The 269,917-nt window shown below is 43.5% G+C and overlaps 4 protein-coding genes across 19 annotated transcripts in view; 2 read left to right on the top strand and 2 right to left on the bottom strand.

Annotated features, from left to right (window-relative positions):
* The first annotated feature begins 51,080 nt into the window (after positions 1-51,080).
* On the top strand, positions 51,081-194,704 carry GPM6B (glycoprotein M6B). Of its 7 annotated transcripts, XM_017670518.3 has the most exons (9): positions 154,072-154,512; positions 162,623-162,742; positions 179,584-179,770; positions 181,734-181,890; positions 187,159-187,330; positions 188,915-188,988; positions 189,830-189,895; positions 191,262-191,384; positions 192,754-192,892. In XM_017670518.3, the coding sequence occupies exons 1-8, from the start codon at positions 154,452-154,454 to the stop codon at positions 191,340-191,342; spliced, it is 918 nt and encodes a 305-aa protein (XP_017526007.1). In that variant the 5' UTR covers positions 154,072-154,451; the 3' UTR covers positions 191,343-191,384; positions 192,754-192,892. The 7 variants fall into 7 exon arrangements, with proteins under 7 accessions (XP_073083421.1, XP_036876371.1, XP_017526007.1 ...); XM_073227320.1 differs by lacking the exons at positions 154,072-154,512; positions 191,262-191,384 and adding an exon at positions 51,081-51,464 and having other exon boundaries at positions 192,754-194,704; XM_017670499.3 differs by lacking the exon at positions 191,262-191,384 and having other exon boundaries at positions 192,754-194,704.
* Positions 194,705-202,636: 7,932 nt separating this feature from the next.
* Positions 202,637-256,615, bottom strand: OFD1 (OFD1 centriole and centriolar satellite protein). Of its 6 annotated transcripts, none has more exons than XM_073227811.1 (24): positions 248,183-248,329; positions 247,716-247,814; positions 244,139-244,333; positions 242,350-242,418; positions 242,234-242,264; positions 236,596-236,703; positions 232,293-232,429; positions 231,798-231,971; positions 229,654-229,760; positions 228,025-228,144; positions 226,319-226,392; positions 225,146-225,237; positions 223,915-224,104; positions 222,821-222,945; positions 222,193-222,304; positions 219,444-220,052; positions 218,811-218,937; positions 217,553-217,653; positions 216,188-216,556; positions 213,284-213,435; positions 212,353-212,505; positions 211,732-211,799; positions 211,359-211,440; positions 202,637-202,831 (listed from the first exon to the last, which is right to left on the bottom strand). In XM_073227811.1, the coding sequence occupies exons 2-23, from the start codon at positions 247,806-247,808 to the stop codon at positions 211,398-211,400; spliced, it is 3,249 nt and encodes a 1,082-aa protein (XP_073083912.1). In that variant the 5' UTR covers positions 247,809-247,814; positions 248,183-248,329; the 3' UTR covers positions 202,637-202,831; positions 211,359-211,397. The 6 variants fall into 6 exon arrangements, with proteins under 6 accessions (XP_073083912.1, XP_073083911.1, XP_073083910.1 ...); XM_073227810.1 differs by lacking the exon at positions 202,637-202,831 and adding an exon at positions 209,840-211,245; XM_073227809.1 differs by lacking the exons at positions 202,637-202,831; positions 248,183-248,329 and adding an exon at positions 256,345-256,615 and having other exon boundaries at positions 209,842-211,440.
* On the top strand, positions 248,351-259,409 carry TRAPPC2 (trafficking protein particle complex subunit 2). The gene is made up of 5 exons (XM_073227816.1): positions 248,351-248,496; positions 254,882-254,993; positions 257,513-257,661; positions 258,085-258,166; positions 259,215-259,409. The coding sequence occupies exons 2-5, from the start codon at positions 254,901-254,903 to the stop codon at positions 259,311-259,313; spliced, it is 423 nt and encodes a 140-aa protein (XP_073083917.1). The 5' UTR covers positions 248,351-248,496; positions 254,882-254,900; the 3' UTR covers positions 259,314-259,409.
* A 4,173-nt stretch (positions 259,410-263,582) lies between these two features.
* The window catches only part of RAB9A (RAB9A, member RAS oncogene family), a 20,236-nt gene continuing 13,901 nt past the window's right edge, over positions 263,583-269,917 (bottom strand). For 3 of the 5 annotated variants that reach the window (XM_073227814.1, XM_017670425.3, XM_073227815.1), the window contains 2 exons: positions 268,887-268,914; positions 263,583-264,663 (listed from right to left, as the gene is read on the bottom strand). In XM_073227814.1, the coding sequence (XP_073083915.1) occupies positions 264,027-264,632 (606 nt within the window). In that variant the 5' untranslated portion in view covers positions 264,633-264,663; positions 268,887-268,914 and the 3' untranslated portion in view covers positions 263,583-264,026. The remainder of the gene's footprint in view (positions 264,664-268,886; positions 268,915-269,917) is intronic. The other 2 variants (XM_073227813.1, XM_017670443.3) reach the window with 1 other exon arrangement.

Raw genomic sequence — 269,917 nt, 5'->3', positions numbered from 1 at the left:
ATTCATTATGTTCTTTTCTCTAGCTTTGTTAGTATTTGGAAATTCCATAGTAAATTTTTAGAAAATGAAATGGAATTTGAAGGAAGAGAATCAATAGTATTGTCACAGAAAGACCTGGTAAACTAAGAACCAAAAAGTAGACTTGCACCTTAAAGCAATTTCAGTGGATATGTGGGGAAGAAATCCAAATCTTCCATGAAAAGCTAATTACACCAAAGAAAAAAGGGATTGGGGTATGTCAAAGGGCCCTGGGAGCCGATCTGGAAAAGTTCCCAGTGACCAAACTGGAACAGTTGAACAACAGCATATATAACATAGTATTGGATTGTGACCCAAAGTATAAAATAAATACACGGGAGTCCATACTGATAATGACTGAATAATAACTGATGAGAAGGGACAAATCTTCCTTACAGAAGAATTCCTGATAATATCTGTAGATACTGCCCCTCCAGGAGGCAGGCCTCATTCTCCCTCCCCCATGGAGTAGGGGCTACACTAGGGACTCACTTCCAAAGAAAGGGGAAAAGAACAACTCTCAGTGGAAAAGCCTGGCAGACACCGCATCATCCAAGTGCTCAAGGTTAACACCACCAGTGATTGGTTCTGTGGGTGCCTGTGTGATGTGAAGGGTGGAAGGCACTCACCAATGTGGGAGGCTCAAAACCCATAACCCTGTCTCAGAAGGAAAATATCAGATAAACCCAAACTGGGTGACATGCTCCCAAATTCCTGACTCGTACTCTTAAAAATCCTCAAGGTCATGAAAAGCCAGGAAAAGATGGAAATCATCACAAAGGAGACATGACAACGAATAGCCATGTGGATTGCCATCCTGGATTGGATCCTGAAACAGAAAAAGGATATCAAGTAGGAAAACTGGTGAAATCCAGATAAAGTCCGTAATTTTATTTCATCAGAATGTGCCAGTGTTGATTTCTTAGTTTTGACAAATGTACCCTAATATATGAAAGGTTATCAGTATAGGAAACTGGGTGAAGGTATATATAGGCACTCCGTACCATCTTTACAACTTTCTTATAAATCTAAAATCCAAAATAGTTTTAAAGTAAAAGTAGATGTTCAATATTGATTTTTGCTAATTTTATTTATATCAGTTACTCTTTCAAAGCAGGGAGATATATTTTTTATTCCTAAAGGAAGAATTTGAAGAGCCTTTTCTCTTCTTTTGAGTGCTGTGGAATCAGACATCTCGGACACCAAAATGACAAGACTGAAGGGAAAGTGGAGTAAGGATCCGACCTTTGTTAGGTACGTAAAGTGTAGTGTTCTGGACAATAGGAACACATCTTACCCACCTTGTTTCTCCCAACAACCTGAGGAAGCAGGATCCCCAATTTTCTGATAAGCAGATTGGTTCAAAGTAAGAAGAAATAACATGCCTCATGGCTGGGGGTTGGGTAGAAATGGGGAGTGATGGGTGCAGGGTTTCCTCTCCAGGTGATGGAAATGTTCTGGAACTAGAAAGAGGTGATGGTTACACAGCACCGTGGATGTACAAAATACCACGGAAATGTTCACATTAAAATGTTTATTTTTCTGTTATGTGAATTTCAGCTCTATGAAAAAAATGTAATTAAAAAAACGACTGAGAATCTGTGGTCTAGGGATGGGAGGGAAACGTGGAGAATGATGTGCAGAAAACAGGTGGTGTGTAATATTTCTCAATTTGTATCTTTTGGCCAAAGAACAGTTGTTCCCCAAAATAGGTAATAGTGTGTGACAGGACGCTAATACTTCATAGGATGTACTTAGAGAAACACTTTTTCATTGAGTGAGGTTTCCTCTTAACAAAGAGAACTTGCAGGAGTCTTATTTGCCTATAAATGCCATGGAAGCCACCCATGTGGCTCCAGGAAATTGAGAGAAGAGGACCAGAGACCAGTTTGAGGAGAAGCTGTACTTGGGCTCAGTCCCTAGAATGGATGGATTTGGCAATATGGAGATGGCACAGACACACTCTAGGAAAAGTAACCAGTAAGGGGCAGAAAATATGGTTGTGTATGGGGAACAGAATGTAGATCATCTGCCAGACTCCCAAGGTTCTCAGCCCTGGCTGCACATTAGAATCCCTTGGATCATTCTCTAGCCAATCAAATAGGAATCACTGGCAATGGGAGCCAGACACCACTATGCAAAGCTTTCCAGGTGATGCTAATGTGCAGCCACAACTGAGCCCCCTGGTCTAGATCAACTGTCCTCAAACATGCCATAGGGACCTACTGATGCTCAATTTGAGGTGTGGTGTTATTCACTATTTCTCAAACTTTAGCCTGTGTAAGAATCACCTGGGAGGCTCACTAAAATGCAGATTCTTGGGCCCTCATGTTAGATTCTGATTCAGTAGTCTGGGGTGAGGCCCATGAACTTGCATTTCTACCGAGCTCCCAGGTGATGGTGCTGCTGCTGGTCCATGGACTCCACAGTGGGTAGCACAGATGCAAGCAATGTGATACAACAATAAAGGAACACTGAAGGACAGCTTGCAAATGTTCGCTTCCTTAAAGTATATATAACAGAAGTGGACTAAAGTGCTCAAATGGGAGACAGCATGGTGGTGGCAGGGCAGCTGTGCCAGGATTTGCAAACATCCCACAGCTCTTCCTCCTGGTAGCATGCACATCATGATGGTGAGAAGGGCGTGAGGCCCTGGGCTAGAGTAATGGCTTCCCAAAGGGTGTGCTCACCCAGAAGTGTGGGAAAGGGCCAGTTTAAGAAGGGTTTCCCCTGCCAGACTAGGCTCTGTGAGCAACTACAGGTCTTTACCAAGGCCTGGACTAAACAAAGCCATTTCTCAAGAAGATGTTTGCAGTATCTGTTGGAAGGAGATTACAGTAATAAGAATTAATGGGGCTTTACTAGGGAAGTGGCAGTGGAACTGGAGAAAAAAGATCAATGTGCCAGATGGTGCAGAAATGACACGTCCATCCTTCCAGGTGCTCAAGCAACTCCTCTTTCACACCTCGTACCAATCCGTCAGAAATCCAACCGGCGCTGCCTGCTTCTCCCATTCCAACTGTTGTCTCTGTCTCCATAGCACCACCGTCTCACCTGGATTCACTCAGTGGCTTCCTAGCCACCTCTGTCCTACAATCAATTCTCTACACAGCTCCTACAGAGATGCTTCTAGAACATAAGCCAGGTCACATCACTTCTGTGCTCCCATCTCATTCACAATGATAGTTCAAGTACTTACTGTGGCCTTTAAGGCATGACAAAAACTGGTCCCTTATTATCTTTCTGACATGAGTTCAGCTTACTTGCCCTCTCTCTCGTTTGCTCCAGCCCCACCAATCTCCTAACTTTAGGGGACCTTGGAACTCAAAGTGTGGTCCCTGGACCAGCAGTATGAGCATCAAGTGGGAGCTCGTGAGAAGTGTAGTGTCTCAAGTTCCACCCCAGACCTACTGAATCAGAATCTGCATTTTAACAAGACCCCCAGGGTATTCCTCTACACATCAGCTCAGGAAGCAGCGATCCAGAACAGTCTGGTACATTCTTGCCCCAGGAAATCGCATTCGTCATTTCTCTACCTGGACAGTTCACCCTCTAAGTATCCACATAAATCCCTCCCTCCCTCCTTTATTCACATGTCACTTTTGCAATGTCCTATTTAAAACTGCAACTCCCTCCACCAAGAAGGGCACTCTTAAACCCTCTGTTTCCTTGATTTCCTCCATAGCACTTACCACCACCTGAAAATGGTGGCCTCTAGGGAGTGGAATCAGGTGTGAAGTGATGGCAGATAGGATTACTACATTTTTGGGTCTAAGTCTTGCAGGATTATTTGACTTTTAAATTATGTGCATGTATACCTTTCATTTGTTGAGATTTTAAACCGGCGGAAAGTCTGGTTCCACGTGTAAGCAGATCAGGAGTCACCTCTCTAGCCTAACAAGTAGAAAGCTGAACAGACTGAAAAATCAACGACTCTTCTAGGAACCCTTAGAGAGAGGTGGACACAGAGCAAACTGCTGTTCCCAAGATTGGGGAGACGGGGGAGAGTTACCGTGGAAGCATATGCGGCGCAGGAAAACTGGAACTGTAATTGGCCCATTGCTGGAGGCTCCTCGTGGACAAACCTGACATTTAAAAACTGAGGGATCCACAACAGAGGTGAGGCTCAGAACCTCACCCCCCCTGCTTTGAGAGAAATCTTCTGCATCCGTGGATGTCTTGCTGCCCTTGTCTAGCCTGGATTAATACTTAGTCCATAGGCACACACCTGATCATCTGATCATCTACATTTGCCTTCTTACAGCACTAAACTATGTTTTCTACCTTTATCTTGCATCTACCTACCACTTCAGCATTTTATTAAAAATAAAAATAATAATAATAATAGGAGAAATGTGGGATCAACATATAAATCAAGTACAAAAATCAAATGAATATTCATATTTGACCTGATGGTTTATAGGTCATATTGCATGATCAAAACCGAAAGTTTCTGTGATGACTGCCCTTGTACTGTTCACCATGTAAGAATTTATTCACTCTGTAAGAATTCGTTCACCATGTAAGAACTTGTTCGTTATGCTTCAGAAGATTGAAGACTGACGAGAATTAGGCTTGAGATGGATTAATGATTGTACATTGAGCATTGACCCCCCTATACTGAATTTTATTGTTGTTAACAACCATTTGATCAATAAATATGAGAGATGCCCTCTCAAAAAAAAAAAAAAAAACAAAAACAAAAACAAAAAAAAAAAAAAAAAAAAAAAAAAAAAAAAAAACTTTTCCACATTAACTACTTATTAACCCAGAGATAAATTTCATTTAGGCAAGGTGATAAAAATGCTTGATTGTCTGCCTTTTATTTTACCACTTTTAAAGTAATGTGGTTTTCCTAGCATCCTTTAAAAGGGACCAATGAGTTTATTTTTTGGTACCATTATGAATTCATAATTTAACACATATATGATGTGTCTCAGTCTTTGGCAATTTTTATCATTTTTGATGCTAAAATTGTCCTATTTTGGCCAGTGAGAACTTACTCAAGTAGGCTCTTGAGTCTTGATATGACCCTTAAGGTTTTTTGCTATTTGATATGATAGTTTCAGGCTCATTTTGTGCATCCTTAGACTAGAGCTGGTATCCGCTAATGTTTTCCATGATTCATAGTTCGTTTTAGCTGGAAATGATTTTTAGAGACTACAATTTGGGTACTAGGTATATAAGATTAATTTGACCTTAGGAAGTAGTGTTAAATGAATATAGTCAATTATTTCCCACCATCTCTTTATTATGAAGAATTTCAAATGCAGAAAAGTTGATGAAATGCAGTGAACACCTGTATACCTCACCTAGATTCAACAGTTAATATTTTGTCATTTTTGTTCTGTCTCTCTAATGTTGTATTATGTAATACATAAACTTTTATTGTATCATCTGAAATAAGCTGCAGGCATCATGACACTTTGTTAGCACTATCTCCTAAGGTCACTTTCTATGCAGCCATGATCACATCTTGACTTATGTTCTTCATTTAGTTTCTTGATTTTCCTCCTATTTTATTGGCTCCTTTCTCTAGGTCTCTCTTGATGATTTTTCATCTTCCTGACTTCTGAACAGTGGTGTACCCAGAGCTCCATCATAACTCTTCTCTCTACACACATACACAGTGGGTCATTCCATTAACTCCAACGCTTTAAATACTATTTATACTAATGACTCTTATTTTCTCTTGCCCCAACCTCTCCCCTGAATTCTAGATGCTTATACTCAATTGCATACTCATCATCTCTAGTTAGATATCTAATCTCTTTTCAAAATTGACGGATACAAAACAGAACTCTTGAATCTTCCCCTGCTTTTCTCCAAGGTTTCTTCATCCCAATAAATGCAATCTAGTAGAGGCTCAGGCAAGACAATTCAGTTATCCTTGACTCCTCTCGTCTCTACATCACATCTAGCCCATCAGCAAACTGTGTATGCTGTATGTTTGAAATCTGCCCAGAAACTGATCACTTCTGATATTTCCACTGCCTCTAATCCAATCTAAGTCACCACTGTCTTTTTTTGGATTGTTGCAATAGCTTTCTTTCTTGTCTCCCTGCCTGCTTATGCTTTTGTCTCCCTACAGCCTGTTCTCTTTACAGCAGTCAGAATACTCCTTTTAAAGTGTAAGACAGGTAATTTTCTCTCTCTTCTTAAAACCCATCTGTTGTGTTCAGAGTCAAATCCAAGTCTTTCCTATAGTTCTCTTTTTTTCTAATATTTATATGTTTGATTTCTATTCTCTTGCTCTGGCTTTCCCCTTGATGTAGTTTGATATTGGCTTCTCATTTCAAATATTCTTTATCATTTTCCTATTCCTGGTTTACTAAGAATCCTTTTTTAAAAAATCACAAATGGATATTTAATTTTATAAAAGATTTCCCCAGTATCTGTCAGGGTAATCAAATGGTTTTTATTTCCTTTGGTTCATCCCTGTTAATTACACTGATAGACTTTCTAGTTCAATCATTGCTGTAGTCCTGGAATCCTACTGCTCTTAATGTGTATTATTCCTTTGTAATATTGCTAGACTTACTTATTTCATATTATATGCCAGACACCTCTGTCTGATGTTGGAGGTACAATTGTGAACAAGATAGACAAGGTATCTGCCCTTAGTGAGTTAGCTGTCCATTCATAGGTAATAAAGAGCAGCCATTTGCCAGCACTTCCCTTGTTGAATCTTTGGCAGATTGCATGCAAGATATGCCATCGTGCAGACACTTGAGAGGTCTCAGAAAGAGCTGTGACCATTTGGTGATACCTGCCATTGGATTGGAGGAAAGAAGACAGTTATGGCAAGCATCCTGCTATTTGCTATCCCTGGTTTGATGTTTTAGGAATTTTCATTTGTGTAACTTGTGTGAGGTTTGTTAGGTCTTGTATTAATTTCATACCAGCTTTATAAATTAAATTTAGTGTGAGTTTTTTGGTAGGAGATATCTATTTGATCTTTTTCAGTTTCTTCTATAGTCATTATTTTATTCAGGTGCTCTACAACATGTTGGGTTAATTTTAATTTATATTTTCCTAGAAAAAATGAGATTTTCTACTTTTACTTAGTATTTTGTTATTAAAAAAATTCCTGCGTGCTGTTTTTAGCTACTTCGTCATACCATTAGGGGGTTTGTGTAGTTTCTTTTTCTCTTTTGGCTAGTAGTGCCAATGGCTTATATTGTTGTCTTTTTTTAAAAAAATAGCTCTTAGAATCATTTCAATTATTTTCTTGTTTTCTGATTTATTGGTTTCTATTGTTAGCTTTGTAAATTTTCCTCCTCTTTTCCTTAATTTACTAGGCTCCTCCTTTTCTAGCTTCTTGAGTTGACTGCTTACTTGTTAGCTAGGTAATTTAGTTAGTTGTTTCTAGACTTATTTGCCTGGCTAGCTGTCTCCAGCCTGGTCTGCTGAAGCCATCATGGTCTGCACCATTTCCTGCCCTCCCTAGTCACAGCGGATTGAGGGTGGCCTGTTCATCTGTGTGAGGTCACGCTTTAGAGAGATGAGTGTGGTATAGATTTCAGCACTCATCTATATCTGCTTCTCCTTTCTTCCTGGGCACATGGAAGCTTACACTTCTGAGCTGCAAAATACTACCTACCAATTGGTAGCTCTAGGTAAAGCTTATATTTTCATTGCAATTTTTCTATAGGTTGATTTTCTTTTCAAATTAAAAACTAAAAAAATATACCAGGGCCCTAATTCCCAGAATAACTTGGATGGAGCCAAGCATGAATATTTAAAAAAAATCACTCTAAGTAATTCTGAAGCACATCCCTGCTTAAGAAATCTGTTGTAGAAAAGGTAGAGAAGAGGTGCTCATTTCTTGATGAGCCATATGCACATCCAAGGTAGGAGTGAATAGAAACTAACAGTGGCGTATTAAATCCACTTGGGAAGGGAAGGTGAGAGGGGTAGAGAGTACAAGAGAAGGGACACTGAGTTGACGCACAGAGAGAAGCACATGGCCCCAGGAAGAAAAGAGTGAAAATAATTGCCTTAGGTCCTGGTAGCTTTCATGTTCTCAATTCCCGTTTCCATGAAGCCCAGCAATAAAGCACATGTACAGTTCTTTCCTTGGATACCCATGAAATCTAATTCATCTGTCTTCCTCTCACTCTGGACCCATTCCTATACGTGGGCCAGCAAAAGTAAACAGTTGTTCACTGTAACAAAATAGCTCCTGCTGGAACACTCGTTTTATAGAGTTTTTTTTAGACAGCAACTATTCTGCTTCACATGTGGCATTTATGTTAATCCGTACAGTACTAATATTCTCATTTAATGGATGAGAGATAAAGACCACATAGAGGTTTACTAATTTGCCCAAGGTCGTGTAGCTAGTAAGTAATGGAGCCAAGATCAATCCTATGCCCTTAGTCATGATGCTAGTATGTACTTGAGGCTAAAAATTGCCTCTGAATTCAGCTTTGATTGAATTTTCATTTGTTATTTGTTCCTAAATGATGGTGTATAATTACTTTTTTTTCTTTGCCCCTATATATTTAAGAAGGATATTAAAAAATGTCCTAAATGTTGGGTTTTCTGTGTGGCTAGGTTAACCTAAGTTTTATATTTCATTTACAGGTTTATTGTGTTTGTGTGAGAAAATGTGGCTTATCTGTGCTTGTTGGGATTTTTGAGATTTTTCCTTGTGGCATATCATAAAGTCTGTTGTTTTGTTTAAAAAAAAAAAAAAAAAAAAAAAAAAAAAAAAAAAAAAAAAAACTGAGGGATCCAGTCATAGGGGGCCCTGCAATACTGTAAGATTTATCTCCAGGAGCCCCACCAGATTCCCACGGTAAATACCAGAGAAAACCCCCCTAGTGCCGTGGGCAGGGGCTGGGGCAAGGAGCCACCGTGAAATAGGCCAGAGCACTCTCCCTGGCCAGACCTCCCCCCAGGGGAAACTAGTTAAGCAGGGCCCGGATGACCTGTGGAAGGGAACCGGCCAACTCCCCGCTCTCCAGCTGCCCCGTCCGCCCTAAGCGGGGAGGAGAGACGAGCAGCCCTCGGGCGGCGCCTGGTCCAGCGCCCAGGCTCCCGGAGCCGAAGACCTAATCCCGGGCCTACAGAGGCTTCCGCCGCCCGGCCCCACCGCACGCCTCAAGGCCCCCGAGCAGCGGTTCCTCTGCCTGCGACAGCAGCCCTGCTACCGAGTAGGGGGTACAAGGGTTACCAAACAGCAGGAGAGTTTGCTCCAAAGAGACGGAGCAGGCGGCAGACTCAGACGTGGCAGGGATGTTGGGATCACCGGACCAGGAATTTAAAACAGCTACGATGACTATACCAAGGGCTCCAAGGGCTCCAATGGATACACAACCTACAGAACGGATGGGCGACGGGGGCAGAGAGATGGAAACCCTAAGAACCATGAGACGTGCCAGAGCCCAAAAACACCGTGACTGAAGGGAAGACTGCCTGGTGCCCTTATTAGTAGACCGGACAGCTAAGGAAGGACATCTCTGAGCTAGAGGATATGTCAATAGAATCTTCAAACACCAAAAAGCAAAGAGAATGAAGGCTGAAAAAAAAACAACACAATATGCAAGTACTGTGGGTCAGCTACCAAAGGCGTACCATACACGTATTCAACCAGTGAAAGGAGGTGGGCCTGGAGATTTCTCTTATGGAAGGGTTTTAACTAATAATTTAATTTTTTAACAGTTCCAGTTTGTCAATTTTAGACGATTTGTTTCATGTAGTTTCCGTTACGTTTGTTACCAATAGACCTGCCTTGCAAGAAATATTAACAGGAGTTCTTTGGAGAGAAGGAAAATGATACAGGTGAGAAACTGATCTACATACAGAAAGGAAAGAGCATGAAGAGGGAATCGGTGAAGGTAAAATGAAAACCTTTATTTTTCTTATTCTAATCCCCCCATTTCTCACTTTTGTTATTTTATTGCAGTTTCATTGTTTTAGGGTAGCTTGGGCATGCTCAGTGGCTCATTTCCATCCTGAAGGACAGCACTTACAGCTTCTGTCTTACATAATTTTGACAAGTTCAACATGACTCTTCGGCTGGTTTTTAAAAAGCCTTTTCTTTCCATATCTTGATAAGATTTTTTTTCTGAACGCTTTCTTTAAACCTGTAAGTAGTTCGGAAACATTTGCCAATTTGCTCATTTCTCTGGGCACAGCCTTTCGGAGCATTTATCCCACCTGAACTGAAGATTTCTCCCAGCTGGTGGTAGGGCTGCCTGATGGAGATGATGACAGAGAGATGCGGAGCAGCAAGTTTTGTAAACTACTTGTAATTCTCTTAATTAGCATATGCAGCAATCCACCTCAGCTTCTGCAAGGTCAGACGCACAGGCACAAGTGCTTGGCCAAGAAAACAGGAGTCTTAACTAGTGTAAATACAGATTTAAAATAAAATAGACTGTCACAAAGAGAATTAGGTTACACTTTACATTCCCACTCTTGCTGTAAGGTATCTGTCTGTATATATATATATATATGTGTGTATATATCCAGGGGGGACTTACACAGTTGGTCTGCCTTAAGTAAAGACTCAGAATGTCTGAATGCATTCGGTTTGCAAAGTTACAGGCCGGGGTCCTTGGGAACTGCTGCCGTACATCCCGCCGAAATGGATGGTGATAGCGGTACAGTTGTTGTGCTAACAAGCAACATGTGAGATGTTTAGGTAAAAAAAGACAGGCCTAATCATAGGCTACAAAACAATTCTGAAATGTGATGATTTGAGAACTTTAGCTGATAATAAAGCAGAAAACAAAACCCATCATTTAATAGTATGTCTAGTTAACCTATCCAGCTACCTCTTCTGGAATCTAAACTCCAATATGGGTCTTGAATCTTACTTTTTTACTTTTTCTTTTATTTATTCTTTTTATTTTATGACAATCAAATTGGCATATAGCATTATATTAGTTTTAAGTGTAAAACAGAATAAGTTGATATAGGTATTGTAGGGGTCCAGGGCAGGCCACCCCAAGATGTGCCATTGTGACATGCAGATTATCTTGAGCTAAAAAACATGAAGCCCCAAAAGGCTCAGGAAGGTACTCGGCCCCCCTACCATAATAGAAAGAGCTGGCGGACCAGCTCCAGGAGGAGAGCCATCACCACCAAGAGCTACATTATAATGTGAGCCAGGGGCAGTACACAGGACGGAAGTGAGTTGGGTAAAATTTCTCTCTGTGCCCCATTGTCTCTGTGTGGCCCATCAAGTATTTGGTTTACCAAACATTTACTCTTCTTATATCCCTGTGAGTTGCTTCCCTTTTCCTTTGAAGCCCCAGACCCTTACCCCCTTCTCCTTGGTTCAGGATACATACAGACCTCATTCTCCCTGGCTTTGGGATCCATGCCTATGGCTTCCCTGTACACATGTAATTAAACTTTTTTTTCTCCTGTTAATCCCTCTCATGTCAGTTTGCTTCCAGACCAGCTAAAAGAACCTCGAGGGGGAGAGGGAATTTCTTCCTGCCCAACAGTATATACGGTGAGATGATTACCACAGCAAGTTTAGTGAAAATCCGTCACCACATAGTTACAGTGTTTTTTCTTGTGATGAGAACTTTTAAGATTTACGCTCTTAGCAACTTTCAATTATACAGTACAGTATTGTCAACTATAGTCACCATGCTGTATGTTACATTCCCAGGACTTATATATCTTATAACTGGAAGTTTGTTCCTCTTGACCACCTTCACCCATTTCACCCATCCCCACCCCTTGCCTCTGGCAAAACACCAATCAGTTCTCTGTATCTATGAGTTCATGGTTTGTTTGTTTTTTAAATTCCACATGTAAGTGAGATCATGTGGTATTTGTCTGTCTTTCTCTCTCTGAGTGTAATGGTATAATGCCTTCAAGGCCAATCCATGTTGTCACAAATGGCAGGATTTCCTTCCTTTTTATGGCTGAATAATATTCCATTGTGTATATGTACCACATTTTCTTACTATTCATCTGTTGGTGGACGCATAGGTTGTTTCCATGTTTTGGCTTTGGTGAATAAGTACATTCACAGTGCTTATGCCAGTTAATATTCCCACCAACAGTACACAAGGATTCTTTTTTCTCCACATCCTTACCAATGCTTGTTATTTCTTACCTTTTGATAATAGCTGTTTTGAAAGATGTGAGGTGATATCTCATTATGGTTTTGATTGGCATTTCCCTGATGATTAATGATGTGGAGCATCTTTTCATGTCCCTGTTGGTGACTTGTATGTCTTCTTTGGCAAAATGTTTATTCAGATCCTCTGCCCTTTTTAAAACCAGACTGTTTCTATTGAGTTGTTTTAGTTATTTATGTACTTTGGATATTAACCTCTTATCAGATATATGATTTGCAAATATTTTCACCCATTCCATACGTTGCCTTTTCATTTTGTTGATGGTGTCCTTTGTTGTACAGAAGCTTTCAGTTTGATGTTGTCCCACTTGTTGGTTTTTATTTTTGTTGCCTTTGCTTTTGGTGTCAAATCCAGAAAAACATTGCCAAGATCAATGTCAAGGAGTTTACCCTCTGTATTTTCTTCTAGAGTTTTATGGTATCAGGTCTTATAGCCAAGTGTTTAATATATTTTTAGTTGATATTTTGTGTATGCTGTAAGATTATTTTGCTTTTCACTTTTATTTTTATTTTTACATTTTATTTTTCTTAATCTAACAGATAACAGTTTGTTGAAAATAATAATAGCAACAATGTATTCAGTTCTATATGCTTGTGTATATCTTATGTGTGTGTATATATGTATATGCTTATGAATGCTTATATACAAGTAAAATGAATGACAGTAATGATAAGAGAGATGAGAGGGAGGAATTAAAATTTTTTGTTATTATATAAGATATTCACACTAGCTGTGAAGTGGTATAGTGTTATTTAAAAGTGAACTTAGATTAGTTATAAATGTATATTGCAAACTCCAGGCCAAGCACTAAAAAAAGTAAAAAAACAAAATGAAAAACAAAAAAGTATAATGGATATGCTGAGAAAGAAAATATTGAATCATATAAAATGATTGTTTAAAACCACAAAAGGTAGAAAAAGAGTGAAACATAAATATAGAAACAAAGAACTAAAAAAACAGCACAAATTACTATCAGAAATGAAAGAGGGTACATCGTTACTGATCCCATGGAAATTAAAAAGATAATAAAGGAATATAATGAACAACTCTATGCCCACAAATTTGATAACCCAGATGAAAAGGACCAATTCTTTGAAAGACACAGTCTTTAAAACTCACACAGGAAGAAACAGATGATCTGAATAGGCCTATATCTATTTTAAAGATTGAATCGACCATTAATAACCTTTCAAAACAGCACCAGACCCAGATAGGTTGAGCTGTGAATTCTACCAAACATTAAAGGAAGAAATTATACCAAATCTTTACAATCTCTTTCAGAGAATAGAAGCAGAGGGAACACTTTCTAATTCATTCTATAGAGGCCAGCATTACCCTAATACCAGACAAAGACACTATAAGAAAACTACAAACCAATGTCTCTCATGAATGCAGATGCCAAAGTCCTCAACAAAGAAGATATACAGATGGCAAATAAGCATATGAAAAGATGCTCCACATTATATGTCATCAGGGAAATGCAAATTAAAACAACGAGATAGCACTACACATCTACTACAGAATGGCCAAAACCCAGAATACCAACAGCACCAAATGCTGATGATGATGTGGAGCAACAGGAACTCTCATACACTGCTGGTAAAACTGCAAAATGGTGCAGCCACTTTGGAATTCAGTTTGGCAGTTTCTTACAAAACTAAACATACTCTTACCATACAATCCAGCAATTGTGCTCCTTGGTATTTACCTAAAGGAGTTGAAAACTTATGTCCACACAAAAACCTGCACATGGATGTTTATAGTAAATTTATTCATAATTTCCAAAACTTGGAAGCAACCAAAATGTTTTCAGAAGGTGAATGGATAAACTGTGTTACATCCAGACAATGGAGTATTATTCAGCACTAAAAGAAATGAGCTATCAAGCCATGAAGACATGAAGGAACCTTAAATACATCTTACTAAGTGAAAGAAGCCATTCTGAAAAGATACATGCTACGTGATTCCAGCTATAAGACACTCTGGAAAAGGCAACTCTATGGAAACAGGAGAAAGCTGAGTGATTGCTGGGGGTGGGGGTGAATTCAGAGCACAGAGCATCTTCAGGGCAACGAAACTACTCTAATACCCTGGTGGATATGTGTTATTAAGACATTTCTTCAAACCCATAGAATGTACACCAAGAGTGAACCCTAAGGTAAACTATGGGCTTTGGGAGATTATCATGTGTCAATGTAGGTTCATCCTTGATAAAAAATGTACCACTCTAGTGAGTCATGTTGATAGTGGGGAGGCTGTGCATGTGGGGGGCAGCGGGGTATATGGGACATCTTTGTACCTTCTTCTTATTTTTATTGAAATCCTAAAACTGCTCTGAAGAAAATAAAGTCTTTAAAAACTGCCAGAGAATGGACTCCAAACAGCAAAGTCTGGGAAAAGGACAATCCCAGCAGCATGCCACTGCTTTGGCTCTAATGAGCTCAGGCACTGAGTGCCATGGCAACAAGGAAGACCAAAGAGCCCAGAGGCTCTGTGAATGTCAGTCCTCAAGCTTGCAAAGCTGTGAGAGGAGGAGCTTCGCCAGAGGCGGAGTGCCCACACCCAGTGGGCTGCATGGAGGAAGGGCACACACACAGTTGGCTGGGCGTGTGGGGTGGGCCCCATCAGTGCTGGGCACCGGTATTTCCAGCCCTGGTTGCCTAGGGCATGGCACTGCACTTGGGGGAACTCAGGCCACGGGACTTGCTGTGGTCAGTGAAGTGCAAGCAGAAGCCTTTAAGTGTTTCTGTGCATGATTTTTCCTCTTTTCCCAGGCCCCAGCAACACCCGCGTTGGAGCAATGTGAGGCCTGTCAGGCTGCACGCGTGAGGATGTGGAGGTCAGCAGTCAGTAGTGTAGTCCCACAAGGGACATGTAGTGTGAAGGAGAAATAGACCTTTGCTTAAAGCCCCTGGCATTTTAGCATAGTATCCACAGCCCAACCTAGCGTCTCCTGACAGGTGCAGGGAGGGACTGCTGCGGCGGGAGACATGGCTTTCAAAAGAGTCAACCACGAAGAAGCTTAGTCAATAGTCACAGCAGTGCCACCTCCTCTCCCTGGAGATCATAACTTATCTCTAGGACGCACACTCTTGCTGAAGGGCTGCAAGTAGCCCACAGACATGCTTTGTTTAGCCAGGATAGTATTTGTTTAAAGGTGCATGCCTGTGAGATGGGGTGTGTGTGACCTAGTCCTCTCTTAGCTATAGTCCCCACCACTCCCTCAGATTTCCAGCAGCCCCCCTTGACTCCCGTTGCCTGCCTGCCTAGCCCTGAAGGCATTTGGGCTTGCACACCCTGGCAGTGCATGCATCAAGCCGGGTGGAGCACTGGCATTACCATTCTCACCCAGGAGGCAAGGAAACCAAGGCCTTAAGAGGTCAAGAGGCTTCAACAGTGACACAGCAAGTCAGTGGCAGAGCTGGGGCCTGACCCCTGCCTCCCCATGTCTCTGCGCAGGTACGCTGCTGATGCCTGACCCCCGGAGACAGCTGCCTTCCGCTACTGCAGTTCCCGCCCCCACCCCCAGGGGTTAATCCGTTGATTGCGTACTCTATTATCTCATGAGCCCACACACTGCCTGACTTTATCACCAAGCAAATTCCCATTTGTTTTTCACGGGAAAATCGCACCATCCTGAAATGCCTTGAACCAAACTCTGCACTCTCAACAAACAGCTTGCCTTTTAAATCCGTAAGCTAAACAAATCTCTTTGCATTCTTTCAGCAAGCCATTGCAGCTCTTTTTCTCTTTAAGTGAGAACTTTTTCATGATGAACACAGCCAGGCGGAGGAAATGAAAGAAACAGCTGCAGTGAAATAGCTCCAGGATATACCGTTAAGTGCAAAAAACAGAGGGCAGCAGCATAGGTATGGAATGGTCCCATTTGTAGAAATGGGGGAAAAAAGATATATATATATTTGCATGTATTAATATTTATATATGCAGAAATGTCTCTAAGGAGATGTGTGAAACATTACGGTTGTATCTGGAGAGCAGGATTGGTATGGGGAGGGCACTGCTGGTGCCCTGAGCAGCCCCAACCACTGCCCTGTGTGACTTGGCCTGAAGGCTTGCTCTGGCCACAGAACCTTCTCGGGCCCCTGCTGCAGGCAGTGAAAGTACTCAAGATTTAACACCCCGTGGGAGCAGCGCTCAGTCACTGACTGATGGGAGTTGGTGGAGAAATGCACCAAGTCCTTTACCACTTGGGTGGTATTCTGAGATCATCAGTGTGTGCTCCGCCCTGTTCCCCGAGTTCCCCGCACCTCTGGGCTCCAGGGCCCACGGCAGGGACTTGCTGTTTTCTGGCTGCCTTCCTCTCCTTCCAAATAAATTTCAACCCCCATCTCAGGGCTGGTTTCTGGAGGAACAGTGCTGTCTAACAGAAACTTCTGCAATGATGGAAGTGCTCGATGTCTGTACTGTCCAACACAGTAGCCACCAGCCACATGTGGCACTTACATTTAAATTAGTTAAAATGGACAATGCAGCTCCTCGGTCACACTGGCCGCATTTCAGGTGCTCAGGAGCCACCCGGGCAGCATAGAATGGGACATTTCCATCAGCACATAAAGTTCTATGGACAGTACTGGTTTGCAGTGGGCACTGGAGATGAATGTAGGTTTGTTCCACATGCATCAAGAAGCAAGCAGCTGTTTTTAAAGGGGAAAGGATATGACCTCACCTCTGTGAGTCCCTCTGACATCTATGCGTGGGGTCTGTGTGTGAAGCCTGATTCCATCTCAGATACTCTCCTAAATCTGTTTCCCAAACCGTAACCCTTTCCATTCTCAGCTAGTGGGCAGGCAGCTGCTAGGCCATATGGCATCTTTATGCAAATAACCAAAGCACCCCTCCCTCCTGGGGGTACACCCGATGCCAGCACACACTGGAACTCAGTAGTGCCACAGAACAGGGCACAAATCTGGCCAAAGGGCTTGGCTTTTAAAATTAAAAAGCCAGGAAAAGGTTGTTCATTGCTCTGCTTTTTGCATCTCAACCCTTGCCTTGGCAATGAGCACAGACAGAATGGCAGGACTTGAATTTGCAAGTTGGCAGAAAGGCCAAAGAATAGAAGAAATACCAGGAACAATTTTTAAAAAGCAACAACACTAACAACACGACAAGTCAAAAATATGGTCTTACTGTATTAGTATTAATTTTGAAATAGCTCAGATATTTTACTAAGGAAACTGATGGTCATCCCATCTGTTTTGTTATATATGACTGGACAATGGCCTGGTTATATGAATATGTCCATTTAATGATTAAATATATGGGTCTCTCTGGTCTGTTTAACTGTAGCAGTACTACTTATGAGGATGATGAAATTCATGGCACATAATGTATCTGAATATTGGATAATTCCATCTATATTGTTGTCAGGCAGCTGCATCTGGTGAGATTTCTCCCTGTGCTCTAGGTGAAAACTCAACTTGGATTGGGGGAGGGTTCTTGACTCTGAGAAAGAATTCTCCACCAGGTCGGACAAATGTAGGTAAGGAAGGAATTCATTAAAGCGAGAGCGGCAGTGAATGGCAGCAGGCGTGCAGGCAGCAGAGAGGAAGGCAGAGCAGCGGGAGGAGAGGGAAGCTCATGGAACTCCTGCTCGGCACAGGGCTGATCCCTTGCCAGCTCCTGAAGCCAGCGTCACCTGGCGTCCAGGGCCCACCTGGATCTGCACAGCATGAGAACTAAGCCTCTAGGGATTTGGGGGAGCTGCAGAGCACGGGGTGGAGTGCGATTATGTTCTGAGAACTTCCCAAAGGCAAAGAAAGGAGATTTTCGGGCAGGCTACTCAGGAGCATGATCGTACAGCTGCTGTCCTGTCTGGGTCACCCAGGCGAGGGGAACTTGCAAGCCCAGATCAGAGATCTCAGCAGCCCCTCACTACTTGTCTGGAGTAGGACTGAGAGAGTGAAGACTTGTGCTTAAGTCTAGAAAATGGAATGAAATAGCAGAATAACAAAGATGCTTACCACTGGAAAAGCACAGAGACATAACACAATGAATTGAGCAGTGAGAAGTTTTTGTTTAAGGCAAAAAGTACACACCTGAAGAAAGGGGAGTGTGGGCATCCCCAGAGAGGAGCACTTAAGGGCTTAGGGTTTAGGGTGTTACAGGGCCTTTTGGGTTGGGGTCACCATAAGGCATGATGTATACAGGTGAGTCATAATTCCTTTGACGTTTTCTCTTAAAAATAGGGTTATTTAGGTGACTGTGTTGACCTGGATCTCAGCATCCTTTATCCACATAGGCTTGTTTACACTTCAGAGGTCTAGCTCCTGTCCTGGTTACAAAGCTACTTAATAGATTAAGGGGCTGGAAGTAAGACGAAGAACAGCGGATAGATTAAGTTGAAAAATAAGATGGGTCTTTTTTGCAGGCTAAGTAGATTTTACAATGATGTGACCCTTGCCCCATGTCCCTGCCCTGTATGGCAAATCCAGAGACAGAAAGGAGACTGGGGGTTGCCAGGGGCCGCGGGGATTGAGGGGGAAAGGGAATATTAATGAGCGTGGAGTTTCTTTTCGGGGTGATGAAAACGTTCCAAAATTGATTGTGATGATGGCCGCACACCTCTGTGAATGTACTAACCACCTTTAAAATGTACATTTAAGATGGGTGAATTGTTTGGTGTGTGAATTACATCTCAATGTAGCTGTTATAAAAAATAATAGGAAATAGAAAGGTTTTAGTTGCAGTGAGAAGGAAATTTTACACTAAATCTGTATAACTCTAGTCTTTGAACATCTCAAAAGTTTTTTCTAAATTGCCACTGACTAGACAAGCCTCCCAATCCTGTGTGTTAAAAGCCTTGCTGTTTGTAGGTGAGCTCTGACCCTCAAGCTACTCTTACCCAGGCTGTAACAATTTACACAAATTCAAGGGGTTCTGTAACCCAGGTCTACCATATTTAGGTTGGGCCTCATAGCAACCCAAATTGCTATGGGTTTGTTCAAGATGATCCCTCCCATCTTGAACACTTTTCAACTTCTTTACTTTCTTTTCATGCTCTTTCTGTGAAACAAACATGATGTATTAATCTTGTAGTGACTCAAATAACACTCTAGTTATCTCAGCGTAAGCTAGTGTGTCTCGTCTTCCTGATGTAGACATTCCCTTTCAGGAAGATCCAAAACCTGGGGAGACCTGGAAATGCCATCTCTCTTCACTCAGAAATGCTAAGATGAGTATTCGACTCTGGTGACTGACTTGACAGCTCCTTTCCTGCCTGTCAAGGAAGCACGTGCAAGGGCCGAAGATACTGAAGATATGAGATCTGTTAAAACGATGCTTGCTCATCCTCTCCCAGCCACTCCTTCCCACCAGATGATTCCCTGAGGGAAGGCAATTGTCAGAGGGGCAGTTATACACCCTCTTCCCCAGAAGAGCCTGGGGCAAGGAGAGGACAGAAAGAGACTGTGGCTGACACCACTGGTTGTCCTGAACCCTGATACTGTTCACATATTGGATGACAATGTGCTGAGCTCCAGAGAACAAGTTGTGACTGTTCTAAACCACCCGCGGTAACCCCGCCCTTTGCCAGTGGGTGGTTTAGGGAGTGCCACGTGACCCAGTTCTGCCCAATGAGTTGTTAAGGAGAAAGGTTCTGGATAGGCTTTTCCCCCTTGAAAGCAAAGCCGCACTCCTTCCTGCTTTGGATGCTATCCTGAGAGTACCATACTTAAGGCCACAGCAAGTCATTTATGACCAAAAGAGGGAAGCCAAGACAGCAGTAGAGAATTGCCCTGTCTGCTCCCAACTCTCTTATCAATATGAGATGATTCAGTCCATATTTTTAAGCCACTTGACTTGCAGCCAAAAGCTTCCTAATTAATGTAGACCCCACACAGGGATGCTACAGGGTCTTGAGCTCCACAGAAGTTCCCATGAACAGTCTCTTAAAAAAAAACTATTAAGCAATCACCACATTGCTCAAATTTGTTTACATTTCAGCACAGCCCAGTGAATACTTTGCTGTGGGTTGGCACTGGTTCTAAGCCCAGCATTTGGGAACAACACATGGAGGACACATCCCAATAGTCAGTTTCTAGCTGACTGTGGCAGACACTGCAGGTTGTTCCTCAGTATTCTATGTCCTTTCTTCCATAGTAATAGAAACCCAGATTTTTAGCTGGATACATAGAAAGACTGCATTTCCCAGCCTCCCTTGCAGTTAGGCGTGGCCATGCACCTCTGTTCTGGCTAATGAGGTGTGAACAAAACGGTCGCATGGCTGCTGCCAGGCACCTCCTTCAAAAGACAGCGGGGGCGTGCCATTGTGCAGTTTTCTTCTTCATGCCTCCCCTCTCCTGCTGTCCAGAATTCTGATGTGGTGGCTGGGGTCCTGGCCTTCATCTTAGACCGTAGATGGAAGGCCACACCCTTGGGACTGGAGAACAGTGAGATGAAAGGTGTCTGGGTCCTTGAGGTCTTAGTGAAGCACAACAGCAACACCAGCTCTGGACTGCCCTGTCCTGACTTACGTGAGGGAAGGGAAGTACATTTCTGTCTCCTTGAGCTCCCATGATTTAGTCCTTGCTACCCACAGCTGCACCTGATCCTTTTCTGACACATGCAACCACCAGCCATACTGTGAGAAAACCACATGTCAGGACAGTCAGAATCCGGGCTATTCAAGATAGAAAACAGCCGTGGCAATGTCCTCCCATTGTTGGCTCATCCTCTGCCCACTTTCATCACACTTTAAATAACTTGCCTCGCCTGACTACTCTGTTTGCCTACATGTAGTCACTTATCTTTCTGTTTTCTGTTAGGACCATTTCATGAGATGTTTCAGCTTTTTGAAAGAGGTTCAGTAGAAACAGAAGCAGTCACCAAATAGAAACAACACAAGTAGCAGAGAATCTCATTATAACCATATGTGATGGAAAAAGCAAATGGGTATAAGAATCAAGTTTCCAAAAAGAAACCACAAAAGACCTGACTTCTCTCCTCTGTGGCTCCTTCTGGTTCCCTGGAGTAAATGGCTCTCCCCGTGCAAGTCTCCCTTTATGGTGGATCTGCACATCAGTCATTTCTGTTTCAGAACAGTGTGTCTCTTTAGGTCAAAAAGCCATTGTTGCTCAAGTTATGAAGGGAAGAGTATTAATCCATCATGAGCATTTCCCAGTACACAACACTTTCTGCCAACTTTCCAGCAAAACACTTCTGTGTACTAGTTGGAAAAGCAGATGACTGACCAACATTGAATACTCTGTATTCAGTCTTGTTTCACGTAAGGAAACAAATGTATGGAACAAATAGAACCACAAGACACCCATCGCACATGCTGGGCTTTGTTTGAGTCTTTCACAGTAATTTGTCATGAAAGTAAATTGTTGTATTAAGAACCTAAGGAAGTCAGTCAGTCCATAGAAATTATATCCATCTATGGGGTTTAAGAGCCTAATAAATTGCAACCCTCTTTCCACCCACATTCTGGAGCAATTGAGAAATAAATTCAGGAGTCCAACCAATAACGTAGAAATATCAACTCTGTTACTGATAAGATGATTGAAAAAGGTGGCCTTAAACTCGGGGGCAAATGGACTGCCCAGCATATCCTTACTGACTTGCACTTAACTGTGGGCTCTGTTATTTCTGGAGCAGTGCCCACCCCTTAAGCTCCAAGCTCCTGTCATGGTGAACAAACCAGAATGGGCCCTCTGTGTGGGCAGGCAAATCTGGAAGAGAAATAACTCAAGAAACCCTCAGCCAAGCATATTCATCTCCTTCCAAATTCACCCATTAGACGCGCCACCCCTTCTTCCCTGGGGAGAGGTTACTCATGGGCTGGGGGTGTGGAGGGACACTGGACTTGTCTGCATGATCTTTTCCCTCCTGGAGCAAACCCTGCTCCTGCCCCACCTTTATCTGTCGGGACTTACCGCTTACAGCTGCCTTCCAACTGCCCGTATTTCCATCTTTTTGCCCAAGGGCTTTCTCCAAACCCTCAGAAGTGGCAGCCTACAAGCAGTGACTGGTGGAAGTTGATAAATGCCCCAGCTCCTTGCCCATCACATACATAACTTTGAGGTGCATGATCTTTGTGGTGGGATTAAGCCCAGGCACCACAAAGATAGCAGGCTCGATAACACTACTGGCTGCCTTCCGTACCCCTCTCACCTCCCCGCTCACTGAGTGGTTCCAGGGATCACCACCCAAGTAAACTACTTGTGCTCAATCAAGTACTTATCTCAAGATCTTAGAGCGGTTGTCAGTAAACTTTTTCTATAAAGAACCAGACAGTAAATATTTTAATCATTGCTCCTGCTCAACTCTAGCATGGCAGCGCAAAAGCAGACAGGTACATAGGCAATATGTAAACCAATGGGCATAGCTCTGGACCACTAAAACCTTTTGTTTATAAAATCAGGTGGTGGACTGGATTTGGCATGTGGACCAGGCCATAATTTGCTGACCCCCAGTCTAGAAGAGCCAAGCTATATCATTGGCTGTATTGGTTCTCTAGAACCATGTAACAAATTACCACAAACTAAGCAGCTTAAAATGACACAAATGTATTATCTCACAGTTTCCATGGGTCAGGACTGCAGGCCCAGTGTAACTGGGTGCTCTGCCCAGGATCTCACAAGCCTGAAAGCAAGGCTGGGCTAGGATGCATTCTCATTCCCAGGCTTGGTGTCATCTTCCACACTTACTAGTTGTTGGCAGAAGTAGTTATTTGCAGTTATAGGACTGAAGCCTTGGTTTTCTTGCTGTCTGTCAGCCAGGGATCATTTTTACCTCCAAGAGATTACCCACTACTCCCTCCCACGTGGCCCTCTTCATAATATTGCAGTTTTCTTCTTTAAGGCCAGAAAGAGAATCTTCTTTTAAAGGGCTCACTTGATTAAGTCAGGTCCTCCCAGGATAATCTCCCTTTTGATGAACTCAAAGTTAACTGATTAGAGACCTTAATTACATCTGCAAAGTTCCTTTACCTTTGCCATATAATGCAACCTAATCACAGAAGGTAAAGTCTATCATATGCACAGGTTCTGCCTGAACTTGAGGGGAGACGATGATACAAGGTGTGTACACTAGGGGAGCAGAAATCTCAGAATTCTTCTTACCACACCCTTTGAAAATGGAATGGAAATTCTCTCTCCCCTTATGGAAATATGAATAGAGGAAAGCAAATGCCTCCCTCCTCCATAAAACAACATCTGTCGAGCATCTACTATGTGGCAGGTGCTGGGTTGAGCCATTTGTCCATTCTCATTTCATCCTCACAGCAGCTCCAGGAGGCAGATCCTGTTTTGATCCCCTTATAGGTGGGTGAGTTTTGCAGCGTGATTGAGCTAGTATGGAATTAGGAAGGGTCAAACCCAGAATCCTGAGTCCACAGCTCACATTCTTACCCACAAGCAACACAACCCATCTAACTCAGACACTGTCATGCTGTATAGATTTCTTAACATTTATAATCTGGCCAAGTAATCTTTACACCTTTAAAAAAAAGCCAAACAATATTCACACAAAGAGGGTTGCAGACAAAACTTTTCTTTAACTAGAATTGATCAAGTATGCCAAATGTAAGTGAAAACTTAAGACTCAGGTTGGAAAAATGATAGAACCAATATTGCCTTCTTACTTGCTTTCTTACATGAAGCAGTGACTGCGAGAGTCAATGAGAAAAGGGGAGACGAAGGAACAAAGTATTAATAAAGCACCTACTATGTGCCATGCATTACACCCATTATTTCTTTTAAGCCTGATATTAACCTTAAAAACCTTAAAAAAAAAACACCAGGAAGGTGTTCGGAATAGTTCATGATGTCAGGAGCTCCAGGCACCACCTTGAATGGAATGTAACCTTGAGATGAAGGCCATTTGCTAGGAGGATAGGGCTGGAAGATACAAGGGTTTAGGTCTTTGATGATCATAGGGCCACCATACTAGCCCTGGAGTACACAACTCTGAAATTAACTTTTGTGAGAGAGAAAAAAAAAACCCTCTCTTTTAAGCCACGGATATTTAAGATTTGCCTAATATACAGTTTACATAACTGATGGAGTGGGATTAAATAATTTTTCCTAAATTGCCCTGTAGTAGTAGATTGAGAATGCAAAGCTAGTTCTCTTGGTCTACAGTGTGCTTGGGACTAGTCAGCCATGTCCTTCAATTGGAAAGTGGGAATGTTACTTTAGTTGGAAGTCAGATGTGTCCTCATCTGACCTCCCAGACTTAAGGGAGGGCTTTATTTCACAGATTCTCTTTTGAATCCAGCTTCCAGCCTCTTCAAAGTCCTTTATGTTATTGCTAACAAAGATAATACGCATGAGGAGTAAACTACCTTCCATAGTTCAACTTCAGTCCTCTATGATGAAGACATTTAGAGTATAACCTGGTTATTATTATAATACGTGTAACACATGCACATTATAAAAAATGAGGAACAGAAAGGGGCTATAAAATGAGAGGCAAAGTTTTCCTTCCCCCAACATAGACCCATGTCCCACCACCCAGAGATAACATTGTGGATCTTTCCAGAAACTTTTTATACATATACAATAATTTATATAGATATCTATTCTATTACAAATGACCATACACTGCACATGTTGTTTGCATTTACTATGTCTTGCATCCCATAATCACATGTAAGAGCCCAGGACATTTATTAAATGGCTGTAGAGTATTACGAGGTAGGGATATAGAACAGTTTATTTAACCAGCGTTTCCTTCTTATTGGAAAATTACGTTTTTATTTTTTAATAGAAACAAGGCTATAGTATATATCCTTGACTAGACATCTATTTTTACTTGTCCTTGTAATACAAATTCCTAGACACAGAATAGCTGGATCAAAGAACATGTCCAGCTTTAATTTTCAGAGATATTACCAGTGCTCTGCAAAGGTACTTTGGTGGCAGAGGATGGGCGTGCCTACTTCTCCCTGTTAGAGGATGGGCGTGCCTACTTCTCCCTGTTAGAGGATGGGCGTGCCTACTTCTCCCTGTTAGAGGATGGGCGTGCCTACTCCCTGTTAGAGGGTGGGCGTGCCTACTTCTCCCTGTTAGAGGGTGGGCGTGCCTACTTCTCCCTGTTAGAGGGTGGGCGTGCCTACTTCTCCCTGTTAGAGGGTGGGCGTGCCTACTTCTCCCTGTTAGAGGGTGGGCGTGCCTACTTCTCCCTGTTAGAGGGTGGGCGTGCCTACTTCTCCCTGTTAGAGGGTGGGCGTGCCTACTTCTCCCTGTTAGAGGGTGGGCGTGCCTACTTCTCCCTGTTAGAGGGTGGGCGTGCCTACTTCTCCCTGTTAGAGGGTGGGCGTGCCTACTTCTCCCTGTTAGAGGATGGGCGTGCCTACTTCTTTTGCTTGCCATTAGCAGCTGTTAACAAATTGTTGGATCTTTGCCCATCCAATATTGAAAAACAATGTATTTTCTTGATATTTTAATTGACATTTTTAAAATTATAAATTAAAGCAGGCATTTTGTCTTTATTGACCATTAGGATTTCTTGTTCTGAGAACTGCTTATTCATGTCCTGTCCCAGTTTTCTGTTAGGTTCTTTATCTTTATTTTACTGATTCATAAGAGCTTTTTATACCTTCAGGAAATTAGTCATAAGTCATATATCTTGAAAAGTTTTTAGTGGTGTGTGTTGTCTTTTAACCATTCGTGATAATTTTCCATGCAGGAGGTTTTTTTTTCTTAGAGAAATTTATTAATCTTTCCCTCCATATTTTCTTTTTGTCCTGCATTTGAAAAGCTGTTCCCATGATTACAAATTAATTCCCCCAAATTTTAGTGTTGGATTTCTTTGTGATTTATTTTTTACATGTGTATCTTTGGTCCATCTGGTGTAAGAGGAGACATAGAGGTTTCATCTTATTTTCTCCAGGTGACTAGATAGGTATTCCAGAACTATGTACTGAATAATCTATCTTTTCTTATTTTAATGTGGTTTTCATCATATTTTAAATTTTCATATGGCCTTGGAAAATCAACTCAAATCAACTGATTAGGGACCTTAATTACATTTGCGAAGTTCCTTTACCTTTGCCATATAATGGAATCTAATCACAGAAGAGAGAGTCTATCATATTCACAGGTTCTGCCTGAACTTGAAGGGAGAGGATAATACAAGGTGTGTACATTAGTGTAGGGTGGATATCTGGAGTGAAAGCAGGGTGTAGAGATCAGAATTGGGTGGTTAGGAAGGCTCACTGAGAAGGTGCCCTTTGGGTAAAGATGTGAAGATGGGGAGGGAGCAGCCACACTGGTCACTGAGAGAATAGCTTTCCAAGCAGAGGGAACAGCCCATGCAAAGACCCTGAGGCAGGAATTTTCCTGGCCTATGGAAAGGATAACAGGGAGGCCAGGGTTGAGGGCAGGAGGCAGCAGATGCCAGAGGGCTTTGTCAGCTCTGCGAAGGACATTCCCTTAATGAGATGGGAAGCCACTGGAGAATACTGAATGGAAGAGTACAATTTGCTCTGACATCCCCCTGGCTGCTGTGCAGGGAACAGGCCATAGGGAATCAAGGGTAGAAGCAGGAGGCCAGTGCCGAAATGATTCCATTGCTCCTCACTTTACTCCCTGCAGCATATTCTCAGAGCTGTCAATGTAGGTGCATGTAAAGAACCTACATGCTGCACAGAAGCAGCCTTTAACAGCTAATTTCTTTCTGATTATAGCAATAACGATACTCACTGCAGAAAACTTCAGAGTAGCAGAAAAATATGTGTGAGAGAAAAAATTTACCAATATGCTACTTCCCAGAGACAACTGCTGTTGACATTTTGCTGTTTCCCTTGCATCCATGTGGTTTTACACAGCTAGTTTCATAATATGCTCCTACATTGGTATTCTCCTTGATATCTTAACCTAATATACTAAGCATTTTGCCATTCAAAGAATTATTTACTCTAATGGAAGTATAATATTCTGTTTTATGACTTTGTAAAATTTAACTCAACCAGTCCACTAAATAATGCATGAGCGAACATTTTTATGCATAAATGTTGGTCTGCATTTTAGATTTGCTTTCCCTAGGACAGATTCCAGAGGTCGAATGAGCAAGTCAAACAGAATGTATTTTAGGGTTTTGATATTCACTGTCAAATTGTTCTCCAAAAATGTTGTGCACATATAAATTCCCATAAGTTCACTAAAGTCATAAACAATGTTTAAGAAAAAAATATCCTTCATTAGCATCATCCTCTTAAAGAAAATTTCTATTTAAAGTGAGAAAATGTTAGAATTTCACACATCATCTGCATAGCAGAGAGGGTGAAAAATGAGATTCTGAGTCTGAAAGAGTCATTAGAGTTTTTAGACAAAAGCTACAGTGAAATGATGATCCATTCAAGGAGCACATATGAAACTGAGTACACATTGGGTATGGTTTATAGGCATAGTCATCACTAAATATGTGTGGTTGCTAAGAGACAAAACTGAAGCTCAGACATTCTTCTCCAATTGAGTTATTCCAGGACTAGCCTTCTCTTCTTTCTAAATGGGATGACATGGAGACACTTGTGACAAATGGTACAGCCAGAAGGAAAGAAACATGTAGAAAGATGAGATAACGAGTAGGAAGATGTGGATTCTAGAACACTTCATTACTTCCTTACTCCAGCTCAGTCACTTGACCTTTTGAGTCACGTGAAGTGGGAATACTGTTGCCTGTCTTGTCTCATCTACCTCACCAAGCTTTTATGAAGATCAAATACGCTAACAGATGGCAAATTGATACGCTGCCATAGGGTGTCACTCACTACCATACTGAAGTCCCAGGCACGCCACTCAGGATACTTCTGCGTCATGAGGTGTTTTCATTCCTCTCTCTGGGTGTGGCTTGGATTCGATTATAGCAGCTTCAACAATCTGCTTTGGGGGACAAGCCCTCAAAAAGGAAAGCATGGTAATATAGGTCATCATTCTGAGACCCGAAGAGACTAAGATTTAATAAAGGGCAAGGATGGTACCTCCTTCACCCTTGTGAACAAGGGTCCCAAACCCTGTGTTAGGAGGAAACAGAATTAGACACCCATGTTTCTGCTGGCTTTTTCGTGGTGTCTTATAGACGGAGGCCAGGTGGAGGCCCACGTCGGGATTTCTTTCTCTCCTGCCTCTGAGGAAAGAAAGAAATCTTGCTATTCCATCCCCACCATGAGCTGCCAGGAAAGCCCCTCCTCATCCCTCAAGTCTCAGAAAAGTTATCTCTTCTGGCCCTGTGGCTAAAGCTGCCATCTAGTCCCAGACTTCCGTTAGCGTGCGGTACACCTCGTTAGAGCGCCATCGGGCGGGTGCTGCTCTGCTCTTCTCCCCACCGCCCGCCGGGGCTCCACAGGCTTGCCCTGCTCTCTGATCACCTGTGGTCCTGCTCCAGTGTCCAGCACACGCTCCATACACATTCTTTGAATAAAGGAATGGTCTAGGACCGAGGTCCCAAAAGGAGGCAAAGGCCTCCCTGACAAAAACGAAGCCATGATGTACTTTGGTTCCAGAAGCATAGTGACAAACGAGTCTCTCTGCATAGAGACATTACCATACAGTTAAACGTATTTCTGCATGCATATAACCAGTATTGTTTTGATAACACCGAATGTTGAGAATAGTAACAAGCGGGAGTTCCAGAGGCCTGATGCTGATCATGTCAAGGCCTTATATTTAAATAAGTGTTAGAGAGTCCACGCTGACCAGGGGGTTTTCATCCGGTCCTCCTAAGCCCTCTGCCACTGGTTCTCCCTCACCTCATGATTCTACGGCAGTAGCGCTAATAAATCCTCAGGTCTGTGAACCGCCCCCAGAGAGTCAGACTTAATTTGTGGTAGGATAGGGCATGTACATTTTAAAAGCTCCCAGGGGATTCTAATGTGCAGCCTGGTTTGAGAACCACTGCCCTGCAGCGTCTGGGATTGAGATGACTGATAGGACTAATTAAGCCTCAGGACGGAATGCATCGGGCTTCCTGGACGTCTGCACAGAGCCTCTCACTCGCACTCTCACTCTCCGGTTCCCTTGCTTTCTTGCTTTCTCTTCTGTTCAGGCAATAAACTGCTTTGGCATGACTGCTATTTTTCGGCCAGTCAGGTAAGAACTCAGCTCCTGATGGTTCAAAGTGAAGCAACCTGGGATCTTTAAAACCCAGGACACAGTGCTATGAATTACGGACTCTGAAAGGATGAGACAAAGCCACTGGGTTCCCTTTCCACTTTAGCTTGTGTTTGTTATGTGGGTGGCCATGCTAATGGGAAGGGACAGGAGAAGCCCAGAGCAAACACTGCCATACCAGGATTGGCCCAACCTTTGTAAAGTTTCCCTCTTGGAATCAGGCAGAGACCGGGTGGGATACCATCTGAATTCCATGTGGTGGATGCCACGTGGCCACTAAGTATGCTCTGAGTCTCTGAACCAGGCAGCTTCTGCCTTTTTGTTGTAAGTCCCAGGGTGGATCCTAAGGAGCCATGACTATTGGGATGGGGTGAAGGGTGGACTGAGGTGTCTCAGTATCAGTGACACAAAAGTGCTTTTTGCATTAAATCGTCCTTGCGTGGGGTCAGCCAATCGAGGTCCTTCTTCCAAAGCCAACCTGAGTGGGAGTTCCCAGAGGGCTAGGCCCCTATTTCCTGACCTCACGGTCTCTCACAGAGAGCTGGTCATCCAGCAGATGGTCCATGATTCTTTACAGAGCAAATGCCCTCCAGCTCACACTATTTCAATAACCCACCGAAGCCCCATGACTTGCTCATTTACAACATCAGAAATGGTTACCCTAGAGACACACAAGGCCTGAGGTTTCTTCCACTGGCTTTCTTCGAGCTGTGAGATGTGAACCATAAGAGCACAAGAGACAAGATTGAAATAGCATGGATGTCTCCCTGGTGCCATGGGGCTCTGGGGAGGGAGTGCGCTCTCCTGGGGCATACTGAGCCGGGAGGTCACCCAGATCCCTGTACCGATCATCTCCCTGACAACCAACATGTCAGCATGTTCTGATGAACATTACTTCTAAAGCTCTGAGCCTAACAATTCTCGCAGCGCTGCATTCTCCTGAGAGCCTATTCAGTGGGTCCTCCATTCGACTCTGATTGCTACAATCAGAGCCTCCACCACCGTGAGGATGAGAGAAGCAAAAATCCAGTCAGATCATACTTCTCCAAAAAACATCAAACAGGAAAAGTGTGCTACGCCTTTTATCTCAGTGTTTTGGTTCCATTTTTTCCCTATTATTTATTTTATTCTTGTTGTGTCATATATCAGGATTTTTATACTGAAAGAAAGGGTTACAAGAGAATGCTGTTTCTATTACCTATGAAAGTGGACAAAGCTAATCCGAAGGCTTCTGCTGGAAGGAAGACTGTTTCTGTTGTCACTGGAAGGTTCTCAAAGCAAGACAGTGAGGATGTCTCTGGGCCATGACATTCCCCTCCTCACCCTCCATGAAACCAGCTGATTCTCACACAGATGCATCTCGTGTAATTCCATGCAATAGGTATTTTAATGGAGCCTGTTCATATAGCACCATTTCTTGTTAAGTCTGGAACATGCCATTCTCGTGACTGATACCATGGCCTTTAATTACCCTGGGCAGCCTGACTCACAGCCCCATGTGCCAGGGCTGAGCCACGAGAGGGCCCAGGACTGAGCCTCTTGACATCCGCACTCATTTCTCCATTAGCTATTGCACCAGCTTTTCAGCTTTCAATTCCTGTTTTTGCACTGGATTTTGGTTTTAATCATCCACCAGAAGGAAGCCAGCATTTTTCAGGATAGGAAGCTGTAGAGTTTTAGGAAACTCGGCCGTGATGAGTTTTAGGAAACCTGTCAAACTGAGCAATGCATTGTTTTCTTTCTGTCTGACACTGAATTTGATTCCTAGACTTACAGACTTTGAATCAGCCTAAGTTAAACAGAGACTTGCATAAGTTTGCAGACATTGCTAATTGAAATAATAATAATGACATTTATCAAACAACACTTCCTTATGAACCAGGCATTCATATGCATAAAATCCCCACCCCATAGGTGGGGCAAGAGCACTGCCCAAGGGGTCAGGAGACCTACCTTCTGCGCTTGACTCTACTGCTCACTAGTGGTGCTGTTTGGACCCTTGTCTGACCCTCCTTTTCTCTTCTGTAACCTCCTCTGAGCTTTCATTTCTTCATTGTACAGTTATGTGCTGAGCTGCATGAACTAGCTCAAGTCCCCTCCGCCATCTACAATTCTAAATAGATACAAATTTTCAAAAACTCACTTGACCAAATTTTACAAAATGCAAAAAGGAAAAGAACCAAACGATTCCAGGCTTCCTTCGTTTTACTGGCCTTTGAGTCTCTTGACTACCGTTTTCTTTTCATCATTTAGTAGGAAGGAGAGAAGTTTCAAGAAAGCAAGAGAGAGGAACGAAGGAAGGGAAAAAGGGAAGAAAGACAAAAAGACACAAACATAAAGCAGAGGCACAGGGAATGAAGAGGCAGAGGACCAGCCAAAAAGTGCGTTGACAGAAGTGGCGCCCACCTGCTGTCCCGTCTCTGCCATCAGCCTGCAGAGCACAACCACGTGAGCTGGTGTGAGCTGGCCCAGCAGCGTTTCCCACTCTTCCAGACTGAAATATAACTCACTTCAAACATTTTAAAAAATCCCTTCTTTGTAGATGAGGAATGACAGCCTCGAGCCTTAGAAACTTGCCAGGAGGTGGGGGAGACAGATGCTAACAGAGAAAACAGCCTCAGGAAGCAGAGAAGCGAGTCCAAAGTTGTGTGGGAGGGGCAGGCTGCCCTGGAGGCAGTCGCAGAGCTGGAGGACCTGTGGTGGTGGCGGGGAGGGGGTGGGGGGAGTCAGCGTCCCTGATGAGGGTCTGGGGAGGATGCAGCAGAGACACGGGTCTCCACACGAGGGTGGTAGGGTGTGTGCAGCAGGAAAGAAGAAGGACTTTCTAGATCCATCTTTCTCCTGACACTGCTCCATTACATGGCAGGGGCCCTTGGGGGACAGTGTCCCCACTTTTCTTGTCCCCACTTTTCTTCCTATGCTCAGCTATTACTTTAAATCAACATGCATACATATGTCCATGGGGAAAATACAGCACTTTTCTTCAGGATGGACCATTTGTGCAACACACAAAACATTCCAGTTCCTGTCAATGTGGGACTAATGTAGTGAAAATTTTTATTGTTTTTTTCCATGAAGAAATTCTGCAGTGGATTTCATGTTCAATGGATGGACTCATTCTCTCATTTGGGGTAGTGAGATGATCCTGCTAAAATGCGGATAATTTATAACCTGCTTTTCCATCTCTCCATCTCTGGAGATCATGTTTAGGTAGGAAGGCTGGAGGCACAGGAAAAAAGAAACTCATTTTTTGGTGTTGGTTCAGTTTTACTCCTGTAAGAATCAGATCCTCAGAATCAGGCAAGCAAGTGGTCTGCTTCTGCTCTGGGGTCCCCATTTCAAAATTCTGCTTAAAGTCTGGATTTAATACATGCACATGCACACACATGTGCGTCCACACACATCAGAAAACTGATTGGAAAAAGACCAAAGCAAATGTCTAAATGCTATTGCTTCTTTTATGTGTAGACTAAAAAGGTGCACCAGTGAAGACAACCCACAGAACAGGAGAAAACATTTGCAAATCATTTATCTAATAAGAAACTTGGGTCCAGAATATATGAAGAACTCTTGCAACTCAATAATAAGACAAATGTCCCAAATTTAAAAGGGCAAAGAATTTGAATAGATGATATACAAATGGCCAATAAACAATGAAAGATGTTCATTGCCCTTAACCATGAGGTTAAGATACCACTTCACCCACACTAGGACGGCTATAATAAAAAGATAGACGATAACAAGTGTTGATGAGAATGTGGAGAAAACAGAGCCCTCAGATATCTCTGGTGGGAATGTAAAGTTGTGCAGAGGCTTTGGAAAACAGTCTGGCATTTCCTCAAAAAGTCAGGCACAGAGTTACATACCAGCTAGCAATTATACTCTCAGGTGTATAGAAAAGAGAAATGCAAACTTAGGTCCACACTTATGTACACACATGAACATGTGTACACAGATGTTCATGGCAGCATTATTCATAACAGCAAAAAACTGGAAACAACCCCAATGTCCATCAGTGGCTGCATGGATAAACAAAATGTGTTCTATACGCACAATGGAATATTAATATGCCATAAAAATGAGGCAATCCTGACCCACACTACAACATGGATGGACCTGGAAAACACTATGCTAAGTGAAAGAAGCCAGTCACAAGAGGTTACATATTGTATGACTCCGTTTATGTGGCATACCTGGAATAAAATCCCTAGAGACAGAAAGCATTGTCGTGATGGTCTGGGGGATGGGGGCGGGGAAGAGGTAGGCTTGGGGGACAATTGGAAGTGACTGCCCTTTGGTCTATGGTTGTTTTAGAGGTGATGAAAACATTCTAAAATTGCTTGTGGTGATGTTTGCTATTTAAAACCTCTGAAATTGTACACTTAAAAAAAGGTACCACCTGGAACTACTAGGATATTATATGTCAATTAGACTTTAATTTTTTTAAAAGTGCACCAGAAAAGAAAAAACAACTCTTTGTCCCACTTTTGCTTTCTGACAGGTGTGAAAAATAAAGGGACAGAAGCAAATGACAGTAACTCAACTGCTGCTACTTTCTGAAGGGATCCATCAAAACGGTTCAAATCGGCCCCACTGATTTCCACAAACCAGTCCTGTTCAGTTATGTCCTGTTGGTGAAAATGATCACGAGGTGAATTCGTCCCATGATGCACTTTGTCGTGGGGTAATGCTGATGACGAATGACACTGGTTCAGCAGACCGGCATGCCAGGTCGGGAGCAGGACATCCCTCCCAGCAATGCACTGGGCTAGAACCGTTTTCACAGGCACACCCCAGGCTGAACTGTTCGAGAGGCAGGGTGAGACATTATCAGCCTGTAGCTCCATGTAGATGAAAAAGATGAGATTTCTGTGCTCTCAAAACAAATTCCCAGTCTACACACACACATAAACACACGTAAATAATGTAACATTGATTTCTTAAAATGTGCTTTTTTGAGTGTTTATTACCAACAACCCAGTAATTTCACTTTCAGAGATCCATCCTAAAGAAGTGATCTTCACTGTAGACAAAAGTTACATGCACAAAGACATCGCAATATTGCTTAGATTACTCAGATTACAATATTGCTCAGACATCACAAAATGGCCAAAAATCGTGGAATGCTGAAAGAAACCGTTCCACTATCGTGAAGCCATTAAAGTAATGACAGTAAAACTGGTTTTTAGACTCTTTTCAGTGAGAAAGCCTTTTAAAAGAACGAAGAATGTGATGTGGATGAACAATGTAGATATGTGGAAAGGCACACATATAAAAATAGTAGTTATATTATATATTATACACATTATATTAGGGTGTTGGGAGAATAGGTGGTATTTTTCTTTTTCCCCATTTTTCTGTAATGAGCTTTCCTTTCAGGATAAAATAATTTAAAATTTTTAAATTACAAAAGCAAACAAAAACACCAATTGAGGATGGTCAAAGTCAGGAAAAGGTTCCTATAAAGTAGTCGGATGGAGAGCCAGGTAGCCAAACTTCTCTCAGGTTTTGGTGTGGTTTTTTTCTCCAAAGGACGCACATAAGCTTGAGAAAATGTCAGTTTTCCATATCATTACATATTTCACTGCATTTACAGTTCTTTAAAATTGTGGTACCAATACTGAGTGTGAGTGGAAAGGCCATTTTTTGTCCCTATTAAGCGACTTGAGCTCAGATGTCCCTGGAAGCAGTCCATGATTCCTTCCCTTTCCACAAATTACCACTCAGCCGTTGGCCTCCCCAGAAAAAAGCAGTCACAAGTCGGGGGTCCTTTTCTGGAAAACATCCAATACTCGCTCCCTCTCTCCCAAGGTCTTTTCACTGGGTGACAGCTCACCCAAAGCTTCTCCAGTCTGCCTCCTAAACTAGGACATGGAGAGGCGTCTCTGCTCTGCACCCCTCAGGTTGCTCACGGCCTTCATGGGCCTCTGCTTATGGAGTTACCGCTGCTGAGCTAAGGGCTGCTTGGGTTCCTATCACTGCCACCACAAATTCCCACGAATGTAGTGGCTTAAAGCAATATTTACAGCTCTGCAGGTCAGAAGCCCCGAACTGTGGTGTTGGTGAGGCTGTTTTCCTTCTGGAGGCCTCAGAGGAGAATCCTTCCTCAAGTGGAGTGCGTCACTCTAGCCCCTGCTTCCGTCCTCTCATCTCTCCTTTGTCCGACTCTGACCCTCTTGTCTTCTCTTTTAAGGACCGTGGCAATGCCACTGAACCCACCCAAATAACCCAGGATCACCTCTCCATCTCAAGATCCTAAACTTAATCGCTTCTGCCAAGTCCCTTTTACCATATAAGGTAACAGTCACAGGTTCTGGGGACATCTTTGGGGGGTGGGAGCATTGCTCAGCCCATCATAGTGGTTTATTTACAACCCCTGGCTACATGCCTCTTGTTGAGTTTATTTATTTTTCTTTCTATTAATAGCTTCAGTGACACCCAGGGCTAGCCACAGTTAAAGTTATCAATCATAGGGTGGGGTTATGTTAGCTCATGTAAGTGCACTGTGTTAGTTTTCTATTGCTACATAATAAACAACCACAAACTCAATGGCTTAAAAGTATGCAAATTTCTTCTTATAGTGTCCATAGGTCAGGACTCCCTGCATGGCATGGCTGGATTCTCTGCTCAGGGTCTCACAAAGCTGAACTCAAAACATCAGCAGGTCTACTATCCTCTCTGGAGGCTCTGAGGAAGAACATGCTTTCAAGTTCATTCATTCAGGCTGTTGGTGAATTCAGTTCCTTGTGGTTGTAGGACTAAGGATTGGGATCCCTATTTCTCATTGGCTGTTAGCCGGGAGCCCCCCTCAGCTCCAAGAACGGCCCACATTCATTGTCTTGTGGCCCCACCATCTTCAAGCTAGCAGCACGAGGAGAGTCCTTCTCACACTCTAATCTTTGTGCCTTTCTCTTCTCCCAGCAACTGGAGAAAGCTCTCTGCGTTAAGGGCTCATGTTAGATTGACTATCCAGTTAATGTCCTCTTCAAGGTCACCTCTGCCATATAACTTAATAGTCACGGTAGTAATGCTCATCACAGTCACAGGCTCTGGGAATCTTGGGGGGCCAATTTTAGAATTCTGCCCATTTCACATGTACATGAACACCAAGTACCCTGCACACTCCCACCCCTACATTTTGTCAGTGACAAAAGAAAGCCTCAGAGAGGCAGAGTGACTCACTTTAGGAGATGCTGTTGCCACCCCACCTATAACCCTGGGGGTCGTACCTTTTCAGGGCCTGCTGGTCAACTGCCACCTGGCAGTACCCTCATCTCTTTGCCTGATGTCTTTCTCCAAAGCCAAGGAAGATGACTCTGCCTGAATTTCTAAAGAGTTACCTCCTTCTGGGGGCAGCCCTCAGCCAGGGACTGAGTAGCTGGTGGATAAATACCCTCAGCCCTGGGATCAGTGACCCTGAGGCCTGTGTTTCACACCAGAGCAGTGTGATGCTGGTTTTAAATGCACATCTGTGGGCCCCACCACATACCCCCTGACTCAGAAACTGAAAGTGGGGCCCAGGAATCTGTTTCACAGCTTTCCTAGTAATTCTGATGCTCGCCAAAGTTTGATCACGAGACTAGGGGAGCTCCGTGCTCCAGATGTGAGCAGATTCACAGAGTAGGAGCCAGCCTGAACCTGGAAGTGACGTACACAGCTGTGCTGCTCAGAGCGTGACCCACAGGCTGGCATCATCACCCAGTCACCACGAGCTTGTGAGAATACAGGCTCATCAGCCCCACCCCCGATCTGCTGAATCAGAAGCTCATGTTATAACAAGCCCTCCAGGTGATTCTGATGTGTACTAGGATTTGAGAAGCACTGCTCTGATCAGAATAGAAAAGATCCCTAGAGGGACCACAGCAAAGCCACCCCCTGTGTGGCTGTAGTCACAAGGGCTGCCTCACCGGGCTGTCCATCACCTATTAGCTCTGTGAACATGGGCAAGTGACCTGTGTGCACAGCGCCGTAGTTTCCTTATCTGGCTGCAGAAGAGGGACCATCTAACAACCCTTACTGTGCATGGGATGATCCCAAGGAATCAGTAAGACAATTCATGGGCCTACTACATAGATGCACCCATTCAAAGGGAACCTCAGGGGTGCCTCTCATACACCTTTGGAACTGCAAGCATTAATAGGATGCAAATAGATACACACTGGTCCACTGGTTTTCAGGTAACACAATTACATATTGACAAGGACCTCTGTAGATAACTGCCCATGGAAGGCCAAAGAATGCCCCCCGCAAATCTGTCCACGTCCTAATCCCAGGAACCTGTGAATGGTACCTTATATGGCCAAAGGGCCTTTGCACATGTGGTTAAGGATCTTGAGGTGGGAGATCATCTCAGTGGGCTTAGTGTCATCACAAGAGTCGTTATGAGAGGGAAGCCGGAGGGTCAGAGGCAGGGAAAGAGACAGGATGTCAGAAGCAGACACAGGAGTGATGTGCTCTGAAGATGGAAGAGGGGCCACAAGCCAGGAAATACCCAGGCAGCCGCAGGAAGCTGAGACGGGCAAGGAAACAGCGTCTCCTGGAGCCGCTAGAAGGACACCGCCCTGCCAGCCCCTTGACTTTACCCCAGTGAACTGATTCCAGACACCCGAACTCCAGGACATGAAGAGAATACATCTGGGCGGCATGAAGCCACTAAGCTTGTGGTACTTCGTTTCAGCAGCCTTAGCCTGGTCCCTGCTCAGCAGGCATGGCAGTCCCCAGAGCCTGGGCCCCGATCCGGGGTGATTCTGGAGGTGGGGTGCAGCCTGTGAGCCGGCATTTCTCCCCAGCTCCCAGGCCAGGCTGCTGCTGGTTCGGGCCCACACCCTGAGTTCAGTGGCCCAGGAAACTTGTTAAAATCCACATTCCCTGGCAGATAAGTTTGGAACCAGGAGGCAGGAGCCTGCCTTTGCACAAGCACCCCAGCTCAGTGTACCATGTGGCTGCCAGTCATCCTCACAGACACAAACTTAAGGTGAGCTGCCCAGGAGGGGGCTCCTTCCTGTCTGGCAGGCCGGGGGCAGAAGGCGGCTCTGGGGCCCCCCAGCATGAACTAACTCACCAGTCCATCGCACAGAGGGATCACTCGCTGTGCTTCCAAGTCACATAACTCCGGTGACCGTGAAACAGGTTGCCAGGACCACCAGGGCTTTGCCCAGTGGCTACTCAGAGGACTCATTCCCAGCGAGCAGGGCCTGCTGCTCTTGGGGACGGATGGACACATGGCATCACTGGGCCTCAGCCTCTCGCAAAGCAGAGAGGGCTGGGAAGAGTCTACCTACTCAGGGCCTTGCAGCCGCTGGCTCCCTCCTGGGAATGCCCGAGGGGCCCAACTAGCTCCCAGCAGGTGTGGCCCGGCCGGGCAGCATGGGCTGGCTGCAGGGGGCACCGCCCAGCCAGGGAGGGCCTCAGCCTGGACCTGGTGGGAACGCACAGAGGAGAGGGAAGCAAAAAAAAAAAAAAAAAAAAATTTGAGGAGGTGGAGGAAGAAGAAAAAGGAAATCAGAAAAAGACAGATTGAGAACAGTCAGTGATCATGAGTCAAATGTGGGAGCAGAAGGGAGACAACTGCCTCACGGCCCAGCCAAGGACGGGGGTGAGAGCCGGTCTGTGCAGCTCAGGCGGCAGCTGCCCAAGCCACCGAGGGAGCCATGCGCGGTCCCCGCCTCAGTGTCCCTTCCTGTACGTAGGGAGGAGCCCTCAGCTGTCAGATGGCTTGGCCTCAAAGAGAGACAAGGCTTTCCCAAGAACCTTCCTGTGCGGTTTGGGACTCCACTCAAGGAACAAAGCCCTCTCGCCACCTTGTCTTTTTTTGGTGATGAAACCTTAATGAAGTGAGATGGCCACGAAAAACAGCACTGAGGGCTGCCTCCCAAAGGGGAGCAGTGTGGCCAGGCGGCCATGTCCATGCTCACACACGCACACACACACACACACGCCTCTTCAGCCAGCTCCATGTGTACCAGCTGGACCACGCAGACAAACGTGCGCTCACACACACACACACACACACACACACACACGACAACCATCAGGAAGCACGGCCTTCTGAGGAAGGCAGGCCTAAGGAGTGAGAGCGAGGGAGGCCTCGGCCACCGCGGGGCCTGCGGCGCTTGCTGAAGCCAGGCGTTGCCCCGCCCCCTTGCTGCGCCTGACTCCTTCCATCTTCAGAACCGTCCTGCTAAGAGAGGCTTGATCGCTGTCCCGTTCAGCACGGGAGGATGCCTGGTCAGAGAGGTCCAAGCCACTGGTCTGAAGTCCTCAGAGCTTCTATGAAGCCGGGGACAGAATGTGAGCCCCATCCATTTGACTCAAAGCCCACGCCCTTAGCTGAATCACCAGGTCACACCTCTCAGCTGTGCATGTTTTCCTGGGGCAAGTGCCACCCACCAGCGCCCCCCCATAGCTTGTGCTTCTTACTAGGATGTGAGAATTCGCTTCGCCAGGAAGGGAGCCTGTGGAGAGGTGAGACACAATGCCTCAGGCATCAGAAGGGCTGGGGAGACACATCCCCAAAGGACCTGGCCCTGAACACAGACCCAAGGGGCCAAGCATACCCGAAGAGGCAAAGAAACCCTGTGCCCGGCTACTGCAAAAGAGAAGGAGCCTGGCTTTCTGAGACAGTCAATCTGCTCCCACCACCCACACAGAATTTAAGAACGTGGAAGCCAAACGCAGAGAGAGAATTACTGCTACCTCAACAGCCGCTCGCCTACATGTTTCCTCTGGGCTCTTTGCTGTGGTACAAAGACATACACGCTCAAAGGTCAATTAGCAAATCAGCCCCCTAAATGGCATTTTGCTTGAAAAATTTAAATCACAAAACTACTGTTTTCAGATGCCTACATGGCAGGAAATCACAGGACACTGTGAAGGGTAATGGGCGTGCTACTCAGTGGTGACAAATAAGCAGTGCTTTATAATTGCTTCACAATCAGTCACTTGACAGTACAAAGAAAAAAATTAACTGAGATAAAATTCCCTTTGGGGATGTAATTAGCATTATTCTAAAGCAATCATTATTCATTTTACATATTAGGAAATTACTCCCAACCTCTGACCTGTTTGGAGATAGAGAATTCAATGTAATTTTCTTAAAGGATTTTGATTCTTTATCTCAAATTCAATTGCATTTTAAGAAATCAAAAGAAGCAGAACAGCTTTCAGAATTAGCATTACAGTTTTTGATTGCCTTGTTAAAAAAAAAAGGACATTATGTAGGTGGACTGATTTGCTAATATTTTATCCTTGTGTGTGCTATGCTTTTATCTGTGACCCACAAAGCACAAAGGATATTTTTTAACTCAAGCCTAGGCACAGGAGGGACGCACACTGGATAGAAGTAAGGTGTAGGGTAGATGAGATGACATCTACATCCTACTTTGTTTCCTCCCTTGACAAGGAGCAAAACTTGAAAGAACAAAATGTAAAGCAGACACCATTATGAAAGGGGGCGGAGGGTAAACTGCATGTGGGAAAGAGAAGCCTGGAGAGCTAAGTATTTACATCCTCCATCTCTGCAAGGAGCCTATTGTCTTCAGTTTGCAGATGGAGAAACTGGGGCTCAGCTAATAAGGGCCCAGGTGAGGTTGGATCCCAGGTCTGTCTGCTCTTTATATTCAGCCACTGAGTCAACAGACATCAGTAAGGGACTGAGGACACAGAACAGGGAGGAGAGTCCAGCTGGTCCCTCGGGTGTGTCGAGGTGAGGTAGGGATGACCACGTCTCATTCCTTTCACATGAGTCTGGGGTTTCAAGCCTATCAGTTTACATCCCTGGGCTCTTCCGGGCTTTGTAGATATAATCACAGATTCTTTGGGTCATGTAAAGGTGCACCAGGAACCTGGATTGAAGCAAGAGTTTCCGAGTTTCCATCGGGAATAAGGGGAGTGAGGAGAGAGATGGTGATTTGACAGATCATTACAATAACAACAAAAATAGTAACCTGGGGGCAGGGCTTTCCTTTAAAGCATGTTCTCAAATACTCTCCTATGAGCCTCCTCAAACTTCCACAGGGTAGCATGGGCCAGTAGCATTCTTATTTTTTAATTTAATTTTTTATTAAGGTATGATTGATATACACTCTTATGAAGGTTTCACATGAAAAAACAATGTGGTTACTACATTTACCCATATTGTCAAGGCCCCACCCATACCCCAAAGCAGTTGCAAGAGATCCACTATGTGTCTTCTCTGGGCTACACTGTTCTCCCCGTGATCCCCCACACCATGTATACTAAACATAATACCCCTCAGTCCCCTTCTCCCTCCCTCCCCACCCGCCCCCCCACACCCCTCCCCTCCCCTTTGGTAATCACTGGTTCATTCTTGGAGTCTCTGAGTCTGCTGCTGTTTTGTTCCTTCAGTTTTGCTTTACTGTTATACTCCACACATGAGGGAAATGCCAGTAGCATTCTTATCAGCGTCTCAAGCATGAGGAAGCCGGTTCAAAGAAATTAGGTGACTTGCCCAAAAGAACACAGCGGGTCACCTAGTCACTGTGTCACCCTTCTAACTGGATGCTGATATTGACAGATGGGAAAGGGAGTCACTGCACCTCCAGTTAGCAAGTTCTAGTTAAAACCATCCGTGAGGGAGTCCTCTAAGCTCGGCTAAGGCACTACACCATTCCCTGTCTTATGATCACTTCTGCAAAATTTTGATAATGCTTACCCTGCCGACTTCTATTTCATGAATCCGTTGGGGGAAATATTCAGTGATACATAGAGTTCATCTATAATGTACAGTAGAGTGATAAGGATCTCTGAGCATTTTTAAAAGAAAGAGATGATCATCAGGAGCCAGCATATATTAAGGTACAGCAGTTCCCAGCCCAACACCCCACCTCCAACTTCATTACTTCCTGGATAAAGTATCTAGAAGGGAGAACAGGGACATGTTCGATATCCTCTCTGGGCTTCCGGAAGAGCTGAAGAGGGGAGGAGGAAACCCTATCACATGGCCTCATCTGAGCAGGAGAGACTTGTATGCAGGTGCTCCCTGACCTTGGACTCCATGTGATTCAAGAACTGGTTCCTTCTCCATGAGGAAGTTTCTGGGCATTGAAACATGCAGGGGTTGCATAATTGTTACATGTGTTCCTTTTGCTGAGGTTTTAATGGGCCTTTCTCCTTGTGCATTTTGGAAATCACCCTGTTAACAAGTGCCTGCCCTGGCTGAACAGCTGCATCAACCTAGAACTTTGTGTGTGCTAAACAGACCATGGCCTTTTTCCACAACAGAAGTGGTGATTTCCTTGTGGACAACATACAGAAATGTGTGCTGGGTGTCAACACAATCAAGGATTACCCAGCTAGCTGAAAACAGTCATGCTCAAAGAATGCTGATCAATGCGTTGAGGTCAATTGGAAGAAAGAAAGATTGTCAGAATCAACATTTTTATCCACAAGATGGATGAACATTTAGAAGGAGTACTCGCCAAAAGTAAGAGGGGCAGCTAATATTTTAGGTGGTAGCGTCAAAACTCAGAATGATACTTATAAGGTATCATGGCATTTTTTATACAAACAAGAATTTTAAAGATATCTATGTAGGTTCAAAATGATTAAGTCCAAATGGAGGAGATTCCTGACCATAAGAAATAAACACAGTCATGACAAGATAATTTTAAGTAGTAGTAAAGAAGACAGAGAAGTTCCTTCTCCACTGGAGAAGGAAAACCAGAAATGTGTGGCTTCGTGGAATCTGAGATAAGAACATGTTTCTGGAAGAACAGAGGTGTCTTCTGCAAGGGTCCCATCTTGCCATATGGCAATCATTTGTGTCCTTGATAAGAGCAGTTTCAGCAGAATGATGGGGATACAAGGCTCATTGAAGTAGACGTCAGCAAAAGGTGACGAAGCACTGGCAAGTATGGCCGACTCTTCCAAGAGGTTTTCTAAGAAGGGGAAGAAGAAAATGAGGCCCTGCCTTGAACATGCATGTGAACCAGTGGGAATGATCCGATTAAAAGGGAGAGATGGATGATGCAGGAGAGACGAAGACTATCATTGTAGGAACAGAGTTCTGGGGCAGAGGAGATGGGACATGAATTTGGAAAGTTTATGCTCAAAAGACATTCAGGTTTTAGTGAGCCACAAGTTCAAAGTCTCAGAAAGTTCCTCAAGAAGCTTTTCGTTCATTAATCAGCACATTTTAATTTACTCCCACTATAGTCATGGCTCAATGGAGGAGAAAAACATACATTATGTATTCATATAATCTGAAGTAAAATGGCAACTGTGGCAAGCCCGAGGAAGAAGAGGCAGGTGGTGTGATGAGACTCTCATTTGGGGCGGTTGACCTAGTGGGAAGTCACAGTAGGGGAAATAACGTTCAGGTTTTGAGCCAAATGATGAGTGGGCTCTAGCCAGGCAAAGGCAGCAGGAATGGCATGTGCAAAGGCCCTGCATTGGGAGGGAGGGCCTGTGAGAGCAGTGAGGTGGGAGCATAGAGATGGGGGACACACACTGGGAGGTTAGGTGGACCTAAGCAGGGCCTTGGAGGCCATGTCAAAGAGGTCTTTAAAAGTAGATTACTTAGAATATCACTAAACATGTACTAGGACAGTTATAACTTTAAAAATGGAAAATAGCAAGTGTTGGTGAGGATACGGAGAAATAGGGGCCTTAGATGCTGAGGTTGGGAAGGTAAAGTGGTATAGCCACTTCCACATAGTGGAAGACACTATGGCAGTTCCTCAAAAATTTGAACTAGAAGGATGGGTGAATAAAACAAATGTGGTTTATCCATCCAATGGAATATTTTCCAGCCATAGGAAAAGGAGGGAAGTTGTGGTACATGCTACAGCGCTATGCTAAGTGAGGAGGCCAAGGCGCCAAGCCGTCTACTGTGCGATTCCACGTAGAGTGAAATGTCCCAAACAGGCAAGTCCGTAGAGAGGAAAGGAGAATAACAGTTGCCTGTGGCTGGAGGGACAGGCCATGCTAAGGGCACAGAGTTTCCCTCTGGGCTGGTGACAATGTACGGGAACAGTGTTTGTACTACACTGTGAATGTACAAAATGCCACTGAATTCTACACTTTAAATTGGTTCCTTTTATGTTGCGTGTATTTTACCTCAATAAAAACAAACAAAAACACATGTTACTTAGAGTGTTTCCAACTCAAGGGGAGAGGGAGTTCCAGCCTAACCAGCTAGAGATGCACATCTCATTCAGAGCCCCCTGCTTGAAGAGGAATTTGCACAGAGAAATGTCAACCATAGAACAGTCAGGATGCTGAGAGTTTTTTTTAGGACTTTCATAATGAAGAACAAAGGACCTTGACTTAGCCTGGAATAAAAGGAGCCTCTCCTTGGGATGGGCAATGGGGATGGGAGGCACACAGTACCTTGGGATGCAGAAGTTATCAACAATCGTGTTTGTGAGAAATCATAGTTGTGAGCTTCCTGTCCTCAGAAGATTCAGCTATCTGTGAACACCTGACAGCCACGGACAGGACACAGGGATTCCTGTATGTGGAGGAGGATTAGACTGAGTTATAAAGTTCCACTTAACTCAGAGATTCTATGAGACATTTTCAAGAATCACTGGGGAGGAGAGAGAAGAAAATTCAAGTCAAAGCAACATTATGTTTTCCAAAAGGCTACCAAATTCATAGTTACTAGGCAAATGGGAAGTATGGGAGGAATAACAGAAGTCATTGTCTGCTAATGAAAATGCTGGGCCAATTAAATAAATTGAGCTCTGAACACAGTTCTGTTTTAAACCTTGTCTGCAAACACAAGGATACACTATCAGATTAACTCTATTCTTGGGCATTTGTTGTGAGTTCTTGAGGCCCCACTGTGAACTCTGATCTAGATTCATGTTTGTGGGTAACTCAGTCACAGTCCCGAAGTAGAGTGTGCTGGGAAAGATGCATCAGAGGTGGACGTAACCCAGACGTAGGGAGTGAAGTGCTCAGTACAAACCGAAGAAAACTCACCAACTGCTCTGCCTCACACAAAAAGGCATGAAATGACCTGTTTTCAAGGCAGGATCTGCTTTCAGGCAGCTTTGAAAGCCAGAGCCCCTTGGGATGCTGGCGTTTCGTATTTGACCTGCTTCCTCCTCCCTTCTCGCCTGCGATGCTTTAAGAGCCTCGGCAGGATGGAGCCATTTCCCTCTTCCAGAAGGCACAGCTGAACTGGAGACTGACTGGCAGACGGCCCCAGAATGGCCCCTGGCTCAGCCTTGCCCTTGTTGCTTGCAGCCCAGACCTGCACTCTTTCCTGGAAACAGTGTCTACAGACAGTAATGTAGTAGAGTGGGCGGAGCTTGGATTCGGATAGAGCTGGCCTCAAATCTTCATCTAGATTTGTCGTGTACACAGTGTGTGGCCCAGGACACGTGGCCCAAGATCTCCAAGACCCAGTTTCCTCACCCAAGGAACCAGATGGAAAGGTCAGGACACCATAAGATAACCAGGAAAGTGTGAGAGGGAATCCCGGGTCCTCACCCCAGATGCTCAGAAAGGTCTTCAGGAGAGGACCAGGGGTGCAGAGAGCTGGAGCCCTCCACCCGTCTCCTGTAAGTGTCCTAAGAGACACTGGGAGAGTCACAAAGGCCCCTGTTATTTCCCAACTACTGGCCCCTTAGACATCTGGCAGGCAAACATCACTTCTCTTCTATCCCAAAGTTGACGCTCTTTGTAGGTCTCCTTGGCTACAGTACACTCCGCCTCCCACCTGGTGCCTGGACCCAACGCTGACTGCCCTTGCATTGCAGAGCCCTATGCTTTTCATTGTACTTTCTAGCAGTCCTTCTATCCAACCTGCCTGCTCTCAGGATGGGTGATCACAGGGGAATTCAGAAAACCATCTAGATTCATACAGATGGTGATTCATTAGCTTTTGGGGCATTTGCAGTCTTTTTTAAAAGGTGTGCATTTAAACTGAAATTGTTTCTGATTACATGATCTGTGCAACTACATAGGAAAGTCATTTTTGTTAATTTCCTGTTGCTTCTTGCTACCCTTCTATTTGCTTACTACTCAAGGCCACCTGACTCCCATCCCTCACCTATAATCAACAAATAAAATAAAAAGAATAGAAATAGACAATTTCCTTCCACCCTCTGGAATGGAAGCAGAGCCAAGTGAGGCCTCCCCTGTCTGCCTAAAAGAAAATAAGGGAGAAATTTTGGACCCTACACTTTCATCCCTTTTTGTACTGCAAAATCTTGGAATGCCCTTGCGCTAGAGCAGCTTTCTGGCTGTCCCAGGGACCCCTCAGGCTCCCCAGGGAGCTAACAATGCTAACGTCACTAGCCACAGTGTTGGTATCAATAGCTATAATTTATTGAGCCCCAAATGATAAGTGCCTTACTAATATTATGTCCTTTAATCCCTGCAACAACTATATGAGGTAGGGACTATGATTATACCCATTTTACAGATGGTGTATGTTTAAAAATAAAGTCTCAGGAGTCCAGAAGGCATAGAAGTAAACACCCAATGGACACAGGTGCTTTATTTAAATATATCTCTATCTCCATATCTAGAAATAACACTGACCCGTGATAACAATGAGATAAAATAGCAGGGCTTGATGAAAAACCTGCCAGCCCTCCTCTCCCCACTGGTGGCCTTACTCCCAGAGGCAATCTATTTTACCTATTTCTTGTTTTGAGTTCCTTTGGAGGTCCTTCCATCATCTAGACGCGTGGAGGTGAGGCTCGTTGGATCTCGGCATGGGTGTTTTTGTTTGTCACCGTGATGGGAAAAGGGGCACTGCGGGCATTTAGTGGCCCCAGGATGGGATGACAGGCCCTCTGCAATGCATGGGAGAGTCTCACACAATGAACACATGTCCCCATCTCTTGATCAGTTTTTTAATGTCCTCTGGACATTTGTATAGATGAAAAATCTGCTCTACTTACTGGTGCCTAAAAAATAACTCCATCTTACACATAAACACAAGCTATTTTGGGATGGTTTTAAGAGAAGTAGATTATGTTTTCAGGAATGTGTAAATTGAGTAAATTGTAAATTGAGGTAAAACCAAACTTTGTTTGGCTTGGAACTTTACCAAGTTGTTCACTGTTTTGGAACATCATGACATGGATGGCTGGACCCCTCTGGGTATATGGATGAGCAACAGTGCCCATCTCGATCAGCTGGCATCTCAGTTGTCCCACGCATGATGGTTCTTCAACTCAGCTGCTCCTTGGATGACCTCATTACACCTCGGAGAATTGTGCCTGCATATTTACACATCAAGGTAAACACTATTCATTATAAATTATGTTCAGTTGTCCTTTATATTATCACTGAGGAGTTATACTGATCTTCACTTTAATTTGGACTTCGTTTGCTGAGAGCCAAAGGGGCATTAGAAATGTTTGTTCATAAACGACACCAGATCTGATGGGGCCTGGAACAATGGCTCTGATCTTGATAATAAGCTAATTCAACTTTAGACAATGTCTCCTGACTCCTTGACATGAAAGATGAGGATTTATGTCCCTTACGTTATCCCTCCTCTCAAGTCTCTTATTTCTTTTCCATCATTTTGACGTGTCTTCTGACCCCCACTCGAGCAGCGGAGGTTATCAGTGGTGCTGCCTTTCCACCCACACTTCCCACGCCCCACTTTGTGTCAGCTCTGCTTTTGTTGGCACACCGAAACATTGTCAAGGCTTGCTAACATTTTCATTTCCTTCCGCAAGCAACCCAGCCTACTTTTTTTTTCTCCTTGTCCATAAGGTGACTATAGAAAAGTTGACTGATCCATGGACTTCCCATTAGTTTCAGAAAGTAGCCATCTTTCTGTGAGACAGGAGAAAAGGGGAAAGGAAGTGGTCCTGGTGTACTGAGAAAGTAACTAGACTAAGCAAGAAGCAGAGAGATTGTAAGAACCAAACATCAAGCCAGGGTTCTACCCGTAAGGAGATTTTTGATGAAAAATCTGCCAAGACTCATGCCTGAGTAATCATATGAAACAGGAAGGAGTGAAATGCACTTGTGGTTAAATGTACCCCAAAAGATTGGAGCAGATGAAATATGTCTTCACAGTTTATAATGAGTTTGTACCCCTAGATGAGACATTGAGGGTCAATGAGATGCCAGTCAAATTGTATGAAAACAAGTGGAAATATGATTTCATTGATAGTTTAAAATCAAGTTTTTAGGAGACTATCTCTACTGGGGAGTAAGGCACAACTATATATTTTTTCCTGACTATAAAAGTTATTCTTGCTCACTGTAGAAGTCTGGGAAAACACGGAAGGGTATAAAAATTTTAAAGACCCATTAATCCCAGAGATGAACTCTGTTTGGATTTTGGTATATGTTAATATATTAGTAAGAGTAGGGCCACTGCTATAACAAGTAAACCCCCAAATACAAAACAGCTCAAACATAACGGCAGTTCGTTTCTGGTTCACGTAAGTGTCCAAGCCCGCTGCAGGCTGTGAGCATGTCGGGGAGAGTGAGCCTCTGTTCTACAGTTGTTTGGTCACCCAGGCTGGCAGCTGCAATTCCATCTTCAATGTGTATCTTCCGAAGGCACCCTGGGTGTCAACATCACATTCCTGCTGAGAGAAGGGGAGAGCATGAAGAAGCACATGTTTTGTTTGAAATTTTATGGGTAAGGCCTGAAAGTGGTGGACATCACTTCTGACCTCACTGGCTAGAACTCAATTGCTAAGCCCCACCTAACTGCTAAGAAATCTGGGAAATGTAGTCCAGCTGTGTGACCAGATAAACTATATGTGCTTGGTGAATAGTAACTGTCACTACCATGGCCTATTTTCTTTCAGTCTTTTTCCAAACATACATATGTACATATGAATATTTACATAGGATTATATTGTACTTCCAGCTTTTTTATTCTGCTTTAAAAATAAAAAAACATCTGAGCATTTTCCCACATAATTCTTTGGAAACAAGGCTGCATTGACATACAATCATATAGATCAGGGTCTCCCAACCTCAGCAGTATTGACATTTGGGCCTGGATAGTTCTTTGTTGCAGCAGGGACCATCCTGGGCATTATGGGATGTTTAGCAGCCTCGCCTCCCTGGCCTCCACCCATCAGAGGCCAGTAGTACCCTCCTCAGGTGTGACAACTAAAACTGTCTCCAGACATTGCCAGAAGTCTCCAAATAGCTTTCCAGAAAGGCTCTACCAATTTACTCACCCATGTGCAAGGTCTTGCTTTGTTTCTTTTAAGGTTTTAGTTACGTGATACGGGACACATGGCTTAGTATTATAAAATAGCATTTCTTTGAGTAGCAGTTGACTATGTTTGTTAGCCATCACCTGCACCCTGTCTATAGTAGCCGTGCTAATTTCCCAACTGCTGTTTTGTTGTTCTTAAGGGCTTTAGGGCCAATTGCTTGTTGAAATCAGTCCATGACAGTTCCAAAGTGAGTAAGAACTTCTATAAAAATGTGGCTCTCCTTTGACATTGTGCACACAATTGCTGTAACTCGGTTTTTATCACAGTATCCCAGTGTGGCTGGCTCCAGTATTTGGACAGCTGTTCATTCGTTTCTTAGGTTAAAAGAAAAAACATCCAAGACTTCTAGGGAATGAAGGAAAGTGGACCAAAGGGTTTACTTTCATCCCAGTGCACAAAACCTTAGCGTTTTTAGTCCCAGAGTGGCTGAGTGAGGTCATGTCTTGCCAAAATGCTATTTGAGATGGTCTTGCCCAAGTCCCATTCTGTTGTTCTCACTGTCTCCTAGGATTCTCCCAAGATGTCAGAACCAGCCAAACTGAAGTCTCCTCCCTAAGACAGGTGCCATCACCCACTTCCTTCTCTATCTCTGCCCTTTGCAGGCAATCTCAGTTCCTGCCACCTGCCGTTGGTTTCCTGCATACACGTGCATTCAGGCCTCGTTCAAATGATTAGTCCTGTAACAGGACCAAAAGGTATACCTACGAGCTCCCTGCTGTTTTATTAGTGTATGAAGATTGGTTGGACTATTCCCCATGGGATTGTGAAAATGAGCCCGTGTGATCTGCCTAGCACAAATCTGTCCTTTTATGCAAAATGCCATTAGGTTTTCTAGAGCTCTGCCTTGATAAAAATCTTTCCTAATCCAATAAATTTCAGTAGATGAAATGCTTGCCTCCTCTGCCCTTTCTCAGTCCTAAAACCTCTCTTCTGGCTTAAATGTCCCTTATGTGTTCTATCTGTTACTGTTTATGTAACCCTCTGATCAAGTAACACGATGTATTTTCAAAACAATGAAGTACAACATAAACTCTCCAGGGGATTGTTGGGCTCAGAATGGGTCGGAAAGCATTAGCCCTAGAACTGCAAGGGTCTCAGAGCTTTTCTAATACCTTTGGAAACAGGAAACTCTTCTGAGAATGAAGGGATTGAAGCCCTGGACACTGGTCACTTACAGGCTCAAGTGCGAGGCCTAAACAGCAGGAGATGCAGTGATGGGGCGTTTGCAGTCTCCCAGATCCTGCCAGGCCAGGGGTGGACAGCCGAGACCGAGCACGGCCAATTACGGACACCACCAAATGTGTCACCACCCCAGACTGGAGAGCCCTGCCTGTGCTCTTCAATGACACGCATCACCCACGAATAACTCAAGTCAGTGCTGGCGACCTTGGATACACACCGGAAGCACCTGGGGAGCTTATGCAGCTCGGATGCCCTCCCTCCAGCCCCCACCGATCCTGATGCAACTGGGCTTTAAAAGCTCCCCAGCTGATTCTAATATGCAACCAGGGCTGAGACCCACCTAATAAAGTAATCACCCGGAACCCAAATGTGAACAAAAGGATCCGCGACTGAATGGAGGCAATGCTACCAAACGCTGGGTGACCTTGGGTCTGTGTCCCGGCCTCAGTTTCTTTATCTGCGCAATGGGTGAAGGCTAAAATCGCAAAGCCGGTTCCAGCGGTAACAGTTCGCCTCTGGGACGACGTGGCGGAAGCCCAGTCCCCTCAGCAACCCCAGGGGGTCTTTTGCGGCCTCCGCACCCCTCGGCAATCGCTGGGGGCCAGAAGAAGCCGCGAGCTTGCGGGCCGCCCCGCTCGGCCCAGGCTGCGGGCGCACAAAGCCCCCGGCGCTGACGTCAGGGCCCCTCTCGGCTCGGCCGGCCCCCAGTGCAGGCGGAGCCGCGCCGCGCTCCCACCCCGGCCTCGGAGCCAGCAGCCCGCCAGCCGCGCAGCAGCCCGTCCGGAGCCCGGCGCGCGCACGTGTCCGCCCGATCTGCGAACTTGCGCCCCCGGCCCTCAGTGTCCCCGCGGAGCCCGCAGCGCGCGCCCCCCGCCCGTCTCCAGCCATGGGTGAGTGCGCCGGCCCCCCGCTCAGGTGGGGCCTCGCGGGGCCGCGCGGCGGCGGGGGCGGAGGCTGCAGGTGGGAGGGGCGCTGCCCAGGTGGCCCCAGCCCCAGGGGCGCGTCCCTGCGCGGCGCCCGGGCATCCCCCGCCGGCTCCGCTCAGCGGCGGCCCCGGCGGGCGGCTCACGGGAGCGTAAGAGCGGGGCTCGCGGGAGCCGCGGCGGGGCAGACGGAGCGGCCCGGGGGGCGGGCTCCTGCTTCATTTTAAGGCGTAGGTGGGGAGTAGCTGCCTGCCCATTTCCCGGGATGCTCTCCCTTCCGCCGGGCTCCCAGCCCCGAGTCCAGTCCTGTCCCCCCCTAACTATGGTCCTATTGGCCTTAACCCCATATTAAATAGATGCCCAGTTCCCCAGCCTTGGGGTCTTCCGAGAGCTTATTTAGGAACCATGACCCTGGAAACCAGGGAGGGGAGAGGGACAGGACGGGACAGGGTGAGTCTCCACTTTGCCCCCTGTTGGAGCTCTCAAACGCGGACCTGGGCGCAGGTGGAGGGGTGCCAAGCGGGTTCCTTTGCTTTAGGGGGCTCGCCTATGAACGGCGAAAGCCTAGTTCTGGAGACGGAAAATCTCCAGCCTGGCCCGGGGCGACTTTTGGGCGTCTGGAAGATTCTTTGTCACCCCCGAAATGCTGCCAGCAGCCACCTGTTACGTGGGCACTCTGTCGGAAGGGAAACTCGTAAAAGTGACATGGAAATCAACCTCATTCTGCCGCGTCCCCGGAAACGTGGGAGAGCCGTGCCTGGGGAAGGGTCTCTCCCTGGTGTATTCTCCTCTCGTGGCAGGCAGGCTCCAGCCACAAGCGCCACAGAAGCCACCGACTGTGGCGAGCCCCTCTGAAGCATTCCTAGTGAGGAAGTCAATGGGCCTAACCATTGCGGGTCGGTAGTAACAGCCTGGAATGCCCTGACGGTGCCCCCATGCGACATCCCCTCTGCCACTGAGTGTGTGTCGCTGGGGGAAGGAGGTGGTGTGTGTGTGTGTGTGTGTGTGTTATTTTGGGCCGATTAAAATGCTGGTGGGAGATAGTAAGGAGGGAGCGTTGTTGTGCATTTAAAAGGAAGTGCAAATAATTTTATAGTTAAATCTTTTAAAAAACAGTTTACTGTGTAATCAAAATATGAAAGAAAATAAGGCCCCTGAATTCGACAGGAAAATTTCTTACAAAAAGTTCGGGAAGAACTAGGATAAAATCCTTCAAGAAAGGGCACAATTGCGTGACCTGTAACTCTGGTACCTACTACTTCTAATGCCCCTACGTGAGTAGTCACATCACTTAATGCTCCCTTTTAAGAGAGGTGTGTACACAAACATCTGGTGGCCGCTGCTCAGCCTGTAACTGTTTGCTTGGCACAGAGATGTTGAACTTACATAGAAGTGTGCTATTGAAGAAAGCATTCATTAATTTTCCTGAAATAAAAGTTATTTCTGTTTTTTTTTTAACAGCAGGCATTGGGATTTGTACTGGTTGGACATTTAGCTTCGAATTACCACATAGACACCTTCTTGAGAATGGCTTTCACGGTGTCCTGGTCTTAATTAGGGGTGGCTTTATTTTTTAAATAGGTGTGGAAGTTAGATGCAGTTCTCATGAAGCAAATGCCCAAACCAGAGGCCTGTTCTCAAGGAAGTACTTTGTGTCTTGGACAATTGTTGGCTCTACACTTCAATTGCCAATTTATGTTAATTCGTGCATACCTCACCGGTTCTGGCAGTATCCTTGGTTTTCGTGTTTAGTTTTTACATTAAAAAAAAAAGTCCCTTCATGCCAAAAAGGAAACATACTGATTTCCTTTGGTAGATTCTTATAAATACAGCACAAGGCCATGAACTGGTTTTATTTTTCCAGATGTATTTAATTACCAAACATACCCTATGAATATTTTAATTGAAATGATCTAATGTTGGGAAAATTTTGACTGCTGGTCCACTGAGTTGGGACTTTGATTCTTATACAAGTCGCTTCCTTAACCTAGTATTAGTTAATTTACTGGTAGAATAGGTGAGATTTGTGGAAACAAAAGCCCCTTTGGACCCAAATTTTGAGGTGTTCAAAATCTTGAAGATGAAAAATAAAATAATGGGCACTGGTGGCAAACGCAGTATTATCTTTTGATGCATCTTAAAAGAAGATATATATTTTTAACTGTTGAGCCAATTGTTTTTTTTTTCACCGTCATTGAGAGACAATTCACATACCATACAATTTACATGCTTAAGTATACAAACTTAGTGAATTTTTTTTTCTTAGTATATTCCGAGTTGCACAACTACAACCACAATCTAATATTGTCATCACCCCTAAAGAAACCCTGTAGCCATTAGAATTCAGTCCCCATCCCCTCCTCACCCCAGCCCCTAGCAACCACTAATCTACTTTCTGTCTCTATGGATTTGCCTAGTCCGGTCATTTCGTGTAAATGCAATGAGGCAATTAATGTTTGAAGTGTGTTTGACTATTCAGTAACTTTGGTGGTTTTGCACAAAGGGAAGATGTTGTATTGTTTGTATGCAGTACATCACCTAAATGAGTGTGTTGAGACTAATTATTTCCACTGATTGAAGAGTTCCACATTTGGCCATTATGCACATGCATGCACGCGTGCGCACACACACACATACACATTTCAGTGTTTATCTGATGGGAACTCATGTAGCCTAACAGAATTTTGATACTGTTACAGGCCTAAAGATATAGCAACTAAATGGATTCAGTGTAATAACCTCTCATTCGTAAGGCATTTGTGGAATATCAATCCTGCTTTAATATGATTCGTGCATCCAGAAAGAAATGCTGATTTTGTTTCATTCGTTGCCTATAATTTTAAATGAAAACTGTGTGTGAAATGATGAGATAACAGCAAAATAGCGAAATAATTGTTTTGATCCTTTTTGTGTCAAGGAAGTTTTTATGAGGATTATGAGCTTAAACATAGACAGTCATTTCACAAAATAGCATTTAAAAAACTGGTTCAGGGCACTTCTTTAACTGTAATGTGCATACAGATCATCTGTGATCAAGTTAAAGCAATCTCTGATCCAGTGGGCCTGGATGTGGCCCGAGTCTCTGCATTTCTAGCCAGCTCTCACGTGCTACTGGTACTGTCACCTGGGGTGAGGAAACTGGGGACAGTAGGGCAAGCCAGAGGCCCAGGTGCCTGCTCCAGCGATTCCACTAACCTGTTACGTGATCTCTGGTAAATCATCCTCTCTTCTTACTCTCAGTTTACTAAAAAATAAAGGACTTGAAGTTATTTCTCTGGCTCTTACAGATCTTAATGGATGTAATTTAGAAAAAAGAAATGAGTGGGTAATGTTATGCTTGAAAAACATGAGAAAACAGCGCCCTAATTGTTTAAACACTATTTGTTTCTCTGAAGCCAGCATCACAGGCACCATTTGTAGTTGCGTTGAACACTGGCATCTTGAAGGAAGACTGGCCGTACTCCAAGGAGGCTGGTGGAGGGAGCCGCCATGCTTCCAGCTTTGGCTTCTTGGGCCCTCTTCTCTTTAGAGCTGGCCACTGTAGAGCGCCTTTCCAAAACCCCATGCACAGCCACGCCCACCTTCAGAGCCAAGATCAGAAGGAAGCGCCCTGTGGACCCATACAATCAGCTCGTGGTTCCGGACGTTCGCTCAGGAATTCAGGTGCCATCGCAAAGGAGTGGTATCTGATGAATAGCTGTGCTGAAAGTCGGAAGTATTCCCACAGTGCACTGGCCTACCTCCTGTTCAGTGTAAAGACCTAGCAAAGAGCCCACCCTCTGGTCTTCAAGAAAGCTCCCTTCCAGTCTCCTGACGCAGGCTGAAGTTTCGAATAAACCTCGTAGCCTAATAACACAGAGCACTGTTAGTGACAAACAGGAAGTAATTAATTACTATGTTTTTTTGCTCCAGCAAAGGCTGTGGCCCAAACCCTTTGACCCCTCCAAAGGTTTCTTAGAGAAGGTCCTTATCTGCTGTATCCGGGGGTCAAGCAGTTAGATGGTTTATTGAAAATGCCAAAGTGGTGCATTATAAAAAGTGCCACATACATGTCTTATACATTTTATTCAGTTTTCAACATTAATTCACCAGTATTTTGTTGTAGGGTCAAGGTCTTTGCTTTGAGTGTGAGCCCTGGTTGGAATTCCTTAAAGCCTGTCTGACATATGAATCAAAGCCAAAATTCACTGGCCTCTGATTTCCAGTTTCAGATTCTTTTAAAGTAGAATGAAAACTTAAGGCTTTTGGAGCCACTCTGTGTACAGAATCCTTTTATTATCACCTCCCCCACTTCCCTTAAACCTTTAAAATGACCTTGCCGGTACCTTTTTGGGCAACTCTTCTTCCCAGTGACTCATCTTTGAGACTCTCCGAAACAATCAACCCGCTTTTCAAAGAAATGAAAACTCTTTCTTTGGCACTCATATTATTAGTTTATGTAATGCTAAATCTCATAATTATAGTAACAAGTACAACGGGCATAAACAGGTTCGCAAGCAAACACAACTGACTTTTCTTAGGCACCCGGTTGAGTTGGTGGGAGAAGTAGTACATAGATGTCCTGGAGAGCAGCCTTGCAGCTGAGTTCTGGGGACAGTGATCCGTGTGGTTTACAAGAAGAAAGAATATGGGGTAATGAGGCAGATCCGTTAGTTGAATGTTGATAAGAGGGCCAGTGTCAGCCACGCAATGATTTTCACATGATTTTTGTGGTTACTGTTAGCTGGCTTGTTAGTGTTTTTAGCATGCCTTCTCTTCTGCTCAAACACTGAAAAGAGCGAAGATTGTTTTATTCATTGCTGTATTCTGGTGTTCAGTCCAATGACTGGTGCACTGTTGGTGCCCCACAAATATTTGTTGAAAGGATAAGGGTTTTGTCATATAAAATGCACTTTGTTAAGATCTGTCTACACTGTAAATGTTTTGATTTCAAGGTATGTAAAATTATATTTCTATATTATAAGCTGATAAACTATGCTCAATTAAATAGGACAAATGACATTATTCTTTAATAATACGTTTAGCAGAGATTTTCATAGAAGAGATTCAGAGCTTGAAGTCACTTGAGAAGTAATTTGTTGTAGGCATACACAGACAAGAACAATTTAAAGAGCAGTTGGAATGTTATTTCTTTTTTTTCTTTTGCTGTTGTGAAAGTATTTTCCTCTTCTGGTGAAAGGCACTTCTTGTCAGATTTTTGCGGTTCAGGAAAGCTGGAGTAAAACCCCGTGTCACTGAGCCCCATTGTTGTGCCAGGAGGAAAAGGAACCCGGCCCACATCCGTTCTCACCTGTGTGGCTGGGTTGAGTACCTGGGGCAGTGCTGTGCCGCTGGAACATGCCAGGCTCCCGGCACTTGAGTTTCTGTCACATGCTTGTCACATGAAGGCGCTTGGGACTGTAAGACGGCTGCTCACTCAGCAAGCACCTACGGAGTCTTGCTCAGTGAGCCAGGTCTGTGCTAAGTCGTGAAGCAAAACATAAATCGATAAACAACACCCCGTCCTGTGCTCACATCACCGCAGTTCTTTCCAAGAGCAGACAAGCAGTTTACAGCAGAAGTAAATGCAAGGTGCTGTAGAATAATTCCCACTATCTGAGGGGAAAATTCGGAGGAAGGGGGCGTTTTAGACAGGGATCCCCCGGGGAGGCCGTTCCCTGTTGGTCACAGGGAATCATGAAGGTATTTTAAGAAGGGAAGTGACAGCTGGAGAGAAGTGACAATCTACCCAAGGAGATAAAATAAACCCACCGAGATAGAGAGTCATTGGTATCTGATTGTAAAATTCCAAGTAAAAGTCAAGGAGTTCTGAGGAGAGTGAGACCTTGTAGCTTAGATGAAGCTTCTGATGGAGGCTAGAGTTTGAGGTATTTGGGAAAGATGGAAAGGGTTAGGGGACATGTGGAAGCGGGAGGATTGAGTAAGGTTACTGGTGGGATCCCGAAAAATCGGGCCTGACCCCAGCAGAGAATGGCTGTGGGGAGAGGACAAGGAGCTGGGGACTGCAAGCCAGATGGGAGCGGGGGGGGGGGGGGTAACACATCATTATTGATTGCAAATGGACACATACAAATGAATCTTGCCAAAGCGTTTTTAATCTTGTCTTTCAAAGAATGAGGAGGAGAAGGAAGGAAGGTAAGCTTTTCTGGGATGGACAGCGCCATTGCTGGTGTGACTCCAGAGGGCTTGGGCACTCCATGGAACCTGGTCCTTGTCCATTTATTTGATTATTAATTTTAAAAGTGGCATTATTTCTTCCTTACATATTTGAAAGAATTCGCCAGTGAAGCTATTGGATCAAAAGTTTGGTTTGGGGAAGTGTTTTAAAGTACGAATTTTATTTAACAGTACTACTCAGATTTCCTCTTTCAGTTTTGGTAATTTGTGTTTTTCAAGGACTGTCGCCATTTTATCTAAGTTATTAACTTTAGGGGCATGAAGTGCTTCGTAATAGTCTTGTATTATCTGTTTATTCCTGTTGTCTGCAGGATCTGTAGTGATGTTCCCCTATTCATTCCTAGTGATATAGGTAATTTGTAATCTCTTTATTTTTCTTGATCAATCTGGACCATTTATTTTAAAATTTATTTTAGTAGGTTGATCTTCACATCTGATAGACGAGCTGACCATGTAACAAAAAAGGAGTACATTTCCTAGTAATCAGAGCATAGGATTTTAATGTCCAGATGCAAAAACTGCTTGCTTGGCTAGGAAAAAAAATCTGCCAAAGGAAAAAAGGACTTAAACCTGACCTTTTGACTTTTACTCTTAATGGCTACATATCACTTAGCACATTTGAACTCGGTGTGACAAGATCTAATGTAAAATGATCTTGAGTTAGAGTTATTGCTTAGTGTTCGCTTGTATATTTATTTGTTTTCTGTTGGACTGTGAAATCCTACTTTCTTCTTTAGAGCAGCTGGAGAGAGATACTGAAATAAAAGAAGCCTCCTCGCCGCCCCTTTCAAGTGTACTTTCAGAGCAGACTTTTTTAACCTGGGCACTATTGACATTTGGGATGGATGGTTCTTTGCCCTGAGGGGCTATCCTGGGCACAGTAGGATGGCGAGCACCCTCCCTGGCCTCCGCCCACTACATGGCTGGTAACAACCTCCCTAGTTGTAACAACCCCCCTAGTTGTGACAACCAAAAGTATCTCCTGACAGTGCCAATTAACAACCATTGGAGGGGGGCAAAGTCGCCGCAGGCTGTGAACCCCTGCTTTAGAGTAAGAGGGATTGAAAACCTTTTGTGCTTCACATCATAAAATCTGAGTAGTGGCCCTATTGAGGACTTGGTTGAGCACGTGTGCAGAATGGGAAGCTCCCTGGTTAAAAAGGTGTTATCCTTCCAAAAGGGCTACTTGACTTTTCCAACTAAAGGAAGTTTTGTTTTCTTTAACGTTCTTTCAACATAATTAGAGAATCTGGAGGTATAACAGGGTGGGGGTGGGGGTTGCAGACCACCTAATTCTTTGGAGTAAAATGGTACCTGAACCATCACAATAATGAGACCAAACACCCGTGGGAATCGAGACTGCCTGGCTTCCCCTGGTAACTTCTGATGGTCAGTGCATTTTATCTCTGAAAGGACTGAATGTATATGAAGTTCGTTTTGCTTACTAAGATCCTTTTCATCATCTTTTGTTCTCTTCATTAAGTAGAAAGACATCAAGGATCTACTTCTGTTTCTTAATATCCTTAATTACTTTGGCCTTTCCACATTTAGAATTCATCTCCTTAGCTGTAATCAAATCGACCCAGATTAAGCCTTTAATGCAATCTTTCTGCACGTTCTGTTCCATCCTTAGGGTCCATAGTCATGACTTTATTATGTTTTTCCTCGTGTTTGAGAGATTCAGGAGTTGGAAGAGAAAGGACTGGCTTTCCCCTCGTTGCTCACAGAGATCGTTTTCCGACAGCCATTGATCGATCCCCCAGCCTCTGATCCAGGAACTCCTCCCTACCCCCCCACCCCGCCACCCCACCGCCCCACACCAGATGGAGACTTAAGTCAGTGTTTTCTGGGAGATATGAGTGCACTTGCAAATTGTTCTAGTATAAAAAGAGTAAGAAACTTGGGAGTGAAGGCTTACTTCTAAAGTGAAGGTTTTTAGAAGGAGCCTAGAAAAGTCTGTTTTGTATGTGCATCAGGTCACCCTGTTAGGTTTAGGGATGTGGTGTTTCACAGCTCTCTGAAAAGAATGTTTAATTTAAATAGAAGGGTTTAAAATGGTATCTTAAATTCAGGCATCTGTTCCTTCACACAAGGAGCAAAAGAATGGAGATGTAATTAGCAAAGAAATGCAAACCCTTGAGATAACTTTACTTGATGTGGCACTTTATTTTATGTTTTCCTTTTAGTTTTCTCGTGTGGCATATTCTGACAGTTTCCATGGTAAGTAAAACAATTCAGAACATTAAAGAGATGAATTTCCAGTGCATGAATTATTACCATTTTGCAAAGCCACTCTCCTGGATTATGAAAAATTGGTTTCAGCTGTTATACAACAATATCTTGTCACAAATATTTTTAGATATTTTTTAAGAGGCATGAATATTATAAAACCATGTTAAAATTTATTATCGAAGTATAACATATACACAAAAAGTGGACAAATCATAAGCATATAGCTTGATAAATTTTTACAAATTTAACCAGCGCGTGAAGAAGGGGAGCATTGCCAGCCCCTCAGAAATCCGCTATAAACTCCATTTCAGGCACCCCCGACCTAAGGTAATTACTCCTAATTTCTGCCAACATAGTTTTGCCTGTTTTTGCACTTTGTATAAATGGTATTGTACAGAATGAACTCTTATGTCTGGCAGCTTTCGGTCAACATTAATAACATTATTTTAAAACTCAGTGATGCTCTATCCAGAAAATAGATCTGCTTCTAAATCACTATGACTAAAAGCATTTATTAAGTGCCTTTGTGTATTGGGCTGTGCTAAGGAATGCCTAAACTACCTGTTCCTACACTCTTTTTGTGGGAAACATTGACACAGTAGGGTGGGAAGGACTTTGGCCAGAATTGATGAGAGATGAGATGGGTGCATGAAAAACACGCATTCAGCTGAAGAGATTACAAAGATAAGGTATCCCATTATCCACCTTGGAAATGGGAAGTACAGCAGGAGGGGTTGTGAATAAAGAGGACCTTGGAGATGTTGCATATGGCTTCAGGGCGTGTGAGGATGTAACAGATGGTGAAACCTCCTCCCAGTTACCTTCCTGAAAAAGGGGGTGTTTTAGAAATTGTCTGAATTAACAGTAGTTAGGGAAGTGTTGGCCAGTGGGTGTTCCCAGTTGGAGAGCAGGTTTGGAGAAGGGCTTGAAGCCCTGGGATAACTTCTGGTTTTCATCCTGAAAATTTTTAGAAATAGACATAAAACTGTTTTTGCCAAATTTTCCTCTTGTGTTGTTAGGACTTAGTAATAATCTGCCTTCATTCCTTCAGTGAGGAATTTTGTTGTCTTGTTGACTGACGTAATGGTGCTATCAGCAGAATGAATGTTTGGCATTGCACAAAGCTGGCTTTAAATTGCATAGGGTCAGTACTGCTTCCCAAGTAAGGGGTATCAGTGTATATTCCTGCCAGTAGTGTATGGATGTTCTAGTTTCTTTGTATCTTTACCAGCATTTGGTATTGTCGCAGTATTTAACTTTTCAAAAATCTGATACGTGTGAAGTGGTATTTCATTGTCTTTTATATTGAATTTCCCTAGCGAGGTTGAAACTTTGGTAGGTTACTGGCCACTTGGTTTTCTCATTCATTTACATCCTTATTTGTTTTTACTGATTGGTAGCAGTTCTTTAGACATTCTGGATACTAATCCTTAGGTAAATGTGTTATCAGTGCCATGTTCTTTGTAGCTTATCTTTTAAATTTCTTGTACACATCTTTGTTGTGCTGGATTTTTTTAATTCTAATAAAGCCCTAATTGTCAATCTTTTCCTTTCACGATTTGCCTTTTATTTTTGCCTTGTTTTAAAATTGTTCCAGTCTCCAAGGTTGTGAAGATGTTCTTCTATTCCTCTATTTTTTCCTTAAAAAAATTTTTTTTTCAGTATGCTTTTCATTTTTCAGTCTTTATTCCACTGGGATTTTAGTTTTTTGGTGTTGTATGAGGTAGAAACCTATTTTTTTCTATTTCCTATACAGAAACCACTATGTATTTACTAGTTCATCCTTCCCCCACTGGTTCTAATGTATAATAACCATCTCTCACATATTAAATTACCCTACTGTACATGTGTGTACATCTCGGGGCTGCATTCTGTTCCTTTGGTCTAGTTTGCCAGTCATGTGCTACTATGACACTTTGTTAATTACTTTTACTTGTTCTTCTATAAAAGTGTCTGAGATAGTCTTCATTTTTGCTGTTGAAATCAGTGTTTTATGTTCCATCAGCATCCCTGTTAGGATTCTCAGTGGGATTGCGGTGAATTTATAGAATAATTTGCGTGACACTTAGTGTGTTTCCAATACTGAACCTCCTGTTTGTGTACATGCTATATGTCTTCATATAATTAGATCTTTTACAGCTCCCAATTATATTTTTGCACACTTAAAAAAAATCTATTACAAGGTCCCTCATAGTTTCTGTTGCATTTTTTAAGAGAAAAAGTAAATCAGTTGGGGTCCAATCTTATTCCATGGGATGTCATGGTTCCCATCCGCAGACCTGTGACTTCGGAAAGTGCAGCTGAATGGACAGACTTGGTCAGATTAACATAGAAACTGTAGGAGGAAGCTGATTCTGAGTTATCATATACCAGCCTGGTCGTAAGAACTGAAGTATTTTTACTTAAACCAACCCCTGATATATTATAATAAGAAAATAAACCCCCCAATATGTTAAAATGTGGATTTCTTCTAAGGGAAAAGACTCGATTTGCACCATTACGAAGACCAAGTACAAAGATTCAAGGTACAAATCCTTAGTTGAAAGAGAAAAAAAGGCCATTTCCCACTACTGTCTTCCAGTGATGCAGCTAATCCTGGAGTGAGTAAAACGTGGCTCTCCTGTTGGACTGTCACTCCCACATGTGGTGACGTGACTCTCCGAAGTTCAAGATTACCTAGTTTCCCTGAGCAGTTTACTGGAAAACCTTTCGTGGAACAGTTTTACATAGCTGCTCTCCCTGCGACAAGGAGGCCAGGGGTGGGCCAGAGGGCCAGCTTGATTTATCCTGGGAAGTGGTTCATTCAGCCGTCAAATGAGATTACCAGTGCGGCTGTTACCCATCACTTCACAGAAATATTCTTATCCTTCCCCAGGGCCTCGAGCTTCTATTTATTTATTTGGTGGCAACAGAAATCACAAATGTAAATTCTCCTAAGACGTATCTTTGGAAATGCAGTTTTTAAAAGAGTGCCATTACTCCCTTACTCTTGATGAAGACCAGAGCAGAACTGGCCCGCGGGACATTTCCTACACACTGCCTGCTGCCGCCGGACACCACCCCCGCCAGCACACACCCGCTCACACACGTTCGCTCACGCACACACTCTTCCAGACATTTCGAGCTGGGCAATCCCAAAGGGCCCCCGTCATGAGTCCATTTTGAAAATTGACTTCTTTTTGCCATGTTTTTTGTCTGGGGCAGTCTCTCAATGTAGAAACACTAGAATTTGAAACCGAAGTCTCAAGTTGGATGTGCAAACTCAGTTCTTTTGACTTTTTATCATCTTATTTTAGTGTTTAAAGATGCATGCAAAAATGGTGGCATTTCTACTTTGTGACTGAAGTGTAGTTTCCTCAGCCTACTGTGATAAGTGAGAGATCATTAAAAAAATAAAGCTTCTGACCAAAGTCAGTGTGACATAGTGGGTTTTTGACCAGAAACTTCTGCTTGGTGGCTTGCCTCTGTTTGGCTTGCCACCTGGGTGGCCTCTTCCCTCCATGCTCAGAGGCAGTGTTGCAAAGCCAGGCACTCCTTTCAGGGACTGGTGAGAAGATGAGGCCTCAGATTCTTTAAGAAGCAACACTGAGTTATTTTTTGTTCGGAGAAGGGTTGTCAGACCCAGGTGGAGCCGGAGTTGCCTGGTCCAGAGGGTGCCTTTTTGAAGGGGAGCCTTCAGGACCAGCCTCTGTGATGCAGACAGACGTGGGCTGCTGTCCTGATATGGACCTAGTTGTGGGACTTAGATTTCCATTGAGCTCTCACCACAAACAAGGCCTTCTTTACGATCAGAATAACGAAACATGATGATTGCACGTAGGATATAAAACTCAGTCATAACTAGCTTCGGGAAAGTCTTCATACCTGAAAGATTTTGTTTGTTTATTGTTTCAGCGTCTTTCTAGCAAGCTCTTAAATATTCATATGGTAAAAGAAGATAGCACAGAACATTGAAATGAACCAATTATTTTTTCATTTACCATTTAATTTCAAGCAAGAGGTTTAACCTTTTTATTTTCTTCTAAGAGCTGCTAATGAATAGTACATGGCTGTTTGAAGTACCATTGTTCCCAGACTTCCCCAGTCCCGGGTGAATATCTTAAGTTGTGGCACATGAAATAGACAACATTTGACCATTTTAGCATGCAATATGGCATTTTTCACGGTTCAGTCCAATACAGCCTAGCAGTCCAACAGGTTGAAAAAGGTAGCAGCCTAAATATTCCCTCCCTAGGGCCCTTTCCAGCCTGGTTTTGCAGTCAGACAAAGGAAGCATGCATTCATTGTTTTCTGAAACTTTTCAGAGGCAACCATGGCCTCATTCCGATTAGTCTTCAAAGGACACTGGCTTTAGGTTTCTCTGTCCCCAAACCTGGGGTTTCACTCATAGATACTTAAAAACCAAGAATGCTGTCCTTCAGCAACAACTTTGGTGAAGCAATAAAATCATCTCCCAGTTTATCTGTTCTGTGAATGTGGGTTTGTGAGTGGTGTATCCATCTGGGTAATGGTCACGTATGATGTGGAGAAAGCTCTTTAGTTATGTTCTATCTGGGGTTCACTTAAATTTAATAAATGTTTCTCGATGGTTTAATATTGGTGTGTGAAATGTACTATCATCAATCTTTGCTGGGAAGTTTTTCCTCCACATTTTTAGTTGAAATTAGTAAAAACGGTCATTTCCAGATAAATGTCAAGTTTTTATGTCCGTATGGTTTAATTATTCCTAAATATATCTACATTTCTATTTTGCTATGAATGTTTAACTAAGACATCTTTAACATTTTGGTGAGAAAAATCCAATATAATTTCACATACTAAGACTTCTATACAGGTTGTTTGAAAGTCTTATTCTTGATTATTTCTATAAAACTGCTAAACATTCATGAACATTACTTGAAATAAAAATGAAATTCTTATTTGGTATAATTAATAATGGTTTCCTAGAATTAAGAGTTCACCCTGACATGAAACCGCTAGTAATCAGAACTATCTTTATTGTAGTACTTATCCTTATCTTTGAAAGCAGGTGTTTAATTCATGAAAATATTATCAAATGAAAATCATAGAGCCACATACTGGCCAGTCAAGAAACTGTCTTCTTCCTGCGTCCCGCTGCCACCTCCGGTCTGATCCCTCTTTGTGGTGTCTGTACTGGTATATACTATGATTTGAAATCTCTGTGATGGAAGGTTTGGCCTCTCTTGACCCTTCCCTGATGTTGAAGAGAGTTGAGATGGCTTCTCAATTCCACTTACTTACTTCTTTGGAGAAGTAAAGGAAGTAAGAGAGCATGAAGGAAAGAAAGAAAGAGTTGCCCCACTGTAGGACATCTGCCCAGGGAAATGTGAGTTGTCTGTGCCTCCATTCCCACAAGGAAATGTCTCTGTGATGTGACGGAGAAGGTCTAACATGTCATTGTCATAGTATAACACGGCAGCTGAAGCCCAAGCTCTGAAGGGCCATGTTGCTGGTTTGTTGACATCATCAAAGGCATTGTCTGAGACATAGTTTGTTTCACCAGCAGCTTCCCAGTGGTCATTGTGCGCGTTCATTGCCCAAGTGCAGTTCCAAGTGTAAGAACTATGTGTAAGAGGGTCCTTGGCCTTGAGGAAGAGCCCACATTCTGGTGGGAGAGATGGACCAGCAAGTAGAGAAATGATAAGGATTAAAAGCAAGACAACAGAAATCTGTTCAAAAAAACGTTGTCTTCTGATAGGACGGTACCAATACTGGTTTGCCTTTCCACCACGTATATTACCGTAGAGTAGACATCTCTCTCTTCTTTTGCATAGCTGGCTCTTTCAATGACATTATTAACAAGTTTCAGGATTAGTTATGTCTGAATGTTGCTTTTGCAAGTGAACATCCTGCTGAAACTTATTCAATTGGGGAGAATCAAACCTTTGCTAAAGGGCATTTTCTGAATATAGCAAGTTATCATGGATAGTTTAATGCAATTAGGAGAATAGAGATGGTTGGTAATAGAAGTGATCAAGACCACAAGTTACGTCACAGAATAAGCCATAAATGATGTCAGTAATTGTAGTAACATGATGAAACATCATCCTTACGTGATGCTTTCTTTAGAAGCCTGGCGACACCATTGCGGGAACCTAAACGTTAATTAACGTGTTGCTTGAATACCTGACAGATTCTAGTCTCTAATGTAGTTTAGTCTCAAATGGAATGCTTCATTTAATTATTTCTATAATTTTATTACTTATGAAAAGTTATCTTTAGGATAGAGGAGATAGGGTATATGTTGTTGCCATGGTAACTTCATACTTGAAATGGCAGGCTGTGCTTACTTGGTTTAAAAATACCTACAGTTTGCTATAAAAATCTCTACATGTAAATTGCTCACGTCCAGTGAGTCACTCATTTTACTGGCATTTCAGTCAATAACTTGAACACGTAAGTTGTTTTGAAAAATACCATAGGTTATTACTATAAAATATTACTATAAAGTATAAAGTATTAAAGGTATTTTAAATTTCTATCATTTAAAATTTGAATATTTAAAAATAGGTTGTATGTGTCCTTGCCATGTTAAACTGAGTGAGACAACGTTGACGGATTGGTTCTAAGTAACCGGGGGCCTCAGGGATGAAAGGCCCTTTGGCTGGTCCCGGGGTGTCTCCCATGAGCAGTTACTGAGGCCCCTTGCCTGCCTTTCACCGGAGTCTCTGCAACACTGGACTTGACTAGTTCAGTCTTTTTCTCTCTCCCCTCTGCTGCCATGGAGGTCCCATTGTAGCCAATCTGCTGCCTTATTAATTTATGTTTTGGAGATGGAACCTCTTAAAACACACACACATTAATAAACAAATACATGTTCTCTGTAAACCAACTCAAGCCGCGCAGCATGCAGGCCTGACTTGCCCTGCAGTAGCCCGGTGCGGGTACCCAGGGGCCCTGTGGCCACCGCCCAGCACTGGTTTTTATACACGACTATTTTGCAAGTGACTGAGGCTTCCAGAACATTTCAAATTCTGCTAAGTGGGGAGTAACAATTTTTGTAGCCATATCCATGCATACATTACATTCTGGATCCACACTGGTGACAGAAATACGTCCTGTTTTGGAGACAGAGACAATGACAACTCCGCCTTTTTTTTTTCTTTTTTAACATCCATTCCAAAAACTTCGGGGCAGTGTAGGGAACAGGACTGCTTCAATTGTGAGCTAGTGTTTTCCATTTCTGCCTTAATGGGAATCTCTCAGTGGCCGGCAGAATGTGCTTGTATGTGTGTTAACATCTTTTCTGATGACTCAGATAAGCTCCTTTGGTGACCGAGAAAATAAAATCATGGTTCAAAGCGTCATGAGGCTTGTCCAGAGGCCTTGGGTGCCCTCCCTGCTCTGTACCCACATGCCACCTTCCCTCCTGAGGTTGGGCCAAAGCAGCTGAAAACCCTGCTGGGCCTTTCAGAGCTCCGGAGGGGATGTTTAAGTGGCAGGTACACTTCATTATTAGGTGTATTAGAAAAGCAAGAGAATAAGGGTGCTCCGGATGGAAGGGTACTGTGTTTTTATGAATCAGCTTGGTTTTCACAGAAGTCAGGATATGTCTCAGTCAAGAAATGGAGATATAACACACAATACATCTGTGCATAAACCTATTCATTTTATATAAAAGGAGTGTGTCATATATAACAGGTATGCAGTCATGTGTATAACATGTTGCATATGTATAGTACATACACACGTATATGACTCACACCCATGAAAAGCATTTACATTTACTGAGTCCGTCCTTACTGTATGGAGGCACGGCTCTAAGTGCTTGATCTGCATCAACCAATGTAATCCTCACCATTCCACAGATATGGCCACTGAGGCCACAGAGCTAGGAAGTGGCAAGGCCAGTATTTGAACCCCAGCAGTCTAGCTCCATCCCTGTGTCCCTCTGCCAGTTGGTACCTATAACCACTGGGGACCTTCCACTGGGGGCTGGGGGGTTATGGAGAACACCATTTCTCCTAATGTTTTCTTCTGCCAGTGAAGGGAAGGGAATAGGGAAACCTGTGACTCACTTGTTTTAGTGGCCTCAGGAGCAGCACACTTTTGACCGTGGGTTAGATCTTTGGAAAGTGGTCACATCCATTGGGCCAGATTCAGTGAGTAAGGTGCATGACCAACCTGAGGACCACCATTTTGGGACCTGATTCATAATGTAATATGTTTGTCCTCTCTGGAGATCCTTCGGCAGCACCTGTGAATTCCAGGTGGCTTGGAAGAGCCGTTCTTTGTATATACACCTTTGTAATTATTTTAATAGAACAAAACACACAATCTCATTGCTTTGTTATCATACTAATTAGCTGGGATATAGATTTATCTACTAGAGTGGAGCTCCCCCCACCCCCAATGTTGTTAATAACTTCATGCCAGAAGTTTCCATCTGATATAAAAGTATCAGCTGGTATGGTGGCTGTTCTCCAAGAAGGAGTCAGAGACTTAGGCTGTCTTATTGTTCTGTCGTATTTGAGACTTGGCTTCCATTTCATGGTCCCTGGCTGCTGTGACTCCTGCCATCACTTTCACATTTCTGCTAAAAGGAAGAAGAAAAGGTTGGGCAGTCCCTTCTGCTTAAGGCCATTCTGTGGAAGCTGCATGTGTCACTTTTGCTCACATCCCAATGGCCAAAACTTGGTCATTTGATCACACATAACTGCAAGTACTTCTGGGAATGTACTCTTTAGCTGGGCAGCCAGCTAAAAATATTACTGCAGAAGGGGGGTGAGGGCCACAGATACTGGAAAATAGGAAGCAGTGTCTGCCACACTTGCATATTAAAAAGAAGTAAAATTGGTGAAAGCATATAAAGTAAACCTTCAGATTTTTAGAAATCTCAAAACACTGGAATAATGTGATTTTTTTGTTCAGAATAACGATACCCTTGCAGTCCATGTTGCTTATGTTATAATTATTACTAAATCCATGATGGAGAACAGGAAGAATTTTTCAAGTAGTTGCTAGTGTTACCACATTTTGAATATGAATTCCCTTTCTTTGTAAATGCCCCCAAATTAAGACTGTAAACAAGGTAGAACAAGGAGATACCAGAATATTTGTTGACGTCTGAACGCTATGTTAGAGAGTTGGCTCACCCCCTGCTTTTGACTGACATCTTGGCTAGTGTAAATTGAGGAAGAACACATTGTAAAATTATGCTAATTTGAAGTTACATTCAACACTGAAGCAGAATGCGACCTCAAGGTCAGGTGTAATCACCTAAAAAGAATGGAAGGGCTGGGATTGTCTTGTAGTTTTTAAGGTGATACTGAACATCTCCCTCTGTATTAATTATTAGCATATAGCTTTCAGCCCTACAAACTTTGGATGATAAATATTTAATGCTTCTCATCTAAATAAAAAAGTAATTAATGTAAATACTGTATTTTCTTCACACTAATGTAATAATATGGATTCAGTGATTCTGCTGATCCCATATGGAGTTTTCTTCAGGCGAAGATGTGGAAACAAAATAAATAGATTAAGCTGGAAATTTTTAATCTTCCTCTTACAGTAACCATATGGGGAGTCATTTTTAAATAACCAAAACTGGATCAAGTACAGAAAGCGATGATTGTCTCACTGGCATGCCTGAGATGAAATGACCATTTTGTCTTTTTTTTTTTTTTTTTTTTTACAATGTCCCATCCTTACATTGAAAGCAGGAATTCTTGCCACATTTCCTCAAGAAAATACCCCAACTATTTTTTCCACTGCATAATTTCAGTTCTCTCTTTTTGCCTTCACATTATTGGCTTCCTCATTTAGGTGATTATTCCAGTTCAGGTTTTTTCAAATTTGAAAAAATACCAACCTTCCTCCAGCTGTGTCTGCCCCAAAGGATTGCCTCAAAAGTATCTTGTTCTGCTGCTGAACGGTTCTGTGTACAAACTTCACATAGACATCAAAATCATAAGAAGCAAAAGTAAAGGAGACCAGATGACTTTGCGGGGGGCTGAAGTAGCTTTCTGCAATTGGACTTTAGATGCTAATAAAGCATTCTGTAAGAACTGCTTTAAATAGTGACACGATTAAATCTTGCCCTGGTTTAGCATCGCTTTGCTCTCTGAACTATAGATAGTTGTCAGCAGTGGTACATACATCAGTAGAGAAACTGCAGAAAAACTGTCCAATTTTCTTTAATGGGAAGCAGCGCTTTCTAGAATTCCATTATAGAAGGAAGAGGCCAATCTTTTGGATTTTGTTCTTGGATTTTTCTCTCGGTTAAGTGTAGGACTGTTTGGTAAAATTGTTCACCTTTGTCTTGGCCTTGAGCTTCTCAGCGAGGAAAAGAAAGTGTGAGAGGACAAAGGAAACGATGAGCACCCTGTGTGGCTGGTGACTGGCAGCGGTGGGGGGCAGGGGGATGGGGTTTGGGTGGGAAGGCCAATCTCACCGTCCGCAGCAGTCTTTCAGGCAGCCCCGGGGTTCGGCCACTGGTCAGCGAAGTTCAGGTTCACCTTATCAGGAAACCTTTTCTGACTCTTTGGAAACAAACTACATCCTAAACATGCAAGGAAACGTGTAATGGCTTTTCTTCGGGAAATATTTTCCTTGAATTTACTCCATTTTGTGAGTCACATATTCCACTCGAAAGCCGAGAGTGTCTGGGTGGTTTTGCCAGGCAAATACGCCGAAGAACACAGAGCTCGTGCTGTATAAAAACCCCTGGGTGGTCTTGTATTTCAATAGAGCTTGAGATGGACCGATGAGCTGTTAAATGAGCATGGAAAGAGAGCCTGGAAGTGAATTCGGTTTAAAAAGTAATTATAAACGGTGAAAATGATAGACCCTTCATGGCCTCTCTAGCTGTGTTTCCAATCCGATAGTCACTAACTGTCTCAATTTGAATTAGCTTAAATTAAATTAAATTCAGTTCCTTAGATACATTAGTGGCACTTAAAATACTCAGCAGTCACATGTGGCCAAAGGCTCCTATACTGAATGACACAAATCTAGTACCTTTCCATCACTGCAGAAAATTCTGTTGGTCAGTGATGGTCCATAGATAGGTGCCTAAGAAAGGACTCATTGTGGTGTAGCAAGGAAGAAGCTTGGAATGGAAACCAAATTCTACTCTGATGTGAGCCCTTAAAAGCTCTGTGATCTTATCTCTGAACCACTCCAAGCCTCAGTGGACACATCAGTACCGCAATCACAACTTTTGTATGCTCACACAATATTGCAACACTAATGTGAGGATCAGACGCAATAGCATCATTGTATGGCTTACAGAGTGGACTGCGGAGTCAGACTGCGGGATTTCAATACTAGTAACCTACAAGTCTCCTTCTCTGGGCCTTGATTTTTCTAATGTGAAAAATAGGGACAATGAAGTACCTACTTTGTGAAGGGTAAGTGGTAAATGGTTTCATGTATGTACAGTGCATAGAACAATGCCTGACCGGTGCGAAATGCTAAGTGTTTAAGCTATAATAATAATAATAATAATAATAATTATTATTATTTATTTCATCTGTTGAAGAGTGTAAGGTGCTATCAAAGTTTTTTGTTACCAGTGATTTTAGTTTGCTGATATCTGTGTCTGTTTTTAAATCTCTTTGCAACATGTTGTTATACATGAATATAAACATGCTGTGTTGTTTTTTCCTTGTGCTTATATTGTCCTGCATAAATTAAGCCCCTTTGGAGAATAAGTTACTCACAACGGCATGCTCAAGGTTTGCTCTTTGATATTTTAGCTGAATAATTGGTTCTTCCCAAAAGGAATGAATGAGCTTGATGTCAATGGTGAGAAATTCTAGGAGCAGCCTGTCCTTCTGTGCTATTTATGTTCATCTCTCTCCAATTCTTAGATTGTGGAGTAAAGTAAATCACAAGGGCCCCGTTCTGTTCATAAAGGTTTTGTCACCCCCCACAGGTGGCTGCCATCCTTGCTGGTGTGTGATTTACTGAAGGAGGACAGTAATGCCAAGATCCAGAACTCAGAGTCCACGCTGTGTTTAGTCCCTTGCAGATAAAGGGAAATGTGTGGCTGGCCCGTTTGTTCCCAACCTGGCCGCACCCTGGAATCACCTGGAATCCAATCAGCTTAAAAATGCTGATGGCTGGGTCCCACCCCCAGAGATTCTGATGTCATTTTCTGGGGTGCTGCCTGGGCATAGGAGCTTTTCAGCTCCACACGTGTTTCTAATGTATAGTCAGGTTGAGAACCACTGGGCCTCTACTTGGTGAGATGGAGTGGACGCTTTTTGAAGTGTGGCCCAAACGTGGCTGGGTAACAGCCATACCACCCTGGGGGCAGGTAACTGGTAGATGTTCCCAGGGTCCTGTCCAGTGATAAGAAGAAGGACAAAGAGCACTGATCAGACCCGTGGACGATAAAGCTCAGCCGGAAGGAGGGTGAGTGGTAGGTGACAGGTACCAAAGGCATTATTGACAGGTTAGAGGGAAAGACGGGTGAAGCTAAGGTGAATCAAATCAAAGAGGAAGAACTAGAAAGACTTTTAGTTACTTTAAATAAAAACAAGTGAACGTGTATAAGCTATGGGAAGCTGAGGTAAACAGGTGCAGAGAGGTGTCAGTATACCCGCTGTGGTTAGGAGTGTGTCCTTAGAAACCAGTCCTGCGCGTGAATCCTGGCTCCACCTTGTCCTCCTGCTGGGCTTCAGTCTCCTCCGCTTAGGTAGAATGATAAGGGGCACCTACCTACTTCCATTATTGTGAGGATTAGATGCAGGGATTTATGAAGACAGCAAGTTCGGGGCCTGGCCCCTAGTAAGTGCTCAGTACATTCAGGACTAGTGGCAGGCTGGTCTTCGTCGTCATCCACGTAATGAGCCTGTCCAGAGAGCCAGCAGGGTCAGCTGCTTCGTGAATAGAGGTGTACTGGGTGGGGTGCAGGGTCGTTGTCGTTATTAATCGTGATAAATACACCATGCTAATGCAAGATAGTAATACTAGGGGAAACTGGGTGTGGGGTATATGGGAACTCTCTGTACTACCTTCACAGTAATTTTGTAAATCTAAAACACTACTAACATAAAAAGTCTATTTTTAAAAGTTATTGCCAAGGTAGTACTGCCTTGGTAAGTGGGAATGAGATATTCATTTAAAAAAAAAAATATTTGTGTGCCAACACTGTGCTTGGAAAATGGGAAGCTTGCCCCTTCTGTAAATAACCAAAATGTTTTTCTTTTAGATATTTCTGGGGAAGACATTTCTAAGATATATATTTCCATGTGTGTAGGGAACCGAATTTGATCCATTTAAAATTTGTGTTGATTCTGAAATAATTTTGGATGAAGTTATAAAAAAGTACAGTGTTCCTGTATTCCCTTCACCAAGCTTCCCCCAACATTCCCAATTTATATAAACCATCCTGTGACAGTCAAAACAAGGACATTAAAATCGGTACAGTACTGTTCATGAAACTACAGCCTTTATTTGGATTTCACCAGTTTCTCCTCTGATGTCATTTTTCAGGATCCCACGTGGCATTTAGTTGCCACATCTCCTTTGTTTCCTGCAGTCTGTGACAGTCCCTCGGTTTCTCCTTGTCCTTCTTGACCTCTGGTCTTTGAAGAGCACCGGTCAGACTGAGGTTTGTCTGATGTGTTCTCATGATCAGATTGAGGTTCTCCATTTGGGGCAATGACACAGCAGGTCTACGCTGTGCCCTTCACAGTGTAGAGTATTGGGGGACACATGTTAACATGTCTCATTACTAATGACATTAACCCTGACCATTTCGCTCAGGCGGGATCTGTGGATTTTGATCTGTTTTTATAAGTATCTTTGACAATGGACACCACTCATGTGCCATGTTACAATATAAGCATGAGCTGGTAGGAATAACGCCCAAGCATCAAATGGTTTCAAGTAGTTGGGCTTTTGATGTTTCATGTGAAAGTTTTACTCTTTAATTTCATTTTTACTGTCAGTAATGCCTTCTCGCCATTTTCTGAGTCCTGCCACTGATGGTGGTTGGTAAAGCAGATAATCAAGATGCTATAACTGTGCCTAAAGTAACAGTTACTGGGTTATAAGTCAGGAGCTGAACAGATCCTCTGGAAATGAAGTACATGAACTTTAATAGGTGTTCTTTGAAGCCATTTTTTCTAAGTTGAAAAATGAAATGCAATGTTTAATAGTCCATTGGGAAGTTAGAAAAACCTGTATTTGAAATGGTTAAGAGTCATTTTGAAAGTGAGATAAACCTGAATTTGAATCCCGGTGTTGCCCCTTATTGACAAATTATTTAGGTTCTCCACACACAGTCTCCGTGGCCATAGAAGTTCCTCTGGGTTGTTGTGCAGAGTAAACACAAAGCTGCCAGGGATGTGCCAGGCACTGTGTCTGCACATGGCAAGTGCCCGGTCAGTGTCGCCTGCCATCTCTGATAGTACTCCACACAGGCCGCTTTGTGGCCTCTTGAGAGAGGGTGGGGTGGAAAGGATAAAAAATTAGCTTTATGCCCTAATTTATCTACAATTGGGTTGTAGAACTAATAGGAGACATCAAAGCAGAAAAAGCATACGGACTTTTTTGTGTATTTATTCCCTCAAATCTAAGTGCAATTAGCTCATTTTCAAGTTGGTGGTCCTGCTATTAAGACCATCATTCTAGAATCTTTCTGGGCCTGACTATAAAACACAAAAGAGCATTTTTTCATAACTGCCACATAACTTACTAATAAAAGAATGACATATTGAGATTAGCATACTAAAATTGTTCTTTGGACTCAGTTTTGGGAGTAATCTGATCATTGAAAAGAGTTTATGAACTTGGGTGGTGATTTTCTTTCCCAACAGCTACTCTGTTCTTGGAAGTACCAGATACTTCTAATGGATTCAGTCCTAAAATGTGAAGGACATTAGTCTGGCCAGTTCTTAAAAGAAAAAAATATATATATATCAGTGCTAGATTTGCTCTATTTCTAGGAAGGTAAGGTCTAGTTACGTGTGGTTTGGAAAATATAAGAAGTATATGATCGTGCAGTATAGCCGCTGAGTTTCAAATTTCTAATCATAAATTGTCATTTTGACCTAAAAATCTCTCTATAGCTTAGCGCCATGACAAACGGTTTATTTTTAATATGTGTCAGATCTTCAAAACATGGTGGCCAATAGAATCAAATTAAGCTCTTGGCCCCTTCTCCCTATTCCCCACAATAGGGACATGGTGTCCTACGAACAGCAGACTTCTACTAGGTTCCATTTTCGTCCTGAGCCTCCAGAATGGGTCTTTAGAATTAAATTTGGCTATTAGCCCAGATTTACTCAAATTTTAACAAGCACTGCTTTGTATTTCAGCATCCCCCTTCTTCTCCCCCAACTTTGTAACTGGTTAGGGGAGGGGAAGTGGGAGGAGGCGCAGGGACAGAAAACAAAAGCAGCTGCTGCCGAGAAAACCCAGCGAAGGGCGGGGGGTGGCGGGGTAGAGAAGCAGATCTGCGGCAGCAGCTGCTCAAATTATCAAAAGACGCAGCCCTTGCTTTACACTTGATCACTCCATAAAGTTTTTGAAGGTTTATAGACATTCTTTATTTGGGAAGAAATGACATGAGGTGTGTGTATGAAGCTTAGTAGATTAATGGAAGGAGAAACTGACATAAGCAGCCAGTGACTTTTGAACCAACACAGTCCCTGCTTCATTTTAAAGTTTTGACCTGTGGCTTAATATCTGACATCAAGATGAATTCAGAGGTCTGTTTTGTTCTGTTGTGTCCCCTTGTTTCATGAATGGAGGACAGAGCTGTCTCAGGCCAAATCTTCTCACGTCCCAGATCAAAGAGAGGGTTTTAAGCTTATAACAGCAGAAAAGCATGTCCAGGCGGTATAAGTCTGGCCAAACTGGCAAGGTGGGCAGCATGGGACAGCCTTGGGCCTCTCTGCGGGAGCCTCCTGTGATAGCCGGTTGCACATATGTTTGGTTTCGAAAACCAAAATGACCTGGGCAACATGGGAGAGGTGGAGTGGCTAGCTGGGCTAGAAAAGTCTCGGGGAGCTGCTCATTTCCACATTGTACAGATGGCTTATGAACATGCAATATTTATATCATTGCATTTCTTAGTACCATGAACACGTTCTGCATTTTACAAGGGAGCCCACTCTGAGAGGTAATTTTATCGTAGAATTTAAGAAGTACTCCATGTCAGCTGCTGAGAAATTGTAAAGAACTGAAATGAAGTCTTCAATAAAGCCTCATTTGAGTACAGGATGATGTAGTCTACTAAAGGCTAGAGTGCATCCACAGAGCACCACATCATTGGATTTCTCTTGAAGGCAGAAGCACGCCTGGCGTGCAGGAAGCCTACGCTGGCCTTGCTTTACCTCAGGCCCAGAGACAAACTTCTTGGACAGTGAGCTCATGCCTTCTTAATGGTAAGAGTTCAGGATGTAGGGGACGGCCTTTGTCTTCTCACATGTCTGAAGGCAGAATGGGAAAGCACCTTCCCCCATGTCTGAACGCAGCATGGGAAAGCACCAGCTTGAGAACGACTGGTGCAGTCCTTGGAAGTTATCTGCCCACAACAACATATCTTGTCCTCGAAGACAGCCAAGACGCCTCACGCTGAAAATAGGGAGACCTTGAGGACGTGTGAAAACACCGCTCCTGCTTACTAGGCAGCTTCTAAGAAAATCAACAAGATATTCTGGCCTGTCCCCCCTGAGAAGGGAAAGATGGTTATAGCACTTGGCTGAGGTCCGAGAAAGGCAGTATAAAAATAAAGGTGCTGCGCCACAACGGGGCTGCAGCCATTGTCTGTCTATTTGTCTGTGTTGTCTGTGTTTTTTGTTCTCTCATTTCACCCGAGAAAATGACTGGCATGCAACACAGGAGGCCTTGAATATGCATGAGGCGTTAGGTGCTTGCCCGGTGGGGCCTTAAGGATCTGACTGGAATCCACCCCTCCTCCCCTGCAGTGCCAGGCCTGAGCCCCTGCTGGTGCCAGAGGTTCAGAGAATTCCCAGTTTATTGAGTCTGTCTAATGCAGGGGTCAGCAAGTTGTTTCTTAAAGAGCCAGATATACTATCTGTCACAACTACTCCACTCTGCCATTGTCACACAAGAGCAGTACTAGACAATATGTAAACCAATGGGTATGGCCATGTGCCAGTAAAGCTTTATTTAGAACAACAGGCAACAGGCCAGATCTGGGCAATGTACCCTAGCTTACTGACCCTTGGTCGAGAGCAAGAGCTTCTAAAGGGGTCTGCACACCTCGAAGGGGGCAGTGGGGATAGAACTCCGCAGGAATCAGAATACAAAAAAAATGCATTTGTCTTTTCATTAACCACCGACAGAAACTTAGCATTTCTTTGCGTATGGATGTGGGCAGAACACCAGTCACCCTAGCAGTGTGGCTGACTTTGCCGTTAACAGAAATCACAGCCACTGATGTCTCACGACAGTTGTTCCTGCTCTCTCAAAATATCATCTTCGTCTGTACTTGGAATCTGCATATTACACCCCCCCAGAATTTATAAAGAGCACAGTTTATACATATTTACATATTATATGATTATATTTATGATATATATTTCAAATTTGTTTATTTTGATAGTTATACTTCAGTTTAATTGATTTTCTTCCAAATCCTATGTGGTGTTTCATGCATTAAGCACATTATTCTGAGAAGGGCATCCGGTGGGTTTAACCCACAGCCGCCGGGAGGTAGCCGGGCCCTACCACCCAGTGGGCTCAGGGAAAGGCGGCTGTGCAGGATCCTGTCCCTCTCCTCCAGACCACTGAGGGGCGCTCGCCTCTACTGCTGCCTGAGGCCTCATCTCCCCAGCCAGGCTGCCCGCTGGCTCTACTGCTGCGTGCCCACCACAGACACGTCTGGTGCCTCTTGTGATGGTGTCATCTTCGTTTATGTTTATGGCCTGGTCGTAATGACAGGGCCACTACAGCTCTACAGTCTAGTGGACTTTGATTCTTCAAGGGAAGGAGCTGCTCCTCCCAGCTGTTGGAGCACCCTGCGGGAAGAAATGCACTGGTGTTGGGTGGTGGTTCCCTGCACTGGGGGAGACCCAAGGGCCTGCATGGCAAACTGAGAAGGAACCCCCGCCTCAGGGTAGAATGTTCTCTCTCTGTTCTGCTAACTGCCTGCCTTGGGCAAGTGCCTGTATTTTATTCTCTGAGCTTCAATTTCCTCATTGTAATTGGGGATTGTACTTACCTGATAGGATGTTGTGAAGAGTAAATAGCGCATTGACTCCAATCAAAGTGCCTGGCGTGGTGCCTGGTACATGACAAATGCCCAGTAACTGGGAGATAGTGTTTGCTGGGGCTGGCTGATAGCTGGGTACTTGGGGGTAGATCCGGATTCTGAGGCTGGCCCTAGGAACCTCCGAGATGCCTTGAAATTTTAGGTTGGAAACAAAGCAATGGAGATGTCTGGGGCCCAGTATCAAGGGGCTTTCACCTTGCAGTCACCGTGGGCAGTAATGGACCAGGAGAGCACCCCTTGGACAGAGTGGCCATGACAAAGTCTGTCCCACCCAGATATCCCTGAATGAGGTCCCCTTTGGCAAAGCTTTGACCCTGATACCCACGGCAGGTTGAGGTCACTTGCAGAACCTACAGTCCAGTCCCAGAAAGTCTAGAGCATGATTACATGGCGGAGTCAAATTGGGGCCATACCCGTTAATATCCTACTGGGTGCCCTCACGTGTGCCTCCTTCCATCCTGATGGAGCCTGACCCTTAGTACCTTTTCATGGGACTGGGTCACATGGGCCTCCTGCAGTTCACTGTGGCGGCAGCTCCTGCACTTGGGAGCACCATTAATGGTCATTGGACTTATCCAGGCTGTTGGGATAAAAAGAGGCTTCTGTGTGACTGGATTGGTGTTTGGTTGTGAGTGTAGACCATGAGCCCTGACTAGGGTGGGGGACAGAAGCCTGAGGTTCTTCTCCTGATGTCCTTACTGATTTTCTGCTGGCTTTTGGGGGTACACCTTTGGGTGGAAGTTGTCACCAAGTAGAAAGAGAGGCAGACTAAGGGTCAGAGATATGGGTGTGGCCCTGTGACTTCTGCAAACGATCTTATGATCTTGGGCAAGCCACTTAACTTGTGTGTGCTTAAGTGACCTCGTCAAAAATGTGGCAGTGCCCTCTACAGGGCGTGAATGTGGCAATGTCGGGAAGTCATTTTATGGGCAATTCATTAATACAATAGGAGGAAGCATGCCACCTCAAGCTCAGAATGGCTGGAATGGTCAAGAGATCATCAACAAAAATCCAATCCTCGTGTGGAATCACCTTTAATAACAAATTGAGTGAGAGGAAGCATCCATGTGTCTAGGCCTGGAGTATTTCCTGCTTATTTTGAAGGCACCCAAAGGATGCCACAAAGGAATAAAGACCTTCTTAAATAGGATCTTATTCATATTTCCACCCCCAAGGATGTGCTTTAAAGAAGACTCTACTGCAGTGATGGCAGACTGAGATTATCGGGGAAACCACAGCCTTGGACTCCTGTTACATAGTCAACTAATTTTCTGCCTCCACTATTAGCCTGCTGATCAGACAGGAATTCTGAACTGAGCCCAACAATTGATGAGTCTTGATACAAGAAGTTGACACTTCTAGTATAATCTTGTGTTGTCATCTTTGGCTTCTACATGTCATCTTTGGCTTAGCAATTCTTTTTTTAAAATAAAACTCAAAATGGGAGGTCATTTAACTAATGTGTAATGGGAAATAAAATCAGCAGGCCATCTTCAGCCTTCAAAGCATTTCTCTCTCGGTTGCGACTCCTGCCCAGGGTCTAACCTTCTGTACCAGGTCGAGCAGAGAGTAATAGGAGAATCACTTGAGTTTACAGCCCGGCTCTCATGGCCTGTGTCCATCTTCAGGTACGAGTGCAGTACAAGAAGCGAATTTGAACAGCGACCTGGGTGGTGTGGCCAAAACAAACAAGCAAAAAACACAAGAAGCAAGCAAAAATCTTCGGATTTTGCAGTGTGACCATGTCTGGCTGGCTGGACTTTGGGAACATGGGGTCCTTATTTCTGGCAGGTTTCGGGGAAGAGTGAAACCCTGTCACATGACTCTGGAGTTCCTTCAAATGCCATGCCAGGAGGAACGGATTGAGCAAGAATAATTTTTGTAGACTCAGGAGATTGAATTGTATTTTTAAGACAAGGAAGTGGGACATTCCAGAATGTAACCCAAGAAACCAGGGAGACAAGAGCTAATAAAACCCTGAGGGAGGAAATGAAATCCTCCCTGGGTTGGTAGAAGTGGCTGCTTTGCCCATGGCTTCCTGTGTCTGTAAACTACCTTAGTGTTGGGGATGTTTCTTTTCTATTTTCTCTGCATTTTTATAGCTGCCTGAATGACCATTTTATGCCAAGGCAGTAAAAGGACGTTTTGATGTGGTGCTCCTTACCTTTTGAAGGATAAGGATTATACTTCATGATTATGGGTCAATCTGGGTCCAGATTTACATTCAGCTGATATTTTTCAAGCACTGGCCTAGGTAATTTCAAGATATGTTATCTCACCGCACTCCTCTAAGCAACCTCAGAGATTTGGTAATGGAACCCAGACTAGGGGGGAAGGAATATTATTCTAAGTCATGGAAGGGCTTGCACATCCACTCCTCTGCGTCTAGAACCCTCCCCACAGCTGCGTCCCGTGTTCAGCACAGTGTGTTACTTAGGTGAATTCTTGAAAGCTCCGGAAACACAGGAACGGTTGGAATTGCTATTAGTTGGGAGCGTTGTCAGAGGGAAAGATGGGCTAGACCTCTCTGTTTGGAGGCTTCAGACAGTAGTTGATGGATTTGACTCTGAATTAAAATGTCCTTCAGAGAAAGGATCCCTTTTTTAACACAACATCCAAGGTTAAGAAATTAAGCAGTCTTAGAAGTACAATCAGTTCTGCTCTAACTCTTGTTTTGAGACCACAAATGTTCTGGTGCAATTGATGTATTGGGGAACGACAATGATCGGAATTCCACCTTTGGTGATGTGCTGTTTTCTCCAGGTGAAACAGTAGGTGCAAGCAGAAAACTACCTTCTGAACCAGGCGGAGCTGGACCGCACAGCAGACACGCACGCACCTCATACACGCAGGGCCCGTCTCGCCAGTGCGCCGGCGGACAGGAACCGCCCTCTGATTCCTGGTTACCGCCCTGCACCCTTGGCTGTGCTTAGTAAGCTGCAACCCCTCCGGCGGCCCCTCCAGAGCTCTAAGTCAAGGTGAAGTGAAATGTTTAGCTGGGTTTACGTATTTCTTAATCATTTCACATGTGTAAGATGGTGCTGCCATTTTTATTAGGTTTCTGTCTTTTGATATATGTACTCAAACCCTTCATCAGGGACTGTGTCCCTAACCCCATTTTCCCCATCAGCCCTGTGTTTTTTATTGTGTTTTTGAAAAGAGTGATGATTTTTAGGACCACCTATGTGGCATTACAGCCCAAGTGATTGTACAAGTCTTTGGCATTAAACCTTCCATCTGACTTCACCTTACTGAGTAAGTTATTTTCAGGGTGGAAATACTTTATAATACAATATACTAAAATTCTATTTACGACTTGTTCAGAATCCAAAGAAGAAGGAATTGATTTATTTGCCAAGAAACTCCAAACTTAATGACATTTAATAATCTTATAGCTGGAGAGGTTGCTTAATAGGAAAAGAGATGCTAACACTTCACAAAAACTACACCAGGTCATGTTGGATGCCTTCTGATCATCAGTGCCCTTCATGTTCACGGCGGCCTGCCTGCTCAGGTGGCAGGGAGATAGGCTCAGAGGCGGGGAGGACATCGCGCGAGGTACCCACTGGCGTACCAGGTCCCCACAGTGTGCGGGGTCCCCACTGGCGTGGAAGTGTCAGGCCGTGGTCCACAGCTGAGGAGAAGGCCCCCTCCATAGCAGCGTGGTCCCCAGCCTGGTCTCGGTCCCCGTTCATCCCCCTTCTCTTTCTGACTTGTGTGGCTCTGTCCTCTGACTCCGACACAGCACCAGTGAGTTCTTGTGGGCTGTCGCGGCAGTCCATTTGCCCGAGGCTACCTTGGGTCTTAGAAGACTTTCTCTTTTAAGAGATCATTTTTTAAATCCGTGTTTCTCAGCCTTTTTATTTGTTATTATCTCCCCAAGGAGACTTCTTAGGCTTCTTTTCCTAATCGCCTCCCTGTGAAATCTTACTCCCATAGATACACTGTACTGTATATATGTTTACGTACCATGTGTACAGTTGTGCCTTACACATAAAAAGAGTAAAGTTTTATTTTGCCCCTCATGAACTCATATTCATCCTATTGGGTGATATTGCCCCTGTTAAAAATGTACATTCTATATCCTCAATTATTTCGAATAAAATAATGTGCCTTTTAAATATCAGACTTGGAGCAATGTACTGGAGTCTGCAGGGGTATGAGTACTGTTGTGGAGGTCGTTTTCTGCTACCTATGAGTGAGCCCGAAGTGGAAGTGCAGCTACGTGAGGGCCATCAAGCTAATCCCTAGGAGAAAGTGGGGGCAAGTACATGATTCCCACCTCCCCGGTTTATCTCTCTCTCTATATATATATAAAATAAAGAGCACATATCTAGCTAAAAATAATGGGAAAGAACTCAACCGTGGAATAATAAGTGATTCTGGCATATTAGCACCTTTAACTGTGAATCTTCTTTGTAAGATACTAAATGACAGATACCAACCTAGGGTATTATAGATGAGTGCTTCTCAGACTTCAGTGTGCATCACAGTCACCCATGCATCTTGTTAAAATTCAGATACTGATTCAGCACATCCAGGGTGGCGCCTGAGATGCTGCATTTCTGACAAGCTTCCAGACGCTGCAGACACTGCTGGTCCAAGGGCCACACTTTGAGCAGCAATATCTTAAAAGAACACAAAAGCAGTTTTAAGGGGTTTTCCATCTATCCTCAGAATTGCAGAAAGTCTAAAGCAGTGGTTCTCAGCCAGGGATGATTTCTCCCCAGGGGCCATATGGCACCATCTGCAGACATTTTCCATTGTCACATCTGGGAGGTACTGCTGGCATCTTGTGGGTGGAGGCCAGGAATGCTGCTGCTAGGCACCCTGCAGTGCTCAGAACCCCCTCACATAGAGTTATATGGCCCTAAATGTCCCTAGTGCTGAGATTGGAAACCGTTGCCCAAAAGAAACCATACATTTAGCCCCATTAAGGCTATCTTGACAAGAGTGACATTAACACAGTATGGTAGCACCGAACAGTGTATAGTGGTCAAGCTCTGCAGTTGACATTAATAGATCTCTCTCATCAATTTAAAATGGGGATGTAAATGAATGGTAATACAAAGATATGCAGTTAAGTAGATTAAAAGGAAAACACTCGTAGAATCATAAGATCTGTGGGGGGATTTACACGTACATGGAGCAGGAGACCCTGCTAGTGGAAGCACGTGGATGCCTGCACCTTAGGGAGTGTGAATGTGGTGGGCTGAGCAGAATGCGCACACGTGGCCTGCACTGTTTATTGGAGTGGTATGCGAGTGAGCCCATCTGGACATTTTTGGGACAAACTTGGGACATTCCTTTGGATTCTTGAATATCACTTGCAGCTGGGTAGGAAAGTGGTGCAATGTTATGATCCACAGATTGCAGATTCTCTTTGACAATAGAAATAATTCACTGTGGAAGATTTTCCCCTTGAGAGTAGCAAATGCAGATTGATGCACAGGTTTAGGTATGCTTATTAACAAACCAGCCTGCTTTCATGGGATGTACATGTGGAAGCATCTGTATTTTTCAGTGTATTAATACAATCGGTTTATATTTTAATCATTTAAAACAAAGCAGCAAGACATGAAAGTAGCTCATCTGAGGATAGATTGTTTGAAAGTTCTTTCTGTCAAGTATAATTTTCCACTTGGGTTAAAAGAATTATAATATTATGCAATTTGTTCCTGAGAGGTGTTTGTAAATTTACTCTAACCTATAGTCTTTCTTGGAAGATATGGTCATCATCAGCTTATGTCAACTGGATAATGCCAATCCATTCATAAAAGGGAGAAAAGATTTGTTGGACCATTTAAGATGATTTTAAAACCTGTCAACCCTAAAGGAGGGGAGCATCTAAAATACATGTGTTTAACAATTCATAAGGCCGGTGGAATTTTATCACCCGAGCTCAGCTGTTGGGCAAGGATTGTTGAGCCTGTGTGTTGTATATACTTAAGATAAGAATATCCAGATTTTTTCCTACAAATAAAAACATGTCTGCTGAACAGTTGACTCTGTCATCTGGAATAAATATCCCTTATTTTTTTTCCCCACTAGTAGAGTCAAATTAATTAGCTGAACCATCACAATTTCCCTTGTTCAATTTTTTAAATGCTAGACCGCCCTGTCTTGTACCTGTCTCTATATAATTCCTCCGTTAGAGTGAGCCGAATGCAATTGCCAACATTTGACCATTTTTTTGCCTACAAAATTGGCACTTCCGTATGGCCCTGTCTAATATTACTTAGTAGTGTATTTTAATTCTTGTGCTAAAAAGTAGCTTTTATATAAGCATGAGGAGTAATACCGAGGTTTAATGTGTCTTTTCCAAATAGCTGGCCCTGTCTGTCGTGTTTTCCATCTCTGTACTGGATATGGTTTCACACCAGTAATGCCTTTCACTTGGGGGTGGTACCTGCAACTAGACAATGTGTGAGTCACTGGTTTGTTCTGTTATTTTCCAGGCAGACAGAGGTCTTTTTTCCCTTAATTTTTAACATGATGAACTACCTATCTTCTAGTTACGTATGTTTTTAAACTCCTGTTCATAAGCACCCTATTTCACATTTCTTTGAAAACCCTAAGTGTATCTCAGCATTTCTAGCCCATAAACTGGACACCAATATCTCAAGATACTGACAGATAGTCCTTGGGGGAAAATGGGGATTTTGAGGTCATTGAAGTGTCTGGAACACTGAGATTTTAAAAATAGCTGCTTTGGTGCTAATCTTCTAAAGTCCATTACTAATTTCCATGATGGAGATGTGAATTGTATCATTTTCAAAGATATTTAACTGTGGAATGCCAGTTAACATCTCAGAGAACAGCAACCCTCCCAATAGAGTCTGGAAGACCCTGTTCCATGCTAGTCACTTTCCAGAAAAGTCTGGCTAATTGGCTCAGATTTTTCCCCCCAGATGATATCTGCTGTTTTTTCCCCCTAGCTTTTGGTCCATTCCAAAATACACATGGGCTTGACCTAAGAATTTTGCTAAAGGAATATTATTCCCCTCTAGGGAAATGAAAGCAACATGTTTCAACACAAGTTTAGAAATCTTAAAACAACTAAAAATGAAAAAAGTACCAGATTACCACACTCTACAGCAATTAGATTTTCAGGTTTCATTGTGGCTGTTGTCCTGGCCTTACGGTGGGGGCAGGATCATAGCAGGGATAGGGTATGGAGCTTATTGACCCCCTGGGGCTGCTGTGATTATGTGGGTATATTTAGAAACTGTAAAGAAGAGCATGAGCTGAGATGCCCCAATGGACGCTCTCTAAGTAAGATTTCTCCTATTACAAGAAAAATCCCCAAAAGAAAATATTTGCATGGCAAATAATGAAGCACTTTCCTCTCACCAAAATGCGGTTATAACGTATCAGGGAAAGTAGTGACTGCAATTCACTTATTACTGTTGTTTATACTCTGAGCAGTCATAAGGATAAGGGGGCAGGTATACGGGAGGCCTGCTTGGGCGCTCTGCTTATATGAGCCTCTGTGTTTCAGCAAACTTATATGTTATTTCCTTAAAGTGGATTAAAAGCAGCAGCCTACTTTTGCAGATGCAAGATGTAAGATGTGCAGTGATTCCATAGGAGATCACCGTCCAGGAAAGAGCCCACCTTTGTGTTTCTAACCAGCTGATCTGCTATATTTTTTTCTTGTGTGGCTTTACAAATTTTTGTTCAACATCATATAATCCATGCAAATGAACATAGGAAGCTAAGATTTCATTTGTAACAAAAAATTACAATAAAATACCTCAGCATGTGACTCAGCTATTTTAGGATGAGTATGCTAAATAGGAATATTCCTAACTGTAAGAGGAATTAAATATACTCTAAGAGCCATGCATGAAAAGAACTGCCTTATACAAACTCATATAGATCAAATGCTGGTGGTGACTGCATGATAAACTTCTACTATCTGGTTTGTCTGATGAGCTCGATTTCACAGCTTTTTGTCTAGATTTACCACAAAACACAGCACAGTTTTTTCCAAGTATTTTGCCATAAGAGTGGGAGTGGAGTTTGGAGAGGACAGGTTCCATGTCTGAGGCACATTGATTTAATCTTTGGGCTTGCTGAAAGGCTTAGTGCACCGAGGTGTTTTGGGGTCCCCTTGAGGGGGTCAGCATGGCCAGGCCTTGCTGCCTTGTCTCCCCCATGCACTGTGGAACCAGCGAGAGTTCCCTGAGGTGTCCTGGAGAGAGAATCCATCCTAAGCAGCAATGAGTTTCGGTCTTGAAACCAGCTGTGCTTAACCCTGGAGAAGAAGCTAGGCCTGGAGCCTATGAGTTCTCCCCCAGGACTTGGTGGGTCAAGGACCCTGCAGAGTTGCAGCCTGTTACTCTACATCTCCAGGACAATGGAGAGGAGAGAGACCCCCAACGGAGGCACAACTTCCCTGCCCAGAAAGCAAACCCTCATCCCCTTGCAGGGAGACCACAGCATACATGCATGGTGTTTAGCGCTCTCAGCAGATGAAATAAACCAGCTCTGTGGGAAGCTTCTCTTCACAGACTTGGGGACCTCTAGTTCATGGGTGAAAGACACCAGCTCATAAGTGACTTCTGGGGTATGAGCCCTTACTTGTGGGCTATGAAAAAACCTTTGGCTCTCCAGGGACCAGTAACTACAGCACCTTGTCATCCCTGAGTTCCTTTTCCCTCTGCCTGGCTCATTGGCCATTCTGTCAAATGTGACCATTGCCTTTCATTAGTATTAGTCCTCAGGTACAGCACAGGGAAAAGAAGTGAAATTTAGGTCTGTACCTTATATGAATTGTCATCGACTCCAGTAATGTGGTAGTTCGAGGAGGTGGGAGCCAATATTTGACAGAATAAATGTTGTAGATTCAGTGTGGCCACCATACTGTCTCACTTGAGCTGGTAACTCAGTTTAAGCTAGGAGGAAAATCTGGTTATTAAACTAAAATAATGAGACGCCTTTAAGATGGAGTTGTTAAACATGAGATCTTAAGGATCATTGAGCGCATGTTTATGAAATGCTACATTTATAGTGAAAATGTTTAAGGCTGAAGAAGTTATGGTAAAGACAATTGCTAACTCAGGTTTGTAATTTGGGATCAAACCTAGTTATAAAGTGGCCATCTAGATCCGGAGTTGGCAAACTATGACATACAGGCCAAATCTGGCTGCCACCTGTTTTTGAATGGTCACCGGTTAAGGATGGTTTTGATATTAAATGGTTGAAAGAAAAATCAAAAGAATATTTCATGATATGTGCAAATTATATGGCATTCAAAGTTGTGTCCATAAATAAATTTTTTTTACAACATAGCTGGGCCCATTCACTTTTTTATTGTCTCTGGCTATTTTTGTGTTATAGTGGGAAAGTTGAGTTGTTGGGACAAACTGCATATTGCCTGCAAAGTCTAAAATATTATCAGCTGGCTTTTCACGGAAGAGTTTGCTGACCCCTGATTGAAGTGAACCAGAATTGGCCTGTTTGAAGTTTCAGTAGATAACCTTCCAAGTGAAATCGCAGTAGTTAAAATTGCTTGTGGAGAACTGGTAGACCCTGAGAATTAAATCTACTAAAATGTCTACTCAGAACAAGGCTACATGAAGGCACGGCTGTTGCTTCAGTCTACTCTTCCTTCAGTATTCCTCTCTGAAGTTTTTTCAGACCTCCCCCCCACCCCCTGCAAACAGGTATTATCATTATTTGTTTACTTGTCTGTTTCCTTCATGAACCTGTAAACACTTTGAGGGCAATGATTGTGACTTGTTAACATAGGCACCAAGCGTGATACATGATGAGGTGCTTAATTTACGTTGGTCTAATGGACAAATGGTCATGTGCACCTTCATTGGTTGTTTTATTCTGTACTTAGAAGACTAAACATGTTTCCTATTTATAGACCATTCTGGGAACTCCCTTCTCCATAATTAGAAAAGTTAGTGCCTTCTTTTGACTTAAGGATAAAAGTCTTATCCTTAAGCCTATCGTTGGCATTCTGCTTTACTGGTAAAACCAAACTTTGAAGTGATGAGAGTGTGAACTTCTTACTTCTTGTTAACAATGAGCACACAGCACAGCAAAGTGCTCTAAGGAAAGAGGACTGGACTTCCACACCAGAACATTCTGTAGAAGAAATTGCATGTAAGGTTACAACTGAATTTCCATGACACAATCAGAGACCAGAATCATATTTTCTCTCTGCTTTTGTTGCCTCGAGGTATCTTTACCTGGTGGGACACACTTGAGTAGCATGTGGGAGAACAGAGCCACGTTCAAGTGGGATGCCCAGGGTGGGTCACTGGGCACAGGAAAAAATACACCTCTATATTTAACAGTAAATTAAACTTTATATTTAATATGCATACTTCTAGTCTTAGTATCTACCTAAATCACATGAATTGGGAATATATGAGCTTTTATTCTGAAATAATAGAGGTATGTCAATAAATACTTCTGGAGACTGATGATAAAGGGTCAAAGTGTGTATTTCCTAAGCCTTGTGTGCTACATATAAGACCCTTTATTTTGAATAGAAGCCTCAGGAAAGAGATCTCCAGTTCTTTGTGGAATCAGCTGGTTCCCTGTGGAATCTGCCAGAGCCTCAAGTGTGTCTGAGAACTGCGGATGGAGGGAGGAGGTTGGTTGCCATAGATGGCTCTTGGCTTCAAGAAAATTGAATGGACCAGAGCCCTTCTTTATTTGAACTGGGAAAGAAAAGGATATTGGAAAGTGTATAAATGTTGCCTTTGTGTGCTTTCATGAGTTTTCTCATCACAGCTGAGCACCACAGATATCTTTTGAGCTCATTGTCTCTCCGGAAATCATGTAGGATAGTCACCAACCAACACTCCAACAGTCAGATGAGGAAACTGAGCCGAGGGGAGGCAAAGTCATATGCCCAGTCTTGGACTCAAGCCTGTGTGAAGCTGTAATGGAAAAAGTAAAGATTTTGTTGTCTGGAGGGAGCTCTACAGAAGGATGGGCTGAAATGAAAATTCATCCTTTGTTAATCAGGCCAGCGGTTCATAAACAGCCCAGTTTTTGTCCGAAGAAGTGATTATTCTGGACTTCTGAAAATGCTCACTTGGGGACAATTTGGGTAGGCCACCTGGTGCATAAGCACACACAGAAATTGATGGCATGGGTTGTGTTATCATGATCCACTTCAACACTTGTCAGAACTTGTTTACGGAGGTTACCGACATGACTTGTTAAGTCAGTTGATGAATGATGACTGAACGCTTGAGGGCAGCGTGCTCATGCCCAACCTGTGCCTAGGGGGCAGTTGAGTTGGCAAGGAGACTCTTGGGACCCTTTTGGTATGTCAGTATTCGGCTCACAAGACAGCCGCTGCTGTTTTGAGCCCTTGCACTTACTCACTAAAATGGTTTCCAGAAAAAGAAATCCTGGCCTGCCCAAAGATGAGGCCGGACAGTTGGTTCAAATGTTCATTTTCTTAGCCCTGCTGTGAACTGTCTCTGAGGTACACAATTTGCTGTCCACATCTAGAGCACAGCCCAGAGAGAAAAATGCCCAGTGCATGGTAGGCAAAATGTCGTGCCTGCGGACGTTCACAAGGCTGCATTGTGGAAGCAAGCTGCTCCAGTGGCTCATTGTTCTGGGGCCCCTGCTTTGGCAGCCACAAGCGAATTCACTATGTGGTGATTGGCACACTTTTTTTGTTCCTGCCCTGAGTACAGTGCTGCATTCCGCGCTCTCCACAGCCTCCTGGTTGCCCCTTGCCATTCTAGTCTTCCCTTGCCTGCCTTCCCTCCAGCCCCACTGCTTCCCCAAACCTAGAGACCGGCACACTCGCAACTGCTCGCTTCAAGTCCTATGTGACGGTTCCGTGGAGAAATTTCTTCCAACTCTGAGAGAAATGCACTTTGTTCTCACATCTGGGCTGGTCAGCCAGCCAACAAACATTTATGAAGCACCCACGGAGCGCATAGCAGTGTGTCCGGCCCCCTCTGGGGACTGCAAGCTCAGACAAATGTCCGCAATGGCAAACACGCCACATTTCTCCCTTGGTGTTGCCACCTCTGCAAGTGTGGCCTCTTGGGCTTAAAGAAGGGAAACTGAGAAGCAGCTCTTTCAAAAGTCCCATTTGCAAGGTTTTCTTTGGATTTTATTTGAGTTGCTTTGTGCAGCTGGAAGAAAGATTAGCATGACTACTTAACCCTCAAGGTACAATTTTTTATGGATTCCAGAGCAGCATTTCTCAAACTTTAATGTGTGCTTGAATTGCTTGGGGATCGAGTTTACAATGCACATTCTCATTCCGTAGGTCTGTGTTTCTAACGACCTTCCAGGTGGCGGCAGTGCTGCTAATTCAAGGCCACCGTGCTTGAGGAGCGGGTGCTCCATCCGTGGGTCTCCACCCCGACTGCATGTTGGGATCCTCTGGCGAGCTTGAAAAACTACTGATGCCTAAGCCCCGCCCCCAGAGATTCTGGTTTAACTGGTCTGGGGTGCAGCCTGGGGATACCTAAAAATTCCCCCAGGTAATTTTAATGTGCACTATGGTGGCGATACGGTGGGTTTGCCCATGTAGCAAGTGGACTTGCCCTCTTGGAAGGGAGAGTGCATCTTCCTTTCGGGTCCTGAGTCACACTGAAGCCATGCTCTTCAGCCCTTGAAGAAAGCATCCTTCTAATTTACTGGTTCTTGACTGTGCCCCCCCAGGGGACATTTGGCAATGTCTGGAGATGTGTCTGCTTGTCACAACTGGAGAGGGGTGCTACTGGCGTGGACTGGGTAGAGGCCAGGGAGGCTGCTACAATGCACAGGATCACCTCATGTGCAAAGAATGATCCAGTCCAAATATCCATGGCACCCAGGGAGAGTAACCTGCTGTCACTTAACTTCTCGATGGCTGGCAAGCTCAACACTTCTTTCTTTCTTCAGTGACCATGGAGAGTGATGAACTAATAGCATATAGCTGGGAGCTTTTCTTTCGTGTCCAATTCTGTTCAACTTGCTACTTTGGCAAGTATCCTGAACTGGAAAGCCAGTTTTTCCTCCTATAAAATCAGGCTATGGGAGTCCAACCTCCCCAGGTCCCTTTCAGTTAAAAAAATTATGTGATCGGGAGGGAAATGATTATTTAATGGCCACAGAGTTTCTGTTTCTAGTGATGAACAAGTTCTGGAAATAGATGGTGGTGATGCTTACCCAACATTGTGGATGTAGTTAATGCCACTGAATTATAAAGTCTGTGTTATGCATATTTTACTACAATAAAAAATCCGTGATTCTGTGATCATTGGTTGGACAAGAAACAAACCATACATGTGCCCAGTTCTAATGTGAGACCACTGCCCTGCTCCACGGTCTCCTTTTTCCCAGCACTTACCTGAAGCTCTACAACCTAAGGATTTATGTCATCGAGTAATGAGGACCGAGTGTGCGTGTTCTTCCCCACCATATCCCACTGCCCAGCACAGTTTTCCTGGGATTTACTAGGCATTCCACAAATATTCATTGGGTGGATGGATCTACTGCTAGTGTATGTGTTAACCTCCCTGGGAGAGGGTGTTGGCCATTATCCACACAGTCAGATTTAATATCTTCTGTCTTCTGCTGGGGGAATTGTAGGATGGAGAGTCTGTGGCTGAGCACTGTTTTTCTGACGTTACTCTCTGGGACTTGGTTTAGATTAGAATTGCCTGGAGTGGGTCAGCTGCTACAGCCTGAGCCGCAGCCCGTGGGGTCAGGTTGCACTGGTCTCAGTAGGGTTGGGCATTAGGAGTATTTAAAGCTCGCTAGGTAATTCCAGTGTGCACCAAGGTTGAGAACCACAGTCTAGGGCCTTGCTTCTCCAATGTGGTCCTTAGACCAGCAGCATTACCATCACCTGGGAGCTGGTCGGAAATCCAGAATCTCAGGCCCCGCCTCAGGCCTGTGGAATCGGAATCTGCCTTTTAACAAAGCCTCAGGTAATTTGTTTGCATAGCCCAGCCTGAGTTTCTTGTCAGTGTCGCATTATTCTGGTTGACCTGGAGAGCAGAGACTTCACCATGAAAGGGAAGTGCTGTATATTTCTGGAGGCTGTAGAGAGGTCTGCCATGCAAAAATATTTTACAGAGAAAGAGGTATTGTTGCCATCAGAATCAGCTGTGATTCTCTTTTAGATAATTGGCCTGCGTGACAAAAGGCAAAAAAAAAAAAACCCCTTTTTTCCGGCTCCATTTCTAGTCTTGGATTTTGAAACCACCACCAAACAAAACAGGAGAAAAAAGAGGGGCGAGATGCAGGAGCCAAATGGATGGAATAAAATAATCTTGCCCCTTGTAGAAGAAAAATAAAAGGCAAAAAGTTATCTTTCTCTTGCAGAGAAAAGAATGTGTTTCCTGTTTGCCCTCCCTGAGAACCGCAGCATAATGCTTCAGTGTGTGCAGGGCTGCTGAACAAAGAATACAGAAATGGCTGAGAGGACAGAGTTTGAACTGCCAAATATTGGCTCGGTTAGAAACCATGTGACAAATGCAACTCCTGATTTCATCTTACCAGGGCGAAAAAGAAAGAAATGTGTGTGTTTCTCTGTATCCTTTGAGGTTTAGCATGAAAGACAAGTGAAGGTAATTAAGTTTACCTTCCAGTTTTATGTGTGCATTGGAAGATCCGGTATGATTAAAAGCCTTTTTTTCTGTACCAAGCTTGTAACCAAATGGCTTTCCACAAGCAAGTGGACTTTACAGTAATCCACGGCTGCAGGGAGGAATGTTTCAGAACTGGGACGTTTTCCGTTAGTGCTTAGTGTGTTCTGTATGTGGTGTGAGCCGCTAGGAATCACAGAAAAATACACCGTGGATGCGGAAAGGGCGCTAGGGATGATCTAAATCGGTGGTTCTCAATCTGTTGTTCTTTTTTTCCCATTTATTTTTTAAACTGAAGTAGAGTTGATACCACAATCATAGAGTGGTTTCAAGTATACTACACAGTGGTTCAGCAGTCTGTCTTTCTGTGCCCAGCCCACCTGTAGAATATAAAACTTTGCAATTAGGAACATCAGCTCTGTAACACATACATTTTGAGGGTGGAAAGGTGGTCATTTTGGAAGGAAAAAAGTCCTTAGTTCTGATTTGCCCCATATACCACTGGTTCTCAAACTTTCCTGTACATTGGGATCAACTGGGGAGCTTTCTGAACTATCGCTCTCAGGCTTCCATGCCAGAGATTGGGGTCTAATAGTTTGGGGGTGCAGCTGGGGTGGAGGGGGCCTGTGACAATCTCCCCAGGTGAGTCTAATGTGAAGGCTATATGGAGACTCACTGCCTTACCCCACTGTCCTTCCCTCCCAACATTGCAAGCTGCTGTGTCCACCGTAGGCTTCGACATGCAGGGGAGAAGGCAAAGGGGAGCTTGTGGGTGGAGGGTCTGTGATGGAAACCAACCTTTGGTGGGCTACTGAGATTTTCCTGTGCAGAGAGGTGGTGGCCTCTTGCCACAGGTGTTTCTGGTACAGTGAGGCCCTATGAGGAAGCTCATGCTGTTCACTCCAGTGCCGTGTCTTCCCCCAGGTTAGCCCCACAGCCCTCCTGAAGGGGAAACCCTAAGTGATGAACTTAACCTTCCACTTGGGTCGCCATCCTTTGAGCTTGACGTACAGGCTTGTTACCAGCCATGGAAACACAAAGCATTTATCGGTGGACTTGATAGGCCCAGTTAATGTACTTGGAAGATGAAGGCCACTAATAGAGGGGTGTCAGTACCTTAGCCCATCTTCATGCATCCCACATTAGGAATAAGAGTTTCTGTGTTTCTCTGTCATTATCTTTGATTCAGCAGTGCCCTAAGGTAGAGAGCGATCGGGCCCAGGAGTCCTTCTCTTTAGTTCAGTGTTGCTGGTCATGTTGAGAGCTGGGAAGTGATGATGTCAGCAGAAGACTGACGGCTTAGGGTTTCCTGGCCTCTCCATGTAGACTAAGAGAGGAAATGACTTGACATTTGAGTACAGAGGACTGGATTATATAGGGACTGTACCCCTCCCAGGCCCTGTAATGTCAACAGTGCTGGGAACTTATAAATACTGTACATGGTGGAAGCATTTTTCACATGCTCAAGTAAAGCAGCTATATCCTGACATGCACCGTGCTATAAACATAAAGAATGAAGGAACGTGGTAGGTTGGGCAATGTTTTAAGATTTCACTGCAGAAAGACGTGGTAGCCTGCAAAGAGATGGATTGTGTTCCTAAAGGCATTGGGTTAAATTAATCATTGGTTAAATACAAAACTTTGGGATGAGATTTTGTTTTCTGCTTAGCTGCTTAGCTTAAAATTTGAATAAATTTACATGAATGTGTATGTAGAATACCAATTTTATGACGCCTTTTCATAGCACATAACCAAAACAATTCGCATTTTCTGCTTCTGAGTTGCAGAATCGGGGAGGAGCAGTGTAGATAGCAGGGTCAAAATTGCATTTCTATTGCTTATTTAACAACAGATATTTGGTCTTTGTATGTGTTAGTTTTAAAAAAGATGTCAGTTTTTTGCTTGGGGCCATTATGGTAACAGTTGGAAACAATGGGGGCAAAATACTAAAACAAACCTCAAAAGGCAGACATTAAATATTATATGGCTTTCCCATATAAGGCAAACCTTTTCTCTCTCCCATCCACACTTTCCTTGTCTGCTCACGCATTGGGGTCTAGTGTCTCCCTCCGGCGCACGTCCTTCACTCCATCCATCACTCGTGTCCGCAGCAGGGGTGCAAGGTGGGGGTGGTGGAACTGAAACAGGTAGTCCTGGCACTAGGCTTTGTGTACACAGATGTAGGAACTGTTAGAAGCAACTTTGTGTCCTTAGGAAGGTGACAGTGCCCCGCCACCATCATGCATCCCTAGACCTGCTTCTGAAGGTATGGCTGAGGGGGCATCAGAAAGAAGGGACAGGACAGGGGCAAATCCATGTCTAGAGGTCCCTTCCTGCTCACTTCGCAACCAAACTTTCGTGCTGCCTCGACTATTGCGAAACTGTAGGGGATGTTTTTGCAGATTGCCTCTATTTGCCCTGGGGGAAGGGGAGGAGGTGGTTGTGGAACTTCCCAGGGAGAAAAGGGTATTTAGCTTACACTTCCTGGACATCTATTTGAATAGCTAAGAATTCCTCTTTCTAGGTGGCAAAGCAAAATAATTAATGGGACATTTAGTGCTTATGTTAGCTAATATATTAGTTTAAGATGAAATGAAGTCACAGAGAAACTGTTTTTTATGCAAAGCCTGTATATTTTATAATAAACTAGTCCTCCATGTATAAGTATAATTTACTTATGCACAGTTTATAGACTTTGTTAGAAAAGTGGTACAGAATGGTTTTTAAATGCCCTGTTCTAGGAATGAAGAGTTGGGAAACAATACTTCTGTACCGACACGTTTCTGATTTCTCCTAACATAAGGGGACGTGTGCAAACTCCATGTAGATGCTCAAGAAATGCCATTCTCCTGCACTTTCTTCTGGCTTTCCATTTCCTGTCATACAAACTTCAGGCCAAATGCTCTGTGGGGTCGCATCCTCTGGGCCCCTGTACTACAAGGATCCCCCGCTCAGTATTTTGAGTCCTTATGCAGGCTGGAGGTTGTATAGTTCTTTCTGTCATATTTATTTACATCTTTGTCTCTGATTTGGAGTGCTCAGTCAGGAACCCAAGCTCAATTATCTAGTGTCTGTGGGAAAACCCAGCCCACTTAATGACATGCTGCATTATTTTGTAGCTCCCAGGGTGGGAAATGTGGCAAGAAAATGGAGACTGCTTGTTATTTCTTCTTACACCATGTTTCCAGAAATGTTTAAGATGCGTGAATAAAGATGAAGTAAGATTGACAGAATCTTTTTAGGTAAGTGAGTTTGCATTATCGGTTGATAGGTCCTTAAAATAATTTTCTGTCTATTGTAGAACAATGCAGAATTGCTTTATGGCCACTAAATGTACTCTTCTTGAAGCAGAAAAAATATAGAACATCAGATTAGTCATGTGCATTTGGCTAAATTGTAGGCAGCCTGATGAATTCATTTGACATTCAGAATCTAGAGGAATCTGCCATTTCCTTCTAGATGAAAACCTGATTAAGGTGATATGCATTACCAACATGGAAAGCTACTCAATATTTTATCTGATGTGAAGTATTGCAGAATACTAGGCCAGCACCATCCAATAGAAATATAGTGTGAGCCACGTATGTCACTCAAAAGAGGCTATTAGAAATGTGAAAGGTTAAAAAGCATGTAAAATTAATATTATTTAACCCAGTATACTCCAAATGTTATTTCAATATGTAACCAGTATAAAAAAAGACATTTTTACATTATTTTTCCTCCTAGGTCTTTTTGAGGTCCAGTGTGAATTTTATACATACAGTCCTTCTCAATGGGACTAACACCAGTCTAGTGCTTGTTGGGGACATGTGGCCAGTGGCTACCATATTGGATCACACAGCCCTAACGAGATCCTCATTCCTAAATCCACATGGAGTGACTGATAACTAATCAAGACTCTTGTCCTGATTTAGAAAGATGACTTGAACACTGAGAAAAGAAGCTCTTTAAAAAGAAATGTGGTAGCAACCTCTGATAGATGGTATTAGGAACTAAACTATTTTGCACCTAACATCTTTGTTTTTGTCTGAGGACCACAGTGGGGACTACCAATCTCTAAAATGTTTCCATGTGAATGGGAAGGGCATCCTGTCTTCAGTGGGCATGTGTGGAAAAGCCAGACCCCAGTGACATTCGGAGGCAGACGTCCTGTATACCCCAGTGGCTGGAGCAGGTCTCCATAGTAACAGCACCTGAGTTTGAATCCTGACTCGACTGCTTACTAGTTTTGTAATTCCTCTTCATGCCCAAGTTTCTTCCCCTGCAGGTAATAGTAAGTATCTCCCAGGGTTGTGAGGATTAAATGGCTAGTAGACACAAAGGTCTTAGGTTGGCACTGAGTAGTGACCGACTGCGTAGTAGCGTTAGCTCCTGAGTGGTCAGCAACCTCATTGAGAACTTGTTCTGTTGCTGACTGTCTCACTTGTGACTGATGTATTCATTTGATAACTATTTATTGAGTGTTTTCTACATTCCAGTTTGTGTTTTGGTTGCGGGGGCCACAGTGGTGAATGAGGTAAACAAGACTCCTGTTCTCATCTTACGTTTTAGTGAAGGGACAAGGCCAAGAAACACGCGAGCAGGTGAATGGAGAAAGCTGTTTCGGAGTGTGAGCAGGTGCTTCGGTATCCACAGAACAGGTTAGCATGATGGCGAGGAGCTGCGGTGGGGGTTAGAGAAGCAATCAAGGAGAACCCCACCGTGGAGGTGAATTTTGAGCTAGGGTCTGTGTGAGAAGAGGAGGCTGGCTGGTGCGGATCTGGGCCAGAGTGTCAGGCCCAGCAATGGCCAGTTGAAAGGGCCCTGAGTAGAAGCTGTTGTATCTGAAAAACCAAAAGCTGACTCATGTGCTTCTGTGTAGATGGAAGGGAGTAAAGATTGGAGATGAAGTGGGCAGGGGTAGCCCCTCAAAGGCCTGGCAGAACTTGGTCAAGAATTTGGAATTTTATGCTAAGAGCAGGAAGAGGTGCAGGGCAGGGAAGTGATGGGATTTGCCTTTAAAATGGTCACTCTGCTTTGGGGGAGTTTTAAAGGAGAGGGAGAGGCCTGCTGTCTGCTCCCCACACGAACGTGACATTGGGCACAGCTCTCCGTGCCCTGCTGTGAACAGAGCCAGTGTCCCTGCACCCACCTCTCCTGCCTACCCTGGGTTCCGAAAAGCATCGTTTTCTGCTTGTACAGATGTGTAGTGAGGCCTTCACCCTCATGTGGTCTGATGTAACCTCAGACATAACCGGGTGCATGCATGCACGTTCCTAGAGAATTAGCGGGTATGTGAGCAAAGGGTCTTTGTTTCTTAGCAAAGGAGAGAAAAGAAACCTTCATAGAAACTGCAAATTGCTGCTTACTTCATAAACAAAAGGCCAGCTCTGACCCAGGCCCCAGGTTAAAGTGATTTTCAGGTGGGGATAGTGGGTTTGTACTGGTGTTTCTCAAAATGTGGTTCCTGGACGAGCAATGTCAGCATCACCTAGGAATTTGCCAGAAATGCAAATTCTGAGGTCTCTTCTCAGCTGACCTATTGAATCAAACTGGAGGTGGGCCCAGCGGTGTGTTTAAGAAGCCCTCCAAGTGGTGCATGTGAAAATTTGGGGAACCTCCGGTCTTTGCAGATAGAGATGGCTGCTCAGAATAAAAAGTGCTAAGCAGCCGAGAAGCAGAGTGACATTCCCTTTCATTGTAATTTTTAATGTCACTGGTGAGCATTTGGGTAGCTTTTGGAATCAAGCATTTGAAACCAGCTCTTTGTGTTTGAGGCTATTCTCATTTTATTTAGGGTCTTCCTATCTGATGCTACCATATGGTGCAATATTTACAAGGTTTCTGGGGGGACTGCTTATCAGAATTTTCAGGGTGTAGGACTGAAGTCATTACTTTCTCCCTGAGTGGAATTTAACAGTCCACACTGGAAGAAGCCTCTGGCTATCCTAATAAAAGGTTCCTACTGAGAAGAACCTGGCAGCAGTGTATGTGAATTTAAAAACCATATTCTCATTGCCCAAGGCTGGACTGTCTACACCACAACTTCCATCTGGTGAATCTTTAATCCCTGGGTGGCTTATGACACCAGCCGACCTGTTTGCATGTGGGTCTTCTCCTTGGTTATAAGTTATCTGCTTGTCTTAGTCCATTTGGGCTGCTGTAACAAAATACCACAGACCGGGCGGCTTATGGGTCACAGACCCTGATTTCTCACCCTTCTGGAGCCCGGGAGGAACAAGGCCAAGGCAGATTTGGTGTCTAGTGCAGCCCCTTTCCTGGTTCCGTGTCCTGGTGGAAGGGGCCGCCAGGGAGCTCTCTGGATCCTGAGGGCACTAACCCCATCACGAGGCTCTGCCCTCATGGCCTAAGCACCTCCCACTCTTGATCGCTCCCTCTCGGGGTTAGGATTGCAACAGAATTTTGGGAGGACACCAACATTCAGACCATAGCACTGCTTGAGAAAAGCAGACTGATTCTTAGCTTAAGTACATTATAAAAAGTACATCTACTGGCCAGGGGAAGGGAAATACTCCAAATTTTACTATTGTAAAAGCGAAGGATGGTCTGCCGTGGAGGCTGTTCTTACGTTCCTGCTGTATTCCATTCATGCAGCTTCTGTAGCCAACTACCACACACTGAGTGGCATAAAACAACACAAATTTGTTCTGGAGGTTGGAAGTTCAACATGGGTTTCACTGGGCTAAAATCAAGGTGTTGGCAGCACCGTGCTTCTCACTAGAGGCTCTGGGAAGAACTCATTTCCTTGCCTGTTGCAGCTGCAGCTTCTAGAAGTTGCCCCCATTCCTTGGCTTGTAGCGTCTTCCTCCATTTTCAAAGCCAGCAACGGCAGGATGAGTCTTTTTCACATGATGTCACTTGGACCTCTTTTGCTCCGCTTTTCCATATTTAAGGACCCTGTGAATTCAGCAGACCCACCGGGATGATCCAGGCCAATCTCCCTATTTTTAAGGTCAGCCAATGAGTGACCTTAATTCCATCTCCAACCCTAATCTCCCTCTGCCGTACAACCTAAAGCATTTATAGTTTCCAGGGATTAAGATGGGGACATCTTTGGCGGGAGAGGGGACCATGATTCTGTCTACACAGTAGGCCACTGAACTTCCTTACAGCCTCAGTTTCCTTATCTGTATAATGGGGACAGTAAAAAGTTCTTGAAGGGTCTCCTCGAGATTCAGATTGTTGTTGGGGGAGGTCTCTCCTGCTGGCTAGGTGAAACCTCAGCCCACATCGGGGAGGGAGGGCTCTTGACTCCAATTGAGAAATAATTCGTGAATAGGTTGAGGGGGTGCAGGCAGGAAAGGAATTCACTACGGCGAAAGTAGTAGTGAGTGTCAGTCGCATAGTGCCAGGAAGAGTGCAGCCATGCTGATAGCAAGAAGCAATGAAGAACAGAGGGAGAAAAGGAAAGTTCATTGAACTCCTGCTCAGTGTAGGGTGAATTCCTTGCCAACTCCTAAAGCCAGGGCCATCTGGCATCCAATGTCTGCTTGATCTGCATGGTATAGGGACTATACCCCTACCACCCCAGAATTTGGGGGAGCCACGGAGTCCTGGATGGAGTGAGTTTATGTTCTGAGAATTTTCCAAAGCAAAGGAAAGGAGACTTTCAAGCAGGCTGCTAAAGAACATGATCATATGGCTGCAGTTTCATCCAGGTCACCCAGGTGATGGGAACATGTAAGCCCCACCTGACTCTGAAGTTCCCGCCACCCGCTTCCCTGCTTGTCGAAAATAAAACAGGAAGAGAAAAGACTTGTGCTAAAGACTAATAAGCTGAATGAAATAGCAAAGTGACAGGGACACTACCAGTGGTGGATGTTAGCAAGTTCTTGTCTTTGCCCCCAAAAAGAATTCAGACACAAAGCATAGTAGACTTATGTAGCAAGAAAGTTTTATTTAAGTAGAGTATACACGTGAAGGGGGAGTGTGGGCAACCTCAGAGAAGAGATGTACTTCAAAGGTTCAGGATTTGGGATTTTATGGGGTCTTGTGGGTAGGGGTCAGTATAAGGCATGATGTATATAGATAGGTAATAATTGCTTTGACCTTTTGCCTTAAGAATAGGGTTATTTAGGTGACTGATGATCTGGATTTCCGCGTTCTATACCCATATAGGTTCTAGGTTGGACACATCAGAGGCCCGTCTCTCCTCCTGGTTACAATGTTACTTAATTGATTAAGGCAACTAGAAGAAGCAGGAGAACAGCCCAAAGGCTAACTTAAGGAATAAGCTGGGCCTTTTTTGCAGGCTGAGTAGATTTTCCAGTGGCATCACCCTTATCCCATTTCCCTGCTCTACCTCAAAATGGGATGTACGTGAAAATGTCAGGCGCAGAGTTGCTCTTCAGTAAATGGCAGTGATCTTTTATGAGGGTCTGAAACCTTCCAACACATTGTCTTCCCAAAGCATGTTGGTTCTTTAAAAAATAACTTCAGGGTTTCCTCTCCTCTCCTCGACTCCTCTGCTGTGTTCTTGGGACCCCCACTGGTGGGTGGTTCCCTGCCCCCTATTGCCTGGGAGGTTGAGGGAGAAGTGGAACATTCACAAGTGGAAGGCGGGGAGGAAAAAACCCTCTTGCCCCAAATAATCTGTTCCTATTTTTCCCCCTACTTTTAACCCTGAATAGGAAAAAAGAAAACCCACAAAAGTGTGGGTGCTTCATTTGATTTTTTTAAAAGTCAGCTTTATTAAGGTACAATTTTTATTTGTATTTCTTTGCTTTCTAGATTTGCTTCTGATTGTCTCACATCCAGAATCTTGTAAAATCCTGGTTCAACCAAGCCAACTGTTAATGACATTTTGGGGAGATAATTAGCAGAATCTGAATATGGATAAGTCATGGGTGAGGATGATACCAAGTTAACTCTGGTAGGGGTGCTGATAGCATTGTAGTTATGTAGGAAAATGTGCCTTTTTTTGTAAGATACATACTGAAATGCTTAGTTGTAAATTATTTTTAAAAAGCGATGAAGCAAATATGGTGAAATGATTCTTAAAATGTACAATCCAGTGAATCGAAGGACCCAGGTGGCCAGAAGTACGGTTTCTGAAGCAACTGCATTTTTCTGAGCACTGCCCTGGAGACAGGACTTGGAACCCAGGACCGTACCAATGACAGGCCGCCCCTCCCGAACTCCCTCTGCTCCCAGAACTCCGCCCCCCCAGGGGCCCTGGGGAGCTCCTCCACCTGAGAAACTGCACGCCTGTCAAGTTGCCGCCCCCAATGCAATTTGGTGGCCCATAATTTACACTGGGGGGAATGCTGAGGTCTTGTTACATTTGTTTTGTCCCACATCACAGTCTGCCCTTCTAAAGGACACCCACTTCTACACAGAGAGCATTACTTATGTGGGCAGGGAGCTGATAGGAGCATCCACAGTCCTGTCTGGTACGCACTTGCGGTTGATCTTCAGCTGTGTGGGGGCAGCAAGGGGCTGCTGTGTGGGAGAGTACCGCTAGGGAAGTGTCCTCCTGCCCCATGACCCATGCCCTGCAATGACACTGAGACACACAGCCGGAAAATGGTCTTGCCTGCTACTCATACAAACCCAGGCTAACCCCCAAGCTTGGGAGTTGAGATGGTGCTCCCAAATTACCCCAGGACCTTGTCCGTTATTCCGGGAACTGGATAGGGGGTGACACAGCATCTTGGTATGTGCATGATGTCACCTCAGATGTCCAGACAACAGTCCCACTCAAGTTGGGCCTACACACTATATAACGGATGCTGGGTTCTGCTGGGGGACAGCCACCCTCTTGTCTACTGTCCCTGGTGATTATAAGTAGGTTTGCCATGCTTGAGCTTGCATGGGCTTGCAGGAGGTGCTTATGCCTTCGGAGTAGGCAGCAGGCTGTCCTCACAAGCAGTAGATTGTTCCAGACCAGGATTCACAGTCCAGTGAACGAGTCTCATTCAGCTCTGCCTAGAGAAACGTCCCTTTCGTGTCCCTGTCTTCACTTGTGTCTGCCCTATTTCTTCGGATTTTGAGCATGTTTGTCCCTCTACCTGGAGCCAGCTGCAGCCGTTCAGGGACACAGATGGATACATGTTCTCTCTGGGCAAAGACTCTTGGTACTATTTTTGCCTTTCTATTGTTGGGCTATTCTAGTAACAACTGGAGATGACAGAAATAGATTTTGATTCTATTGCTCATGAAGCTTGTGTTTTCATTGAAAAATAGGCACCGTAGATTCTACCATGTTTGAAATACTGAGCTGTCAGAGAATGAAAAAGTAGGCTTCAGAGGGAAGGAGAGCTTGAAGAAAGGGGTTATTCAGGTAGGGTAAAAACAAAAATTTTCACAATAGTGATAATAGCATTAACTCAGCCTTCTTGACTTTGATCTCATTTCATCCTCGTAACAACCCATGTGATGTGGATTCTATTACTGTCCCCATTAAAAATAAGGAAACTGAGGCACAGGACGATCAGACCCTGGCTTTAGGCCACACAGCTCTTACGTGACAGGGTCAAACATACGATGTGAGAGCTTGGGCCTTTGACCCCTCTTCTCGTCAACCTCCTGTGGTCCTTGAGGATGGTATGCCCAAGATGGCATGGGTATTCATTTCCTAGGGCTGCCCTGACCAAGTACCACAGCAGGATGGCTTAGACAACAGAAATCTATTCTCTTCCTGTTCCAGAGACCCAAAGTCCAAAACCAAGGTCCCGGCAGGGCTGGTCCTGGAGGCTCTGAGGGAGGGTCCGTTCCGTGCCTCGCTCTCCTGCCTGCACATGCTGCCTGCAGTCCTTGCTTCCTGTGGCTGGTAGACGTACTACTCCAGTTTCTCCCTGCGCCTTCACATTTTCCCTGTGTTTCTGTGCCCAAATTTCCCTCTTATAAAGGCGCCAGTCATTGTGATAGCTCCCCCTGCAACCAGGTGTGACCTCGGCTTGATGTCATGTGCAAAAGCCCTATTTCCAGGTAAGGTCACAGTCATAGAAACTGGACACTAGGACCTGAACACCGGTGATTGCTGGGACACAACTCAACCTACAACAGTAAATAAATGGATTTTTCAACAGTGCCCAAGCTCTTGGTTGCTATCATACTTGTCATTTCTGAAGGTGGCTCACGGTCATTACTCCCCTGGCCCAGCATTGCAGGTATTACCCATGAGCCTCCAGCCTTCAGAAGTGCTCACCAGTTTTTGTATCCCCCGCACCTTACAGACTGTGCTGAGTACTCATTGCTCGGTGAATATCTGTCGAATATAATTACCAAGGAATAGAAATATGCCATCGATTGTGTTAATTTCCCCCAACCTTCATTTTTTAAAACATTTTCCCCTTAAGCCCCAGAAAAATGTAAGCTTTTCTTTATGAAATTGTGCTATATTATTCCTAGACTGGAGTTTCAATCTTTATTTGCATCTGTTTACAAACTGTTGAAACAAAGCTTTTGACTGCCTTATACTGTCTTTTTCAATCCCATTCTTTCTGGATAAAAATAGTGTTAATATATCCATTGTAAATGGCTGGCAGCTCAATTTGAAATGTGTCTTTTTGTACAATATGTACTATTAAGTATTCTCCTGTGTTGTTGCTCAGGATAAGAAGAGATGGCACAGCGTTGTCATTTAAAGATGCCCAGTCTTTCTTTTTTTTAATGCTGTATTTAAATTTTAAAAGACAAACTACAGCTTAATGAAATGGGAACTTGCTATTCTCATGATGGAAAATGTGGAGGACCGGATACTTCAGATACATTCTAAAAGGAAATGCATTTTAAAGTATAACTGTTTGGCTTTTAATCGTTCATTAGGCAAAAATGCAGCCCCTTGAGGAGTCTGGCTCCATTGAGCACATTTCCATGGTACTTACATGGAACGAAGCAGCTGAACTATGATACAATCACAGTAAGTATCACTGGAGGGCTTCCTGGGTGTCAGACTGTTCTGACCCCTCAGTGTGGCTTGGCCCACTGAATCCAAGACCACCCTATGAAGGACACAGGCATCTGTCTTTTTTTTATTGAGATGAAGTTCACATAACATAAAATAAACCATTTTAAATTGAGCAGTTCGGTGACATTTAGTTCACAGTGTTGTACCAGCACCAACTTGATCTAGTTCCCAAATATTTTCATCGCCCCAAAAGGAAACCCTGTCCTCCCTGTTTTAAGAATCAGGAAACAGCCTCGAAGATGATAAGCCACTTTCCTGAGGTCACCCAGCTGGAGAGGGGTGGAGTCCGTGCTTGAACCCGAGCGCTGGGACCCAAGGCCCCTCTGCCCCACTGCTGGACGGTCCTTCCTGGAGGCTTCCTGCCCCTGGCATGGGGGGCGGAGCACTCAGCCTCTTTACCTTTGAGAACCTCAAATGACCTGCAGCTGTGAGATTCCTGCTGGCTGCTGAGACCCCGGGCTTCTCAGAACGCCCTACCCTGCTCCCCTGGGGCATCAGCCAAACCTCGTCTTCCTGTCAAACTGCCAAACTGGAGTTTCACAGAGGAAACAGCCCAGCAGGTGGGAATTCCCTGTTTCTTGGACTCCACCTTCCCGTTGCTCCTCGTCAGCACTCCTGGGCTCGGCAGTGTCGCACCCGCTGTCCAGGGCCGGGCCAGGGCGAAGCAGGGGTGTCCGGCATGCCGGACGCTGGGAAGTCCTCCCTCCTAGGTCCACAAGCTCAGGCTGGGTTCTCTCTTGCCTCACCCAGTCCTGGCCTTGCCCAGCCCCTCCTCCAGGATGGTGTTCTGTTATTACTGCCTCTCCTTCCCTGCCTCCCTTTCAACTTCTTCCCTCTACTGACTTCTAGGACCTCCTGCCTTCTCTCCTGTGTCTGAGCCTTGATTTCAGTCTGCTCTGAGGTTCCCGCTGCGCGGCCCAATCCCCTCAGGTCGGCAGTCTGTGCCTGACTGTCCTTTTCTCTGGCTCTATATACCCAGTGGGGTCGTCGCACGCACTCCGTGTTCTCCCATCTGTGTGCCAATGACTCATGCCTACAGTTCTAGTCCTCTTCTCTCTGCTGCCTGCAGCCTCAGTGACCATATATCCTGGGGGGCTTGCAAAATCCCAATCTGCACCTGTTGTCATGGAATCAGTAGTGGCAGTGCCTCTTGTCACTGTCAAAAGAGACATATGGTCATTTAGTGCGACCCTCCCCAGTGCCTCTATTCTAGTAGAATGTGCACAGCCATATAAAATTTAACTGATCAAAATCAGATTCCTCATTGTGTTGCCAGCAGGCTGGGCCACCTTGGCTTTTTCCATCCTGATTACTTAGGTCTGTAAGGAAACCTGTTTTTTCAGGGATGAGGAGAGATGGCCCACCTGCAGGGACAGCTGGAGCCCGCAAGCCTCCACCTCTGTTCCCTGACCTTCACTGCATATCAAAGGCTACTGCTTGTCTAACACTGTAGCCAGCGCTGTCCAGTGGAAACATCCCATGTCTGCTGCCCACTGTGGTAGCCACCCGCCATGTGTGGCTATTGACTACTTGACATGGGGCTCATGCGATTGAGGAACTGACCTTTAAATTTTATTTAAATAACCACATATACCTGATGGCTCCTTGAGCAGCTCAATCGTATGTGGTCCAGAGCAGCACGACCTCAATTCTTGTCAAACTTTCGCATGTGTACAGAGCACCTGGGAATCTTGCTGAAAGGCTGGGGTTTTTCATTTCTAACAGACTCCCAGGTCAAGCCGATGCTGGGGCCTGAGGACCACACTTTGAGGAGCCAGGTGGTAGTCTGATCGAGTGATTCTCAGCCCTGGCTCACATTAGCCACACCTGGGAGGGTTTAACACTCTGCCAGATGCCCAGGCCCTGCCTCGAACCACTTAAATCAGGAGCTCAGGGAGTAAACCTCAGCATCGGTATGTTTTCAGACCTGCTCACGTGACTCTCCTGTAAGATGACCCCAGACGGAACTGCTCAGTGAGACTTCGCTAAGGGGTAACAGCACGGGGTGAACTCATGGGTGGAGTCAAGTAGCCTCCGGGGTTTCTGTGTGGCGCCTGCTCGTCTTCAGCCCAGAGCCCCTGTTGGAGGCCCCCTGCCTGCCTTGTCCCCCAAATCTCCTGACACTGCCAGAAGTTGAACAGGTCTAACTTCTTTAAACAGATCTGGAAGCTGCCAAACAGACTTGGCTCACGGTTGTAAAGGATTTCCCTTTTTGCACAGGACTCTTTGGACAACTTGGCTTTCTGACAAAGCCTGCAGAGCCTGTGAATTACTTTATACTTTTCTTTGTACATATACGTTTATTGTACAGTTTAAAAGAAATGTACACACAGACCAGAGCTGTTTAACAGTCTCCAGAGACCATCTGGATTTGCAGATAGGAATGAGCATTCATTGCCCTGGAGCCTAATGCTATCTCTGGCACTTGGCAAACATTGAATAAATATTTTTGGAGTGAATGGAGCTAAGCTTTAAATTTAAAACAGTCAGTGGACAACTAGGGAGCACTCCCCTCCCTCTGCCGAGGGGTCAAGGTTAACATCAGGAGTAACGTATGTGGGTATCATTTACCCCCGAAACTGTGCATTGCAAAGGACACGGATCCCATCTCTGGTTTCCTTCCCAGTAATGCACGGCCTCAACCAGATCATAAGAAAACATCGGACAAATTCAAATTGAGGGACATTCTGCAGAATACGTGACCAATACTCTTCAAAAGAGTCCAGGTTATGTAAAAGACCAAGTAACTCTCACAGACTGAAGGAGACTAACGAGGAGTGACAGTAAATGCAGGGTGACATCCCGGGTTGGGTCCTGCAGTAGAGGAAGAACATTAGTGGGAAAACTAGCAAAATCCAAATAAGCTCTGTATTTGAGCTAATAACATTGTATCAGGTTAATAGTTTAGCTTTGATTAACGTTCTGTAGTCTTGCAAGATGTTAACAAAAGCTGGGTGAAGAATTTATGGAAACTCTCTAATGTTTTTGTGACACTTCTGAAGGCTGAAGTTATCTCCACCCTCCACCACCCCAAAACAGTGGTTAAAAATAAATAAAGGGATGGAACATAATTGAAATGTCACTGAACAGGGTGTCCTGGAAGGAGAGTAAAGAAGCCCAAGGACGACAACTGGTTCAACATAGCAACTAAACCAGATAACCAAATTACAAATTGATGGCCCCACATTTTCACCGTGACTCCCTAATATTATTTAATAGCTTTATTACTATATAATTCACATACCATTCAGTGTACCCATTTAAAGTATGCAGTTCACTGTGCAGCTGTCTGATCTCATTTTAGAGTATTTTTGTCCCTCTAAAGAAAACCTGTACCGTTAGCTGTCACTCGGCCTCTCCCAGCATCCTCTCCAGCTCTGATACCCACTAATCTACTTTGTGTAGGTTGTTTGCCGTTAGTGTCTTATTCTGGACATTAAATAGAATCATGTGGTCTTTCGGGTGTGGCTTCCTTCACTCAGCGTGTTTTCGAGGCTCATCCATGTTGTAGCCTGTGTCAGTACTTCATGCCTTTTTATGGCCCAGTAACACTCCATTGCGTGCCTCTGTACCATCTTGAGTTTACCCAGTCATCAGTTGATGGACACCTAAGGTTTTCTATATTACTGTGATGGCTTTCGGTCCGATCCTGGGGTGGAATACTCCCCCAGCCTCCCATGTTCGAAGCATCTCTTGCTGCAGAAGATGGACTCTGGGGATGAAGCACCGCACCTGTGAGTGTCCCGTGCATTGTTGTTTACTTACGTACATGATTAACCACTTTGGAGCATCTTTAGAATTAAGACAAGAAATGACCCCAGCAAGGGAAAAAATGTGGGCTAAGTGTTGTCCAAATCAATAACCACCACTTCAGGGAGCTGCGCAGTGAATCACTCTATTGAGTACGTGTGAGAAACGAAAGATACTAATTGTCCAAGAATGCTATTGCCAAACTTTGTGGAAACAGATTCTTTTCTGTGGAAACAGCATGCATTTTCTTCTGTGCCATGGAATTTCCCCTCATTTGACCCAAGGGGCAAAGGAAAACTCTTATGTAACCATCACATTTTAAAAGTTATTCTTTCATATGTAGGCTGGTTAATAACCAACAATAGACCGTTTTAATTTAAGAAAAGATGACTAAGATCCTGTATTTCACTTAGTGAGAGCTGATTTACATATCTAATTCATGTTCTATTAGCAGAAGTTATGGGAAATAAGGAAATGCAATAAAAACCCAAGACTGGTTTTGGTTCTGATTTAAGAATCCTATAGTTGTAAGTCAGTTGTGAAGATGACCTTCAAGACTCAGAAACTGAGGAAACTGTAAGCTTACCCTGCTGAGGTGCTGGCCTTCTATTTTTGAAATCTAACAATTGTCAGTCATTGCTCTCTAGTTTTTTTTTTGATATACAGCATTTCCTCCCATCATTTAAATCTCTCTTTTCCAGGAGTACCTTTATACACTATTTCAATGTTTATGAAGCGCTTTCCTCTTTCTGGAAACTTCTTTGCCCAGCTTGAATCTCCCTAAGTATTCTGACATCATACCGGGATGAGAAATGGAGACATGTCCCAGAATCTGAGTTCCGAAGGAGGCGCTGTGCTAAGCGCTTGCATGCATAATTTCTAATCTTGCCCCCCCACCCCACCTCCACCTGCCTCCCACTTATTGGACTTCTTGTAGTTATTCTAGAAGTGTGGCCTCCAGAGCTGAACACCAAACAGTAGATATCATCTTGGTTCCATGTTTTTGGCCATTCAGATTAAGCTCTGATTGGCCTTCTTGGGTGAACAAGGGCAGTTTGAAAGGCCTTTACCAGTGCCTTGCCATATCCAGATAGTTTGTGTCTGGAAAATTCCCTCAGCCTAACAATCTAATCACCTTTCCAGGGAGAGAAGCAAGAGAGACTAATCTTCTTACATCTAATAATCATAGCATCCTTTCCTAAGGGTTTACAAGGCATTCTCTAATAATCTATTCTAGGCTCTTGACTAGGAGGTATATCAGATTCAGCAATGCATGGTTTTTGAGGCATATATCTTTTTCTGTTCTAAAAATTACAACTGCTTTTCCCGACTCTGCATTGGTATTACAGGGGAGGATTCAGGTATTTTAGCATCCGGTTCTCCAGGTACCTGGGGTGTAATTTGTCTTCACTGTAATGCTTAAATTCCTTTAGAATATCTTCTTATCAATTTGGGGCCTCAGCTTTCTCATTCTGCTGTTTTTTTTCTCACTATTTCCTGGCTGAAGGTCATTGTTCTTGTCCAAGAAGTCAGAAGCAAAATGAAGTTGAAGAGACAATCAGGTTTTCTCTTACCTGTTGAAACTGCGCCAGCCTCCCACGGAGTTCGCCTATGCCCACCCTGCGGTTTGTGGTGGTGGACCAGGAGCTGCTTCACGTGCGTTCATCTTTACACCTTTACACCTACCTGTAAGCCAGTGTCTTACCACCTGCGTTTTAGAAAGCAGGAAATAGAATTGAACTTACATTTAGTGACGTATAGGGTTGAGTGATTTTTTCGAGGTCTTCATGAAACCTGTTGGCAGCAAAGCTGGGCACCTCTTGGCCTTTTTACCACACAGCCTTTGCTGCACTTACCACACACTCTTGAACACTGCGGAAGCTCACCTGTCTGATGTTCTCTTGGGAAGTTCTGTCTGTCCTTTTAACACACGCCCTTCTGTCTTTCATATGCGCTGCCTGGGAAGGGTGAGTTCCATAAACCATTCCAAACTCCCTCTGTTTCTCTTTCACTTCGTTTGGGTCTTACTGATGAGTATGTTACCAGCATGTCATTTCTGAGATCATCCCAATCTGCTGAAGCCACCTTCCTTTAAAAGCTCTGACCCTGGAATCAAATTTGCCATTTTCTGAGCCTTTGGAAAGCCCTGAAGCCAATACTACTCCCTTCACTGTGCCCCACGTGTCCTGGCATAGTCCCTTTACCCAGCGTGAGAAGACAGCCACTTCATCCCAGAATCCCTTGGCTTCACCAACTTAGTTCCCAGGGGGCCCAGTATTCAATCTGCTGCAGCAGCGCCCCGCTCTGCTTTCTACAGGGGGAATTGGCAGCCATGCCAGACAAGGCGATCCAGAATTTATCAGCAACTCTGCCTTTTTGCTGAATAAAATGCTCCGCAGACCAGCTTCAGTGATTCATTTACATCACCATGCATGTCCTTGGAGAGATGGCCAGAAGGTGAAGGGTCAGCATTGATTTCTTTGCGATTTGTCAGTCTCTTTCTGATTTTCCATGTTCCTTTGTACAACAAAGTGGAGAATCCAGCAACATTTTAATGTAACTTTATTGAAAGGATTTGTGGCAACTTTTTTTCTTGCCTTCACTAACCTCACACTGCTTTCCAGAAATAAATGGGCCACCTCCTACTGTCATTATCAATTCTGGATATAATAAAATGAGATTTATTTATTTATCAAAGAATTGCTTTAGGAAAAACACTGACTTGGTTATCACCTATGATGCAAAATATGAAACAGCAGTGTGAGTATTTCATTCTGGTTTCTTTCACCATTTCACTGCCGACTGAAGAAAAGCGCCACGGATGGACCAAAGGGAAATTATTTCTCTGTTGTTTTGCCAGAGACTTCATCTCTTTCCTTTCAAAGCACCACACATCCTGGAGTTCTGAAAACCTCTATAATTACAACAAGGCAGCTCTTTCTCTAGGAAGAAAGTGAGTGAGTTTCCCATTAGGAGATCATGGTTAAAATAATCCATCGGTGCTGGGACCAAATGTAACTAGAAAAGTGTGCTCAAAAGCTGCATTCATTCGGGAGAGAGAAAGAACAACCTTTCTCATAATGAGCCCTGGGAAGCAGCCAGCGTGGAAAGAGGTCGCACAATGGGCAGTTTGGCGTCTGAATAACTACCACTAGCTTATTTTTCCTCGTGGTGTTACAGCTTTTGTGGTTTTCTCTGGGGCCGAATCCCTGGTGTCTTCAAACAGTTTCCACTGAGTCTGACTGTCTTCTTTTAAACCGCTCTGCATCGTGGCATTGTAAGGTACCATTTTCGTAGGAGGTGGAAACAGTTACTGTGGTGTGAGCAGACAAAAGGGGGTGCCCTAGATGTTGATTTCAAATGGCCGTAGCATGTGGCCAGGACATTTGCTCCTATCCAGAAATGAGATATACTCAGACTGTGACATTATCCATTATTTTTCACTGTCCATTTTTCAAAGACTGCCCCTGAAGGCTGGTTTGGTGAAATTATTTATGTGCAAGGTCTCTTGTCGTCTGAGCAGAACTGAGAAGGATACAGTTCCTGAAGTTCCTGCTCGCTGTCTATCGAAGATGCAAAACACTGGTGGGATTGAGGGCGGGGGAGAGGAGAGATTGCTTTAAAGCTATATGGCTTTCTATGGTTGTACCGGTTTTTAAACTGTGTGTTTCCACAAAAGAAGTCAGAAGCAAAAGAGGCAGTTCTTTAGAGGGTAATTATCAGGATACTTTCCTCATTAGGTATTTTCCAAAAGCTCTATGATGTACTTTTATTGATTACCGTCGCTTCATATTATTTATGGTGTACGTCTCTGCCATGTTACACTTACCATTCAGTGCTATGAAAATGGTGTTTGGGGTTTGGAGCAGAAACCATGGATGGTTCTTAAGGCCTTTGTCGTCTTCATCGGAAAAATATTCGCTGGCTCTGGGGGTCTTGTGATATGTGCAGTTAACTCTCACAAACTCGGGCATGTGGCTGCCGCCACCGAGAGAGCCACCAGGGTTTCCCGTCTCATCTTTCCTCACTGTCAACCTGGACCTTGACCACCCTGCCTCCAGGAAGGGGAGCCCCCAGCTAAAAATGAACAAAGGATTTATTTTGGCTCTTGTGCATCCAACAACTGAGATCCACTTATTAGACTTTGTGGCTTTGACTTTGGGTGGTTTTTGCCCTCTCCACTGACTTAGAACTTCCTCTGTGAGTCTGCCATGCTACCCAACGCACGTGCATGCACCCCGCTCCCCCCCCACCATCCTCACCCTAAGATTTAACCTCTGAGCTCTACTAAGCCAGATGAACCAGACTATTGGTTCTCAACGTTTCTGGGTCAGGACCGCTGCAGAATCTGTCACAGATTTATGAACTCCCTGCCCTGAAAGGTGTCTGTACAGATGTTTGCAGGTTTTGCCTACAGTTTTCCAGGGATTCACAGCTTTCATGAAGCCCATGCTGAGGGATTTATTCTTACTGTATATCCTTTATTTCTGGTTTGAGTTATGTTGCCATCTGCATATATTACTTTTGTTAATTGAGTCTGTCTAGGTCACTCTCTCAATTAACAAATTAATTATTAATTAGAAGACCAAGAGCCTAAAACAGATTTTTCTTATTTGATTAATAGCAATGTTGAGTCCTGAGAGTCAATGGAAGCAGAGTGCTCGTTACTGACTTTTTCCATAACAAAATGTATCGTTGTGATCGCCAAAAACAGTGGTGAGAGCTGACATGGTATTAGAAAAAATGGTGAACAATTGAATTTGTGTTGTTTTTAACAGAGAATATGAAAACGAATTCCTTGTCTAAAAGCACATGTAAGTATGTTCAGGGTTTGACTGTGTTCATTGTCTCATATTCGTGTGAGAGAAATCTTACAGTTGCCAAAATGGCTACTTGATAGCATCAAAAGGTAAGAGTAAATAACTACCACGTCAGGAACAAAGGTACTTGGATACCTCCCTGCAGAGTTTTCACAGAGATTAGCTTATGTGACTGTCTTTTTTATTTAAAAAGAATTTTCTGGGATTATAGTGAGCACTTTGCCTTGGTTGGGCTCCACATGGGAGCCATCTTTTATACAAAATCTTTATGCCAGAGTGTTGTAAGATTCTTTTTTTAAAACTTTTTTATTAAGGTATGATTGCTATACACTCTTATGAAAGTTTCACATGAAAAACAATGTGGCTACTACATTTACCCATATTATCCAGTCCTCACCCACACCCCAATGCAGTCACTGTCCATCAGTGTAGGAAGATGCCACAGATCCACTACGTGCCTTCTCTGTGCTACACTGTTCTCCCCGTGATCCCCCACACCATGTGTACTAAACATAATACCCCTCAGTCCCCTTCTCCCTCCCTCCCCATCCGCCCTCCCACACCCCTCCCCTTTGGTAACCACTAGTTCCTTCTTGAAGTCTGTGAGTCTGCTGCCATTTTGTTCCTTCAGTTTTGCTTCATTGTTATACTCCACAAATGAGGGAAATCATTTGGCATTTGTCTTTCTCCGCCTGGCTTATTTCACTGAGCATAATGTCCTCCAGCTCCATCCATGTTGTTGCAAATGGTAGGATTTGTTTCTTTTTTATGGCTGATTGGTATTCCATTGTGTATATGTACCACATCTTCTTTATCCATTCATCTACTGATGGACACTTAGGTTACTTCCATATCTTGAGTATTGTAAAAAGTGCTGCGATAAACATAGGGGTGCATATGTCTTTTTGAATCTGAGAAGTTGTATTCTTTGGGTATATTCCAAGGAGTGGGATTCCAGGGTCAAATGGCATTTCTATTTTTAGTTTTTTGAGGAACTTCCATACTGCTTTCCACAATGGTTGAACTAGCTTACATTCCCACCAGCAGTGTAGGAGGGTTCCCCTTGCTCCACAACCTCGCCAGCATTTGTTGTTCTTAGTCTTTTTGATGCTGGCCATCCTTACTGGTGTGAGGTGATATCTCATTGTGGTTTTAATTTGCATTTCCATGAGGATTAGTGATGTGGAGCATCTTATCATGTGTCTGTTGGCCATCTGAATTTCTTCTTTGTAAGATTCTTATATATTTTAAATAACAGTCATGTTTTACCTTCCCAACAAGGCTATGTGATATTTTTGTGCTCTAAGTCTTAAAATCCATAAAATTGAAATAACTAAAGGGAGGAAACAAGAGCTGATGAAAGGGAAAAAAGAAAGAACTCCAGTGAGGATTCTCTTGTCTTCTAAAATTCCTTTCTCTATAAAAAGGAAGCACCTGGCCTACAAAATACAATTTTCTTTCAACTCACTGAAGTGTTTGCCTTAATGGGCATGTGAGCTCTAAGTGAGGTTTCAATTGCTGCTATGATGTGATATCAGTTGCCAAGGTGACAAAACATGGTTTTCTTTTTTAATCTGAGGCTGGAGTGGAGGATGAGAAGAAAAGAGAGATCAGTCAAGAACAGACAGAATGCAACTGATGCGCATACATTGGTGAGGTGCATTGTTCGTTTATTTCAGTGTCTGTACAGCCTGTTTCAAACACTGTTGAATTCTCTATGGGTGGTATGATCATGTGGGGTAAGGAGCATAGTTACAATAACTAACATTTGTTGAACACTTATTATTCTAAGTGCTTTATATATATTAACTAATCTAATTCCTAGGACAACCATGTGGGATATAGCAGTGTTCCAATCCTGACTTCTCCACGTCCTAGCTATGTAAACATGTGCAACTTCGTTTTTTTGAAAGATAAACTAAAAGTACCCTTCTCTTGGGGTCAATGTTAGCATTAAGTGAGATGGTAGGTGTAATACATTTGTAATTGTGCCTGATATATAAATACTCAATAAAGATGAAAAAATTAGCAATAAAAATAAAATGTGTTTACACAAAGACTTAAAGTGATTGTTCATAGCAGCATTATTCACAATAGCCCCAAAGCAAAAATAACTCAGATGTCCTTCAACTGGTAAATAGATTTTTAAAAACTGTGGTATAGTCTTACTGTGGAATACTACTCAACAGTGAAAAGGAAAACCAGGGATACATGCAGCAATATGGGAGAATCTCAAACATTATGCTAAGTGAAAAAAGACCACTGCAAACATACAGTATGATTTGATTTATATGACATTCTAGAAAAGTCACACTATAGCAACCAAAAGCAGATCAATGGTTCCCAGTGGTCAGAGAAGGAGATCAGATGCAGAAGGTAGTACAAACTTTGCAAAGTGAGGGAACTGTTCTGTGTCTTAATTGTGGTGATTATGTGGTTGTATATAATTGCTAAATTTCATTAAGCTGTATTCTTAAAAGTGGGTAAACTTTAATGTATGTAAATCATACCTCAAAGCTAAAAAAGCCACACTTGCTGCAAATGGCAAAGCTGTGTGATAGTAGATTTTAATGTATTTTAGAATAAGGGTGCATGGTTTGTACCCAGATTCAGTTTGTGGAACTGCTTAGATTACTTCAAAGAAGAAATAAAGCAGGTGGGACTGAGCACTCACTGTATGCCTGTCTGCTGTGAACGATTCAAAGGATGACGCCACAGGCACTCCTGCTAGTCTTTATTCTTACAGAAATTGTGGGGAGCTTGCAGATGGCTCACATTCAAGAAATCCCATGAGCAAATAGAATTCAAGGCCTGTGCTGAGGAGAAGTATGGGGCAGATCAGAAACAGGGGAGAGAATGTCGTGGGGATAGGAGTAGCCAGGGAGGGCCTCTGATAGAGCTAAGGCTTGAGAGGGTTGGGTAACCATCCTGGAAAGAATTTGAGCAGAGGTGCAGAGGTCCCAACTGATACTTGCAACTGGCCAGTCTGGAGCGTGTTGGGAAGAATTGGATTGAGGACTCTGAGGTTTGTCCGCTTTGTAGACGTGGTTGCAGAAGTTTCCTGATTGTCCAGGGGTCTGCTGGAGTGGTGCGCACTGGCTCTTCCCCTGATCATGAGTGTCTTCTCCCAACTCAATTCAGCGACATCACACAGGTAGCTGAAGATTGGCCATGACGGGAGTTAATCTACACCACAGAAAGGGACAAATGCTACAGATCTGAGTCCCCACCCCACCTCGCAGAGAGCTAGTTGTTAGTCATTTGCCAGCATACCATGGATTGGAATCTTAAATAATTATGACCTTGAGAGAGAGGAGCAAACAGAATGATCCAGAAGTGGCTGGGAGGTGTTGAGAGAGGGGAAAAAAATCCCCAGAAAACTGCTCTTAAGGGGGACAGAAAGGCACACAAGTACTTAATGCTGAGAGAGAAGAAGTCGGATGATTCTTGTGTGCTGTCCAAGAGAGCTGAAGCAGTGGCCTGCCTTTTCATGGGCACAGATGTCATAGTGCCTCGTATGCAGAATGGGTGTTCCTAGGCCTTTCATCACTGGGGCTCGTCTCACCTCAACTTCTGAGACACATGCAGCACCTGAATTGCCAACACAAGCAGTGCCAAATGGGGTCTTGCTTCTCTGTGCCTCCTGGAGTGCTTTAGGTTTCTGGGACTCACGTTGCGGGGGGGATCTTTGAGGGGGTCACTCACAGTGGTGGAATGAATGAAATCATGAACTAATCCTTACTGCACTGTTGCTCATACTGTATGCTTATAGTACAAATCATCCCTAATGGTGTGAACTCCAGGAGAGCCGGGAATTTTGTATCTCTGAGTATCCAAGCACCTACTAATATGCTTATTAAAGTAATTAATTCAGGCAGTTTCAGTTTTAGATAACATGTAGTTATCAAAAGATTGGTTTGACTGTGTTCAATAAAACAAACCAAGCCTTTCTTAAAATATGAAAAAGAGATAGCACTGCAAATACAAACCACAATGCGGTATCACCTGACACCAGTCAGAATGGCCGCTACCCAAAAGACAAGAAATAACAAGTGGTGGCGAGGATGTGGAGAAATGGGAGCCCTCCTGCACCGTTGGTGGGAATGTCAATTGGTGCAGCCACTGTGAAAAGCAGTATGGAGGTTCTGGAAAAGATTAAAAATAGAAATACTATATGACCTAGTAATTCCACTTATAGGAATTTACTCAAAGAAAACAAAATCTCTGATTCAAAAGGATATATGCACCCCTATGTTTATTGCAGCATTCTGTATAATAGCCAAGATATGGAAACAACCAAAGTGTACATCAATAGATGAATGGATAAAGATGTGGTACATATCCACAATGGAATATTACTCAGCTGTAAAAAAGAAAGAAACCTTGCCATTTGCAACAGTATGAATGGACCTAGAGGGTATTATGTTAAATGAAATAAGCCAGGTAGAGAAAGGCAAATACCATAGGATTTCACTTATATGTGGAACCTAAACAAAATAAAACAAGTGAACAAGACAGAAATAGACTCAAAGACACTGAGAAGTGACTGATGGTTACCATAGGGGAGGGCCTGGAAAGGGTGAGATAGGTGAAGGGGATAAAGAAGCACAAAATCTCAAACATATGTAAGTTGATCGTGGGGATAAAAGTAGAGCATAGAGAATATAGTCAGTAGTTCTGTAATGTCATTCTATGTTGACAGATAGTAGCTACACTACTCAGGGTGAGGATTTAATAATGTAATAACTGTTAAATCACTATGTTGCATACTTGAAACCAATATAATATTGTATATCAACTACATTTCAATAAAGTAAATAACCGAAAAGTATTTTTACAAATTTAAAAAGAGGTAGCATTGGGTTGTGTAAAACATGACCTCAAATCCTTGTCTCTATTGTTGGAGGGCACTAGTCTGCCACCATCTCAGTTTCTTTGTACAATATGGAAATTGAAGCAATTTACTATCAAAGTTTCTTGCAAGTCTAAGATGCTATCATTCTAAAAGGGAGGAGCTCAGACTTTGTGGGCTTAAAACCATGGGTCCTTTATTGTTGCATGTTAAGGTGCAAAGTCATGTCCTGCATAGAAATTTCTGGTATTCTTGTTTGACTTCTCTGCATCAGATTCTTCTACCTATGTAAGTGATAACTGGTAAGTGATGTTGGCTAATAGTTATTGCCTCATTCTAGTTTATTTCTCCTCCTCATCGGTGGTAGGCCAAATAATGCCCCTCTTCCCCAAGGTCCAGGTCATAATCCCCAGACGCTGTGAATGTGTTCCCTTATTTGGCAAAAGAGAGTTTACAGACATAATTAAGGACCTTGAGATGGGGAGATTATCCCAGACCATCCAATGCAATCACAGTGGTCCTAGTAAGAGGGGAGGCAGGGAGGCCGTAAGGAGATATGCAGATGGAACAAGCAGAGGACACAGATCTGAAGATCTTATGTTACAAGCTTTGAAGATGGAAGAAGGAGCCACAACCCGAAGAATCCAAGTGGGCACTAGAAGCTAACAAAGGCTAGGAAATTCTCTCCTGGAGCCTTCAGAAGGAAGCAGCCCTTCCAGCACCCTGACTGTAGCCCATAAACCTGATTTGGACTTCTGGCCAGAAAAGTGTACACAGGCTCATTGGGTATCTCCTGGAGCTGCAGATTCCCTCTCGGGGATCCGGGGGAGCGTGAACATTTGCCGTCATACCAGGGCCCCAGGTGTGCTGACACCGTGGGTTTGGCGCACACTTAGAGTAGGAAGCCTCCGGAGGCCGTGTGCTTTGTCTGGCCTTCACTGTCCTCAGTCGCCTTTGGTCAACATTACTAAAATATTAACTCCTAGGGGGGCTCTCTAGTTTCCAGAGGCATGTAGAGAATTAGAAAGCATTCTGAGGCGAGCCACAAAGACTCGGAGTGGAGCCCGAGTGGGAAGAATAAAAGCTGCAGTTCCTCAGCTGGAGGACAAGAAGGCCGAGGGCCGTGTGAAAGTGATAGGTGAGAACCCCCAGAGCTGGTGAGTGGGGAGCAGTGACAGCTGCCCTCGGCTTTCCTGCACCAGCTAAAGGACTTGCAATAGCAGCCCAGAGACTTGGGGGTTAGGAGTGAAGGACGGGCAGGGAAGGCTGTGGTTTTATTTGATCAACTAGACTTTTGCAGCTGCAGAGACCCTGGGATCCATCCAACTCCACCTCCTTATTTGCAGATGATGAAACAGAGGCTAAGAGTGACCTTTGTAAGGTCAGAAGCAAGTGACCGAGGCTGGGGTGGAACCCATGGGTCAGCCATGTTTGCTGCGCTACCTCAGTGGCGGCTGCACTGGGAGCTGAAGATTGGCGGTTGCTCATCTCTTTGAAGGGATTTAAAATTGAGACAGTCGCAGGGAACCTTCTGGGGGGATGGGAGAATTTTCTTTCTTGCTCCTGGGCTTGGTTACAGAGGTGTATGTGTGTAAATTAAATTGTGCACTCAGGATTTGTGCACTCAACTGTATACCTGCTATCCATCAGTTTAAAAAATTTCTACTAGCATTTTGAAAATGAACATGCTGAACTATTTGTGATAACCCCAAACTGGAAGCAATCCAGATGTCCTACAACAGTAGGTTGGATAAATTAACTAACTGCTGTGACATACAGCAACAGAGATGAATCTCACAACAAGGTTGTTGAATGAAAGAAACCGGATGCAGAAGAGAACGTTCCATATGATTCCATTTATATAAAAGTCAAAAGCAAACAAACATGCTAGTGCTGTTAAAAGTCAGAGTAGAGGCTGGTGTCAAGGGAGTGGGAGAGGCATAAGGTGGGGGGGGTCTTGGGTGCTAGCGATGTTTTTAAAAATCCGGTTACATGGGTACATCCATTTTGTGAAAATTAAATTAGGTGTACACTTCTCTTTTGTGCATGATATTTATGTATATTCCAATTAAAAATTTACTTTAAAATGGGGTTATTAAAATGTTTGCGGAGAAGCGTCTCACAATTCTACTGTTAAGCCCTGAAGAACTTAGTTGTATGGTTTATTTTACAGGTGCACAGATAGATTGCATTAGTGAATGTGTGCTTTTGCAGAATCACTAGAAAATACGCGCTACCGAGAGCAATCGCCTGTTACGGATTTTGTATATTTAAATCTCAGTTGTAAACCAAAGGAGAAGTATTCTTTAGTCAGCCTTTGTGCTGGACTAGGACGGTGTTTCTTTCATGAGAACCTACGAAGCCAGTACCAGCCTCAATTCCTTTGTGGCTCTTTGTAGTTTTATAGAGTGAAAGAATGGGGCCAGTTTTTAAAAGAAGTAGCTAGAAAAAAATAGTAATTTTGTCAGGAGACAGTTTCGGCATGCCAGGCACACTTTTCTGCAGAAGCGGAGCGCCAGTTGGGTTCAAGTGGTCCCTTGTGGTTCAAGGCAAGCAGCCGACCAATCAGAAATCCCCGCCCTGAGCCAGAGTTCGCTGAAGGCCACAGTTAGGCCCAGCGGCTGGCCTATAGCTTCAAACTAGCTGGTTAGCTCACCTGAAATCATTTTATCCTGCGATTGTGCAGAAGAGAGTTGACACAGCAGGCCTGATGCTGCTCTCCTCAACAAGGCTAACCTTGGTTGGCTGGTGAACAGTTCCCTGGACGCATCTAAACTTTTCCCGAAATAAGACTGGTCCAGGGTGCCTAGACTGTACAGACCGTGGGTTTATCCTGAACACCTGCTCTCCTTCCTGGAGTGTGGCAGTTTGATATGTCCAGGCAGAAGGTGCCTACGTGACCAACCTGAGACTTTCTTTGGCTTCACTGGGTAGAAATACCTCATCAAGTGTTGTGTTTTCATTGTTGAGAGCCAAGTGTGCCCCGTGTGACCCTTCTGGGGAGGAAGGGAACACCAGGAGGCCTGCCCGTGGGTTCTTCCAGCCTCCATGAGCGTCTTTTTCCCTCACGATCTGTGTTGCTAATAAATCTTAGTCACAAGTACATCTATATGCTGGGTCCCATGAGTCCCTCTAGTGAATCTCTGGTCCTAGAAGTGGTTTTGGGGATGCAGATGAGTAAGTGAAGTAGATTTTCTGCTTTTTTCCAATGAGAACAAGGCTAGAAGACACTCCCATGAGCTACAGTGGGCAGTGCAAACACAGGGCAGCCCTCGTTGGGGACATGTTGTTAGTCTGTGCCCAAATCACTTCATCAGCCCTTTGATCCAAGAATCCCACTTGTGAAAATTTATCCTATAGCTCTATACATACACCTGTACAAACTGACATATGTAAAAGCTTTTCATCGTGCCCTTCCCTCAGCACTTACTGGTAATAGCAAAAGACCAGAAACCAGTGTCTGCCTATAGGGGGCCGGCTAAACCTATCTCCAAGGGTACCGTCAATGCTAGAAATTACGGTGCTGGCAAAAAGGATAAGGAAGTTGTACACCGATCTATAGAAACAGTTCTCCTATGTATTAAACAATAGGGTGTAGAAGATTAAATACAGAATGCTACTTTTTGGGTAAGAAAGGTAGGAAGTGTGTATGTTTATTCAAAGTGGTGACCTGTAGAGAGGCAAGTAAGACAGTGAATAGTGGCCAGAGAAGTGAGACGTCTCAATGTGTAGTGCTTATGTAGTGATTATCCAATCATGTCATTGTATTACCTATTAAATTTCTCTAATTAATTTTTAAAAAGACAAGGGCAGAAAGGCAGTATAGTTCAGGTATATTGCAGTCATGGAAGTGAAAATAAGAAAAATATTACGTTCCTCAAACTTTCTTTTCCCTTTGCTTGTATCAACTACGGCCCACAGGTCAGCCAGCTATTTTTGTAAATCAAAAAATGTTGGCACACAGCCACGTCCATTCTTTTGCATATTGTCTATGGCTGCTTTGGGGCTACAGTGGCAGAGTTGAATAGGTGGGACAGAGATCATATGGCCAACAAAGCCTAAACCACTTACTATCTGGTCCTTTACAGAACAATTTGATGACCCTGCACCCCTAGTGTTGTTTAGTAATGGCATATTATCATAATTAACTTTCTCTTTAATCAAATAAACGCTCTATTTACATGAAAAGCATTAGATGAGAAGATAAAATATCTGATCACTACTCTGTGGATTTATATGAGATTCATTTTCCACAGTATAGCTCACTTCTCAGCAGGGGTTGGCAATTTTGAAGGTTCTAGCCTTTAATGTATGTTTTTGTCGAGTTTCCTTTTATTTTTTTTATTTGTATATTTTATTGTTTTTTAGTTTATTTGTAGTTGAAGTATAGTTAACATATAATATATTAATTTCACGTGTATAACACAGTGATTCAACATTTTATATAGTCACAAAATACCACAAAGTCTAGTTGTCACCATACAATGTTATTGCAATATTGGCTGTACTTTATATTCCCAAGACTTATTTACCTTATAACTGGAAGTTTGTACCTCTTGACCCCCTTCACCTATTTTGTTCATCCCCCAACCTCTCCCTTCTTGCAACCACCAGTTCTCTGTATTTAGAGTCTGTTACTATTTTGTTCATTTGTTTTTTAGATTCCACATATAAGTGAAATCATATATGGTATTTGTCTTTCTCTGGTTGCCTTATTTCACTTAGCACAATCCCCTGTAGGTCCATCCATATTACAAATGGGAAGATCTCATTCTTTTTTTATAGCTGAGTAATATTCCATTGTATACATGCTCCACATCTTGTTTATCCATTTATGTATCCATGGACACTTAGGTTGCTTCCATATCTTGGCTATAAATAATGCTGCAATAAACACAGGGGGTGCAGATACCTTTTTGAATTAGGAATTTTGTTTCTTCAAGTAAATTCCCAGTAGTAGAATTACTAGGTCATATGGCATTTCTGTTTTTAATCTTTTGAGAAACCACCGTACTGCTTTCCATAGTGGCTGTATCAATTTACATTCCCACCAACAGTGCATGACGGTTCCCTTTTTTCCACAGCCTCTCTAAAACTTGTTTTTTCTTGTCTTTTTGATACTAGCCATTCTGACAGGTGTGAGGTAATATCTCATTGCGGTTTTGATTTACATTTCCCTGATGATTACTGATGTGGAGCATCTTTTCATGCATGTGTTGGCCATCTGTATGTCATCTTGGAAAAATGTATTCAGGTTTTCTGCCCATTTTTTAATTGGATTGTTGGTTTTTTTGGCATTGAATTGTATGAGTTTTTAAAATATATTTTGGAGATGAATGCGTTATCAGATATATCATTTGCAAACATTGTCTCCAGTTTGCGAAGTTGCCTTTTCATTTTGTTGATGGTTTCCTTTGCTGTGCAAAAGCTTTTCAGTTTGATGTAGTCCTGCCTGGTTATTTTTGCTTTTATTGCCTTTGCCCAAGGAAACAGATCCAGAAATATACTGCCAAGGCTGATGTCAAAGAGTTTACTACCCATGTTTTCTTCCAGTTTTATGGTTTCAGGTCTTACACTTAGGTCTTTGATCCATTTCCACTTTATCTTTGTGTATGGAGTTAGACAGTGGTGGGTTCCATTCTTTTGCATGTAACTGTCCAGTTTTTCCAACATCACTTAATAAAGAGGCTGTCTTTTCCCCATTGTATATTCTTGCCTCCTTTGTCATAGATAAATTGACCATATACATGTGGGTTTATTTCTGGGCTCTCCATTCTGTTCCATTGATCTGTGTGTTTTGTGCAAGTGCGCATGCATCAATACCATGGTGTTTTGATTACTGTAGCTTTGTAATATAGTTTGAAATCTGGGATTGTGATACCTCCAATTTTGTTTTTTTCTTTCTCAAGATTGTGATGGTTGTTTGGTGTCTTTTGGGGTTCCATACAAATTTTAGGATTCTTTGTTCAAATTCTGTGAAAAATGCTGCTGGTATTTTAATAGGGATTGCATTGAATCTGTAGATTGCTTTGGGTAGTCTGACATTTTAACAATATTAATTTTTCTAATCCATGAGCATGGGCTATCTTTCCATTTATTTGTGTCATCTTCAATTTATTTCATCCAGGTCTTATAGTTTTTGAAATATAGGTCTTTCATCTCCTTGGTTAAATTTATTCCTAGGTATTTTGTTCTTTTTGATGCACTTGTAAATGGGATTTTTTCTTAATTTCTCTTTCTGCTAGTTTGTTAGTGTATAGAAACACAGTACATTTTTGTATATTGATTTTGTATCATGCAACTTTATTGAATTCATTGATTAATTCTAATAGTTTTGGTGGAGTCTGTAGGGTTTTCTGTATATAGTATCACGTCACCTGTACATAGTGACAGTTTTACTTCTTCATTACTAATTGGGATGCCTTTTATCTCTTTTTCTTATCTGATTGCCATGGCTAGGACCTCCAGTACTATGTTGAATAAAAGTGGCAAGAGTGGACATCCTTATCTTGTTCCTGATCTTAGAGGAAAAGCTTTCATCTTTTCACCATTGAGTATGATGTTATCTATGGGTATGTCACATATGGCTTTTATTATGTTGAGGTATATTCCTATACACTCACTTTGTTCAGAGTTTTTATCATGAATGGATGTTGAATTTTGTCGATTGCTTTTTCTGCATCTGTTGAGATGATCATATGATTCTTATGCTAGTAATCTAGATGGAGAGTGTCAGAACTGGTGCCCTCTGGCATCAGGGCAGCTAAGCTGAAGGAAGGCAAGAAAAATGGCCCCCACCAGCACTTCTGTGCCTGGAGGAAGTTCCTATACATCAATACCTCTCTGACACATGCCCTAAAATTAGTCAATAAGTCTCCTTCACATATAACCTAGGCACTTTTCAAAATGCTGCCTCCATGTTGGTTCTTGGAGTGAGTGGTAGTGTACATGGGCCTTTTAAGGGTAGAGACTCCATTTCCTGTAGCCCGCCAGCTCTCCTGGAGCTAAACCCCGCTGATTTTCAAAGCCAAATGTTCGGGGAGCTTGTCTTCCTGGTGCAGATCCCCAGGGTGGGGGTCTCACTCCTCAGGGAGGGTGTCCGCCTGTGGCACCCCTCCTGCTTGTGAGTTTCTGCACTGGGGGTTTGCTTCCCAGGTGGGTGTCTTCCCGTCCTACCCTTCTTGATGTGGCTTTTATTTTCTATCTGTAGCTATGGAAGAGCTCTTCTGCTCATCTCAGGTCATTCTCTGAGTTGCACTATGTGTAGTCGCAGCCTTGGTGTGTCTGTGAGCTCAGAATCTCTATACTCTGCGCCTTTCCCCCAAGTCCTGGGGGTTCCCTTCAATAGGCTAAGTAATGTATCTGTAGCAGATGCTGTGGGGCCCTGCCCACATCCCCTCCTCTCACCACTTCAGTGAACTCCAGTCTGATTTGCAAATGCCAGCACCTACATTTCTTTGCCCCAGGGCGTTGATCTCCAGAGACTGCCTTGTTAACCTGCTGGCAGACTAGAAATGTCAGAGAATTAACACCTTCCAGGAGCAGCCTTCAACTAGTCCCTGACAGGAGGTGGTGTGTAAATACCCAGCTCCCATGCCCTTGGTGGGATACTGCTGAAGCACAGTTCTGTGTGTCTCTCGGGGTTCTCCAGTGGGACTAAGACCCAGCCACCCATACGGATAACTTGCTTGTTGGCTTATTTTTATTGGCTATCTTCTCTCACTTACCCTACCTGTATTTCCTGGGATTGACTCCCAAATGAACTGTTTGCAACCAAGCTCTGTTTCAGGCTCAGCTTCAGGAGGAACTAAAACTAAGACAGGGTCCTTACGAACCATCTTTTTTGTTATCTTTAGGTCCACATATGAAATATTTAGAATGCCTCGTTCTGTATTTCATTAATGAATACAATAGAGCAGGGAAAATTTCCATGTATTTAGTTTCTTTCTTTAAAATTTATTCAATAGACCAAAATACAGTAAGCTGTGTAAAGGAAATTTCTTATTCTCATTGAGCATATCATAGATTTGGTCCATGATAATTTTAAAAGTGGTTTCCATCTCTTGATCAAAGTTGATGCCCTACCTAATGACATCAGGATGCATTTTGATTTCATCTGGTCATTCATTTGTAATTAAGGCTAGCAACACTCATTTCAAAGAGGAAATTTTGGATAAACTTTGAACAAATCTCTATGGAATTTGGTACATGCAATGTGTGGTATGAGATTACTTAGGTTTGTGGAAGAAGGTGGAGAGGAATTCTTCTCTAAAGAGATGCATGAGCCCATTGGTAAAACCTGCCAAGAAAATTTTAAGAAGCAAAGTAATGCTCTTTTCTAAAAATATGTATGCCTCTGAGACGATGAAGAGTCTACCTTCCTGGCAATTACCCTGGCTAGATATTATCTTTGAAGGTTCATGTCATCAAAAACTGTGGAAAGTAGAATTCTCCAGGTGAAACCACAGTCTACAGTGTGCAGGACAGGATAATTTTCCCTCCATTTCAACTGTTTTGTTGCTGTTGTTACATGTCTGAGATGAGTCCATCCATCCTAGAACAAAATGCATTATTCTTTGAGATATCTGGTGATTAGCAAAAACCTGGTATAGAACTGAAAGCAAGACACCGTTTAAATAATCATGCTTTTATATGAATAATAATGATTGTAGCTACTATTCATCAAGGGCCTACTGTGTCCAGGAAGTATATAAAGTGCTTTCTGTGTATTGGATCTAGTTAACTCTCCGTCAACCTTAAGGGGTTATTATCATCCCCACTTTACAGATAGGAAACTGAGGCTTAGAAAGTTTAAGTTATTGCCCACGATCATTCAGCTGATAAGTGGCAGAGCTTACCATTAGAAGCTAGCTCTGACTCAAAATAGATATTCTGTTCCCTGTATCTCAATGACTTGAAACAGAAAGTCATCACTAGGTAGAACTTTCCTCAAATGAACTTTGATGTTTTTTCCAAGAAGTGACTTCAGTATAGCTGTAATTCATTTGTAAAGTGGATCACTACAAGTATTTTAAGTAATAATTGCAATAAAAGCACTAACACTTTTAGTCATTGCATATCTGAAAAGCTGCACATAATTTCATTGGTATCTTTCATTGACTTTGTGAAAAGTGCTCCGTGTTCTCATTTTTTTCTGGGAAACTGGATTTTAAAGAGCTTAAGGATATTGCCCAAGGTCCCCTGAGTGGTTCCAAGATCCACATTCCTATCTCCTGGACACTGTTCTGTCTACCGCTCTACATGGGCTTAAGACTTCAGTTAGTAAATGGATAGAATCTCAATTAGGGAGACAAATAATGTTCTTCAAAGTATTCTTCTCTTCTAGTTTTTATTTTTCCACCCCAAAATATATTTAGATGTTGCCTTTGGCTGACTCCCTGATTCTGTTTTCTGTTCCTGTTTTGCTATCAATTATGGTGGTAATTTTCTGGCAAACTGAGTTTTGCTCTACTGTTGTGTTGATGACTTTAGCAATTCCTATTCGAATGTAATTGCTAGTTTTTATTGTCTTAACATTATGATGACTGTTACTATAATCCAGAATAATCAATGATATCCACCCTGGGGCTGATTGTGTCCAGTTGTTTCACCATTCATTTGTTGGTGAGTATTAATGGTGCCCCTATGTACACATCTGGCCTCCAGGCAATGACAGTGTGCACAAAACAATCAACTGATGACGTAAGGCAATGTGTGATTATGTCAAAATGAAGGGGAGGGACAGTGTTGGTGCCATAAGAGGTCCAGAATGGTAAAGTGGGTAAGGAAGGCATTGTGGAAATCCGAATAGTTCTTTCTTAGCTGCTTTTGAATTAGCCCATCTTTCTCTAATTCCATTCCTACCTGGTCAGGCATCATCGTCTCTGACCTGCATTTACTGTACCTGCTTCCTGACTATTTCCTCTGCATCTATTTTTTTAAACAATTGTATTGGGGTATCATTTACATACCATAAAGTTCCCTAGTTTTAAAGACAACTAAATGACTTCTGGTAAATTTGCTGAGTTGTAGAGTCATCACGACAATCCAGTTTTAGAACATTTCCATCACCCAGTAAGATCCCTTGAGTTTATTTACAGTTAATCCCTGTTCCCATCCCCAGGCCCAGCTTCCCTGAGGAACCACTAATCAACTTTCTATGGTCTGCTTTTCTGAACATTCTGTGTAAATGGACTTATATAATAATGTATTCTTTTATGTCTGGCTTTTTTCCCTGAACATAATGTTTTTGAGGTCCATACTTCTTGAAGCATGTATCAGTACTTTGTTTTTATTGCCTAACAGTATTTAGCTGTATGGATGGACCACATTTTGTTTATCCATTTGCCAGTTGATGGACACTTGGATTATTTGTGCTTTTTGGCTATTACAACTAATGCTGCTATAAATTTTCATCTCTAAGTTTTTATGCGGACATGTTTTCTTTTCTCTTGGGTATATACCTAGGAGTGGAATTGTCATATGGCAACTCTAACTTTTTGAGACACTTCCATATTGCTTCCCAAAGTGGCTGCACCATTTTACATTTCTACCAGCAGATGACATATGAGGGTTCCATTTATTCCATGTCTGCACCACCACTTCTAATTTTTTATTATGGCCATTCTGGTTTGTGTGAAGTAGTATCTCATTCTCAAATTTAATTTTGCCGGATGGAGAACATTCATGATATGGGGTAGCAGTCTGAGTAAACATGAGAAGTATTTGAAATTTTCAGTTAATTTCCTGGTAGCTACCTTAATGTCTTTATAATGGGCATTGGGTATTCATGTAGTTCTGGGCTTAGCCCATAGAAAGAAAATGTAGGTGTTTATTCTATACTTTACCTTCTGTCTTAAAGCAAATATAATTACAGAAATAACAGGTAATTTAAAAATCAATTAATATTTAAATCACAGTATTTGTATAGTTGCTTGAAAAAGAACCATACTATCAAGAAAGTGTTAAAGCTGTAATTTGGAGGGCCTTTTTCACTTTATTATAATGTCAAATATTGGAATTACTCATTTGACATGATATATAGGAGCCATTTCCTAATGCACCAGCATTAATCTACTTACAGCCGAGTGGCTAACGGATTAGCAAACACTTCCATTTTCTATAAAGGAATGGATAATGTAAGAGCCTGAGTGATAATAAGGAGGCTGAATAGAATCATAATTCATGTGTTCAGACTGTGCAAAAATATGGGTGGGATTAATACACTAGATTTTAGATGGGATATTTATGCATTGCATTTAGAAATAATACACTGAAATCCATAAAGAACAAGAATCCTTATTTGTTTAAAGTAGACCCGGAGAGACAAACTCATTGTAAATGTTAAAATTTAGTCTCTGAATACTTTAATTGTTTGGATTTTTTTAAAATTGCCTTATCACTCTCTTACCTGATTTTCTGCCAAATTTTTCTGTTCAACACTCAGAGTTTTGGCAACAACTTGTGTGTAAATATGTTTGCAGACATATAAAATGTTATTTTCTTTCATCTCAAATAGTTTCATAAGGTCTCCATATTTTTATTGATTTTGGATTTATACTACCGTGTTTATGTATTTAACATATGAAAACATGAAAAATGCTGGGCAGTGGTGGGGAGGAAGCTCAGTACTAACACTGACTTAACGACCAAGCCCCATCTGCTTGTCTTCGTCCATAGTAGTCTCACTGGCACAGTTCACAGAAAGCACTCACCCTCATCATACATGCATCCGATGGGGCCAAGAAGTGAGCGCTTGCTGGGCGTGTTGGTGGCCCACCACAGTACTGACATTTGCCTAGAAGTATGAGTCAGTAGTAGGAAAGACGGTTAGTCAGGGAAGAAAATGTTAGTGTTTAAAAAAAAAAAAAAGGTCGTGGGGAGAGGCAGGAAGCCCGTATGTGCTCAGGCTGGTCCGGATGGGTTTCCTTCCACACCACTATACGGAACAAGAAAACAAACCTGAGTCTGCAGTGAGTGTAGGAGATGCCTTTTCGTGACTAATGGATTTTAAAAGAGTCTGGTTTTTTGGTTTTGGGGGGATTTTTTTTTTTCATTCAAGGATGGCCTAGGAACATGGATAATAATGGCCAGGAACACAGATCAGAAGTGGACAAAGGCGTCTAGGAATTCTGGAGTGACCGAGAGATGTGGTGGATGTGTGGAAATTCAGAATTCCGTAGAGGAAATAAATGCAACATGTGCTCAGGTGGAAAACAGGTGGAAAACCCAGAGGTTTAGATGTTTCAGGGAGGCAGCCACACGGTGGAGGAAGGAAAGGGGAGAAAGGAAGGCAGAGTTTTGGGCATTCTTTTCTGTGGAATAGGATACCCCACCCATTCTCTGCAAGACCAAGAGCCCCCCACTTTGGACACAGCCCCTGATGGCTTGAGAAGAATCTTTAGAAGGACCCAGCTTCCCGCATGGGGAGAGGGAAGTTTCCAAGAAAAGGCTCAGGGAAGGTGGTTGACTGGAGGTTGCCCTGGGTTCTGTGTGGGCACGTTCCCCTTACGGAACATGTGGCCGCGGGTCAAACACCTGCAGATCAAGTTTCTTTGCAAAGTTGCTGGCTGTACGTAGTCCTAAGAAGCTAAAGCAGCCCGTAGATGGGGTAGAATGTTAACGATTTAAATGAAACCCTAAAATTTGATTTATAAATATAACTAGTAGTATGCTAAAAGCTAAATAACTTTTAATTGAATATAAATACAAAAATGTATAAGAGGAGAGAGAACTTTAACTCTCAGCTTTACTCTTGAATCGAAAATAAAATCTACCCTCCATAAGAAGCCTTTTTGTTTTTGGAGTCGGTTGATGGAATAGGTTGGATAGAAGGCCATTTCATACAAATGAACGAAAATTCTCTGAGATGGAAAATGCCAGTCTATCCTAAATAAATACTGAAAGAGCTGGAAGCCTTTCGGGTGCTTGAATTTCCATTGGAGAAAAGAAAACATTCTGGCAAATGTCAGAAGATACCCGAGTAAGTGAGGCAAGATATATCCCAGCTTCTAGGTCTTGCTTGATATTAAGGCAGTGCGTTGTCTCTTGTTTTCTTACTTCTGTTCAGTTTAATCCGTGGTAAAGAATGGTTCAAGAACTCTAAGCCGTAGATCGTTCAGACAGTAGGAAATATGTTGGTGTGTTCTGAGGGGGGACCACCTGTAGCTGTGGACAGCTGGGAAATGCTGTGGAATGTTTTGTCTTACCTAAGTTTGAAGATTCTTCTAGATCCCAGCATTGACTTGGAGAATAACATTCTCCAGTTCCCTGGGCTCTGAGTCTCTTTGTATCCAAGGCTTGGCAATCATTTTATTGTATCCAGCTGGAATAATACTTTTGATGCTATTTGTTCAAATAACTGTACTAAGTTGTTGAATTTGTTAAATGGGATGTTTGTGTTTCATGGGATGTGTATACGATGAAAGCACCTTTTAAGTGTCAGAAGATGAAGGCACTAAAAGCCTTTGCCATCTAATGAACATCAGTCAAATGTGAAGTGGTTTTTCCAGTCACTTTTAATAAAACCCACATTTGTGTAAAAATTGAATTCTATCAAAATGACGTCTGGGAAACAGCATCAGGGCAGTGTGGTACTGGCATAAGAATTAACATATAAAGCAATAGAATAGAATTGAGAGCCCAGAGGTGATCCTTAGCATTTGTGGTCAAGTGATTTTTCAGCAAGGGTACTACTGTAGACTGAATGTTTGTGCTCCTGCCCCACGAATTCCTGTGTTGAAACCTAATCCCCAGCATGGTATTTGAAGGTGGGGCCTTTGGGAGGTGATCAGGTCCTGAGGGCAGAGTCCTTGTGACTGGAATTAGTGCCTTTATAAAAGAGACCCAGGAGAGCTCCTTCACCCCTTCCCTCATTCAAGGGCCCAGGGAGAAGTCAGCCGTTGATGCACTAGGAAGTGGAACCTCACCAGACTTGCTGGTGCCTTGACGTTGGATGTCCAGTCTCCAGAACTGTGACAAATAAATGTGTGTTGTTTAAACTCCTCAGTCGCTGGTGGTTTGTTAAAGCCTCCTGAACGGACGAAGATAGGTACCAAGACAATTAAATGGGGTAAGAATGCTCTTTTCAACACATGGTTCTGGGACAACTGGATATCCACATGCAAAAGAATGAAGTTGGGCCCCGTCACACACCATTCACAAAAATTAACTCAAAATGGATCACAGGCCTAAACGTAAAACCTAAAGCTATAAAACTGTTAGAAGAAATCATGGAAGTAAATCCTCATGATTTTGGGTTAGATGCTGGTGTCTTACATGCGGCACCAAAAGGACCAGTAACAGAAGAAAAAAAACAGATAAACTGGACTTTAGCCAAATTAAGAACTTCTGTACTGTAAAGGACACCATCAAGAAAGTGAAAAGACAACTGACAGAATGCAGGGAACTATTTGAAAATCATATACCTAAGGGACCTATACCCAGGATATAGTTTTTGAAAGTCTTACCATTCAATAATAAAAAGACAATCCCAAATAAAAATAGACAAGGATTTAATAGTCATTTCTCCAAAAAAAAAGAGAGAAAAATGCAAATGGACCATAAGCACATGAAAAGATGTTTAGCATCATTGGTCACTAGGGAAATGCCAATCAAAACCTCACACTCACTAGGACGGCTAGACTCAAAAAGATGGGCCACAGCAAGTATCACTGCGGATGTGGGCAAATGAAGCCCTCACCCAAGGCAGGTGGAAATGCAAAATGGTGCACTTGCTTACCAAAGCAGTCCGCAATTCCTCAAACGGTTAAATATAAAGTTACCATAAGACCCAGCACTTCCACTCTTAGGTTATGGACCCAAGAGAAACGGAAACTTGTATCCACATCAAAATTTGCATGCGACTGTTCATGACCTTGTTATTTGTAACAACTAAAAAGTGGAGACAAGCCAAATGCCATAAGCTGATGAATGGATAAACGAGATGTGGTCCGTCACACTGTAGAATATTATTTGTCAACTAAGAAAAGGAAATACTGATAAATACCACAACATGGATGACCCCTGAAAACAATATACTAAGAGAAAGAAGCCAGTTACACAGGAGTACACACGGTACATCCCGAACAGGCGAACTCGTAGATGGAGAAAGCTAGTGGTTGCTTAAAACCGGTGTTGGGGAGTGGGGTCGGGTAGGGAGGAATGGGGAATGACTGCTGATGGGGTCAGAGTTTCTTTTAGGGTCAGCCAAAATGTTCAAAATTAGATTGTGGTGATGGTTGTCCGCATAGAACTTGAACAAGTAGAAAGGGAGGAATAAACTAAAAACTATTGAATTGTACATTTCAAATGGCTGGATTATACTGTATGTCAGTTAATATCTCCATAAAGCTGTTTTTGAAAAAAATGGATTTTGGCTTAATCATACATCCTAACCACTGAAAGAAATGTGTTGAATAAATGTTAATCATACATTATTTTATGTTCTTCCCACTGACTCATATTTTAATTAGGGAAACATGCATCTCTAATTACCGCCATTGTGTGCCTAAGGCTGATGTGTCTGGATAGATCTTTTTGACCAGTGGAAATAGTTCTTTAATCAGGTCAATAAAACAATTACTGCTGGCAGATGGATGTGCCTCCTGTTCAACATTGAGGTCATTTTGGGCCCCTGGGCTTGACAAACTGTAGGTGGAAAATTAAAACCACTTAGTGTTTCTGCATATTGAGCCCTACCAGTGTTATATGTTGAATGTGCAGATTTACAGTTTATAATATACTTTGCTAGATGTTTCCTCTTTGGTAGTGAAATAGTGTTTGCTTACCAATTTCTTGAAAAAGGTGATACTCTGTGGCCTACTTTTTTTTCTTTCAGAAAAGTCACACTCTTATTTTAAATGCTACAGGACATAGCATTGCAAATCTTTTAGTAATTATTATTTGAAAAATCAGTGAGTTCTCATTGAATGTGAACACATTTTTCTAAACGTAGGCTAGGCATCTGGCATGGCACCAGAGAATTAACACATATGGTCCCTATCTAATCAGAGGTCACATGTTTTTGGAGTGTAAGACTTAAACACTTGGAGGCTTTGGAGAAAAAGATAATGTCATAATGTGGTAAATTGGGGTGGGGGTGTACATAGACCTGAGTTGTGGTGAGAACCAAATCATTGGGAGCATTCCCCACATGGTGTAGCCCTAGAGTTATGCCCTGAAAATGAATGGAATTAGAGCAAGCGGAAGGGGAGAGGAAAGAGTAGGGAGGGCACTGGTCCAAGAGGTAGCGGCTTGGGCCACTCTCTCTAGAAGGCAGGGTACCATTGTAGATTGTGGAGACTACACAGTGAAGGTGTTAGTTTTGGACAGAGAAGCCTTGGACTGGGATTGAGATGGCAGATTGTAGACGTCGATAACCAGCCAGCCAGCCATTGCTACCATCCGAGCCTGAGGCCAGGAGAAATTGGTAAAAGGGCAAGGGTGGGCTTGAACTAGTGACACCCACATCCCCCCACCCCATAACTGATCCGGTGTGGAGACATCATAGCCAACTAATATGTATTTTAGAGAGAGTGTATGGTATAGAAAGGGACTTCCTAGAATTCGAATGACTGTTTTGAATAATATGAGAATGTGGGAATATAGTATGACCATTATACAGATGGAGACATGGCTGTCCAGAGAGGTAGAAGTTAAATAACTTCCCAAAGTGACTTAGCTGGTAAATGGAGGAGCTGGAATTCTGAATTTCTGAAAAATGTAAGTTGTTGGGATGATAGTGGTAATTTTGACAGGAGGAAGAACAGTGGGAAGGATGAGGGAGGCTTCAGGTGGGGGTGGAAGAAGATGAATACAGCTTAGCACATTTTGACTTTAGAAGGATATGAAATACTTAAGTAAAAGTATATATATGTGTATGTGTACATGTGGGTGCACCATGTGTACATTTATGTGCATGTGCACGTATGCACATGCATCCATGTGTGCATGTCTGTGTGAAGGGTTTGTGCATGTATATAGATATGCGTGAATGTAGATTTGTGTACATCTGTGCACTATGATAAACATGTATGCACGCATGCATGTATACATCCACATACTTTCATGAAATATGTTATATCCTTCTAAATTCAAAATATTCTAAGCTGAATTAATCTTCCCCATCCCTAGCATCCTTCCCTTCATATATGTTCACATATGTATATATGTACATATTTGCGACCGTGTGTCTACACCCACATGCATGTAATACACATACACAAGTGTGGGTGTGTGCTGTAAATGAGCCCCTGGAGCTTAGAGAAGAAATGGCCTAAAATGTAGACCTGAGAGGTTTTGAGCTGTAGGAGCCATTTGGCTCTATTAGAAAGGGCACCTTGATGAGAGAAGAATGGGCCCTAATGTCACCTCAGGCTTCCCCAGATGGACCGCAAGGAGCACAGGCATAGCAGAGCACTGGGGGAGGGTGCTGGCAGGGGGAGGAGTTCCTTCTTACCTGGGCAGGTGTTCTGGGTGGTACTTGACTGGCAGTAGAGCACAGCAAATGTCCTCTGAATATGTGTCAGCATTTTGTTTTGTTTCAAAGTATTTATTGTGCACCTACCATGCACCAGGCAACACGTGAGGGCCAGGGGGACACCGGGAAGCCTCAGATGTGGCTCCAGCTGTCCCAGAGTCCTCAAACATGAGCACAGCACATGCGAGCAGGGAAGCAGTGTGGCTTTGGAGAGCCAGATCACTGCAGGGTCAACAGGGGAGGAATGGCGCGGAGCCTGCCAGGGGGCTGGTGTGAGGCTCAGCCAGGTAGTCCCCACTGAGGACAGGACTGCAGCCCTGCAGGGGCATCATCCACAATGAGGTGTTTCACTTGAACTCATTAGCTAGATGAACTGGTTGTCTTTAGAATCTCTCAAATCAAATCACACACTTCTGAAGCTACCATTTGAATAAATCTACCTTGGCGATGTTTTCATTCGTGGAGCCTGCTTTCGGTGTCGTGCCTGAACACCCATGGCCAAACCCAGAGTCACCCCTGCATCTTCCTCTAGGAGTGTTACACTTCTCCATTTTCCATTTTGGTCTGTGGGCCATTTTGAGTTAATTTCTATGTGAGGTATGTCTAAGTTCATGTGCTGCCAATGGATGTCCACTTCTTCCAGCACCATTTATTGGAAAGAATACTCTCTTTCCATGAAATTACCTTTGTCAAACATTGACTGTATTTGTGTGGGTCTATTTCTGGGCTCTCTGTTCTGTTCCACTCATCTGTGTGTCTGTTGGGGGAAAAAGCAAGATGGAGTTGGGTCCTAGGGCTTGGGGCTAAATTTGAGGAAACAGTGAGCTAGAGGCTGGCTTGGGATCAGTGACTGGGGACTGATCACACACACAAGGGTGGACTTTGTCCCCAGTGCGGGGACATGGGCCAGGGGCAGGGGCCTACTGCAGGCAGGAGGCTATGGGAGCCCTGCGGGGGCCTGGTTGGGAGACAAAGCCACGGCCCCCGACACCACTTTCCATGCCCCCTCGGGGAAGGGAGGAGGTGGAGTGCCTGGCCGCCCTCCAGAGCCCGGCCCAGCCAAGGCTGGTGCCCAGTCCCTCTCGGCAGGCAGAGCACTGGCCCTCAGGGTCTCCTGGGCCCCAGTGAAGGAGCTGGACCTTGGTGAGGAAGGGCACCCGATGGCTTTGAGTTATCGTCAAAGGGCAGAGCCATTTTATGGAGTTCACGGGGAGCCAGAGGCATCTTAAGTTCTCCCCCTCGAATTGAGGCGTAATCTTTTGGAGAATTAATATTTAGTGGCATGGAACACAAAGCATGGCCTTTGCTGGCCTCTTAAGAGATTGACTAGATTGATGTTGTCTTTATGACCTTCCCAATGTTCCAGTCTGGTTTGCCAGCCCATGCCTGTTGCAGCTTTAGGACTCCCCTTTAGCGGCAACTAAAGGTGACAGGGGCAGCCTCTGAGAAAAGGGGACGTGAAGCAATTGCTTGCAACCAACCCATAGTCAAGTGTCAAGAGTAATCGAGGCATCGTGTTGCCGTGTAGCTTCCCCCCTTTCATTACTGGAGATTGGAAGCATACGAACGACCCATGGCGTGGTGTCCCCTCTGAGGCCTCCCTGTTAGTATGTACAGGAACTGCATTTCTTCATTGTGTCCGTTTCTCCAGGAGGCACGGAGATGTCATGCTCCACAGCAGGGCTGGAGGAAGAGTTGAGGGTTTGTAATTATTTTTTGTAATCAAGGAGTTTAATTGCAATTTAATGACAAGAGGGAGGATGTTTATGACACAGTGGCCCAATAAATATTTTCTAGTCAGTTTTGAGGCCATTTGAGAAGAGGCTTACTTTAAGAAAATTGAAAAGCACGCAGGCTGCCTTGAAGAAGGCAAATCATTAAATTTCAGACACTGTTGCTAAGAGCAGCCTCGCCTCGCCCCCGCTCCCCTCTCCCCTGCTTTTAAAAAGCTGAGGCTTAAAAGAGACTCCATTGTGTGGAGGGAGAATATGCTAATTTGAGGCCCATTTCCCCTCTGAGTCTCCTGGGCCTGTCATAGCTGAGATATGAATGATGATCAAGAGGGGGGGAGGGTGGCGCTCTGGGGGCCTCCGGTTGCTTTCTGTGCCGGGGAAAGGGATGAATAGGGTGGCCCTCCGGTCACCACAGCACCCCGGGTGGCAGGCCTTCTGTGCGGCCGCCTCTTGTCTGCGTGGCAGCCCCTTTCTGTCGGGAACTCGGCCACTCCCCTCGCACCGAGCTGCGTGCCCACAATTCTCAAGTGCGGCGGACCAGGGGAGTTCTGCAAGAGCCGGGGGCCTTCCACCCCCTGCATGAGGCATAGCCAAGGAAAGGAGGAATCGCTGTTTTGAAAGTGCAGCAAAAACTTCATGGCGTCCAGGGCCCGCTTGAAGGGCCGTGGACATACTTGCGCCCCCAAAGCCAGTCTCCCACTTTAATACCATTTGGGTGGCATTTCTTTTTGTCAAGTCTTCAGTTTACTCCACTGGCACTCTCCCTGGGTGTGTAGCTACATGTTTGCGTGGTAAACTTTGATTTTTATGTTGCAAATTCAGCCAGGAGTTCCATACAATGAGATGACAGTATTGGGCGTGGACTCCTCCGTTCACCAATCGGAAAACTACATTTTCCTTCCTGCTCAAACTAGCTGATTTAGGGAAGGGCATTGATTTAGTTCCTTGTGGGCACATTTTAGCTCAGTTCGTTTTTTAAATGTGTGAATTTTATAGCTGAAGAATAATGTACGTGTTACCAAGCAGCCGTGAAGGCCTGCAAAACTGCTTCTGAATTGAAGTTTCACATGACTCATTGGAGGCAGTTTGCGTATTTGTCATGTATACTCACAGTGTAGTCTATATGGTTCATGAAAGTGAATTTTATACCACCCTTTGGAGCTAGAAAATGAATGTTAATTGAATTTTAGGTTTGTATTGAGTATTGAGTAGATACTGATGGTAGTGTGCTTGAGGTGTGAAATGAAAATGTAGAATGTCTTTATTACAATGTCTCTAATGCGCTTTTTTAAAAAAAAATACAAAATTGCATCTTTGTTTCTCTTGATTATAAACTCAAAACAGCTAGAACATGATAAATCTTTGCATTGTAAAAATGGGAAGTTATTTATACGCATGGACTTTCTTGGATAGAAACTAGGGTTAGAACTCATTCATTCACCTCTACAAAGTAGCTCAGGTACCTGGACACACACAGGTTTTAAATGCCTGAGACTGTGTGGATTTAGTTCTTCCTTAAATTAAGGTCTGGGTTCTGTTTGCTGGTATGGTAAGCCTGCCTTAGCATTAAAACCACAGTCCATAAACTGTTCCCATTAATCCACTTTTCTGATTAAAATGCATGTCAGGGGTATCATAGTGAAGCCCCAGATTGGACACCTATTTCAGAGACTTAAAGTGCCCACTGCTGCTGGTTGCAAGCCCAAGACGTGTCTCATTTAGACTTGGCAGATCACAAAACAATGGTTCAACACGTTTTGTTTGTTTGCTCGTTTGACCTCAACAGGTGGCATAAGATCTATGCTGAGGAGCCTGTTATCCTCAGTACCATCTTGCGTGTGTTTCTGAGTCAGCTTTGGCACGCCTGTAAGCTGCTTCCCTGTTCATTACCTCGCTGAGCTGGGGGCTAATACGTAGTCTCGTTGAGCATTTGTCCCTTGTAGCAGTGATCATGTACTTACACATTTCACTATGCGAGTTAAAAGCTGAGTGAAACTGGAGTTACGCAAACCCCTGAAACCAAAACTTCTTGCCCTTGATTTGAAACTCAGTGAGGGTGCTTGATGGGCAGGCAGAGTGCTGGTAACGATGCTCTGACTTGGAGGAAGTTTTGTCTAATGATGACTTCTAAAAGGGCACATTAAATGACTAGCTTTTATCTATACCAACATTTATTTCATACTTACCATACTAGTCAAGAACTGCTCTCACCACTTGGCTACATTCTTATTTAATCTTCCCAGGCACCTTAAAGGGTGTAGACTAAATATTAGCCAGCTCCGCCGATGAGCATCTGAAACATAGAGGACGTGAGTAACTAACTTGCTTTCCAAGTGGAGTTGGGGAAAATCTTAAACTCCTAATTTTTACAGCAAGGTCTGGGACTCATGAGGAAAACTGTGAGATCCTAAAATTGTAACAGAGAACACCCCATGGCCCCCAGCCCTGATCGGCTGAGTTCAGCTCCACTCCATGTCTGCCCCGGGGCTCTGCCTGTCATCCTGTGAGTTGTGTGCATCGGGGAAGCCGAGGACCAGATCCCTCTTGTTGGCCAGCCAGCCAGCACCACCCATAGCAGCTGCAGTAGGGCCAGCAGCTGGGCCTGCACCCAGAAATGGGTGGGGCGGGGAGCCTCCGTCCAAGCACTGTCCATTCCAGTGAGATGCGGACTCGGTGACTCCAGCTGCCGTGACAGCGTCCTCCCCGTCCCCTGCGTCCCCACCCCTGTGAGTGGGTAGGCAGGTGTTTGCTGAATAGTAATGACTGTGCCCTCTGTTCCCAAGAGCGCCGTAGCTGCTCAAAGGAGGAAGCATCTCCATTCTCTTTTCAGCCTCACAGTACCTGGCATGGGGCTGGAGCTTGCAAAATAAATGTCAAGTAAACAAGTGAGTTATCAAGTAAGAGTTAAAAGGTTTAGTACTGGTTTTAGGTGTTGCTAGCAGTAAATTATAGGTACAAAAAGAAAGAATTGGCCTTCATCTGTCCCCTTTGGTGTATTTCTGACTGTGAGCTTTAATATGTTTTTTTTAAAATCAAGAAATAAGGAGATATCCAGAATTTTGATGAGTGAGGCGGGAGGAAGGCAGAGAGAAGGGAATGGAAATGTTCTGGCTGAAACGTTCCAAAATTACAATTCTGTGCAGAGGTTTTAGGTTGAGAAAGCTGAGGGCAGCCTAACTAAGATGCATTGAAGCAAACGTATTCATCAGTTGCTTTTATTCACAATGACAGAAAGAATCATTTTTAATGATGATGGTTTAAAGTGTCAAATAACTTCTGTCTTTGCCCCCATCAAATGTATTAAAACAAGCATGGGGTTAGTAGGTTTGAAATTCATATCTTCTTTCTTTCGAATCCTACCACTAGGGTTAGCAGTAATTAGTGGAAAATAATCAGATTACTTTTTTTTTTCAGATTACTTTTTAAAAGCAAGTGAATATACTGGATAATTAACATATTGCCTGATAAACTATTTGGTGTGAATATGACTAACTGCCTGTCACTTTCGCCCATGAAACTGACAGAGCAGCAGAAAAGGTTACATAACAAATCCCTCAAATAGGACTTTTGACATTTTAAACAAGCTAATGATCAGAATGGGCAATTCGAAAAATGTTTAAATTTTCTAAATACATCTGAGTTTGATAGTACTGTGCTCGATTTATCCTTTATCTTCCATCCCGTAGGATTCGGCACTTAAATAAAAGAGCTACAAACTCATCTTTAGTTTTGGGATATGAAGAATTAGCCTAAATCAGAACTGGCTTGTCTTTCTCTGTTACTGCCGACATTAGCAATACACCAGCAGCAGCTCGGATTCTTTCAATACTTGATCACTTTAAGTGCTTTGAATCATTCCATATTGCCCCAAAGCAGCTAGCTATTCTTGGCTGTGGGACATATCACACATGTGTGCTGCAGTCATTGGTGAGAAGCTCCACTTTGTTGCTAATAATAAAGCATGGAGATATACACCGATTTCCGTTTTATTTTTCTAAGTGCACCCATCCATTCTTAAACACCACCGTCATTCCCTTGCACTTTGATCCGCTTTCCTGAGTGGGCAAGAATGAGTGGGAGTCCCAGCTTGGGAGCTGGGAAATGCCCCTAACCTGGGTTTGCCCCTGAGAGTTGGGGGAGCAGATAACCATTATCCATCCCTTATGCTCTGGCCAGAGCTACTTGACAAACTCCATCCTGGAGCTTTATTGCCTTCGTGGTCTCCTCTGTGGTCAAACCCCACTGTGGTCTCATCTATTAATCATAACAGTTGCTTTTTATTCAGTGTTCCTAGCTCTTGTGCAAAGCCCATGGCGTGCATTCGCTCACTTAATCAGTGGCATGGTCTATCAGTGGCTTTTCATTAAAAAGATAAATTGACATTAACAAGCATTGATTTTCTTGTCTTCTCGATTACATTCTGTCTTGGCCCAATATGATATTACTTTTAAAAGGTATTTTGTAAAATACATGAATGTGTTGTCAAAAAGATGTATATTCAGGAAAAATGATCTCTGTCCAGTGTGTGCATTGCAGCTCAGGCATTTGGGCCTTATCCTAACAGAATATTTCCTTGGATAACTACGCATCGAGTGAAACAAAAGCATGATTGGCTGTGAATCAAGAGATTTAGTCCTGTCTTTCCCAGTTACAGACTGGAAAAGGAGAGTAGAGCTAGATGGCTTTAAAATTTTCCTCCTGCTTTAGAATTCAGTGTGTGTATAACATTTGTTTTAAGCAGGAACAGAAAAATCAGGGAGGACTTGAGCAAAATTCTTCTCATTGTAGTTTCTGTGGAGAAATTCTAGGCCAAGTCCAGTGACTTCATCTTAAATGCCTAGGTGGTAAAATGAAGGGAAGTGGCCCACCCTCTCAAGGGCCTAGGTGACATTGCCATTTCCATGACATTGGACCAAGGGCAAAGCCCAATGGCCTCACACTAGATACCTTCCTCTCTGAACTGACACCATTGTCTAGTAACTACTTTGAGAGCACATTCGCCCATTCTGATTACACATGACTTTATGATTAAGTGACCTCAGATTCTCGATTGGAAGCACAGAACGAATACACAGTGTTCTAAAGTGTTCTGGCATGTTGCTGACATCACACTGCCTTATTTCCAAAAACGTGTGTGGGTGGGTTTATCAAATGGCTTGTTATATCGGCACAGAAGATGACATTCACCTGGTCTAGTGATCCTGTCTTTATAAAAAAAAAAAGTTTGTTTTAGCAAAACAGTATGCCACTGATGTAGGAATTGTTAATGCATAATTTAGGAGGGCCTCTACCTGCCCTACATCAAGTTATGAGATCTGTCAATGGGTACTTGTCATTCGCAGTGTGAATCTCAGCATCACCCACAGATTTTTCAGAAGGACGCAATGACAGTGGGCTCTGGGAGACTGGTAGGTGACTCCAAATGGTGCTCTACTGGTGAGAAAGATTCTGATGGGTTGAACAAACAATGCTGAAGACGCAGGAGAAGAGTTTGAATAAAATTGATTCATAAAACGTTCATGGGGAGAAAACAACTTTCTCTAATTTACTGTTCTTTAAACATGTTAAGTTCAGAAATGTTCAAATAGAAAGTGAAATCAGGTTACTTTGGTGTTACTTGTCCTTCTAGAGCCTATGCTGGCTTCTAGAAATCACAGTTTCCTGTTAGGAATGTTCATAAGTCATCTGTCGAAAATTCCCTTCTAGTGTTTTTCAGTGACAAAATTCTGTCCTCTCTGCCTTAGATGTTGACAACACTTTCTCTCTCTGTCCCCAGCTTCTCTCTGGCGTCACAGTGATTACCTGCAGCAGTTGTACAGTTGTATCCAAAAGTTCTTTCAGCATCCTGCTGTACATTGCTTGGGTGTGGACCAGATGTTACATTTCCAGCAAAATCATAAACTGTCACTTTTGTCCATGGCAAGCACAGCTGCAGAAGTCACAGCTCTGGCTGTGAACACCTGCAGGTGGCTGGCGTCAGTTCCCATGCCCATTCCTGAGATGGGAGACCATAGTGAGGTCGTTCCTCAGATTTTGCTCTTTCCTCTGAGACGCTCTGAAGCTGCATATTACCCAGTATGAAGACATTGTGTGCGACTGAATAATGTAAAATAGTTTTAGTAGAGTTCCATGAGATGTACTCACTGGTTGCCCTTTTTGCACGCTAGGACATTGTATGTCTCACCTGCAGGGATGGTTATCTCAGGGTTTCCAGAGTTCAAAGTTCACTATTTTAGTGGGATAAAGGACCTCCATGAGTTCGTCCTACTTCTAGTTTCCATCCCAGAAAATATATAGAAGAGGCCATTTAATAAAATAATGCACATGAGTAAATGTGAATATATTTAAAAGCATGTGCGGTTTTTTTGGTCCTTTTTAGTGTATATTCTCACAGCAGTACGCTAAATGAAATCGGCACACATTTTTGTGCGGTTCATATACCAACCCTGGTCCAATCGGTGGCTGACCCAACAGGGCAGTGGTTTTCTGTAGACGTTCATCCATGGGTTTTTGAGTTATATGTTCACAAGTCCTGGGCGTTTCCCTGAACTAGCAAGAGCAGGCATTGTACCATCAGGAAGTAAATCTCAAATGTTCTGTCCAGCTACATACTGGATAATCCTATTCTTCTGTAAATCAGTGGTCTTCAGGTGTTGGTGGATTTCAGAGTCACTTGGCATGAGACTGCTTGTCTAGGGTGTTCACCGTCCTTCATCTGAGTAGGCGGTTTCAGGAAGGTCACACCTAGAGCAGTGGGAGAGGAAGGTGACCGCCACGTGCTCACCCACATCAACTCAATCCACTGTGGCAGATCGGGGCTGACAAATACCAGATTCTGCCTAGCCTAGCCTATCAGTAGCCTATTTTTTTAATTGTAAAAGGTACATGTGCTGTTTCCATTGTACTAAAAATTATAATCCTCAATCCACGAAAATATCTTAACCAATCTTAAACTCTCTTCAACCAGGTTTCTGTTTGGAAATAACAAAACATTAGAATGTGAAATTCGATTTTTGTCTGTTCTGTTGAGTAGCACTAAGGTTGATACACTTTGTTTCTAAAATATATTTCCAAGCGGCTAACAAGGGTCTAAATTTTACTATAAAATGTATTTGTAGTGGTTTTATGGGTTTCCATTTCCCTTGTGCCTTGAGCAAATGAAGGTAAGTTTAGGGTAACTGCTTTGAGAGGTTAAAGGGCACTGTTAGATCAAAGCTAAGAACAACCTAATTTAACACATTCTTCAAAAGGAAGTTTCTGGCATCTTGCTGCAAGAATACCTGGAGCCCAGTGGAATCCACCCGAGGGTGTTCAGACATCCGTTGGAGAAAGTGGAGAATCATTTGACATGCACAGTGGGTGACTCAGGCCAGCAGGAAAGGTGACGGGGAGTGGGGGTGGGAGCTCCTTATGTGCTGCTCTTTTATGCCTTACAACCATCCTGCCCAGAGGACCTGAGAGCCAGAACCAGCCTCACAAAGCACCCTGACCGGTCTCCTGACAGGTGAGAAAACAGAGGCACAGGTGGGAGCCGGCAAAGTCCTCATGACAGGTGAGGGGTGAGCCAGCGCTTACTCAGTGGTAGATACAGCGTGCTTACGTCACACAGACTCTGAGTCCCGCTGAAGTTCCCAGGCCTCACGGGCCCACAGGGCAGCATGAGTGCCATCTGCCGGTAGGGTGGCGAGGGGCCCACCTTGAGCCCACCTTGAGCTCCTCTGCTCATGCGTGTGCCCCATCATCCCCTCGGCTTCCCTTCCAAACACAAGTTCAATAGTCAAATTAAGAATTTCAATACAATAACGTCAGAGTATTAAACCAAGCTAGAAGCCCTTCCCAGGGCAGGGCACTATGTCCTTTTGTTGTTGTTAATACCCAGGGCAAATCTAATTTGGTCTTGAGGACCCAGGTGTTAGCAACATCCTCCAGATTCCGGCAACCAATCTTGACAGTTTGTTAAAGAGTGTTCTCGGAGGCACATCTTGGTTAATCCCCTGGCTTTATTCATCTTCATTCCATTTATTTGTTTGCAGGCATTGCATCCAGGCTGTATCTCCTTAGGGAGGTCTCGGGGGGTGTCAGGGGTGGAGAGTGTCTTTGGAAATCCAGTCAGGCCACATAAGGGCTCAGAAGCAAACCCCTCAGGGACAGGGAAAGGTCTGGAAGGATGTAGAATCACCAGCGATTCCTTCCTCTCTCTACCTCCTCCTTGAACCTGTATGACGGTATAAGGACCACACAGGAGGCGCTGCGGGGAAGCTGCACATGGACTATCTCACTGCCCTCATGCTAGCCTGAGGACAGGAGTTCTCTGTGAGCCCTTTTAATGCATGGCGAAGCGGAGGCCCCGGAAGGTCAGGTGGCCGCAGGAGGTTGGAGAGTGGGAGAGCTGGGCTGGAAGTGGTGGTGGGCAAGGATCTGGGCAGGAGAACCGTATTGGGTTGGGGAGGCCTGCAGCCCTGTGTTTTTCCCAAGGTTTGGGAGGGCGAATAGGTGAGGTCCAGGCTACCGTGTTTGGAGACAGTGTAGCAGGTTATGGAAAAGCCTTTCTGATCACACCTTTGGTGGTGACCGAGTCTCTAGGTTAAGCAGCTGGTGCAGCCAGTCACCTGGGCCCTTGCATAGCTTTGGCCATTACCTGACTCCTGACTTCTGGCTTTGGCATCCAATGGCCTGAGTCAAGGCTCAGCTCAGCCTTGGCCACGTCCCTTTGGCTTTCTCCATCCACACGGGGGGAGGCTATGCCCACCGCTCGCTGCCATCACAAGGGGAAAATGAGGGGCATGCTGCAGTGTCGGTGTGGAGGAGACCCTGACCCCTGAGTGTCGGCCTCTCTCCTCACCTCCTGAGCTACTGTCATGTCTCGTGGGTGTAGTGGGGCCTCTGGACACCATGCCGAGCCTGGTGCCTGGGTCCACCTCCACCAGCTCTCTCACCTATAGCGCATGGATGCAGCTCTTGAAGGGACCTAGCCAAGTGTCCCTGGCAGCCGGGCCTCACACTGTTTTTGTGATGACTTGGTGATAGTTGCAGAGGAGCGTGTACAAAGGCTGGGAAAATATAATGGGCCCAGGCCACTTATCCTTCCTGCTGCTCAGATCCATGGGAAGTGAGCACTGTTGGGTGTGGGCTTGGAGGGGTCCAGGTCCCCAAGAGGTGCAGGGGGCCTATGTGCCTGCCTGACAGAGCACCTCCATCCAACAGCCCAGCAGCTAAAAACCCAGAGTCACACATTGACTGCATTTCAGGGAAAGGTGACAGCGACTCCACTGAGACAACAGAAGGCTGCCTTAATGCCCCTGGAGTTCTCGGAGGGTAAAGGGGTCAATCATCTCTATTGCTACCCTGCCAGGCTTGTCGGCTTTCCAGCTTCAGTTGTGAGAATTTTCACAGCCCACATGTCTTGTGATTTAACCTTGGATTTGAAAATGTCTGGCTTCCTTCAGCAAAACAGGCCAAAGATAATGAGACTTGTCTCCTTGGGGGCACGACATTGAAGGTTAGGGTTGGCATGAGTCTTTGTCTCCCATCTGTACGGGAGGCAGGGAAAAGCAGGAGGCGGCCTTCCAGTGCAGACAGCTGTATTTGGAGAGGCTTGCATTGGTGACCGAGAGATGGGGGTGGCTAGCATCCGAAGAAGAGGACAATGGGTGGAGTCAACCAAGGACGCTTCCTGAAGGAGGCGGGCTTGGGACTGTGCCTTTCAGGAGGGGAAGAGGAGTGGGGAGGCATCACGGGTTGGGGTTTTGGTGAATAATGTAAGGAAACCCCCCTTTGGAGCACCCTGGCTTCACCCAGCCTTGAGGTTGAGCCACCACCTGTCTGGGTGAGAGGATTCTCTGGCCCTGGTGGTTTCTGGCCAACTTAGTAGATGCTGCTCCAAAGCCCTGACTGCGATCCCAGTAGCTGCAGGTGAGCAGCGAACAGAAGGGTCTGGAAGGCCCGGCCTGGGTCAGGGGCTGGGACATGCTTGGTGCACAAGTGAACTGGCAGCCCCCGTGTGTGAGCTCACTGAGGTGTGCCACCCTCATGAGGGATCTGAGCCCCCCGATGGGTAATTACTGAGGAAGTACACGTCAGTGGAACAGTGTCTGCCTCCTGGTAGATGCCCTGTGTGTCTGGGAAGAGGCAGAACCTTCCTTTTTAACCAAACCAGTTTGAAAACCCGTCTGATGGTCCTTGTCTCTGTCGTGACTCTAAGTGTGGTTCCATCATGCGGGCCCTGCTTGCCCCCAGTGTGAGGACGCACACGAGGATGAGGCGATGTTGATTGTGTACCTCAGGTCTCTGACCCCCCCGGGAGACGCAGCCACACGAATCCCCAAGCAGCGTGGACCCGGCACCAGCTGCCACCTCACGGAGACCACGGCCGGCACTCCTTCCCCTGCATCGCCTGTGACACGGGGCTGCGGCACCTCCCCTTAGGGCTGCGATGGGAACCACAGCAAGGACCCATGGGCCCTTTTCCATGCCAGCCTCCCTGTGGCCCTGTGTGCTCTCCAGGGTGGAGTTCCTGAAATCCTGGGGAAGCGCTCTTCTTCCCTCCACCTCCTCTCTCCTCCCTCCCGCTGCAGAGGGCATCCCCGGGGCAGGGGCCGGAAATCATCCACCTTTGTCACTCAGCCGCCTGCACTCGCATCTTCTTGAACCTCCATCAGCCGTGCCTGAGGTGCCCTGGGACTCGCTTCCTCTGCTGCCCCTTCTGTCTCCACCTTCCTTGCCTTCCCCTCACTGTCACCTTCCTCCAGAGAGCGCACTGTCCTTGGCACTTGTCTTTGCTTCCCTGTCCCTCTGCAGAGTGGTCTCCATCCTAGTCTTTCTACCGGCACTCAGGACACTGGGATTCTCTAGTTCAGTGGCCTTTGCCGAGTGGTCGCCTTCTGGCTGCCTCGACTGTGGACCGCATCCTCCTCTGTAACAGCGCCCTGTCCTGGGTGTGTGCCAGCGTCCTGGGCCTTGTCCCAGAGTTCTCCACCAGAGGCTCCCTGCCTTGGGTGGCCCCCTCAAGGTCTCCCCTCGGTGCCATCTCCCTTGGTCCCGCGGCTGGCAAGCCTGATAGTTTCTGTCGTCTCTGACTCCTTATCACCCATTGTGGATTGAATTGTGTCCCCAGAAAAGTAGGTTGAAGCCCTAAGGCCTGGTCCCTGTGAATGTGCCCTTATTTGGAAACAGGGTCTTGGTAGATGTGATCAGGTTATGGGGAGGTCATACTCGGTTAGCATGGGCCCCACGCTAGTATGACCTGTGTCCTTATAAGAAGAGACACAGACACACAGGGACTGTGTGTGATGACGAAGGCAGAGGCTGGACTGGTGTGTCTACAAGCCAGTAGCCCCCAGCAGCTGGAAGAGGCAAGGAGCGATGCGCCCCTAGAGCCCTCAGAAAGGGCACGGCCCTCAGAAAGGGCACAGCCCTCCCAACACGAAGACCTCAGACTTGGAACTTCCGGAACTCTACCAGAATGATTTCTGTCGCTTAAAGCTCCCCAGTCTGCAGTACGTTTTTATGGCAGCCCTAGGAAGTGAACCTGTCAGCTCTTCTCCCCAAATGTTCCTGAGAGCACTCACCACCTCTGAGGGCTCCGAGCTGGAAGTCTTGGAATTGGCCCTGAATCCCCTCTCCTCACCTCGGTGGTGCGGGTGGTGCCGGTGGTGCCATTTGGTCTCTGCCTCAGCTGAGTGCAGAGTGTCCACCTCTTCCCAGGTCACGTGTGGCCCCTCCAGGCTCCTCTCCATCCATCAAACTGCCCTCTGTATAATTTTCATTAAATGGCTCTGGTTGTGTCCCTGTCAGTGTATCACACATTTTGTGTCCCCATTGCCTGCAGCAGTTGGCTGCATTCTGGAATTACCTGGAGAGATTGTAAAGTTCCCATGCCCACCACATACCTCTGACTATCAGATCAGAACCTCAACTGGGCCTTGGTATTCTCAGAGCTTCCCAGATGACTCCGGTGTGTAGCCACTGGCCAGCAGAACCTCCCAATAGCCAGGGGAAACTTAGAGAAGAAAAGATTGATTTAAGGCAGTGGATTCCCACCTGGGGGTAACTTCCCTCTGGGAAATACTTGGCAGTGTCTGGAAACATTTCTGTTTCAGGTAGAGCCACTGGCATCCAGTGGGTAGAGACCAGGGGCTCTGCAGAACATCTTGCAGTGCACATGACAGACCCCACCAGGGAATAGCCGGCCCCAGATGTCACTAGCTGAGGCTGAGCCCTGATTTAAGAGAGAGGGCAGAAGCAGCACTGCTGACCTTGACATTGGGACAAACATGTGGTCCACGCCAGTGAGGGAGATGTACACACTGCCTCACGCCCCAGTATTCCCCAGCCCAGGTGCCCATTTGCCAGCCTGGTATATTGAGACTTTTCATGCCACACCTGTTTTTGCCATGTGACACATCAGCCTGCTCCTGCCAAACGTATTCGTCTCCTTTAGAAAATGAGGTACAGTGGAATTTTTGACAGGAGGGAGAGGTTCATCACCCCTCAGGTAGCTTTTGCCAAACTCAGCAATGACTGTTGGTGGCTCTTTCAGCTCGTACTGAGGACTCTGCCTGTCACTAAGTAAACAACAGATTAGGTTGGGAAGAGATTTGACTAACAGGCTCCCGTGTGCTTTTTGTGGTCGGCATGCGCCAGCTTTATGGCAGTGGCCTGCCTGTGAACCACCTCTGCCACTAACAGGAAACATTAACGGTGATGGCTTATACTTGCTGTTTGCATATACATCATCCAGCTTGATTTGTCATTTCTGCTCTTAGCTTTATGTGGCATCATTTCCTATGAAGGAAAGTATAAGAGATACAGAAGAGGGGCTGAGGAAATACATCAGCAAAAGAATGAGAGTAAGGGATCAGAAGGCATTAAAAACCCACACTGGATGTGCAATTACAAATTTCATGCTGGTAATGGGAGACAAAAGCTTTGCCACATTGACAGAGCTTCGGGAAGGTCTAATTATGGAAAGGACCCACTTCTAGACAATCATATTCTAAATTTCTGGCTCCATTCTATATTTCTAGTTCCTGTGTTTTCAAATTGATGCAACATTTTGAACAGAGCACAGAAGTATTATTATTTTGAGTACTATTGCTACTTTATATTGAGGAGTGTCTTTTCTGCTTAAAATGTAAGATTGAAGAATTCTTTCTGTATTTGTAATTCTGTTCTCTCCAAAGGTTCAGATATTTGCAATTAGAACACAACTTTGATTCATAGCATGGAGGTTGTAAATGTGAAAATAGGAGTCACTTAACAAAAATTTCTTTTACAACACAATTTATTTAAGATCCTTCCATGCAGGCACAGTAGAATGTCAAGCGGGGTTGTCTTTGCTTCTGGGGTGGTTGCTCTCGGGATTGATTTCCTTGGAGGGGCAAAGAAGAAGGAAGGATTAAGCCAAGGCATATGAGTGTCTCCTAGGCCCCAGAAACTTTAGGAATGAATTGGAAAGAACAGGTCTCAGGGAAACCCACCGGCTGTGAGTTGCCTGTCACTGTCAGAGGGCATCACCAAGATGCCCTTCACAAATGCAGTCTTAGCTCCTTGTGGGAGGCTGGACTTTAGGGAAAAAAATGTTCCATGACATGGGAAAATTTCAGCAGAATTAGTAGTTTGAAGGAATATGGAGGTATCCCTTCTTGGTGATTGACTCCCCATTGAAGAATCATCCTGAGGAAAGAAGAAACCTGTAATATAATTCCAGAAAAGTGGGAGGAGTAGGCATTTGACGGTGTTTATTGCTAGCCATGTGACGGTGCTAAGGATGTGGAGGTGGGTCATTGTGCCTTCCTGTGCAGTCATCCCGTCCTCAGGGCTCCCTCAGTTGACTGCACCATCAGAGTCAGAACATAGAATAGTGACTCCATTTTTGGCATGCAGTAGGTGCTCAATGAACTTTATTGACTGAATGAATAAATGAATGAATGAGTGAACCAGTCAACTGACCAGGATGATGTCCACAGTGGTTACAGAGGATTCGCACCTTGGTCTTGCTGTGTTCAGCGCTTCCATCAACTATTGGATCACAGGCATATGAGACACACAGTGCAACCTTACTGTACTTAGAGACTGTGGGATTGTGGTTATATGTATTTGGCCTTCAGTTCTGGCACAGAGTTCCTCAAACCCTTGGAGTTTCCCCGTAATGGAGGGCCTTCAAGGTGTCTTTTGTTATGTTAATGAGGTGACTTTTGGAATCTAAGGACAGGGCTGGGTGTCAACACAGCCAACCATGTGATTAGAGGGTTGGAACTCAGTCCCACCTACTGACCTCTGGGGAGGAAGAAGGGGCTAGAGATTGAGTTCAATCACCATGGATGATGGTTTAATCAGTCATGCCTATGTAAGAAGCCTCCATAAAAGCCCAAAAGGACAGGGTTCGGAGAGCTTCCTGGTTGGTGAGCAAGTGGAGAACTGGGGAGAGTCACAGACTGGGAGAGGGCATGGAAGTTCTGCACCCTTTCCCCATGTCTTGTCCTACGTGCCTCTTTACCTAGCTGTTGACTCCTGTCCTTTAACTACTATTCTTCTTAGTATGAGCAATTCTGTGTGGTACCATCTCATACATGCATTTTGTGTCAACATTTGTTCTTCCTGTTGTGGCTTTCAGAAGTATTCTTCAGTCAGACTGCCTTAACACAGGGGCCTCAGAGGAAAGCTTTTCAGCTCTGCGAGACATTTCCCATCCTCCTCCTTCTACATGCCCACTTTTTCTGGCCACAAATGGATACATACCTCAGAGACGTTATAAATGTATATACTCTTCTTTCTTGCTACTAACTTTTTTATCCTTTTTCAGACTTAAGTGGTTTATCATAAACATCAGGGAGGTTTGAGGATGTTTATAAAGTTAACATGGGAACTTTTAGAATTGTCATATATTAGCCTAATGAAAAGAAAATGAAGTTGTGAATAAAGCAGAAATGATGAATTGTTCAGTTGCATGTAGTTTTCCAGGTCAAAGTAGAGCAAGATATTAAGCAAAGAATTTGTGAGTAGTTTGTCCAATGTTTTTCATTTCCCTGACTATGATAGAGAACCAGAGTTGTCCTTAAATTTTAAATGTCTTCCGTATTCTACCTTCCCACTTTAGCCAACATTTAAAAATCATTCAAGGACTAGCCAAAAAGATTATTCTGTTCTGCCCGTTCTGCCATTGAATGATTTCGCTAGATACTTTTTAAATAAAAACCAATAACATAGCTAATCGCAATGGTCCCCTTTTGTGCCGAATTGAATTGTGTTTTGGATTTGAGCTGCCAAGGGAAAGTGACCTGTGAAAAGCAACAGTTGCCATCTTTTTGTCTGAGTGCACCTCAGTAGACTTTGCAAAAATGTTTAAGACCATCCTGTTTGGACACATCAGCAGGTTTCCCACGGAGACAGTTACACCACAAATGGATCTCTTTTCGAAAACCTGAAATTTCAGGCTGCCATGCTTCTCAATCCCCTCACCATGAGACAAGAAACTTGACTGGGTCCATAATTAAAGGGAATGGTTGATGATGGGCGTGCTCTTCTCCACGATAGTTGAAGTGAAAAACGAGATGTCAAATTAAAGGAAAATGTTGAAACAAGCTAAACTGGTTTTCAAACATCTTTTCTGGTTTAACAGGGCCAGAGGTATTAAATGTAGAAGGCTTTGGGGATTATCTAAAACTAATGTATTAAAAGATCACGTTGTTAGAGGATTTTGATACAGGATATTGCACATTGTTTTTTATTTTTGTTTTTTTTTTAGTGTTAAGCAATAAATCCTCAAAACTGGGAGAGATATTTTAGGAGAGAGTGGTCCCTGGCTTGTCTTTTTGTCTGGTTCTAAGATAGGTGCTCTACCTAAGAAACTAGCAGACTCTGTTCTTGGTCAGGGAACCCTTCACCCTGTGTTTATCAATACTCATCCCATATTTGGCTTGAATTTCTACAGATTTTTTAATAGGGAAAATGAAGGTAAGTGGGGTCAACCAAATGCTTAAAACATGGTGCGTGATGCTTGGAAACATGGCTCATAGACAATGATAAAGACTTACAAGGCTTGGATGGATGGAGAACGTCTGTCCCATAGTATCTGAGTGTGCAAGGAAGCTTGTGAATCCAGCAATCAGAATCATCAGTATGATAGCCTTTAGGCCAAACATTTAGAATGCTCTCAAGAACACCCTTTTGACTTTGAGGGAGGGTTCTAATAAAGTTCCAGGTAGAAATAACCACGGCCAATAGGAGAAACCACTCGATTTTTTATTTTCATCCCAAGAAGCCACCAAAATGTTAGCTGGATATTCTTGTAGCATATATTAGGCTTATTTTTACCTAAGGGTACCTCTTTATGAATTGGGCTTGAGCTAAAATTTCTTTTATTATCAACTATGTTAGTTACAGACAGGGAATGAATTCTAAATCTACTACCAAATTGTTACATTGCTATTGTTAAGTCCATGTTTTGGGTTTCTTCTCTCATAGGTATTTTTTCTCCTCTCTTTAATAGATGATATAGTTTAAAATCTATCTATCTATCTATCTAGAGATTGTGTGAGAGACAAATATTAAAGAAAGCAAATAAAGTAGAGACCGTGGGCCAGTTCTCTGGCTTTATTCTGCCAGGGTTGGTGGTAAATGAAATCAGTCAAACTGTGATGCCCCATATGGGGGTCCCACGGGAAAGAAAGTGGTTGCTTATGCCAGACAGGCATGCCCTGGGAACATACATGTGGCCAACCAGCCAAGTCACGTGGTAGGAGGGGGCCGTTTCCTTTCTCTTCCACATCCCCTCCTCTGATGTCACAGATCTCTTCTTTCCTGGGAGAATTAATTAGCATTCACTGGGTGCAGTAGGCAGGAGAGAGCTGGAGCGGAGTGCAGGGGATCAGAGGGAGGCTGAGCGGTGCGGGCGGCTCCCAGCCGCACATCAAGACTGGGGCGCACTTGGGCACAGAGGGGCTGTTTCCTAACTGGGATCCTCGGTGACGTATGGCTGCCTGCTCCTTGGCAGCTGTCTTTATAGACCAGTAGGCAGAGGGAAATTGCCGCTGACGAGACTTTTACATCTTGGAAGAGACTGTGATCCACTGCAGTGAAGAACAGAGCCTCTCAATCACGCGGTGTAAATAAGAGACGGAGGGGAGTCCAAGAGAAAAGGAAGAGGAGGGGAGAGAAGTGTGTGTCGGGGGGAGTGGGAAAAAGCATTTTTGGTGGATGGTATGAAGCCAGCCATGGAAACTGCAGCCGAGGAAAATACTGAACAAAGCCAAGAGAGAAAAGGTACCCGGCCCTCTGACAATAGCCGGTTCCAGGCTTTTCACGGGGGGTGCTCACGAGGGGGCGGGGGGGCCTGCTTTGTGTCTCTTGTGGATTCGCTCTGATGGCATGGTCTTGCTTTCAGGGTGGTTTTGTCCCAAAGGCTGATGTTAAAATTAATAGAACAGCCTTTCTTCAGCCCATTCCTGTTCCAAAGCTGCCCAGCAAAGCTGGTATTTCATGGAAGGGTATCCGCAGTTTGTCACCTTGGGTAGCTGGAGGGACGAAACTGTCTTTTTTTTTTTTTTTTTTGATTAGTGTAATAGGTCATAACATAGGTCCCAGGTTCTGCATGTTATGTTCCTGGGGCGTGGAATGCATTGCTTTCTGCTGTTGCCGAGGAGGAACTTAGAGGGACACGCATATTAAAGATGCTTTGGTTTGCTGATGCGGTAGTGGGTTCGGATATCATCTAATTTCCTTGTTGAATATGCTTGCTATTTCCATGTGTCGGGCCCTGACTATGACATGTAATAACCATTGACAGTTGGAGCTTGAGAGAAAGGGTGTCAAGGTGTCGCCTAGTACTAATAGAAGGGGGGTAGGGTATCTCCTGCTATTATGACTTGGAGATCTGGGGAAGGAAAATTGATAGAGGTCCTGTTCCTTAAGGGGAACCTTGGAGCATATCATGATTTTGGCACACTGAATGGCTTTTTTAGAGAAGGGAGTATTTTGTGGGGAGAAAATGGCAGAAGATAGAAGCTAAAATTAATCAGGCTTTTCCTAGACAATGACTGATTTCAAGTTCGGTACCCCCTTGCCTGAGCTCAGCCACCCTTAGGCTAACGGCATCTCACCGCATTGTAATTTATCTCCCTCTCTCAAAGTTACAGACTATCATAAAGGCTCAAGAACATTATTTTATACCCGCAGTGGCTCTAACATCAAAAGCCACCACCATGCTAAGTTATTTCTCACAGCCCTTGCTGCCACCGACAGTCACGAAACAATAGTAATTCTCAAGGGTGGAGGTACAGCTATGTTTTACTTATGAATATAGGTTGAACTATCTGAGATCGCTGATAGTCAATCATTTTACACCTACAAAAACGGCAATTTCACGTATTTCAGTCTAACAGCACGCCTGGGTAGAGGCTGCTTGTCTTTATATGGAGTTTCTTTGAAACACAATACAGTAATAACAGTGTACCCTAAACAGAGCGATTTTGCTTTTCAAATGAACTACTTTTTTAAAAGTGCAATAAAACACGTATAACATAAAATTGGCCATGTTAACCATTTTTAAGTGTATAATTCAGTGGCATTAAGTACGTAACATTTTAATTTTTAAAGTGGTAGCTTAGTTCAAGCCCTGCATCAAACCTACCTGGCCCCAAACCAAAAAATCAAACAAAAACCCCAAAACTCTGCCTTTTCTTGTATGTGTATATTTCAATTTACATGAACGACCAGATAGTAGCAATAAGAGAGAAGCTCTTGAGAATATGTGAAGCTGAGGAATTGAGATAAAAGTTTAAAATTCATTGCCAGGATGATTAGAGTGCAAGTTTGCGGAATATAATGATGTCATCACATTGTTGTGAGGAAGCCTGTCACCATTTAGAGCGATTTTTTCCTAAAATAGATGACTTTGTTTAGTACATACTTTTTATTAATATGGTGTTTGCCAGGGGCAGATAAAACCATTTTGGTCTCGGCAAAAACTATACCTTCCTTTTTTCTCTCGAAAAGCAAGTGAGGGGTATAGAACCAATGTAAAGCCTTACTACACAACTGAATCTCATCAGTGTTTAGTCTAATGGACTGTTAGTATTTTATGTCAATTAAATCTTATTTAATGCCAAATCTACAGGCTGCCACTACATCCATCGTCCATCTATACATGAAAACTTGTTAGCTATGGTTTTAGAGACAAAATCAGAAGCAAAAGATAATTCCTGGAGAAACTTTAAAAATGACCAAAATTGATAAACCCTAGCTGTTTAATTCCAAAATAGCAAGTTAACACAAGACAGTGTTGCATGTATGGTACATGCTTGAGTAAGGATGCGGACCAGGGAGTGTATTTTTACTGCAGCAACAGGGGTCATTATCGCAATGTGAGCCACCATGAATGTTGGCTTGGAGGGCAGCTTACCTACTAATCTCCATTTAGACGAACAAGTTCACACGGCAGCTGCACAGTAAGAACTCACACAAGTATCGTCTTTGTGGCTTCCCCAGCTTGCTCACACATTGTCATTCAAGGCACACACACACACACACACACACACACACACACACACACACACACGGGCATAAAATGATGATCACAAATGTCTGTGCATTCCATCAGATTGAATTTTAAATTTATAACATCAATGTTTACTTTATGGAAATTAGCTGTTAAAACCTTGACATAATTAGGGAATGCCTTATGTAATTCTTGAGTGGGTGGGTGGTTTTTTCTTTCTTTTAAGCCTTTCAGCAAGGGATTAAATTTACTAAATTTACATTTTGTCACTTCCCACAGAGTGTTTTATGCACATATATTTGTTCACCTCTGTCCCTCCTTTCCCATTTGGTTTCCAGAGTTAGTGATAGAAGGGATACCCGTCTCTTAACTTGGGATATTATTGCCCAATGGCTAGTATCCAGTAGCTTGTGAATTAATAGCTTTGGATAACTATTACAGTGTTTATTAAGAATATAAGTTAAATTTAGCTTTATAAACTGACCTCAAGTTTTCTAGTTGGTGTCACATTCCGGGAGTTTCGGTAAGACAAAGAGAGCTGTTTCTTTAAATCAGAATGACTTTGTTCCTATTTTAAACAAAAATAATCCAAGTCCTCAAAAAAAGAAAAAAAAAGCATACATGTTTTTGAAACAAACAGTCTCATAGCTTTTGTCACAGAACACTAGTAGATGATCAAAATTCACAAGAAGTATTTAGTGGATATTCAGGAATTTTTAAGAACAGCAAGCCAGTTTCCTTAGATGGATGTAAGAAATGCCAGATTATTACAAATGGCAGTTTTTAAATTGGAAGCATTAAATTAAATCAGAGTGTGAGGATTGAGTAAGCAGATTTGCTGAAATGGAATAAGTGGAGGAAATGAATAAGACAGAATCAAAAGAAATAAATCACGGGACTCAGTAATAAAGACAAGGAGAGTTCGGCTCCTATTTGTTTCTGTGGAGTATTACTTGATGTCAATTCATTTGTGAAAACCAGTGCATCTGGAATTGCTGGACATGTGTAATCAAGGGGTAAAAAACCATGGAATTAGTTGCTCTAGTGTGTGAAATAAAATCTTAAGTATCTGGGATGAAAATTATTTTTATTATACATAGGAAATTGGAATCTACTGGAACAATTGCCGTCAGGCTAGTTAAGCCCCTGTGAATCATCACTGAAATGAATTCAAGAATATCAGCCACCAAATTAAGTTTCTAACCACATAGGAAGAAAAATGTAAATTGAAATAATGTGCAATTTTGACATAAATTAAGGACATAGGCAAAGTAAGAAATGAATTCAAATTGTTGGCTTGTTTAAAAAATTAGTATATCCATTTAACTTTTCAATCAAATGATGAAATTTCTTATATATGTTTTTTTTAATTCAGCAAATCCATGCACTTCTGGCCCTCTCTTTTTTCGTTTAGGAAGAAAAACACTCTTCTGGAATATCTGACCTGTATGCTAAAAGCCAGAGGGATGTATTTAACATGTCACCCTATTCCTGGTGATCCATAAATTATTTGATTTTGAGATATTTTTTGTCATTTTCTAACTTGATTATATGAATATGGTACAGAGAGAGTTTAAGATGCAGTTTTTTTCCTATAAGAATCTGCCAAGGAGGACATTTGAAGAGAGGGTGTCTGGGGAATAGGCTGTAGAGAAAAGAGTGGCTGGCCAGATGGTGCTGGACATATGTGGTAGGTATGTTACAGCTTGCTTTAATTTCTTTTTCCAAGAAATGTTAAGTGTGGAGAAGATCTCAACCAGCCATTTGGTGCATCTCCTACTTTTGTTATCGTCATTTCCATTAGCATACACAAGCATTTTGACCCCTGACTGGAAACCCAGATTCGCTTGCCTTGAAATTCAGTGGAAATCTTGAATTCAGATTGTAATGTTAAAAATCATGCTTCTCTGTTATTGGGAAGTGCAGGTCAGTTTAGAGTAAATTATCTTCATAATACGATTTATTAGCCTTGATGCATCTGAGAACACATGGAGTAGCCAGTGTCTCCGTGGTGTAAAGTTCCCCTCACTGGGACTGGCCATAAATTGGATTGTTCCAGAGACACTCTCAGTTTTTTCTCCTTGGGACCAAATGTCCATCCAAGTGATATGGTTGGCCAGGAATAGGGATGGCTGTGGGACAGATGAAGGAGGCGACACACCCTGGCTTTTAAGAGACGGAGGTCACCATCCTAGCTTCACAAATGTACCTCACTGTTCATCATTTGTCCCTCTATTTATTCATTTAGTAGTGTTCTTCTCCGAGACAGCATCCTTCCTCAGTTCGCTCTGCTTACAACATAGGAGTAGAACCCAGCTCAGAGACCATTACATGTAGGATGATCTTGATTTTGACCATAATTTTGCTGGTTGGTGGCCGAGTAACTAGCAGATGATGATGCCAGACAGAATTTTGATGCTTGGCCAGCCCAATGTGTTTCCCTTCAGAGGGCACATAAGAAAATCATTTCCTATTTTATAGGCTGATTTGGTTAATTCTTTATATATTCAAACCTTACTAGCTATCATATCATAATGTTCGATATCAAAGATCAGCACATTTCATCCGTAAAGGGCCAGAGAGAGAATATTTTCAGCTCTGTGGGCCACACAGTCTCTGTTGTTACTACTAAAATATACCCCATTATAGCATCAAACGACCACAGAAAGAATAGAGATGATGGATGTGGCTGTGCTCCAATAAAACTTTATTTGCAAAAACAGGGCCAATGTTTGCTGACCTCTGCTGTATTCGATAGTGTTGTTACAGCTTTCCTTTAATATTTTAAATAATAGCTAAAAGTAAAGGATGGTAGATACAGCTTCCAAAGACCTTGCCCGGTGAGTATGGGCTTTCTAGAAGCATGGTCTCTGTCAGTTTTCCAGTGATCATTTCCTAGATGCTAAAAAGTATACCAGTCTGCAACTCAGTGGTTCCGACTTGTCACTAAATCACATTCACTAAGGACATGAGAAAAGGTGTACAAGGCATTGTTTTGTTATCCTTTCCTCAACTTCCCATTGTTTGCTTCACACCCACCTTGGGTGCTGACCACCCACAGTCGTGTCTCGCCCTCAGCGGCCACCGCTTACCTCAGCACCAACCATCAATAATAGTACCTCAGATGTCACAGCCTTTTGTGCTTCAACAGTATAGATTGGTCTCCTGCCCATCCCTGTCTTCTCCTCTCTCAGGGGAACATTTGCAAGCTACCCTACCAGGGTCTTCCTGGGGTTATACATGTTCCCATTTCTTGACCGTTGCCCAGAATTGCCAGCGTTTTAATTAACCACTGAAGCGGAGGCTTCTCCTGGGAATCACGTCACTCCCTTCTAATTGTTGGGACCCTGTCCCTTTAAACAAGATGTATACTGTGCTCTTTGAAATGTTGTAAATAATTTTATATTTAATGCCTTTTGGTTTGGCTCAAAAATATAAAATAGACATGATTTTCTTTTCTTTCATGTCTAAAGATTTACAAAAGGCCTTCCCAGCAGATGGGAGAGCACGCTTCCACTGGCCGGTCCCGTCTCTGCATGCGCCGGAGTACACTAGTATTTTCATGCTGAACTAAGCATCTCAGGCACGGCTGCCATGTTTTCCCAGAGAGCATGTTAGCACTGGGTGCCCGTGGCTTCTCATTACTACTTCCTGGCTGCTGTGGCAGAGGCCGGTCTGGCGACTTCCCCATTTACGGGAGGAGATGAGGACAGAGGATGGACGAATCCCATGCAGAGATTCCCTGAATTTTGCATGGCCTGGCTTGAGTGGGCTGGGGGACCTGGAGGTCTATTTTGTGGTCCCCAGGTCCCAGGGCGCTCCCTTGCATTCAACCAAATGTTTGTGTGCAGCAGACATTTACCTGGGCACCTACTGTGTGTTGGGCATGGAGAGAGGGAAGTTTTCCTCATCCTCTTCTTAAAGGAGGATGAAAGTTTTGCAGATTAAAGGTGATCAAACTACTTGGAATCCCCCTGGCCTGAGGTCGATATGGAGGGCTCATGGGCACTTCACCAAGAGGAAATCAGATCAGACCAGCAGGCGACTTGACTGTCTTCTGGTTCTTTCCACCAGCCCCACTGGGTGTCTTTGCTTCTGGAGAATGTAGCACACGCCCATGTGTGAGAGAGAATCTCCTGCACAGAAAAGCAAAAATCTAAACTCAGGGAAGGCTGAGAGTTAAGAACTTTTAAGAACCCTGAAATAACAAAGTAGCCTGGGACCTGTGACATTTCTTCAGGAGGCCAGAAGCACAGCTCCCCTCCACACAGACCTCAGAAAAACTCATGTTGAGGCGACCAGTGCCTCAGCTAAAGAACAGAAAGCTGCAGCCAATGCCCAGGCCACAGTACGTGGCTCCGGAACTGTGCCCTTGGGGGTCAAACTGCCCTGGTGTGTCCCGGATGCGCCTCCCCAGCTGCCATCCCATCGCCCTGGCTGTGTCCGCTTGCAGAGATGGTATAATCGTAGTACCTGTGCTGAAGGGCACTTGGGACAGGCTGTGTGGCCGCAGGTTACGGGGGGACCGGTGCGGTGTGCTTTGCAGAAGAAGCCCTGTGACTGCGGCTCTCCTCACCACCAAAACAGCAGCAGCAGACCGTTTCAGAGTGCGGATCTGATCTTCTCCCAGCAGTTCTGTTTTCCCTTTTAAATGTCTTTAAAAGACATTTTTACTTTACCTTGAAGCCAAAAAAGTTTTCTCTAAAACACCACCTAGAAAAGTGGGTCTCTACTTCCCAGTGGGAAAGAAAAGCTCTCAGGGGTGTGGAGAGTGGAGCTGGGAGTGTGGGGGGCCGTGGGGGGCCATCCGTGCCCCCTGGGGTGGTTTGCTTATTCGTGTCCTTGGAGGTCAGAGATGCCAAATGGAGCAGCAATAGTTACCCACAGCGGTGTCCCAATCATTTTTTTATCCTTAAGCATTTGTGCTGCCCCAGAGGGCATACCCCCTTCCTCGGTTTTATGGGATCCTCAGGCATAAACTGGCCACAGTGACCTTATGACCTCTTAGGGCTTTCAAGATAATTCAGGGGTAACTGCTGGTTTAGAGTCAGCTAGTTTAAAATTCAGTAGTTTCAAGATAATTCAAGGGGTGGTTCAACTGCTAGTTACCAGCAGTGTACTCTGTGTTGGGCAAATTGGTAGATATTTTTCTCTCCAATCCCCTAAGAAGTGGGAAGTGTAGTCATATTCTCAGAGGAGGACCTGAGTTCCAAGGGCCCCACTTGCCACCCTGTGTGAGTGAGCAGTGATTCGAGCCCCAGACCGGCAGCGCTTTCTCTGTCAAACACTGGGAGATGACTGGAACAGGATTTAATCCAGAACATTCTAGACTCTGAAGTACTGAGCTTAAGGTGAGGGTGAGAGGGTGCCGCAGATGTCAGTGGGAGGGTGTGAGTTTCCTGCAAGACTGTGCAGATCGCAGGGCTATTTGCCAGATTTTCAAGGCTGGAACCGGGTCCCATCGTGCAGAGGAAGCCCGTATTCACCTTTGCTTGTTCTGTTGCAATAATTATGGTGCTTGGTTGGTTCAAGAAAAATATTACTGTGAGAAGCCAGATTATCACTATAAATAGTGTCTGCCCCAAGTGAGCATTCTAAGGGGTGGGTTGGGGGGGGAGGGGTGTGGAGAAAATAAGGAAAGAAAAGACAATTTTGGTGACTTTTATAAACTTAAATTTGAAAATGGAGGAGGACACTGTAACATTCTCAGTTTATGGTGCTGGTTGATAAGATGGTCCTGAAAGGCTGCATTTTGATAGCTTATTGTCTAAACTCCCCATTTCCTTTAACTATATGGTAAAAGAATAAATGCTAATGCTGATATAGAATCTTTGCTGGAGATAGAGACACTGACTCTTTGCCACCTGAAATTGGCAGTGAACAGCAGAGCTGAAATGGAAATTGGCAGGTACCACTGGATGTACCCAGGCTCAAAGAACCACCAGTACCATCCTGTGCCAACCCTGGGGGACAGGGCTGGCCCCTTGAGCAGTCCAGGTAAATACAGCCACGGGGTGAATTCTAATAGCAAGTCAACTGTTATCTTTACTATTATTTGGAATGGCTCTTTCCGTTTGGTGATATTTTATGTTTTGTTTGATGCATTAATTTGTTCACAAGAGTATGGGTGGAACTGGCCCTTTACAATTTTTGTAATCATCTTTCTTTTTCTCTCCTCCTCTCCATTCCACCCCATCTTTCACCTCTTTCTTCTCCCTCCTCCCCTTCCTTCCCCTCCCCTCTTCTTCTCAAAGGGAGCAGGGTACAATGAGATATGATTTTGGGGTAACCACGAAATTTGCAGTGTCTGAACCAGTAGAGGGGAGGGAGTGTCGCACATGTCCTCCATGGGACCAAGAACTGGGCCAGGACACTCAGGACCCTTGGCCCCAGGAGCACCGGGAGTGTCCCCAAATGGCTTCCTGGCCCCTCTGCTCGTGCCACGCTGTTGTAAACGTCAGTCATTGCCTTTGAGAGTGGGAATTCGAAGCCCATGACATGAGAACTGGTAACTGTTATTTGGTCCCATCAGGTAGGTCCACTGGGTCTCTCAGAACTGCTAGGTGCTGGGCCTAGGTGAAACGTGCATCAGCCCATTTGGGGACCCCAAAGGGGAAGAATGCTGGGCAACGAGGACGTCCACCCTCCACATTCCCAAAGGCTACGTGTGTCGTAAACTCAGCTCAGTCAGCTAGAATCAGTACTTCAAGTTACTTAACATGTGGCTGTAAAGGGATGGTGGTCTGTCCAATAAACACAACCGCAGGCTTAAAGTATTGCCATGCTTTTGTGTGAACTTGTGATGTCATTTCTCTCAAACAGTTGCTTACTTTTTCAGGAATAAATCTGAAATGAGAGTGTAGAACCTACAACTCTAGAAAGAGCAATTCTGAGGCACAGCATAAGACACCCATTGAATCACAAAGTCATAACACCTATAATTAATTTAATAACACTTTTTTTCTCTTAAAAGCTAAGTTGTGCCTTTAGCTTAATTAACATGAAAACTGATTTTGGATTTAGTTCTATACCTTGAATTATGCATTGCTTCATGCAGCACGTGGCTATTGGGCACCAGCTTGGTGTGTGCCTGTGTAGTGCTGGTTAGAGAAAGTGAGCAAGACGTTATATCAGACATTTGTTCTCATAGGTCCTTTAAAGAACAGAGAGAGTTCTGGAATCTTTTAAAAATTGCCATTAGACATGCTCTATCCATACAATGGAATGCTGTTCAATAATAAGAAGGAATGAAGTGCTGATTTATACTACAACATGGATGAATCCCAAACACATCATGCTGAGTGAGAGAAGACAGACACAAGAAACCACATGTGGTGTGGCTCCATTTATGTGACATGGCCAGAAGAGGCAAATCCATAGAGACGGAAGGGAAAGCAGTGTTTTCCAGAGGCTGGGGGATGTGGGGAGCAGGGTCTACCCGCTTGTGGGTACAAGGGATCTTGTTTGGAGTGACGGAAATGTTTCCAAGTTAGATTGAGGCGATGGTTACACACTGTAAATGTACTCAAAATCATTGAATTGTACACTTAAAACGGGTGACTTTTATATGTAAACTATGTCAAAGCAGTTTTTTTAAAGCCCCACCCCCCAGATAAAAGCAGCATCAGATATGCACAATTCAGTGGGGGTGGGGGTGCCGGGGAGGGTATTAACATGACAAAGTCATCAGACACCACTGCTTGACCGGGAATGGTCTTCCTTTTAAGAATTTTTTGGAAAACATCAGGCCAGTTGGAAATCGAGTTAAAAACTAAGTGTCTTTCCTAGATTGTGTGGTAAAGAGTAAACGTCAATATGTTATTAGAGGGAAAGCCCTCTATCAATTGCTCTTGCCAAGTTTCTTTTCCTTGTGGAGCAGTTGCCTGGGAGAGGCCTGGAATCACACTTACATGCTTTCGACCCTACAACCAAACAGCAGAACACGGGCATTCTGCACGGCAGCGGCAGCCAAGAAGAAAAATACAAGGCTCCAGTTTCTTCTCTGAAACCTTTGGGGCCGATTTGTTTCAGAATTCAGAAGAGTTTGGGTTTTTGACAAGTAACGCGGTACCTAGAGCACGTGCTATGCGGTGCTACGAGCGCGGTCTGGTGCTCCCACTGACCCACCGCGTTTATCTTTCTTGGGAGCCCCAGCTGGGCAGGAGCCTTGTCAACAGCCTCTTGGCTGTCCAGGTGGAGTCTGGATCAGAACAGGTTTTGCTTCCGGGCGAGCTAGACAAAAAACCCAACCCACCAACACACAAGTTCGTTTTCAGCGTTTGGGGATTTGGGGAACGGCAGGAGGAGAAACTGCAGAATCCTGCTGGTGTCAGGTTGCTGGCGCATTTCATGTCCATGAACATGCAGGTTCTCATCGGGGGCAGGGCAGGGCGGGGCGGCGACAAAAATCACTGAAGTTGATTTATAGCCTCGTCTTCCCAGGTCCTGAGATGGTCTGTACCCACAGGTAGTTTTGACTTTTCGTGTGCATTGACCGAAGTCATTGGAAAAAATGTGCCTCTCTGCACACGCCGTGGGACCGTGTGTGGGTCCAGAGGCGGCCGGAGAGGGCTTGCGGAGGGAGGGGAGTACAGGGAACGCAGCCCGCACCCCGCCGCGGGGCCGCTTGCCCGGTTGCTCGGAGATCGTGCTGGCTCCGCAGTCCACGCAGTTGCCATCCTGTACTTAGATCCCAAACCAGATGGTGTGAGGGAAAAAATAGAGAGTTCCATATGGCCCTTGTGCCTTTTTTTTTTTTTTAACAGTTGTGTTTGTTTCCTGGGGGGGAGGTGGAGAGAGGTTTGACACAGGCTGCCCAGGCCGTCCATGCTGCTGTTACAGAGAGGCCACCCGCCCCCCCCGGACCCCCACCCGCCTCCTCCCCGCAGCACGGACCGGGGTGGGCCCAGTTTCCTCTGCCTTGATCTTTTCATGGTTTTCTCTTTTTGGCCTAAGTTCCCAGTAGAATTACATTTTGAGGACTTGGATAGTTAACCCCTCACCATCTGCTTTGTTTTGCTTTCCTTGTTCTTTCATATGTTAACTTCTTTGGCCAGGTAATACCCATCTCCTTCCCAGGACTACAGGGAATCATAGGCTAGAGGGCCACATGGGCAATCTGAGTGACGCGGTCTGGGCCCTACGTCTGAATGGTGGCCGAGGGAAGGAAGGCGCAGTTCATGCCGCGTTTGTGTTCGGTGGAATACTGTGCTTACCGTGTTCGGAATTCTTCCATTGGCCGCCGCAGGTGGTGGTACACAGGCTTCGCCGTGTAGTCAAGAGAATTTCGATCCTCTGTTCCAAGTGTGGTCTGTGGTCTGTGAACTGGCTCAATTGGCATCAACAGCAAGCTTATTACAAATGCAGAGTCTCAGGCTCTGCCCCACCTGCGGAATCAGAATGTGAATTTGAACATTTCCAGATGGTTCCTATGCACATGAAAGTTGAGAAGCACTAAAAGGGAGAAGACAGGAAGGAACTGAAGAAGTGAATTCAGCCTCACGAGATCTAGAACTCTCTTTAGAAAAGACAGAACTATTGAAGGTATCCATTCTTCTCCCCCTCTCGCTTTGTGGGGAGGCGTGTGTAAGACTTGCCTGTCCTACGCCCTGAGCCCTGGGTGGTCTGGAGGAGAGGGACCTTGGATTCGCTTAGCTACTTTTCTGAAAGCATGCCGCCTTCTTCCTTTGTTTAGAAGCTTGGGAGCGGGGAGGAGCGGTGGAGGTGGGAAAGGCTTGTTAACGGGTGGCAAAGAGAGGGCGAGGAGAAAGTCATGGCTGGGAGCTTGGGAGAAGTTCTCAAACGTCCCTCGTCATGTTCTTTGCTGTGACCCAGTGACTCACGAGATGCTGCTGCTTCGCGTAGGCTATAAGGCAATGCACCGAGAGCGCCTTCCCATGCGCTGGGAAATCTGCAGTTCAGCTAAGTAGAAAAACCATCCCCTTGCCCCGTCACCAGCTGCCCACAGCCGGTCTCCCAAACCCGAAGTGCTCTGGTGCCCGGATTAAGGTGGCCATAGGTATATTCAGAAGCCCAAAGAGTGCCCTGTCCCCTGCAGGTGACAGCAGAAGGGGCAGGGAGGGCATTGGGCAGGTGCTTCGTTAAGGGGTTGGCAGGAAGCCCACTGCTGGGCTTTCCATTGCCAAGAAGGGATTCCTGAGCAGTCACAGAGGGCAGGGACTGGAGGGAGGGACAAGCAGGCGTGTATCTCGCTCTTCACTGCCAGGACTCAGGTCTCACTGGTCTGTTCTGTGCACCTGCCCAGGTGTGACCTGAGAAGGCGGCTCCTGGACTTCTGTCTCCCAGCTCCACTTCCCAGAGTGACACCTGTGCATATGAGAGTCCTGAGAAATGCTAGTAGATTTTTGTTGTTGTTGTTTAGTGCCATTCTTTCTTAACCTGAGGTTATGAGGCCATTCAGTTTGAGATAGTCTCTGAAAACACTTGAACTGTATTTCAAGGGGGGAGAAAACCTTCATCTTTGGTGTGTATCATGGAGCCTCTGTCCACGGCTGGCTGTCCACTCTAAGCAGCAGTCCGATCATGTTGTGTGGGCTCTGATGAGGGGAGGCTTCTCTGCTCCCCAGAGGCTGGCTGGAGAAGCTTCCTTTGTTTACATAAGCCAGGGGGAGATCTGGGTCTGCCTAAGGGCTTCCAGTTACTCAAAGTGTTTCAGGCTAAATGGAGGTTAACTGTGGACACAGTGTGAGTGTATTACAGCTCAAGTTCATGCTATAATGTTCCTGAGGTTTTTTTTTTTTAAGAGCCCTTTGCATTTTGTTTTCTGCTATGAATCAATTATTTCATTGTCAAATCACCTACAGTTTTCACAAAAGAATGGGCCATATAGAGCATTTAACTATTTTATAGCTAATTTACAAAAGGCTAATATGTCAACCATGTAAATATAATTTCTTCATTGTTTCTGAATGTTCATTTTTTATTAGCTGTTGTTAGCATGTGACTAGCGCTTGATGGTGTAACAGCAGCTGACTGTGTCTGTGCTGTGCGATAGAATTCCGTTTGCCTTTGGGTCTTGTGTCTGCTTCTCAGCTCAGAGTAGGCAAACAAGGAAAGCAGAGATGAAAAGCAAATCGATCAGTATTGAGTGGTGATGGGGAGCTTTCTGTCAGGCACGTCTGGTTTTAGGGACACCACTTGCATGATTCAAAGCAGTGATTCTCAGTCTTGTAGAAAGAGTGACATCTGGTCTTTGCTTCCTTTATGATACCCTTGTGTTACATGTTTTCAGTTAGAGCTAATTAAAATTAATTTGGTTTGAAAGTCTTTTGCCACCCTTAGAGCTAACTGGAGATGCCGGGAAGCAGCCTGTGTCCTTTCGGGTGCTCTGTTCACTCACAAATAAGCCACACACACTCCCACAGGTTAACATGTCTATCAAAAACTTTTATAAAATGACTTTTGCACTAAACAGAAAGCTCTGGTGTCACAGAGCCATTGAGGTGGGACAACATTTTCTCTGAAGATCATCATGCTTGCATTTTATCTGGGGACTTCCATGGACAGTGATTTCTCCCCAAGGAATAACTCTAGTGGTGAAATGTCAGGCTGGTAGCAGAGCAACAGGATAAAGACTAGCCTTTCCGTGGTCTTATAACAACCCGTTTGCATGCATGTGCTCTTTCCCAGCAGTAAGTAGTACATGGGGGTTGTGGAGATTCCCATGAGGGCTTGACTGCAACCCACCATGTTTTTGTAAATAAAGTTTTATTAGAACCAGCCACGCCCATTCATCTAACAGGTCTTAACCTTGGTTAAGAAAATAGCCCCTCGTTATAACATCTTTGGTAAAGTATCACTTCAGTTCACAGTACCCTTCTAAAGGACAACGTAAACTTGAAACTCAAAGGCAGATTGTATATACACACTTGCCATCAAGATGCCCAAAGTCAAATTGCCACATGCTTAGCAGACAGTGCTGTTGAATTTGAAGCAAATTCCTCTTGGTGTTCTTATATTGTCATCGCATCTTTGTGTATTAAAAAGTGCAAAAAGATTCTATTGTGGAGCTGCAGGCAAACACCAGGGCTGAGGTGTGTTTGTTGTCTACTGTTGCATAACAAATTAACCTTAAACTTAGCAGCAGAAATGGCATATATCTGTGTGTGTGTGTGTGTGTGTGTGTGTGTGTGTATTCTCAGTTTCTGCATCTCAGAAGTCTGGGCTCAGCTTAGCTGTCTCTGGGTCTCTAATGAAAGTGTTAGCCAACGCTACTGTCTCAGCTGAAGGCCCAACCGTGGAACAGTCCTCCCAGCCCACTCCTGGTTGTCGGCAGGACTCAGTTCCTCACTAGCTGTTGGCCCAAGACCTCCGCTGATTCTTGGCCGTGTGGGATTTCCCATAGCTCCCTCGTGACGGCAGCTGGCTTCCTCAGGGAGAGCAAGAGAGTAGGTGAGAGAATGCCAGCAAGACAGTGAGAGAGAGCGTGACTGAAAGCTAGTGAGACAGAAGTCATAGTCTTTTGAAACCTAATTAGAGAAGCAGGTCACTAGGGAGAGGAAGTTACACAAGGGTGTGAATATCAGGGGCCAGGGTCATTTGGGGGAGAGGGGTCTCAGAAGACTCCCTGCCACAAGGTGCATAAGCATGTCAAAATGGAAATGTGCCCTTTGTCCGCTAGAGTACTGTCTTCTCTCCTTGAGGACAACAGCCCCTTCACTTTCCTGTCACCAAGTAGGGGGAGCCCATGCGTTCTGCAGCCACAGTACATGCCCCCCTCAGCTCACCCCACACAGGCTGATGTCATGTGACGTTCACTGCTCAGTAGCTCCAAGCTTTGACTCTCATCCTTCCTGCCTCTGTTGGAAACACCCTGTACCCTTTGTATAAAACTCAGGAAGACCTATTCCGTTACCACTTGCAGTAGAAGAGCTGGGTTTGCACCCACAACTCCAAGGAGGTCAGAAGAGAACGGGGAAACCACCTACCTATCATTTCAGTGATTTTCCACTTAGTTTTTGTCAGGAAGCCCCCCAACCCATTGACTTCATGATACCTTCTTAACACATTCTACCAGTCATTTACAGAGTTTTGCATGGTAGGTTCCTATACACTCTTAAAAATAAATTTAATTAAAATAAGAACAATAAACCATTAAATGTTAACATACACAAGTTTTTGGAAATAGAACTACTTTTCAAAACAAAATAAAAACTTTAGTGGGCGGAGAAATGCTGTTTTACATTTTTGCAAATCTCTGTAATAGCTGGATTCATATTAGCAGCACTCTTACCTCTATCTCTACGTTCATTCAAAGGTATTTTGCAGCGTCTAGTTTGGGTTGAAGTATAGGAAGAAAACTCAGACTATAACAGATACGTAGTTGGAGAAGGGAGGTGTGTTCTGGTGGCCTTTTCATATATTTGTGGAACTCTTCCTTGGTAATACACCCGAATTCAACAAGTCGTGGTTTCCTAAAGATTATTTGTAATGTGGAATTTGAAGCCATATCAATGAACATTTGTACTCCATTCCATTAAAATCTGTTGCTCTGTCTTCTATGTTGATTGGCTTTGTATTCAAGAAGGATTTTGTAACATCACATGTTGGGCGTTTGGAAAATATTGTGCTCTGAGTTGTTCAGCCCTTCCAAATACTGACACATTTCGTTATACTGTATCAAGAAGGTCACACTTGTTCATCTCACCCCCAATTTCAGCAAAAATTCTTTTAAGGATTGGGAAGCTGGCGCTTCACCATGGCAGGTGCAGATTTTCCAAAACTGATTGGCAACAAATGCTATCAGTTGTCCCCTTAAAAAGGGACAAGCTCACTTGGATCATTTTTGGGAAAATTTCTGCCAGCTACCCAAGGCTTAACAACTATAGCTTGCCAATAAGTCTTTCAAGAAAAAATGTTCCCTCAAAAAGGTGCTAACTCCACTTGTGACTCAGTGATACCAGAGCTGTCCCCCAGGACACCATCACGCTTTGGTATGCAGCAGAGGCGCTCCATGTATCCTTCCCATTTCATCACACAGAATAGTCAGAAGGTGTGAACTCAGGGGTTGTAGTCAAATAAAATTAGTAACTTTTTCCTGTATCAAAAATCTAAAAAAAATGTTTGAAGTGTCATTTTAAAGTGACACTGTCTATTGTATTTTTGCTGCCTGAGCTGCGAGTGCATGGTGGTAAAGAATGCGCTGCTGATTCGGACACTCTGGTGCCGCTGTCTGATTCGCGCTCAGCCATCAGCAGTTTTACTGGTGCAAATAAAATGCCAACACTGTGAAAAAAGTCAATAACATCTTAGTGCTATTATGAAAAGTTTTAGCCTCACAGACCGCCTGAAAGTGTCTCAGGGTCTCCTGGGGCTGCACAGACCCCCCACTGTGGGAACCCCTGTGGCTCAGCGATGGTGGTGAGGGGAACTGGCAGAAGCAGTGTCCTCTCCCCAGACCTGCCTCAACAGAATCTACATTTTAATGAGATCCCCAGGACATTTATATGCACATTAAAGCTGGAGACACACTGCTCTTTAAGTCTGAGCAGCGATCTGCAAACTTTTCCTGTCAAGGGCCAGGCAGTAAATATCTTTTGCCATTACGTACCTCGGCCTTTGCAGCTTGAGAATAGCTGCACATGGTACATACATGAACAAGTGTGGCTGTGTTCCAATAGAACTTTATTTATGGACACAGAAGTTTGAATTGCATATACTTTTCATACATCATGAAATATTACTCTTTGAGGCTTTGCTGTGTTAGTTATTTAAAAATGTAAAAAAAGCATTCTTAGTTTACAGGTATTACGTGGCGAGGCGAGTCGGGCCTGTGGGCCAGTTTGCCCCCCCTTGCTTTTGTAACACTTGTTCTCTAACGTGGGTGCCCATTGAAATCACCTGGGGAGCCTTTTTTGTTTCAAATGGAACCTCTAATTCCTACGTCCCAACCCCCCCAAAATTCTGATTTCATTGGTCAGGGCTGATGTCCGGGCTTCAGAGTTTTCAAAAGCTCTCTAGATAATTCTAATGGGCGGCAAAATTAGAGAACTTCTGATTTATATTTTTTAAACAGGCTGATGTCATGTGACATTCACTGTTTATTGGGAGCTTTTTTTAAAATTTTAATTGTAACCTTTGGCAGTAACGCCTGGTGTCTGAGCCCAGGATTCTAACTGTAGAGCAGGGTTTCCCACCCTTGGCGTCTAAGCCCGGGATTCTAACTGTAGAGCGGGGTTTCCCACCCTTGGTGTCTGAGCCCAGGATTCTAACTGTAGAGCGGGGTTTCTCACCCTTGGAGTCAGTGCCATTCTGCCTCCCATCATTCTTTCTTGGGTAGTGGGGGCGTACTGTACACTGGGTGGTGTTTACAGCGTCCCTGGCTTCTACCCACTACGTGCCTGCAGTGCCCTCTGAGTTGTGCTGACTGGAAGTGTCTCCAACAACATGCCGGGTAGAAAGCCGCTGATGTAAACGATGTATTGTTTCTTGTTTCTGCCGTCTCAGATTCCCCACCTTGGCACTACTGACACTGGGGGTCAGATCACTGTTGGGGGACCATCCTGTGTACTGTAGGATGTTTCACAGCCTCCCTGGTCTCTATGCACTAGAGCCAGGAGCACCCCCTTCCCAAGCTGTGAGAACCAAAACTACATGCACATGGTGCTCCAAGTCCCCAGGGTGGCACAGTTGCCCCCTGTCAAGAACTGTTGGCGAGGCCACCCCGGAACCAGGGAGGCCTTCGTCAGCCGACATTCACTGTTGCTTTTCCTAAGCAGGATTCTCTCCGCCTCCATCTTCCCATTGCTGGTTGTTTGAAAGTTGCAAACCTTGTTAGTTCTCCTTTTCTTTTTAATTTTGTGGCTCAGTAGGAGAATCAGTAAAGTAGCAAGGAAGGCCGCGTGTACAGGGCATGTGTGTGTGTGTGTGACATTCATTCCTGGGGGAAGAATCTGCGCCCTTGTTCCTGCCGGCCCTCCTTCTGAGCCAGCATTAAATCTGCAGCCAGGATCACAGACAACTTGGGGCAAATCACTGGGCCGTTATGAACTCAGCCATGGCAACGGCCATCCGCCAGCCTGAGGACAAAACGTGTTTTATTCTGTTGTTCTGCACAAAAGGTTCTAGAGAAGCTGGAGACAAAATGGCCATTGAGAGTTAGAGGCACTGATGTGTATTTTTTCTTCCTACTATGTGGTTTATATTTAAACTGTCTTAGGCTAATGCACACTGGAGGTTTTGTGTGAATCAAAACCCTAAAATTCTTTTTGATCCCAGAGACCGGCTTAACGAAAGCTTAAGATATTATTAGCCTAACAGAGGTTTAGGGGTTTGCTGAGAGGTACTGAGAATTATTAGTAAAATGTGCTAAAAAGCCTGGCATTGGGTTTTTTTTTTAACATTCGTAGATCACAGTCATCAAAAAACTGCTTTCCTTGCCTTTTCTGGTTCTGTTAATTAACGTGGTCATTGCTGGTTTGGAGCCTGGGAAAACTTAGTCTGTGGATTTATTGGGAGTATCCAAGAAAAGTATCAGCCGTCCTTAGCGAGCCTAACCTTCTAACAGTGTGCTGCGCTGCGGGGCCTGGGCACCACCTCGGTATTTAAAGACGCCAGGCTTGCTGCAACTCCTCATCCCGGGCATAGCCTGAGTCTGTGGAGGCACCCTCTGCCCCGCGGTGGGGGGCCGTCCCGAGTCTGTTCTCACGTGACTGCATACCTGTTTTCTCAGACCCCAACGGCAGGACCCCACTAAGGCGTCTCTGTCCGAAATCCTCAGGGCAGCAGGATTTGCGGGGCTCCGCAGAGGCATACTCTAGTTGCACTCTTTCAAGGCAGCTGACAACTTGGCCGCTTAGTCTGTCTTTGTTGCAGGCCCTGGTACTTGCCTTTTCATTTGCAAGGAGCTAGAATGTTCCGGCCAAGCCCGGTGGCCCCCTCTGAAGGAGAAAACACCAAACCCATCTGAGCACAAAAGGACTCAGGAATGCACACCTGAGACCTGGAAAATGGGACTGTTGACCAGAGAGGTCTTCTCCAACCCGCTGCGGACACAGATCACCTGGGGGCTGTGCATTCGGATTGAGTGGGTCTGGGGTGGGGCCCAAGACTGCATTTCTCCCAAGCTCCCTGCTGAAGCCTATGCTGCTCAGGCAAGGACCTCATTTTGCAAAGCCAAGGGTCTAAGGCACTTTATGATCCCCTCCTATTGTTTCTTGACCTCTGCCTGTTTTTGTTGCTGTTGAGTAGAATGAAACTGACAGGATCCAACTTGAGTTCTTCTGGGCTACAGACCCACATATCCAGCCCCCTACCAGAAATCTTCCCTTAAGGTAACACTCACTCACCTCAGATTCAGCATGTTGAACACTGAGCTCAACATGTTGTTTGCCAAGCCTTGCCCCCTTCTGGTCACCCCCAGCTCAGGCAACAACACAACACCTGTCTGGTTCAACATGCCGGGCATTTAGGAGGCATCCTGGGTACTCAGCAGTCCGTCCACAACCCTGGCATCAAAACCACACCTTGTGGAGCCCATTTGGCATCTTCATGTCTCTCAGACCCTTGGATTCCTGCCCCTCCAGTACCTTTGCCCCAGCCCAAGCTCCCCTATCTTTCTCCTGAACTGTGCCCCACACTCCTACTCATCTGCACAGCGCCTTTGTTCCTGGCACATTGGAACATCCTTTACAGCCCTGACCTGTTCCCCTGGTTAGATTGCTCAAGGGCTTCATATGATTCCGAGGACCCAAGGTCCAGAATTCTTAAGGCTGCTTAGGAAGCCCTCTGTGGTCAGGTATGAATAGGCCCCTCCTGCCTTCCCTGCCCCTTCCTTGCTCCGAACTCTATTCCAGCCGCTTCCATGCCCTGGAAAGTGCCCTGCTCTCTTCCACCATACAGCTTTTGATCACGCTGTTCCTGCTTCCCAGAGCAGCTTCCCTAGCCCATCCTTCTCTCCCTTTACTGAGTGGGCTCAAATCCATCCTTCATATTTAAGCTCTGGAAGCATCCCTGGCCACCCGCAGAAGCCTAAGTAGGTCCCCATTGTTTGCCTTCCTAGCACTTTCAAGCTAACACCAGTTAGTTAATGTGTGCTTCCCCCACAGACCGCGAACTCCACTGGAGTGTAGAGCACACCCGTATTAGCTCCCCTGGAGTCCGCAGCGCCCAGCCCAGCGCGCCAGACATCAAAACCATTGCTGCACATTGAACACATGCTAGTTGAAGGAGATGGAATGAATGGATGGACAGCTGCTCCCTGCCGCCCCATGCCGTCTTCCTCACCCATGTCTGACTCTGCTTAACTGACAGCTTCACTTAAATTAGGCCCTATTTAAGAGACCCCAGTACCCGGGATGATGATAACAGCAAGGTCAGGGGAGAAGTTTCTCGTTTGAGCCTGAGCTGTGCCTTCAGGTGAACCTATGCTAGCTGTTGCTTCGAAGAAGAGCATTACAGGGCATCGAATGTTGATTCTTTGGTTGAGTATATTTCTTTTAATAATTGACTCATTAGCCACGGATGGTTCTTCATAGCCCGAGTCTAATATCTTGAAGACCATTGTTTCATTTATCTTGTCCAGTGTCTCCGTTGTTTGAGGCAGGAGAATGAATTAGATCCCCATGACTCCATCTTGGCCAGAAGCCAGGAATCATTGTGCGGAGTTAGATTTTTATTGTAGTGGAACTTGGCCGGTGATAAAAGAAAGCAGGTGGAACTGACACAGCAAAGAGCTGTGTGATTCTGTAGGATAGTGGCTCTCGAATTTGAGCACGCAGGAGCACCACGCGGAAGGCTCACGAAAACACAGATCAGTGTGTCCACCCCCCAGGGTTTGTGACTCGGTTGTTCTGGGGTGGGGCCCAAGAAAGGGCATTTTTAATCTACTGATAGATGCTGCTGCTGCTGGTCCCGGGACCACACTCTGAATATCTGTGCTTCTGGATGTGGGTCTGCAAACTTTGTCTGTGGTTAGTAACTATTTCAGGCTTTGTAAGCCATGTGGTCTCCGTCACAGCTACTCAACTCTGCCACTGTCAGGCAAAAATAGCCACAGACAGTTTAATGAGTGGGCATAGCTATGTTCCAGTAAAACTTTATTTACAAAAACACAAGCTATAATTTACTAAATTTGCTAACCCCTGGCTCAGGAGAACTTTGAGTATCCACTCTGTGAGGGATACTATGTGGATAATTGCCACTCCCTTTCAGAGTCAAGGGGAAGTCATTCTTTCTAGTACCTGTAGACTTGATGGTCACTGTACGCAGAGTGATAGTGTGGCAAGGCGATAGCTGCCTTTCTGGTCTGTATGTCTATATTAACACTGTAAAATACAACGGAATGGTTGTTTGGACACATAAAGTAAAAAGAACCCCTTCTGCCTCCTCCCACACACATACGCCCAGGACTGGCTCCATGATTTGCAGGCCCAGTACAAAATTCAGATACTGTTGTTCAAAAATTATTCAGAATTTCAAGAAGGCAATAAGAGCATTAAGCCAAGCATGGAGGCCCATGGAACTGCACAGATCACATGCCTGTGAGGCAGACCCGAACACACATCACCGTCCTGGCCTCCACTACCACCCGTGCCTCGTACACACCCACCTACCTGCATTTCAAGTCAGAATGCTATTAGCGTGAGGATGCTAATGGTATTGATATCCACATTTAGCAAATATATTTAGGTTTCTCTTTTTGTAGTTTTGATTTCTCTGGGATAAGTGTGTGCCACACAACCCTACTGCCCAGTGTTCCCAGATACCTTACACACGGTGGATAAGAGAGCTTCTAGATTAGCATAGAAGGTACAATGTGGAGTGATCCTCTTACAAGTGGTTGGATATCCACCACACATGCAATTTTAGCCCTGCAGATAACTGGTCAACCAAGCTAGACTAAGCTCTGCATCCAGCTATATTGTTTCCTGTAAAGTGTTCCCATGTTATATCCTGCAAGCTTCTAGTCACACTGGCTGGTGGCGCCCATAAGAGTTTTATCTTCATGTGTGGAACGATGTCCAACATGGTGGCTTCTGTTCTGCAGGAGCCAGAGTTCCTACAGGTGCAAATAAACTCATGTGCGAAAACGTGAGAGCTTTGCATCTGTTGAAAGAGTACAGCCCATTGCAGTAGTCAGTCCCCCAGTCATTCAAGCCCGGGTTTTTCCTGCTGTCGTAAAATGAGACCCAGAGTATGGGGTAGAAGGAGTCCTTGAGAGAGAGAAACTGGAGGGAAACTTTAGCCATGATCTGGTGGTGGACTGAGCAACATCATTCTTTTAACCCTGTCTGTCTGTCTGAGCCAGGGAGCAGCCGTGAAACTTCCTTTGCAAGAAGCAGAATGCTGTAACCTTTGGATAAAAGACTGTTTTGAAGTGGCAACTCTGGATTAGGAGGGCTGAGTTCTTTTGTTAAAGGGCAAGTGCACTATGCTGTGACCACTAACCTAACTCCAGCTGATGAGCAAGGGTGTGGGCTTGTTAAAATATATGCACAAAAATATCTTATCAGATTTATATCAGTGTCACCATGTCGGCTGTTTGTGTTCTGCACACTAGGCCTTTCTGGGGAAAGCCTTCCCTGGCCCCTCTCAAGTGTGAATTCTATTCCCTCCTGTCCTTCTCCCTTCCATTCCTCCCCACCCACCGCCCACTGGCTCTCCAGCAGTCAGTATCTTGGCCTTTATCGCACTGTACTGTAATAATTGTATCACTTTTCTGCCTATAGCGTTAGACTGATCTCCTTGAAAATGATGTCTTAGCTCAGATTTGTAATCTCAGTGCCACACACAGTACCCAGCACCAGTAGGTCTTCAAAAACTATTGAACTAATGAAATCCAAAAAGTACAGCTCAGAACCCAGCTCACATCACAGAAAATTGAATATCTGGCAAGTCACAATGTATCTTCCAATGTCCTGCAGTGATGGAAAGTTCTATATCTGCTCTGTCCAATATGGTGGCTGTTGAGCATGTGAAATATGGCTAGTGCAAATAAGGAAGTGAAGTTTTTATCTTATTTAACTTTTAATCATTTCAATAGCCACCTGTGCTAGCGGCTACCGTGTTAAATGGTGCGGTCCCAAAGCCATACATCTCTATCCAGCAAGGAACTTCCTTAGCCAGGGAAGCAGGCATTCATTTCGTTCTTCACTTCGTCAGCGGGGCTGAGAATATGGTGAATGGTACAAGGCGTGCAGGTCAAGGGCCTTTCTGTAACGGCACCCTGGCGGCCGGGGTTTGGTTCTCTTGCTCCGGGAGCCCGGAGAGTTTGGACCTGCAGTTGCCTTCCTCTGCCCTCCTCTCAGCTCCCAGGAAGGCATGTGACAAGATGGCGCTCCAGCATGCTTGTTCCCAGCCTCAAGTGTCCAGAGCTCTTTAAGGCCCTGACTTGCTAGTGAAGTGGACCCAGATAGAGCGCTGGTCCCCATTTTATGTCCTTTCATAGATCCCCTTCAAGGAGGCTGGTCTTCGTGAAAGCAGCTGGGCATGTATTGAAATAAGAGAAAGCACCAGTCCCTGATTCATAAGAAAGCATCACTTTCTCCTGAAGCCCTGACACTCCAAATTTCCCCATGACCTGAAGACTCATGCGGTATAATGAGATTAGAGTCACCTCTTGTGGTAGGTTGAAGCAAATGCTAGTTTCGAGTAGGACGCTCATCAAAATGGAGAAGCTGGTCTCCAGCTGGTGAGCTGGGCAGCAGTTCCTGTCTGCTGTAAAGGAATTTAGCTGGCTTGGCATGCTTGCCTGGGAGGGATGCTGTTAACTCCCAGGTGCAGCCAGTGTCCCCTGACAGGCCACCTCCTTACAGGCCTGGGTAATATCCACAGGGACTGGAGGCCAGCACTGCTCCAGCCGAAGCGTAAAGGGCTCCAGACTGGGCATGTCAGCGGCCCTGCCCCACAGGGAGGTCTGTGCCCGCTCAAGGAGAGGTTTATTTTAAAATGAAGAGAGTCTTCTCAAGGTGAAGAGTGGGTTGTGGATCTCTCCTCCATTTCACCTCATGGATGTTCATTTTCTTTTTTTTTTTTTTCCCCTTGTTCCTTTTCCCTCCTCACGTACCTAAATGTCACCCACCAGCTAAGGGTTCTTACTGTGAACGTGTGTTGGGGCCATGGGCACACGGAAGCTGGGGAGGAGGGGGGGCGGGAAGTGCTGTGCTGCCTGGAGGTGGTGGCAGGGTGGATATCTTCCTTAAGTAAGGTGAGGGTGATTCCTGACACTGACATGAGGGAGACCTGAGTGGACGCACTTGAGTGGATCATGGTGACTTGATATCTCTAGGGACCAAAATACCCATCACCTTCCCAAAATGGTCACATAGATGTGTGTGTGAGGCCAGGAGCAGTATGCCTACTGTGTTTGATTCTCTTGGTTGCCCAGCATATCAAAGGCTCGGGGAAAGCCATTGGCTGCTACGGAAATGGAGGTACTGGAAACCCAGCAGATTGAGGCTGGGGGGACTTGAGGGCCACTGTTCTTCACAGAACTGCAGCTTCACGCTGTCCTCTTCTGACTGTGTTAGTGGAATGATTGCTCCGCACCGTTACCTGAGCAGGGCCCTCCCCACCCCCACCCCCCGGGGCCCGCCAGGAGGCTCTGTAAGTGTGACTTACTCCATAATGACTTCTCAGGTGGCTGTTCTGCCACTTGCCCCAAGCACATTAAGGTACCTTCCCTCTTGGAGCCCCACTGTCCTCACCCACAGAATGTGAGGTGATGCCCGCTACCCCACTGGCCCTTGGGATGTTGGGCCATTAACCACAGAGCATGAGAGGGAAGATGGAAAAGTGGAACCTTCTCTGCTATGTGTGGTGTTCGTGAGACCGGAGGCATCTTGTCCACAACAGCTGCATTTTCTCTCCTTTGGGTCCAGGCTGCTTTGAGTGCTGCATCAAGTGTCTGGGAGGAGTCCCCTATGCCTCTCTGGTGGCCACCATCCTCTGCTTCTCCGGGGTCGCCTTGTTCTGTGGCTGTGGGCATGTGGCTCTCGCGGGCACTGTGGCCATTCTGGAGCAGCACTTCTCCACCAACACCAGTGACCATGCCTTGCTGAGTGAGGTGTAAGTACCACTTCCCTTTAAAAATGTATTTGAAATGCAAGAGATTAGTGTGCTGTCCTGGCAGGAAACTGATGCTTTCATTAAAGCTCATTGCGTGCGGATAGAAAAAGGTCCAGGAGAGAAGGAAGGAAAGGGTCAAGGAAAGAGGCACAAAATCTCAATCATAATGTAAATTCGTCACAGGGATGAAAGTACAGCACAGAGAATGTAGTCCGTAGCGCTGTAGCATCTTCCTAGGTTGACAGACAATAACTGCACTAGTGGGGATGAGCATTTGATAATATGGGAGATCATATGTTGAATCACTATGTTGTGTACTTGAAACCAATATAATAGTGTATATCAACTCTACCTTCATTAACAAAAATATATATTTAAAATGGCAATGCAATGGGTATTTGGCCCTTGAGGTGTTTGGGACCCAGGGTGAGATCTCACCTGGGAATGGCAAGGTGCATACACAGTATACTCTGCACGCAGTAGCTACGGACGCGGGCACGGTGGCAAGGTGACGGCTTGACACTGTCAGTCATCCCACCAGTTACCCTGGGCCCAAGTCACAGGCGCCCTCTAGTGTCATCCCAGGAAATTACGACCCCTGGAATGTTGGGGCCCTCGTGACCATTGCCCCAACGCTTAAGTCTACAGGAGCAGCTCTTTAACATGAACTGTTCTGGGGGAACAAATCCCAGGGCATCCTGCATTTCAGAAAGGGGTAGTTTAGGGACTTTAGCCTGAAATCTCTGCCTTTCTGTTCTGTAATCATCTCTGTGGATTCTCAACAACTCCCATGCACAGCAGATTCTTGTAACCGTGCAAGCTCAGCACTGATGGATTCATTTCCCTCAAACATTTTCCCCTGTGCCCATTTCCTTTCTCTTTCCTTGACTCGCAAAGTTTCAGTGTTCAGGTATCTCATGACTGTAAGAAACTTCGCCACCATGCTGAAAAAGGCATGAATGAGTTTTTATGGAACAGTAATGGAATCATGGTAGAAGAGTCCTTAGAGAATTTTATATTTTTTTATCTCTTCACAAATATCCAAAGAAATGAGCAGGGGTGGGGTATAAGGAGGATCAACCAAGACAAAGAATTCATTGAGTGCAAAGTGTGTGCAAAGAAAATCAAGGAGTATTTACCACAAATAACCTGGGAAAGGCGTGTTAATTTGAGTAGCTAGCCATCTTAATCAGTGTCTCTCAAACTTCCAAGAAGCTTTAAAAAATGCCCCTGCCCATGCTTCCTCCCAGACAAATTCAGTCATAATCTCTGGGATAGTTCCAGTGGTTCCAGTGGGCAGCCAGAGGCTCAGGAATAGTCCTCTGGGTCTTTGAAAGCCTTCGTAGGACAAAGTTAGCTGTGAATTAACTTTCTGTATCTTAAACCTACTTCACGTATTATCACTTGTATAGTGAGAATCTCAAGTCAACCATCATCTGGTCAGGCTGCTCCTCGAGCGCCGAGGGCTTACCTAGCAGTTTCATCAGAATGGTGCCAACCACTAGGCCTGGCTGGGTGGCACTGTGATATGGCAGAAAGGACCTGTTGTCTATGGAACCAGAGTTCAAATGCCGGCCTGCCACCAGCCGTGCGTCCTTGGAGGCGTAACTCAACTCCTCAAGGCCGGTGTTAACCTATATGCAAAAGTAGGATTCTAGCCCTCCGACCAGGACTTGGGTAGGTGAATGCCAGACCTGGGCCCCTGGCCCGACCGAAGGAACCTTTCCCCTTGCCTGGGAAGGCTGCCCACCTCAACCTTGGGCCCACCTTGAAAGAAAGGCCCAGGTTGCTGTGCAGTGAGCAGAGGCCTGCCTGGAATGCCCCACAAGCCTGCCACCAAAGCCATTGGGGTGGGAGATGTCACAGGAATGTCACTTCATATCCTCCCTCCAGATGCCAAAAAACCTAGTCTGTCTACCATGCAGTGAACTCCACTTTACAGATCTCTTGCTCCTTTTCATAGCATACAGCTGATGCAGTATGTCATCTACGGCATTGCATCCTTTTTCTTCTTGTATGGGATCATTCTGTTGGCAGAAGGCTTTTACACCACAAGTGCCGTGAAAGAACTGCATGGGGAGTTTAAGACCACTGCCTGTGGCCGGTGCATCAGTGGAATGGTGAGTACGAACCTGACAGTCTGATATGCAACCACAGCCACACCTCTAGGCATTTCTTTGTATTTGGTGAAAGCTACAAGCTAACAGAGTGGATAGAGTCCATGACACAAATATTCTTAGCAATTCCGAGTCAGGAATATGAAGAACCTTCAGCATATTATTGATGATAAATGAAAACCTATGGCTGAAGTAGTAAACATTTCCCTTACCAACATACAGGGAACAAGGGTTCAGAAGATTTTCCAAACATGAAGTTCCCACTGTGAAATCAATGGCTTTCCTATTGTCCCTTTGTCTTTGAGTATGGATTGTGGCCATAGAGACTTGCATGTACTCTGATAAACTGCCACAACCCTTCTGGGAGTATTTACCAAGCACTTTTTCTACTGAGCACCTAGCTGGGGACTTTGCTAATCACTGCGGTACGAAGATGAAAAACATAAGCTCCGATCCTCAAGAACCTTATAGTGTGAGACAGGGGTCAGGGGTTAGTGGGGTCTAGCCCTTGGGTCAAATCCAGTCCGCCATCTGGTATCGTATGGCCCATGAGCTAGAATGGGTTTGTACCCTTAAATTGTTGGGGGGAAAAACAAATATCTTGTGACACATGAAAACTGTATGTAATTGAAGTTTCAATGGCTGCCAGTAATTTTATTGGCACCCAGCCACACCCATCAGCTGCCACATTGTCTGTGACTGCTTTCCTGCTCCAACAGCAGAGCTGAGTGGGGTGACAGAGACCCTTTGTGGCCCACAAGCCAAAACTGGTCCCGAGCTGGCCTTTTGCAGGTGACGTCTGCTGACCTCTGGTGGAGAGGAGGACAAAGCCTAAGAGCTCCTGAGAAGCCAGGGTTACAAAGTGCTGGGTCACAAAAGGAAATTCAGCGTGGGTGGAGAGGGAAGAGGCATTCATGGAGTTTGATTTGGGGCACAGTGAGAGTTTATTATGGCAAATTCACATCAAAAAGCCCCCAAGCAGCTAGCTGTGTTGGTCTGGCATTTGAAAGAGTGCTCAGGTATAAAAAAATAGTTTGGGAGTCAAGAGGGAAGCTGTAACGCTGAGGCGGAAACCCCAGGCCGGCTGAGGAAGACTGTGGGCCCTCTGCTAAGGAAAACACTCACCCTCGCTGCAGGCCAGGGCTCCCTGGGCGCTGGCCCCCCGCCCAGCTTTCTGTTCTGGCTGGGAGATGACGCAGAGGCTGGCGTACAACACCCGGAGAGGCCAGCGTTCCCGAGTCCTGCTCAGGGAGGCACGCAGACTGTAGTGTACTTCCTGGTGAGCAGATGTGAGCCTGGGTACAAAGGGTGCGTCAGGTTTCTCAGGGTAGGCGCCGTCCTACCCGGGGCAGCCCTGTCACTGGCAGCTTGCTTATCCCTTCACCACCCTCGGGTCCTAAGGAAACTGTACCAAAGCACGCGGCTCTGCTGCTGCTGTCTGGCCCCTGGTTCCTGCTGAGTTTCTCAGTCCTTCGCTAAATGACATGGGACCAGAAATAGAGAATGTGGCAGTGGGCAGTGGGCATGGCAAGAGGGGCACCGCTGCCGTGTGCAGAATCAGAGGGCATTGCAGTGGGCTGGGGTGGGGAAGTTGCCCCACTCGTGACAGGAGAAGGTGATTGAGCATGAGCAGGACAGAGAGGCCCAGGAAAGAGGGGCAGTCCAGGAGCCCGGGCAGGCTGGCTGGAAGGGCCCAGCAGAGGGGCTGGGGGATGACACTGCTTGGGAGGGGGATAGGGACCAGGTCAGGAAAGGCCTTGAGTGGCAGGCTGGGAATGAAATCAACAGCAAAGAGGAGCAGGGGTGAAGCAGGTGAGCACCAGGCTCAGGGCGGGCAGGTGGGCTGTACGGCCTGTGCTTGCAGGGCGGTGCCAGCCCCGCTGTCCTGTGCCTGCAGCCATGGGGGGAGTTACCTAGAGCAGCACAAGTGCTGGGGCGGGGTGGGGATGGGGGTGCTGCACGCCGGGCTGGGGCTGGGGCATGGGAAAGTGGCGGGCATGGGCAAGTCCACGCCAAGATGGTTGGAGGAGGGAACCCTGAGGCAAGCCACAGGCTACTAGGGAGGGGGGAGGAAAGGAGCCTTCGTGGGGAATGAGGGAGGAGTGGCCAGAGGCAGTGTGGGGTACAAGGAAGAAGGAAGCCTTCAGCCAAGGAGGTGCCCCCAAGCATCCGGATGATTTAATTGACCTTGGGGCCTGCCTCCATCAGTCCTCCTGCGCATGCCCATCTCAGCCATCCGAGCTTGCATCGCACAGGTGCTCGGGGCCAGGGCCTCTTTACCAGGCCATCTCTGCAAACTTCTCAGGCAGCCTCACATGTTGCCCAGACCCCTCAGCCAGCCCCACCCTGGGCAGGCTGCCTCCCGCCACCCTGACCTGCTTTGCTGCAGGCTGCTGCTCTGGCCTGTAGTGTCATCTGACGGCGGTCGGCCAGTCCTTGACCCCCTGCAGCCCCAAAACCAGGCTGTCAGTGTAACAATGGGCAGGGGGCTGCCAGAAGGAAACACCACCAAGAAGCCCACGGCTGCTGGGATCCACGGGCCTGGCTAGGCCCAGGGCCCTGCTCCTGGCCCTCCTGGGCTCTTGCTCATTCACAGCAGCCCGTCTGGGCCCAGCCCTGTGTCCTGGCCCAGATCCGAGGGCAGTCCATCAGAGCATAAGCTGCATGGGTCCACACGCCGTCACTGAAGTGCACCTGAAGGACTTCATCTGTGGGACTTCAGCAAGGTCCGGGCAGGCTTCCGCTGTCTGCTGGCCTCCTTAGATCTGCTTGCCTAATCTTCGTACATAAATGCTTGAGCAAGAACACTCGCCTATACATACCTGCACGCATGCATGCACTGCTCCCAGGGACAAATAATCTCCACAGAGTGTTATTTCAGAAAACTGTGCTCCTAAAAGAAATGACCTACAGAGATGAAACCTGCTCCTCAGTTGCTGAGCAATGTTGCTCTTTGGTGGTTGTCCTGAACCTCTCCAATTCCAAACCCCAAACTGGATTCTCAGTTCAGTTTGTCTTATTAAGAAGTTCGCAGAACTAGGGAGTATGTGAATTTAAAACTCACAGGAGTAAGTTATATCTTGATAAAGCTGTTTTTTAAAAAGTAAGAGTACATGGCTACAAGTCAGGGGAATGCTTGATTCCCGGGGCAGGAGGCACCTTTTAAAAGAACAAGGGCAAATAGCAAACAAAAAGTGGAGGAAACCCTCCAAAACTCCTGGCAGCTTTCAAATGACAGCTTCCCCTCCTCTCTTCTACCCATCGTTTCAAAAACAAAGGGGTCCAGCTTCCGTAAGGCCCAGCATGAAATCAGCAACTGCCTGCAGCTTAGCACTGTAGTCCTGGGAGCCCTCACTGGGGCTTTGTGGGCAAAGCAGTTAAACAAGGCTGCCAGGGCCTCCGTCAGCAACCAGACCTGATGCCTGTGCGTGCAGGCCTGTCCCGCGGAGGGTGGCCGCTGTGGCTATACAGCCTCCAGGTACATTGCCGACGGGCCCCCCTGGACGGTGTATGCCTAGCACACGTTTACATTTCTGGAGATAATGGTGCATGCCTCAGTTTGCTTTTTACCAGAGGCAGCAGGCTGCCCTGGAGGTACTGCAGCGCCTGGGGCTCCTGTGCCAGTGCCCGCTTGGAGGACACAACCCGTTTTTAGCTGTTGTATGTGGTAAAGTTTATTAAAGAAAAGATTTGTTCTAAAAAGTTGGAAAGCCACTGCTGTGTGGAGAGACCCTGGGTCATCTTCATTTCCCCATGGGTCACGTGTGCCTTGAGCCCTGTGGTGGTGTTGATGGGCAGTCACTGACCTGAGCGGCCTTGGAGCGTGCCTAGGGAGATGTAGCGGACAGGAGGGCTGATGATGGCCGTAGCAATGCACCAACCGCAGGTCGAGTGAAGCTGGGATGACAAATGCATGCTGCCCTTGCTCACCAGAAGGCCTTGCTCTGGCTGGACCTTTGTGTGAAGCCACTCTGAATGCCTGAGAATACCATGACAGGAACGACCCCAAGGGGTCTCGCCACTGGGCCCTGGCCTGCCCTTCGGAGCTCTGACAGCTGCAGGAAGGGAAGCCTCACCAAGCAAAGAACCACCAGCCCTTCTGCAAGTCTTTGTGGTGTTAATCAGAAAGAAAATATTCTTTTGAAAGGTAAGAAAAAGGAACCCTAGTTTGGAGTAATGCAGTTATGAAGGGGAGGCAGGGGTATGGCAGTGTGTAAATCTGTTTCTGAATATTCTTAGAAATGCAAATGTTACAAAATGTCCTTGAAAGAAAAGAAAAAGCTTCTTGTTTCTGCAGTTTCCCATGGTGACCGACAGGAGGTCACCTGTCTGAGCCTAACCCCCAGGCCCACCTCACATCATCCAGGTATTTCCTGCAGTTTGGAAACTTAGATGGAAACTTCAGGTCTTCCGCATAAGCTTAAAAAAAAATGAAAGCCAAACTAGAATTCCAAACCCTCCCCCCCACACTCTGTGGGTGCACATTCTGAGAAGACAAAAACAATGTTTTTGAACAGTCTTTCAAACTTTTCTGATAATTGGTGGTCAGGGAGGTTCTCAAGAAAGTAAAGCACCGTGACTGCAGGCCTCCTGAAACTGCCCGTGACATGGGGGCAAACACTGTGAAGACTTTGCTCAGCCATTGATTTGCCTGTAGAGCTGTTTTGAATCTTGAAAAACTAGAGGGAAATTGAATTTTATCAGATTCACTGCACATTGAGCTGTGTTCAAGGCCATTTTAAACTTCTAATAAAGGGCCAAGCATCTAATGCTATTAGTAATGTCAGACGATCATAAAACGAGTGAAGTTCCTTTTGAGAAAGGTGGTAAAATAGCACTTGCTATATGAAGCCCTGTGCTATGTAAAGTAAAGGTAGTTTTTGAGAAATTAATACGAAGGTATAATCCAGTGGCCTGTGAAAGTGTCCAGGCACCATCCCATGGTACACGGAGAACTGATGCTTCCGAAAGAGCACGACTTGGAAGGCCCTCTTACTGATGGTTATCTCTGGACAAGGGAGGCCACTGCTTGGGGTCAGCGGACACGATATGTCCCTGAAGTGGCTTCCGATAGTAACATTCTTGATCCTACAGGTCTGGAGAGCATGAGCACCTCAGCCCAGCTGCCAGGCCTGGCTCTCCGCTCCCGCTGTCCGGGGTGCTCTGAAGGCATCCCGCAGGCTCCGTATGGGGCTGGGAACGCGTAAGCCCTCTTCCCTGGGATTCGCCTTGCCTGTCAGTGACAATTCTTTCTCCTTGTTTTTGGCTCAGTTTGTCTTCCTCACCTATGTGTTGGGAGTGGCCTGGCTGGGCGTGTTTGGTTTCTCGGCGGTGCCTGTGTTTATGTTCTACAACATATGGTCAACTTGTGAGGTCATCAAGTCTCCCCAGACCAATGGGACAGCTGGTGTGGAGCAGATCTGTGTGGATATCCGGCAATACGGTACTTCCTTTTAATCCCCCCAATTTTTATCCTCTTGGGTATATACATCTGGACCTTATTGTTACACGGGGGTCTCCTGGTCAGGCCTGGTGCATATATTCTTCACTTGGAGCAAGGCATGCTCTCTCTCCATATGCTCTGTGTTCAGGAGGGAAACAGCTTTTAAAGCTCTTAGTTGCTAAAAGGTGGGTTCAAAATTTTGTCATATTTTCAAGTGTAGTATGTAATGAAAGCAACTTTTTATAATGCAGCTCAACCAAAAAAGACTTCTGCACATCCACTATATTTTTTCTTCAGTTTTGTTCCATCCAAACCATTGCAGGTGCTAGATAATCCAAGCAATTTGCACATCCCACTTGTGGTCATTTTAAAAAATGACCAATTGCTGAAAGTTCATCTGTACTGTACAGTTATACTGAAGTTTATCTGTACACACACATAAAACCCAGACAGATTTTAAGGTCATCAGAATGTATAGAAAAGCCAGCTGCGGGAAGCCTGCTCAGACCTATTCTCTAATGGATCTCCTCGCAGTATAGGGGCCACGACTCCTCCTGTCGGTTGAACCAGGGAAAGCAGCATCTTGGGTAAGGGGTTTACTTACTGCTTCGAGCCAGGATGGTAGGAAGTCCTGTTCTTTGCAGAAACAATTGCCAAGGGGGAAAAAGGAGCTTTTCACCAGACTGGAAGAAGAGTAACTGTTCTTTCAGAGCTTTTCTGGAGAGACGTGCCTATTTTCAGTTTGGGGTCTTATCTTCAGCTTCTCCTCTAATGACCTGATATGGAACTGCCCATGGGCCTAATCTCTTCTTATAAAGACCATGGTTCAACCACGCTGTTCTTCATGATGGACTGAAAACAGGGCCTAAAAGTGATTTTTAGAATATTAGTAAACGAACATTTAAACATTGTAAATCACTGGTTTCACTAACAATCTGGGGACTTGCCATTTCTCATTCTTTGGAAGCATACAGACTCACTCTTGCCCAGGGCAAGGATAGAAGGAATAAGGGATTTATTTTCCTTTACTCTCCCGCCTTGCTTCCCGGGAGAAGTATAATTTGAGCTGGGTTTAATATTTACGCACACAAACTGTGCCTTAGCACCAGGAACGGCAGCCCAGGGGGTGACGTCACTGCAGAGGAGCAGGGCTCCATGAAGTGAGAGGTGCCAGAGACCAAATTACGTAATTTAAATTACTCTGTCAGGCCGCGTGATACTTTCTGAGCACAGACTCTCAATTCCAAAACTTAGCTCATGGCACCCCACTCACAAAAAGCTTGAGTGCCAAGGCCATGGACCATGAAATTCATGGGGAAAGGTCCTCGGCCTCTGCGTGATGAAATGCTTTAGCAGGGGGGTTATCCTGCAGTCATTTAACTATAGTGCATAAACTCATTTTAGAGACAACATAACTTTGAAAATTAAATCTCTTACAGACTAGTTGATTTTGTCCAAATTGGACTTATTATTTATCCCCAAAAGCCTGTTCTGCAGAAGGCAGGTAAGTTCAGTATTGATGACCCTAATGCACGGGGCACTGTAATTTGCACTAAAACTAACATAGTGGGATTCACTTCACAGGTATCATTCCTTGGAATGCTTTCCCAGGAAAAATATGTGGCTCTGCCCTGGAGAACATCTGCAACACAAATGAGGTAAACCCCACCCTTGCTGGAGGGCTCAGAGGTGGTCACTTAGAGGAGAAGGTTCCCTTGGAGGGCTCAAATGCTATTAAGAAAAGCTATTTTTCACAGACTTCGTAAGATTGAACTGTATGTAATCATCTCCACTGTGCAGCCGTTTTTGACCTAGAACATAGCCATTTCACGTGGCCCAGCCCATGCACTGAGGCTCCTTCGTAATCAGAGAGCTGTCACTTTGGGCAATAATTTGGGAGTGATCCCAGTCCTACAACTCTGAATACATTGATTCTCCTCTTTCACCCTCAGATAGTTTTTCAAAGAAGAACATTTGTCACTGAACAAATGAACATTTAGTTTTCATAAACCAAATTTTTATAAATCAAGTCACAGTTAAGCAATTACATTTCTAGAATGATTTACAGTTATTTCTTATTCACTCTTATTTGGAAATAAACCCTAACACATTTTGGGTTAAAATCTCTCAGCCCTAGTTTATCCTTCAGGCACTGGTTTATAAGAGATTTCTTAAGTGCAGTAGTGGGGGCTTGCCTATTTAAGAGAATCCTAACATGCTTTTGGAAAGCAGATGAGTTACTGAAATAATAAGCCCATACTGACTGGGCTGGTTCAAAGCTTGGCTGCACGCTGCAGTCGTGCAGGAGTGTTATGATGCACTGTGAGGCCCAGATACTCAGACTGAATGGGTCTAGGCTGCAGGCAAGGTTATGAACCAGGTTTGTAGGGAGTGCCCATTTGCACCCCGCCTTGCGGAAAACAGCGCTAGAGGAGAAAGATGAAGTAAGGCATTTCATTCCACCTAAAATGCTTACGTCAGTGCCCTGTTCTTTCCTAGTTCTACATGTCCTACCACCTGTTCATTGTGGCCTGTGCGGGAGCTGGTGCCACCGTCATTGCCCTGGTGAGTAGTGGCCCCAGGACTGCCTAGTGTAGCTCGCCTTCCCTGCAGTCTACCAGGACAGGTCTCCCTTCCAGCAAACAGTCTTGGGACTCCACCTTGGAAATGTAGCACGTGGCTAGACTGCAGAAAGCACGTGCTGGCCATCCTGGCAGCAGCTGTCGGTAATGCATTTGGTTGTGTAGAACACAGAGAGGGCCCCAGCATCCCACACATGGGCCTGCTAGGACTGGCGCAGGGCACTGCTGCGTGTTTCACCGTCACTTTCATGACTTTACTCCTGAACAGAGGCTCACGTGAGCGTTACCCATTTCTTGCCAAGAAACCTTAATTTCCAAATAGAACAGGCCTATATACCTACATGCACAGCTGATCCTCTTATGAGCAGTGTTCTATGAAGTCTCCGCAAACACTGGCTTAGCAGATACGAGGGGAAACACAGCATTAGGTTTTGGTGAGCCTCTGGTCACACCGTTTTTTATCAAAGCAAAACAACCTTGTGTGTTTCTGTTTTAAGACCTATTTAGTATAGATTGCTGATTCATTAACATTGAATTCATGGTCACCAGGACTATAACTCACTCCTGAATGAGGCTCATTTAGCACTATGATTAGGGAGCATTTAAAGAGCAAAACTGAAAAATACATGGCATTAAGTGGACTTCAAAAAGGACATGTATGTACAGTCTAAGAGCTGACACAAGAACGCAGCATTGCCATGACTGACCTCAGTGGGGGCAGCCTTTTCACCACTCCACATGGCCACGAAGGACTTGGAAAGCACCCTGAGTATTGATTGGTTGAGAAACTTCAGCTCCTAAGCAAATTGGCAAGAGTGGAATCTGCGAACCCACACGGGTGTATAGGTGTGTGTGTATGTGTCATTTGGGAGGGCTTGGGTTGTGATTCCAAGAACTTTAAGATTGCTAGTACAAGGAGCAAATCTCAGCTCAGAAATGAGTCAGTCCCGGTTTTTCCAACCATTAAGTCATTCCTTCCATGAAAATAGCAACCTGTTCAATCACGGTGGTGACCTGTTTGTTCTCTGGGCTGAGCAACAGGAGCAGGACTAACTGCCGCTGGAAGATGTGGGGAAAGAGAGCACTTAGCTTCATCTTTCTCATGTTGGCCCAGCTCTTTCTTAGTCTTTAAAACTCGTCCAAGTCGTCTTAGTACATGTGTGGAGGGCAGAACTGAGGACTTGTACACGTGAAGTAAGGAAAAAGTTTGTGAGCTAGATAGGAAAAACCTTGGGTTACGATTATAAATGGGAAAACACACCCGAGGCTCTGAGCCCAAGTGTAACAGTGTCATGGCACTGGCCCTGACTGCCTGTATCTTACTGTCCTGTTTTGTTCTCTTCCACCAGCTGATCTACATGATGGCTACTACATATAACTATGCGGTTTTGAAGTTTAAGAGTCGGGAAGATTGCTGCACTAAGTTCTAAGTTGTATAAGGCCAACAAGGAGCTTTAGAGAGCTCTACTTGGGTAGCGTGAAATATCACTGACACCCCAGACTAAAGCAGAGTCTAGGCTTCGGCAGTTTTGTTAGACTAATGTGTAAATAGCTTTAGTACTCATTTTGCATGGTAGATTAATGACTTATCGTACATGAATTACAAAATAATGAGATCTGGCTATTTCTACATTTTGAAAAGGATTCAGTTATTTACTGACATGGGTGAGCATCCATTAATTTTCTTAAACTTTGAGCAGTATTTCAAGTATTAAAACTTTGGAATGCCTGCCTTTTCCATTGTTTTGCTTGATAACCGAGCTCAGTGATGAAAACTGAAGATGAAATGGAAGAGCTCCATTTTAATCTGGATTTTGTTTTGGCAGACTTTCTGGAAAATACCTGATTAAAAACATTTTTTGATTACTTTGTTCGCTACCAAATAAATCCCCTTCAAAGAAACCAGATGGAAATGTGAAGAAAAATAAAGGCCACCCATTTGTTTTCTCTGAGAAAAGGATTTGTGTGTGTGTGTGTGTGTGTGTTTTTGCACAACACAATCATTCCTTTCAGAGCCTAAAAGTGATAACCTTACGTTGTGGTGTTTTGGTGAGTAGTAACTGACTCCTCCTAGCCAGTTCTCAAACTGCACTTCAGATTTCAATGGGAAGAGCAACTGTGCCTGGATCTGAAAGTCTCAAATATGTTGAGAAGGAGATATGAAATATAAGGAACTTGAGATGAAGATTTTTACAAGAAAGATGAGGAAATAAGTGGGAAAGAAGTGTTTGCTACATCACCTGTAAAGAATGATAAGGATTTTTATGTTTTGTGAAATGAAATAATGGCAGTTAGAAAATGAAAATGTAGTTTCACTACTTAAACAACACTGTCCAGAGCCTGCATGCTTTGCTTATAGTACTTGGTTTTGACATTCCCTTAATTTTTCCACATTAAATATGTAGCTTATTACTTAAAATAAGCATTGTTCAGACTTCTAGGCCTTTAGGGGAATTGCTTTTTATCCACAGAGAGGAAAGATCTATGCACTACACTTAAAGTAACTGCATAACGTGTTCCTGAACTTCTGCGTCAGTCTTTAAAATTACTGTCAAAATGGTAAAAAAAAACAACACTCTCGTATTTCATTTTTGCTTTTCTTTTTAACAATAACTTTGGCCATTTTTTTCATGATGTCTGTATACTAACTTTTCTTCAGCCTTTTAATACTAAGCACACTGGTAGAGCATGCTCTCAGTGTCTGATGCCTCTGATAGCAAGAGAATTATTAATACAGAATAACCTTGGCCCTTCTTACAGTAGAGCCCATCTAATCTGCCTAGCAGCTTGCTCTGCCTTCCGCCATGCTCACTAGCCGTCGTGCTCACCCTTCTTTTCCAGATCCACTTCCTCATGATACTGTCTTCTAACTGGGCTTACTTAAAGGATGCCAGCACGATGCAGGCTTACCGGGATATGAGAGCAAAGGAAGAGCAGGAACTGCAAGATATCCAGTCGCGGTCAAAAGAACAACTCAATTCTTACACATAAATGTCTGCCAGAGTGTTTCCGCCGGCGAATTTACAGCTCTGACAAGTCATCAGACAGCTGCTCTGCAGCACAGCTGTGTACCCCACCAAACAAACTCATGTATAAGTGCAAACTAACACTTCACTGTCTGTCTCAAGCTGCTGGGATGTGTTTCTAGGAAAACCTTCCAGTAGGTAAATGTTTTTCTTTAGAACAGGTATGGGAGGTTTTATGCCAGCCATTTTAAAAGGCAACACTTTGACAAAATGATTGTTCATCCTTTTGAAATTTGTGGCATGGTCACATTTATTGCTAGAGCAATCACACCAAGACAGGCAATGGGAATACGGCATATTCCTTGATAGGGACCCAGGATGTGCCAGCATCAAGGAATGTGACCATAGATTCACATATGCCCTGTCCTCAAATGAAGTTACGTAGGGACTAAGTAGAATTGGTGTGATGTTCCATTTCTGACAGCTGACATTTATTACACTTTGGCTCAAAGATATTCTTACAATTGACTTTTTAAACATAAGCTGACTTACCCATCCCCTAAGTCCAGGACACATTACTTTCCTGATCCAATCAGAAACCTACTTTCCCATAATGCTGAACTAAGCACTAATTCTACTACGCCTACCACCAAAGCTGGGTTCCGACTCACTGACAAGCTTTCCAGAATCAACTTTATAATAGATTTTAATAAAATGACTCAGTTGCTATTATTCTTGGGAAATGTCAGCTCTGCCTTAATGAGTCTTTGTTTTAAATTTCTAAGAACATATTTTACAACAGAAAACCCAACATCCTTCATAGAATTTTGTCCCACATATGGTTTTCTTAAGAAGTGTTACCTTATTAAAATGATCACCAGTCTAAACCATTTTTATGTGGTCTGAATAGCAAGTTTACAGTTTCCTACCAACTATCTAAGACCTAATTACAAAGAGACCACAGGCCTCCTACTTTTATAGACTTGAATACTTAAGTAATTTAGAGTTGCTATTTCATTTTTTCTTATCTACATCTTTTAGTTTCCTGGAATAATAAAGTTCAATGTTCAGCAAAAAAAAAAAACTGCTTGCATTTAAGCCATTTTCAAAAGAAACTTGCCTTCTAAACCATTGTGTTCCAGAACATTAAGTGAGTATAGGTATTGGGTATTAGTGATGGTAAGCTTTGTGTTGTTCTTTATGAGATGATATATGTAACTGTTGGGCGTATCAGTGCTTTTTAAAAGGGGCTGCGTAATATAGGGTTAACAATGTATATTCTCATGTTAAGAATTAACTTGTGGTTCGCTGTTTCCTGGATTTTAAAACATGTACATGTGCAGAAATGTATAAAATGACAGGAAGCACAGCTTTGTCAAGATGCTATTAAACTTGAACATTAATATTTCATTTGGATTCTTTCTGGTGTTGTTGTTAATGCCTAAACATGCCTATTTGGATCTTGAATTTTTTGTTTTGATTGGGAGAAGCTCTATTCTGTGTAGACCAGTTGTTCTACAATAGCTTGGTGTTTTGTTTTCCTGTTGCATGAGAGACTTCAATATTTTTTCCAGCAGTGGAGGTGCTGTTAGAGTCCAGTGTTCTAGAAGAGGCAGTTGTCTAAAGGCTAATTTTACTTCTCTAATTCTGGTAGCTATTACCAGGAAGTTTTGGAAGTTTTGTTTAAGTAGTCTAATATTTTTATGTAAAGAGCATTAAATTTTGCTATGTATAAATTTTTGTAACCTAACAGTGAATCAATATTTTCTATCAGTGCCAAGGGCTTCCTGTAGTTTAAGTGTTACAATAAATATTTGTAGATAATAGTCAATACTTGTGTATGCTTATTTTAAGGATCTATTTAGGTGGAAATAGTTGTAGATGTACTAAGAGGAATGAAATAAAATTATAGCTTCATTCACTTGCCTTTTTACCAAACATAAATACTACCTTTTTTGTACTCAGTATGGTGTCATTCTTAAATAGCATCAAGATTTCACATATGTATGCAAATCAAGTTTATAGGAGAGGGTATATGTTTCATTTCTGACATAAACCTCTTAAGCAAAATGACCGACCCCCTAGGCTGTAGTTGACAGAAGTACCAGGAATTAAAGTTCTTGCCAGTTCTCTGTGAATCTTCCTAACGGTTCATGTGCCATTCATTGGCTGTTATATCAACACAAGGAATAAAAGTCTACCAAAAGAGTTACTCAGGAATATTAAAAAAGACCTAGCTCTAACAATTACTCTGTAAAGCAGCAGAGCTAAATTTGTTAGAGTTTCATCTCATTTCATTGTCTGTTCAAACTGCTTGTCTGTCAGCATTGAATACGCATTTCGATTTTCCACATGTGCCCTTTCTTAGTAAGGGTCAACTTTTGGCACTACTGACATTGCCATTTCTAAATGAGCTTCTGCCTCCAGATTATTATCCTTCCTTCACACTCGGCAGGAGAACAATTAGAAGCCCAAACCGTATGCTGTTTGTCATTACTTAATCCCTTATGTAGCAATTTTGTGCAATTACTTCTTAAGTTACACAACTCATATGAATAAACTACATGTAAATCATGGCCAGATGAGATTGCGTGCGGTCCCTTATTGACAGTCATCCTGCCGCAAAACATAGGAACCTCTAGAGGGTGGAGTAGAGATTTCCTAGCTTTTTGTGAATGAGATAAAGTCAGAATTATAGGGGAAGAAACTACTCATTTAAAAACCAATAAGCAAACACTTTTAAGTCCATTAAAAAATGAGGACCAAAGATTCCACAATTTTTAAGAAGTGGGAAAAAAATCCTTGTAGGACTTTCTAATGCTATGATAGTCATAATGTTATAAGATTTAAAAGAGGCGATCCCATTTGTTATTCATATCTTTTTCTAAATGAGGGTATCTTCAGCTAGTGCAGGGCTAATTTGTTCTCAGATGTTTGTTTGTGAAAAATTACAAAGTTTAAGAAAACTTTTTCAAAATGAGTATTAGGATGAATGAAACCCAAGAAGTTTTGAGGAAACAAAATCACAAATAGAGCTAAGTCAAGTTTGGCAAAGAATATTCTTTTTCTAAACTGCCCCCCAATATTCCTCACTGTTTTGATATTTGAACTCTTGTACCTCGCTGGGGCAGGTCTACACGGAGGCTCAGTCAGGGAGTCTTGCGGAGGCAGGAGACCGCAGGGAGGGCCTTGCATCCGACCATCTGCATTCACTGGTGTTCTAGATGACACAGCCATCTGAAATGCTTCATAAAAAAATGACAACTTTTCTTTAAATGTACTCTGCCTGATACGGAATATTAAGAACACTGTTTAGAATGTAAGTTGACTGGGGGAATAAATGAAGCTATCAAGCCCCAAGCTAGACAAAAAAGTATACAATGAGTTACTTAGACAAAGGCTTTGAATATAAAAGTTTAGGGAAAAAACTCAGTAACATTAGAAATATAAGAAGTTATCTGAGAGCTCTACTCCAAAATGGCAACAGGAAATTCCTGAACTCCCCTCGTCCCAGTGACACACCAAATGTACCACTCTACACAGGGCAATTTTTTGTGTAAGAAAAAAACTCCAAAAAAACTAGCTGAGCTATTTTTATACATCCAACAAACAAGAAAATATCCACATTAAAACAGGTAGGAAAGGCCGACACACGCTCTCACCGTAAACCCAACACCCTGCACAATGCCATACAATCAGCAGGTAACACCTAACAGCAAGGTTCCCCCAGAAGAGCAAAGGGTTGGGAACCCATACCTAGTGCCCCAACTTTTAAGACTGCTACCTGAGGGAGGGCCCCCCCACCAAACACCTAGCTCTTAAGGCCAACAGGGCTTACATCCACAAGACCCAGCAGACTGACAAACAGCTCTTACCTGGCTCTAGAGGACTCACCAACTCTGGCTCTTTCCCTTTGTGTATACTAACAGCTACAGCCTGAGTCTGGCTTCTAATTTAGCACACATCTGGGGGCTGACTGCCATCCTCCCAGAGACCAGGGAAGCTAGCAGATACCTCTAACACCTGCTCCCTCTAGCCTGTTTCAAGTCACCAGTATCTCCTAGGAAGGAGCTGACACACGTCTGGGCCCCAGCTTTAGCAGCTGCCACCCCAAAGCACAAATCCCCAGATTGACTGGCTCTGGTAACCAATGGGGCTTGCATTAAAGAGTCCCACAGGGCTGCAGCAAAGAAACAGCAGTTTCTAACAGGCACAGGAGCACCCCCCTCAGCTAGACATGCAGGCCAACTGAAGGGGGAGCAGGCAAAAACACCCACTCCCAGTTTATTCTGGGAAGAGACCTAACTATATACTTTCCCAGCTGCCATTTGAGGTTCTGGCTTCCAATTAACCTGCATCTAACTGCTGAAGTGATCCTCCCTTTTGGGACACTGACCAGTCTTGACACACCCTAAACTACTGAGAAACACCAAGAACAAAGAAAGCAGCTTGGACAGTCATAAAGGTTTGAGAGGCAACCAAGAGTTTGGGCTGGACTGACTGAGGATCATCTATATGAGACCGCTGTCAAAACTGGGAGAGGTGGCGGTTCTCTCAAATGCACAGAAACCAACAGAGAGTCAACGCAACTGAAGAAATGGTGGAATATATTTCAAACAAAACTGGATAAAACTCCAAAAACAAGACCTTAATGAAATGGAAATAAGTGACTTACCTGAGAGTTCAAAATAACACTCATACAAATGCTCACTGAGGTCAGGAGAGCATGAACAAACTAAGAATTCAACAAAGAGAAAGTACTAAAAGTACCAAGAAGTCACAGAGCTGAAGAATACAATAACTGAACTGAAAAATTCAAAAGGGGGTTCAACAACAAACAAATCAAAGGATCAAGCAGAAGAAAGGATCAGTAAATATGAAGACAGGCCAGTGGAATTAATCCAGAGAAGAAGAAAGAAAAAAGAATGAAAAAGAGTGAAGATATTTTATGGGAAACCACCAAGTGAACTAACCTACACATTATAGAGAACTGTCAAAGTTAAAGACAAGGAGAGAATCTTAAAAGCAGGAAAAGAAAAACCACTTGTTACATATAAGGCAACTCTCAGAAGACTATCGACAGATTTTTCAGCAGAAACTTTACAGGCCGGAATACTATACCTAGCAAAGCTATCCTTCAGAACTGAAGGAAAGGGTTTCCAGATAAGCGAAAGCTGAAGGACTCCATCATCACCAGACCAGCCTTACCAGAAATGTTAAAGGAAGTTCTTCAAGCTGAAATGAAAATACTAATTAGCAACAGGAAAACATATCAAAGTATAAAACTCACTGGTAAAGGTAAATATAGTTAAGTTAAAAATACTGTAATATTGTAATGGTGGTGAGTAAATCACTTATAACTCTAGTATGAAGATTAAACAATAAAAATATTAATAACTATACAATAATTTATAAATAGCTATACAATGTAAAAAGATATAAACTGTGACATGTTAACAATGTGAGGGGAGTTTATATTATAATATCCAGATTTTATGTTCAAAGTTAGACATTTTATATAAGACCCCCCCCATGGCAACCACAAAGCAAAAACCTATAGTAAATACACAAAAGATAAAGAAACCTAAACATACCACTATAGGAAATCATATCACAAAGGGGGAAGAAACAAATTATAAAACAACCAGAAAAAAATTAACAAAATGATCATTTTAAGTCCATACCTATCAGTAATTACTTTCAATGTAAATGGACTCAAATCTCCAATGAAAAGATAGAGTAGTTGAATGGATTAAAAAAATGAGAACCATAAATATGCTGCCTACAAGAGACTCAGTTTAGCTTGAGGACACACCAGACGGAAAGTGAAGAGATGGGAAAAGATATTCCATACAAACAGAATTCAAAAGAAATCAGAGGCAGCTATACTCAACATCAGAAGAAATAGACTTTAAGCCAGACTATAAGAGACAAGGTAATACAATGATAAAGGGGTCCATTCACAAAAAAGATAATAGCATTTGTAAAACTTACACACCCAACATAAGAGCACCTAAATATAAACTCACCTTAAGGGAGAAATAAACAATACAGTAATAGTAGGATTACTTCAATACCCTACTTTCAACAGCAGATAGATCATCCAGACAGAAAAATCAACAAACAATAAACTGGAGTTAAACAATACATTGTACCAGAAGGACTTAACATTTACAGAACATTCCATCTGTTACCCTTAAAAATAAAATAGGCAGTTATTTTTACCAGCAAAATGAATTTATTTGGGAATAGTAAAGGAGTTGCAATCCAGGACATGCAAGCTATGCCAAAGTCCAGAGAAGAAAGGAGAGCAATGTTACTTTATAGAGTAAAAGGAGAAAGGAAGGGCTGCTTTGAATGAAAGTCTGTTGAAGGAAGGTGAGAGTTCAGAATGGCAATAGTTTCTCATTGTCTGGGCTGTTGCTGGGCAAGGAGAAAATCTTCCTTCCTTCTGCTAGGGTAATAAAATGAACTTCTTTCTGCCCAGGAATATGAAGCTGCAATGGAACGTTCATGCATGACAGCTCTGTCTTCCTGACTCCATTCTAAATGAGGGTTCCCTTTATTTTTACATTCTACCTTTTAATCAAGATCTTTCCCCAAAAGCAATGCTGATCGAGTCAGTTTTTCTGTATTTAGTGCTTTTGACCCTTGGTGCCATGACAGACCTTTCCAGGTTATCGTGTCCCACATTGGAGGGAAAGCACATAGCAGTTGGAAGCCACCCAAGGCCACGTTTGAGTAATAAGGACGGTAAGGAGGGAGAACTCTCAGGCACTTCCCATCCAAAGTCTGTATCTTGTTGAGGTCATACACTTAGATCATATGAAGTGTTAAGCTGGCATCACCTTATTGGTACATTATTTCTACAAAGGTTTGACAGGCAACAGGTACAAAACTTAAATCGTACAAAACAGAATTAAAAGTAACATGACAATTTCAAATCATATGATGGTTCTGAACCATGACCCTAGGCATGAATGTAGCCAACTGAACAGATCAAAAGACCATGGAGAATCAGGTGAAGTTTGTTGCAACTAGTGCATTTGCTCCCTGACTTTGTAAAATTTGGGTTTCTACCCCTCCAGAAGCATTTATCCATGTGCAACAGGTGGTATTTGCTATGGCACAAATCCTTCCTTGTTCAGCAAGTAGGTAATCAAGGGCTATGCAATTGTCCAAAACGAATTTAGCCAATGAAGCAAGTGATCATTGCTGGGCTGGAACTGCTTTGGCTGTGAATCGACTAGCACCCCCTACGGAGGCAAACCCAGAGTAATGTATGCCTCCTCAAAGTGCCCGTTGAAGGTGGCTATGGAGGTTTGGTGGGGTGTGCTGACGGCAGGTTAGTATTATGGATCCATAATCAGAATTATGGATGCTAACAGTGACAGTTACATGCCCCAATAAGCACCAACCTCAGCTATCTTAATATTTAAATGCCCATGGGCAATGCCATCTACTGTGGACAAAAATGAAACCAGGTAAAGCACAGAGGGCTCCAGCTAAGGTCTGGTTATTGATAGATCCATTAGCTGGAATTCCCTGATTGACTTTTTCAAGCCAGGGATCAGGAAATGGGATGAAATTCACTGAGGTACCATCCCATCCTAAAGGGGTCTTTTCTAAAAGCCTTTGAAAAAGGAGTAGCCTCTTTATACTTCGAGTGGAAGGCAAGCAGACAGTATTTAGATAGGAAAAAGAACATGGCAGGAAGGGAACAAAGGTCATATGATTTTCAAAGGTGAAGGTGTTGACTTGAACTAGTATGTTATGGTTGGAGAAAGACTGAAACAAGGTATGGGAACACCTGGCTGTAATAGCCTAAACCAATAGTTAACACCCATAGGCTTGCAGGTGTAACTGACAGTGGCATTTGGAAATAAAAAGAAAATGGTTACAGGTAAGACCAAGATCTCTGACATGAACAGACTGGAGTTTCTGGTGAAAGATTCAACAGTCAGAAAAGTTTCCCCCTTTTGCAAAGATTGGGAAACAAGGACAAGAGTGTTGTCTTTCCAACAGGGAGAGCAAGAGATTAAGAAGCATCTTGGGAAAGCTGTCTCCTTGAACTATCATCTGCTGCAACTCCTGGAGATCTTTACAAATGCCACCAGTTGGTACACAGGTCCAGTGAAGGTTTGGCACTTTCTTTAGCTGTGACATGAGAATTCAAGAATTTATTCCTTGGCATTTGGTGACACAAGGGTTGGTTAACAGCACCTGACAGGAGGCCTTTCCAATGAGGTTGAAGAGGGTCTTTCTGGAGATGCTGTTTCCAATAAATGAAATCTTCGGGCTACAAATTATGATGTTTGGTGCTTTTGTCTCCTGGGAGTATACTGTCCTTTCCACACCAAATCACACACCAAACTGTGATTATTCTCTATGGATTTGATTAGACTTTTGCAAAATTGAAGCATATGCCCTTTTATCAGCTGTGGGTGAAAGGAAGCAGGGACTAGGTACATTGGGAGACCTGCTACAAGAAGAAATTCTCACTTAACTTATGCAAGTACATAGATACTGTAATGAAAAATAAGAATATTCAATAAGAGTTTCAGAATTCTGAAGGGATCAGGTAGGGAGATAAACATAAGTGCTTCAATTTTTGTTGCAAAGATACACGTTACCAAATTGCTATGAGTTACAGAGAGCATAAAACGAGAGGAGGGACAAAGAGGTCCTATAAATCTGGAAAACAAATCATTAAAGCAATCAGTTTTCCATTAGAGTTTTAGAAATTCTTATCCAATTCAGTGTTATGATCTTTAAGTTATAAAAAATTTATATTCTAGAGTACTTCTCAAATTCCTTTTTCATGAGTCTCTGAATATGAAGCACTTCTGTAGGAATATTTGTTGTAAAAGCATCAGAGTAAAGTAACTATAAATGACAAAAGCCTTAAAAATGGCCACAAAGATCTGATGGGAGTTCACACACACATATAAAAATAAATTGATGTTATTTACAAGTAAATGTTATTTTTGTGACATACATTTTAAAATCATCACCGAACATCATACCAGGACCTATCAGAATTCTAGGATTTCCATATAATTTTTGGAACAGTTACATAAACATATACCTATACAACTACAACATAAAGAAGGCTTAGAATTACTTCTTGACAATGCTTCCCATGAATTTAGCAGATCAAATCAGCCTAATTATCTAACATCTCTTTTTATAAGGAGAGAGAACAAATCTTTTGAGATGTTCCAGGGGTCCTACGAAAATTCTCAAAAATAGTTTGAGGTCAAAAAGACTCCATTTAGAATTGGCATTTTGGGAAGTTTGTCAAGAATATTGAAAGGTTTGGATGCTTGGCTACATAGGATCACAGAAAATTATGAAACAAGCCTGTATTATCTACTTAATCAAAATGACAAAAAGATTTCAAGGACAAATATAGAAGATCACATAGCTGCAAAAGCCTTAGCTTTTTTTTTTTGGTATCATTAATCTACAATTACATGAGGAACATTATGGTTACTAGACTCCCCCTTCACCAAGTCCCCCCCACAAACCCCATTACAGTCACTGTCCATCAGCCTAGTAAGATGCTGTAGAATCACTACTTGGCTTCTCTGTGTTGCACAGCCCTCCCCGTGCCCTCCCATTATACATGCTAATCGTAATACCCCCTTTATTCCACCCCCCTCTTATCCCTCCCTCCTACCCATCCTCCCCAGTCCCTTTCCCTTTGGTAACTGTTAGTCCATTCTTGGGTTCTATGATTCTGCTGCTGTTTTGTTCCTTCAGTTTTCCTTTGTTCTTATACTCCACATATGAGTGAAATCATTTGGTACTTGTCTTTCTCCGCTTGGCTCATTTCACTGAGCATAATGCTCTCTAGCTCCTCCATGTTGTTGCAAATTGTAGGATTTGTTTTCTTCTTATGCCTTAGCTTTTTTGAATAGAGAAGACAGCTCTTCTACGCAACCAAAGATCTGATAAAGACAAAATACAGAATCTGTTTCCTAGGCAGATTAAAGGTAAATAAAGGTTGTTTACAATTTCTTATTAAGAACAGACCAGTGGTCTAAGAAAATGTCCTTTTAACAGAGAAAAAAATCTAATTTTGCACCAGCATACTTTTGGTATTAAAACACATTTTTAAGTAAATTCATTTAAATCCTAGCCAGCTTGATTACACACAAAATTCCTTTCCCAAGGTTCCTTTTTCACACACCTTCTACAACTTTCTATGTCTATTTTAGTTTGTCCCTTGTTTTCTTTCCTTTTCCAAAACAACCAGTTTTACTTTAGGACAAGATCACTTTCATATACCTCAACAAAAGGCATTTCCATTCCTCATACCTTCATTTACTGAAAATACACATTCTATTTTCCTTGCATACTTTTCATATGCAATTGTTTTCTTTCATCCTTGTTAACAGTTTTATTTTTACATATATTAATTAGAATTCTTAACCCTTAGAATCTTTAAGTCCCAACAGAAACTAAGAAGCAATTGTGGACTGGCAAATTAATAAATACCTTTCATAATTTCTAGAAATGATTGCTTTCTCATAGACAATTTTCTCAGCATGGCAGTAAGTATGCTTACTAACAGACCCAAATACCTTTAGTTTCTCTGTAATAAGAAAACAAAGGTGGATAAATCTATGTTCAGTAATTAATGTGTTAGTATTTTATCTTGTTCAGAAAATGATCCAGATATTCAATGAAATTCCATCATTAATTTAACATATGAAAACTCTAAAGTTTTGGGATACCAAAAGACTTAGGGAAGCTATCTTTTTAAAGCCAAATACCATAAATTATTGCACATATAATTATTGTACCTAAAGTCTCATCCCATTTTCATTCATCTATGTAAGTCATTTGTCCCAACAATTATGCTTAGATTACTCACAAAAACTTTATGAGACCTTAGACAAAGCCAGCCATTATCTCAAGTAAATTTTCTTGCTGACAGACTTTGCAACAGAGATTAACATGAACTTATTTGACTAGTAAACCCAGGTAGAATAAGAGTTGTATATTTGTATTACATTCAGTGTTGATAACTCTAAGACATATGTGTCTTAATTAAACCAACAAAACTTCAACTAGTTTTTATGTACTGAAGATTATCCCAGATCATATGAACTTGAAAAACATCTGTGTTAGTTTACTCAATTTACGTAAGCACTTATTTTTCCTTAAGCAATTAAATAGAGCTTGTTACAAACTAATTTTGGCAATACCATCCAAAGGTAGAAAAGTATCATATATACAGATAGACATAATAAACAGAGATCTTACAGCTTTTGTTTTTAAAAAAATATCTTAGCCATGTCTCAGGTACATAACTCAAAAGAATGGCTGGATCCAAATTGTGTGTCTGGCAGTTGGCCATCTGCTCAGATGGCCCAAGTGTTTTTGAAGTAATTTTGTTGTTTAGAACCTTCTACATACCAAGAATGCATTCCATTGTCTTTGACAGGTTTGGGATCCTTAAATGTGCCCTTAAAGTAGATTTATTTAAGTCAAAGAATGGCCATTACAGTTTCATATTATTTAAAAGTTCACTCATTTTTCCAGAAAGGCATAAGAGCCTGGTCCAAGAACCAGGGGGAACCTATCTTGCCTTTGGAGTCTCTAAAATATCTTAACTATGAGGGGCCCTGTCTTCCAACAGTTGTTCTAAAACAGCAGAAATCACATATTTTCCCCCTTTTGAACAGGATGGTTGACTTACCAAGACGCTTCACCATACAGAAACAGAATGAACAAATATAAAACAAAAGAGTATGCACCAAGAAGGGTGGGTGTCTATATAAAAACAAAAACAGATTTCAAATAAAGTTGGTGAGCTCAACCAAAAGGAGAGAGTTTGAATCCAAGAGGAGACCTACCAAACAAAAAGGAAAAAGACCACTTATGGAAGCAGAGAGCACAATGGGCTCAAGTGGATACTGCACACAGTTCTGGGGGTCATTATCTCCTCAAAGGTTCATCTCCTTTGGATCCAACTTATGATTACCAAATAATGTTAATCTTAAAAACAAAATAGCCAGTTATTTTACCAGCAAAATGAGTTTATTTGGGAATCACAGAGGAGTTGCAATTCAGACATGCAAGCTATGGCAAACCACAGGCAAAGGTCCAGGGAAGAGAGAAACATTACTTTATAGAGAAAAAGGAAGAAGTTGGAAAGGGCTGCCCTGAGCAAAAGTCTATTGGAGGAAAGCAAGAACTCAGTCAGAGTGATGATAGTTTCTCATTAGCTTGGCTGTTGCTTGGGACAAGAAAGTAAATCTTCCTTCCTCCAGATAGGGTAGTAAAGTTAACTTTTTCCAGCTCAGGAATGTGAAGTAAGCTGTGATGGAAAGTTTGTGCATGAGGGCTCCCCCTTCAGGGCTTTCCAACTCCATTCTAAACGAGGTTTCCCTTTATTGACTTTCACACATCCACTAGGTGCAAAAGACACATTCTTCTTGAGCATACATGGAACAATCTCTCTCAGAGACTCTTGCTCATCAAAAGTGAGGCCACAAAACAAATCTTAAGAAATTTAAAAGGGAATTTTATACCAATAAATGCCTATGTTGAGAAACAAGAAAGATCTCAAATATACAATCTAACTTTACACCTCAAGGAACTAGGAAAAAAACTAAGCCCAAAGTTAGAAGGAAGGAATTAAAGACCAGAGCAGAAATAAGTGAAATAGAGACTTAAAAAAAGACAAAACTAAAAGCAGTTTTTTTGAAAAGATAAACTGACAAACCTTTAGAGTAACCAAGAATAAAAGAGAGAACTCAACATTATAAATGAACAAGGAGACATTACAACTGATATCATACAAATACACAGGATAAGAGACTACTCTGATTATATGCCAACAAACTGGACAACCTAGCAGAAACAAATTCCTACAACCAAACAACCTACCAAAACTGAACCATAAAGAGAAAACCTGAAGAGACCGATTACTATTAAGGAGATTGATTCACTAATCATAAATATCCTAACAAAAAAATTCCAGGATCACATGGCTTTACTGGTGAATTCTACTAAACATTTAAAGAGTTCACTCCAGGTTTTTTTCAAAAGCTTTCAAAAAATAGAAGAGGAGCAAACACTTCAAACTCACTATCCACGGGCAGCATTAACCCAGTACCACAATTAGACAAGGACACTTAAAAGAAAATTTTAGGTCAATATCCCCGATGAACATAGATGCAAAATTCCTCCACAAAATATTAACCATCTGAATTAAACAGTACATTGAAAGGATCACACAACATGATCAAGTGGGATTTATTCTAAGGATGCAAGAATGGTCCAACATCTACAAATCAGGCAACGTAACACACCACATTAACAAAATGAAGGATAAAAAATCATATGGTCATCCCAGTAAATGCAGAAAAGGCATGTGACAAAATTCAACATACTTTCATGATAAAAACTCTCAACAAACTGGATACGGAGGGAATGTGCGTCAATGCAGTAAAGGTCATACATGACAAGTCCATAGCTAATATCATACTTAATGATGAAAAGCTAAAAGCTTCTCCTTGAAGATCAGGAACAGGGCAAGGATGCCCATTCTTGCTACTTTTACTCAAAACAGTACTTGAAGACCTGGCCAGAGCAATTAGGCAAGAAAAAGAAACGGAAGTCATCCAAATCAGAAAGAAATAAAACTGGATCTATTTGCAATGACAAATTATATATACAGAATATACTAAAGACTCCACCAAAAAAAACTTGAGAACCAGTAGATTAATTCAGTGGAGTAGGATAGAAAAATCAATATACAGAAATGGGTTATATTTCTATACACCAACAATGAACCATCAGACAGAGAAATTAATACCATTTACAATAGCATCAAAAAGAATAAAATACTTAGGAACAAATTTAACCAAGGAGATGAAAGATCTGTACACTAAAAATTGTAAGACACTGAAGAAATTGAAGATGACAAAACAAATGGAAAGATATTCCATGCTCATGGATTGGAAGAATATTATTAAAATGTCCATACTCCCCAAAGCAATCTATGAACTCAATGCAATCCCTATCAAAATTCCAAAGGCATTTTTCACAGAAATAGGAAAAACCCTAAAATTTGTATGCAACCACAAAATTAGTAATTCCTGATTTCAAGGTATATTACAAACCTATAGAAATCAAAACAGTTTGGTATGGGCATAAAAATAGATACACAGATCAGTGCAACACAATAAAGAGGCCATAAATAAACCTATGCACATGTGGTCAATTTACAACAAATGAGTCAAGAATATACAATAGGGAAAGGATAGTCTCTTCAATAAATGGTGCTGGGAAAACTGGACAGGCACACGCAAAAGAATGAAACTGGGCACCTATCTTAAGTACCATTCACAAAAATAAAAATGGATTAAAGACTTGAATATAAGTTCTGTAACTGTAAAATCCCTAAAAGAAAACACAGGGGATCGACTCCTTGACATCCATCTTGGTGGTGACTTTTTGGATTTGACATCAAAAACAAAAATAAACAAGTGGGGCTACAAATAAAAAGCTTCCACACAGTAGAGGAAGCCATTAACAAAATGAAAAGGCATCCTATGGGATGGGAGAGAATATTTGCAAGCCATGTATCTGACATCTCATAAGGGGTTAATATCCAAAATATATAAAGAATTCACACAACTGAAGAGCAAAAAAACAATCTAATTAAAAAACGGGAAGAGGAAGCAAGCAGGCATTTTCCCACAGACAACATACAAATGGCCAACAGGCTACATGAAAAAGTCCTCAATACCACTAATCACCAGGGAAATGCTAATAAACCCAAATGAGATATCACTTCACACCTATTAGGGTGGTGATCATCAAAAAGAAGAGATAAGTATTGGTGAGGATAAAGAGTAAAGGAACCCTGTGCACTGTTGGTGGGAATGAAACTTGGTATAACCATTATGGAAAACAATATGGCAGTTCCTCAAAAAATTAAAAATAGAACCCCATACACAATCTCACTTATGGAAATACATCCAAAGAAAATGAAATCACTACCTTGAAGTGATATTTGCACACTAATATTCAATGAATGTTTCACAATAGCAAAACAGAACAAACCACCACCCATGGAAACAACTTAATGAGCCCATCAACAGATGAATGGATAAAGATGTGGTATATATATACACAATGGAATATTATTCAGCCATGAGAAAGAAAATCCTGTCACTTGTGACACAGATGGGACATTGAGGGCATTATGCTTAGTGAAAAAAGGTAGAGAAAGACAAACATCAAGTTTTCTCACTTCTATGTAGAATCTTAAAAAGCTGAACTCACAGAGACACTGCAATGGTGGTTACCAGGGGTTGAGGAGTGGGGGAAAGAGATGTTAAAGCACAAACTTGCAGTTAGAAGATAAGTTCAGAGAATCTAAGGTACACCATAGTGATTACAGTTAATACTGTATCGTATACTTGAAAGTTGCTAAGGGAATAGATCTTAAATGCCCTCACAAGTGGTAGTCACGTGATGTGATGCAGGTGTTAACTAATGCTATAGTGGTAATCACTTTGCAATATGTGAGTCAAATCAACAAGCTCTATACCTTAAATTCATACAATGTTCTATGTCCAAGCTGGAAGGGGAAAAAAGCTACACAGTGCTATTGAAAGATGCTAAGTTCTTGGTGGCAATATGACTCAATGTTTGATATGCTAAGTGTGCTAATGATCAGTGCCTGGACAACTTCTTTCAATTACCTACAAAGGTATACTTCCATGGAAAATTCCTTAGAAGCCTAAGGAATAATAAACACCAAAACAATCTCCTTCCCACTTTGTTAACAGAACTCAGTGGCCAAATACTATTGGCAAAACCAGTTCAGCTTAGTCTGTAATTGTAAAGGGAATTGATCTCTAAGACTTTACTGGAAAGACAGACCAGATAAACACTTCCTGTGTTAGGAGCTAGGTGACCATTGCTGAGCACTGAAAATCTCACATCCTAGGAAGCCCCTCCAGTCCAGGAAAACTGGGAGGTTGGTCACCCTCAGCAGTTGTATGTCCACTTTTTGGTGGCTCGCAGTGTTGTTAAAGAATTTTTCCAAGATGTTCCGACAAGATACTGTACTGAGAGCTTCAGCTGTACAAAGATGAAGAAAGGGGAGCAAGATCAAATGAGTCTTCTCTTCCCTGTGGAACTTAACACTGGTACTGCATTCAAGTGCAGTACTTGATTTGTTCAATGTGTGGTTTCTAAAGGTCTTTCTGGAAAGGGACATCCAATGGGCAACCCATTCTGTGTCCTCACAGATCCAGAAGAGCCCAGCTTAGAGGCAGTACTGGTCTCAACACATGGGTACGCATCCTGGCTTTGCAACTTGACAGCCACCAGACCTTGGCCAAGTCACTAACCTCTCTGTGCCTCAAATTTCCTAATCTGTAAAATGTGGATAGTCCTAGTAATTACACTATGGCTGATATGAACATGAAGTGAGTTAATACATGTAAAGGTTTAAAATTCTGGGCACACAAGAAGTGCTAAATAAATGTTACATTCTCTTTTTGTCACCATCTAAGAAGGGTTTGTATTGATTTTCAAGAAAAGAAGCCTAAAGACCAGAGATGACAGTGTATTCTTTCTAGGGCCTAGAACGGAAAGACCTGTGCCTTTTTCGGGGACAGATCAGCAGAGTGTTCACAAAGACGGCCACCTGTTTGACAGGTGGTTGCCCAATTCTGGAGAGGAAAGAACATAACTGAAACTTCCAAAATACAGGCCTGGAATTTGACCAAAAACTTTTGAAATAAATATTACGTAAGACAAAAATGGGGGAGGAAATAACAGCTCATTCTCGTGTAATGAAAGGCTTACAAACCAGAAATTCTGAAGAGGTGTCACTTGACTAGATTATTTGTGGTTTACACATTATAGTACCAAATAAAATTATGAAAAAAAGTCACACTGGATTATGCATAATTTTTTTTTTGAGAGGACATCTCTTATATTTATTGATCAAATGGTTAACAACAATAAAATTCTGTATAGGGGGGTCAATGCTCAATGCACAATCATTAATCCATCTCAAGCCTAATTCTCGTCAGTCTCCCATCTTCTGAAGCATAATGAACAAGTTCTTACATGGTGAACGAATTCTTACATAGTGAATAAGTTCTTACATGGTGAACAGTACAAGGGCAGTCATCACAGAAACTTTTGGTTTTGATCACGCATTATGAACTATAAACAATCAGGTCAAATATGAATATTCGTTTGATTTTTATACTTGATTTATATGTGGATACATTTCTCCCTTTATTATTATTATTATTTTTATTTTTAATAAAATGCTGAAGTGGTAGGTAGATGCAAGATAAAGGTAGAAAACATAGTTTAGTGTTGTGAGAGAGCAATTGTAGATGATCAGGTGTGTGCCTGTAGACTATGTGCTAATCCGAGCTAGACAAGGGCAATAAAACATCCACGGATGCAGAAGCTTTCTCTCAAAACAGGGGGGGTTGAGGATCTAAGCTTCACCACTGTTCCCCGATTTCTCACCTGATGGCCCCCCTGCGACTGTGCCTGTCTTAGGTTGTTCCTCCCTTGAGGAATCTTACCCGTCTCTGGCTAACCAGTCATCTTCCGGGGCCATACAGGGAGATGTAAAGTTGGTAAGTGAGAGAGAAGCCATATTGTTTGAAAAGGTTAGCTTTTTACTTCTTTGCAGATTTATGCCCTGTGGCTTCTATGCCCAGCACTTGTCTCGAGGTATCTTTACCACCTGGAGGAATTATGATACTCGGTAAATTCGATATGAGGCACGAATTCTATTTAAGGGTTGTAATTAGGAAGGAAGAAGAAAAGCTATAGAGGTAGCAGACGGAAGAAAACATGGGAGGATTGATTATTTCTTTGACATATCTTCTTGTAGAGTACCTTAAGCATGTATAGGTTTTAAACTACTAACTTGCACACACATATTAACATAATAGGAATATAGTTACATAACCAAAGCAGATCTATAATTACCAGCCATCTCCAGTGAAGCCAAGAAAACCATTTAGGCACCCTAGGCATTTGTGAAAATTTGTCTATGATATGATGGATATTGTCCAACTGTACTTGAACAGTCTGAGAGAAATCAGACAAATTAAAGCAGCCCATTTCTGGGATCTGTTCACATCCCATATGTTCTTTTAACCGTAGATAGTCTATAGTCATGAGATTTTGGGGTGCTACAACTTGCACCCCTCCCAACTCCTGGTTGAGTTCCAACAGTACAGATCCGGTGAAATTCGTTGTCTCACTGTATGCACATGCCAGCCTAGACATCTCCCTCCTCATTCCAGTGGCAAGTCCAGGAGACGGTGGGCTGGACGCAGCATCGCCCGGATCCCTGTGGAGGCTTTCTGATGATCATCCCCCGGCATGAGTCCTCCAGAGAGTCATGCATAAAATTTTTATTCTGAATTTTGTCTTATTATAGAAAACTCATGTGCCTTTACTTACGTTATATTACATTAGTCAGAAGCTGGGCAGCAAACACGGTTACCAAATATCATCTTGTTCTTCTTGAGAAAAGCCTGTGAAACTAAATGAGGGAAAGATGAAAGTTTTAAAAATCTGTTAAATTCTTGACAAGTTTATTCAAGGATGTTTATAATGCTTTCATTCTTTTCTTGTGGGGATTCTTCCCTCACTTAAAATTTGTATCAGCAGCAATTTCACAAGTTAAAAAATGTGATAGATTTGTTTTGAAGTCAGTAATTTTGGTGGATCCAGTAAATTCCCACAGGCAGATTCAAATGGTGTGAACATTTCCCTTGACTGACAAAACCAGCCATGGTAATGGCTGCCAGAGGCAGTGTGAGGAATACGATACCTTTCGTCTTTGTCACTCAATGGCAGTGTGTCCACTTGGGAACCGTCTCTGACAACCTTTTTTGAACTCTGATACAGAGGGGGAAAGAAGTATTTTGAAGTGAGGTATCTATTAACTTCATTAAACACTTTGATTTCTCTAAGAACTATTTGGAAATATGTATATAATGTAAGAGTCTAAAAAAGAGGTGACTCTTAAACATGAAATTTAGCAAGCATATCAAAACCAACTCTTCAGTGTGCATATACCGTAGTACTTCATACTTACATGGAATATTTATGTCTTAGTGCCCATGCAATCATTATTCATTTATGGAGTTACATTATATTAATTTCTTGTTCTTAAAATAATGAGAGACATCCCAACTTGTATAAAATTGGACAAACCAAAATCCCTTCAATGTTTCACCCAAGCAAAACCAATGAGACTTTACCAAGAGTGTGATGTATTGTAAAGACTCGAGGCTCCATTTGAACTTTGGGTTTTCTTTGTTTCTACCTGTTTGTCTGCAGCAAAGACAGATTCTTGTCCCAAGGTTTCCAAATAAACACCCTCGGCCCTCGGCGCCCACCCCCACCCCCACCCCGACCCCCAGGACGGCCCCATCCACAACACTGGCACCTTATCTGACGATTTCTGGTCTTGACTCTGCTGGAGGATTTTCATGTATTTCTCTAAAGGACTTTCACCACAAACAGATCTGTCTACCATTTCTTGAATACTCATTTGTAATTCTTTTTCCATTTCAATCTTTAATGATTCTTCAAAAATCCTCTGTGAAATCGATAGGCACCAAACAGAAATACACAAATACATGTTTAAGACTTTTAAGAATTTAAAAAACACAGTTATATAATCCTGGTCCTTTATGGACAAGCTGCAGGCCACAGAATTATTTTTTTTAATTGAAGTCATTGCTACCGGCAAAGGGGGACAAACATGCCATCGCAATGAAGGAAGGGATTAATTTGCCTAAAGTGCCCTGTGCTTTAGACCAAATTAACCAGGAGTACAGGGCACATCCATACGGATGATTAATTTACATAAGACTCAGCAGGCGTGAGAAGCATAACCAGAGTAACCATCTGTCTGGGACCAGAACCAGGACACAGAAAGCCAGAAGTGAACCAGAGGCAGAAGGGCAGGGGAGCCCCTGGAAGTCACCTGGACTGGCAGTCACCTCCCCTGTCTTCGTTTAGGCCCAGCTCGCTGACTTGGGAGTGTGTTCTGTAAACCCCACTTACAAAGAGGTGATCACATATAGCAAGGCAACCTTCCTCTGCAGGCTTGTTTTCAGGGCGAGATGAGAAGGCGCACAGCGCACACATTGGCAAAAGCTGCCTTTTCTTAGGCTCCTCAGGGCTGTGGGAGACGTAGCCTTTCTCCGCTCTGAGGTGAAGGAGGGGGTTGGGATGCCTACGGCAGGCTCTTAGAGTCACCTAGCACTTCTAGGACTTCAGGACACAGCAAGGACTCAATGCCCTAGGGCGAGGTGCTGACTGACGGTACGCCCCGGAGAAACCGGCACGGAGAATTCACTTGTATGGCTTACCGTTTCTTGGTCCAGTTTTTCTAGCTCTCTTCGTTGCCTTTCTAAAGCTTCTTGTCGTTCACTCTGCCTTCTTTCTTCTCTCTGCCTTTGTTCTTTCATGTGCTGATCCCTTATTTTTTCTTTTTCCTTCTGTTCTCCAACTGATTTGTGATCTATGGGATAGAAAATAAGGAACAAACAGCTTCCAGCATCAGACTTTTCAAACAAATGTGGGCCTGGTTTGTAGGGGCCCCTGCCAGGATTCAGGAAGACTCTGCCTTCCTTCGTCGATGACTCTGGTGACCTGCTTCCAGTTGCTGGCCCATCTTCATGGTTTTTGTGCCCCCAGAGCCACTCCCAGCTTGGCGTCTGCCTTTCACGTGACTGAGATGGACATGAATCGCCCTGACCAGGAACGACTTCAACCGTCCTCCCTGCTGCCCTATTTTCTCATCCTTCGCACCCACTCCTCCCTCCCCCGTCCTCCCAGGGCAAGCCCTGCTTTCCTGTCTCTGCCTTTGGTTATGAGCCCCTCCTTACATTTAGGATTCTGATGTCACCATTAGTCCCTGCTTCTTTATTTGCACAGCAGTTTCACAGCTTCCCCTCCCCACACACAGGCGCGCAAGGCTCTCTGGCCCAGAACAGAAAACGGCCCACGCCCTCCCTCACTGCTGCAGCCACCTCGCCGGCAGTCTCCACTTCCCCGGCCGACCCCGTCCTGCGGGTTGAGCTATGCCTCCGGCCTGATCGGGACCACATCTTTTTCTCTAGTCCTGACCTTGTGCCAGCCTCACATCACGTTTCCTATAGGTTTCCTGCCACTGCCACTTGGAGATGCCACAACACTGACTTCCTATTCGAAGGTATCATTCCTGTCCCTTCAGTCCTGCTCCTTCTTCACTACACCCACTCGGCCCCCGGCCCAGCGCTTACAGGATCTACCTCCTCTTCCTCCTGCTGCAATTAGGGTCCTTACCATCATTTTCCTGGACAGCTGAAATCACCTCCCCAACATCAGTTTCCACCTGCCCTCAAGCAGCCCATCGTCACCAACACCGGCCATTTGCTGAAGAGAAGACCTGGATTTGCTGTGCACTGTCTCTGCTCTGTTCGAGTCCAAACCCACAGCGGACTCGGCTCTGACAATCTGCCCTTTTCATTCCAGACTAACTTCCTCTATCACCACGACTTTGCATGTGAAACATCCCACAACAGCATGAGCACCCTTCCTCCCACCTCTCCCACAAAACCCTACCTACTATGCAAGGCCCCCCACTTAAATGCTGCCTCTTCTGTGAGGGCCGCCTCACTCCTCAGGTGGCAGCCTCTCCAGCACCACACTCACACACAGCATTTCACACCTACCTTGTCGAACACCACACGTCTCTGTCTCTCCTACTTCTTTCTGCTCCTTCCAGGCCAGCCCCATGCTTTAATTAGCCGACTGTTGCCTACAGCACACAGCACAAGTCCCTGTGCCTCACAGGCTTAGTTCAATCTCCAGCCTACAGGTGACTATGTGACCCTTCTCCTCCAGCTCTGGCCTATAACCTAAGCCCCACCCTGCCAAGCAATGCTGAGAAAGAGACAAATTCAAGGGTTGACCAAAGGACTTCGAACCTTTTTGCTGTGCCCTATGCAAAGTCACCAGCAGGAACTGAGTCAGTTTTACTAATAGGCGAGAGGCCACACATTCTTCTCTCTCTCAATCCTGACCATTAAAGTCAAACACCAGCGGTGGCAGCTGATCATGTCTACAAGCAGAAAGGTAGCCTCCTCCTTGCTGGCGGAAGAAGGGCTACTCCTAATTGGTGCTGCTTTCTCACATGGGCCTCAAAATAGGAACGGTGTGTGGGTGCCAATTAAAAAGAAGAGGAGAAAATGCCACTTCTTTGCTGTGGGCATACTTTGTAGCGGCAGAGTGGCTACGGAAGCCCACTGGGACAAAAGAGCAAAGTAAAAAAGCATTGCCACTGGGCATCCCAAACACCAAATTCCAACCATTTTCATTTCACATCACACACAGATGAAGGGGTGAAATGGCAAATATAAGAGAACTTCTCAATGGTCAAAATGTAACCACAGTATTTAATAATTCTTAAAGCCATTATTGTAATCTACATTACTTCTCAGAGGCTGTACACCTACCTACTCAGTCGGTTTCCCTTATCCTACTATATTACTTTTCTTCCCTACTCACTCAGGTCTGCAGATGGCTGCCCATGAGACCCGTTCTCGGGTGGCCACTGTCCCTCCTCAGTGACGGCCTGCTGACTGTCCGATTCTCCCACTGGAAACTCCGGACAGCAAGGGCTTGGGTTGGTTCACTGCTCTATGCCCAGACCCCAGCAAAGTGACCAGCACAGAAAAGGCTGTTGATCAAGTCTCACTGACTGAGTCCTTTCCAGAATGATCTATCTGGAATCAGCAAAATCAACCTTTTCAAAATCTCTTGGCTTCTTGCAATAATTCCTCATGTTCCTAAGTCCTGTGACTCAAACCAAAAAACTGCTTCTAAGAGGTTTTGCACAGATTTTGGGGATGATGTTTTCCGCATGTTTGGAAATCACTCATAGGTGGTTTCAGTGGAGGAACTTCCTCTCAGAATGGAGGCTTAAACACTTTGGTCCAAGGAAAAAAGGATCAGGCTGTTGGCTGAGCCCTGGAGTGAACTCAAATCTTCCCCTTCCAGCCTCCCTCTCACCATCCCCACTGGTAAGACAAGTGGGGGATCTGGAGAAGACAAGAAAGAGAAAGGGGGCCAGACAAGAAAAGTCTGATGACCAGGTTTCCTCCAGCATCATCAACTTTTCCAAAAATTGAAATGTTTTCCTGTCCAAATTTGTTAAGGCACAAAAGAAGTGGGCAGAAAAAGAAATATTATTCATACATGTTGTTGGTGAAAACAAAGAAAAAACGTACTCAGGTAGCGACTGGAGGCAGGTGTGATGGGCAGGGCAGCTGCAGCAATGTCCATGGGAAGCATGTCGCCAGCAGGAAGGAGGTCCTCCACGTCAAACTGCCTTGGTGAGCTCCCTGCAGTAGCTGCAGCAATGTCCATGGGAGGCATGTCGCCAGCAGGAAGGAGGTCCTCCGTGTCAAACTGCCTTGGTGAGCTCCCTGCAGTAGCTGCAGCAATGTCCACGGGAGGCATGTCGCCAGCAGGAAGGAGGTCCGCGTCAAACTGCCTTGGTGAGCTCCCTGCAGTAGCTGCAGCAATGTCCATGGGAGGCATGTCGCCAGCAGGAAGGAGGTCCTCTGCACCAAACTGCCTTGGTGAGTTCCCTGCACCTGCAAGGGGCACAAACAATGTCCCATGAGTCCTTCATAACAACAGCCGGGGAGTGGAGAATGGCACAGTGTGGGGTAACTCACTGGGGAGTGCTTATGTTTCAGCCAAAGCATCCAGGTCAGCCCTTCCCTTATAGAACTCTAAGAAACTGACATCATAGCTGCTTGCCAATACACTTGCTTCTCCAAGTGTTCTTATGCTTTAAAGAATTAGAATCATTTGCAAAATTCAATGTTACCCAATAGGAAAATCAATCCAATGACAGGAAGAATTCACCTGGCATGCTGAGCATTTAAATTCTACTTAAGTATCAATGATCCAAAAAAGTTAAAGCAAGTCACAAAAGTCTTGCAAAATTTACAAAGCCCACTCACATAACTGTTCATATTTTACTCTCAGACTTGGCAATGAGGCTTGTAAGGCAAAAAGTTTCAGTGCAAATATATAGACTTCCCAAGCTGGGAAGCACCTCAGAGATGATCAACTCTACATCCCTAATTCATATTTACGAAGTAGGCTCCAAGGTGGAACAATCTAAGCAGGGCCAAATCCACGACACCAGTTTCTAGACTCCTAAGCTACTATCTCTTACCTCCATTCTTTAGGAATGGGTTTTTCTAAATCTGAGGCAATCAATGGAATCAGTATAATTCAAAGAAAAATAACTTAGCATCTTCATATTCCATATAAGAGAAAAACACAAATTTTAAAAATCTGTTATTTTAAATATGAGATAATCCCAAACTTGGTAAATTAAGGATTCAATTATGGGCTTTGCTGCACTTTAACATTATTAGTTATCCTGAAATTTCTAATAACTGGAACCCAGACCACAGCCCTGAAATTCTGTGATATTAGAAAAGAGGCAATATATCTGTATTTACGGTTTTACCACAAAATAAAAATGTCCTAACATGTAACTGCTTTTTATAACAAAGGATGTTTCACCAAAACTAAACTTTCTACATTATGAACTTATAAAAACCAGTACTCACGATTGAACTTAAATTTAAGAGATGATTCAAATTCCTCATTGTCCTTAAAAACTTGCTTCTCCGATTTTGAAAATTCACTTTTGTCTTTAAGTTCCATTTGCCTTTGATAAAGATTGGATTGGAAGAATAAAATTCAAGAATGTGAACTTTTAATAATGTAAAACCCAACAACATAGGGTGACTCAAGAAAACGCTTTAGGAACTTGACTTTTCTCGGGCTCACAGAAAGTGAGAGCTACACTGCCTTGGTGCTCTCCACGCACAGGCACCATTCTAAGCCACTGATAAGCCACTGATACACCGTGACTCAGTTCCTCCTCCTAGCCACGCCACTTCTGGGAGGTAGGTACTGCCGTTGTTAACAGGGACGCCACACTCTCAGTGCTGCTCCAAGGAGGGGTTTGCTTTTTCAAGAACCACAAAACATTTTTGAAAAAAAACAAATTCTGCACATCTCAGCACAAGGCAGCTGAAGATGCCAGTACCGCAAGCATGCCATGTGCACAGTGCCCTGATTCAGCTTGCGTGTGTCCTGTCTCTCTTGACTTTATTACTAGATTAACCAATATAAAAAAAACACATACTTTAGAACTGTAATAGGCAGACGTGGCAGTTTTCAACTCTATATGGTAAAATTGAATCAATGTGCAGATGCCCAGGTTGGAGGCCAGAACTAAGGCATCTGAATCTCCCGCCCTGGGGCCCACGCACAAGCAGGAGTCCCACATGTGACTTGAATCCCAGTCTGAGTGACCCACCATGAGTTTCGAAACACAGCCAATCCATCCTGCCCCAGCAATCACATCCTAGGACCCACTAACACTTTACAATGTATTTCAATGATATGCAAACTGGAAACTTATCTGCTTTTATTTAAATGTCAAACTATCTTTAAATGACTTTTTAATCATATGTGAAACTGTTTTAAGTTTAAACTGAATTTATTTGCTTTCACAGATTTTGTACACTTATCTTATAAACCAAGTCTATTCAAGGAGCTATGAAGATCCTTATCAATACCACAGTGCATATACTATACATCGTTAAGTCAACAAGTAGAAGTTACCTATTTGTAAAAAGAATCTTTTTCTCCCCATATAATTTAGATGATTCTCAGGTCACACACCATCTTACAATCTGATTGCAAATTCTATACTGCCACATGGTCTTTAATTCCACTTAAAACAAACAAGTCAAGACTAGGACCCTATGCAACTAACCAGACTCGGCTGAAGCCAAGCAGAATGGTATTACCTACCCAGACTTCTGCTCTGGAGGGCCAGACAGCTGGTGGGGGGAAGGGCTGTGCCTAGGTTCAGCAGGTAAAGGCTGAGGTGCTCTGTCAGGACAAGGACTGGGGGCAGCAGAATGGGACTGGCCCAGACCTAAGGGGCAGAAGGAACCATGTGAGAATATTACAGATTGCATGGAGAAGACAGCAATGTGATTTCTGAAGTGTTCTAAAACTTTGAAAATGAATTCTACTATCCTTGCAACAGCTGAGTACTATGCATGCACAATTCAAAAAACCAACAATTCCAGCACCTAACAAAACTGCAGTGGTAACAACAGACTAATGTAAAGGAACTAACCAGCAGTAAAGGGAAAGCCATCGTCTCTCTCTGACCCATCTGCATGTCAAGCAAAATGCTGAACTTGAGTGTACCCTGCTGACTCCCACACAAACGCTGTGGCGTGCAGGGGACAAACGGTTAAGCAGGAAACAGCAGGTTCAGAGAGAGGACACAACTGGCGGAGCCCTGGCCTGGCGAGGCCCAGTCCCAGTACCTCCTGCTGTCTGCAGCTGCACTCTTACTCAAACAAGAGGCCCACTGAGGGCCAGGCCCATCCACATCCAGAGCGCCCTACAGCCCTTTCCGCAGTAGCTTACCTTCCAGATACATTTCCCCATCAAGGCTTCGTTTTGCTTCCGGGAGGGGAGTGGAGGAGAGGCGACGGGACAAAGCGCTTCTACGGAGCCGGGAGGCCGTGCTGCCCGCCAGCGTTGCCGACGCCATGCTCCTCTCCTCTGTGAGCGCGGCCCCCGCAGGCGGCTCAGAGACAGCTCTGTCCTCGGTGAAAGACCGTCTCTTGCGGGAATGTGAAGTCTTGGTGTTGAGCCACCCGTGCCAGTGCAGGGGTGGCGGGCTCCTGGCTGCCAGTGAGCTTCTAGAGTGCTGGTGAGTAAGTCCTCGATGGTAACTTCGGAAAGCTTTTTCCAAGCGCTCAGCCTCTTGCTCGAGCTCTTTCACCCTGGCCTTGGTACTGACTACAAACTCCACGTCAGAATCGGGCGAACTACTCCCTGTGCCTTCATTTGTGTAATTTGTGATTCTTGGGGTAACTGTGCCTGCCATCAGCTTCTCCTGTCCGAGAGGATTTTTCAAGAAATCCCCGCTTATATCCCCATCATGAGGCACCGTCCTGCCACTTACTAACCTGCTGACAGAAGGATCCATCAAAGACAGCTTTGGATTGCGGTACACTTCATTCTCTAGTGCTGTGAATTATACAGAGATAAATGTGAGAGATGAGGGGAAAAGGGAGATAGTACAATTAAAGTACATTGAGAGCATTTTTTTTTAATGAAAGAAAGTAGTGATAAGGGAAACCCACTCATTAACCAGTTTCTGAAGCCATGCAACTAGTAATAGTGATCATCACCTTTTTATGGGAGTTGTGTGTGCCAGCCACGGCTTCACATGCCTTCTGTAATGCCTGACATTATTTCCCCCAATCGGTTATGCACAACTGTGAAATCCCAAACACTGAGAGGGCTGAAAACATGTTCATAACTTATTTGCTGGCAAAGCCTAACTAGACCTGAACTCATTTGCTTAAAAAACTTGACCTGACCTGATGTAAACCTGCTTATGGGCTTTCTTTTCTCCACCCAGCATGAACAGCCATACATTTGACTGCAAACTAATTAAAATGCCTTACTACAAGATGCTGCCCAGGACTCCCAGGGTGGCAGCAAAATGCACAGTATTATGGTCTGAGTTTCCAATAAGGGAATGAAGACCTGCAGGCACAACACCGTGGGCTAAGAACTCTCGCTGCTCCAATTCTATACATGGGGGACTGAGGCTCTGGGAAGCTGGGTCACATAGTTGACAAGGTGTAAAGCCATTGGGATTTCCTAATGCAAAGCCAGTGCACGTAACCACCACTCTCCCATCTCGCCACCTCCATGTGCTATGGGACAGGCGCTTGTAATGAGCAGTGCACGTGTTCAGACAGGTCCCATCTTCAACTATTTTTCATGACAGGAGAGCACAATGATTTCAGCTGTGGGCCGTCTGGCAAACAGAACTGTTGAGAGAAAATGAGGAACCGAGAGCAGCAGAAATGAGTAAAGAGATAAAGAGAACAAGAGACTGATGAGGAAAAGAGTATAAATAGAATGGAGAAAGGCTCAGAACAAGGAAGTGCTAGGACCAGGTCAACTGCGTGAAACAGAAAGAGCGGCCCTGTAGCCATCAGCTATCAGTAAGCCTGCCATAGCCCCTCACCCAGGCCCCGAAAACCAGACTTGGATGACCAAAGGAAACAAAACCGAATGGGAATCCAGTTCTCATGTCCTTGATAGAATTCTTTAGGAAAATAACTATGAGCCCTAACCCTTGCCTCCCCTCACACACAGACAGCAGCAGAATGTGCACGGCCTGTACTTTGAGGACACTAACCCCAACGCATCTTCTGACATACTAATTAACGTAACTTCTTCCCTGCACGTATCCTCTGCTATAAACTGCATATAAATGGTCTTCAAAGAGGGATGCCGCAGTCTGATCAGAACTCTCTGATCAACTGTGATCCCGGTCACAGGCCTTAGTAAGATGCAATTAACTAGCTTTCTTAATACAGTGGCTGTTAAGATTTCAGTCCACAACTGGTAACACACAGAAACTTGCTTTGTACTGGAAGCAGCTAAAGTATGTGTGCTTGGGTGCACATGTTATTAGGTAGGAAGGGGCACATCATGCGTCCACAGTGGACACAGTAACAACAAGACTGCAGTGCCCATTTCCTGAGCACCTGATGTATCCCACACACTGTACAGGGACCTGTCTCTTCATCTTCATTCACCACAGCACAGTAGGTGGTATTATCCCCATTGCAAAGGAGGACACAGAGGCCCAAGGAAGTGAAAAGGATCATGCCCAAGGTCAGACAATTAGCTTCAAAACTGCGGTCCACAAATCAAAATGGTTCTGATTCCAGGGCCAGTGATGTTTTCTAGGCCCCCCTGCTTCTCCTATATATTTGTACATTGGTCAAGAGACATATAAAACTACTTAAGAATTGATGGGTCTTATTGTCAGGGTTAACAAAAAGAGTCTGGGTGGATGAATCCGGGGACTTCTGTGTCACCACACCTTTTTTACTTGGGGTGTGAGGCTCTCCCAGGCCATGGGGCACCTAGGAAAGCAAGTCCCTTTTGCTGATGACCTGGTTGGTATTCCTGAAATGCAGAGGGCATTTTACTTCTAAGATGACACACATTTCTATAGCTTTTCCCCTACTATGAGAATTACTAAACATTCAATGAACAATCATTACATTTTCACAAAGGGCAGAAGCTTCATGCATGCACACACACAAACACACATTTACAGGCTACAAATGTCTCTAACCTGTCTGAGTTTGTTTCAGTTGCAGTTTTAAATCAGCAACCTGCACAGTTAACCTTTTTACAGAGGCATCGTAATCTAGTATCTGGGCCTTCAGCTGTGCGGAATGCTCAATCTGAAAAAATGTAGAGGAGGAAATCAATGTACAATAAATCACAGTTCATTTCAAAAGTAATTGTTCTCTCATCAGCCTTATTGTCTTTTCCTGTTTTGCCAATTCTGAGCAGCTTTATACCTGTAATCCACATGGTCCCTGTAAAATAACACCAGAACAAGTCTCCCACCTCCTCTCTCACCCATCCCAAGGAATAGCTTCTCCAGAGCATGAAACAGACATTAGAAAAAGAGTGCCAATATTTCTAAGTCACAGGGTGAGAATGGGCACCAGCAGGAGGTTGAAAATTTTGTATTTAGGTGAGTTTGCTTTCCTCTGGATTTTATTACTACTATGAATATAAAGTCACATAATCACTCAAGAATTTCCTCAGATGAGAAAGGATATCCTCAGCATATTAGAGGAGTACTTTTTGATGTTACAGTAAATCTGACTTATGCTGGTGTGATGTATACCAACTTCACTTGCCTACAAAGTTGGACTGGCTTAACATCTGGACGAGTGAAGAATACTCACTTCACTTTGCAGCTGTTTTTGCAAAGCTTGCTTGTGGGTTTCGAGCTCCTGATGCTTAAATGCATTTTCTGCTTTCTTTAATTGTTTTTGAAAAACCACCAGCTCAGCAGATGGTTGAGCTATTCCTAAGAAGGTAAAAGAGCCTGGTCATAACCAACCTGAAGTTTTGTCACTTTATTTAACAAAAGCAGCTAAAGAGGTTTTAAGTCGTTTTTCTTTTTCTTTTTGTCTGCACACAGTATTAATTCTATGAAATGAACTAAGAGCAATCCTGACTCACAAGTTTCAGAACAAAAGAAATGCAAACTTTACTACTCTTCAAGAGTCTTACTCCAAGCAAAAGTACTCTTTCAAATCCTTAAGCTAACTTGAAAGCCCGCCTCTCTCATCTACGATGTGCAGAGGCATAGGGGTGCTCTACCAAACCCGCCCATGGCTGCCCCAAGGGCCAACCTTATCTGTGCATCTGTCAGCTGCACCAGGCTCCAGGCAGAAAGCTGATGGCATCCCAACCTGGGTCATCGGAGGACCCTTTAATAACGAGTGACCTATGGAGGGTAGCCACAAAGGACAGTAGCATTCCCTGGGCTAGAAACGGGACATGTAGTTACACTCCTCGGACCCGCAGGGTCGGGGAGGGAGGAATTCCCAGAACTCTAGGGTGCTGGCCCCGAGAGCTGGTGAGAGGCCACCCCACCAGCACTGGAATCTTGCTTAGCTGAGAGGCACAGGGCCAGCCCAGGGCCACTGCACGTGGAGGTGGTAGGGAGGGGCTAACAACCACCTTGGCCTCCCTCTCCTCCCTCCCTCCAAGGTCTTGAGGGTACCCCCACTGGCCAAACCCACCCAGCAGTCAGACAGCATAGGGCGAGGGGAGCCCAAAACCATACAGAAAGGCAGCTTCATACATTTTAAAAATATTTCTTCTTAGTGATGCTATGAACAATGCCATAGCAAGCAAAAAGAAGTAACTTCACCCTGAGTCTTAATTTTATAAAACCGTCCCTGCTGCAGCCTCCCCTACTGGTACAAAGCACAGCTAAAGACAAGCTAATATGAATTACAAAAACATGCAAGTCACAAAAAAGACATACTGTTTAGGAGACACAAGTTTTCATTTCTACTCTCTTCCAGTTGTTGTTTAAGAAGTTTGTTCTGTGCCTGAAGCTCCAGTGTGCCTTCTTTTAGGAGTGAATAGTCACTCATCTCTTTAACCTTTGCATTCAGCAGGTGGTTTTGCTTTGTTATTGCCAAAGACTGGGCTTTGACAGACTCTAATTCAAGCTGGAATGGAAAAAGGCACACGCACATTGGAACACTGACTTTATAGTCCCACGTAAGTGAAAGCTGGGAGGCTTTTAGTTGGGCCACACAGGTGAAATGAGGTCATCAGATATAAGCCCGGTTCGCTGCAACAACAGAAGCCTAACTACTACAATGAAAGCCATCCTGTGCACCGAGTTGGGGCGGGGGGGGGTGGGGGGGTGGGAGTTCATCCAACTGGAATTATGAGGAACCCTATCCTACAAAACCAGTGCTTCTGATTTTCCAGATTTTCCGGATCCAGCTAAGGGCCCAAGAGCAATCACAGACTGTAGCAATGTGATCACAGATTTTTTTTAAATATGAAAAGGTGAGGTATCACTAACCTGTCATGGGGTGTGCTCCTTTTCTTAGTACCAATGTAACTCATTTGGAAATAGATGCCTATGAGGTTCTTAAATAAGCCGTTACGGATGCCAGAATAAAATACAGAATGTATGTTAAGTACCTAATATTCCAGCCATGTTCTTGGGACAGCAAACACAGGACTGAACGAAGTTAACAGTGGCATGTAAAAAATGCATCTCATTTTGTTTTAATCAGTAAGATCCCGATGTAATGACAGGAACTTTTACCTGCTGCTGACGGGAAGGGAGAAGAGGCTGAGGGAGGAACTAATAGGCACTGGCCACCTGCTATGGGTGAGGCACATAAATCAGCTCACCGAGTTCCCTCAACAGCCATGGCATGTGGCCAATGTCCCAGTCTATGGACAAGGAATCCGAGGTCGGAGAACTTGCCCAAAGGCACGCAAGCAGTTGGGGGAGAGACAGGATTCAAGCAGGACTCCTGGGCCCCAAAAGATGTACTCTTTCTATGCTTCCCTAGCAGACTAAGATTGAAACGAAGAACTACTGAATTCACTTAAGTTCAGCCATCACCTTCTCAGTCATATAATTATATAACAGTCCAAATACATCAAGAGAATAACTTAAATTATGTATGCCTAAAACTGAAGTTTCACATCTATTTCACATACAACAAAATAGGCTTAACAATTACCTCAAGTTCTTTCACACGATTTACGGAACGGCTGAGTTCTCCCTTTTTTGAATTAATAACTGTAAGCTCCTCTTGCAAGTGTATAACTTTTTCTGAAAGAAAGAGCCAACCAGTAAATCATCATGTTTTCCCAGTGAATAGAAAAGTCATTTAATAGTTCATGGCCAGCGTGTCAGACCTAATGACCATTATTTCATAATCTAAATAAGCCCTATTGACCAACCGGGGATGGAAGTCAGTTTCAACAGTCTTGTACGTGGTGAACTTTCTCCTGCTACACAGAACTAACCAGAGTTACGTCATCTTACGCAGAGCCCAGGGACCTCATACAGACAGATCTGAATTTCTTTAAGGACAAAGATTTGTCTATTAGCATTTTGTAGTTATTATTTTGTCAACTTCACTGTATCTAACACAAGTTTATGCAGACATATCAAAAAATAATTGCTGAGTACATGGTGCACATGATTAGTACATGATGGTACTAATTCCTAAGGAGACTTTAATCTCTGCAAGATGGTCCCAAAGGAGCAGCCACACACTGGGTGATCTTGCGGGTCGTTATCAAGTACCCAGCCCTGGTTTACTCCCAAGAACTCATTGAAATTTCCACCTCAAGTTGAACTTCTTGTCATAGACAAGTTCTTAGAAATATATTGAAATGTAAAATAATGAAAGATTGAAAAATTATCAAACTTTCCTAGTCTTAGGCTAACGTATATAAGAATCTAGGTTATGTATCAAGCAAAAATAACATGAAACATAAAAATATATTAGAAGTAAAACAAATAAGAAACTAGGTCACATGGGACAGAGAAGTTAAAATTTTAAGTGAAAAATGAAGTCTCTCATGATTAAGAGTAATATTTACCAGATGTCAATATTGCTGCCACATTGACAGTCACAGATTTATCAACATATATTGAAATAAAGTTAGATAAAATTCTGCTGATAAATCATTGATCTTTGTGAATATATAAAAGGTTAAACAAAAGTTTGCAGAAACATAGGGAAGAATTTTTTATTTTGTAAAATTAAAATAACAAGAAATGGATAGTTTTTGTAGCAAGAATGAAGCATAAGCTACATTGTTTTAGAACACAGAACAGATGCAACTTAGGAGGTGAGTAGCCCGACAGAAGTGACACATGCAGCCCCTCCCCCGAGCATCACCTTTATTCTTTCTTTCCTCTTCAGCCAGTCGGCTAGTTCTAGTGATATAGTCATCCTTTAGTTCAAGCTGATACCTGGGAGTCAGAAGGACTGAAATGAGTTCCTTGTCACTTTCTTGGACAGACTGCTGACAACACAGGAGTGTATCTATGGCACTGGGGCACATACAGGTACTGAATGTGACAACATGTAAACTTTGAGTCTCTCAGTACCAAGGCCAGGCATCCGAATTCTGAACATAAAAGGTCCACGAGACTCTGCTGTGATCCTGTAAACTGGGTCCCAAAAATTCAATTGCACAAAATGAAGGGTCATGTTATTGTGAGGTTACAATCGTTTCTCATTTGGTCTGTACACGAAGAAGTAAACTAGGTTAAATTTAGAGGGTACACAGCAGACTCTAATCGCAAATCACAAGTGAGTTACTTCCAACCCAGCTGTCCCGTCTTCCTCCCCAACCAGAAGAACTTTCGCCCCTGGGAGCTGAGCACAGTACAGAGAACCAACTGCCAACAGCAGCAGGTCTGGATCAAGGACACAAAAAAGCACATTTCATGGAGTTTCACTTCTCTCCCAACCACTGTTCCCAGCTGACTTTCAGCTGGTTGAGCGATCAGGGAAAGGAGAGGGAAGCACTCCTGTGGTGAACATCCTCCCAACTCCAACATTTGCCAAAGTTACGCGAGGGCAGGCAAAGCCAGGCAAATGGCAGCAAACAGTTGACCATGTGGACAGCCACGCAAAGTTAACACGCATACTTTTTTACTCAGTTATTCCTAGAAGTTTAACAACTACAGATACTTCAGTGTTTGCTACTATGTTAGAGGAGCAGACATAAAATATGTAGCATTTCCATCAGTGCTGTTTCTTTTTTAATATATAGTTCTTTTAAAGAACAACCTCAAGAAACCTTTCCAGGTATAAATTGGAATGCCAACAACAAATTTTGAACAAGAAATAAGAGACCAATGACTTAGAAACTCCCAGAGCAGCTGAGCTGAGTCATCTCTTCACTACACATTCATTTACTCAATAAACCTTAACTGAGCACCTACTATGTGCCAGATGCTATCCTGCCCACTGGAGAGAGAAGTTACCAAATGGGCTTAATGTCTTCGCAGTAAGATATTATTCACTAGAACACAAAACTCCGACCGCAGGAAAGCCACAGTAACCATAGTTGTCCACATTTCCCTTTCCCTAGATTATTTTTGCTTATATAGTTAATTTTAGTTCACTTTTCATTCTGACTTTGAAGAACCTTGAGGCAATACAAGCCACATATTCACTGACAAGCACTACAAAACACTAAGTAGAATAATTTATAAATTGTTAGCTATCCCCAGTTTAGTGGCAGTGTGAGTGGGGTAGAGGAAAGACAACTAAAAGTGATTAGAATCCCAACCTTACAGCTTATCATCTGTGCAAACTGAGCAAAGTCATAAGGCTGCCCTAGAAACTATTAGCAAATCACAGGCCCTCAATAACTGTCAGAGAAGCTATGAGCAAAACCAAGCAGATGTGACTTTCTGTACTGTAGCTCTTTAAAACTCCCTTAAATACTCATGAGAAAGGCTCAACAGTCAATGAAAACATTTTCGAATAGTAAATTTGCCATAAAATGTTAGTCTGATCTGCGTAAGTGTTACCATGTTTTATCAGCTGAATTCAAACACATTACTTCTTTAAAAACACCAAACAATTACTTTAGAAGTTCATTCTTGAGCTTCTGGTCGTACATCTCCTCAAAGCTCTTTATATTTAGCTCCCATCTCCTAAGAGCATCAGTCATGCTTTTATTTTTTTCTTCTTGTAGCCTCTGGGCCCTGAAATTAGCAAAAAAAATATGAAGCAAATAAGAAAACTACAACACCCGAAATAACAAATTTAGAGGTAAAAGTAACATGTTTTTAGGTCCTCAGACTAAAACTGTTATATGATTCCCACTGCTGGGAAGTAAACAGAAAAGGCCAGATTTTCTCCACCTATTTTATGAACTGACCTAGTTATGATGGATGTGAACTAGCAGATGGAGCTATCTGGTGGTGTTCAGCTGGTGGGAGCGTGAAAGTGTCAAGACCAAAGTGGTTGGTCACAGAAGATGATTCACACTGAAGAAATGGCTACAGGTGATAAATGGCCATAATCAATGATGTTGGTAATTACAAAGCTACAAGCCAAACTGAAGTTAGTGTACTTAAGTGCTTGCTCCTTCCATAATATTATTTCTTACTGTGAGATTTAATTGATTAGCCCATAGGAATTAAAGGTAGAAGATTGTTTTTAGCATTTAATAATCTGTGGATTGAATGTTCAAGAGTGCAGAAGTAGAGAGCCAAAGATGGATGTGACCATCAGAACTTCCGAAGAATGGAGCGCTCTTCACAGTGAGACCTTAAGTCCATCGCAAAAGGGAATCAGGTTCAGGGGTAATGGAGACCCAGCTACAATGAGAAGCGCTATGAACACGGAGGACTCCAAGCCAAGGATAAAGGCTCTGTGTTAGCTCCCTCTCCTGGCTAACGTCAGCGCAAAGGAGCAGTTAGTTCACATGCTCAGACAGGAGGAGAAGGGGAAATGGAGGCAGAGAGATTATATGATCATGTATCTGCCCAAATTGTTCCTTTTTTTCTCTCTGTCATCATCAATTCACTTCTTCGGTATTGCCAAAAAGACAGTAAGGTAGGCAGAGAGAAGAAATCAAATAAATTGAGCCTATGTAAATGAGAAAACAACATTAATGAGACGGAGGTAAACTCTTCAGTGAAAAGATTCCTGAAGTAACTGTGAATATCAATTAATAGCAGATACCAAACGGGAAAGAAGGCTTGTTCCACAAACCATAGACTGGTGAGCTTGTTGTTAATTCCAGGTAAAATCTCAAGAATCAGACAGTTGTGAATACTTAGCAACACACAGACCGCAACAAACTGTCTCACCCAGTACAAGTCAAGTCAGGCCCACTTCCAGTTTTTGACAGCAGGGCAGGTGAATGCAGCAGGTCTGGGTATCTGGAATTCAGTTACCTTGTGCACGTGAAACTATTAGATCTGAATGATTGAATGTACATGTGACACACATATGTTAAAGCATTATTAGCTTCTTCAAATTATTTGTCTGGTCTTACTGTGGCCTGATGATGGCACCTCATTCTGCTTTTCATTCTAATGTCTAGTATTTCAAAAGCAAAACCCTTGTCTTTCTCTTACTTTGTGCCTTGTGAAACTACATGGTATCACCTTTACGACAAAGAAAGTTAGAACATTAAGACATATTTGGTAATTCTTTTTAAACTCATTTATTCTGAATATCCAAAATGAACATGTATTACTTACAATTCAAAAGCTTCAATTCTTTGTTTCAGCTCTGCTTCTCTGCCTCTTAGTAAATCTATATCTTTTAGTAGAAGCTGCCTTTGAGCATAAACTTCTTTTGTTTCCATCTGTATAGGAAGGCATTAATTTTTAGCAAATAAGCTGAAGAAAATGAAAAAGATTTGAACTAATACACTGCTTCCTAAATTCCAGAAAGCAATCAAAGTACAGATATTTAGGGTAACAATTTCATTTTCAAAAGGTTCCTATTAAAGGTATGCTCTCTGCCTATTCCAGTTACACAAAAGTGTACTCCCCCCAAAGACTGTTAAACTGCCTTACCCTCAATCCCTAATTCCTAACATCCTTGTCTAATTATTCTATTTAATAGCTCAAACCCTTACTTAAAATTTTGATAAGGTCTTCAGCAAGAAGGAAAAAAAACATGCTTCAGCAATAAAATTTCAAAAGAATAAATCTGCACTGTTCTGTTGTCTAAAAGTTTCAATTCCAGGTCATTCTGACTCAGCATTAGCAAGCTCAACGAATGGGCCACACTTCCACCTGTGTTCACGGAGCAAGGATTTTCTGAATGCCTGTTGTATGTCAAACAGCATACTGGGAGCTGGGTATAAAGATGAACAGATACAGTGCCCGCATCTAAAAAATCCCACCTAGTCAGGGAGAGAGAAACAATCATATTATGCTGTGGTGATTTCACAACCAAAGTCCATAAATCCCCCATAGCAGGAAGGATGCCTGAAGGAGAAGGTCACTGAGAGTCAAGGAAGGAGTCACAAGGTGGTGACATTCAAGCTGGATTTTGAAGGTCAAGACAGTTTTATTAGGGACAGAAGGGGAGGGACATTCCCTTGTGGCCTGTTGCTTTTCAGGAGGACAGCAACCTTCTCCAGACCCTTCAGAGAATCCCTTAACTAATGAAGATTCCAGTCTGTTCACTTGTTGATCTGATCTAGTCATCTACCTTGAAGATGAAGTTGTCTAAACACAGTCCAATCATCTTCAAAACCATGCTTCCAATGGTTATTTTTAGAGCTGCAGAGCCAAATCCTCAGAAATGCTACACAAACTCAGAAAGGGCTTGTGACGAGCATGAAGTAACTGGGTCTTACTGAGAAGCTGAGCAAGGGAGCGCCGAGAGGAAGCCCTCCTGCTTCCAACATCTCCTGACCTAGTCGCTCCGGCTGTAACAGAAGCCGGTTCCCCCAAATTCAGGCTGCACTGAGACACCCCCTTGGGAAAGGAACCCATTTTTCCTACAGGAACAGACCTGACCCATCCTGCTGGCACGTACTCCCTGCCACTCCTCCTCCTCCTTTCCCGTCACTTTCTGAGTGACAAGGCCACATGGATGACCCTCGCAGTACCAAACTCCTCTACCCCAGGGGCCCTCACCTTTGCTCCAATGACAGCACACTGCGTTTTGTTTCTCTTCCCCGAAACCTCAGCCTGCAACTATGTCCTCTGGCACCTCCTTCCTCTTCTTTCAGCACCCCCAGACTTATTCCTGATGTCTCCGAGACTGCCCCAAGGCCTGCCTTCTCCCCCAGCTGGCAGCCACCCACCCTCCCCTCTGACTCTTCCCCACTGACCCCCATGACTTCAATTAAACAGGTGGCCTTTCTCAAGCCAAGGCAATACAGCTCAGTAAAGCCCTACTGCCCAGGCCCCTTTGTCTTTCTACCATCGCTGACCTTACAAATCCACCAAAAGCTATAGCAAGCCCTGCTTTGGTCTATTTCAGTTCTAGGCTGCCCGCCTCACTTGGGCCCTCAACAAGGCTCCATCTGTCCTGTCGACCTCACACAGCTGCTCTTCCTCTGGCTACTAGCAGCCCTTCCACCTGGCGGGCCCTCTCCTTACAGCTGCTACCTAACCTGCAAGCTGCCCAAGAAGGTGGACCTTGTCTAGCATGAGCCCCTCACCAGCCCAGACATCCCCTTCTGCAGCTCTTCCTTTCCAACAGCCTCAAAGGAAGAAGTCTACGTACCTCTTGTGGACCCTTCCACTTGCACTCTTGACCCCAGGCCCTGCTACTCCTGTGGGCCCGGTCCCATCAATTGCCCCATCTCGCTCCTAGACTTTGAGCCAATCTACTAAAAGCTGCAGGAAGTATCCACCTAGTAACTGATTTTAAATATTACCTCCTGGTGCTTTTGAATTCTCTCAAGGGTCATCTTTTCTCGAGAAATGAGGGCTTCAGATTTTGCTTGACAAGCTCTCTCAAATTCATTCCGGAACTCAGCTAATTCCTTCTCGGACTTTCTTCTCTCTTCCATTTTAATTTTTGCTATTTCAGTTTCTTTAAAATACTTCAACTGCCAATTGATCACAAACATTGTAAATATCAATCACTATACTGAAGAAATAATAACACATTCTCTCTCCAAGGTTAGGTCTAACATTAATACTTTGTCTAATATTTAGTGTAGTTCATCTTGAGTTTCATCTCATTTCACTGTACCTGTGGGATTCATTCAAAACGCATAAAGAAATGACATCAATTGGAAAAACATATGCACAACTGTATCATATCAAATTCATTAACAAAGAGTCCATATTTTTTCACTTATGCCTAAGATGAAGGCATTCAAAGACAAGCAAAAATATCACTCTTGGTAACATCAAGATAAGCTTACCTTCTGATACATTTCTGCCTGAAGCTGCTGTTCTGTTTCTCTCTTATATTCCTCTAACTTTATTTCTAAAGATTCTAACTTTGGATGCTGGGAGTAAGCATCTGCAAACTGGTTATCAATAAGCTGAAACTTCTCAGCTATTAAAAAACAAAACAGGACATTAGGATAAAGAAATGTGGTCAGGTGAGCAAGAGGCTAGAGCTCTATTCAAAAGCAAAAAGTATACACTTGGGGAAAGCATACGGATGTCTGCAACCTTGAAGCATCATAAAACTAAGATGGATTAATGGATGGACAGATAAGTGAGCAAGCAAGTATAATACAAATTTCCTGGTGAGATCTAGGTATATAAGCGTTTACTGTAAAACTGTTTCAACTTTTCTGTATGTTTGAAAATTTTCATCATAAACCACTGGGGGAAAAAGAAAGCAAAGAGCAGAGTTTAAGTCAGAAAACACTGGCATGTTTTGCCAGTTTCTAAGTGCCAAGGCAGAGAGCTCTTACTAGACTTGGACTAAAGTTGACTCACACATTCAAAATACTGACTTTACAATGAATCAAAGATGACGTATTTCAACTCTGCCACTTTACAGAGAAGGAAACAGATGACTGGACAGTTTAAGTGACTCCCGGAAAGCTAAGCAACTGTGTACTGACATTACTGGGGCTAAAGCCTGGTCTATTGATTGTCTCTCACTCCAGTGCTCTTTCCCGTAGATGCATAGTCCTCAAACCAACTACGGATCTGTGGATAAAATGAGAGTTCCTGTGGCCAGGATTCTCACCTGGCCCTGGTTGACTAGCTCACTGCACACCTGTGGGCAATACATGACTGTTGACTCTATATAAAGAGCTCCACCCAGTGCTCTGGGCATGATACAGTGGCAGGGCTGCAAGGCTGTAGGAGAGCAGAGGCTGGAGTGGTGGCAGTGCCAAAGACAGAGGCCCAGAGGACAGCTGTGTGGGACACCTGTGTGGGATGACTGTGCAGAGGGGCCCATCCTGCCTGCAGACTCACTCTGAGTGAATGGGATTCTAGTGATTGACCTGCCACATGGAAATAAACTTGGGTATAACCCTTTCACCCCAAGAACGTGTTTTGCTGTCATTTCTTTGGTCACACTGAATCCATGACGAACTTGCCTGGGGCTTAAACCCATTGGCAAGACAATTGGCGTAGTCAGCAGGATTCACCGTTGACCAAGGAAAAAGACAGGCTGCCCTTATGGGAGGGGTGCTCCAGCGGGCTGCCCCTGTGAATGGGGAAACAGTGGATCATCCCCCAATGGGGATGTGGTCTGAGGTGGCTTGCCTCCTAGAGGACTGGGCCCCACCCCAGGACTGGAGGCAAGTGGAGGTGACACCTGAGGCAGTAGGGGTGGCTCATGATATAGTAAGTAGATCCTTTGAGAAGCAGAGGAGTGCCCGGGAGGCAGCAGAGACTGTGGGTTGGCTGCTTCTCACAGTCTTAAAAAGGTCTACAGAGGAGACCCAAGAAATGGCGGCACGAGAATGTGAGCTGCAAACTTCAGTAGATTCCCTGAGGAGGGAAATGGCATTGGTGCAAGAGGCATCAGGAGAATGCGAGCTGCAGACTTCTGTGGATGCCCTGAGGAGGGAAATGGCACTGATGTGGGAGAAGGTGGCACGAGAACACAAACTGCAAACCTCTGTGGATTCCCTGAGGAAGGAGATGGCCTGGATGCAGGAGGCAGCCCGAGAGCGCCGGTAGCAAGGTGCCATTGGAGATGAGATGGCAGTGCTGCCAGGTGTTCTGGAGGAAGAGGCCTTCAAGGAAAAGGACGAACTCCTGAGGAAGCACAGGCGGAGGTGGCACGAGAACGTCAGCTGTGAAGCATTGAGCTGAAGGTAAGAGACCTTCTGAAGACTAAGGTAGCATTGCTATGAGGCACAGTAGAAAAGGTAAAGGTTGTAGCAGAGGAGGCACTTCGGGGAGGGGAGAGAAAGGTGCCATCAGCCTCAGAAATGGAGGAGCTAGGGAAGGATGAAGGGGTGGTGCTGAAGGCACTGGTACCCCCTGTATTGAAAGCACACCTATGTTTGTAAAGAAAAGAAAGACCCAGCAGCTGAAAGTTCCCCCAGGAGAGGAGTAGCCCCCTCCCCAGGTCGTGGAGCACTCTATGGTCCACCCCTATACTCAGGCTGAGCTGGCGGATGTGGGACTTAGGGGTGGATGGAACTGTTCTGTCGGAATCAGAGATGGGAAAGCTGTCTTCCCTGACAGTGCAGCCTGCCTTGAGGCGGCAATTACAAAACACGAGGTGACTCACAAGAATTTAAGGGGCCCCATGAAGGTTACGAGGACCCAGATGTGAGTTGACTTAATATGGGCAGGAGTAGATAGAAGGAAATTAGACAGGGAGCAAAATAGGATCTTACTGGAGCTATGGCAACAGCTGAAACCAGAGCAGCAGTTCCAGCCATTAAGAACAAAGAGGCAGAGGTCAGAGACAGAGCCATGAGAACAGCCTGTGTGTCTGCAAAACTTTTTGCTGGAGAGGCTGGAGAACAATGTTCAAGCTTCCTTGCACAGGGACCACTGCAGAGGACTAAGGGCACATAGACTGAGAGGAGAGAATCCTGGAGGGGTGGAGTGTGGATAAAATGAGAGTTCCTGTGGCCAGGATCCTCACCTGGCCCTGGCTGACTAGCTCACTGCACACCTGTGGGCAATACATGGCTGTTGACTCTATATAAAGAGCTCCTCGGCCCAGTGCTCTGGGCACGACAGTGGCAGGGCTGCAAGGCTGCAGGAGAGCAGAGCAGAGGCTGGAGTGGTGGCAGTGCCAAAGACATGCCCAGAGGACGGCTGTGTGGGACCGCTGTGCGGAACGACTGTGCAGAGAGGCCCAGAGAACAGCTGTGCGGACAGAGGGGCCCAGAAGCAGAGGCTGGCTTGCTGCCTGCAGACTCGCTCTGAGTGAGTGGGATGCTAGTGACTGACCTGCCACCTGGAAATAAAGTCGGGTATAACCCTTTCACCCCAAGAACATTTTGCTGTCATTTTCTTTGGTCACACTGAATCCATAGTGAACTTGCCTGGAGCTGAAACCCATTGGCAAGACAGGATCAGAACAACTATGCAACAAAGTACAAACCTGGACCCAGAGAACAATCTCAATCACATATAACACCAACACCTGCCAAAATGGATGTGCGGCAGAGAATAAGGCTGGCAGTAGATGAAAATACTGGCAATGTTAGTCTCTGGTCAGCCTAACTGCAGACATGTTTTTTCACCTACTTTTCTGTATTTTCCAAATGCTCTGTATCCGTGCTGTCCAACATAGGCCTCTCTAGCCACTTGTGGCCACTGAATACTTGAAATTTGACCAGTCCTAGTTGAAATGTGCTCTAAGTGTGAAAGACATACCAGATTTCAAAGACTGAGTACAGGAAATAAATATAAAATATCTAATATTTTTTACATTGATTACACATTAGAATACTATTTAGGACTATACTGGATTAAGTAGAATATATTACTAAAATAAATTGTATGTTTTAATTTTTTTTTTACTGTGGCTACAGGGAAATTTTTAATTGCATATGTGGCTCATACTGGACATCACTGCTCTAGAATAAGCTTGTACTAAAAGCCACATCTAAATAAAGGCCTCCTCAGACAATACTTTTACAGATTATGAATTTCTTATCTTCCTACAAGTTAAAAGCCCCATTGCTCTTGAGTAAGGAAGGGATGAGACTGATACCCACATCACTGTAGCCAGCTGCTCCCCACTCTCCTGAGCATACAATTAACCCAAGCCCAGGCAGTGCTGGAGAAAGGCCACATGGTGGGAACGGCGCTGGGCCTGACACCTGGCCTCTGGGATCAGTTCTGACCCAGACTGCGTGTTCCCAAGCTGCTCTTCCTCTGGGGACCTCTGTGTCCTCAGCTATAAACTGAAGTGATGGACCAGTGACTTCTCTAGTTCTGTGCAATGCAAACAGTCTAGGATCTTCTTGGTGGCTGTAAAATAAAGTTAGATGAAACACAGGGAAGAACCTCCCAGTTAAGAGATGGTCAGCCCAACACAAAGGAAGAATGTGGGCCTTTGGACCCCGGGAGATTTGGGAAGCACAGAAAGGAGGGAGCTGCACTGGACAGCGGTCCCAGGCCCCTCCAGGAACAACCGCAGAGAAAAGGAGGGGCCTGCGGCCTGCAGGCTGCATCCCCCAGCCATGGCACAAGCAAACACATGAGAACCGGAATCAGGTCATGTCCTTCATTTAAATAGAAAAGGGAAGAATTAAAATTATGAAAGAAGGCTACAATTACCAAGACAGTCTTTGCTAGGAAGTGTGGGGCTGGTCTGAGTTTCCATATCACAGCTTTCTTTAGGCTGATGATATTCTGCCAATTCTTTTAAAAACTGCATGAGAAAACCTAAAAAACACAAAAAAAGTTGTTTCACAACTTTCAGTCCCTGTTTATGCAATCTTGGTTTTAACATTATCCTTATATATATACATCTTTAAAGACCAATTCTGAGGAAAGGCTTTTCCAAGCACGACACAAAACCTCAAAACAATAAGGAAAGATATTTATCAATACAACAATGTAAAAATTAGAAACATATATGACATGAAGTGAAAAAACAAATGATACACTGGAAAAAAAATATTTGCAACAAATGGAGACAGAGGACTAATTTTCATAACTAGTCCTTACAAATCAGTAAGAAAACAGAAAAATGGGACATGGAGAAAGTTCACAGAAAAAAATTTTTAAGTGTAAAACATGAAATTTTTTAAGACACAAAATGTTTAACTGTCAAATAAACATGATAATCATTAATGAATGCAAATACTACAATAGAAAAACTGTATTTTCCCGATAAGATGCTAAGATTAAAATTTTGATAATAGTGTCCATGTTGGTAAGGGAGTGGGGGGAAAGCATACCCATTCACTTGAGAGGGAAACCTGTCAGTGTTGATGTACATTCAAATGCACACGCCCTTTGACCTGGTCATCTTACCTACATGAATTTACACAGCTACACTTCCTCAGGAGCACAAAGACTATACACTGCACACTGACTACTTCTAATGGCAAAAACCAGACAATACAACAATGAAATCTCCATCAATAGGGACTTAAATATGTTCTTTAAAAACAATTAGCCTAAGTAGATGGCTACAGATATAGTGGTGATGCTGTCAGATAGTAACCGCACGAGAGAGGGTGAGGATTTCATAATATGGGTAACTGCTGAACCACTATGTTGTATATCTGAAACCAATAAAAGATTGTGTATCAAAGATGCTTCAAAAAAATTAAAACAAAAAGATACAGTGGTAGATAAAGAAAGCAAATTGCCAAACAGTATAATATGATCCCTCTTCTGACTGTATGTGCTTTAATTACATATGTGCAGACTTTTATATTGGCAAACTAAACTCTGGTAGGAAAACAAGAAACTATTCATTCTAGTTATCAGCCAAAAATGAGATTAGAGAATACAAGCAGGAACTTTCACTTTCTTTTAGTTTATGCCCTTCCAAACAGTTTGAAACTTTTTAAAATACCAAGTATGTTATTTTAGAAGTTTACAGTTTCTTAGAAGAGTTGAAAGGACTCCCTCTTCTGCATCAGCCAAAGGCCTTTTTTCCTTTTCTGAACATTTTTAAATATACTGTTTTGAATTGTCCCCAACATAGAAGTGTCCTTTCGTATTGGTTTCCCTGCCATTCTTCAGTCTTGTCCAGTCTTCTCTCGCCTTCTCCCATCAGCCTGTGCTAACCTCACACCTTTCTGCTGTTATGCTGAGGCAGTACCTTCTCTCCCTCACGGAACAGGTAAACATTTTACAGAAACTTACAAGATCATGCAGTAGATAACTTTCAGAGACATGCTCCTGCACCCAGTAATGCCAGCGCAGTCCCCTTTTCTCAGCTGTGCCCACTTTCACAGGCCCTTAGTCAGTCCTGCTTCCCAGCTCTCCCCTCCCCCTGCACATACGCACATCCCTGCTAAGGGGGCTCATTTATTCATTCAATCATATCTTTGTATCAGTACGGACTCATGCATATCTTATACTTTTGGTTATAATTCATATATTACACAATCATGTAACTCATTATTATATATCCAATACTTTAGTTTGTTGCTCCAGTTGTTCCAGCTTTGGCCTTTGGGAGCTCTTTCATTGTGGCTTTTTCTTCTCAAGCACCTCCTTTAGTTCTGGCATGGTAGATGCTCCAGACTCACCTTGTACATTCCCTGCTCCAGTCCTGGAATCAGCCATTGCTCCAAGGAGCCCTGGTTTCTATTGTTACAGAATGGTATTAGAGTCCAAATCTTAGTGCCCCAAACTGGGCACTGGGTATGCTCATTGCCAGCAGGGTGTCATCGCTTCTAGGCCCTCTCAGCCTGCAGAGCAGGGAAGTATAGGAGTGTACACTAACCTGTGTGTGTACACGTATCTATAAATATCTCTGCACACATCAGCTGCATATTAAGCTAAACATGAGTTCATATAGAAAATGCCAACTAATCCATTACCACATGGATCATTCTAGCCTCCTTTCCTTATTGATCTGTAAATCCCCACTCCCATCAGTGAAAAACCTGGCTCCCGCCCTTTACTGTCCCTTTACTTGTTCGATTCCAGCATACATGTATAAGGGGTTCAGAACCGCTCACTAGCACCCCCATGAGAAAGAACTATACCACTCCGAATACAATGCCTCTGTGCTGTTCCCTCTGCCCTTACAGTCCTCCCCACTCACTGCTGAAGTGCATTAGTTCTGCATCTTTATTCCCCACCCTCGCCAGTGAGGTTAGTACAGAGTTCAGACTGTGACAAACCAATCTATTAGGGGTAACCTGGCCTAAGTTTGCATACAGGAAAGGTCACACTGTAAAGTCCTACCGGCTTTGACAAATGTCTAGTGCCATGTATCCCACCTTTACAATTTCATACAGAATATTTTCACCACCCTAGAAATTCCTGTGCTTCACCTATTAAACCACCTGCTCCTTCCCTCTGAATCCCAGGCAACCACCCATCTGTTCACCGCCTCTAGTTTCTGCCTTTTCCAGAATGTCATATAAATGGAGTCATAGTCTTTTCAGATAGGCTTCCTTCATTAACAATATGCATTTAAGATTCATATATCTTTTTGCATGGATTGATAACTCATTCCTTTTAGCTCAACAGTATTCCACTGTCTGGATATACCACAGTTTGTTTATCCATTCATCTTGGACATCTTGGTCACTCCCAATTTCTGACAGGTACAAATACAATTTGTTACATTCATTCATGTACAGGTGTCTGTGTAGACATAAGTTTTCAAATCAGTTAGGTAAAGACCTAGGAGCATGATTGTTGGATCATACTGTAAGACAATGTTTAACTGTAGGAAATTACCAAGCTATCTCCCCAAGTGGCTATAGCATTCCACATTCACACCAGCAATGAATGAGATTGTCACTCCATATCCTCACCAGCATTTGGTGTTATAAGTAGTCTGGATTTTAGCCATTCTAACAGGTATACAGTGGTATCTCTTGGTTAATTACCATTTCCCTAATGACAAATGATGTGGAGCATCTTTTTATATGCACATTTGCCATCTGTATATCTTCTTTGGTGAGATATCTGTTCAGATCCTTTGCCTACTTTTTAATTGAGTTCTCTTTAATGTTGAATTTTAAGAGTTCTTTGTATATTTTTGAGATACAAGTTCTTTATCAGATGTTTTTTGCAAATATTTTCTCCCAATCTGTATCTTGTCCTCTCATTCTCTCAACAATGTCTTTCATAGAGGTTTTCAATTTTAATAAAATAACTGGTCTATTTTTTTTCCCTCATGTATCATGCTTTTGGTGGCATATCTCATCACCAAGACCAAGGTCACATAGATTTTCTGTTTTCATCCAAAAGTTATAATTTTGCATTTTACATTTAGATCTAAGATTCATTTTGAATTATGTAAGGTATAAGGTCTGTGTCTAGGTCCATTTTTGTACATGAATATCCAATTGTTCCAGTACCACTTGTTGAAAAAGACTATCCTTCCTTCATTCAATTTCCTTTGTCCTTTGTCAAAAACCAATTTATTCTATTTCTGTAATCTATTTCTGGGCTCTCTGTTCTGTCCAATTGATCTATGTATCTATTCACTTGCCAATCACAGGTAAGGATTTTATCTTACAGAAAGTGAAGGGCCAATTTCCAAATTTTCTGCCCTTATCTAAATTTCTGGCCCTGCTTTTTCTGAGAATCATTATCTCTGAAAGGAAAAATTAGGGGTGGGAAGGATGGGGGAGCAGTATCTGGGGGAAAAGTACTATGGCCATTCAACATATCAGCACCCCTGGAGTATAGACATTAAGACCACAAATCTGCCATGGGATAGACAACAGTTAGGTACAAAATATCTTCCCACATGTTTTCTGATGGTCTCAGTCTCTTAATTGGAAACCACCAATTTTTAAAATCACTACATTTTAACAGTAACTGTTTCACTGTTAGCAAAGAGTTCTACTCAAATTTTGTCACTAGGGTGCCAGACATGTCTGCTACTCATAGTTTTCCCGAGTTTCAGAAATTTTCCTAGGATGCTTAAACTGGTGAAATCTTTTAGTCACATGTCTTTCTGAACCAAAAGCACTTAAAGAGTATGTAAAGGGGAAAAACTTTTTAAGGGTAATATTAAATACCTACAATACAGAAAGGGGATCATTTCTTAATATCCCTTCAAGCCCTAAATTTCTGAAATAAGAATTAAGCTACTGATACCCACTATCATAGTACCTTTGACCTGTGTTGTCCAATGAGAGCCCACTATTCACGTGTGGCTATTCAAAATTCAGTTCTTCGATCACACTAGCCACATTTCAAATGCTCATTAGCCACACGTGGCTAGTGGCAACCATATGACACAACACAGAGATAGACATTGCCATCCTCACTGTTATACTAGATGGCACTGCCTTAGCAGAGAATACAGCCTCACTTACCACAGAGAACTTCAGTATGGGTGACCTTCTTTGCAGGTACTCCAGAATGCCTTGTGATCCTATTCACTTATCTTCTGCTAACACTACTCCCAAGAGACCAGGCAGTTCAGTCACAGACTAATGGCTGGCACAAAGCAGGTACTCAAATGCCTTCTAACTGTTAAGTACTAAATGAATGCCCCAGTCGGGGTGGTAGCAATGCCAGGAAGAGAAAGTCACGGATCGCACCAATGCAAAAGAATCATTACATAAAGTAACAGATGATTTAAGAAGACTTAAAGAGCCATGCATTTTAGGAAAGTTGCTAGCTTATGTTCATGCTACAAGTCCATCGTCACATTTAGCCCATGATCTGGTACCCATAGCAGCTATGGACTCTACGAAAGTTATTAGAAAGGCCAAAGTTAATTTATCAAGCCTATATAAACACTTAATATATACAGAATTTTTATTACTGAACAGATATTTCATTCTTTAAGCATATATTAATACTCTATTAAGCACATATTAATACTTTATAAATTGTACTTGAGGGAGATATCTAGGATACAGAGACACTTGGCCTAAATGTCATTAGTTCATGTGTGTGTGCATTCACATGCATGCACATGTGTGTAAATGTTCCACACAGTGAGTATCTTTACAAAGAGGACTGTGCAATCCATTGGAAGGGCATCTGATATTGTATGCAGTTGTCTTACTAGAGTATCTAAGAGCTGTTAAAATGGTTGAAATTGGGAGGAAACAGTCTGCATTCATTAAAACAACAGATGAATTGTTTTGTCTATTTAAAAGGTAAGGTACTGTCAGCAAGAAAAATCAAATGATTTAATTGGAACTAAATCCCCTGCTCTTCCCCTTAAAAATGATTAGTTTCATGCTTTTATAGAAAAAAGTATGTGGAAAAAAATGTTGCTATTCTCTACAAAGATGAAGGCTCCTACCTTTTTGGTTTTCTTTATCAAATCCTGAAATCTGTTAAAAGAAAATATTTTACCTTTATTCAACTATTCAGTCATAATTAACAAATGAACAGGTTATAAAAACTCAACAATCCTACCAGTGATTTGTAGAGACTGGATTCAGGTTTGATTTTAATGAGTTCCAATAAATCCTGCATAGTAAATACCTTAAAAAGAATTAAGTAGAGATATTTTTACATCAGTGTTTACGTGATAAATTAGGATGCTTCTGAAGACTAAGAATCATGCTTCAGATTAAAAAATAGGATTACAAACATGCTAATACAAAACTGAAGTTCTTACACTATTAAATAAATTAGAATAAACATATTGAGTCAAAGTGTAAAACAGTTTTCTTATGTAATTAATCTTCAAATACCTCATATAAAAGATGATATGCCTAACAGAAAAAACAGAAATGGTTAATGCTTTACAGATGAGAAACACAAATTACCTGATGAACCAATAAATTCATTAGTGAATTCCAGGGTCTTTCAACTCCAATGAATTGTTTAGAGTACTCGCTTCAAAATGTAAATAAACTAAAATTTCATTGCCTTTACAGCTATGAATGACTAAAGTATACCTAACATAGTTTTAAATATTTTGGGGTAGCTATTCTTAATATATATTTTACCACCATACAGTGCATTTACTACAGCTACCCTGATATTTATTTTCAATTGGTTTTCCTTTAAGTATCCTGTAAGCATTTTATAGTAATAGAAACCTGTAGGTGTGAACTGGATTAATTACTGCTATAACTACATAATTGACTATTTCTCTCGCAATTAAGCAAAATTGTAAAATGTAAATGAAAACTTAGAGATGGATGGACCAAAAAAAAGAGTTCCTAATGTTTATAAATAAAATGTGGTTGTTAGTGAGTAAATACAGCATACTAAATTTTAAGTTCATTCAAATAGTAATATTGTTATTTTCTCAAGACATCTGGATATGAAACTTTTGGACAATTATAGATGAGGTAAAGGGAATAAAAACATAGGGACAACATTAGGGGTGAACCCTAATGTACACTATGGACCTTAGGTCATAATGACATGGCAACATAGGTCCTTTGATTTTAACAAATGTACATAGTAAAAAAAAAAGAAAAAAAATGTGTACCTGTGGGGGCAGGGAGCAGATGGGAACTCTCCCTGTCTGTTCCATTTTGCTGTGAACCTAAACTGCTCTAATAAAAAAAATCTAATAAAAAAAATAGGGAAAGTTTGCTATATCTGAAATAATAAAATGTGACTACATTCAATGGTAATGGTGAAGAAATATAAATAATTTGAGAAGTGGTGAACTCATGTGTTTTGAGAACTCCAGTTTTCAGAGTTATGTATTCTTCATTTCTCACATTTAATCACAAAGAGAAATAGCTGAAGAGACCATAGCATAGTGAAATGAGCACATTTTAGAGCTCTAGACTTATGGTCCTGCATTGCCACTTCTAAATCGTGTGACCTCGAGCGAATCCCCTCACCTCTCCTCACTCTGGTTCCTCATGTGTAATACACAGAACACCGGCAGTGTGACCTGCACAGCGCCAAGCTCACAACAGAAATCCAACATAAAAATGGCAGTTCTGACATTTAGGAGATTATATGGAATGTGAGATCAATTCTAGCTCCAAAACATTTGTGATTCCACACAATTTTACAGAAGACTAATTGAGATTCCAAGGAATTGGTAACAGTAACAATCAAATCTGGCCCTCCTTTGTTACATTATATTAACAAATATATGATATGAATTCAAAGATGAACAGAAATGGACCTAGCTGACCAAGGAGCACTTAGCCATGAGGCAGCACTTTACTAGGGTCTGAGGGAGAAGCTACTAACAGACAATTCAGAAACAGAAACAGAAGGACTTTACCTTTTCTTTTGCCAAACCACTTTCTGGGAAGAAAACAGAAAGAGAATACTCATAGCCACATCTCTGTAAGTGATCTGCTACTAGACAGTTCGAAGCACCTATGAAGCTCTGTCCCGCTGAAACGGACCGGGGCTGCAGTTCTCCATTCAACACAGGCTGCATCAGTTCATGAATCAGCAGCTTTCTGAGTTGTGTCTAGCTCAAAAAAAAAAAAAAAAAAAGAGGGAAAATTTTTAGGATTGTTTCACTGGAGAGACAGATTTGTCACACAAGTAAGAATCCTTTATCTCCAGAATGGTTCTAGATCCACAGCCAAAAGTTGGGAACTTTTCCCTTCATTGTCTTACCCTGTGTGACCAGCAGCTCACTGGGTTCTGGAAAAAGCAGTCTGCTTTCACCAGCTTCCAAGTGAACTGGTAGTTAGGCAGAATGTGGGCAGACTCCAGCTTCACTTCCCTATGAGCCCATTTCAGCAACTCTTGATCAGGGTATCAAGTATAGGGGACAATTCTGACACTCCTCACCTCTCTGTGGATTGTTGGAGGGCAGAAAAATAATATTTTATTAAACCAGTTCACTGGCCATATTGATCAAAGTAAAATGCTGTACCCAAAAGGGAAATAACATATGGAAGAAAGAAATCAGGAAACCCAGAGAAGTGCATTAAGACACACTTATGTGTATAATATTTACATCAAAACACTGCGAAGTATAATAGTTTCCTTACATTTTATAAATAAGGAAATTTTGGTTCAAAGTTGGTAACTTTGTCAAGGTATTAACATTAGCATTATTCATAGATTTTAAGAATAATCCCCTAAATTAATCAGACTACTGGATATTTGTTCTAATCTGTTTTGCATATAATCTGGAAACACAGTTGGGCTGAGTTTAAAGGTATGTTGCCTAGATTCACAGAGCTCAGCAATATATGATATCTAATGAATCTGTACTAACAGAATACAAGCAAAAAAAAACAAGTGGAGGTCTTGTTATACTTTCTTCTATCCTTTAGCTAGAGCAGAACAGTATATAATTACTAGTATAGAACAGGACTTATTATACACCTAAAATCCTATAGTAAAAGGAGACATTTACATATTTACAGGATATACATGCTCTGCCTCATCTCATCTAGTTCAGGAACTAATGAATAAATAAGAATAAAACAAGAAAAGGGAGCTACAGCATTCTTAACCAGTAGAAGTTAGAGGTTTAAATAGATTTGTAACATGCTAAAGAATATATTAAGATTCAGCTTAATAAAAAGATACAGGGTGTCTTGCAAGCAAGTGCTGGAATAGGTAAAGATTTAAATGAGCGATATAAGCAGGGAGAAAGGAAAATAAAAGTAGAAAAAAATTGAAATTGAAATGACATTATAGATGAATCCCCATCCTGACAAAGACAAAAAGTATGCCATCTTGCACTTGTTAACAGTAACTGCACAACTGGCTGGGGGCTTTCCACCAGTCAATGAAAAGTGAGAAATCCATTCAGAATTAAAGCCTGACATGTCCCCAAAATACAAGTAAGTGCAATTATCGAGACAGATGGGAAGTGGGAGAGAAGAGACTTCTATAGCCTCAGCCCATTTCTCAGAGATTGACAGACTGGGTAGACTTGAAATAAGGAAAAATAAGATTTGAGAAACTTCATAAAAGATACCTATATGACTTTTTACCTAACCACAAATACAAATTCTTCCCAAACACCCAAAGAACATGAATTAGGCCACTAAAAAACTTCAGTGAATTTTAAAAATGAAAACTCACCCAGACCACAGTCACTGAACTGAGAAAGTAAAAATTAGCTTAGACTGAGAAAGTAAAAATCCATCCTGCCACTGATTAAGCTGTAATAAGAGAAACAATAGCCAGCTGTAAACAGGAAACAATGTTTCTCCAGATACACTGAAGCCATAAGGTGAACAAGGCTAGCATAATCCAGCCAAAGGAGGATAATCGTTGGTCAATATCAATTGTAAATATAAATATGAAGTAAAATACTATCTAGTTTAACCTAGAAGCACAGTAAAATAAAATATGCCACGCCCAGTACTGCAAGGACCATTCCACGTGAGAAAGCATATTAATGAATTTCACGCTACAGATAGTTCCGGGTAGGTTAAATAGCTAACTGTAAAAAAAAAAAAAAAAATGAAGCCTTTAAAAAAACTGAAGAAGTGAATGAATATTCATTATCTTAGTGGGGAAGGCCTTACTGAGAATAATGTGCAGGAAAAAAAATCAATAGCTTAGACTATATAAAAAATGTAACATCAATATTTTTAGGGCCAAATTAAAGTTGGACACCCGAACAAAGTATTACCACAAAAAAAGAAAAAAGATTAAGCTCCTATTAAAAGAGCTCCTATATATTAATAAGAAAACACACCCTAGGAAGAAAATGGGCAAGGAAAATGACTGCCAATCCACAGAAAACATAAATGGCCAGAAAATATGTGCAACCTCATTAATAATTAAGGAATATTAACATAAGGGCTTTCCTATCTTAGACTGGTTTAAAAAATGTCATGATAATATTGGACAGACAAGCATTTTTAAATTGCTGGTGGAATATAAACTATTAGTCTTCCTAGAAAGAGATTCATTTACCAAGACCCTTAAAAATGCTCATGCCCTTTGATTCAATAATGCCACCTAATCTATCCTAGGCCAAAATTGAGAGATAGAATTGAAGGAATATGTACACCTGGGTATAAGCTAAATATTCAATGGTAGCGGCCTGCTATGTAAATTACCCATACATTCAAAGATGAGCCTGATGCCAGTGAAAATGAGGACTTCAAGAAACTTAAGGACACAGGAAAATGCTCACCATATGATATTAAATTTAAAAGAATACACTAACATTATGACAACTAGTGGTTAGATTAGATGACTCTTCTCCTTTATGCTTTTCTGTATTTAGATAAGTCTAAAGTATTTTGTTGTTAAGTTACAAGCTAAGGTGGAGAGAGGAAATAAAAAAAAATCAAGCTCACTTTATCTTAATTTCCCATTTTAAATGTAAAATATACCTCTGAAATGAATATAGTGACAAAAACACATTGAGCTAATCTTACTTCCTGCTGTTAAGTCATACAAAGTGTACTAGTAAACATTTGCTTCCTAAATTAAACATTTACACCTTTCCATGTATTTTAATGAAGATATTACTCATTCCCCAAACTATTCTACTGGAAGCAGTACACTTTGTCTTCTATATGGTGTTAATGTCCTTCACTAAAACGTAAGTAGTACTACAAAACTAGTTAATTCAGGAACTTGTAAGCCCTATTTATAAAACAAGTCATTTATAAAATTACCTGCTGCTATCTTAATGTCGGTTCAATAAACCTATTATTTGAATGTTTTTTAAGAGGACTCAAACTCTAAACCATTTTTAAGACTTTTGTTCCAGTATAGTTCTACAGGTGTATAAAAATGAAATTCACCAAAACAATCTATAGAGCACAGTGTTTTTAAAACCTGAGTCCTGTACTTGAGCGTGGACTACCTGTTACAGGTTACACTTGTAAAACGCATGTTTAACAGAAGCCTGAAACGGATACCTTGAGCGCGTCCAGTATACCCCGATCTTTAAAGGTCCGGTACAGCTTTTTGCGCAGTTCATCTTGACTTAACTTGTCAGACTTGGAGGGCATGGTGGGCTGGAAGAGAAAATGGTTACAGGTTACCTGGCGGACAGAGGGGCCGTGAATTTCCGCAGACGGACCAGTGGCCTCCTGGGAAGCCCTAAGAGGGCCGTCCCGGGAAGGAGCTTCAATCAAAACAAAAGGCTTCATTTCCGTCCGGTCCCCAAGGAGGGTTCGGTGTTATCCTGAGCCGTCAGACGTCTGCTACCTCCCAAGCCGAGCACCCCCGCCCCCGTCCGACTCCTGGCGCGAGCTACAGACCCCGGGAGAGGGGAGCGGCTGCCCGCACAGCCAGCCTTTTTCCCTGGAGAGGTCAGGGACACCAGCGACCCGAACACTCTGCCTTCCACTCCCACTCTGGTGGAGACCAGTACCCCCCTTACCCGCGGGCCCAAGGGGTGGGCGGGGCCTTGGCCCACGCGCGACTGTCTGGAGCAGGTCAGGACAAGCCCGGAGTCCGCGGGACTCAGCTGATCCAGCCTCACCACCCGCTAGAACTAGCAGCTCAGAACGGGAGCGCTACAACGCACGCGCTGAGCAACGCCGCGCCCCGGCCGGAAGCTCCTCCCACATCTCGCGAGAGTACAACGGCGAAGTCTCAGGAGAACTGCTCCTGGAGCCTGACCCAAGGTGCGCAGCCCTGGTCTCCGCTGCTGGAGGTGACTTGTCGTTGTAGTTGTCGGCTTCTAGCTCGCAGGTAAGGGATGGAGCGGCTGGGGGGTCGCTCCGGGGCGCTGGGGGTTGTCCCGGGCCCAGTTACCATCCCGTCTCAGTTTCGGGCAGCCTGGCGGGGCCGGCCAGCCGAGCCCTGCGCAGGCCACCTAGGCACCCCACACCGCGTTCCCACCTGCAAACGCCCACGGCTCCGGGGCTTTTAGGCTCTGCCTTTCGCTAGGTCAGCTAACTCAGGGTTTCTTAACCGCGGCACAGTTGCTACTGAGCCGGAAAATTCTTGTGAATGCTGTCCTGTGGGGGTGGGGCTGGGGAGTTAGCACGTCACAGTTAGGCTCCTTGGCAACCTGATCTTGTTAGAAAGTGCTCCTTACGGGGACTCAGAAGTCTTTCCACCTAAACTCACTGGATGTGGATCACAGCGATATTTCCCGCCGGCCGCCCTTAGCCTCAGAATCTTTCTCAGCATCAGGTGCTGGAAGTCACCATCAAGCTGGTTAGAACTGGCTCACAAGAGGAAACCCATTTACCATCTCTAGTCCCGTCTCTTTTCCATTGGACGGCATAAAGATAAAGTCGTGCTGTACCCCGCACTCCCAGTTTAAATATGCTACAGGAGAAATTGAGGTCTTCATTCCGGAGCATTCCCTAGCCTAGAGCTCGCCCTCATCCCGACACACAGAGTTCAGTTATTGATCCTTAAAGTTGAATTCCCGGAACTAACTGTTTCCCCAGAGATACTAGTGAAGAGGACATCATCTTTTAGTGCAGCTTAGCATTGCACTAGCATTTTTGACTATTATATCATACTGCTGCTCTTTGCTGAACCTGCAATAAATGTAAACAGGGTTCTTCTGGATGACTGCTCTTAACCTAGGTTTTCCTTCTTACTGTTGTGCAGTTAGGTTTTTAAAAAAAAGTGCAGGACTTTATTTTGCATCCTCTTAAATTTTATCTTGCTAATTTCACCTAATTCTCCTAGCCTTCAGGAGTTTTTTGAATCCTTTGCCTTCCAATGTATTAGCTGCCTTAGCCTGTCACCTTTGAAAATGATAAATTGTGTTCATCCTAGTTACTGAAAGTGTTGAGCTGGACTAGGTTAAGGTCATCTTTAAAGGCTGTCTAGAGACCCTGTGCTATCAGCTGACACGTAGTACTTTGTTACCATTCTTCAGGCACTGACATTCGGATCAGCTATGATTGTTCCTCTTTCAACAAATGCCTAGTGCTTTCCCCCTCTGCTGCCTGTTGTAGCTCTGGGGTCACCACAGACTTCATGTGTTATCATCCAGACTATAGGTCTCCAGTTTGTTCTTGGGGAGATGCCAGATCACTGCATAAAATGACTTACTGTCCCCTGTATTTCCCTTGCAAAACAGAAAATGTAAGTTTGGCGTGACTTGGCATTTTCAGCAGACCAGGAGTATGTGAATGGATAGTAACCTACTCTGCTGTCATCTGCCGATTCCCATTAACTGAGTTCCTATCTGATAAGAGCTCCTAGTATGGCATCTGACCAGAAACCAGCATTTACACATCTTTCTCTTGGTATTTTAAAGTACTCAGTTTAGACTAGAAACTATTCCTATTTTCAGAAACAAAGTCTGATCACTTACCTATCTCTGATTTCAGGAATGGAAAAGAACCATTCAGTTTCTCAAGTCACTGATTAGTAGTTATACAATCACAATGTTAATCCAAGATATGATTTAGCTGATACATGATTTCCATTATTGAAATGTCTAGGTTCTTTTAATATACCTATCTTGAGGATCACAGCCTGCCTAATCTTGTTTCTTCCACACTTGCTATTTGAGTCATTCACTTTAAGAAAAATTGCTTTGAAAAAACATCTGCATCCTGTTTCAAGCAGGCGCTAGAAGCAGTTGACTTTTCTTCCCTGCTTTTTCCTGACTGTAGCTGAAGGAGGCTTTTGTTTTTCTTAACATGGATACTTCACACATTGTGGCTCATGTTGGGCTTTTGCATTTCTGATGCTAGCCTCACAGACTTGTGGTCCCATTTTTAGGTTCATTACAGTTAGTGCCCTACGTCTTACATCATGTACACATCCTCTTTGAGTTCAAGGCAGTCCAGAGTTCCTTGTATCACCATGTTGGTTTCTGTAGTTGTCTGTCTCAGTAGCAGCCCAAGTCACCTTAGCCACCAGGGGCAGCTGTTTTCACCACAGGCAAGAGTCCTGGTCCTGTCCATTCAGCCAAAAAGTCCAAACCCTTGTAAGGGAAGATTTCTTTACAGGTTAACCTCAGCAACTTCTCAGGAAGGTCCTGTTAATCACTTGAACACAGACTTTGTCATTCAGACCTGAGACCTTGAGGGCCTCAGCACTGGAAACTTCCAAAGGTTCTTTTCCATGTTGGGGCTGGTAAATCCCACCGTGCCTCTCATTTCTGCATTCCCTTTCCTGTATGCCAGCACCATCCAACACTACAAACCATAGTCCCTCCTCATAGTTCCATTCTGCAAGCATTAAGCATTTATGTCCTGGGCTCTGGATTAAGTGTTGGGGATACATGCTGAGGGGAAAAAAAACCAGCCCCTGTTATTTTCCATGTTATGAGCCCCATATTGCTACAAATAGCTTCACCTTGACATACTATATTCCAGCCCCCCCATGTCTTCTCCCATCCCCAGCCTTTTCTACAGTGCTTTGAAACCCCTGACCTAGGGTAAGTGGACTCCCTTTGTCCCCAGTCTCTATAGGATGTACATTCTACTTTGTAGCTGGTACTTACCTGTTTTCTCATACCTCCAGGGTTTTCAGCTTTGGCATGTGTGTTAGTTTCCTGCTGCTGCTCCAGCAAATTATCACAAGTTTAGTGGCTTAAAAAACACGAACTTATTATCTTACCATTCTGTAGCATAGAAGTCCAACATGGGTCTTACTGGGCTGAAATTAAGTATCAGCAAGGCTGCGTTCCCTTCTGGAGGCTCTCAGGAAGAATTTTTTTCTTTGTTCTTTCCAGCTTCTAGAGGTCACTTGCATTTCTTGGCTCCTAGCCCCTTTCTCCATCTTCAAAGCCAGCAATGTTGCCGCTCCATGACCGTCCTGTATTCATCTTTCTTTCTGACCTTCCTTGTGTGCCTCCTTCCTCTATTTTTAAGGATCCTTGTGATTACATTGGGCCCACCTGGGTAGTCCAGGATCCCCTCCCTATCTTAAAGTCAGCTGATGGGCAACCTTAGTTCCACCTGCAGCCTTAATGCCCCTGTGCCATGCAAATTAGTATTTGCAGGTTCCCGGGATTAAGCTGTGGCCACCTCGGTGGGGGGAGGTGCTATCCTGGCTACCACCATGTATTCAAAATGGGTATGTTCATTTTTATCCCTCTTCCCTTTATTTCCTTTCTCAGTGAACAGCCTTGTCATCTTCGAATCTGCTTGATGACGTCAGTCAGACATTTGGAAACATCCTCGATTCATCTTTTTCTCAGTTCCCCAGTTTAATCCATTTCAAGTTCTTGTAGCTGCCTCCTCCACACCTCAAGATCTACTCTTTCTTGGAGATGCTTGAAGGGCCCCACTCAGTGATGGGAAAATTGAGCAGACATGCACACTCACACAAACACAGCAGTTGCTTTATTGGTATTATTTGTGTTCCATTGTCTTGCCAATGGGTTTTAGCCCCGGGCAAGTTTGTTATGGATTCAGTGTGACCAAAGAAATTGACAGCAAAACGTTCTTTGGGGTGAAAGGGTTAGACCCAACTTGATTCTCAGTGGCAGGTCAGTCACTAGAATCCCATTCACTCAGAGCGAGTCTGTATGCAGCAAGCCAGGCTCTGCCTCTGGGCCCCTCTGTCCTCGGTGCTGCCACCACTCCAGCCTCTGCTCTGCTCTCCTGCAGCCTTGCAGCCCTGCCACCGTGTGGCACGCGGAGCACTGGGCGGAGCTCTTTATATAGCGTAATAATAGCTTATTGCCACAGGTGTGGAAGCGGCAGCCCAGCAACGGGCCAGTTACCTCATTAGGTGGTTTAAGTTCAGTGAGGATCCTGGCCATAGGAACCCCGCCTTCCCCACATCCATACTGGAGTTGTAAGCAATACTTGCTTCAAAGTTGGAGGGAACAAGGAGGCTGCAGAATTTTAAGAAGTTTGGAATCATTGCTGAGTGGAGTTGTACTGGCTAGTACAGTAGCCACTAACCATGTGTAGCTATTTAAGTTTTAAATAACGTTAAAAATGCAGTTCTGCAGACACACTAGCCACATTGGACAGCACAGATATAGAACATTTCCATCCTCACAGAAAGTCCAGTTTATGACACAGCACAGAATTCTGGAGTGTCTCACCTTTGCCCACTACCTAGGCATAGTGAGCCCGCCAGTGTTCAATGATGGTAGACACTCCCTTCCACAATGTGGTTCTATTCTCCCAAGGTTTCCATTTCTTCCACTTGCCCCATCAGTTCTTCCATATAGAATTGATTGGAGAGTTAACATCATTTCTTCAGCTGTTTGCAAAGTGGAATTATTGGCAGCTCAGGTCCTGCCCAGCTGGCTAGTTTGTGGTATAACCTTTCTGCGGTATTTCTTTCTGTCACCCTCATGCTGTGCTTTGCGCTCTGCTTCTCTCCCAGTCCTGGATTTCTGTATGGAGTGAGTGTGTTGGGGCGGGCTGGGGGTGGGGGCATCTTGTCTTCTGCTTCATTAAGTTGGGGTGGGCAGAAGTACCCACCTTATATATATTTTTTCTGCTGCTGCTGCTTAAATGTTTGGCTGAAGAAAGGAAGCCCTTCCCTCGGCAGACTCTGCCTGTGAAACCCATTCCAGTTACTGCTATCATTGTTGACTTCGTTAAAATTCCAAGCTCCTCTCCCTCTTCCCCTCACTTTCTCTTGAGAATCATTGCCCTTTCTCTTAGTTTTGAATAGCTTTCGGATCATCGTGCTTGTCTCTGTTAGCCAGTTTTACTGTTTGGGCCTTTTTCTCATCTGTCCTCTAGGGCAGGGACCAGCTTTTCCTGGATGGGCGAGGCCAGATTTGGCCCTGCAGGCTATGATGTCCCAACCCCTACCCCAAATAACATATTAAATCCTACTTACCTCCCCATGCCAACGAAGTCTCCTATCTGTCTCTTCTTCTAGTCATGGCCTCCCAATCCCAGACTTAAAAGTGCCAGCTGTGCCCTGATTTCCTTAACAAATGTATTTATTAGGAAACACATTTCAGATGTCTTCTGACTCCGCTGCATGTTCTGTGTGAATCAGAAGTCCCAGCAAGAGTTGGTGAGCCCTGGGCCCTGACACACATCACTGCACATTCCCAGTTAACCAGATTCCCACCCCACATGGAGTCCATAGTCACCACAACTCCATGTGCACATGCTCTTCCATGTTCTAGATAGGATTTACTGAGCACCTTCCATGAGCCAGACATTGTGCCTGGTGCTTCACACGCATTAGGGTATGTAATCTGCAAGCTCACCATGAGGAAGTAAAGACTGTTATCTCTGTTTCATCGAGGAGGAAAAAGACACTGGGAGATCAAGAACCGTGCCTATGCTCGTTACTAGTAAGTGGCAGAGCTAGACTGGAACCTAGCCTGGTCTGATTCCAAAGACCTTCTACTAAAAACACACACATAAATCCTTTTGCCCAGTTGTCTGTCCATCCTTCCATCCATCCATCCATTCAGATTTTGATTGCTCTGAAAACCATAGAATCACTGATTCCCCAGACACACTTTCTCTTAGTTTTATTTTTTTAGCAAACCTACTAACCCTTGTTTCAAGACCTCTTAATGCCTCAGAATGTCTTCCTTTTTGGATTATGGCTTCTTCCATCTTTTCTAGAATACATGGGGTTTGAAGAGGCATCTTGTAGGCTCTTGCATTTGTAGAGACATTTGTAGAAGACATATTTCAGGTTGGAAGAAGACAAACTTAGCAGACAGTCTATAGATAAATGCTGTAGTGATCTCCTTTCTGTGTAAATGACATGCAGTAGAGTTGGTCTTAGCTTCCTCAGAAGCGTCCCTCCTGAAAATTTCTAAGGCAAACCAATTATTTCCTTGGCAGCCCCCTTTGTTAATTTTTGAGGCATTAGTGCTAATAATTAGTGCTAACTGGCCCAGGCCAAGTTTAGCCTAGCTTATTCTAAATGTTCCAGACTTACAGATCATGAAAATGTCTTTATGATTTCATATAGGTCTTCCAGGTTTCTCTATGAATGTAGTACTGGATTCTACAGGATGTATCAGAGGTACATACTTTGTATGGTCCAAAAGCCATGTATCTGTGGCAGTGTACTGGAAACCATGGCAAGCTTCATGGTCTCCTCCTCCACAATGTCAGGTTGGAGTTAAAAATTGAATTCTAGACTTCCTGTTATCCTTATTTTTGGTTTTTAGTATTGAGTACTAAAAAATGCATTATTTTTATTTAATTAGGAACTAGATATTGAAGACAATGTCTGGAAGCTTCTACTTTGTAATTGTTGGCCACCATGATAATCCAGTTTTTGAAATGGAGTTTTTGCCAGCTGGAAAAGCAGAATCCAAAGTATGTATGGAACCTTAAAAAATTCCTTAACAGTTGTTATGCTATTATAATGATAATGGTGTAATGTCATTTAGAACTGAAAGGGATCTGGACAGATGAGGTAACTGGAGTCCCCTGGCTGATTTCTGCCAGCCGGGGGACATGGCCTGAGTTGTTTATTAACCCTTTAATTCAACACACACTTGACACATACTAGCAAGATGCTCTGGGTCTCTTTTCCCAATACTCAGTTTACTGTGTCACTCACTTTGAAAAGCTGCTCCTTAAGGACGTGGAAACACAGTCCACCTGCAGTGGGACTGGAAGAATAGTCCTTGCTGCCCTGCAATGCTGTGAAAGCCCATTCTATCCCAGTGAATCACTTCTTATCAGGTCATATGCAGTAGATCCACTCACGCCTGGGAGGGTTGAAAGAGCCCCTTACACGCATGCCCTGCTGTGCATGAGCACAGCAGTTCTCAGTGACCTTCTGCAGCACCTACTGGCCGGGGGATCAGGGGCACGCACTCCTCCCCAGTGACACCACCCAGCTTGCCTGTCAGGAATGGTTCCAGAAAAACGAGTTTGATTCAAGAATGGGTTGCCATTCAGAGTAAATAGCTGTAGAGCCTTGAGAAGAGCTGGGGCCCTTTCATCTTCCTGTACTAGTCCATGTTCCTGATCCATTGCTGACAGGTTGTACTGTTTCTCCCAATCTCCAAAAAGAATCTTTAATGTCCTTTAAGACAGGAATTGATCTTTTAAATGAACTGTAATGCATAAGTCCAGTGTATGCTTTTCAGCTATTCAGATCTTGCCATTAAAATGATAGAAATTGAAGATAACCACATACCAGGTGGTGTTGCTACATGGTTTTCCCCACATTCATAGGAGCACACTGCCCATTAAAACTTGGTTGTGAGGCATCTTTGTAGCAGCAGTTGCTTTGTGCTATAACACTCCTTACTAACAGTGTCTATGCATTCCAGACCTTTCAGTAGGGAGTGATGCATGTAAAAGTGCTCTGTTGCATGACTTGATCTTAGTTGTTTCTCTTGCTGCCAGTCACCTTAAAGCATTTCTAGTTTTTTCCTAATCTCTCCAGATTGATCATTCATGTAAAGTAATGGAAAACACTGCTGTGAGCCAGACACAAAATACATCCATTTCTCTAAGGATTAAATTAGCTTTGTCATGGTGACGTGAGTGAACTAAACATGCTTTGGCTGTTTGAGGGATTCCAGGGCAACTGGCAACCTTCCCCCAGCCCAGTCACGGAAACAGCCTCCTCAGCAAGGAGGTTGTATTAGTCTCCTTGGGCTGCTGTGACACAGTACTATCAGCGGGATGGCTTAGAACGGCAGAAACTTACTGTCTCACAAGTCGGGAGGCCAGAAGTGCCGAAATCAAGGTGTCAGTGGGCCGCGTCCTGTCTGAAGCACTAAGGAAGCTCTGTTCTCGGCATCTCTCCTTGCTTCTGGTAGTTCCTCGGCTTGTGGCAGTGGAACTCCAGTCTTCATATGGCACTCTTCCTGGCTGGGTGTCTCCAAATTTCTCCCTTTTACAAATACACCAGTCAGAGTAGGGGCCACCTACTCTCACATGACCTAATGTTAACTAACTATGTTTGCAGTGGCACTTTTTCCAAATAAGGTCACATTCTGAGATACTCGGGTAGGGGAGGAGAGGGCTTCAACATAGTAATTTGGTGGGGGGATATTGAACCCCTAACAGAAGTGTTCTTTGAAAATCTTATTTTGAAAGAATTCCCCAGGAGTGAGACTATACTCCAGGTTGTGAATTCCTTCTCCACATTATACTGGGACAGTCCCACCTTCTCCAGTTAAGCCGATGAGGACACTCCCAGCTCTGACAGGACCGGCTCCTGTTGAGACAGGTGATTGCTCACAGCTGGGGCCAAGTGTGGCCCCCTGCCACTCCCAGGTTCCCCCACCATGTAAGCGGGGCTTACTTGGGAGAGGCCTCGGCCACACCTTTAGGCGCACCGCCTCAACTGTGTCCACCACTCACTAGGTGTCACTGGGTGTGAAGGCCCCCCACCCCTCAGTGCTTGAGAGCCATGCCAAGGGCACTTGACCTCTGCACTCTCCACCCCCTCTTCAGCCCTGGCTGACCTCAAGTGCTGTCCTTTATCCACAACCGCTTCCGTATTTTTTCCTGTTTTCCTCCTCTAAAGAAATGTGAATTTCTTAAAAACAGGATCTACTTTTTAAACATAGTATTCCTTTTTCACATGCTTAAATGGTTAGATTTTGGTAACTTCCTTCTTGTGAATTTTAAAAAAATAACCTATATAGTAATTGGCTGTTTCTATTTGTTTAGTTTTATATACCAAATTAAAAACTAGAATATGGTGTGAAAACACTGAAATCTTTATAAGTCTCATGACAATAATAAAGTAAAAGCAGAAAGTGTTTTGCTCTCCTCAAGAAAACTATGCATAGAAGTTACAGAACAAAATGTTGGTGTCCTTGATGCTGTATGGAAGTGTTAATCTGCTGCCACTCACACTCACCTAGGACGACCATCGTCATCTGAACCAGTTCATAGCTCACGCTGCTCTTGACCTCGTAGATGAGAATATGTGGCTGTCGAACAACATGTACTTGAAAACCGTGGACAAGTTCAATGAGTGGTTTGTTTCAGCATTTGTTACTGCAGGTCATATCCTTGCCTTGTTAACAAAGACATCTGCCTAAACATTGGGGTAACAAACTAGAACAGGGCCCATAGTAGATGCCAGGCCCTGAGTCTATGGATGAGCATGAATGAGCAAAGTAAAAATGACCATTTACAGGATTTTTTTTTAGGGAAAAAAAACACATTTTCTTTAACAGATAATTTTAAAACCAAGTCTCATATATAAAAGCTATATCACCCTTGATACAGTTTATCTGAACCATACCAAGGGTGATTTTACTTTATTTTCTAGTTGTCTTCTAACTTAAAGAGATCATGTTCTCTTTAAGATAAACACTAACCTTTGAACCCAGTTTGTCTTCAACTTTTCAATCTAAAATATACTGTTTTATATTAACTGATCTTTATCTTTCATTACTAAGAAAAATCATGCCTTAATCATTTTACATATGAGATTTATTATGCTTCATGACATAAGGCAAGAAGATGGAATAAAGAACTTCTTCACTGATGTCTACGATTTATACATAAAGGTATGGTATGCTCTATAATTGTTTAAATCTGATTATAAAAAGCGATTCAAACTGTGACAGGAAACTGGCCCGGTAAAGAACTCCCTTCCACTGCCCATGGTAGCTATTTTTAAATAGATTTTGTTCTCCCCCTTTTGATGCATATAGTTGATTTTATTAGGGGACCCTCAAGAGAGAGAACGAAGCAGTCCACATAAGGGAAGCTGCCTCATAATTTTAATCTATAATGTTTTTTATCTACTTTACAAATAAGTTATAATGCAGAGAATATAGGTCAGAAGCCAGCAGGAACCGATTCATGTATTATCAAACAGTCACTCAAGGAGAATAGTGCCTCCCACACACACTTCTTGATACTTAAATGGGAAAAATAAAATAGTAATAGGGTATCGGTGGTTAAACTGCAATACTAACAACAGTATGTTCTTAATAATAGAAATGTTCTGTATTTGGACAAGATTTTTTGCATATCAGCACAGTAAGCAGTCAATATTCGTCATCAGAAGTAGCAAATAAGAATATTTAGCCCTTTTGTAAAGACAGACAACACCAAATGATTAAAGTGTAAAAATTGTTACCTCCTTGTTAGTGACTCCATTTAATACTAATTTTCTCTCATATATATGATACACTCATTATACTATCTGAGAAACTGATAACCTTTAAAGGAGAGTATTAAAAACCTGCTTGTTAAAGTCAACCACACCAGAGTAACTTTTAATAGCATGTAGTGTAACTTTACCTTAACTCAGGGCATCTGGCAGACCTGTAGTTTGTTGCAGATAACCAAAGAACCTTACAGACTGATCTGTACATTTATAATGAGTATGAGTAGATTAGTATTTCCACCAAGACAAAAATTTTCTTAAGGGGACATCACTATTGAACAGTGAAACATTTTCATTGAAACTTAAAAAAGTGGTCTTCAGACTTTTGGATATCTTTGACTTCTTTTAATTTAAAACTTCAGAACAATTTACTTTTAGAGACCTGTGATTTATCCGTGTTTTTACTTTGACAAGCTCACTAATACCTTCTTCTTTCCTAGTTTGCAATGAATCCATTTTATGAACCCAATTCTCCTATTCGGTCAAGCGCATTTGACAGAAAAGTTCAGTTTCTTGGGAAGAAACACCTCTTAAGCTGAATGCAGAAAATTCAGAAGTAAACAATGTCATTACAATGGGATATACTCAGGAATGTGTACATTGTAAGAAAGTTCATTAAATAACCTGGAAATGTTTTACTTGTACTCTAAATTTAATCTAACCCAGTAGAATTCCTTTTATATTAAAAGTAGTACATTCAGTTTCTTAGTTATCAACAGATCAATATTTGCTTGTGAACAGTGTTATTTATAAAGAGTTCTTTATCAATAATCTTAAAATATTTTTAAGAATTTCAGAATGAGCTTTTGACTTTTCTGATTCAGATAACTTGATGTTGCTGTAACTATATAGAACCAAATGGCATTGTCAAGATTTAGTAGATAGATTTCAAAGTAAGCCTCAGCAGTAGGGATGACATTGATAGGACGTCCATGGGCTTATCTATACCCCTAGGGAGGTGGTTACAGAAACGTATAGGCAGTATAGACAGCACTGCCCATGAAGTTGAAGCAGACGGCTTTCGCAGTGTCCAATAGCACATGCCTGCTCCTGTCAGGTGGGGACCGGTGATCCTGCTGAAATTCTAGTGTCCTGGACCCTTGTGTATAACATGGGAGGCTGGGACCAAGGTGACAAGTAATGTTCTTCTATTTCCTTTCCCTCAGAGAATAAACTAAAGACAAAGTGAACTGTTGATACCTGTACTAGCAACAGGTTGTAAGGCAATTTTAGAATTGTAAACAGAAAAGTTTGCATTACATTAACACTTGTCCTGTTAGCTTCTTAGGTCGCACACCGGAGGGGGCTACATGGTCTCCTTTGTACTGCAACAAGTGTAGGATCTTACTGTAAACTAGTCAATGTCCATTGAGAAGCAAGTAATGCAACCAGTTATTTTCTGTGCTGATTGTGAGTACTTGAAGAATTTTGTTCCATTCTGAATAACTTGAGCAAGTAATTCTAAGTTTGGTCTTGCATCCTTGTATGAAGTTGCTACCATCATTTTTTACCCATCCATTTATTTGATTTCTTAAATAAAGATGGTTGCCCAAGACTGTAAGTTTAATATCACATCTTGTAAGTGCTGCCCACTCTGCCACCACTACCTTTTTAGTCCTACTTCCCCTGTTGAAAGTCTGCAAACTAACTTAATTCATTTTACAGAAATCCAATCACCTCAAACTAGGTACCAGACCTTTGGGAACAGAAAAAGATACTCAGCTAGAAATCCAGGAATAACTTCAGCCAGGCTCATTGGAGAGACCCAGCGACATTGTCTATCGTTGGCTCTGCCCTTAGTACTGTTCCAGCAGGAAGGTGTGGGATGGAGATGCTGCCTGACAGCAGCGCCCTGCAAGCAGCAGTCTGCTCCTCGGGACTTGTGACGGTAAGACAGGAACAAGCCCTGTCTCTGGAAGTAGATTGCTGTAGTCAGGCACCCGATTCCAGATGACTGCATCTTTGAAGGAGCTCGAAGGCAAGTCCAGCGATGAGCATAGGAGTTGGGTGCGTGAGACCTCAGAGTTGGGGCTGTACTGGGCAAGCACGCAGGCACGAGATGGAGAACAGCAGCACTAGGCCCCTGGCTCGGACAGCTGATCGGATGGGCCAAAACTCGGGAGGAAGTGGGTGCTGATAATTAGGAAAGCTAAAGCGTTAAGGTGTGGTAGTAGGTGATGCTACTGAAGGTTCTGGAGCATAAGCAATGGGAGGACATAAGCACTTTTAGGCATCAGGCTCCACTGAGCACATTAGTGTCAGCACCAAATTCGCATCTATGTTAGCACTCCCAAGGTGATCCACGTCGATGCACAGAGCTGGATTTGTCCTTTCATTTGCTAGGATGCCTCACTGGTGCCCTTGTTTTCCACATACAGAGACCATCAATCTCTCCCTCCATCCATATCCTTTCACATTTTAGTCACGTCAACACTAACAGGTCCGCAGTGCGCAGTGGGAACTTAGCAGGATCCACTGACTGTACACAGGTCCATTTTTCTGTTTAACACTGTCCCACAAGCCACCGTGATTGTGAGAACTTGCACCAGCGTCATGATATTCAGAGGAAAGTGTACAGAAGTTTTTATAGAAATGCAAATGGAAGATTTTAACACAAGAAACATCTAGGATGTTTTAACTTCAAGTAGGGACTTTTTCCCAAGGGTGAAGAAGGTGGACAACATTAAGTGCTCCATTGATGGGACTGCACACGCATCTGTACTTACTCCATTGTCAAATGTACACTAGTCCGTCCTCTGCATTCGGTAGTTTGCCTTTTTCTTGACACCAAACTGTCAAATGCTTTACACCTACAGCATGAAAGCACACATCACAAAATGACCCCACACATGGCAAGTAACCATGGACCTTGGGGGCCCTCCTCCCCACACTGGGGAGCATGCTGCAGTTCCCCCTTCTGCTCGCTTCCTTGGGGCTCTGAGGCTGCAGCCACCACTGCTGCTACCATGGTCACCATCTGCTTTTTTCCCCAACTCTCCTTTTTGCAGTATTTCTCATCTTTGTATAGGTAACACTGGCCAACCTCTTCGAAGGGATCAGATTAGCAGGCCCCTTTAGCTACTGGTTGAAGAGCTTTTCCATACGTTAGTTGTAGCTTCTTTAAAGGCTGAAGCTTTTCATTCAGGTTTTGTTCCCCCTCCTCTTGGTTATCACATTTCAGCAAGGCGTTTTCTCAGCCCGTTCATTAATCCCTGCGAATCACCGTGTGAGGCTGGATTGCTCTTCCTTCCATTAGCCTTCCAGTAGCCAAATGTCTACACACAGGAAGAGCTCTTCCCTTGATCATTTTTTTGCTTCCTAGCTCTAGACTTCTTGAGAGCCAACTCTAATCCCTGAATATTTAGCTAGAAAAAGGTCACTGAAAAGATGCTTAAATAATTAAAAAACTAAGATATTAGTTGAATCTGTACAAGCACCAAAATTACACATTTTGTAAATAGCTATATACGCATGTGTTATGGGCTAAGTTGTATCCCCCCAGAAATCCCTATGTTGAAGCCCTGCCTCTTAGTCCCTCGGGATGTGACTGTATTTAGAGACAGAGTCTTTATAAAGAGGTGATTAGCCTAAAAATGAGCCTATTAGGGTGAGCCCTAATCCCATCTAACTGGTGTCCTTACAAGAAGAGGAAATTGGACACAGGTGGGGGTACACAAGAGCAAAGGTTTTCTGCCAGCATGAAGAGAGGCCTCTGGAGAAACCAAACCTACCGACACCTTGACCTTAAAACACTTCAGACTCCAGAAATGTGAGAAAAATTCCCATTGTTTACCCAGTCTGCATTTTGGTTTGGTGCCCCTAGCGAATTAATACAATATGCTTTCCTTCCGTAAATACCTAGATGGAAACCCAAGAAACTAACACATGGCTGCCTCCAGGGCCAGGAGCTGGGTGGCAAGGGTAGAGGTATTTGTCCCTTGCACCTTAGGATTTTCAATCATGTGACTACCATCTATTTAAAAAATGAACAAAAGATTTACTCCTAATACCCACTGTTGACCGAGGTGTGGGCAACGGACACTTTGATATAGTACTGCTGGATGTCTATCGGCAAGAACAGCTGGAATAAACTGTTAGCTAACCCATATACCTAACAAATGGGGCAGGTCTGCTATGATGGAAATACGTCCAGATACATGAGAAGGGCAAGTCACAAAACAATGGGTATACTTTCGATTTAAAAAAGCAAGTTCCCTAGAGAAAAAAAACAAAAAGGAATATATTATATTTATAATATACACCACCAACTGAATTCCTTTTGTTTTTCAGATGGAGAGTCTTTGGGGGCAGGGGAGCATTGAGTATAAATAACAAAAACTATAGCTCTCTAGAGAATATGAAGAGATTTAATTTCTCTGAATGTAAAATGTTACAATGTTTTGCTTATAGGCAAATTGAGAGTTTCAAAAACTATACTCTTCTCCATTGGTTCCCAAAGAGTAGGGTCAGGGAGAAAAATGTATCAATCTGGTTTTTCAAAATGTCTAACACCATGCCCCTTCCACCCCACAATTTGCTTCATCCTTTCTGGTCATCACAGCATGGGGACAAAAAACCTTGAGGGCAAATCACTAAACAATGTTCAGTGACAGAGAAGACAATAAGTACATGACCAAAGATGTCTTCATTTACCCTCAAAGTACAATCCTTAGTAAAAGAGTGATAAAATTGGTCTCTGTTGGCAGGGGCACACGTGTGGTTATTAGTGTGATCGATTCTGCTTTGTAGAATGAAAACACACTTAGATATTTTTAAAAGAGCAAAGAAATTACTGCAGTACAAATGTATTAGATTTTAATCTTTAATAGCTGTTATTGCTTTAGGGAATTTTTTCTTTGAACCAGGAATTAGATGCCAGTTACATAAAAATATACACATATAAAAAGTAGTTCTCCATTTTTCCCAGGAAAAAAAACAATAACTTCTAGAATATTCAAGTGTTTTGTTTTAATTAAAATTAAATTTTGATCATCTCATTAGCTCTGTAACTTACATAATTAAACATTATTAGACAACCGTTACAATATATAAATGTAAGGTGCCATTAATGGGTAAATAGATTCGTCTGTGAGTGGATGTGTCCCTTCTCCTACCCACTAATGAGGCAGCCATATGGTTAGTTTAATTTTATAAGTAGGTGATCCATTGCTGCAAATGCTAATTCCTCCACCCTGTGTTTATCTGCATATATATGTGAGCTGGTCAGAACACGCGGGCAACCTCTCTAACCGTCAACAGCAAGATGAGCTAGGCTTGGGCTTTCGGTGCAGACTGACTGTGTCTGTCTGAATCAAGTGATCTGACCTATCCTCAGTAGCAAGCACTCTTCGAACTGCTTCTTCAAAGGCTGCTGCAACATTCGTGGCATCTTTTGCACTTGTTTCAAAGTAAGGATAGTCACCGTTGTCCCTGCACCAGGCTTGGGCTTCTTCTGTGGACACTTGCCGTTCACTTATGTCAATTTTGTTACCTAAAATCACAAAAGGAAAGCTTTCGGGCTCTTTCACATCTGCGTAATATATGAATTCTTTCTTCCAGTTACTCAAATTCTGGAAGCTTTGAGAATCATCAACACTAAAAGTAAGCAAGCAGCAGTCAGACCCTCTGTAAAATGGTGTCCTCAGGCTTCTGAATCGCTCTTGACCAGCCGTGTCCCAAATCTGCATGGTAACAAAATGTCCATCCACCTCCAAATCTTTATTTAAAAATTCCACACCTATTGTATGGAAAAGCTGGGTATCAAACTTATTAGTCACATATCTGTTCATTAGAGAACTCTTTCCAACTCCACCATCTCCAAGGAGAATTATTTTAAAAAGTGATGACTTTCCTGCCATTATTAATCTCAAGATCTCTGACTTTAGAAACCTGCAAGACAAAAAGGTACCATTACATTCCTTTATGTACATGGTATGAATCACAGCATGTAAGAGAAATAAAACACAGAGCCCCAGTTTCTTTCTCCACAGCGATGACCTAATAGCAAGAGCTATCATTTCCTGAGCGCTCAACCCCATGCAAGGCGTTACCCTAGCACTAGGCCCTAAGACAGCTGGTGAGGGCACACTCCTCTCCTTCTCGGCCTCAGCTCCTCGCAGCTGGCACCCAAGGCCACATCGCACCCCAAAGACCTTGCTCCCAACTGTTCCTTTCTACTCACAATCAGCCCTGCCACCACTGGTTAGAGATTCAGTGGGAGACCAAAGGAGGCAAGTGTTTGTAATAACCTCCAATGGTCCTTTCGTGGTCCAGTGACAGTGTCCAGTGACAGTGTCCAGTGATGGCTTTCCTCTCCGGCCAGTCTTGATGACCCCCTTTTCTCCATTCCAATGCTATCACCATGGAAGCTGGAAACCAGGAAACCGAGACAGAAGCTAACTGCTCTGGCTCTAAACAAAAATAAGCCAGCCACTGAGTAGATGGACTCTACTCTCTTCATTAGGAACAGTGTTTGGAGTTTGCTAAAATTAATGTCAGCAGCAAGAGAATTTTTAATGTAACACTATAATCTAGCACATTCTACCCACAAGACTCATTTGTGAAGCTCCAACTCTTACAAATGCAAGTTTGTGCTATCACTTGAGTGTTCTGAGAGGGAATGAGATATACCTTAAACAAAACTGCTACTATGTGCTATACAGCAAAAGACACCACCAATAGAACAAAAAGGCAGCCTACAGTATGGGAGAATATATTCATAAATGACAGATATGATAAAGGGTTGACATAAAAAATATATAAAAAGCTCATGCACCTCAACAAACAAAAAGCAAATAATCCAATCAAAAAATGGTCAGAGGAACTGAACAGTTCTCCAAAGAAGAAATTCAGATGACCAACAGACACATGAAAAGATGCTCCACATCACTAGTCATCAGAGAAATGCAAATTAAAACCACAATGAAATATCACCTCACACCAGTAAGGATGGCCACCATCCAAAAGACAAACAACAACAAATGTTGGCGAGGCTGTGGAGAAAGGGGAACCCTCCTACACTGCTGGTGGGAATGTAAATTAGTTCAACCATTGTGGAAAGCAGTATGGAGACTCCTCAAAAAACTCAAAATAGAAATACCATTTGACCCAGGAATCCCACTCCTAGGAATTTACACTAAGAATGCAGCACTCCAGTTTGAAAAAGACATTATGCACCCGTATGTTTATCGCAGCACTATTTACAATAGCCAAGAAATGGAAGCGACCTAAGTGTCCATCAGTAGATGAATGGATAAAGAAGATGTGGTACATATACACAATGGAATATTATTCAGCCATAAGAAGAAAACAAATCCTACCATTTGCAACAACATGGATGGAGCTAGAGGGTATTATGCTCAGTGAAATAAGCCAGGTGGAGAAAGACAAGTACCAAATGATTTCACTCATCTGTGGAGTATAAGAACAAAGAAAAAACTGAAGGAGCAAAACAGCAGCAGACTCACAGAACCCAAGAATGGACTAACAGTTACCAAAGGGAAAGGGACCAGGAAGGATGGGTGGGAAGGGAGGGATAAGGGACGGTGGCGGGGGATGGGGGGCGGCACAGGGAGGGCTGTACAGCACGGAGAGGACAGGTAGTGATTCTACAGCATCTTACTACGCTGATGGACAGTGACTGCAATGGGGTATGTGGGGGGGACTTGGTGATGGGGGGAGTCTAGTAAACATAATGTTCCTCATGTAATTGTAGATTAATGATACCAAAAAAAAATGGTACTATGTGTACCCTTTAGGCTTTACTACAGGGCCAGCCAGCGCAGGGCAGGATCTCAGATGCCCACTTAGAGATGGCTACTTCTAAGTGCTGGTGAGAGCGTTTTTCTATTTAGCATTTCCACTTTCATTCTTTGTTAACATAAAATTTCAAACATACACATTTCTGAATAATGAGCATAATGTAATGAAACCATACAGGCCCTAAACCTAGCTTCACCAATTATCTATCAACTTGGGACAAATCCTCTCTAACTGCCCATTCTCCCTTCTCCTGAGTTATTGTGAATCAGATTATATCATTTAATCTTTAAATATTTCAGCACCAAATAGCTTTTAAGTATATTAAAATTTGTGAAAGCAAATAACCTAACAGAACTTTCTGCAACAACACTGATGTCCTTCATCGATATGCCGGCCACTAGCTGTTAGCACTTGATATGGCTGAAGGGAGTGAGGAACAGAATTTTTATCTTTATTTAATTTTCATTAATATGAATAGCCACATTTAAAGAGCCAACAGCTGTACTGGACAGCACAGCTCCAGTGCAAAAATGACAATTAAGTTTAACATAAAAGTAGATAGTGTGACTCCCTCAATGGGAAGGTAATAAAGACATTAACAATAATTGCTGACTAGAATGCATTTGCAAAAATCACTGCAGTGAACATCTGGCTATCTTCTAGTTATATGCAAACATAACAGCATAATGTAATGCAGTAAACATCTGGCTATATGCAAGCGTGACACAGTATAATATAATTGAACACTTCCTATAATGTGCAAGAATCTGCATTTCCAGCTACATGCTCCACTATCCTAGTAAAACCTATAGCAACTTATCCCTAACTTTTACTGGCTTTTTTAAAGTTATTACTACAGTAATAACTAATAATTAATACAATTTAAATAGGTCAACAAAACTGAAGTAACTGAGGTGCACACCTCTTGGGAGACTCTTGACTTACAAAGGATCACTCAGTCATGCCCAGACTAAATGAACGTCACAGAGGAAATTAGAACAACTGCAAGCCCCTTAAATTTCCTGACATAGGCAACAAAGTGCTAAACCGGTTCCTTCATTTAATTCTATACAATCTTCCTTAAATAACTTCAATGTATAGAAAAAAGAGTAACAAAACCAAAAAAGCACACCAAATATTCTGCCATCAGGAAAGCACCTGTCTAATGGCCCCTCCTTCACACCCTTCGGTAGTTCTCCGGAGTCAGGTCTAAGTCCAGCTTCTAAGGCAGGACACCTGGCCCTGCTCCCTGTTCTTGGCTTCAGTCATTCTAAATGAAGTCAGAGGGAACGGAAATTCAATTCCACTGGCTTAGCACATGCTGCTCCCTCTACTGGTGACCGCACCACATTCACCTACCTAACTGCTGGGCCCTCAGAAGTGCTGGGTGGGCATGGTCAGCACCAACACTGGGAACCTGCCCCTGCAGCCTCCATCCCAAGGTTGTTTCTTCACACAATTTTTGAGATTAGTGAACACAGAAGTTTCTTGCTGTTATGAGGGTGTAACAGAGGTCTGCAATTCTAGTCTATCATTTATCCCAGTATTTTAACAAGTCTCTGTCTTACCAGACATAAAGTTTAATTGTACAACATTGAACTGTTAAGATCTTTACATCAAATTATAAACCAGATTATGTAATCTAACAACCTCCACCCAGATGACTGGTTGCATACATCTACCAAATTAAGTCAGAAATTCTTTGAGATTTGTCATTTACAATTTTATCAGGATACTTTGATAGTTCTTTTCTTTTTCCATATAATGTGGGATTTCCTAGTTTGTGCCATTATTCTGAGCCAACAAATTTGGGGTATGCTAGACCCACACACCAGGAAACAAAAAGAGTACAATTTTTTACATTTCCCATCTGTAATTTGGGGCCTGCCAGATAAGCAAACTGGGAATACGCTGGCATTTGCTAAAACAATTGAAATATACCCAGGCATCTCTCTTATTCTAACTGAAGAACTGTATATGAACATGCACAGAGACATATTATACAAACCGTCTAACTTCCCACTGACTCTAACAAAAGCTACTTCATGCAATTTATACACTAACATAACCATCATTGGCACATGGACATTAAAAATGTTCCCTTTTCCTCTCTATAAACAGTACAGTTCTTTGGAACTTCTTTAGTATAGCAAAATGAATAAAGGTATCCTGGCATGTTATTTTCAGAATTTACCTTAAAATGTAATATGAATTCTTTTATACTCCACTCCAGTTTGGAATAACTACCTAAAGGCAATAACCTTCACCAAGGTCAAAACATGACTTTAGCAATTCAGCAAAATTCTATAGAGAAATTTAAGAAAACATATTACATAGGTCATAAATGTTACCTTAATTGTTCAGTTCAGCCATCATTACCTGCACAGAAAAAAATTAGAAAGCTCACTTTAGCAATGTACATTCAACTTGTTTTCATAATTTTAAGAGTAAAAACAAGAATTAAAATGTGAAATATCTGATTTCTATTAGCAGCTAGATTCTTAATTTAAAAGGAAAATCACACCTGAAAGCTGTCCAGGACCTTTCTCAGCCAAAAAGAAGGCGTAGACTCAAATACTACACTTTAGTCATTGTTTTTTCAAGTAGTTGTTCACCTGCCCACCCTTTTCTGAGTTTCACACTCAGCTGTGAACTTTTGTTAATATGAAATACAAAATTATTTCATTTTTCAAAATCTGTCCAAATTTCGAGTGGCTTAGAATATACTCCCAAGAATAGGTAAAGCTAACTAAGAAGGGCCACACAACGGAGAGGCGCCAGTGTGGCATAGGTGGAGTCGGGCTGCCGCGGAGCGGCGTGGGGCTTCTGGGCAGCTAAGACAGAGGTGGAAGCTTCCTTGTGGCGGAAGAGCAGACCACTGTCAGAGAGGAGAACTGGTTTCCGGGGCCCGGGGCCAAGAGCGAGACCCAGGGCAAGCTGCCTGACGTCCTGAGGCTCACGGGGACAACAGCCACAACAGCATCTACCTCCTAGGGCCTTTGGGAAGATTCACTTGCACATGGATGACAGGGGAAAGCAGCTCACCAGAGAGCCAAGCTCCTCACAGGAGTGCAGGAAGTTTCTGTGGAATGTATACCTGAAGAAGTCCTCACTGGCAGTTTTAAAAAAGGTTTCCTTTATAACCATTTCTTAAGTCAATTTCAGTAAGAGTCATGGGCAGAACACAGGAGAAGATTACACAGGCAGACATTAGAGAGCCAGAGGACCCAAGGCCCAGACATCAGATTCACCCTGAAGGTTTCCTGGTGGCGACTGTGCAGAGCTATGCTCAAGTCCTCCGCCTTTAGTCTAAACCAAAGGTTTCAGTCCCCCCACCTTTTAAAGCACAGAGCTTTCTTGTGGAATTTACATATAGCAGTCC

Source organism: Manis javanica, chromosome X (genome assembly GCF_040802235.1).
Source record: "Manis javanica isolate MJ-LG chromosome X, MJ_LKY, whole genome shotgun sequence".
Taxonomy (NCBI): Eukaryota; Metazoa; Chordata; class Mammalia; order Pholidota; family Manidae; genus Manis; species Manis javanica.
Note: the sequence above shows the minus strand (reverse complement) of the source record. Positions and strands in the feature narration are given on the sequence as shown.

Bases quoted from the DNA above. Each gene is read 5' to 3' on its own strand.
- OFD1 (XM_073227809.1), bottom strand. From the start codon at position 247,808: ATGCCCTCCAAGTCTGACAAGTTAAGTCAAGATGAACTGCGCAAAAAG. The intron at 231,972-232,292 runs GTAAGCTTATCT...ATCAATTGGCAG, and splicing joins AGGCAGAAATGTATCAGAAG to TTGAAGTATTTTAAAGAAAC. The intron at 216,557-217,552 runs GTGAGTACTGGT...TGCCCCTTGCAG, and splicing joins TCTTAAATTTAAGTTCAATC to GTGCAGGGAACTCACCAAGG.
- TRAPPC2 (XM_073227816.1), top strand. From the start codon at position 254,901: ATGTCTGGAAGCTTCTACTTTGTAATTGTTGGCCACCATGATAATCCA. The intron at 254,994-257,512 runs GTATGTATGGAA...ACACTCACCTAG, and splicing joins CTGGAAAAGCAGAATCCAAA to GACGACCATCGTCATCTGAA. The intron at 258,167-259,214 runs GTATGGTATGCT...CTTCTTTCCTAG, and splicing joins TCTACGATTTATACATAAAG to TTTGCAATGAATCCATTTTA.
- GPM6B (XM_017670499.3), top strand. From the start codon at position 154,452: ATGAAGCCAGCCATGGAAACTGCAGCCGAGGAAAATACTGAACAAAGC. The intron at 187,331-188,914 runs GTACTTCCTTTT...TTCACTTCACAG, and splicing joins TGTGGATATCCGGCAATACG to GTATCATTCCTTGGAATGCT. The intron at 189,896-192,753 runs GTGAGTAGTGGC...CTTCTTTTCCAG, and splicing joins GTGCCACCGTCATTGCCCTG to ATCCACTTCCTCATGATACT.